The 288,358-nt window shown below is 37.9% G+C and overlaps 5 protein-coding genes across 5 annotated transcripts; 4 read left to right on the plus strand and 1 right to left on the minus strand.

The window, feature by feature from the left end:
• Positions 1–1,739: 1,739 nt before the first annotated feature.
• Positions 1,740–10,115, plus strand: LOC140239934 (uncharacterized). Its single transcript, XM_072319752.1, has 6 exons — positions 1,740–1,914; positions 4,037–4,109; positions 5,057–5,120; positions 6,239–6,360; positions 7,135–7,162; positions 8,117–10,115. Exons 1-6 carry the CDS (start codon positions 1,794–1,796, stop codon positions 8,192–8,194), a joined length of 486 nt encoding a protein of 161 aa, XP_072175853.1. The 5' UTR covers positions 1,740–1,793; the 3' UTR covers positions 8,195–10,115.
• Positions 10,116–20,067: 9,952 nt separating this feature from the next.
• LOC140239842 (alpha-N-acetylgalactosamine-specific lectin-like) lies at positions 20,068–22,548 on the plus strand. Its single transcript, XM_072319664.1, has 2 exons — positions 20,068–20,325; positions 22,279–22,548. Exons 1-2 carry the CDS (start codon positions 20,068–20,070, stop codon positions 22,546–22,548), a joined length of 528 nt encoding a protein of 175 aa, XP_072175765.1.
• Positions 22,549–28,584: 6,036 nt separating this feature from the next.
• LOC140240092 (alpha-N-acetylgalactosamine-specific lectin-like) lies at positions 28,585–32,044 on the plus strand. The gene is made up of 2 exons (XM_072319899.1): positions 28,585–28,842; positions 31,194–32,044. Exons 1-2 carry the CDS (start codon positions 28,585–28,587, stop codon positions 31,461–31,463), a joined length of 528 nt encoding a protein of 175 aa, XP_072176000.1. The 3' UTR covers positions 31,464–32,044.
• An 8,067-nt stretch (positions 32,045–40,111) lies between these two features.
• On the plus strand, positions 40,112–42,702 carry LOC140239843 (alpha-N-acetylgalactosamine-specific lectin-like). Its single transcript, XM_072319666.1, has 2 exons — positions 40,112–40,372; positions 41,950–42,702. Exons 1-2 carry the CDS (start codon positions 40,112–40,114, stop codon positions 42,244–42,246), a joined length of 558 nt encoding a protein of 185 aa, XP_072175767.1. The 3' UTR covers positions 42,247–42,702.
• Positions 42,703–55,206: 12,504 nt separating this feature from the next.
• On the minus strand, positions 55,207–194,028 carry LOC140240021 (rho GTPase-activating protein 18-like). The gene is made up of 17 exons (XM_072319832.1): positions 193,860–194,028; positions 171,348–171,413; positions 168,366–168,559; positions 131,547–131,703; positions 124,420–124,523; positions 88,240–88,311; positions 85,803–85,971; positions 83,731–83,822; positions 79,171–79,248; positions 75,839–75,998; positions 73,889–73,971; positions 65,301–65,510; positions 64,377–64,451; positions 62,223–62,273; positions 56,859–57,064; positions 56,215–56,297; positions 55,207–55,409 (listed from the first exon to the last, which is right to left on the minus strand). Exons 1-17 carry the CDS (start codon positions 194,026–194,028, stop codon positions 55,318–55,320), a joined length of 2,061 nt encoding a protein of 686 aa, XP_072175933.1. The 3' UTR covers positions 55,207–55,317.
• Positions 194,029–288,358: the final 94,330 nt, after the last annotated feature.

Genomic DNA, 288,358 nt, shown 5'->3' on the forward strand with positions numbered 1-288,358 from the left:
CGAAAGGGCAACAAATCTATTAGGGCCTCCACCACATGTGTCATCAGTCCCACCAACGGTGAGTTGGCTCAGTCGGTAGCGCGTCTACCTCACGATCCGAAAGGGCCCGGGTTCGAACCCGAGTCTGGACTGAGCAATGTTGTGTGTAAGCATACCGACCCCTCTATAGCAAGAGGCAAAACACTCTGTCCCGCGGATAGGATATAAAATAGAGGTCCCGTGTTTTTATGAGAGAGTATACAACTCATGCACGTAAAAGATTCCGCTTCATTCATTCATCGAAAAGAAAAGGATGTTTAACTCGATGAAGTGGTCACACCTCACATCCAACTGGACCCCATGGAAGACCAGCTTAACCTAGCTGAATATGGGCTATCAAGCCATCTTTTTCAGATGGAAATGAACAAACAAACAAACAAACAAACAATGATTATGAATAATCACATTGGGATAGATAAAATAGCCTGTTTGAAGTTATAAGAAAATTCAATTTCATCATATAACTCAAACTGCAAAACAAAAAATAAAAGGTAAAGCATCCACGAGTCCCCCCCCCAAAAAAAAAGAAGCTAAACAAAACAAAACAAAACAAAACAAAACAAAACACTATTATTCTAAGGAGATTTCCAACTGGATGTCACATCGAAATTATTGCGTGGATGAGGCACAATGTATATTCAAATTCACCCTTTTTGTACAAGATGATTGAAAGTCTCAAGCACTATGGCCAGGGCCGGCGCACTGTTTTCAAAAGTGTGGGGGCCCACTTCCGGGTTTCATGAGCTAACAAGCAAAAAAAAAAAAAAAAAGGAAGGTCCTCACCCTCAGCTCATCTCTCCCCGTCCCCATTCACTTCCGGGTTTCTTCAGCTGACAAGCAAAAAAAAAAAAAAAAAAAAAAAAAAGGTCCTCAGCTCATCTCTCCCCGTCCATTTCCGGGTTTCTTCAGCTAACAAGCGAAAAAAAAAAAAGAAATAAAAAAGGTCCTCAGCTCATTCTCTCCCCTCCCATTGTAGTGCCTCTTACGTACTTCTGGGTTGAAAAAAGTGTGGGGGCCCAAAGTGATGACACCTTATGTATTCCTTTGTATGGTGCACAAAAGGTGTGTGGGGGCCCGAGCCCCCACGGCCCCCACGGCTGCGCCGCCCCTGATGGCGACGTTAATTCTTCGAAATATTGAAGACTAACAACATTATTTGTCCGCCAAATTCATGATGTTTACCCAAGAACCTGTGCACAACATTCTACATGCATATGTTTTTATTCGTAAGAATCGGTGGAATGTCGCATATACCTAAGATTTTTTCATATCACAATAAGTTTTTATTCCCCAGAGCCGACTACAGTATTCGGTTTTAATAGTTGTAATGTAGATGTACCTGCCACTGATCTCTATAAAAAAAAATAAATAAATCAAAAAAAAAATCAAAAAAAAAAAAAATCATAGAGATCAGTACACGTGTATTGGTACAGCTGTACACAAACTGTACCTGCCTTCGCTGCCCGCCCGCCCGTACAGTGAAGCACGGACCAAAAAAAAAGTGAACTTTCAGTCACCTGAGTGAATTTAAGTCACGTGACACCCAATCGAGCAGACGGCCAGGTCATGTGAATTAGGTCTCTTGTTTACATCACGCGTGCACTGCAGTGATTACATGTGGCAGTGCGAGTCGGGTCAACTCAGATTGTATGTGACTCGTGCAATATTGGGTTGTTTTAGATGTTAAACCACAGAAGACGTGAAAACAGACCATTTTAGTGTCTACAAGTTCACTAACCACTGAAGTCAGCATCATGCAGAAGCTTTTGACGATCTCGTGTCTGCTGTTCGCGGCTGTGTTCTTGGTCGCGGAAGCGCACTTGTGTATGCTGAGTCCACCGCAGCGTGGCTCGATCATGAACATCAACAAACCAGGTAGGTACAGTTGTACATGCATACAAGGTTGAATCTCTTTGTTGTTGTTGTTTTTCTTCTTCTTCCGATATGTACATCACTCTCAAAAGAGTATTGTCGTACTGGGTGCTATAGGTGTGACTACAGGAACAAACATCACATCTGGTGCAAAAAAAAAAAAAAAAATAAACTTAATGGTGCAAGTAAAAAACCTCCTTAGTATGACTTGCTCGAGGGCTATCGGAATGTAGGTGGTTTCAATAGCAACAGCCAATCGTAAGCTGGATTCTTGTCATTACCATGACAATTGCCATTCCAGCAAGAGTTGCTGTCATAATTATCAGCTTTTTATGAAACGGGGCCAGATCATGGAGTTCACAGAGAAAAATACAAGATACTAGCAGACAACACGATAAGTCTTAGTTTTTGTAGTTCCCCTTGATTGCTGAACGCTCAATTAAGATATTACAATCATTGTGAGTATTCCCCGACTTTCGTCATGCGACGTTATTGATCGTTTTATTACTTTTTACAAAGGGATGAGATATTTTTGGTTGAGATTGGAATTCAGATTTTAACTTTGGGGGAGGTCATTTGAAACCACTTATTTCATGTATTTGAAATATACTATTCTAAGAGGAACTAAAAGTTTATTTGATGAAAATTTGTTTTTAAATTGCTGAGATATATGAAACAAAGTAAAACAAAGTGGTCTTGATAAAGGGTGGGTCCCACCTTTTATTAGGACCACTTTGCTTTACTTTTTGTGGATATCTCAGCCATTTCAAAGGGGAACACAAAAGTGCCTTCCCCCGCCCCCCCCCCCCCCCGAAAGCAAGGAATATATAAAATCCTAGTCATTCTACATTACCAGAAGATGTGATCATAACTGAGGTTTGGTGCTGCACATTCGAGTATGTTATTGTATGCCTACATTGGTGATCATAGCTTCAAGTTCGACCATAGCGGATCAGGGGATGACCCCCTTTGGCCCAGTAGGCCCTATAGAAGACGTTGGGAAGGGGCGGGGCACATTACTAACCAATTTTCATCTTCTTTAAAACGCAGTCAGATTTTTACCATGAGTAGGTGGTTTCAAACTGCTCCGAAAGGTCTCGAGATCGAGAGACGGAGCTGAAACCACAGTTGGGAAGAAACTGTGTTGATAAGAGAGGATTCTGCAGTGATGTTGCCGGGGTTGGATGTGGTGGCCTCTAGTCAGGTCTGATGGATGATGCAGTACAGGTATGGTGGAGCAGCAGGGATAGCGACAAGGCCGTTGATGATCTTGTATAACATGATTGCCTTGGTGTGTGCATGCCACTCCTGTAGAGACTGCCAGTGAAGGTTATGTACCATTAGAGTCGCGCTACTTTGTTGGTCGTAGTCGGCCATCACAAATCTTGCTGCACGTCGTTGGACCATTTCTATTATCACAAATAAGTTCTTTGGTGTGGGGATCCCAAACTGAGGAAGAGTATTGAAGCGTTGGATGGACATATGTTTTATAAGCTTGTTCCTTGTTGAACTTGAAGGAAAGTGAGTGGCGAGATTAGTGCAATTTTCAGTTTAATTACACAACTACACTGAAAAATAGAAACATGTTCTTTTTTTCTTCACAGACACTTTCACAGCAAGAGTATTAAATTGTACATGTAGTTTTGACCAATGAATCTGTCTCTTAGTTTTGTTCATTCGGTAACTTCTTGTCAACTATACAGTCGGTATTCACGGTCAGCCCCTCATCATCATGTGGTCCTTGCGAATCCCAGCTTGTAGGCCACTCAGAGTTCTATTTAAAGGAAGAGTAAGGCTAGTTCATGGATCCTGGACTGTAGTAAACTCAAGAAAACTTGCATGTAGTGGTCTGGAGACAGTGTTTTTACTTGTCACTTCTTTGTTTGTATGTCGTAGTTTCATGAAGTCCAGTGTTTTCGTCATCCTAAAACATTTTAAAGATTATCACCAAGTGAATACCAAACACTTAAAGCAAACACTCACAATAAACACAACATAAACTGCTTTAACCTGAACATTTGAAAACTGAAAGAGAATAAACTGTTTTTGCATCAATCAGAAAATAACTGTAAGTGATATAAAATTGTCTAACTTGAGAATTGTATCTTTTCTGCCATTGTACCAGCCTCCCCCGACTGTGGCCTGGTTACTGGACCGTGCGGAGGACGAGGGAAGGGCGAGTCTTTCATCGGTATCAGGTGAGATTGTGGAACGTTATTGGACATCCATCTTGCGAGAAGTAAAGCTTTACCAACGAGGAAGAAAAGTGTTGTTTGTTTGCGTGTTGTTCATTTATAAATTGATAGCAATAGAGTTACACTGTAATGAACTATTCCTTTATAGATATGATATTATGTCATGCTGAACAAGATTGTGATATTCGGCTAGTTGATGGTCACAAATGGCAGCAAATAATAATTTTAACCCTTTTGGTTCTGGGAGCTTTGGACCGTGTGTGTAAAAGCATACAAGGGGTGAAGTGAAATAGGCGACAGGTTGTAATACTTCAAGAAAACTAATTTGAACACTTGGTCCTTTGTCAAGATCTAGATTGGTAGGATATATCATCACCCCTGCCGATACTGTTGTAGCATCCTGATTTTCTGTGTGGACAAAATAAACAGTGCTTGTCAAGTCATTCATCCTTTTCAAAAGGCTTTTTTTTTAAAATTTTGTTTGTTTGTTTGTTTTTTTGCGACAGTAAATGTAATGTTTGAAACAATCTGTTTGCCTGTTTCTTTCTCCCGTAGATAATACTATCTTATTACCTATATACAGGGTTACAACAAAAACATCCCTGGAGAAAATCAAGTTATATTGATTTGATGTAACTCTATTACACTCTTTAATGTTTCTAGAAATTCTACTGAATTTTTGTTTCATATAAGATGATGCCCATTGACTGCATATATTTGCCAAATTGTGATTAATATGGATGAATATCTAGATAAACTTATGTGAATATGCTTCCTTGAATGACATGTTCTCTGCATATTTTCAAGGAATTATTGCTTATTGATGTGTTACTTTGAGACATCCCAGAATAATCAAAAACCTTTTCTCTTTTGATATAGTCAGATCCATGTATATGAATCATAACATGAAACTATCAAGTTGTTTGTTTCATTGTTAATACAATCTAAAGGGCTGGCAGCAAGTTCCTAGTCGCTTTCCAGAAGAATTTGGATCACTTCAACAAAGACAGCCCGGTAAGTCATAAAGCGAGCCTCTGAGTAAACATGTCCAAAGACAGTAAATTTGAGGAAAGGTCACCAGAAGCACAATTTCAATTTTATATCTTAATATCAATGCACAGGTACAAAGGTGTAGGTCACTTTACCTTTTCCCAAACTAAATGTCAAAAAATGAAAACTGTGTGTCCTCAGTTTCATGTGTGTGTGTGTGTTTGTGTGCTTCTTTATTCTTATCTCTTCTATCAGAAAATGGCTCAAGTGGTATCAGTAATCAAACATTATATACTGTATACTGTTATCCTTATCAGACAGCAAACATAAATTTGATATCAGTTGTTGTAAAGGAGGTTCAATACAACAAATCCATCATACCTTTTGAGTTTACTGACTTCTTATTGCAGATAGGACCAGTCAACTTCTCTTTAGAAGGTTTTTTATGGTTCAACACCAATGGAGCATTCAAGAATGTACTGGTCTGAACACTGATCACTATTTCCTGTTGATATCAGTGGTACCCGGTACTGGATGAATGCTGCTAGCCTGACTGTGCTGAATTCTGACAATGATGGCAGTGTACTAGGGAATTGCTTCGGGTTGTCATAGCAACCACAGCCATTATTAATGATTGACTAATCGGCTTTCACCTTGTAAATAAAAGCTGATTATTTGGTGTTTTGAGTAGTAGCCACAATTTGAGTACCGTAGTAGGCATGCTATATATTGTGATGGCTACATATCAAAACACTAGATAATTGCTGTTTGATTTATGCATGTAATGTTGAAGATTGGCAGTTTGTCTATGAGTTGCAAAAGAAAACACCTCAGTGCCATAATCATTCATTTGAAATACACTAATGTTTGGCATGATGTTTGTAATGGACACACTGTCTGTCTCTCTGTCGAATACAGCACATCAGCTTTTTCTGAATTTACCTTTCTTTAAAAAAGGTAGAAGTCATGACAAATATTCCTTCTAATTGATGAATTAGAAAGCAATAGTATTGCGATGACAAGGTACAAGTGGTGGGAGTAATAAATACACACTTGTACCTGTCATGCTCTGTGTACTTTAAATCATATTTTATGGAATGAATGAGTAGTTTTCACAAGTTTTTGTCACACTTTTATTGCAGGGAAGCTTCAATGTGTCTGTGAGCTTTGACAATGAGAAGACTTTCAAGGACATTGAGATGATGCCCGACACCGCTGACCCATCCTTGACGCTCTACTACAAGAATGTTACCATGCCAACGGGGTAAGCCAAGATAGAGAATGGGGGTGGAGCCTGGAGGTGGGGGGAGGGGGATTGGGTATTTATGATTATATTACTGTGTAAACTGTTATCTTCATGAGGGTTTAATTTTCACAGTTATTGCAAATCACTGTTGGACCGCCAATTTAAGAACATGCGAAAATGTTGCCGTGCGCTGGGGTTATAGTGCACTTGTAGTAATAGACACCTCGCCAAAATGTCTGTGACCTCCCCTCCGCAAGAAATTTCTGTACCCCAAAGTAACAGCTTAATGAGTAATATGATCTTTTCTTATCCAGGTAATCTTCTCAGTGTTGCCACTGTTCTACCAGAGAACTATAAGCTGCCATTATTATTACATCACTATATGATAAGGTTGCCAGGTAACCATTTACACGTCTGATCCAAGAGGGTAAATGAAGGTGGGGGGAGGGGGAGGGTACCTCTGAGTATCAATGGTAATACTAAGGCTGAAATTCTCAGAACTTTTGTATGTGTGTGTTACAGAGTATTCAGCAAAGTTGTGGTTTTTAACTCAAGCCATCATGAATGTCTTGTTTAACCCATTGATGACAAGTCCCTAGTATACTCGGGCAGGTATCTATTGGAAATGTATGTTGTAGCAAAATCAGTCTGTCCTCAATGGGTTAACATGCAGTTGAGGCTTTAAAGATTCCACATGAAATGGTGCTAGCTTGGGTAAGGGGTAATGAAGAAGTGAAATGTGATGATGAGAATGATAGCGATCATTTTCTTTATTTTTCTTTGTTCTTACAGACCTGTTAACCAACCAGGAATCTTGAGGGTAAGTTTGAAGATGGTATATCCGAACTCTGCATTTCTACCCTCACCATGTCATTTAAAATTTTTAGTTTGTTTTCCTGCCCGTTCCGTCCCTGCTTTCATTCTTGTCCTTGTCATAGTCCTTTCTTTCTGTTTGTTTTGCCTGACATCAAGGTATCAAAATATTCATACATGGAGTCTTTGATGGATTTTGAGATGCCCTTATCTTCTAGAGTAATTCACAAAAACTTACACGCTATGCTTCTCTTGTGAATTCCTCTTTTCCGTAATAGAGTTACCCCCCCCAAAAAAAAAAAAAATGCATTGCTTAATTGCCTGTTTAAGATATTATGTACTCATGAAAGCATTATTTATATTGCTTTGTATAACTAATGTGGAAATAAAATCACTTGAATTTAATTGAATATCCATAATGTCAAGATAGAATGCCAAGCAGTAATATCATCAGGTAAGGAAGACAAAGTTGCATACACATATTATACTTGAATTGGAAAATGAATACATTGTTCACTATTAGAATTTAGCTACAATATCAGCTCTCCATATAACAATCTGATAATAATAATGTTTGGTTTAGTATTGATAGAAATAAATTGGGTACTTTTTCATCATGCTCAAAGGCATTAAGGTCAGTCTTCAAGGTCAGAGGTTAAAGATCAAGGAACCTCATAAAAATGTTCCTGTTTGAAAGCAATGTGCCATGTATTATATTGCATGAAATTCAGGCATGTCAGTTGTAAGATTTCTATTTCTATTTTTTTTTTTCATTTCAAAGTGCGCAACTAAAGTCTTTATGCTGCTTGTTTTTTTTGTTTTTTTTTGTTTTTTTTTGTAAAAGTGCACAGAGAATGATGCAAGTGTGGGAGAAACAGTTTTGTTTTTGTTTTTGGTTTTTTGGTTGTTTTTTTTTTAATGGAGAAGGGTTAATTTCGGTACTTTAACACTCTTTGTTTAGGTCATCTATGAAACCAAGAACCCGGAAGCTCCCCCAATGTTCTACCAATGCAGTGACTTCATGATGTACGTCATGTAAACTCCAGGGGGCGCCATTCTGGATGCTGTCTGGTAACTCCTTGCTGGTGCCTATTACTGTATCGTGCATTTGCAGTGGAATGTTGCACAATGGGAGGTGTGCTCTGAAATGCACTGTACTTACACAATCATTATCATCAAAGTTCAAGGCTTAAAATGTTTCAGTGTAAGGTAAATCATCTCTGTATTACGTACTCAAGCAGTCTCTTATATCCCAAATGAAGTCGTAAAAGATAGTATTATGAGAAAAATTAATGATGCAGGCACAGCTGTGTTGAATGTACTAGACCGTTTCTGACTATATTGTTTATTCTCTGTCATAGATAGTGGAGTAGATGATTGCCAGTGGATTGATTGCTTAGGAATTGATTGATTGATTGATCAGTTGGTTGATTGATTGATTGATTGACAGATTGACTGACTGACTGATTGACTGATTCATTCTTTTGTTCATTCATAGTGTAGCTGAATTAGATCCTGAATCAGATCCTGTACTGATTGTGATTGCTTAGTTAGTCTATTCTTGATTCATTAATTGGCAATTAATTGATCTATCTATGAATTGATCAATTAATTGATTGATTGATTGTAATTCTTTGATGGCTGAGTGAGTGAATGAAAGCATCGTTAATTGGAAAATGAATTCATACCTTCATTCATTAATGAATTTGCAAATGTCTGGTGATAGATTGTTGAGCGATCTTCTTATTACCTGATTAATGCATTGATTGGATAAATACATTGAATTGTCATGTTTGTGAAATTTGTTGATAAAGTATCAAATATGAAATTATTGTGATAAGCAAAATATTGCAATGAAGGAAATACAAGGTATTGGATTTTTCATCGTGATTTTTTTTCTCACTTATCTATTTTTGTTTTTCCTGAGGAATCTTATTGTAGTGTATAGTATGGTTGTCATAATCTAGTGGCGTCGCAGTATATGTACTCGTTTTCGAATGTCATTGTTTGTAACCGCCTTATGCAATATCGTATTGTCTTCGCACAAAATGTGTCAGGTTTTTCTTCCGTATCTGGTGTACAGTGAATTCGAATTGTGATAGTGGACCTTTGTCCCAGTGCTTTGTACTATTTCTTGATGTAACACTTTGTGATACTTTCAGTGTTACACTCTTTACAATGAGCCTTTTACCCGTGCCCATATAATCCACACAGTCTTCCATTTTTAAATGAATCGATAAAAGATAGGAGAGATGAACCCCCGGTGTAACGATGTTGTCGGAACCTCAATAAGTTTCTAGTTACAATTCTGTTAAGGCGTCTCCCCCTTGTCGGAATTCCTGGACCCACCCCTGAGTTATAAATAACACGAATACAACGAGATTTCGTTAGTGCGCGAGGATTTTCCGGTTAATTTATCATTATTTACCTCATAACCTTTGTCCGTTCGTACTAGATTTTCTTATAAGGAGAATATTCTTGAGATCCCGACTATTTCGCTGTAACGGGGATTGCCCTGAACACTTTGTGCAATAATTAACAACGATTTGATGTTCGTACTCATTATGTCTTTCTTCAGCACACTAAAATATTAAAATTTGACTCTGATCGTTATCTTTTGCCAGGATGTGTTGAAGAAGGGAATACACTCTATAGGGTAGTTTGCTATTTTTAGTGGCCAAGAGTTTCAAGAAAAATGAGTGCGGCATTACACACGTGTTCGAAAATCACTGGTAATAACGTTCTGAAATATATGATGATTTTTTTTTTCTTGCCCTTCGTAATGCTAATTGTCATTTTTTTTTTTCACAACGTCGCTTGCATGGGAGAAATAAACTATTACATCGATGCACCGTGTATGTCGTTAGTATGTTTTCAAGTCGATTGCTACAGCGGACTTCCGTTTTAACAAAGTCCTCGGAACCGGTATAATTTTCTTTCGTTATACATCGAAATTTCTTTATAACCGAACAAATACACAATAAAAATGCATAGCGTGGATAATGTTGTGGCCTGAATTTTTACTTCACTGTAACCGGAATTTCGTGATAACGGGAATGCACTGTATACACATTCGATGTGTGCGTATGAGTTATAGTTTAAAATCCTCCCAATATTAGCCCTATGCAATGCACATCTTGCCAAAGAGTAATTCTGCGATGGGATACTTCGCAGACAAGCTGCGCTGCCGCGGCGGCTTGTCTGCGAAATATCCTATTGTAATGGCATTTTGAATTGGCGATCTTTTGATGGTTAAACCATGGAGCAAAATAAAACAAAGTCTACAATTTTATAATATTATAATGTTAATATGTTTATGATATTATGTATGCTGAACAGGATGTCTAAAGCACCTGCTTCACAGACGTAGATTTGCTATCTTTCAGGAACCAGACAATTTACAGTAGCTGGAGTATAATAATCAGAAGTGAGCATGACTTTTATATGTAGGATCGTGTGAACGAGTTGTTGTTGTTGTTGTTGTTATATATTTTGACGTTGCATTCAAAACTCGAATATTTCACGCCAAACAATTCATTATTTTATTTTTAGACACCACGTTAATTTTTTTTTCGCACTTATCATAAACAAAATATTTTTCAAAATATATGTTATAAAATAAACATAAAAAACTGTCCTTTGCACTGGTCCACTCAACCTGCCAACCGCTGTCTAATGGTATAATCTTGCCAACCCAGCTATGTACATTTAGCAGGCTTCTCAGCACAAAGGCCTAGGCCACTCATATACACGGAGAGCAGGCGGGGGGCGCAAAGATATCAGAAATTTTTAGAAACAATTTGAATAATAATCAATTTCTCATACTGTAATAATTGGTCTCTCACACTGTAAGCACTTTCATTTGGAGCTTAATTAAAGTGAGTTTATCAACAATGTTAGTGTGCTATAAATACAGCAACAAAAACAAACCTAGGAAACTATGTGAGAAGAAGAAGGAGAAAAAAAAAAAAAGACACAGGGTCTACAGCAATCTAAATCTATTTGTCCTTTTGACGTATTTCAAAACGATATGTATATTGCGTGGTTGTAATAAAACATATATATTTAACTCTTTCTGATTAACTTCTGTTTTCATCAACTTCCTCTCATCTTCAAACATATCACAATGTAATAAATAATGCTCTACAGTTTCTCGAACCATACATGTGGCACACATTCCCGTCGGATGTTTGCCAATAATATACATAAAATGATTTAATCTTGCCACACCAAATCTCAATCTACAAGCAACAACTTCCTCTCTCCTTGTACGACAACTCAGTGATGTGACCGGCAGTACATTCTTCTTCACGATATATAAATGGCGCCTTCTATTGGATGCGTCCCACTGACTCTGCCAGATCGCGTTATAATATCTCCCAATCATTGCTCGTATTTCACTATATGATTTTTTAACAAATATATCTACATATTCTCTTTTCAAGGCTGCTTCGGCCAAAGAATCTACCATTTCATTTCCATAAATATCACAATGTGAAGGAATCCATACAAAGGATACTGTTATTCCCATGTAATATAAATTCGCAATCTTAAACATTATTTCTTGCACTATATTATCACTGGAAACATTTTCTATTTCATACAAACTATTCAAAGAGTCCGTTAATATCACCACATCTGAGACTGGCTGAAATTCTTCTATCCAGTTTAATGCCATTACTATGGCTACTTGCTCCGCTCTACATACTGATATTGACGTAACTTTTTTTCCTACTGAAACATTCAGCTGAGGAGCGTAAAAGGCAACTGCCGTAGCACCGCTATCAGTCTCTTTGGATGCGTCAGTATATATTCTTAAATGATATATCCAGCGAGTATTTATCACTTCTTCGCTAACTGTTCTTTGTTGATGAACCATATCAGATTTACTGACCCTGTTATGGATATCATAACATATTTCAGGCTCTACGACATGCCATGGAGGGTGTACTGGTACACAGACATTTTCTACCTCCGCATCTAGATTTAGAGTGCGAACAGCTATGGGTTGATATTTCTTATTTTCTTCACATTTTCTCGTGTGATATTGCCAACAGTCCGTAAAGCAAGCTCTTGACGGGTGATTGGTACTAGAACTTAATATTCTGTATTTCAATCTATCAGCCAATAACTGACGTCTAAGTTCTAAAGGCATCTCGCCACACTCCACTTGCAGAGCCTCTAAAGACGTTGTAGGGAGAGCTCCTGTAACTAACCTTAGACATTGATACTGTATAGAATCCAAGGTAGATTTAATAGTCTTGCAGGTAGAATCGTACACCTCTGCAGCAAAGTCTATTACTGGTCTGATAAGGTGCCTGTACATCAAATTGAGGACATAAAAATCACTTCCCCATGATGCACCAGATACACATCGCGTCAAATTGATTCTTTTTTGACAACTAATCTTAATTTTTTCAATATACTTTGACCAATTCAAATTACTATCAAATACCACTCCGAGATATTTATAACTGTGTACTTGCTTTAATTTCAAACCATTCATACATACATTCATATCAGTGCAACCTTTCTTAGTAGCAAATACCATATAACACGATTTTTCTGCTGAAAAATTCATTTTCCAGGATTTACTCCATTCATATAAAAGATCCACACAGGACTGCAATTTCTTTGCTAATAATTTCAGATTTTTGCAAGAAATCCACAGAGCAATATCATCAGCATAATGTAGTATAGCAATTGATAATCCTTTGGATATATCACTTACATAAATATTGAATAACAAAGGACATATAACACTTCCTTGAGGTAGTCCTCTATCATCGGTACGGAAGTTGTTAGAGAGTTGCCCTTTAACTCTTACATTAAAATTTAATGATCTGTTTGATAAAAAGGATGATATCCATGATAGCAATCTTCAATTGATCCCAACCATCTTCAACTTCCTCATCATACTACACTTCTCAATAGAATCATACGCTTTATCTAAATCCATGAATAACACACCCAAATAACCTTTATCTATCATACATTTCTTAACATCTGTATCCAACATGACTATCGAGTCAAGGACTCCTCTGCCCTTTCTGAATCCTGATTGGTATTCAGATAAGAGATCGTGTTTTTCTGCATACCATTCCAATCTCTTGTAGATCATCCTCTCCATGATCTTACACAAATATGAGGTTAATGATATATGTCTATACGAATGAGGATCTGTCTTACACTTTCCTTGTTTTAGTATTGGGATATGAATTGCATGTAACCAATCGTGTGGAAGATCAGAGGTCTCCTAAATACGATTGAACAATTCCAGTATTTTCTGCTGAGCACTTTTTGACATATTTACAATGTGGCGTTTGCAATTGCCATCTAGACCTGGAGTCGATTCCTTTGACATTTTAAGTGCTAATCTAAATTCACCAAAATTGAATGGTTCATTTAAGCTGTCAGATACATGTATACTATGTAAATAGGAAGCATCATTTTCCTCCGAACTGTTTTCATTGTATACACGATCATTTTCTTGATAACAACTACCCAAAACATTTGCGACTTCAGATTTATCAGTAATATATAATCCGTTAACATTCATAATAATAGCTTTCTCGTTATTACTATGCTCTCCTCTCATTCTCCTTATCTTTCTCCATATTTGCGCGACTGGAGTAAAACGATTCATATTTTTACAATAATTTCTCCAATAATTCATTTTAGCCTGTCTAATAACACGCTGCGCAGACGCCTTTTTCTGCTTATATTCACATAAATCCTCATATTTTTTCCCGTTCTCATAAATTTTCTTTTTACTTTATTTCTAACTTTAACTGCATCCCAACAGTCTTTATTCCACCACGGGATAGAGGAATGACGTTTTTTGTTTCTATTTGAACAATCTACAGACGCCTTCTCAACAGCATCATTAATAACTTCTAACATCAATTTATAATTCACTCTGCACATCATAAGATTCCATTTTCATTAAAAAACAATCATCAATCTCTTGTTTATATATACTCCAGTCAATTTTCTTGTAACATTTCCCATCATATGACGTTTCTTTCTTATACTCATTTCCGGATACTTCTATTGTAACTTCCACGGGGAAGTGGTCACTTCCGAATCTATCCGAAATGACACTCCATTTACTCTTAACGGCTAACCTCCTACTCACAATAGTTAGATCTAAACAAGAGAGTGTACCAGTATGAGGATCGAGTCTTGTCGGATCACCATTGTTCAGTACGACAGCATCGTTTTCTGAAAGAAAGGAGACAATTTCTTTTCCATTTTTTCTCCCTCGTGTGAACGAGGGAGAATGTGACGATTGAAAAGTATCATAGTCATGAATATGTTGATGCTTATTGTGACTCGTGTTTAGTTTGCAGTTACTTCCTGCCATGTCTGTGACATTTAAACAACATCTGATTTTACTCATACGTAACCTGTCAGAACCCCTCCCTCCACTCCACCCAACAATATTTACGAGACATATTGTTGATTTCCTATGTACATCTGAATACACGTATATATCAATATGAGAGGATGTGAAGTACCTGCCCGCAGACATGTGTGTATCGATCTGTTTGTTTGTGTGTGTGTGTGTGTGTGTGTGTGTTGGTGTGTGTGTGTGTGTGTGTGTGGGTGTGTGTGTGTGTGTGTGTGTGTGTGTGTGTGTGTGTGTGTGTGTGTGTAATTCGTACTGGTGTTAAAAACAGTACAATATGGGCAAAAAGAGGGGGAAGGACGAAAATAGGAGTGTGTCTAAAACGAACAAAGACGCTCAGTGTGCCTTCATACACGTAGAATTCACATTTCACATCAGCCAATAAGTCAAGTTTTATTTTTCACTCGTGGGATGAGACACGTTCGTTTGGAGCCAAAGGCACTTTTTCGAAGGAGTCCACAGGTACAAAGATAGTGGCATAACGTTCACAACATGCACATTAAAAGAGCAATATGGTTTACTGCCTCCCAAACAAAAATGTGGAATTGTCAGTAATAGAATCGTAGGAGAGGGGAAACTAGCTCTCTATGATGTACATTCACGTTTGCATACAATTACTATAGATCATACGTTATCGGATTTAAAGGGTTTTTTTTTTCATCAAGTATAAAGATTAACATCATGTGGCATAATTATGTCAAACTTAATTTGTACACCTTGATATAAATATAACATCTTACCATGAACAGTTTTAGGACGTATTGATTTACATGTGCACGCATTTGAAACATGAATTCAGAGAATCAGTTATCTACGTTCGAATTTAGTAGCTGTATAGAGATTTCGTCTTGATACAAAAAAAAAAAAAGAGGAGAAAAAGAAAACAGCGTGAACTTGTTGAATGATTACATGTTATTATGTTGATGTGATCATTAAAAAAAAATGATTTCAAGTATAAGTGAATGGATTAAATAGTGGATACACGATGCATTGTGTGTCTTATTTGAAGTAAGAAAGGTTCATGGACAATCATGTGCCATGGCTCCTGCAACAATAATTGCGCCCTTGAAATAATTGCAGACTAAGTCAAACAAAAGTAAAATCTACCCATTAACGTAAACCTAATCGTAATCTTAATCCTCACACCAAATTAAACCTAAAACCTATATCACAATCCTAACCCCGACTCTAAGTCCTTGGAGAAAATAAGACTGGAGCAATTGTCGCAGTAGCAAAAAAAAATGTCGTGTCGCCATGTAACATACAGCATAGTACACAAAGGTTTACATGTGTATGTAAAAAAAGGACAAACACACAAACGAGCAAACAAACAAACAAACAATACCCCAGCAACTTCTAGATTCCCATATTTGTTGTTTCCATACACAATTATGATCGCCTGTAACTGATCCGGAGAGAGCTATGCCACGTAAGTACAAATTACCTTTCGATTTTATCTTAAAAAAGAGAGTAAAATTGTCCTTGAGTGAAGGTTTTAGTCTCGTTTCTAAACGAAGCTGTTATTGACGTTCGTATCATGTGACCTTAACATCCACTTCAATTCAATTAACCGAGTAAACTGCACGGATATTCATATACACTTGAGACATGGTTGCATCCGCCTCCGTGGTAACTTTAGGAGCGTATGCCGGTCAGTGAGTTTGAAATCTGTGCTTGTGACGCCGAGTGAGGATTCAAGCATTGGACAGGTCCTCATTCCTACTTTGACCGAAAACAAACAAAACAAAACATAATAAGCTTAAACAGAGGGGAAAAAAAACAAGAACAGATGGACAATTAGGCGTAAACAACTTTGAGACAAATACACGTGCTATATCAAATAAAGCACAAGTCACCCTTAGTGATATATGAAACCTTTGTCCCTGATGCACATCCAGTAAGATTCAAGATGGATTCATCAAACTATATGCCCATAATAGATTTCTTGAAGTTTAACAACATGAACTCAAGTTCGCAATAGTCGAGACCCACATGCACGTACTATTAATGCATATATAGGAGTATAGGTTTAATCAATTAATATATCTGATCTGTGTTAGGATTTATTTCATACATACAATTGTGATAAATAATCTTTTTCTCTCTCCCTCTTCCTCTTTATATACATTGCACATATTTATATAATTATATATATATATATATATATATATATATATATATATATATATATATATATATATGTCTCTTATATTGCATATGTGCTTATCGCAAACAGGAGTCTCCGAAATCCTAATGCATGTACCTTACATCATGGACCTACTACATGGACTAGAAACGAAGGTCTTTCTTTGATCCCATCATCACCGCCGCTACCTGATTATGTGCATTCAGACGTTTGTTTTGGACAATGACGATTGTGCAATCGTGCATCACACTGACAAAAGAACCGTTTCCCTCATTGCAGTTTAATTTTGCTGAGGCGCCTTTTCAGACTCAACTACCTTTGTATAAACACCAATGAAAGGGAGCAGCAAACCCGAAACATGACAGTTTTCCTGTCACAAAATTGAAAATTACTGAAGTGGACACTTGTGGACAAGCATGTTATTGTAACATGGCTTAATGATAGGACATACGTGTCATTTACGGTTACTGTCCATGTTTACTCTGGAACAATGTGCGAAAAATCGGGAAAATTAGATTACAAATCATAACCAACCAGCCAAAATAATTGCTTTCTCTTGTAAAGTATGCGCATTTCGCAAATAAAATTACTTGAGCGATAATTCCCCAATGTACACTACAAGTGCACATACAAGAGAATTACTATCTTCTGCGCATGTAGTTTTTAGATTTCTCAAAGCGTCGTCATGTTTTTATCCAGGCTGCCTGTCTGCGGTGATGATAAGATCAAAGCAGGGAAGCATGTTTGAAATGCTGTTGTGCCAATTTTGACAGAAACAGGTGCATGAATTAATTAACGAGCGATGAAAGTCCATTTATAGTAGGTCCATGCTTACACTATCTGCGTTTTTTAAACCTTTTTTTTTTTTTTTTTTTTAAACCCGAGGCCCGCGTTGCATGGCTCCTTCAAAGTTTTCTGAGACCCGGTTAAATGTATAAACCGGATACATTTTTTTTTTTCATTTTTATTTGGAAAGACTTGAGAAAGATGAGAAGTGCTGCTGTAAATCATAATATCTTATCGTCACAACTTCAGAGTCACGGTAAAATAACAAACGGATAGCTCACGTAATGTCGACTAATAAAAAGCTTTGGAAAGTTTTTGAATTTAACAATTAGTAAAAAGATATTAAAGGAATGGTATAGTATTCGTTCAACTGACGATTCACCTTTAAAGGGGATGGCTAGTATCTGATCAGTGGGAATCAGTGGGAATGCTGGAGGATGATTGTTCCAATCCTTGTGGGATTCATTTAAGAGTACACTATATATCTATTCTTGTGTGAAAATTATTTGCTTCAGAATGGTCTCATATTCAAGTAATGTGCAGTTTAATGTTTCCAGGTAAGCGTCCCTGGTCAGTGACGGGGCATTAATCTGCACATTACTTGAATATGAGACCGTTCTGAAGCAAATAATTTTCACACAACAGTAGATATATAATGTACTCTTAAATAAATCCCACACGGATTGGAACAATCATCCCTCAGCATTCCCACTGATTCCCACTGATCGGTTACTAGCCATCCCCTTTAAAGGTCCAGTTTACCTTTGGGAGCAGTGATTTCAAAAATGTTCAAGATATCACATTTGATGCATATGTGTAGGTCTGTTGTATCATAAAACATCCTACCATATGAAATATTTGCAATAAAACCTAAAATATAAGGAGATATCAGGGTTTTTCTCAGTAAACCGTAACTGTATACGGTTTAGTCTGGAAACATTTTTATTATAACTATTGTTCACATTTTGTGCATTTAACAACACTTAACATCGATTATACGGATTCAAATTTTGACAGTGGTTGTTTCTATCCCTAACTCACATTTTAGAACTATTTTAAAGCACTAATGCTTTCATCTGCAAATGGTGAATTATGCCTTTAAAGTTTTAGGAATTACTTTATGAAATATTAAAAAGCGTACAATTCTAAAAGGAATTCAAAGTTTATCTGATGAAAATCTGGCTTGAAATGGCTGAGATTTCCAAAAACAGAGTAAAACGAAGTTATTCTTATAAAAAGTTGGGTCCCATCAATTCTTTCTTTCATGAGGATAGTTTTGTTTTGGATATCTCAACCATTTCAAAACCAATTATCATCAAATAAACTTTGAATTCCTCTTAGAATGACATACTCTTTTATTTTTAACAGGAGGCTTTAATTATCCCCCCAAATTATCACCATTATAAAATAATTAAAAAAAAAAAACGTTGGAAAACTGAAGCTCAATCCCAAATTGTATCATCTCTTTCATCGTCTTTAACAAGTAAAATTCATGATGACTGTTCATCTGTAACAAAGATGATCATACAAATTCCGGGACCGGGGGAGGGGTGGGGGAGGAGGATCGAGGTTGACCAGCCGGGGATGGTCTCTGCGTGCTACTCCTCCTAGCAAGGGGTAACCTACTGGCGCCAAAAATCCTAGTAAAGTTCGTGGAGTCGGTGGTCGTATACCTTTATTTTTACTGTTAAATAACCTTGGCGTTTGAATGAAGTATGATGGACGTTTGTTAAGAGGTTTGTTTACTCTCTTTCCTTCTTCATAAAAGCTCTGCTTCGAGCTGGTAATGACATTGTCTGTGACTGGCCGTCTGTTGTGACAACAATAAAGAAACCCCACTTCCAAAGAAGAGTTTTATTCGAAACGAAGCGGAAAAGGCTAAGGTGAGGAAAGGATTTTCGTATCTTTGTTACGAGTTACGCCAAGGATGCAATGCCTTTATAGCTAGAATATTTCGTCCTTCCAGGTTTTTTTTTTTCCTCAAAACACTATTATTGTTCCAATATTGCAGTTTGTAGAATGTTCAGCGTGAGGATAATATTGCAGTTGTTACGGTCATTACACTGCATTTCTGATAGACTATCATTTTTTTTTTTCAATAAGTATATTTCCCCCCTCTTGCGCCCATGGAAGAACAAGCAAGTAATCCTTTAACAGATTCTCTTGCATAAAATCTAAACAAACCAGCAACAATGTTAGTGCAAAGGAGATTTTTTCTTTTCTTTTCAGCATCCGCATTTTATACCACCTTTGAAGCATACAAAAACAGATCCGGACTGGTATGCAAATGATTTAGAAATGAAATTAAACAAGCTGCATTTGTTTTTTTGATCAACTGTGTTTCTGATCATTATAACGAAATGTAAACCACTTTTAATTCATGCATGTACTCAATCATTTTTGATCTAGTAAAAAAAAAAAAAAAAAAAAAAACCAGACAAACAGTGAAATTATTAGGAGAAGATTTGACCTTTAAAAATGTTGAGGAGGCACTCTTCGTCGTAAAGGAACAATCTCTGCATCTCCTTCCTGCTTGTTTGTTTGTTTGTTTTTTTTCCCTAATGAAGGCATGAAGTTTGTCGTTGCAATCCTCCTTGCTGGCGTTACCACGGCAACGCTGGCCTGCCCACCCTCCTGGAGCCCATTTAGGGGAAGCTGCTACCGATACTTCGGGGACCGCACGGTCCAGGCCGAAGCGGAGAACCACTGCCGGACCTTCTTCACCACCGGTGGACAGGGATCACTCGTGTCGATCGCAGACGATGTCGAGAACAGCTTCGTCTACGATCTCTTCCGCTCTGCGGCGGGGGACACTGATGATTGGTCGGTGAGTATAAGGGTTCTAAGTCGGAACTTGGTTCAGAAGCTAATTGCTCCCGTGTATAAAAGTGCAATTTTCTGTCAGCCCGAGATGTATTTGTCATTGTTGAATGCAACTTCATCCCAGGTTAAAGGGATGGTATAGGCTATAGCACTGGTTGAGATGGGCCTTCAGTTTTCCAACTTTTTAAAAGATAATAAGAAACCTGTTATGAAATATGAAAGAGCATACACTTCTAAGAGGAATTCAAAGCTTATTTTATGAAAATTGGTTTGGAAATGGCTGAGATATTGTAAAACAAAGACGTTCTGATAAAAAATCGAGACACGCTTTTTATTAGTATATACTTTGTAATATTGTCTTGTTTTGTTTCACATCTCAGCCATTTCAAGACCGATTTCCATCAAGTAAATCTTGAAATCCTCTCAGAATTGTATGCCCTTCATTATTTCATAAGTGGTTTCTGTGATCATCTCACAAAAAGTTAAAGTCTGAATTCTTCCGTCTCAACTATACAATCCCTTTGAGGTAATTTTTCATCAGTATAATGAGCCCATTAATAAGATTGTTTTTTAAAGTTTTTGCTTGTTCATTTTTGGCAAAACTACTTTGGACATTGCAGTGTATAAAACATACAATATAATTGGGTTGTCTGTGCCAATCGTCACGCAAACACAAGTATACAAAGGGTTACTAGGGATATTTTCTCCCAATATCAGTCGTTATGGAATCAGCGAATGCAAAAAGAATCATCACTGAAACGCTCAACGAGGTTAAAGGAAAGTCTGTATGTCAGTTATAGCTAATAATTTATTGTCTAAAGTGAATTCCTTTGAATGCCGCGCTCTCTGAATGTGAATATTGATGACACAATGTGATGTCGGAATGGTACGCTGATATGAAGAAAATGATAATGATACATATTGAATATTGGCTTTTTTCTTTTGCACGGACATAAAGTTAAACGGGTGCACGTCACGAGACCGACACCCACGAGTCATACAGCCCACAAGTCATACAGCTCACAAGTCATACAGCCCATGAGTTCGACACTAAGCCAACAAGGCCCACGAGACCGACGCATTACGCGCCGTGTTGTATCTGTCGAACTCGTGGGCTGTTTTCACCTAGCGTCGAACTCATGGGCTTTATTTGCCTAGTGTCGAACTCATGGGCTGTATGACTCGTGAGCTGTATGACTCATGGACCTGTTTTCAATGTCTAACTCGTGGGCTGTATGACTCGTGGGTGTCGGTCTAGTGGGATGACCCCATCGTTAAAGAGCATTTTATAGAGCAGCTTCTTTGGAAGGCGTGAAGAATGATCGTTACAGTTGCATTATGACATGTCCGATAAATACGTGTTTTGTTTTGTTTTGTTTTTAAATGAAAGACGAACACAAGATCTTTTAAAAGTATGAGTGAGCATATTTCTGTAGGCTTTCAGCATGCGTCAGTGAATTTATACCAAAAGATGTCAGAGAAAATTAAACACCTGCTTTTTCATTCTTTGATGTATATTATTATATTACTAAGCAAAGTGTCTACACCTCCCTTTGAAAACTCCATCCCGAAATGCCTACAAGTACGAATTTTACTTTTTAAATATGATCATGATTCATCTAAAATCAATGCAATTCAAATATACTTTATTTCCTTCCAAAAATGGTTGCAAATGATATCGTTTTAACAATGTTTGTTTTGAGTTCAAGTCACAAAGTATAATACGAAATGTGTACACTGTATATAAAACTGTAGCATAATTGATGGAAGAAATAGTGTATACTTTGCAAGAACGACAAAGAAGTTAACAGATTTACAGAAGTAGAGACAGAAGTATCACAAACAACAACAGCAGACACACACTCACACACACAAACACACACACAAACACACACACACACACACACACACACACACACACATTACTGTGTTTCACATCTATCTGGTATTCCCACAGGTTGACCAAACAGTGTATGGCTTCTGGCTAGGACTCTACCAGGAGGTCACCGACGGGCCGTGGCTGTGGACTGACGGGACGCCGGTCGGCTACTATAACTGGAAGACCGGTGAGCCGAATGATTCCGGCAACGCCGAGGACTGTGCCCACGTTTGGCGAACAGGCGACGCCGACGATGCGCTCAAACATTGGAACGACATCAGGTGCAATCTTGCTGCCAGGGCCATGCCGTACGTTTGCGAGATGCCCGATGATTACACCGCATGTTAAAATGCATCCTCTGCACCCTTGCAGCCTTAAAGATCTGGGGCCCCGTTTCATAAAACTTGTTATCAGCGACAAGTTGTCATAGGTGTGACAAGCTACAGAAATCCTTGCATTGGATTGGCTCAGAGCAAATTTGTCATAGAAATGTGGCAGTTGTCACTGATGACAAGTTTCATGAAACGGGCTCCAGAAGTAAATCACAATGATCGCCCGGGGTTAGGAAATGAATTAGGCCCTTCTTTATCTCGACACGGATCTTTAACATAGCTCTCTCTCTCTCTGAAAACAAAGCAATGTCATTTTTTCTTCAAATTAGTCACGTTAAATCTATTTTTAATTTCTTCTCGTCATATTCATGTTGCTGTATGCCTAGCCTAGGAATGAATATGTTCTGGTTGTATTGGTTGCTATGTCCATACACGTCAAGATTAAAGTACGCGCTGGCGATTCATTCACTTAATTCAAAATGAGTTTGTTTTTGGTTAAGTTGTATGTATTAAGCTGGACAATAGCGAGCATCCCTGCTGAAAAGAACACAGTGTCTCACAGTGTGAAACACAATATGAAACACAGTGTGAACACATTTTGAACACAGTTTGAAATCTCTTCACAGTGTTGAATTTCGGCCGTTTTAACAAAGTGAATACACTGTTAATTATCAATTCACAGTGTGAAGCAGAACATTACTATGATTATGAACACGTTGTGAAAAACCCCACCACAGTGTGAAATCATCTGCACACTGTCAGCGCTTTCATTTAGTCGCCTATGTGAACACGTTGTTAACACACTGTGGGACGCTATATTCTTTCCAGCAGGGTTATCTTGGCCTATTCCTCTCCTGTCCCATGCACTCGTGTCTCATTTGACGTCATAATTGGATTTCAGGTTAAAAAAAAAAAAAAAATCCATGTTGAGCTTGATCAAGATCGAATCTGTGATTGATTCAGCAAAGGCAAGCTTGACTGTTACCACTGTAAGATTGGATGAAATGCGAGCTATTTTTCTGCATTATTGCTGCTGTGTGTTTATTCATTTATGTGTGTGTGTGTGTGTGTGTGTGTGTGTGTTTGTGTGTTTGTGTGTGTGTGTATACACGGTGCGAATTTGCATAGAATATTTCTCCGCAGGTAAAAAAAAACCCAAACAAACATGAGACATTGCAGCACAAGTGAGGAGATTATAGCTGCCCTGTTTTGTTGAAACATTTGCTTCGTTTTGAATGTGATGCTGATATCGAGTGAACTTCAAATACATAACATCAAAAAATAAAAATGTGTGTGTATATGTGTGTGTGAAATTTGTATTATTTTGCAATTCACTAATTTGTATATTGCTTATATGAAAAAGAGAAGAAAAATAAAAGGTTGACAAAAACGAAAGGTGTGTGTGTGTGTGTGTGTGTGTGCACGTGTGCATACGATTAGGGATGGAGATGGCCAGATACAACTGAGTAAAATGAAATTAAACACACCCAACCCTCTCTGTGTTGGGAACTCATTAAGGCCATTTGAAGGTGAAACAAAAACCCAGCATTAATGCTTCAAAATAGTTCCAAAATGTGAGTTAGGGATAGAAGCAACCAATGTACAAATGTGAATTTATAATGTAATGAATATTAAGTATCATTATATACATAACATGTGAGCAATGGTTATAATTAAACTGTTTCCAGACTAAACCGTAAACAGTTACGATTCATTGAGAAAAATAACGATATTCCCCTGACATTTTAGGGGTGATACAACTGACCTACACATATGCATCAAAATAATGTGATATCTTGAACATTTTTAAATCTCTGCTCCAAAGGTAAACAGGACCTTTAAATGAGACCCCCGGATGATTTTCAGCCCTCTACATAATCTATTATGAACAAGTATAATTTGGTTATACTGGGTACAGAGTTTCAGAATTTATAATAATTGGGATGAGGAATTAGGGGAATTAGAATGTTTTCAAAATAAATAACAAATCACAAGTAACAAGGATGATGACATGGCAGCCTCACTATGAGAATGCATGAGTTGGGGCTCAAGGAAACAGAACAAAAGAAGAAGGCATGCATAGCTTATGCACAGGTGAACTTGTTGAGCACGTGGTATTGTAATGGAATTGCATTGCTACATTTGAAGAGTTTGTTTGCAAAAACCGATAAGTCCATTTTTGAAAATTTTGAAGTAAGATCTCTGTCATAAAGTACAAAATAATACCTTTAAAATGATATTTATCTGTTATTTATCTGTTGTCAATATGTGTTTATGAATGTGTGACAAAATCAAATTTCCATGCCATGTTTTTATACATAATTTGGACAATAAAGAGAAATGAAATGAAATGAAATATATTGGTCACTACATATAAAGGTACATTTTTGAAGTTATGATCTGAAGAAGCAAAAAATTTCTTATTATTCCCTTTATTTTTCTTGACCTTTAATCGCAAATATCTCCATTTGGCAAATATGGACTATCGGTTTTTGCAAACAAACTCTTCATTTCTTAAAGGGACATTCCAGGCGATTTTTATAATTTCACATCATGTAGTACATAAATCGACAACGCCAAGTATAGATTTGTGGAATTTATTGTGGTTCTTGAGCAGAGAAACAATACTTTGAAAAATCTTAAAACAAATTACACTGAACAAGGGTGATGACATAGGAGGTTCACAATGTCGTCTTTCAGAAATGTAGCAGTGTAATTCCATTACAATACCGCTTGCTTGCGAGTTCACCTGTGTATAATCTATGCATGCCTTCTTCTTTTGTTCTGCTTCCTTGAGCCCCAACTCATGCATTCTTATGGTGACTCTGCCATTTCATCATCCCTGTTCATTGCAATTTGTTCTAAATTTTGAAAATATTCTTATTCTTCATCCCAATTATCACAAATTCTGAAACTCTGTCTTCCGTATAACTAATTTTTAGATGTTCATATTTAATGTAAAAATCTGAAAATCATCCGGAGGTCTCCTTTAAATATGTGAGGCTCCCATGTCATCATCCTTGTTCAGAGTATTGATTTCTCTGTGCTCAAGGACCACAATAAATTCCATAAATCTATACATGGAGCTGTTAATTTATGTACTCCATGATGTGAAATTATGAAAATCATCTGGAATGTCCCTTTAAAACAGTGCGTACAATGCCATGATATGTAGTGTGTGCCACCTAGCACTCAAAGAAAAAAAAAAAAGTTTTTTAACACACACTTTTCTAAACCAGTGTGCAAAAGCAGGCGCTTCAAACGATAAGAAGGAAAAAACAAGGTTGAATGAAGTTTTATACATTCATAGACTGTTCAAACATCTTTTTTTTTCTTTAGTGTGTAGTTATCCCTCTTTCTCTATCTCTCTCTCTCTCTCTCTCTCTCTCTCTACCAAACTAGGCCCTATATATTATATGTAACTCATGTTCTACTCCTGAAACGAATGATAGCTTGGTCACAAAAACGGTTCACATTTTTAGTATATTAGTTTGTTTTGTTTTTTTCTTTCTTTCTTTTTTTAAATCACATAAGCATACCCCTCTTTTCTTATTTGGTATCATTAATCACCAGGTCTAATCTTGTATCCGTTCTCAGTTTCTCTTTCATTAACACTGATTACTCGGGTCTTACAGCCAAACAGGCTTGCTTTCATGTATGTTCCGTCATACTTCTCTTTGTTCAACCCCATTTCGGTTTCGACCAGTTATCATTCATTTGCTGAGTTATCACCGTGTACATTTTTTGTTTTTACAAAGGAATACATAAGGTGTCATCACTTTGGGCCCCCACACTTTTTTCAATCCGGAAGTACGTAAGTGGCGCTAAAATAGAAATAGATAGAGATCTTGAAGTATGGCGGCGGTAAGGTTGTGTGTTTTCTCTGAAGACCTTTTTTTTTATAACACCCGAAAATGGGAGGGGAGAGAATGAGCTGAGCCCCCCCCCCCCTTTTTTTTTTTGTTTCTTTTTTGCTTGTCAGGTGAAGAAACCCGGAAGTGGACGGGGAGAGATGAGCTGAGGACCTTTTTTTTTTTTTTTTTTTTTTTTGCTTGAAAACACTGCGCCGGCCCTGACTCAATACAATTATTTCTGATGTAATATTCATAAATGAGAAGTATGAAAAATAATTAAATTGAATTGAATTGAATTGAATTGAATATGGAAAGATTTTGGGCCCACGGGTTGAGAAGCGCTGCTTTGATTCATATTCTTTCCTATCGTCACAACTTCAGAGTTACGGTCTAAACAAACGAATAGCTCATGTAATTTCGGCAAATGGAAAAGCTTTGGAAAGTTGTGGAATCTAACAATACTATAAATATATTAAAGGGATGGGTATAGTATTGGTTGAGGTGAGGATTCAGCTTTTTAAGTTTTAGCGAGGTGCTTTAGAAACCACTTTAGTAAAATGTTAAAGAGCATACATTAGAAAATTCCAGAAGGAATTCAAGTTTATTTGATGAAAATCTTGTGTTTAAAATGGCTGAAATGTCAAAAACAAAACAAAACACAGCTATTCTTCAGATATCAAAGGTGGGTCCCATCTCTTATAAGGATTGCTCTGTTTTGGACATCTCAGCCATTTCCAAGCCAATTTCCATCAAATAAACTTTGATTTCCTCTTAGGATTACGGACTCTTTTATGTTTCATAGGAGGTTTTTCATTATCCCCCAAAACCATCATCATCAAAAAAAAAAAAAAAAAAAAAAAAAAAGGTGAAAACCTAAAGCTCCATTCCACACTGTATCTTATCTTTCATTGTCTTCAAGAAGTAAAATTCATAATGACTGTTCTTCTGTAACAAACATGACCATACATTATAATCCGGGACAGGGGGATGGGGTGGGGAAGGGGGAGGTTGACCACTCGGGGATGGGGATGATCTCTGCGTCCTACTCTTCCTAGTAAGGGTCAAGGGGTAAAATCCTGGTCGCCAAAAAATCCCAGTAAAGTTCTTCATGTTCTTGGAGTCTTTGGTTTGTACATACCCTTATCTTTACGGATAAAATATCATGTAACCTTAGTGTGTCAATGTAGTATAATGATCGACATTAATGTGAAGTGGTTTGTTTACTTTCTTTCCTCCTTCATAAAAAGCTGTGTTTCGAGCTGATAATGACATTGTCTGTGACTGGCAGTCTGTTGCGACAACAATTTAGGCAGCTCCTCTGTCCAAAGAAGAGTTTTATTCGAAGCGAAGCGGAGAAAGCTATAAGGTGAGGAAAGGGTTTTCGTATCTTTGTTACAGGTTACTCCAATGCTGCTGTGATAATTATTCAATGCCTAACTAGAATGTTTCGGTCCTTTCAAACAAAAACAATTTTTTGTTTCTTCATAACACCTGTTATAATTGCAGTTTCTGGAATATTCAGTGTGATGTTTCATGCAAATTGAAGTGATTTAAAGCTCAATTTCTGACAGGTTTCTCCTATATAAGGTTAGTCAATATGACGCAAATCCACTACATTGGCGGTAACAAAGGCTTCACCAGAGGCTAATCAAACATTTGAGATTCATAAGGGAATATATAGCATTAAACCCGGTGATAATATTGCAGTTGTTACGGTCGTGACACTGCATTTTTGATAGGCTATCATTTATTTTGTTCAATATGTTTGCCTCTTCTAGTGCCTATGGAAGTACGAGCAAATAATTGTTTGAAAGAAACTAGTCCATCAAAACTAAATAAACTAACAACCATTTTAGTACAAAAGAAAACATTTTCATTTCAGCGTATACGCATTTTATTCCGCTTTTGACTCATAAAAACCCCAGATTGGACTGGTATGCAAATGATAGAAATGAAATTAAAGAAGCTGTAGTTGTTTTTGTGAGCAATTGTGTTTGTAATCATTGCAACGAAATGCGAGCCACTCTTTATTTCATGTACTATAATGATTTCAATCTAGTTAAAAAAAAACAACAATGAAATTATAAGGAGAAGATTTGACTTTTAAAAATGTTGAGGAGGCACTCTTCGTCATAAAGGGACAATCACTACATCTCCTTCCTGTTTGTTTGTTTGTTTGTTTTTTCCCTAATGAAGTCATGAAGTTTGTCGTTGCAATCCTCCTTGCTGGCGTTACCACGGCAACGCTGGCCTGCCCACCGTACTGGAGCCCATTTAGGGGAAGCTGCTACCGATACTTCGGGGACCGCAAGCTCCAGGCCAATGCGGAGAGTCACTGTCGGACCTTCTTCACCACTGGTGGGCAAGGGTCACTCGTGTCGATCGCGGACGATGTCGAGAACAGCTTTGTCTACGATCTCTTCCGCTCTGTGGCGGGGGACACTGATGATTGGTCGGTGAGTCAAAGATTTCTAAGTCGGAACTTGCTTCTGAAGCTACTATTGCTCATTGTCATTGTTCAATACGACTTTATCCCAGGTTAAAGGGATGGTATAGTTTTGGTTGAGATGAGGCTTCAGGGTTCCATTTTTTTTTTTTTTTTTTTGGAGATAATGAGAAACCTCTTATGAAATATGAAAGAGCATACATATTCTAAAGGGTTTCAGAGCTTATTCGATGAAATTGGTTTGGAAATGACTGAGATATTCTAAAACAAAGACGTTCTGATAAAAAAAATTGAGACACGCTTTTTATTAGTATACCATTTTGTTTTGTTTTGTTTTACATCTCAGCTTTTTCAAGACCGATTTTCATCAAGTTAATCTTGAAATCCTCTCAGAATTTTATGCTTATGAACTTTTTTGAGTTTTACTTAAAGGGGATGGCTAGTAACTGATCAGTGGGAATGCTGGGGGATGATTGTTCCAATTCTTGTGGGATTCATTTAAGAGTACCTTATATATCTATTGTTGTGTGAAAATTATTTGCTTCAGAATGGTCTCATAGTCAAGTAATGTGCAGTTTAAGGGTTCCAGGCTAGCATGCCTGGACAGTGACGGGGCATTAAACTGCACATTACTTTAATATTAGACCGTTCTAGTATTGTTTGAGATGAGGATTGCGCTCTAACATTTTGTGAGATGCCAAGAAACCATTTATCAAATAGCAAAAAGTATACATTCTACGAGGAATTCAAAATTTATTTGATGAAATTGGTTTTGGAATGGCTGAGACATCTAAAAAAAAAAGCGATTGTAAAACAAAGAGGGAGTTTATTCCCAAACAATAAACAAGTAAAAAAAGAAAAATAAGTAAAACAAAGCGATTGTACTGAAAGGTGTTTCCCACTTATTATTAGGGCTGCTCTGTTTTGGATATCTCAGTCATTTCAAAACCAATTTACATGTTCTCTAAGATTTCATAAAAGGTTTCTCATTGTCTCACCAAAAATGTTAGAAACCGACGATGAAGATAGATTTCAACCAAAACTATACGATCCCTTTAACTTAACCATTTCTCTGCAAATTTATTTTAACATTGTTGTGTGTAAAGAAGACTACAATTCGAGGGTGGGGTTTTTTTTTTTGCCAATTTTTACTCTAAACACAAGTGAAAAGGGTTACTGGGGTGTTTTCCCCAAACATAAATCACAAGAAATCAGAGAATGGAAAAAGAATGATTACTGAAACGCTCAGTGAAAGTTAAGAGAAAGTTTGTATAAGATTTAAAACTAATTGTCTATCGAGTGGATTCCTCGTGCCGATCTCCCCCCCCCCCCTCTCTCTCTCTCTCTCTCGATCAATGTGAACGATGGCACAATATATGATGTCAGAGTGTTACGTTGAGATGATGAAAATATGATGAAGAATGTTGCTTATTTTCCTTTGAAGGGACCTCTATATTAAAGTTAAAAATTATTGATCGAGCCGCTCCTTTGGACGGCATGAAGTCTCCAGCACAAGAAAAGTTAAGTAAAAATTACTGGCATGCTGTTTTGAAAAACCGCCCTCCATATGCGGTTACATGTCGCGACATGTCATGTCCGGTAAATACCTGCTTTTTATAAAAGATGAACAACTTTCATAGTACATGAGTGAACACTTTGCTGTATATATAGGCTTTCTGCATGGGCCATTGAAATCACATGCCACAATTGTTATGTTAGAAGAACATTGAACCTCTGCTTTTTAAATTCTTTGATGAATATCTATTACTAAGCAAATGTCTACGCCTCCCTTTGAAAACTTCATCGCAAAATGCTTGTACAATAATTTTACTTCTTTAATGGGATTACGATTCAACTCTACTAAATTCACTTACTTATTTTGATGTCCCTGGGCCTATATGTGCACTGGACTTGTACTGTCGCTGCCTGGTAATTTGTATAATATTTTATCTCCTATGGCGACCAGGGATGACATCTCATAGCGCTTTGTATCCAGTGGAAAAGGCGCTCTAAAAAAAATGTCTACTATTAATAATTCAATTTAGTTACACTTTATTTCCATCCAACAAACTGTGTAAGATATACGTAACAAAGGATGTCTTTTTAATAATTTGTTTGAAGTTCAAGTCCCAAAGTATAATACGAAATATGTACATATGAAACTTTATCATAATTGATGGGAGAAACCATGCATACATTCCAAGAATGACAAAGAAGTCAATAGATGTATATTAAAGAAGTAAAAACATAAGAAGTAAATATCATATGTATATCACATACAAATAACAAACAAACAAACAAACAAACAAACACACACGCGCACACAATTATGTGTTTCACATCTATTTGGTATTCCCACAGGTTGACCAAACAATGTACGGCTACTGGATAGGACTCTACCAGGAGGTCACCGACGGGCCATGGCTGTGGACTGACGGGACGCCGGTCGGCTACTACAACTGGAAGATTCGAGAGCCTAATGACTCCGGCAACGCTGAGGACTGCGTCCACATTTGGCGCAGAGAAGATGGCGACGACGCGCTCAAACACTGGAACGATCTCAGGTGCAATCTTGCTACAAGGAAGCTTGCCTACGTCTGTGAGATGCCCAATGATTATACCCCGTGTTAAAATATTCATCCTCCGCCTTACAGATCAGAAGTAAATCACAATGATCGCCCAGAGTTAGGAAATAAATTAAGCACTTCTTTATCTCGACACGGACCTTTCAATTCAATTCATTTATTTTCATACTTCTCATTTATGAACATTACAACATAAATAATCATACAAGTTCTTTTACTTTGTAAACAATGTGCAGAAAACGAACCATATACATGGTAATAACACAGCAATTGTAATGATAACTGGTCGAAATTGAAATGGGGTTGAAGAAAGAGAAGTATGACCGGGGCCTACATGAAAGCTAGCCTATTTGGCTGTAAGCCCCGAGTAATCAGTGTTTGTGAAAAAGAAAAGGAGAACGGATAGAAGATAAGACAAGGTGATTTAATGGTACCAAATAAGAAAAGCGGGGTATGCTTTTGTGATAAAAAAAAAGAAAAAAAATATACTAAAATGTGAACCATTACTGTAACCGAGCTATTTTTGGTTTCCGGAGTAGAACATGATTTGCATATAAAGCTTACTTTGGTATATACACTATAAACTGTATATTGCATTAAAACAATCACATTTTTCACATAGCTGTCACTAGGAAAACAAAGCATTGTCATTTTTGTTTTTGGTTAATTCAGAGTATTATAGATTTCTCTGCTCAAGGACCACAATAAATTTCATAAATCTATATATAGAGCTGTTGATTAATGTACTCCATGATGTGAAATTATGAAAATCGTCTGGAATGCAACTTTAAAACAGTGTGTACAACGCCATGATTTTTCCTTTATGCCATCTGGCACTCAAGGAACAAAAAGGTTTAACCCTAACCAGGCCGGGCTTTTTGGTCTGTTCTGTGGCCGGGGGAGGGTTGATTCAACCCCAACCCCCCCCCCCCCCCCCGCCCCCGAGATCTCGGCCGTCGATCGCGCAATCACCCTGAAAATTGGCACATACATTACTTGTCACGTAATCGACCGAACTATCAAAAAAAGAATTTTTCATTTTTCATATTCTATATTGATTAATATGTGTGTAATCATAAATTTGTTCTAATTCAGAAAATAAAGCTAATGGCATCCTCATTTTTGGTTACATTATTCCTTGTAGCATTCCTAACAGTGTACTTGGAAAAAAAAAAATCTGGTATCAAAGTCAATTTTTTATGTGTTCTATTGTTTTATGAATTTCTTATGTATTTCCCTGGTGTTTTTGTTTTGACCTTTTTATTCATTTTTCCACAAAATTTATTACAGAACCTATTTGAAGCATAATTATGCAAAAATTAATTGATTTTAGCCATTGAAAGTGAAAATTGCGTATTATCTTTTTGAAAAAGGTGAAAAACTCTATTTTTTTAATTTTGCATAGACTTTGTACACAAAATCACGTTTTTGAGCCAGTTTCGGCATGACAAGCATGGTCTTGCAGCGTCGTAACGGTATGTCCGATTTTCGCGAAAATGGTGTCATAAGATGTGCAAGACTTGAAAGTAAAAAGTCAGCGAGCGGCGCGGTCAAAAAATGTCGCGCGGCAGAATGGTCGCGAAAAATGTCGATGGGGGTTGATTCAACTCCCCCCCCCCCCGGCCCTTTTAGGGTTAAACACTCACCTTTCTAAACCAGAGAGAAAACGTAAGCCTTTCAAACGATAAGAAGAAAAGAATATGGTTGAATGAAGTTTTTCGCACCATAAAAAGTATGATTGTTCAAACATATTTTTTCTTCTTCTTCCTCACCTTGAACGAGTAATCTTTTCTCTTTTAAATTCTTTTCACGTATAGCCCTTCTACTGTGATTTCAAATCGTGTGGCTGGCTATTAATTCAGAAGGTGGTACTAGTGTTCTAAATCCGATCTTCATTACTTGTCCATTAAGCAAAGTGCCCGATGTTTGCCTGAGGCATAAAATTATTGTATATAATTATATATATATGAAGAGTTTGTTTGCAAAAACCGATAAGTCCATATTTGCCAAATGGAGATATTTGCGATTAAAGGTCAAAGAAAATAAAGAGAATGATAAGAAAATATTTGCTTCTTTTGACCATAACTTCAAAAATATACCTTTATATGTAGTGACCAATATAATTTCATTTTAAAGGTATTATTTTGTACTTTATGACAGAGGCCGTACTTCAAAATCTTAAAAAATGGACTTATCGGTTTTTGCAAACAAACTCTTCATATATATATATATATATATATATATATATATATATATATAATAAAGGGTATATTTGTAAAGGAAGTGGAATGTATGGGCTCCACAACTGGGTATTTTGAAAAAAAAAATACCATACAGATAATCAGTTTCAGGATGTCATGCTGACTGTGGCATTACTTCAGAGAGTTGGAACAATACATGTGGGGTATAGTTTTCATGTTTAAGAGAAAAAAAAACTAGAGGGAAAAAAGGAGAGAAAATATGTGAAATAAGACAAATAGACAACATATTTGGTGGATGAGCTGTAATGTATTAAAGAAAATTATAACAAATTTGACACAGGTTCATTGATACTCTTTTGTGCACTAGTGTAAGCATGTACGTTCAAAAAACACCAACTTATATGTCCAACTGGTAGGATAGAGTCGCATTCTTTTCCATACATAATTGTGGCTGCATATTACTGATCCTATCAGAGGTGTAGCCTTTAGCCAAGGCTGTCTGGACGTATATCTCCTTTGTGTCTGAATTGAGACTAATCGCGATACAACAGCGATCACATCCGGGATATCCGGGATCGCCCAGCTGCTGACGCAGCTCGCGCGCCGTAGATCACTGTTGCCAACGCCATCTGTTGTCGTTGTGTTTGGGGCGCGTTGGGCACGCTTAGTCTACATTCAAGGCAGCGGAAGCCTTGTGCAAAGGCTAATGGAGGTGAGACACCTCTCTTGCCGAACCAAAAGCAGGGTTGTTGTTGTTGTTTTTTTTTTCAGAATTGGGGGGGGGGGGGTACATGTGCCTTACATAGCCATAATTATTGTGTCTTTTATCCAAAAAAAAAAAAAAAAGTGAGGGAGCCCAGCGCCGAAGGTGGGGAGAGTGTGCAGGGGAAGATTCTGCTTAATTATTACTTAAAATTCAAAATTCTGGGTGGAGTATATGAAAAAAAAAAAATGTTCTGTCCAAAAAGTAAAACGATAAGTTGGTTAATCATTTTAGTTGCAAGAAAGTAAACCGACCAATCAAATTTTACATGATTTCTCATTTAATAATCACGTATTTGAAAAATTTCATCTCTCAAAAGCGCAGCAATTAAATGGGTGGGGGAGGGGCGGTTGCTGCTGTGGGCGGGGGAATCTCCATCCCAGATATTACGAGGGAGCTTTTCATTAAGATTGAACAATCTGATGCACACTTTCGAATAGTAACAAAAAGATTAAATCAAAAAAGGAAGACCGTAAGTTGGGCGCCTAAGCATTCAAGTTCCAATAAAACAAACAAACAAACAAACAAACAAACAATAATAACAAAAACAACAACAAAACAATCCAGCCAACGAATTCAGTCAGTGTTGCCGGCCAGGTAGGCCTGTAAGGGGTATCTCTCCTTTTTCAGTTCAATTCAGTTCAGTTTATTTCTGCATTCCGTTTTCAATACAATGTATAACAAAATGTCATAAATCGTGTGAATTGTTCCAACGTATTGATACACGTTGTGGGGTACGATTTTCTAAAGAAAACGCATAGGGAGAAAACTATACAATAATATTAAATGGGTTAGTCAAATACCGGTTAGTGATTGGCTAAACACAGTCACGTGATGGAGGCACATTCGTTATGTTCGCCTATGGGTAGAACATTTTTGTAATGTTCTCCCATGGAAAAACATTTTTACGTAACAAATGGCAAACGATTGAACGATCAAATTTTCACGCAATCGATAGGATAAATTTGCCTATTCCATTATACAATGTCAAAAAAGCAGATGACCGATTATTGTAATGCGTACGAAAGTGTGATTTGACTAACCCATATAATATAACAGATGATGACTTTTGTTGTCGGGAACATGTACCAAACGTTCCACCCTCAGGGTTTGAAATGCTATTTTGGGAGGCTATAAATGCCTCGACTTCGTCTCAGGGCTTATAACCTCCCTCAATAGCATTTCAAACCCTTCGGGTGGAACATTCGGTATGTTCCCTCCCCGCCAGTCATCATCTATATAAGGTCAAATTGAATGTAAATTGAACGATACAGAGCAGTTCAAATTGGGGGTAAAGAATCATAATACAATATCACATGAAATTGGAAATGCAGGGGAACATCTACATAAGCAGAGCTTGACGAGGAAGATGGCCCCAGACAAACTAATAAAACAATGAATGAAACTATCTTAAAATACAACTCTATATCGTCATTCACGATACAGTAAATAGAATTGCAGATGGTGCATAGTGTCGTGAGATGTGTGTTGTGATGTGATAATGTTGATCTGTAAAAATGTGTTCGATACACTACACAATACAATGTGATATAGCTCATACTGTATAATGGGTAGTTACATTTGATGTTATCACAATCTTAAACTCGTTATTTAACATGAATAAAAACAAAAATCATGACATAAATCTATCTAAGTTTTGGGAGAATTTTGAAATGTAGAGATATCTTTTGATTCTCTTTTAAAAGTATTCAATGATAAACACTGTTTTAAGTCTAGAGGCAAAGGTTACCAGATATCTGGCCGATGGTGTTTTTATCATTTTCTCTGACTTTAAGGATTCGAGGGTTTTTGAGATGATAATCTCAAATTGACGCGTTGGGTAGGAATGAACTGCAGAGTTTGCAGTAAAAAAAAAAAAAAAAAAAAAAAAAAATTGAGAAATTTAGAAAGGCCACTATGTGTGTACTTTTGCATAAAAATTGCAGTCTGAAAAATATGTATTATCATTAACTTTCATTATTCGCAATTGATAAACCCAAGGATCGGAGGGAATTAAATAAGGGGAAATAGTCATTAATCGCAGAACACGTTTCTGAAAAATAAACACTGAATTTATTCTACTTATAAGCCACAGATTCCCCATGCAATATGTTATGTATGGTAAAATCAGAGCATTATATAAAAGATCAATAATAAGAGACTTTTGAGATATAAGATTTTTCAATTGGTATGAAATTGCCATTGCTTTGGACATAGATGTATGAATATTATGAATATGATAATTCCAAGATAAATATTGGAGTCGATTGTAATTCCTAAAACTTAGTGAAATTCACTTCAGGTTAAAGGCAATCCATCAATACATACCTCATACTGTCATAATCACTATTATCATCAGTTTGTGTAGAAGTACATTTGAAACGTATATGTACACAAGGGAGGTGAATTTCATTTTTAAAACTAACATTCACCGATGTGGCACACATTTTTTTTTTTTTTAATTCTGTAAATTTTCAATAAGAAATGATAAGAAAAACAGATATTTAGGGAAAATGTGAGTTTGCTAAATTGTCGTAGTTGCCACCTCTTTATCAGCATGTGCAATTTCACTGTGTAGAGCCCGCATAGGTGGACCGGGGGGGGGGGGGGGGCGCAGTGGGTATCCCCTTCCCCCCCCCCCCCCCCCCCAGGAGCTTTGCACTTTTAGAATACAAATTCGACTTTCTGGTGCACACTTTTGTTGGAAAACTGGAATATTTTTTGTCTTGCCAATAGCGGAAAAAGGTCATGGAAAATGGGAGTGGTCAATCGTAGTGTCTATCACTGTGAGGTTTTTCCGCGTGTACATTTTCACTGTGTACTAAGTTCACGGAGGGGTGTGTAGTGCTCACCATTCGATTAAAGGCGAAATCCAGTCCAATCCATAAGTCAGTCTGATAAGAAAGACTAAAATATTACGAGTTCAACGGTATAAATTTTATCGAAATCGGCTGAAAAATAAAGAGGTTTTGAAGTTTCGCTATTTTTTTTTCTTGAACAGTCAATATGAATATGCAAATGGAAAAGTGAGCATGTCATTCCCTCACAACTTACCATATAGGTTGTACTTGAATTTTTGAAATTTCTTGTTTTTCATTCAAACTCAATTATGCCCGAGGATCAAATCCTTATATATCTAACTGACACTATTCTGAATTTATTCAACCATGGAATAACGTCATTTATTGTTTCAGACTTCAATGGCACGATCAATGCAAAATTGTGAGGGTATGATATGATTGGCTCACTAATTTGCATATTCATAACCACTGTACAAGAACTGTTTTGCAGAAATTAGCAAAAATTTCATAACGTTCTTATTTTTTTCATCCAATTTCAGTCAAATTTTTACCGTTGAACTCGTAAAATTGTACTCTTTTTTATCAGACTAAGTTATATTTGGACTGGATTTCCTCTTTGATAGTGGGACCAAGGAGGTTCAAGTGAACCTCCAAAACAACGGGCAGTTAATGGAGGGGTGACATAAATGCCATGTGTATAGGTCCTCACACTAGGATAACATTATGTATCATTAGCAAGCACAAGAATTAAAGATACATAATACCAACAAAATTCTTCAATATTGATGGTTGATTTGCTATGGATGATACAAATCACATTTTTAAAAATGTAATATTCAAATATTAAGAAAAAGAGTACTTAACAACTTAGCAGATTTTCACCAAAATTGCAGATATTTTCAGAACCTGCGATATTGCTACAGTACGTGCATGATAAATACAATGTACATGCATTCGATGGTCAACTACAGTGTTACGCTTGTACACGCAGACTTTTTGGTGTTTTTTTTTAGTACATTGTATTTCACAGTGGATCTAATACGGCGCAGCTACGGGGTACGTGCCTCAAAACAGGCAGCAGGGGTGTATCCAGGATTTTTTCTGGGGGGGGGGGGTCGTAATCAAAATTTTTGGACCTTAACCTTTGCGAGGGAGCGGAGCGACCGAGCGGGGGAGAGTGTGGGAGGGGGGTGTCCTCCCTCCCACGGTAGGGAGTTTTTGAATTTTATATCTAAACATGGGGCCATTTGGTGCATACAAAAGTAACTTTTTCGGCATGGCAGTGCGACTTAGAAATAAGGTATGGCATATTAAAACTAAGTTACGAAATTTACGAGGTTTTTGACCTTTTGCTGGAACACCACCTGGTCACTTTTTTTTCCTGTTGTATAGGGGAAAAAGCCCTCAAAAAACAAAAATGTCTTCTACAGAAAGTGGACTTCTGAAAATTTGGGGGGGGGGTCGTACGACCCTCCCGACCCCCCCCCCCCCCCCTTGCATACACCCATGGGCAGGAATGCAGCAGCAGCTGCAGTAGACGGTTCCAAGGGACCTGTAAGAAGTGGACATGTGCTGGTGAGTGAAATGTGTGGTTGCTTATCTTGTAGATAGCACGAGATACTCTCAGGACCCCGGCCACCAGGAATTTCTCGCTTCGCGGATGTGCTTTAAAATCCACATAAACAAGTTGACAAAGATTCTTATAAACTTATTCCATGGGCTGTGGAAACATGGGAGTTTCGGGGAGTCTGACTAGCCGGAATAGTCTGTGGATGCTGTTTAACGCAGTCGTCACAATTTACCCAAATTTACCATCACACTCTCCTAAATTAAGCAGAGATGGAAGGCTTCAAGGAAATGTTCAAATTCGACTCTAATTATTTAAACATCGGATCATTCGTGAGGGTATCTTCAGCTATACGAATGCCGGCAGAGTATCTCAGGCTCCAGCCATAATTTCGTGGGCGATGGCAGAATCTTCGTGTTCCCATTACGATTCCTTCGTGCGTTCTCCAGGAATAACAAACATTCACTCCTTTCGTGTAGCCAGTGTGTGTGGTTCCGACGCCATTTTGTGAGCTTCTGCAGGCATCGTACTTGCTTCGTATGTCACGATAGGCTTTAAACCAAGCTGGGGGCCAACTTCGCAAGGAAATGGAAATTCCGTATTCGCAGGGGCGGATCCAGGAATTTTGTAAAGGGGGGGGGGGGTCGTGACTAATATTTCTGGCGCCACTTCAGAGTTTCATTTCATTTTTCCCTTTTTATTTCTTTTGTTTTAAACGAAAAAATAAAGGGGGGGGGGCGTGCGCCGGTTGCGCCCCCCTCTGGATCCACCACTGTATTCGTATGGCCACTGTCACGCCAACCTATGACTACCGGACGCCAAAAAGTACAAGGGAAGTTCTCGGCCCTCGATGGTAAGCATGTCGGTATATCTTTGCACCCTGGCGTTTCACTGAAACACAATCATGATCGAGTTTCCATATTATGTCAAGTATGATGTTTATTTGCCTGCTCCAAAATCTTCTCTATAAAAGCTCTGCTTCAAGCTCATATTGACATTGTCTTTGACTGGCCGTCTCTTGTGACAGCAGTAAGGCAGCTCCACTTTCGAAGAAGATTTTCTTTTCGAAGGGAAGCGGAGAAGTATAAGGTGAGGAAAGGATTTCTATAACATTTATTTCATGCCCATTAGAAACCCCTTCGTTGTTGCAGTTGGATTTTCTTGTCCAAAATGTGTGTTCGCATCAAATGACGAAATGTGATAATATAATCCTAGTAATAATATTCTAGTAATTTAGAATATCGTTAATAAACAATGAAACTATTTGGGGATGATTTGATTTTAAAAAGACATGGAGGAAAACTGTCAGTCATCTAATTGTGTTATCACTGCATCTCCCTCCTGTTCTTTCCAAATTAAGTCATGAAGTTTTTCGTCGTCACAATTCTCCTTGTTGCCGTGGCCACGGCAACGACGGCGTGCCCAACCTTCTGGACCGAATTTAGGGGAAGCTGCTATCGATACTTCGGGGACCGTAAGTTCCAGGCCGATGCGGAGAGCCACTGCCGGACTTTCTTCACCACCGGTGGTCAGGGATCACTCGTGTCCATCGCAGACGATGTCGAGAACAGCTTCGTCTACGAGCTCTTCCGCTCTGTGGCGGGGGACACTGATGATTGGTCGGTGAGTAAAAAAAAAAAAAAAAAGATTTGGTACCCAAATCGGAGCGTGATCAGCCCACGAGCTCGACACCCACTATCTTTATAATTCTGATATATTATAAATATTTTTATCTTTTCCATTTCAAAACGAAATCAAACCATATTTTTGAATTTTAGAGGCCATTTTGGGAATATAGATGATGAATATACTGTATACAATTCCAATCAAATAATGCACAATATGTTTTAAGAAAATATATTTCCCCATAATGGTTGATGTCTTTGCTACGACTATCGCACTTACTCATCATTTCTCTATAATGTTATTCATCACTTCTTTTCCTTTGCGCAGACCAATATCTTTTTAAATACCTATATATATCAAACATACTAACACTTATAGGAAAAACAGTAAAATATAGTTTCAAACATACTATTTGACACTTTATCTCTTCAAATTAAATTTTGTCATATCATCAGAATGCATACTTTGGTTGACTTTAAAATCGCCACAATTAATTCCTTTCAATGTTTTTCCATTTTCAAAAGATGTGCCATAGTTTCGGTAACGACTACAAATAGATAGAGAGAAGTGGGTCACCTTGTCGAACCCCTCGATCTACTCTAAAAAATATCCCTTTTAGCCCCCCCCCCCCATTCATTACACAACTACTTTAAATCTGTTTGAATTGTCTTTATCAAAGAACAAAAGAAAGGGCAAAATCCAAATCTTTTAGGATACGAATTGAAAATGAACGCGAAACCGAGTCAAACGCTTTCTCGAAATATACAGCGTTTTCATAGCTGGCAGATACTACCTTTGAGAGAACTTCATGATCTACATTTAATACTGTCATTGCCCTGTAATCTTTAAAATCTAATGAATCTTATTTTCTTCTCATGTGTTAGCTCCCTGCTTTTGAGATGATGATAATCTACACCAGAATAAGCTCCGTTCAAAGGCTCTAAAATGCTATCTGTTAATTTGCCACTTTAAAGTTATCGAAAATTCTACCGAAAAAAACCATCATTATCTTGAGCTTGTTTTTTATCTTCATCATTATCAATTGTTCTTAAAACATTCCTCTCTGCTAATTTGTGATTCTCATACTTTCAAACAGTTCTCTATAAAATATGGGACATTTAAAAAAAAAAAAAAAAAAAAAAAAAACAGCGTTCACTAGAAAACCTTCTGTTGCAGCACTAGCTTTTACCGAATGCTATGATTCATTAAACGAGCCTAAAAACTTTTTTTCTATCTTTAATCACAGATTCTTTGTAATCATTCCATTTATTACATTTCTTTTGATTTGATTTCAATAATGGAGATTGTTCAAATGTTATGTATTCTTTTCCCCATTCTCAAACCAAACAGCTCTTATAATAATCTCAATTTAAAACTTTAGCTGATATATCATATGATTAAATATTTTAAATTATTTTGTTCTTTTCTTCAAACTGTCAACTTAAATACATACAATCTTACACACACACATGCTGTGACACGCTCGCGCGCGCATACACACGCACACACACACACACAAACACACACGCATGAACATTGTCCTGTGTTTCACATCTATCTGGTATTCACGACAGGCTGACAATATGGTGTACTACGGCTACTGGATAGGGCTCTACCAGGATGTCACCGATGGGCCGTGGCTGTGGACAGACGGGACGCCGGCCGAGTACTACAACTGGCAGAACGGTGAGCCGACTGGGGGCAACGACGAGGAGTGCGCCCACGTTTGGCGAAGAGGCGACGCCGACGACGCGCTCAAACAGTGGAACGACATGTGGTGCAGTCGCGCTGCCAGTTTCATGCCGTACGTTTGCGAGATGCCTGCTCGTGCCTCGATCAACTCTGTTGCTCAGAGTCAGGAATTAAGTTAGGCACTTCTTTTTCTCAACACGGATGTTTCACTCAGTTCAAATAATTTAAAAGAAATTTTATTTTCCAATAGCACATAAAAAAAAAAAAAAAATGTTTGTTATCGATACAGTTTCATGGGGCTGTGTCTATCAGAGAACAGGGCAATAACCGAAACAAGAGAAATAAGTGTTCTTTCCCCAAAATAGTCACGCTGAACGTGTTGAAATCATTTGTTTCTCCGTGTTTTTGGTATGCGTACAAAATGTGTACGATTGGTAGCTATATATATTCAGGGAGGTTGTCTCTCTTCCACCTCCCTGATATATCTAAAACGTACGTAATGATCTAACTGCACCCTAGCGACTCGATGCATTCGTTTCCGTTATAATGACTTGTATGTGTAATTGTATTGTTGGAAATTAAGGCAGTGGCTACCATAATCTTGTATTAAAGTTTCTTCTCCTATCAGACTCGCATCTATCTTGACCTCACTCTGGGTACTCTGAAATTAAAAGGATTTCAAAGATCCGCGATTATTTCAGCAATGGAACGCTGTTATTGTTTCAAGTTGTTGTTCGTGCGATTGTCTGTTTTGTGTGTATGTCTGTGTGTGCGAGAAGAGGATGTATGTGCATGGGACCATGCTGGTATAATATGTCCAATCGGCTGGTCACATCGAGCCCTATAAAACCGCGTCGTGCCGGGTTTCTTCTTCTTCTTCTTCTTCTTCTCCTCCTCCTCCTTCCTTCACTAAGGTGAAGATTTTTGCACAGTTTATTTACAGACATTTACAAACACATAATATGAAGAACAAAGACTAGCCACTGTGATAAACCGTTTTTATATACCTCATTACAATCTTCTCATCTGCTTGGTTAAAAGTGGAGTCATGAAAATAGCTGTGCCCCATTTTTGATTCACTGTGCCCTGTAAATAGGTTTGGAGACAGTCGCGACCCCGTACACATAGATCGCTCATATGTACGCACCAATGATACGACAGCCGCGCATTCGATCAGCGTGCTGTAAAAGAGACTAGCGGTCACTGTGCCCTGTAAATAGGACCATGGACCTAGGTCCATAATAGGACCTGGGGCCCATTGCATAAAAGTTACAATTATGGTAACTTTGCCATCCAATGGTAACTTCCATGGAATTCTTGATTTTGATTGGCTGATGAGTATTGTTGCCACGGTAGTTACCACTGGATGGCAAAGATACCATAATTGTAACTTTTATGCAACGGGCCACTGGGGCCCGTTGCATAAAAGTTACAACTATGGTAACTTTGCCATCCAATGGTAACTTCCATGGAATTCTTGATTTTGATTGGCTGTTGAGTATTGTTGCCATGGTAGTTACCATTGGATGGCAAAGTTACCATAATTGTAACTTTTATGCAACGCGGGCCCCTGGTTTGGAGACAGTCGCAACCCACCCGTACGCTTAGATGATCACTCATGTACGCACCAATGATACGACCGCCGCGCTGTCGATCAGCGTTGATTGATTAAGCCCAAGCTATTTTGATCCCTCGCAGGCCCAAGGAGGGGGGGGCACATTGTGCCCCCTATATAACTTTTTTATTATTTGATGTATCATCGTCATATTTGGCACGTGGGTAGAGTAACTCATACTCTACATGACCGTACATTTGAATTTTCACAAGGTCACAAGAAATACATAGGAAATATGCTAAAAACATGATTTTCTGTATAATTTCTTTATCCCCATCATATATGTCATATCATACACCAATCATTTTCATATTCGCCACAAATGAGAAGCAAGTGGAATTTTATTATTTGTTATGGTTGAAATTTCTCAAGGTCACCACATGGGGGCGCTATTCATATCAACATAGTGATACATTATGAGACCAGAGATGAAATGTTTGGGATGGGTACATGTATAGTTATGACATTTCATATTTGCATAATACTGGAATTTTGAGATTGCACATTGATAATATGATAAACTAATGATATTAGAGGCATAACTTGGGTGAAGGAATCAAAATAACTCAAAATATAAGGGCAATCTTTAGAAAATATCATTGTTTTCAATTATCTCTATTATATCTATTGTTTTATGCCTTTGTCACATAAAAACAAAGGAAATAATAAGAAAAACTTTCTAGGAACATAATTACTTCGAATTTTGCTCCTTTAACAAATTTCAGCCAAGAAACACCTTTTTCATGCACTGTAATGCTGTTAAATGAAATGGGAACAGAAAAAAAAAAGACTGACATGGTTGTCAGTTTATGGTTGCCATGGCAACCAGCAACATCAAATATAGCTAAATTATATATCAAAATGTTCGCAATAGATTTTAGGAAAAGTCACCAAATTTGGTTGAAATCGGATTAAGTGCGAAGGAGTGGCAAACGAAAATCTGGTGGGGGGGGGGGGCACAATGTGCCCCCCCCCCTCCTTGGGCTTTATAGGGTTAATACGAGTGCTGTAAAAGAGACTAGAATCTATATTTTCGGTATGTATATTTTGGAATCTATATTTTCGGTATATAAAACAAATAATGACAGCTTGATATTTGGGGCACAGTTAAAATTATGTAGGCCCTCGGTGATGTGAAAACCATAAGTTATGGTTTTCACATCACCTTGGGCCCATAATTCTAACTGTGCCCCTCTATGTACTCTAATACATTGTAGTCGGTTACGGGATGCTCCCATCCCTCATAGAGGGCGCTGCAACAATTTTCGAGGACAGGAAATTCCAGCTCCTTACTGTTCTCAGGAAGAACGAATAGTGATGCGATTATAGGATACTGAAATTCCTGTGTGTATATTTCATTATAGCAAACGTTTGTATTCTTTCCTTTCAAGTCGTTTGTAGGCTAAATATTTGTGCATATTATTGATGAATCTAACAAAAATCCATCTATTTCTGCCATATAAGTCCAGGGAAATTTAAAACTGTCAATTTAATGGTGACAAAATGACATTTCAGCGGCAAATTCCTTCAATATGTTTCTATAGCATATAATTATACTAGAAACATACAACATGTTGCTGACGTGTGTGCGTGCGCATGACCGTAAATGTGCTAGCCAGAGGGGGACATGTTTGCTTGTGAGCGTGTCAGTATGATGACAGTTGAGGAAGAGATGTTCCTAGCACCACATGTACAACAGAGTCATAAAGATTAAAAAAAAAAGAAGAAAATATTTTGATCAAGTATTTCCAGAATTTGCGATTTTGACATCTTGACGTCAGAAGAAGTCAACATCTAATGGGTGGCATTAATCTTTAACTCTTTACATGCCAGACAAACTGCTGATATATATGGAATTTGTGGAAGGGATTGACAAAACTGAAACTTTGACAACCTAAGATTTAAACAGCAAGCAGACTCGACTTTGTCTCAGTGAGGGGCAAGTATGAATAATCTACCGTTGATCTCATCCATTATGCATGTAATACATGTATATCACTCCCAAATCACTCTATCCTCAAAACACACACACACACACACACACACACACACACACACACACACACACACATATCATACCACACACGTACACAATGACATCATGAAATAAATATAAAGAAATATGCGACCAGGCATTTCCAATTCATGTGCTGCATAGTGCTTTAATTCGGTCTGATCTCCACCATGTTAACAGCAGTCTTTTTTTTTCCAGAAAATTGTGCTTCTAACAAAGGGGGAATCACATGATAACCCCCTTGATCAGACGAATTATATGAAAGAAGTGAAAAAAATGTGAGCACAGTCAATGTGCACACTATAACACAAATATACAATGTTTACAGATATCAATATATATATTATCCATGATATAATTCCATATGGCATACACACGATTATGTACAAATAATGAGTTGTACATTACTTTATTTGGTCAAGTTTTTCTTTAAAAAAAAAAAGAAATAGAGGAAAATGGGGGAACTACTGGAAAATACTGCATGGATTATCAATTATTTCAACACAGTTAACTTTCGACGATCGATGGAACTCCCTCCCATCTTTTTCTCTGTGAAATTGACAAACTGGATCACTTCAAAGCCCCACTGAAGACACATGTTTCACCAGGCATTCAATCACTCACTCTCTTGGAGGAGTCTGCGCCTTTGAATGTTTCTAAAACAGATATGTGGCGCTATACAAATGCTGTGGATCATCATCATCATCACTTACACTGTTGGTGTTTGAATGATAGCATTTGGCCTTTTTTTTTCTGGTAATTTTTTTTTTTTTTTAAATTCTAATGTTTCAGTAAAGGCAGGTCTTTAAATTACTACCTGTCTTCATGTACAGTCTCTTACATATTGAGAATGACAAAAATCTTGTCAAATGCAGTGAAACGCTGTTCCTAACAGTTTTATTATACATACTTCATACACTACGTCCACATCTTTTCTGGTCCAATAATTCAGTAAGCAAAGTACTTTGAAAGTTTATTGAGTGCGTTTTTGAATAAAAAGGTACAGAAAATTAATGCAAAGCTGTTCAATAAAACTCTTCTTACATGAACTTATTTATCTGTGATGAATTTTAATTGGTCATCTGCCAGCTGTGAAGCATTTTTTTAAACTGATCTCTTCTGTTATGCAGCATGCATGCACATGTGTGGCACTCCATACTTCATGTTAAAAAAACAACCCAGATTAATCTGAGAATTTGACTTGTTTAGATTCCGTTTCCTGATGACACACTATATGGAGCTGGGTAATTCATTTGTTTGTTGGATTGATTGCTGTAGATGTTTTGTTCTATTGTAGTTCAGTTCTGGCCTTTGGCTGAAAAGGTCCTCTATGCTGCATGCAGAGTTAGCATAAATTAGCTGAGACAAATTGTTCACAAAGTCAGGAAAAACAAAATATTTTCCTGCACTTTTCTCTAATCACGGAGGTAGACAAAACAATTGGACTTGAAAAGTCAATTATAGGAAAAACCAAAACTGTCTATTGCTGTCCTCATATAGCTGAAAATCATGTAATTAATGGTGCTTTGCAGGCATATTCCTCCTTTGCAACTTTTTGTTTTTGTTTTTGTTTTTTTTACTGCCTAGTAGACAGTAACACACACACATTGCTCTTTGATTGGTCTTTGTTTGCTGGTTGCTGTTTTTTATGCATGCAAAATGTTTTTCACATCATTATAACTGACATATTAAAACCTTTGAATTAAATCTTATTGATATAGCCATCGAGGCACAATGGGTGGCTGTATCAGAGGGAACAGTTTGGATGGAACACAGTTTTTTTTTTACCTTATAAAAACTCAGCAAATTTTCCAGTAAAATATGGTCCGCAAATTTTGCTTGTTTATTTGTTTATTGTTTTTCTGGGGTTCTTAAAAAATTGTGCAGTGAGTACTGCAAGATGACTCTCTGTGAAATATTGTCAGAGAAGTACAGACAATTCTATAGAAAATTAAAAATTGACTTTCCTGTTATTTTCCTAAAACTACTTCCCCAAAACTATTTCCCTAAAACTGGCCCACGTAAATCGTCTCTTGCATTTTTATCCAGTTAATTCGTATTCTTCCAGGAAACAATATTTTGAAAACGTTAAAGGTAAGAAAAATTAAACATTCTTTCCACGGTCAAACAGATCTATTAGACAAAAGAAAAATTTTTTTCGTTCAAATGCAGACAGGACATACGGTCAATCTTGGCTTAAGTCGACCTCGCATAAGTCGAATAATCATCTAAGTTGAAGGCCTTTCCAAGTCTTCTTTTCTTTATATTCTATTGATTTCCCTCATAAGTCAAATTTTCTGTAAGCCGAGGCTATTTTTTCAGTCCAAGTAGATTCAACTTCGGCAAGGTTGACTGAAATTCTAGAGGGAATCACACTGAATAACACAGATGGTGCAGCAACAAACTTCTCAAGAAAAAAGACTGATCTGAAACACAGTTATGTGCAGTGCTGGAACTAAATCTGACAACCACTTGTTGCTAAACCTCCAACTGTGAAACTTAAGTAGGCACACTTTTAAATTCAAATCGAAAAGACATACACTTCATGACATGTGAAGTCTAACTCCCTTGAACATACAGGATTGCATACATATCTAACCTGCTGCATACCTGCCAACCCTGAGACTTAATAAATCTGAACAAACAAAAAAAATCATTTAAAAATCTGAACTTTCATAAATCTCATATACTCAATATTAATAGATATTTCCAAAAAATCAGAACAAAGTGAAATTAATATGTTTTCTTTCAGTGAAAAATCTGAATATTCGGACAGTTGGCAGGTATGCTGCTGTCTAAATTACTGAGTAGTATGCAGGGAATACTATAGTGTTTTTATTGCATCTTGAATTATCAACATGTGAAATGACTTGAAATAAGCACTTACTAGCATACTGCATAATCAAGTTACTTTGCTGCGTACCATTTTTTTTTTTTGGCATTTTGTTTTAATATGGTTATGGTTATTGTTTTGTTTTGCTTTTGTTTTTTGTTGCAACCCAACCCAACGTGTCTTCCGAGCCGCCAAGCTTGTATGATTTTTTCAACTACCTGAAGTCACTTTTCTGCCAGGCATGTGTCTCTTTTTTTTTTTCTGGTGGGGCCAGTTAGCAAGCAAGGTAACCATGAATCGACAGCCCCTAAATGTTATATAAAAGGAGTGGTTCCACACGTGCATAATCATAATCTTGGTATTTGGCATTGGTTTTGACTCTCGAGAGCTCTGCTGTACCAAGACAGGGATTGTATAGAAGAGAGAGTACATATGTTTACCATCATTTAACCCATTCCATACAGGAACCTGGTGGCTTGTGTATTAAGTCTATGGAAATTTCAGATTTCATTACGGAATGGATTAACATGGTTCTGCTATGCCCTTGGTATTTTGGGTGCACGTCATGAGTTTGACACCCACGAGTCATACAGCCCATGAGCTCAACACTAGACAAACAAGGTCCATGACCCCAACAGTAGGCAAACAAGGCCCTTGAGTCTGACACTGAAGCAAAAAGGGCCCACAAATCCAACACCCATTATATCACGGGGCTTAATGTACACAGTGTCGGTCTTGTTGGCCCTTTTTTGCCTACTGTCAGACTCATGGGCCTTTTTTGCCCAGTGTCAAACTTATAGGCTGTATGACTGATAAGCTGTATGTTTCATAGACCTTTTTTTAAATGTTGAGCTTGAGAGCTGTATGACTTGTCGGATGACCCCTTTATTTCGACCAGTATAAGGTACAGTGTACCACACAAATGGCACCACAGTCTTCAAGATTTCAAACCAATGTTTGACGTGGGTCTGCTATGGCCCCAGTATTTTGACCAGTAAAAGGTGCACTTGTACCACACAAACTGAAGCATAGTCTTTGTAATTCGGTAAGGTCCTGCGCAAAATCAACATCAATTTCCTCATCTCATTAGGAACAAATTAAACTTCATGAACCAAATCTCACTCTTGTCAAAACATACAGAAATAACATTAACAAAAAAGAAAAAAAATGGGGAATAGGTGGTGCATAAAAATGAAAACAAAAGAGTGTGTACATCTGAAAGAATATATCACACACTTATCACTGCCTGAAAGGTAAGGGTGAAACCTAATTTACACATGCAGTGAATTTCTGCACATTGGTCAGTAAAATTCACACAAAATGACAACATTTCAAGATGATACATCTTCAACATAGTGTCGTTGTTTTGTTGTTGTTTTTTCTTTGTGTTTATACATCTATGAATCTATACAAATATGAAGAGACAAAGAAAACAAAACTACTGACATGTTAACAAAAATATTTACAAGGATATAAGTATATAAATATCCAGTTCTGGCACCAATTTTTATTGTCACATGATCATTCGAGACGAGAATCATCTTCTAACTTCACTGATTGTGTCATTACATAGGAATATTTACATTGACACTGAATAATACAACAACAAAAGTTTTGACTTGCATCAGAACAGGCATTGTATGGTAGATTCATACACGTTTACATAATCTATACAGCTGAATAGATATATTTGTACACTGTCTCATATTCATTAACATGCATGTTTCTCCCTGCTTTTAGTACTGGTGCAAAGAGACCACACGCCACAGTGATGTCTTCACTTAAGACACAAACGATTTCCTGACCTCAAGAGCACTTATCTCTTCCGACGTAGCTTTGATATCATAATTCGTACGTAAGACATTTTGCAACTGTCCCTGGGGAGGGCACAAGTGCAGTTAAACTGTTCATAAGAATGACAGCACTCACATACTGGTATATCAGTGCATATTAGCTTTTCTTACAAAGTAGAAGGCATAAAAGCTGTTACAAAGAAAAAAAAAGATAAATGAAGGATAAATGCTACCGAGCGTTACTGATTTGTGGAATGCCTGTCTAAATCATGAAAGTATCATGATTAAAAGAAAAAAAAAAAGAATCCTTTTGTCCTGAATCAAAATATAAGATAGAAGGATGATTGTTATATCGTGAAAATATTGTAACGATAACATCTTACCAGGAGAGTCGATACATCATCTAAACCACAAGATGACAAGAACATAATAATCACAGTAGGGTATGGGGAGCCCAGGTGCCTAATCATAACCTGCACCTGCCACGCCCAGTGGTTCTCGGAGAAAGAAACACATTTTCATCTTTATATCAAAAGACTCACAAGGATCTACAGGCTCTGTAGTGTCACTGGCCATGAAACTTGTTCATTTTTTTTTTTTCGACAATGTTCATGCTAAGTATGGCAAGTCATCTCCTGCTGTCCTGAGGCACAATAATGAAAAAAAAAAAAATTACGCGAGAATGCATGATGTATTCCCTACCAAGAGTCATGAAGTCAAGGTTTTCAGACTCACTTCTTAGACTCGCTGCTCACTCTCACTTCAGAGGTGTGATTGCAAATCAGGCGATAGGTTTTGATCAGGTGATTGGTGGCATGTCAGGTGACTAATACTAGTCAGGTGACAGGTTTCAATCAGGTGATTTGTGGCATGTCAGGTGACAGGTTTCAATCAGGTAACTGGTGGTACATAGGTCAGGTTGCCAGTACACTGGACAATGCATCCTGAGCCAGTTAACCTCTGCGTGACCTCACAGTTCACTGTCTATTACACAATTTCAAACTATACCTATGTGACATGTTTGGTTGTAATTATGTCCACCAAATTTTTTTTTTTTTGGACAAATCTTTTTTTTTTCTTGACAGCATTTACACATCCAACAAAAAAAAAAAAAAAAGGCTAAAACAGAAGTTCTGTTGGGGGGGGGGGGGAGGGGAGGGGGTCTGCGTGAGAGAAAGACCATGACACTTGCAAGTAGTGTAGTTAAATGCAGTCAATCATTAACTTGCATCTAGATAAATGCACATAAACTGCACACACACACAAACAAGGGGAATGGACCAAAACTGCATACATAGTGCGCAATCTTGTTGAGATGTTTGCTCAAATTACATTCTACTATGTTCTGTGCGCAATAATCTGCACTGCACCTAAAATACTGAGATGCTACGATGCTACTGTGTGCATATTCGTATCTTCTTTGTTTTTGCTTTTTTTATATTGAGGTTTGAAAGTACACTGTCACAAGGCTTTCTACCAGAAATTGCACAGTTACAAAAATTGCAAAATAATCAAATCATATGCAGCAATATGTGAATCCCTTACATCGTCAGAATTTTCTCGCCATCAAATGCTGCCAAGTTGACAGTGAGAAAGAAAAAAAAAACCAATAAAATATCCTCAGAGAGTAAAATCCACAAGGCAATTACCTGCAAGACTCTCATAAAAAAAAAAAAAAATCACAAGACAAAAGCAGATCTGCAGTACCATGTACAATGTAATTCTCTTAAAGGTAACAGTTAAACTTCTTATTTAAAACAAGTCACATATACCTACATGTATGTCGCTACCAAGACCCAAATATATCCTAGTCTACAGTGTACCTTTTTCTTCTTTCCCAGCTACTCAGTGATGATAAAGTCTGATTAAGTTTCCTGGCATTCTCACAAATTGAGACAAAATATTTTGCATTTTCCTTTTGGAAATCTACATAACAGATAAAAAAAAAAGAAAAGAAAAGGAGGAATATACTCCACGTGTTCTTTGAAGGACTAATACCACATGGTGTGACAAGGAAACTCTCTCTATTTCAGAAAAATAGAAGTGTAACAGATCTCTCTGGCTGGGTAAAGAAGAGTCAGATACCACAAATTGCAAAATAGGAAAAGATTGAAAGAATATGGACAAAAACACAAATTCAACTACCCGTAACACACTAAACATTCAAAATACTGGTTGATAGGGAAACGGACTGTAGTGCGATTGATAGTTGTTGGCCAAACCGAATCAGCGTGAGCTACTTTTATTCATGTCAAAAGCCTGCTACGATGGTGCAAAACTCTACAATAGCCACATCCCTTCCCTTCTTCATTGTTCGTATTGTGTAGCATGTGAACTGCATTCACATGAAGCAGTAAATTTGAATGACGTCTGTTTCATTGGAAATTGCACACATGTGCAAGGTGTTAGTTAATTACTCTCACACTATAGCATGTCAAAAATGATGGCTGCAAATTCAGGGTGCTACAAAAAATTGTACATAACTTTTTGTTACCACTTGCCCGGTCGGGCGAGCAGATTTTCAAATTGTTGCAGAACACTTGCCGAACATGAATTTTACTTGCCCAAACAGAAAGTCCACAGATATAAGAAAATGGTATAGAAAATCACTTGTAAAGCCAAGGGCTTGCTAAAACCCACACATGTGAATAAACGGCACATGTGGGGAGTAACAAACTTGGTTCAATAGAGTTGGTGTTGGCTTGGTGAGACTTCTTCATGTAAGTGTTGGGAAGTAAAGATGGCTTCAAAACTTTTTGCTTGCCCACTGCGGGCAAGCATTTTTTTCTTACTGTTCCAAAACACTTCCCTGACTTTGATTTTCACTTGCCCCGGGCAATCAGATAAGTGCTTATGTAGCACCCTGCTGCAATGTCATTGTGAGTATTTTTCAATTGCCATGAGGTACAACGTGACCCGCATCACAGCAGTTTGTGTGACTATTATCTTTATATCGAGATCAGTCTGTTCATAGATTTGCTACTTTCACAAAGATGGCGTAATACCAAAAATGTGTCACACTCACGCTGCAACACACTGCCACAGACCAGTGCCAAAAATTTGTCAAACTTGCCTGAAAAGGCAAATTGCATGCATTAATGCTAGTCAATCACTACGCTATAGAGATGACATAGAATGTCGGAACACACCACTAATATTTTTTTCCAAGTCTAGTCAGCCTACGTGATGTGGAAGTGCTGAAAATACTTCGCTGAGAAAACAGATTTGAAAGTCTTTCTAGTCATACGTTGCGATACACAAGTAATTGACTATTGCCACTATTAAAACATGAGTTGTACAAATATATTCTCCTTTGTTCCTTGGCCTGATAAGAATATACATGTAACATACAAAAATAATTGATTTGTCAAGAGAGTGAAACTTCCCCTTTATCACACACATTTGTCAAGTCATAACCCCCACCGGAAAACAAACAAACAAATAAAACGCATTAATCCAACATAATAAAACCCATGAATTATGCTAGAATCCATCCAATATTCATAAATCTTGGCACGTCTGGTGAATGAAAGAAACCGTATGAGTGTGTCAATTGTGAAAACAAAAATATCTGTGTTCCATCGTCTTCATGTGCATTATACTTTTATATATACTCTACATATAAATAAAGTGTCAAACTGTTATATACTCCTTTAAGAGAATTCCAGTCTTGTGGACATAATAATACAAGAACAACTTCAGGTGTTCAATCAAATTTTTCTCATACATAAAATAGATCTCGTGGGTACACATTTGATGCCATTCCAGACCAGAAACACAAGTTTGTACCAAATTGTATATTTATCAATCACACAGTGTAAGGCACAGTACCAAGTTGAGGGGACTGAAACATGTAATCTTTGGTGCTCACTTCTATCTTTGTTTCATTTTTGTGTTTTTTTTTTCCAAAGTAGAAACTGGAGTTGTGGCACTTTTTTTTTTTTTTTTTTTTTACGTAACCAGCCTTACAGAATTGCAACATTAAAAAAAAAAAAAAAAATGATATACATGTAAACTGCTGGCTATAATTTGCACTGAATTTATACACCACATAATGTAGCTCTCTGCAGATGTCATTATCATGTCTCTTTGTCGGCTAAATTTATTCTAAAAAGATTGCATATCCACATAAATATCATAAACTACGCATACATGTATGTCCATATCTCTGTGAGTTACACAATCTAAATGCCAAAGAGTCCAAATGAGGAGGGCCCCAACATGGAATCAAGGGAATCGGTTTCTATGGTGATGACATTGAGCTTCACAGAAACGGGCCTCGTGCATCAAGTTTTAAAACAAACTCAAAATTTCTCCTCGCAGAAAGGCGGCCGGCGCTGAAGAGGGGAGGCTAGTCATTCCATTATCACGTCGTCACTCATCTTGCTCGCGAGGCTTGCTGAATGTCGTGACGTCCTTATTGTGGATGTCTCGATCTATGTGACTTTAAAAATGAGTTCATCTCCTACATATCCCTCAAATTAGCTGTCACGGTCACTCAGTTCTGTTTCGGGCAAACGAGCATGCCCTACGCAAACACAGCGATGAAACAAATATCAACAGAAAACTCGGCGCAACGAACGAATGAACGAACTGTTTCATGAGCTAACCATTTCCAGGTTCGTGTTTTTTTTCTCTTTTCTCTTCTTCTCTGCAAAATGCAGATGACGAACATTTTTAATAGTGCTGAGCATGCAAAGTGTCAAAGTGTTTGGAGCAGGGATAATCTGGGAACGACACAGCGTTCAACCTACTCCCTGATTACAGTGGCACATGAACAGCAAGACGAGAAGCAAAAAATTGCGAGTTTCACCGTGCAACTTCTCGACAGGTTTTGCTAGTACAAGGTACTAGACTGATCCCATCATCATCTCTGATGCTGGTCCTACTGAAAAAACAAAAATGTGCGTAGTCATCGGCATTGGCACACAAGCTGGGGAGGTTGTCCATTTTGTTTCCGGGTCCTGGTCCCGCAGGCTAACTGGTGCCGAGTGCTCAACAGGGCCTGGACCTGATAATCCACTCTGCGGTTGGGTTGACCCGGACCAGGGCCATCATGTTGGTATCGGGATCCAGACATCGCTCTCCTGCCGACAACAGAATGGATCAAATATTACAATAACTTTTTAAAAACTAATTAATCACAGGAATCTCTCTTTTTCACTGCTTAGGGAAAAAAACAATCAAAAACTACAATTGTACCGGCCTGAAAACAAACACCTGTCTGTTTTTGCCCACTGTAACTTGTTGCAAATATCACAATATAAAGAGAGGAAAAAAGAAAACAAACAAAAGATCTGTCAATTCATTAGGTAAGCACGATTACAATAAACCACGCGTAAGTCAACGTTGTACAAATGGATGCAATACATGTACATACACACACATTCCTCTGTGAAGTATTGTGTGTGATAAAGTCCCAATATATTTTTCTTTATTTTGTTTTGTTTTATTTTGTTGATTTCCACTTGAGTTGACATTCTCTGAAGTCTGTAGATTTTCTCTGGCATTGTGCGAGTTGACCTATGTGAGATCAAATCAGGCAACATAACCAGACTTTAATATAGTATTATACAATTTTGATAGTATTATGCATCCTTAAGTAAAATGGACACCATTTTAGTGTTGTAAAAGAATCGTGTGAGGCTGATGACATATTGTGGCACACCATCACTTTGATCTTCATTTCCCGACTCATAAAGATGCCTTTAAAACTGCCATCTCCATGACAACACTCAGAGATGCCAGCAGGGCCTCCAAGAAGGGTGTACATCGTATGATCCTCAAAAAAATAGGAAGCAATGGATACCAGTGGAGCAACACCAGAATCAGCAACACTACCACCACTCCTCACCAAACACATTCCCTGGAAGATATTCTTGAGGAACTCACCGATGCTGCCGCCAACTTCGTAGAGGTAGAACCTGGGTGCTTTGCTGGGGGTGATGTTGCTCAGAAACTCGAAGCTGGAATTCCTGTCGAAAAACAAATAAGAGCAAGATCACAACATTTGGACACCACAAGATTTTGAATAATGAATAATGATTTTTTTTTTACTCATCTATTTTTTCAAGTGGTCACTAAGGAAGAATTAAAGGCTAGTAAGCAAGCAATTACACTAGTACATGACCAACGGCTGTAAGTCCCCTGAAATGAACTAAAGCAACAAGGATAATGTGTCTTGCCTGGGGCACAACCACTGCAGCCAGGGGGCTTGAAGCAGGGACCTTGCAATTGATAAGTTTGTGGTCTTAACCGCTGAGCCACAAAAGCTCCTCATGAGCTCTCTGAGATATGAATCTAACACACATCTCTACAGAATATGTTTGTAATACATGTATTTTCTATATTCTACATGTTAATAATATTTTATTGTGCATCCAAGCTGTATATTATGCTTTGATTATGCATTGCTTACATTTCATGTATTTTTCATTGAGAAATAAGAACATAAAATGAAACAAAATGAAAATTTGCATGTGAACTATAGTGCAATGACGCTGCGAAAAGAGTGTCAACGTCTTCCGCCTCCTCACCTCTGAATGGACTTCTTTCGGCTCCGCCGCTTTAGGCTGTTGCGCTTGAGCGGGGCGGGTTCGATGTTCACGAAAGACGCATCCTCCGTGAACTTGGCCACAATGTCGCCCGCCGTGGTCTTGTCGCTGAGCTGGATGGTGGTGCGCACCTTCTCGCCAGACTCCGCCCCCGGCGTCTGTATCCTGATGATGCCCTCCAGAACCTCCTACAATAAAAAGGAGAACAGAAAAAAAGGTTGGCTTACTACTTTGTCTTAATTAACCCTTTCTGTGTCTGGGGCTTTTGACAGTGTGTACAACTTTATGCGGTTTTCTGTGCCAAGTGGCTTTCAAAGCACGCAAAAGTTTAAACTACGACCGACAAAACTTCAATAGTTTTCTACATCACGCTAACTGCTTATCCGATCTCTCTACCCTGTGTCTATTTGTCAGCTCGACTCTTAACCCAATGAGGACGAGTCTAGAGTAGGCAGATGTCTATGGAAAATGCATGTGTTAGCCAAATCAGTCCGTCCTCACCGGGTTAAAGGGGGGAAATGAAAGAAGTGAGTCATACATAAGAACTTGTTAAAAAGTTAAAGAGATGAACATATCATGACACAAGGATGAATTTATCAACTGACATCCTGTCTCGCCCCATTGTTTCATCGATGATGTATTGCTTCTTGATAATTATGTCACACAATAAAGCGCAAACCTGTCAACATTTCCTAGTCAAAATCGGTGAGATTCCAAAGAACAATTGGGTTTAGATTCTTGTGATTGAGACGCATCTCAATGGGCAAGGATCATTCCCAATTCAAGAAGATTTTGATATTCTCTAGTCAGGACATGAAAAAATATTTCATTTTTTCAGGGAGCTTCCTCCATAATCAGGAAGACTTGGAAGGTCTGCAAGTGTACAGTACACTTCAATATATCAAGTCAATCTTGTACTCCTACAACCATCTGAAAAAGGGCACTGTTTCATATGAACTATACAAATTATATTTCTTCACTTCATCTAAGTTAACGGCTGATACATTGTACTTTGCAAACTATAACAAAATCCATGGGGAAAAAATCTAATACAAGTGGATTATCTTCTCTGTGACTGCAGAAACAGAATACTCAGTAGTGAGCATCTTATTTACTAGTGAAGCCATACTTATCCATCCTAGTTTCACAATTGCTATTCCATATTCTCCTATTTGCGTTGAGGGTGACGATTAGCAATTGTAAAACTAGGATGGATAAGTATGGCGAAGTGCCGTAAAGTAAAGGAAAATATCAAAATTCATGAAAATATAAAATTCAGTCATGCTGCCAGATTGTGACAGTGAGATGATTTCGAGGCATGATGCACGTTCTCAATTAGTATCTGACATATGATGGAATCAGATGATTTATCAACACAGGTTTAGATAACAGATTCACAAGGCCTCGAGCAGTGACAATGCAAAGGTTTCACAATGTACATCGTGGTACATACAAACACACAAAACTATCAAAATGAGGACTTTGTAATTCCTCATCTTATGTTGAAGACTGCGCGGAGCCTGACTTCCGTCAAATGTGAATAATCACAAGAGAGACAGAGAGAAAAAAACAGTATGTCAAGTTATATTGCTCTTAGAATCACAATATCAAGCAGCTAATTCTATTACTATCATTTTGATTTTTTGTTGCAAAAATTGATCACCATTTTCCCCTGACAGACGCTATAAAAGAGAAATTTTGAAGGATCACAGCTCTATTGCCATTTCAGTATGAGCCAACAGTCGATCTACAACAATGCCCTACAAAAATAACAAATAGGGGAAGTGTGGGAGAGTTGAGCCACTTTTTACATTTAGTGATATTGTTCAATAACTATACACAATTTATGGATTATTCGTTCGCTGGTATATACTACAACTATTCAGGCATAATATGATAGCCCAATAAGACACCTAGCACAAACAACTTGGGGGTGACACTTCAACAAAAATATTTTGCAAAATGGCTCAAGTCTCCCTTGATGTGGTGAGAGTTGAGCCACGGGGTTGGGAGAGTTGAGCCACTATGCTATAGGCCCTACATATCATATTAAGAAGTTCAGGCTTATAAAAGAAAATGACTATGGAAACCTATCTAAGGAAAGATGGTGTAATGAATGGTAACAGAGGAGGCGGGGCGTCTGTTTGACTTACGGGTCATCGGATGGATAATGTGGATGTTGTTGGGGTCCACCTACGATCACATGATCAGGATTTCTAGATGCACCCTGATTGGATTTGCGTGATAAGTCAACTGTTGGTGTTAGGAAGAAGAAACCGCCTGTAGGGCGTCACCCCTGGCGAGAACACCACATACCTTTCCAATATTCCTCACCTCATCCAATTACAGACCCGTTTCTTTGACCAAAAAATGACACTCATTGAGCCACTTGAAGGGAGGGTTGAGCCACTTGAGGGCTGAGCCATAGGAATACAGGGTTTAGCCATGGCACAACTCTCCCTCAACACGTTGGCACAACTCTCCCCATAGTCGCCATTTAAACTAACCCTCAAAACCTACGAAAGTGACCACACCAAACATGTTGAAATTTGCTGAAAGAAACAAATGATATACAGACTATCTGCTACTCCAACTGATTCGCACTTATCCTCTACCATAGGTGTGAGAGAAAACCACATATCTGACAAGTGGACATTCACTTTTGGTGACCAAAAATGGTTTTTCTTTGACTATTTTGTCATGCTTCGTCCAACGTCGCTGCCTCATACACTGGTATATAGTTAATCATAGGCATGAACAAGAAATGGCAGCAGCTGACTGCTGTCAGTCACTATGAAGATGTGAGGTGGCCTGGATCAACTCTCCCAGTGGCTCAACTCTCCCACACTTCCCCTACTGTAAAACCAGAAATATTCATGGCATGAAACTTTCGCGAGTTAGAGCCTGACAGCCTTTTTTTACAGCAGAAAACTTTTGTGAATTGCCACTGTTACTCAATACATTGTACATTATGTAGACAAACCTTTGACATGCATTTTACTTTCGGGAATCTTGGCTCCTCTGGAAATTCACGAAAGAATCATCCAAGCGAAAATCTTATGGTTTTACAGTACTCTCAGTAGGCCTTGAGCGAGCCATGAAATCGCACTATCTCAAAGGAGGCAAGAGAGGGAGCTCTCCCCCTACGTATACCAGTGCTGTATATAGAGAGAGTCTGGCAAACTCGTAAATTGGACGCCATGTCTTTGCCCAGCATATTACGCGTTACAGGGTTAGCGTGTACGCTCAGACGTAATAATGAAAACCTACCAAAATAAGGGGTAGTGAACAACGGGCACTGCGTATGAGCGCACTTTGGTAACGACATGGCTCCACAAAGATCACGGGACCACTTTTGACCAATCACAAGCTTCAAAACTCATAAGCCAAAAACCGAGTAGGCCAGACTCTCTTTATATACGGCACTGACCTCCACAAACTAACAGCAATTCCCAAGCTGAAAACTAATCACTTTCTTTGAACTGCCTTTAATAACCCTCATAGATTAGCCTCCAGTATACTCAGGTAGGCATGATCTACAGGAAATGTGTGCTACAGCAAAATCAGTTCTTTCTCTAGGGGTTAATAAACGACAGTATGAAAACAATATTCACATGCTAACACTAATCACTTGCATTTGCTGCTATAAAAGAAATCAAAGTGGAAAAAAAATACCACAAGAGGTAAAGATGGCAGTATGTACTTTGAAAAGAAAGCGCCAGAAAGTGCTGGACAAGTTTATACACTGAATCTAAATTGAACAGCTTAAAATTGGGACTTTTCAACAGCACTGTACCAAGTAGTAAGATTAGGAAATTGGCACGCGGCTTGCAATGTTTCCAAAATGGAGGCCAAACATTTTGGACGAAAATAAACAGAATTCAAGAAGCGTTTTCAGTTTTAAAAGAAAAATAAAAGACATACAGAAACAAAAAAACAACTACTAATTCAGAATGTGCTATTCAATAAGATATCACATCAAACAAATGCACATACACATACAACATTCATGCCACGAATCAATAAGTAAATGAACGACATTGATGTCTTGAGAGTGGGTTATGCAGTGGTGTGCAGATTTGACGCATGGAGCCAATAATTTCCTGTGTGGAATTCTTTTACTATAATTTTTTCTTATTTTTTTTTCTCTCTCATACAGAGGCAGGGAATGGTATGGAAAGGGTTAAGTAGATGCACAAAAATAACTTGGGGTGACTGAAGGTGAGAGGGGCACAAAAAACTTGTAGCCACAGTCACAGTGGGAAAACTTTGAGAACTCTTCACGAAGTTTGCTCTTTCATTCACACTGGAAGCAAAACTTCTCTAAGTGTCAGTTCACAATATGTTCGGGGGGGGGGGGGGGGGCATTTCATGAAGCATTTTGTCCAACAAAGTTGATGGAAAAATTTGTTCTCAACCAATCAGATGCAAGGATTTCAGTTAGCTTGTAACAGTTTGTGAGAAAAAGAAATCCGACCAAAGCGCTTCATGAAATGCCCCCCTGATGTTCAGGTCACTGGTGAGCATGCACCACAACGAAGAAAGTGCACGCTGTCTGATGGCTTTGGAGGCATCGCAAACAGGACGTGGGCTGGTCACATGACAAACTTTGTGAAGTTTAAGCCGTGTGCACTCAGACTTCACAAACTTTGTGAAGTTTAAGCCGTGTGCACTCAGACTTCACAAACATTGAGAAAATCTGCTGGAGTTTGGGAAATTTTTCTTGTTTGAGTGAGAAGTTTTGCAAGCAGTTTCGTGCGAAATTGTCATGAGCTTTGCATTTTAACTTAGTCAGACAAAACTTGGGAAATTTAACTTTGAGAAGTTTTGCTAGTGTGACTGCAGCTTATAAAAGAATTGAGAAATGAAATCTAAGGCAACAAAGATTGTGCACACTTTGTTATACTCTTTGTGGGGACATCATGTTTCTGATTGAGTGAAAAAAATGGGATGTCGAAAGAGTATACATGTAGTAGTGGTGATTGTGCATTTGAATTGGTCAGATAAATGAAGTAAACATACTTTGTTGAAATACGGTCTGAAAAGAAAAAATGATGGCAATGACTCTAGGCTCACAATCATGCACTGTGTGATCAATTATTCATGAATAATCAAATAATAATGACAAACTCATAGACAAAAGAGTGAAAACACTTTGGGGCAGATGAACTTTCAACAACATGCAAAAAAGGGAGGCAGCAGAGATTGCTGTGGAAAGCTGACACGACATTGAAAAAAAAAATAAAATACATAAAATGAGAGATGCCAGAAAAAGCTGCTTGCACATGTAAAGCAAGATGCACGATGAAATGAAGTTTGAATGCATTTTGTTTCATTCTTTTTAACCTCAAAAATGCCACTTTTCTTGTCCTTCGTTCTCTTGAACAGTGTCATCACCTAGATGATGGGGGAAAAGAAAAAAGGCGATGGAAAGATAGAGAGATGGCACCATGTAAACACGTCCAGAGGAAAAGGATTTGATGTGATGGGAAGAGAGGGGTAAAAGAGATAAAACATGCATCTGACTTCAGGGAGGAATACATCCTACCATCGTACCATCTGACATTTATAGGGAAAGACTTGGGGAGCATTTAAGGCTTGCTTTGATAAAAAAAGATAAACAAAATAAAAGAGGGCTACAGATATACCTCTCCACATTGCAAGGGAAAACATGCATTTTTGAATTGTTGGCCTACATACATGTATGTCATTAAAATGAACGGTGCCTATAATAGATACATATGACACATGAACCATACTAGACTGTGGTACACATTGAGGTTTGTGGCTGGTTTAAATACAGGTATTGGCAAGGCGTAGGGGTGTGACAACATGGGCGGGCTGAGAGGGACAGACAAAATTGTGTGGGGATCTCATTTTTTTTTTTTTTTGGGGGGGGGATGGGTGGACGCAGGAAGGGGGGGGGGGAGAAGCAGAGGGAAAACACATAGCATGAACATGTACAAAGGTGTATGACTGACACAGCATTCACAACACTCATTTTGACAAGTAGAGGTACCACAATATACACAACAGTAGGACCTACTGCACACAAAATGTGACTGCTTACAATTGTACTCAGTATGACCAACATTTTACGTATTCATGAACTTTCAAAATACACAGAATTCGCACGTGGAGAGATAATGCACAATGTAATTCTGTGAGTGAAATGAGGGGACAGGTATATGGCACTATGAAAAAGTACATGAAGAGTTTTATCGGCAAATGAGCTAACTTCATTCTTGTTAAGTTGAGATACTAGTGATTAAAGTTGCTAAAAACAAAGAAAATAATAAGAAAATACAGGATGTTTTTAATCAGAACTTCTAGAATATTCCTTGCTCTGTCACAAGAAGAGGTATTACTGCAAAGGTTTAATTTTGCTCTATCTGATGATGAACTTGCACTAGTGTACTTTGAAATGTTTAACAACGGCACTTAGCTCATTTTGCAATAAAAATCTTCATGTGTAAAGGGGATAACTCAAAATAAAGTGCCACATAAAGCACTTTAAAATAAATGTATGATGCCAGAAAAAGGCAGGGTGGAAATAGATAAGAAAGAAAGGATCAAGCCGACACTTACAGCAAAGTACCAGCCCACCCCCACCTTCCCCCCCCCAAAAAAAAAAAGAAAGAAAAGAAAATGCTCTTGGCAAATTTTAATGAATATCATGTACAGTACATGCAGCAACTCTGAATTCTGAATTACATACATAAGCAACAGGGCTAGATAGAAAGTATTTTTATGTGGAGGGTATTATGTTTAAGTGCCTGAAAAGGAGGCTAATACACGCCATGCATATCATCACTGCAAAACATATCTTTCAGAAGTAAAACAAAAGAAAACATTCAAAATATGGAAGGAAAAATCAAATAGAGTTACAAGATATACGAAAGAATACTATTAGATTACTCTACATATGTACGTATACCTGCAAAAAGTACAAAATTGTATATCAAGTCTAACCCTAACCCTAACCTACTGTATTCCTGATATTAACCCTGTGCACTGTGTATTGATTCTCAGGGAAATTACCTTGCAGGAACAGAGTAAAAACGATGTCAGTTTAGCCTCATTCTGTGCACCCATTTAAATTTTGATCTAAGCTTTGAAATTTTGGCAGCTTTGACAACACAATGGTATGGACTTCCTGGAAGATATTGTGGTAAAGTCTTGAAAGTAATGATTATGTTACTATCTTTTCAGCATCATTTACTGGGTGGAGGTATTTATCATATATAAAAACATGGTGGAATATAGCGTTACCATGGGCAATGCTGCGCGTCGGAAATTAAATGATAGACATACGTTTATGAAGGGGAAAAGATGGGTTGTAAAAGACGGAAAGCAGATAATTCATGTCAAAACTCTAGAGTTCAGCATCATCACGGCAATGCATGGTAAGGTTTTGGTTCTTGGGGAGTACACAAGGAAAGAAACACTAACAACAATAATATCAGCAAACGAACAAAGAGAGGGGCGGGGTCAAATTACCGATTTCGAATCCCTCGACCTCTTACTGTCGATCTCGTACATCTTCCGCACCTGTTCCAGCATCCGGAAGGGAACCTGTTAGTTTTTGAGAGAGAAAATGTAGTTTACAATTTCTATAATAATTGTGTTTCATGCACATCAGGTTTTTTTCACTTCAGTACTTTGCAGCAATATCTGACACATAAACAGAGTTCTTTGAGATGGAAATCACAGAATATGTGATTGGAACTGATCAATAAGGGTTTGAGCAAATTCAGATCAAGACTGCAATGTTTAGTGAGTTCACTGTGGTGCACAGGTAAAGGCTCTAGACTCTTAACACAGGTGATTCACGGTTCAAATCCTTTCTGGTCTTGACATTCTCAGACAAGATGTCTTTCTAACCAGGCATAAAAAAAAATAAAAAAATAAAAAGAGAATACAAAGTGGCAATGGTGGAACAATCATAACCGTAGGGCCTAGAGGAATAGCAGTGCTAACTATGAAGAGGCTACCCTGGGGAAATAAAGGAATTTGTTCAAATGATGAAAGCCTTCATCATTTTCACTATCTTTCTTTCTTAGGATCATCACCATCACCTTTGTTATCACTATCACTACTATTTTGATAATATTCAAAGTATATGATTATTAGTAGTACATTGTAGTATCAACAGTACTGTCATCATCATTGCCATTATTCTTTCGATTACCCCTACTGTCATTATTATCATCACCATCATAACCATCACCACCACCATCATCATCATTATCATCACTATTAAAAAGGGCACCTATAAATGGCCATTATATGTACCTATTACATAGTATGACAGCTTACTTGCTGTAACTCCTTATTTCTGTCTTGGTGTCTATTTTGAGCCAATAATTTCATTTTTTGTCAAACAATTCACACAGTCAGGATGCCTCTTAGCAAAGCTCTTACCACCCAGAGGACGGCGTGGTACTTGACGAGCATGCGCATGATGTTGGACGTGCCCGCCGCAATCTGGAGCTCGCGGTAGTCGGGGGACTTCTTGCGCGACATGGCGTGTCCCGAGAAGAGGTTAGGAGCCATTATCATGGCCACGTTGTTCAGCGACATCTTGTTGTGGGACTCCTGGTCAACGACCTTACCCAGGAATGACAGAAGAAGCTGAAAGTAAAAAAAGAAGAACAAAACGGATTCAAGATTTTTGATCTGTGGCTTTGACTCAATTCAATTTTATTGGAGACATCGGGATACCATTTAACCCACTGAGGACGGACTGATTTTGCTGTAACATGCATTTCCCATAGACACCTGCCAGAGCATTCTCGTCTACAGCGTCTACCAGCAGACTCGTCTACAATGGATCGATTTACAACTACAGCTGTACCACTTTGAGCTGCCATTTGGTGAGGGTCCTCGCAAATTACACATCACATCATATAAAGGTTAACTGTACTACTGTATGAGCTGTCACGTCCAGATATTTTCACGAATGAGGAGTGCACAGACATTTTCGGGGGATGTTGTTTTTGCGAATTTACACCGACAACATCATAATTGGACATACCCTGGTGCATTGCGACATTTTCGTGTGTTGCTAAATTCACAATCAAACTATGACTCACGAATTTGCGAAAAGTAAACCATCGCGAAAATAACTGCTTATACCGTAGTCTGTGCTGTCACTTGACAAGAGCTTGTATGAGGGAATTATACATCATATAAAGGAAAACACCATGCAGAAAACTGGGTGAAGGACGAGCACGAAAAAGAGAAAAAATAATGGCACTACTTGTATTACGAATGAAGGACATGCAAAGGTTTCTGCATGACAATCCGAATTGCCTACTAAGAACCGTGGGGGTGGGGCCAGGGAGAGGGAGGATGAAATTACGACCATTGCCTGTCTGTGCTGACCGGTGCTTGGTCACGCGCCCCCCTGCCGTGTGTCCAGGGGTACGTGCCAAACAACAGGAAACTCCTGGTCAGGTCTACCTTGGCCAAATCGAGAATCAACAGGTCGAGGACATGCGCTCTTTTCTTCCTACTCTACGTTTTATAATGTTCTTCTCCTCTGCGGGACGTAGCCATCATGCGAGCCGACATGATCAGGCAGATACGACATGAATTTTGTGCAACTTTTTCGCTCTCTACAAATGTTGCAGGGGAGCATGTAACGAAACTCCTTCCCTTACCATCCCCCCCCCCAAAAAAAAAAAAAAGACTGAATAAAATCTTGCAAATTTTGCAATCTTGCTTTGCTTCACTTGATTCTGGGTTCATACAACTTTCGTATTAGTATAAAAATACAGAAAATGATTTTTATCCACCCCTCAGATTTTAGCTATCCTTTTCCATTTCTACTAATCCAAATTGAGGTACTGTATAAGGAATTTGAATTGATTTTTGCTTTCATTGGTCCTCATGAAAACACATAAGAAGACCACAAAGTGTCCTCACATTATCTCCTATTTTGAGATATTTCAAACAATTGTCACTGAGGAAAGATGTTTATGTTGGTTTGTGATGCTCGAACTGTGACTACAGCGCAAGGCATATTCAACCAGCACAGCTCAGAGCACCAGATAACCCACCAGGCGTGCTTATAGTTTGTACATGTTTGGCGGAGATAGACTACAGCATTCATGTTTTTCTGAAAACGTGGAGAGAGAGTGGCAAGAGCCGAGAGCGAGTACGTCAATCCGTATTTTAGTATGACTCCGTAGCCCGAACGCAGTGAAAGTTCTGGTGTCCTAAAAGTGCTACGGTGTGTCTGCGTGCTCCAAAATCCATACTGAGGCAGTACTTCCTATGTACAGATCATCCCAAAATTTTGCCAACAATTTTGCAGGTAGACAGCACGCACTTGCAAGTACGGTGGGTTGTGACCAAGGTTTTACTGACATATTGGCTGCATTCTGTATCTATCTGAGTACTGGAACCACACATGCATGATAATACCTGTGGTAGGAAATATGTCTACCCATCCTTACTTCCCCTGGGGTGGGGGGGGGGGCACAAATAAATATACCCTAGATAGAAAACAATGAAAAACAAAACAACAAAAGTGTCTGCATCTGGGATCTCTCTGACAGCCGCAGTGAAAACAAACAGGTGCACACAGATACTTTTCCACATCCGGGGAGCGTATCTTGGCCCAGCTTTATAACCCACCCACACACACACACAGACACACAGTCTGGCTCTCATATCAACATCTCTCATAAGCCCCTGGATTCGAAGTGGGTCTGGTCAATAATCTTGCAGTCATGGTTGTCATTTTCCAAACCATTGAATTAATTCTGACCCATATGAAGGCTGATATCTGATCACCTTTGTTTGTCTGTCTGTCCATCTATTCTCCCTCTCTCTCTCTCAAACTTTTTCAAACTTCATTTTCATACTTTTCACAGAATATACTGAATTTGAAATAGGATGCATATTTGAATATAGTGCAAAATGCAAAAATAGTAGTACAACGTAAGTTCATGTGCATCTATCCATTTATCTATTCACAATATTTATCTATCTATCTATCTATCTACAGTATTGTATCTATCTACAAAAGTATCTTTCCATCCATCCATCTACATGTGTATATCCATCTATCTATCTACAGGGTATCTTATCTGTCTACCTAACTATCTACAATGGTATATCTTATCCATCTTTCTATCTCTCTATCGACATGTATTTTATCTTAATCCATTGAGGATGGGCTGACTTTGCTACAACACGCATTTCCCATGATAGACACTTGCCCGAGTATACTCGGAACTCTTCCTCAATGGGTTAAATCTTACAATATACATTTGTAACTGCAGTGTTGATATCAAACTATGCAGGAACATTATTTTGGACTTCATTGATAATAGTACTTTTACAGAACTCAATATCAGTATCTATGTTTACAAGAAAAAAATGGAGTTGAGAGGTTTACCAATATACGCCAATTGAGATGCAAGGTCTCCTCAAACCAAGGACAATATGAAGTTTTCTACTGTGGCCGGCAACTGCTTTGCATTTTTTTTTTCAAATAAATGGCATAGATAATATGTCAGTCTTCAATCCAATGTCACTGGTTGCTACAAATTCAAGATAAGAACTCTGAGGAAACATCAGTAACCTTCACCTACAATCTTTTACCAATCTTCAGGAAATGTACTAGATTTTGGGCATTTGTTAAAATCATTCTAACTTGTTCTAACCTTTCCCCCGCCATCCTCAATATCAGCTACGTGCATGTGAAAAACCACAAGCACACAGACCCCTAAAACCAAGGTCAAATGCCAATGTGGTATGAAACTTCACTTGGGCTAATCATACACTTGTTTGTGAATATTATCCATAAAGTGCATTCAAAATCATGCACTATTAGTAATATATTTCACTCTTCCCTTTTTCTCTGTAGGCCTATCCCCATTGAGGACAGGTTGATTTTGCTATAGCACACATTTCCCATAGACACCTTCCCGAGTATCCCATAGACACCTTCCCGAGCATACTCAGGACTAGTCTTTAATGGTTTTTTAATGGGATGGGAGTCGGTGCAATCGGTAAGATCAGCCACAAGATGAGGTGGTTCCCACGGCGATGACAAATCAAAAGCTTCCCGAGCTCTTCGAGACCGATCCTGCGACATGTTGGCAGTCCACTCATCGTTTATACATCCATGAGTAAGGGGCCTACACCGGATACCGACCCTCCCGCCGATCATCCCCCCCACGAGGGTGGGAGGGGGCAGCAACTGCACCCCTGGGGTGTAATGTCTTCCTTCTCCTTGTTACCCCTCTCTCCTCCTCTCTCTCTTTCCTTCTCTCACCCTTCTGGAGTATGCAATGTAGATGCCACTTGGAAGGATAACCGGAGAGTCTAACCGTTACGTAGGAATAAGGTACCTCAAATCTGTGATACAAAGAGGAGAGAATGCCTTGGCATTCCTTGTACGATCTTTTCTCTTTTAGTTGCCTCTTTCTCTATCTCTTTCTATCTCTTTATCTCTTTATCATTCTGCATTGTATCTATATATCTATGTGTATCTATCCATCCATTGTCTATCTATCTATCTACATGTACGTATCAATTTATCTGCCTTATCTATTTATCTTTTCTATCTCTCTATCCATTGATATACTGATCAATCAATCTATCTATCTATCTATCTATCTATCTATCTATCTATCTATCTAGATAACGACATAGATACATGCATGGCTTGACTCTAACTCGATACTCTGCCAAACTCTGAATTTGAAATAATGGTGGCCTGTGATGAAAGGAAACGTAACAATCCATTTTGAATCATGAAAAGTTGCCCAATCCGGTCAAATACATATAACCTTTTGGGAAATTTGGTGGCACAAAATTAATGTTTAATGGCCCAAGGCCACCGCTAATGTCGAGGCCCCAAACGTATGTACAAGTTTAAAAGTACTATGTGTCCTTATTTGTCTGTCTGTATGTATGTATCTGCCCTTACATAATGGTATATCTGTTTTTTCACGCCAGCTACATGTACATATCTCTCTCTTTTTCCCTCATACATGTGCACTGTTTACATCTCCTTACAGTATCCATATTTAGGGAATAATTTTCCTGGTATCACATCAGAATTTTCTACAATCATGTATGCATTCTGACACCACTGCTACACAAACTATCTTTTGTGTAGCAGTTTTCTTCCTTAGAAGTGTACAGGATACCATTTTAAATATCATTCCTCAGCTGGTACTGCTAATCAGCTTTGAGTTGGGAGTTTACTCCCAGATCTCACCAGCTTTCCACCTGCCATTCATGACGAATAAAGTCCACACTGGTGGAGACTGCCATGAAAGACAGGCAAGACCACTGGAACATTCTCTTCTCGGCGGAAGGAAAGATAGGGTCACAGAGCTGCCAACTTTTGTAAAAGCCTTTCAGTACTATGATGGCTGAAAATCAGTAATTTGCACCTTTTTTGAGTGAAAATCAGTAATCCTTAACAGTGTTATAGAATTTATCACAGACAATGATTTCTAAAATCAGTAATTTGCTTGTAACCTTCAGTATTCTTGTCCAATTTCAGTAGAAATTACTGAAAATCAGTACTAGTTGGCAGCTCTGTAGGGAGATACAAAATTTTTGTAGATTGACGGAGGCCGAGACAGACAGACAAATAGATGGATGGACTACTTTTGTTCGCTCCTGGCAGCCACTGGATCGAAGGACACTGCCAGCGAGTGCCAGACAGAGAACTCCCTCTCTGGATCCATGACAGGAAGGCGTAAGATACAGTGCCAGCTTGGCATCCAGCCGCACATTAACAAGTATATTACAAGCTCCCTCTGAATGCAGATAATAGGCTCATTCATACAGATCGAAAAAGCGTGAGTTGAATCCTGATCAAATCATGCTTTTTTTTCTTCTTTTTTTTTTGTGTGCTCTGGTTCACATGTACATAGGCAAGAGAAAAATTGCACCGGTTCACAAAGAAAAATCACGACTCAAATCACACCGCTTTTTTGTAAAAGCGAAGCCAAACGGTGCATGGGCAACGCTTGGAGTTTGACCTGACTGTGACTCGACTGTCTCGTGCAACTTGCATTTTTTTTTTTTTGGGGGGGGGGGGGGGTGGGGTTTAAAAAAACAATGAAATTTCACATGGTGTTCATACACATTTCGCAGTGCAAATAATTGCGACTATTTCAGAAACATCACACTTTTAGTGGTGTATATATTGTGATTTGAATCTCACTAATGGTCACGATCATCATGTCCACACACGTGAAAAAAAAATGTTGCAATTCAAGTCAGAATCCATAATCGGTGGCTGTGTAAATTGGGCCTTCCATCTTCCTCCGGCCAACAATTCAAGCCAAGAGAAATTGATATGGGAGTGCTACTGCCAACTGCTATGACTGGAATACAGGAGGATGCAGCATATCAATGACTGCAAACTCAATTTATATCTTCTACTCTTCGCCGTATCTGCGCAAGAAAATTCTGACAGAATCTATCCAAGATATACTCATCCCACTCTACGAGGTGCACTGGTACTATCGAAAATAAAATTGTATGCTACATAAAATGCATACATTATATCAGCTTGAAGGTTCCAAGATCACTCCTATAAACAATACACTTGAGGATATACATTGTGCCAATGTAATAATTTGAAATATACGTTGTGCCAATGAAGTAATTTGATTGGTAAATGTAATAAACTTTCAAATTTTCACATACTACACCTGTTTATATCATACAAAAAAAAGCATGGTAGCACCTGCAGTCCTTCTATCTTTCATTTTGATCTTTTTTTGTGCCAAGCAATCTGAAGCCCAGTTGGCATGACTGGCTGCATTTTCTTTCCTTCCTTTTGTTTCATGCTTTGTCTTTATTTCCGGCAAATGAATAAAACAAAACTTATAATAATGCAAGCACTTTGAAACAAAAGTCCTATTGGGGAATTCCAAAGAAATTAGAATTTCAACAGGTCTCTGTAGAAAAAAAAAAGTTAATCACTCAAGCAGATTTCTGATTGCCATTAAAGACAGCACCAGGGAAAAGACTTCCATCCATCTTCCTCCTTTTGCTGCTATCTCACAAGGCTTTAAAGGGGCTGCTTAACCCACTGAAGGCTATTCCAGAGTATACTTGGGCAGGTGTCTATTGAAAATGCGTGTTATACCAAATTAGTTGTTGCTTGGGAAGTTTCTAAGGTTGTAGATGTAGGAAAAAAAGTGCCGTTGTTAGAACCAAATAATTCTAGCGCCTGACTACTGTTCGAATCAGGAGCCGGCAAAGGAAAGTGGAGGTATCTACTGCGATAGGGCATTATATAGTATCGAGTGCGGGGTTTCCCGCTGTGCCCTAGGGGAATCTGTCGTCACAATGGCTGGTCTGTGTTTACAGACTCTCTCTGAGAGTTGTTCTCTCTAAAAAAAAAACCTTTGCCGGTAAATAGCAGGTAGAGTAAGGGAGTAGCATTAATGGTGTACACGTAGGTAAGTATGGCATAGTCTGCTGTAGATCTGAGTTTGTACGGTCCCACCTGCTACCAGAGGTTCTGCTGATGCGTAGATATCAAACAACAAAAAGAATTAGGGTAAAAGATGAATTCTCAATGAATTCTGACTATGGCTCTCTTTAACCACTGAGAATTACGTCCAAGGAGAACTCAGAAGTTTATGGTACTTGTACATGTAAGACATGGTTCTCACAGGGTTAATGCAAGAGAGAAAATGTCTTCCAGAACTTCAAGTATTGTGTCCTGTTGCAAAGTCTAAAAAATCACTTTTGGCAAAGCCAAACCACTCAGACGTTGAACTCCAAGATTAGAGTCTTTAATGGCTTTTGTCTGTCCTTTAAACGCGACCGTGAACTTCCCGACCCGACGGTCTGCCATCCGACCTTATCTCATCATCTAATGCCGCAAGTCCACCACCTGTGCTCCGCGCTTCTCCGGGTCAGACTGGTTTGGAAACCATTAATGAGCAAAGGGCACCGCCAGCATCCTCTGAGACCTGGCGACAGATTTCTTTATCATCATCCCCTCCGATTTCACTGAAATAACACGGAAGGAGTGAGCAATACATCAACGACAACCATTGTTTTCATGATTACTGCTTGGAAATGACGGATGGGCGAGCACATTCATGCATCCGGGCTGAAGTCGGCTCACCTAAATCGCGCTGGACCTGGGCCACCTTTTGATTCCTTCAGAACCTATCCACCCTTATGCGAACCATGATTCTATCCTAGCTTTGTAATTTGTTGAAATAAAGGCAGCGCTCATTTATTGTGTGGGTTGAATCTGAATTTGTATTTGTGAAGTCTTTCCGTCTGTCTCTGTATGTGTGTGTGTGTGTGCATGTGACAGTAATCACTTGCTACTGTAAAAAAAAAAATGTGTCTAACAAGGTTGAAAGCACAGGAAGATGATAAAAGTCCGGTCGGATACCAAAAGAGATTTGGTCAGGACGGGAAATTTTGACGGTCAAGCTATTCACAAAGTTCACCAACAGAAGGCTTGCTTAAACACACCCAAAATTGAAATAGTTTTTGAAAATCAATTTTTGTAATGTGATGCAAAAATAATTCCCGGTTTATTTTTTTTCCAACTCTTTGAGATAATTTGCCTTGTGTTGTGTGTTTGAATGCATGCAAAGAAACTGTTGATTATTTTGAAGCCATAATGCAATTTGCCACAATTAGGTCTGCACATTTCATTTGCAGCCATGTGATTTTTCTTTTAAATATTCCAACTTGATTTGTCTTTTAACTCTGATGAAGATTTGCGATGCATGGCACGTGTTAACAGTGGCAAGTAATACTGATTTTTTCATCGGCATGTGTGTTAATGCACCTTTGTGTTGCTGTAAATATCCCACAATGGAATATAATAAGGTCAACCGTATAACCAGAGTGTGTCATTTTCGCTCTTTCCCACCATCTGTGGTAGAAATGAAAACTTGGTGCGAATGCGGCTGCTTCATGACTTGAAAGAGTCGTCAAGTGGGTGGGACCCGGTTGGCCACCAAGCGAGAGTCGCTGCTGACTCTTACCTTTAACGTCGCCCGGTGGATGTCCGGCAGTACCAGGATGAGGAGGTTGAGGCACTGGAGTTGTTTCTTTTGGTCTTGGATCTCTGCAGAGGAAAGGATTGAATACCGTAATCAAGAATCAAGAATCAAGAATCAAGAATCAAGAATCAAGAATCAAGAATTAAGAATCAAGAGTCAAGAATCAAGAATCAAGAATCAAGAATCAAGAATCAAGAATCAAGAATCAAGAATCAAGAATTAAGAATCAAGAGTCAAGAGTCAAGAATCAAGAATCAAGAATCAAGAAGAGGAATCTTGCAAGCATATTACAGGTGGCTATCTCGTTGTATATGTTCTGATACATTTTATTTGTTTCCCTTGATCGTTTTGCTCTCTTTTCTTTCATGTCCCTTTCCTTCCTTTCATAGTTTTTGTTACTAGGTTGTTTGTTTAACAAGACCAACATTTTCATCAAGGGACCTATACATTACAAACTATGCTTTTTAGTACACATGTAGATCCCCCATGTTTCATGTTTGCAAAATTGATTCCCTTGTATTCTTTTTAATTATGACGCTACAATGTATGTCTAGTCTTACGTTCAATCGATTGATGTAGCATGTTATTTGTGTTTGAGATGTAGAACAATAAAATCAAATCAAATCAAATCAAATCAAATCAAATCAAATCAAATCAAATCAAAGTCCATGCCTGTGTTGATTGTTAAAAAGACCAAAGCCAGATATCTATAGGCCTATACAGAAGTGTCCTTTGGGTCAGTCAGACCTGTACACTGAATATTCATAATTATCATTTGCGTATGAGCCCAAATTTAGCCATGGAACAGAGTACTAAAGTGATGATGTCATAGTCTATTGTAACAGATTGGGTTGGAAACAGGTGCGAGTGTGGTTAGCAAACAATAACAACGTTCACAGACCTGGCCAGGTGAGGTTGTTTGGAACTAGTTTCCAGGGCGACAAATTGCTATGACATCAAACTTTGGTACTCAACTGGTCAAACGATGTCAAGTTTAACTATATCCAAACTTGTTTTAATTCTGCACGAAACTCGGTCACAATGTACAAAAGCTACATGTTGTAGACATACCGCCTTGTAACTTTTAAAAAACAAAGGCAGCTAAAACAAAGCTAGGATTAGAAGGATTAAGTAAGGCAGCTTATTAGCAGGATATATTTGTCAACAAAACACATATGTATGGTATGCAAAAATGGATATGATCATCACATGAAGCATACAACGTAGCATAGTGTTCAGTGTTCTTGCATGAACAACTGGACTTGGACCTACAGTATGTTGTTTAAGTGTCAAGGTCATCTATGAACAGATGTTGCTTCAGTTGTTGATGGTTTTCCCCCCTTCTATTCTTGATCCTCTACGTAAAGGTTTGATTGTAAATTTTGATAATGATAAACAGATGTTATCACTGATGAAGATTTTAAGAGTAAAACCTTCTTTCATCAACTTTCCTGACTCAAGGAAGACTTTCTAGTGCACACCTACAAAAATAAAAGCAACAACTTTCTTGAAGTGACTGTAATAAAGTTAATCATAGAAACAGTGTTATTCCAGTTTCTTTGCTTCTTGTTCTTTAACAGATCTCTCTCTATGAAGACCAGGGGCCCGTTGCATAAAACTCCAACCGGATTTTTTTCCGGTTGAAATCACAAAATTCCGGTTGGAAGCTCCCAACCAGAGTTTTTATGCAACGGATTTTACATTCTTATGTTAGCAACCTTAAAAAGTTTTATGCAAAGGGACCCAGATCACAAATCAAATTACGGTATTCTAATAACATATGGTAGTTGCATTCAGAAACAACTGTAAATTAACCAACAGTCCCAGACGTTTTGTATCATGTTGGGTTCACTACACACACTACCACAGCTATGGTGCAACTCCATACGAGGTGTGTAACTTGCGGCAATTGCCCCAATCTTTTAAACTCACTCTCCACCATGGCGAAGGCATTGACGTATTCCCAGGTGAGGATTGGCGTGGGCATGTCTCGCAGGAACTGCTTCAAGAGCCCCACAGCGTCGTTCACCCGAAGGTCGTCGAACCGGAACTTGCCGTCGTAGAAGTCCCGCTCAATCTGCTCGCTGAGTTGCTGGAGGGAAAGGGCGAAATCAAGGCAATTAGTTGGTGAGGAATTTCACAATTTCTCAAACCTTTATGGCAGACCAGTTTATTAGTACCCTCCAGTTTCATGCAAAATTTCTGTAACAGGTTGTTTCAGATTGTTTCTGTCAACAACAATAACATCATGTCTCAGGCATGCCTGACATAACTACTAATAAAGCAGGATTAAAGCAGATAAACAGTTAATTACCATAAAGATGGTCACTAAAGAGTTATTAGAAAATTCTAGGGGGAAAATCTAATACATTTGCATACATTTAGTAAGCAAATCCATTCCACTGAGGCTTTGACAAAATCTGTGTCGATCAGATTGTCTGGTTTGTGTCCCTTTTTTTGTGTGTATTTAATAAACATTTAGGGCATTTGACATGACAAATGACATTATTTTGCTGATCTTGCAGGGTCTTCCCATCAAATGTTCACTTCAGTAATCTCTGAAACATGTAGATGGAGGAAACAAACAAAGGGATAGATGACCGTCCGGTGACAGGGAAACACCGATGTCTATCGGACATCACGGTTTCCTTGACATCTCTACACAGAGCCAGGACGGCGGACCGCAAGATATGGTGGGAGACAAAAACACGGCTGGGGAGGATTGTCTGCACTGTAGCCGTCTGCCTACAATCTCTTGCTTTGCTTGTTTTGTTTCTTTTTTTCTTTGGCCATCCCCAATCTGGACATTTGCTCATATTTCCTCCCGATAAATATTATGGCACCGATAACAAACACGGGCATTACGAGGACACTCCCCTGCGACAAACGGCTCTGTTTATTTCGGGTTTCCGCCAGAATGACTCAGAGTATCTCAAAGACATCTCAATAGCTCTTGATGTCATCAACATCACGTGGATATCCTTTCTCTGTGTCTGTGTATCTGTGTCTATGTGTCTGTCTGTCTGTCTGTCTGTCTGCCTGCCTGCCTGCCTGCCTGTCTGTCTGTCTGTATGTATGTATTACTGTATTACTATATAACTGTATTACTGTATGTGTGTATGTGTGTATGTATGTATGTATGTATGTATGTATGTACATGTATGTATGTAGGATTCTTCATCTTGGTAACATTCTTACCACAGCCATCTTTTTCTAGCTCTATCTTCATTTTTTAAATTTCATCTCACCCAGACGATAGCTTTGTTCATGGCATCACAGAAAATGTTCCTTCCAAAACAATACAAACATTAAAAAAAGACCACAAAACCAATCCCTGTAATGGCGGTAGCTAATAATCACTGTTGTAACTAGACAAGTAATTTTTTTAACAATTGTGGGCTTCCACACTGACAGATTTTTCTTCAGGCTTCATTTCTTGACAACAGTTCCAGGAAGAAGATCTTAGAAGATTTCAGGCCATCAGAAAGACAGCAGCTCTTCAAATACAGCACCGGTGCCAACTCTTTCATGTTTTTGTTTTTTTTTTCTTAAAGGAAAAAGAAAAGGAAAAACTAACAAAGAGACAGCATGAAACACTTGCAGAGAAGAAGAAAATGCCTAAATATGGGGGGAAAAGTAGACACTTCAGGTGGACTAGAAAGTGATCGTCATCCCGTTGGGTTGCTCGCTCCATTAAAGCTGTTATTCTCTCCCCGTTACGTGCCCATCATTGCTTCGGTGGCTTCCTGAGAGAGTGATTTGCACACTGTGTACGGAACTCTCGCCTTCCTCTTGTTCTCCAACCCCAAACTTCTCTCCCCCCACCCCCACCAACCGATCACAAAAACAGGAACTCCACATATCTGGTGCAATCCTATCAAACACAATGCAAGCCCTTATCTCTTCTGTATTTCGCAAAGCACACCACAACATAATCAGCAAAAAACTATAATTGCTGCCTCCCTTGGCAAATACTGTCTATTTTGATTGCTGGGTTTGCTTCTGCGGAAAGGGTAAGGCTGTACTGCACGTATACATATTTTCAGAATAAATTGACATCATGAAACTCACTGCGAACATTGTAAACTGTAAACAGTGTACTCAAACGCACCCAGAAAAGTACAGAGGATTTACAGGCATGCATTGTAATCCAACCACAATTGGTTTTACTCAATAATATCATCCCCTTGCCCCAGAGAAATGCTGTTTACGCATTGCTGTTTATACACTGATCTGTTCACAGCCCACAGTCAACTTTCCAAAGTTCATCACAGCACACTTAGAAACAATGATGACTGCATACTCCTGTGTTTCATAATTTCTTTCTTACAATATGTACTTAAAATAAGTGCTTTATGCAGATGGTGTTACATGGATAGAAATCTAATAAAAAACAAACAAACATAACACGAAACTGGGTGCACTGCTTTGAGAGGATTACACGCCGCAATTGTTCAAATCACAATCCCTGTTTTAATATCTCACCTTCCCAGTGCGTAAATGTTCGTTCATTCATTCATTACCATCCATAATGCTAGCTCATTAATCAGCAGACGACAAGTTTCACTTTCTTTTTTCTCATACAACCCTTTACGTGCTACATTCCTGTCTACAAGGCACCTCAGAGTTGGAGCTGTTAAATCACAATTCTTCCTCTTCACATAGAAAGGTACAGCAGAATCCTGACTCAAATCTCAACCCACCATCATAAAAAGCCCCATTAAAGTTGCCTCGCTTCAACTTTATGAATCTGATATTTTTTCAGTACCTTACAGCTGTATGTCCGAAGGAAAAGAACTCAACATTTTCAAAGATTGCACAGTGTATGCTTTCCCTGTGATACATTTTTTGTTTTTTTCAACAGCAAAGAACACAGAAAAGGTCACAAAGCCAGTCACTAGATAGGCCTACATTTGATGAAAAGGTGAATGGATATTGAAACACAATTGACCAATATAAAGTGATGAGATTCACCAAATCCGGCTTTGTTCAAATCTTAAAATGTTCTGTAACTTGGTGAAATTTTGATAGCAGGCTATTGTTAGAAAATAAATTACATATTTCCAAATATCTCGTTCTTTTTTTTTTTTTTTGGACCATGAATCAAATTTCTGATTTCTCTGAAAAAAATGGAGTCATTTTGTTGTTTTCTCAACTCTGATGTCTGCGGCTTGAGTATAGGGGTGGTTAAGTTTTATTTTGTAGCCTACCAGAACTAACAAAACAAGAAGTACATGTACAGTGTACATGGATAATATTTTTACCTTTATTCTTGCTGCAGAGCCGGGAACCCGCAAGACGCCTTCTTCATGTAAGCCATGCATTTCCAGGAACCCTATTAACTGGTTGGGTGGGCGAAAACAGAAAGAAACAGCAGCATAGAGAACATTTTATTTGAAGGGGAATGGATTGTGCATAGCCAGTTGAAAGTACAGAATAACCTGTATGATGTGTACAGGCAAGTATTTCAAAACAAACAAAACAACAACAAACTATATGACAGCTCTCGTAATGGTTGCTTCATTCGTTAATGATGTCTTTAAAGTTCAAAAAGTAAATAAAATAAAACAAAAAGGAAAGGGAATATTTTTACTTGACTAATGGGGCAGCTCGAATTGAAAAATCCTTATTTTTGGTAGCCATGCCAGACAAGAAAAAATATCTTCAATGCGGAACAGGCAAGTGTGTGGCCGAATAATTAAGAGTGTTGGAATATCGGTCATCAATGGACTGGTGAACTTGTATGATGTGAAGTCTTGAGTCGTGACACTGAAGCACTGTGCCATATCACTTGATCTAGATATTCCCTTTGATGAAGATGTCGTGAGAATAACTGCATGCAAGGGAGGAAATAACGAGCCATGATGCCTGATGGAAAACCTGTAATTGGCACGAAAAGAATGCACTGATGATCCCATTTTAGCACGGAGTGTGTACTCTGCTCTGGTTTCTTTTGTCTTTCTTTTGTTTGCTTAAGGTTAAGTGCATCGCGATGTCAGTCTCTTCACTTGCACGCAGTCGTTTTTTCGGGCCGGTCACCCTCGCTACTTCCTGTTGTTTCTACTGGTAACAACAAGACCCCTCTGGCGGTCGCCACCTGACACGGCCCTGACTTCTCACACAAATACCCGTATCACACCTGCCCCAATAAACTCTCACATTATGAATTTCCAAATCCTTGTGTTATGGCTCTGTCACAGGACTGTAAAAGCCCCTCATCTAAAAATCCCCCTAAAACTTAGCCAATTTAATTTACCAACGACGTCGGGGGTATGGTACAATGTACTTTCCAAAGCTTAGCACAGCAAATTCCATTACCCTGTAATAGGTTCTGCATGACCTTAAAGTTGCATTACTGCATGTATACAGGTTATACAGCTTCTTTTTCATGTTTGCTTTATGCAACAGTGAGTGTCAACACAAATTTGTGGTCAAGTTTCGCATGTAAGGCTAAATTTAGTTGCTTACACCATTTAAATAAAATACAATCCTTCGAACAACATGCAAGAAATAAAAGAATTGTGCTACATGTAGGCCTATACATTCACTACTATATTTAGACACTGTTTCACATTGAGGTTATAGCACAATCTCAGACAATGTCAAACTTTTCCTGTTGAGTTGTATGATTCAAATTCAGTACACAGCATTAATTTTGCCGCACAAATGCCATCACTGAAACAGAGAGTGAAGAGCTTGACACTACTTTTAAGATTTTATATTTTATACCACCTGCGAATTTGAATGATCATGTGAATGCAAATCAAATTGTGTGTTTGGATTCATGGACTTGAGAGCACAAGAAATAACCACCACAGATTAGTGTGTCTATTTTCTTATTTTCTGTTTATCCTCATAAAACTATTGTACTGTGATAACAGTTTAGAATAGAAATAAACAAACTCAGAGGTGAAATGTATGCATTGTGAACCTTCCAAAACTGCATCGGGTTAAGTGACTCCCACACACGCACACACACACAAAATCGCTCAATTCCATGTGTCCTTCCGATGAAATCTATTCAACCTTGCATGGGATTACAAAAAAAGAAAGAAAAGAAATACTCAACAACTATCCGAATTCACACAATGGGAAAACTTTTCTTTCCCAAACACTGTCATTGAAAAGAAAAGAAAAAACAAAACCCAAAACAAATGGGGAAAAAAATCAATGACAATGACATCACAAAAAACAAAAACAAGCACAAACTCTCCCTGAACGTCAATAATCATTCAACATTGAATGACGGACTTCCGCATTTCATTCGCATGACACTCAGCTAGTGATCCTAGAGAGTGTTGTACGTGACTGCACTGGCTTTGAACGGCCTAAACTTGACTTTCTATGACATCACGACTCATGTGAACCTGGTCGAAAAATATCTCCCCGTACCTTTATACAGACTATGCACGGAGTGGCATCCTGTATCTACTCTGCGCGAAACACTGTGTAAAGGTGTTGGGCGAGAGCTTTCAACAGCAAGTGTGGTAGGTGTTTAGCTTGAAGACTGGTATGCCAGAAGAAAAGTGATATAAAAACCTCTGTCACTCATCTGCCAATTGCAATCAGGTTTCTTCAGACCATCAGAAACTGCAGGAAATTCTTGCAAGCCGGTCTCACGCCTGAGAAATCATTTTTAGCATGCGTACATGGACAGCTAATCAGGGTGCACTAAAACTTGCTTTCTTGCCAAGTTAGTAGCTGAGATATCGACAGAACATTCCAGTAAAAAACAAAATAAAACAATGGCATCCATGCCTAGTTTTTGTCAAAGCGCCAACAGTTACATAATGTTTCCATCAGTTTTATTTATTTTTTTTTTTTCTAGGAGGAACTCCAACAGGATGTTTGGCAATGATTTTGTTTTTAGCCTGATGTCTGCACTATGCATCTATCTTCCCAAACAATACTGCATTTAAAAGACGAATACAGTAAGTGCTTGTGTGCATAAACAATTTGTGATCTCTATCACTATGCAGATAAATCATTTTCCCTGTGGCCTGATACCTCAATATATCAAAGCCCCCAAAAAACTTAATTTCTGCAATTAGGTTGCATCTTTTTCACCCTTGCTTCGATCTTTTTAAACTCATTTTTAGCATTTCCCAAGGTACATGTAGAATAAGACTTCTCCTTTAATTTGAGTGCTATTTTTGGTCACAAACAGTTGCTTTTATTTTGGTTGCAGGATTATCAAAATCCTCTACATGACTAAGTTTAAAACTGATCTTTAAAGTGGCAGCTTACATGTTTAAATAGCAGACAAAGGTTCATGTATCTTTCTATGGTTAAAAGTAGACAGAGTCCTATATTTTCTTCAATTTTTTTTTTGAAATTTTGAGTGGGTTTAATGAATTTTATCTGTTCTATTCAATTTTCCTGTAATAAAGGAAACACAGCAAAATTTAGAGTTGCCAATTTGGATGTATCAAGGACAAACAATCACTGCTTCTAGGAAATTTCCATGGGAGATAATGGCTTGAATAACAAATAAACAGAGTATTATAGGATACACAACAAAATTCAGTGTTGCCAATTGGATGTAATATTAAAGGACAAGCACTCACTGCTGCTACAAACTACCATGGGACTTAAAGGGTGTGTACAGTTCTGGTTGAGGTGAGGATTAAGCTTTAATGTTTTGCGAGATATTCAGAAACCACTCTCTGAGATGTTGAAGAGCATGCAATTCTAAGGGGTATTAAAAGTTTATTTGATGAAAATCGGTTTTGAAATGGCCGAGATGTCCAAAAACAATGTGAAACAAAGAGATCCTAATAAAAGGTGTGGCCTGTCGCCTTTTATTGTTATCATTTTTTTGGATATCTCAGCCATTTGAAAACCAATTTTCATCAAATAAACGTTGAATCCTTCTTAAAATTACATGCTCTTTCATATTTCATTAGACTTAAGAGGTTTCTCATGATCTCACTTAGGAATGTTCAAAACATGAATCCCCACCTCAACCAGTACTGTACAGTCCCTTTAATGGGTTGAATAACAAATAAACAGACAAAAAGACAAATAGAAATACGGAGTTTTTTTTTTTTTTTTTATACCCAGCTCACACCAAGGCCAGAACATGGCAGGATTTGGCTGTCATACGCAACAACAACCCTCATGACAGGTGCAAAACCACCTGTGAGTCCTTCGAGCGGATGAACGTAAACAGAGCATGCCGCAGCACTCTTCACGTCACATGAGTCAGGACACGAGTCAGGGCGAGTGTCGGACAACCCCGCTCTCATGGTCAAGCGTCACGCTGTAAATTATTTCTCGGGCAAAGGCAGATTCATGGTTTCCATATCAATCAGTTAGCCTTGGTCCAATTTCGTTGCGGGGAGCGTGTGCACTTTACCGTCGTCTGACAAAAACATGACAGGACGATATCAAAACGCTTCTGTATCCTTGGCAACGAGCTTGACACTCCCTTACAACATGTGCATTTGCCAGGAACATCTGCAAAAAGTTGCCTCTGACCTCTTTTTCCCATCGCCATGGCAACAGGTTTTTGCAAAAGAGTTTAATAGAGTAACTCCTAAATATTTCATAGAGACTCCTAGACTATACATGCTTCAGTGTCCATCTTCTCTGTATTGGCAGCTGCAGTTATTGCTCATAAAAAAAGTTAAAACACTCAGAGAAGTACCACATATATCAATCTTTCTCATAGTTTAATAATTTGAGAGAGCAAAAAAGAAGGCCATCAATACTCTTTGTATAATAAAATCTAATTCCACTTCGACTAGGAAGCACACAGCTAATATGCAGTCCACGTCACCAGATCATACTCCTCTTCACTGACTCCCATACACACATCTTACCTTCTGGAGAAAAAGTGGGGATGATGTGTCTGGGCTCCATAACTTGTCGTTGGCAACAAGATTTCTGAGGGGTACACCGAAAACGCCATTTTCTGATGTGAAAAGGTACAAACAGACAAAATATTACTGAGGAACCATTCAGATTTCTGTGTGATATTCATCAAAATTGTATAAATTTACCCTCTTCGCTTCTTTCATCTTTAAGCTAGTCCAGTTATAGCTTTCTGGGGCTGACACTTTCAAAATTTATCACCTCGTAAGGAAAGGACTTTCACAACTATTATCATCACCAAGATATATGATAGCAATAATCACAACACCTGTCTTCATATTTCTTTTCTTTGTCACAGTTACCATGATTAACATTATTATTGCAATGAAGCATTACAGCAATCACCATATTTTTCATCATCATCTCACTGTTCTTATCATCAACATATCACGATTTACTTTCATCAGCATCATCACCCTCATAATCGACATCATCACCCTCATAACCATTATCATCACCACAATCATTACAGATGTCCCCCCCCCCCCCCCCAATCATCATCATCATCATCATCAGGGGCAGATCCAGGAATTCTGTAAAGGGGGGCGCAACTAATATTTCTGGTGCCACTTCTGGGTTTCATTTGATTTTTTTTCTTTTTATTTCTTTTGTTTTTAACGAAAAATAAAGGAGGGGGGGCATGCACCAGTTGCGCCCCCCCCCTTTTTGATTCACCACTGATCATGTTCCACAGGATATTCACTGATATACAAAGTTTCTGCAAAATCTCCACTTGCATCACCTCTACAATTAAAAGAAGTCCTGATCAACATCACATCAAAGGTACATATATGTGCACACGAAAACCTTAAAGGGAAGGTAAACCCCAAGAGCAATGTGGATTGAGTGAAAGCAGCAACATTAGTAGAACACATCAGTGAAAGTTTGAGGAAAATCGGACAATCGATGCAAAAGTTATGAATTTTTAAAGTTTTGGTGTTGGAACCGCTGGATGAGGAGACTACTAGAGGATATGACGTATGAGTGGACAACAATACAAAGAAAATATAAAGGAAATTCAACAAAAATTCACTTTTCTAGAATTATGAAAGAGCAATGGACCAACCGCTTTCAGAAAGCAGGGGGAATAATTGCTACCCTTAATATATGTCAATATCAAGTTGATGGAATTTGTAATTTTCATGAAAAATGGATTTTTGTAGTATTTTCTTTATATTTTCTTGGTATTGTTGTCCACTCATACGTCATAACCTCTAATAGTCTCCTCATCCAGCGGTTCCAACACCAAAACTTTAAAAATTCATAACTTTTGCATCGATAGTCCGATTTTCTTCAAACTTTCACTGATGTGTTCTACTAATGTTGCTGCTTTCACTCAATCCACATTGCTCTTGGGGTTTATCTTCCCTTTAATGTAATAAGAAAAACCACCCCTTAAAGGACAAGTTCACCTTCATTAACATAAGGATTGAGAGAATGTAGCAATATTAGTAGAACACATCATTGAAAGTTTGAGGAAAATCGGACGATCCGTTCAAAAGTTATGAATTTTTGAAGTTTTTGTGCAGTCACCGCTGGATGAGAAGACTACTGCAGTGTATGATGTCACATGCATACAACAATAAAAAGAAAATATAAAGAAAATTTCACAAAACTTCATCTTTTGAAAAAAGTACACATTCCCTTGACTCGTTACTGACATATGTTATGGGTAATATTATTCCCCTTGCCTTTACAAAGAGGCAAGTCAAGTGCCCTTTTATTATGCGAAAAAAGTGAAAATATGTTGAATTTTCTTTACATTTTCTTTATACTGTTGTACTCATATGACATCACGAGCCTTAGTAGTCTCCTCATCCAGCGGTTCCAACACAAAAATTTTCACAATTCATAACTTTTGCATCGATTGTCCAATTTTCCTCAAACTTTCACTGATGTGTTCTACTAATATTGCTGCATTCTCTAAATCCTTATGTTAATGAAGGTGAACTTGTCCTTTAAAAAAACCCTTAAAAAACCCCCTAAAATGTAAAAAAAAGAAGAAGTAAAACTCTCTCACCTTTGACTCTCCTCTTGGCTGCCTTCCGGACGGAGTCAAAGCTCAGCCCTATCCTGTCGAACATGGCAGTGAGTTCTATGAGGGCGATTTTCCGTACCTTGTCCACGTCCTTGCCCGAGAGAAAGTCCACCGGCGTCGTTCCCTGGGCATCTTTGGCTACTGTGATGTTCTGGAAGGAAGAAAAAGGCATCAATGATTTAAGCATCTCAGTTCATTATTACACCATTTCCGTTCCCTCCTCTCAGGGGGTGTCTAATACTCAAGTTTTAGTGAACTCAGAGAAACTGCACCTATGACCAATTTCAGTAGATTTGTGGAAATATAAATGCACACTTGAGCAGTAGATCTTGAAACATAGTTTTTACAAAATGTATAGCTCCACCATCCCCATGCACTACGAGGCTTGTTTCTACACCTCTTCTTGTATTCACTTGTTTTGTTTTGTTTTTTTACTTAATATACAACATCACATCAAGATACATCTAGTAGACTGACATTTTAATACAAAAATGGCAGTTTTCCTCATCCGCTCCTTTACTAACAAGTATTTGTACCACAAACCAGCTCTAGCCTGATATATCTTTAGACCTACATTGTATTTTGAATACCTCTCGACAATAATGTCCATATGAATAAAAAAGCAAACCAAGAAAATTGACTTATCTGTAAACCTGCCAATCCCCATAATTATTCATGTTTTTAATTGCCAAATACAAGTGTATACACAAGCACAGAAACAAAACAACAAAAGACATGGGTAAGACTGATTCATGACAAGGCAAGGAAGAAACGCCACAAGTGCTATGACGGGTGCTGTCTACGAGAACTTTCCGAAAATAGAAACTCTTCCTGCACACTTGTTATTAATAATGCCCCATATTTCACCGACTGAGACCGAAACTGTTGAGACTCATCTTCCTATCACTCCGGCAGGATAATTAGCGTGGGGGGCACATTAAAGATGAAGATTAGCCCCTCATTCATATAAGGAAATGGACTTGCCGTAAGACTTCCGGCAAAAATTCCCCACCACGTTCACGTTGACTGCATTTATACATGAAAGTGAATCATTGAATTGATCATAAAACAGGCAAGCACAATTTTCATCGAAATCTGACGCAAATCAAAACTGCCAATTTCTCATGTTTTCGCTAGGTACAACATGTATACTGTAGGTACACTTATGTACATTGGTCTACATATTTGTAGATCGCATACATTGTAAATGCAAATTTCATATATTCAAAGGCAAAGGTGCCACTATCAAAACTCCATCTTTGGTTTGCACATGTATCTAAAGCAAGAAACACTTTTTTTTAATAATAATTTACAATCACAGGAAATCCACCTACATGTATTTACATGTAAACTGATATCATGGCCATGTATACAAGCGCAGGAATGAATTCCTAAGATTTGCTATGACAGATTGTTATCAGTTGTAACCATCTGTGCAAATGTTTTTGTAAGATCGCAACTGCTTATCTACATTATATGTTTAAACGTAGATCAGCAGTTACTATCTTACATTTGTATTCAGGAAATATTTGAAAGTTCTATATTGATTTCCTTTGACTTCTATAATATATGTATTGAAGTCAAACTTTCACTCTATTGCTCATTTGCATATTTTATAGTCTATAGCCAGTGTGAACTTGCAAAGGGACAGGAGTCAGGGTGAGTAGCGAAGGTTTCAGTGCAAATAATATATCTTGATATCAAACTTGTTTTGCTTGGGTGATATTGACCACACAAGATAAAAAGTTTCTACCCTATTAAAGGGGAAATCTACCCTACAAATAAATAAACTTCAAAAGAAATAGAAAAAATATTCCCTACAGAATGATACAAAAATGAAAAATTGGATATCAAGAAATAGGGAAGATACGACATTTTGAAATCTTTTCGGAAAAAATTTCTTGACCAGTCGTTAGGAATATTCAAATGAGCGAGTTGATGATGTCATACCCTCACAATATCTCGTGTAAGCTCATGAAATTCAGAAAAATTATCATTTTTAGCTAATACAAGTAAAAGTATGTACCCATACCAAGATATACCAGAGTTAACATTTGTTCTCTTTGTATTTTGGGTGATTTTAAGAAAAGATTTATATTTCCATAGCTAAAATATGAGATTGTTTTCATTTCTGTATATAAAATGAATATGAAATTGTGAGGGCATGATTAGCGTCAACTTGTTGATTTGCATTTTCATTAGGACTGGTCTAAAAATGTTTTCTCAAAAAATGTAAAATTTCAAAATGTCATATCTTCCTTATTTCTTTTCTGATTTTTGTAATTTTTGTATCATCCTGGAGGGAACATTTTTCTCTTCTTTTGAAGTCTATTCATTTTTAGAGTGGATTTCCTCTTTAAGAAACCTGATCACGGAGATGATCGGGTCACCGTTGCCGTCTTGGAGATTCAACACTTACTGGCAGTTCTGTTTCGAGGTTCTTGAATAAGTCGTCCTGACGGATCATGCCATCTTCAATTCCATGAAGATCCTGCAGAATCATGAATTTTGGAGAAAAAAAAAACAAGGGGAGGAGAACAAAATCAAACTTGTTAGGTGGGCCAGTCATTTTGTGAAAAAAAAAAATAGGTAAAACAAATACACTGCAACTAATTGACAAATTGCCCTACATCAACAATGAAAACATCTCGACGGAAGAATTTCATGAATTTGGACAAATAACCGTAGCTATGCTGCACCTGTGTGTGCAATAATCAGACTCTTGTGTGTTGCATATTTGTGATATTCAGTTTCTTTTTAAAATACAGTATTAGGACTAGCATGATATGATACAATAATGATGGAAAAGGCTGACTGCCCCTACTCAGTTGTATTAACAGGACACAGCTGTCCTGGCGTAAATTAATTGGGTTACAGCTCGTTATTCCGAAGGTTCGTTATTCCGAAGGCTCTTTATTCCTAAGATTCGTTATTCCAAAGGTTCATTGTTCCGAATTTCATTTTCGGATTAACCCTACTTCGGAATAACGAACCTTCGGAATAACGCCACAAATTTTCGGATTAACGAACCCCTTTTCATTTTCGGATTAACGAATCTCTAGGTATAGGGAATTTGCGTGTTTTGGATTAACGACCCTTCGGAACAATGAACCTTCGGAATAACGAACAGCACCCAATTAATTGTACCAATTCATCAACTCTAATCATACCATGGCATGTATCAAAACTTCAGATTGAAAGAGCATTGCACATTTCCATACAGAGACAACAAAAAATCGAAGCAGCAAAGGAAAGAAAAATGATCCAGTCTGCTTTCATATGAAGTGTCAGATTATACAGGAAGAAAAATGAAATGAGAAAGGAAAGGGGGGAGAATACAGATGAAGGGCATAAAAGACAAATTTAGAGAAGAGTTGTGGGTCAAAGTTATGATTTCCTTATTGAAAATAATGCAATCATCAATGCTAAAATGATCACAATCGATAATCTTCCATACCTAACAATTGCTATCACTGAATCAATATGGATAAGGCAGAACAACAGCAATAACAACCAGATCACTTTTTTTTTTTCAACTGCTTGGAACATTAAAGGCAAAGAAAAAAAAAATAGTACGTAGGCCCTTTGATATTCCTATGATCCATTTCATTTCCAAGTGCAAGAATCAAGATTTTCATGAACACAATCATCGTTACCTGGACTTTTGGCGTTCTTTTTTGGCAGAGGAAACTACAGAGGCCCATGATGAGAAGCACGCAGGGAATCACCCACCACCAAACAAAACTCCAAATCATGAATGGAATATAAATGGAGAAAGTGGGTCTATGCACATTCCCACAACATAAAAGATGCAACTAAAATAGTAAAGTTCCAAAACTAATCCAACATAATTCCAATGCAATGAGGAACTAAATGAAAATAATCCAAAAGTATGATCCTTAAATCCTAAGACGGGGGGTCTGAGGGGAGCAGGGAAGTTCGCGTGGAAGGAACTTGCGAGATGGAGAGATCCTGGTGTGATTCAGCCGAGCTGCAGATGGCACGGCTAGTGATCACAGGGTTTTTAGCTCTTGTGGATGACTGGCTGAGGTTTTCAACAGCAGGTACAGTGTCACTAGGCCCAGGCTGTATTGTCATCGCTTGGGAGAACCCCCCTATTGAGAGATGGCACTGCTGTTATGATTAGTCCGCAACCGTGACAGCAGACCGATCCCCTCGTTACTGGAGATGGCGAGCGATTCTAAATGGCCGCTCTGATGACATCTCAAACACTGGTCACACGTCTGATGGTGATTCGGCAATGTAATGCTTCCAATCGGCTGCAGATTTTCTCCAACGAAAGATTCTTCAATGCAATCACAGCAACCCAGAGTGCCAGAGCCAAGTAAAAGGAAGAAAACAGTATGCAGCTGAAAAATTCTAAAGCAGGGACATGCTTCTAACAGGTATTGGTGATGAAGCTCCCTCTTACACTCGCTTTCAGAGTTACATTCACTGCAATGTAGTCGCGAAAGCTGTATTCTGGATAAAACAGTTGGGAGGTATAGGAGGAAAAGCAATAATCAGAAACCCACTTTAATCTCAGTCAGCGAGAAACAATTCTCCCAGCAGTTCGTTCTGCCCAGGACGACAGTCAAAGTGCTGTGTGACTCAGAGCCGTACGCCTTTTGTTCACGACGTCATTGCAACATACCGACTTCGTACGGCAAGTGGGTAGTGATACTTCCAGAGAACGTGTTCCCGATTCCAAAACCACTACGTGTGTGTGTGGGGGGGGGGGGGGGGGTTAGGGGAGATCGTGCAAAACGTTGGACAATGATACCACCAGAAGAGGAAACTAGCACAGGAAACAGTTGAGAGGGTGAGAGAAAAAGCTACCCTACAGCCAAGGCTAGAAAGGACATTGCCTGCCATGTACCAACAAACAGTCTGTTTGGGTCGTGGAAAGAAATGATCATTTCCTTGTATACTGCTGAGTGCTCGCATAACCCGCCCCGATTACAACAAAAAATTCTCAAGTTTCCATGTACTGAACCACATTCAAATTCACTAATAAATATTCTCCTGTGCTCTGCTTATGTTGCGTAAGTAATCTATATGACGAAATGCGTCGCAGTCTATGAAAAGTGTGTAACTATTCTTTTCCGTTGTAATGCTGATCATCCGATACCCATCACAGTTTCAGTACAGAACAAATGGTCTTCCCTTGTTGGCGTAAGACCAATCAAAACAGTAAACATGCCAATCAAATCAGAGACCACTCCTACTAATTCCTAGTTGCTATAATCCCCTGGAATCCAACATCATTTCATCATTTTTTCCCCCCACAACACCAAAGACCACATTTTTTCAAACTGGACAAAAGTAGATACAAATCTGTTTAGCTCCCAACTTGGCAATAGCATATATTTAACCCGTTGAGGACGGGCTGATTTTGCTGGAACAGGCATTTCCCATGAACACCTGCCCGAGTATACTGAGGACTGGTCTTCAATAGGTTAGTATGAAGAAAACAAGACCTGTGATGTTTTTACTATGGCCACCGTATCGCTTCTAGAGCAGAGTCCCACATATTCGAATCTGTATGAGCATTTTGTCTACTTCGTTATTACAGTTCGACCTCGATTATCCGGCCTACTTTTATCCGGAAATCTCTATTATCCGGACGCGTTCACGCAGTGAAGGACTTTTTTTTTTTATCCAAAAATTGAGAAAAAACATTGACTTTAAACTCAATTAAAATTTCTACAAAACTCACATGATCTGCCTACAATATTCCCGACAGAACTAACATAAATTCTCACCACATTATCATCGTAAAAGTAAGGGACTACAACTTTGCGCAGGCTAGCATAGATTACACCACCGTTGCGGGGTACACAACCTGCCTACACATGTAGCTGCCAGTGCACTGTGACGGCAGCTTGGATGGCAGCTATATACATTAACATTGTGTCTCCCACGTTCGGCCAATTCGCTTATCCGGATGAGCGCCGGTCCCGACATGGCCGGATAATCGAGGTCGAACTGTACCAAGAAGACATATCAAACGACAGTCATAGTGTTCTGTGAGCAGAAATGTGGAGCGCCTGAATCGTTCCTTTAATAACGTCTTTCTCTTTCTCTCTCTCTCTGATATACACAATTGTATATGTGTGAGATAACCCACATTTATGTTTCTCTTGATGGTATCCACACAAATTATTGCACAATCAACACTACAAGTGTCAAAAAATACTGAATCTTTCAAATATGACTTTATAACGATGGGAATAGGATGCATCACTCTTTGATTACTCCATTCAACTCCTGGCAGGGCGCATCCTGCATTCTGGTTTCTTTGAGGGTCAACACTGCACTCTTAAAGGGATCGTATAGTATTGGTTGAGACCTAATATCAGGTTTCTAACATTTTTTGGTAAGATAATGAGAAACTTCTGAATATGAAATATGAAAGAGCATGTAATTCCATGAGGAATTCAACATTTATTTGATGAAAATTGGTTTTGAAATGGCTGAGATATCCAAAACAGAGCGATTCTAATTAAGTGTGGGACCCACACTTTATTACAATCGCTTTGTTTTACTTTGCTTTTTGGATGTTTCGGTCATTCCAAACCCGATTTTCATCAAATAAACTTTGAATTCCTCTTAAAATGGCATGCTCTGTACTATGTCATAAGTGTTTTCTTGGTATCTCGCAAAAAAGTTAAAAGCCCAATTCTCATCTCCACCAATACTTACCATCCCTTTAATCAATATTGTTGTTGTTGTGTTCTTTTTTTCCAATCTCATCTTGTAATACAAATCATTGTATTTCTGGTACATTGCAGAAGTCTGTATAGTACTGTATATGCCTAATATTTTGCGAGGTTTTATTTTCACAAATTTCATGAGGCAGGTGCTATTCGCGAGATTAAAAACATGCGAAAATAGACTCTGATCCCGACGTGAATGTGACGTGCACGCATACATTTCTCCATTCAGTACAGTACTCCATGATCGCGAATTTAACCACTCGTGAAATCGTCGGGAAGTCCCGAATCACAGAAATTTAGACTTGCTAAATATATGGCATATAAAGTACGTTCTTTTCCTTCCATTTCTTTCATTCATGTACAAGCGGTCATAGCACACAATGTATGTCGAAAAACAAACAAACAAAATAGTTTCCTCCGTACAGTAGACGGAAATCACTACCAAGGTCACAGAGCTGGCGTATCACAATTACTCTGAACTTACACGGGAAGAAAATATTTCCTGTTTGAAAACTTACGCAGAGAAAAACACCCAAATATATCAATTGTTACAATATCCCAAACCTTTCCTCATATCAAATCAATAACTAGAAAATATTTTGAGAGCACAAACTTGCACGAGAGCACGTATGAAAACTTAAAGGGAAGGTACAGTTTCGGTTAGATGGGGCTTCAGGTTTCCAACATTTTTAATGATGACTATCTGAGATAATGTGTAGCCTGTTATGAAAGAGGAATTCAAAGTTCATTTGATGAAAATTGGTTTTAAAATGACCGAGATAGCAAAAGTGGTATGAATTTGAAATCTTGTAATACAGCTTTTTTTTTTCAAACAACAAAAACAACACAAACCTTAAAATATATACATGTACATGGTTCTGTTTTGTTTTGTTTTGACTCTGGAAAAACAAATCAAACTTCAAAATTTGAGAAGTTCCTAACAAGCTTGTTTAGAAAACAAAAATGAGGATATTCTAATGAAAGACATTACATGAATTCACAGTAATCTTGCTCCACAGTCACACACAAGGTCAATACATGAAAAGATAGAAAATAGAGGAAAATGGTGTAAGGACATGCTATTAAAAGGATAGAATATTTCCTAGCCTGAACAGGTGTGAAATACCCTCTCAATGTGAACTACCCCTGCATACAACCATTCATATGTGAAGTACCTTCTGACACTCAAAGGTCCAGTTTACCTGTGGGAGCAGTGATTTTAAAAATGTGCAAGATATCACATTTGATGCATATGAGTAGGCCTGTTGTACCACAAAACGTCCTACCATATAAAATTTTCACAATAAAGCCTAAAATATGAGGAGATATAAGTATTTTTCTCAATAAACCGTAACTGTATACGGTTTAGTCTGGAAACATTTTTATTATAACTATTGTTCACATTTTGTATATTTAACAATACTTAACGTCGATTTTACTGACTCAAATTTTTACTGTGGTTGTTTCTATCCCCAAGTCACATTTTAGAACTATCTTAAAGCACTAATGCTGGGTTTTTGTTTCATCTGCAAAAGGTAAATTATGCCTTCAACTGATGTGAAAGACTCACACTTAGTCTAACTTTTGGTAGATTTATACATGTAGATAGTACATGACTGTGTGCTTAGTACCCCTGATTTTGATTCATGCATGAAATACAGCAACCTCAACAGATAAAAATGTGAAATACCCACTATTTTGAATAGCTACATATCACCTACCCTTGACTTTAATTCATTATATGACCCTGCACCACAAAACCGACAAAAAGTTAGCCGTAGAATTTTTTTTTTTTTTTTTTTTTTTTGGGGGGGGGGGGATTCTGAAAGAGCAAATGTTAAGGTCTAAAATGATGTATAACTTAATTCAAATGGACCTCATGACCTAAATCTAAATCTAAATCTAAATCATAATCTAAATATTGGAGAAAAAGCATGCATCCTGGAAGAGAGGAACATTCCCCCTTAACCCGGAAATGGGACTCCTTTGCAAGAATGAGTTGGGACGGTGACAGGAAGTTCAGCCCCTCAACTGGCTCCCATCACCTGAATCAGTCTGATCTAGTCACCTGACTCAGTCTGACCAAGTCACCTGACTCAGTCTGATCCAGTCACATGACACCTGCTTTGATAAAAGACTCAGTAGCGTAAGTAGGAGATCCACGGAGCAGGAAGGCTGGCCTAGCTCAGATATATTTGAGAATCCTGTAACGAACTGCATGCAGCTTTATATACATGTACATGCATGAAATTCAGAAATTGTTTTCATTTTCAGCTAATACAAGTAAATGCATGTTCTCATACCAAGGGGGGGTTGACAGGCAAGTTTTATATTTGCACAGTACAGACGAAATATGAGATTTTTGTCACTTCCGTATATGAAATGAATAAGAAATTGCGAGAGCATGACATCATCAACTTGCTGATTTGAATATTCATAAGGACTGGTCAAGAAATGTTTCCTGAAAAGAAATGCAAAATATCAAAATGTCACATCTTCCTTATTTCTTGTCTCACTTTTGCCATTTTTGTATCATTCTGTAGGAATATTTTTTTCTTTCTTTTGAAGTTAACTTGTTCTATTGGGGGGGGGGGGAGGTGGATTTCTTCTCTGAAGAGTTGCTGAAGGGGGGGGGGGGGATTGGGGAGGGGAAGGGGAACAGGGAGAGGGGGGATGATTCTAGTCATGCTAAATGTAAACCCACTTGAACCCATGACTCCCCAAAATAGATACCCCACACACGCTCTCCCCTTAAAGCATCAGCTTGAATCACGTTACACATTTTGACAGAGATTGTGCAGGGCCCCCCAAACTCTGCTGGTAACAGCTATCTGTGTCATCTAGAGGGTTGCAATAGTTCGCATCTGGCTTTCTCTTGTCATTCTCTCAAATTTTTACATCAATTTTTCTGTCATCGCTTATTCCCCCCCCCCCCCCATGCCCTTGAAGTTGACAGTATTTGCCTGACACAAGGCTGTGTTTGGTACTTGTACATAACGTGCTAACAACTGCCTTTATCTGAAGTAATATTTTTGTTAGGTTTTTTGCTTTTGTTTTGCTTTCTTTTCTGTCCCTGCCTGTTTTATTGCAAGATGTACAGACAGGGACAATAATAGACTCAATGTGAAATCGTTGGTTCCCACAGCAGTAAACTCTGTTTTAGGGGGTTTCTCTGAAATGATTGTCGTGGCAGTAAAGTACGAGTCATTATAGTATCACTGCATAAGTTTTCTGGATGACAGTATTGATACAAAGCCCATAAAGATCAAATAATACTGTATACGCCATATATTTCGCGAGTCTAAATTTTTGCGAATCGGGAATTCCCGACGTTTTCGCGAGTGGTTAAATTCGCGATCGTGGAGTTCTTTAATGTACATGCGTACGAGACATTCACAATGGGGATCAGAGTCAATATTTTCGCGTGTCTTTAATTTCGCGAATAGCACCTGACTCGCGAAATTCGCGAAAATAAAAACCTCGCGAAACATTCGGCATATACAGTACACCAGAAAAGAATGCACACATACATTGTACATGCAGACATATGTATGTACAAAAAAACAAACAAACAAACTGTGGTGGAAAAACAAAAAGAAAAAACAAAACAAACAACAGATCATCCATGCAAATTGGGTACTAATCGTGTATCAAAGAAAAAGAAAAAAAAAAGAAAGAAAGAGAAAACCAAAACTGCAAAGACCATAAATGCTCAAAACATATTCATGGATTGATATGGGTATATGTACAAGGTATGTATTCAATGGTGATTTGTTGTTGCTATTGTTGTTGTTGCCTTGTTTGCTTTACTTTGCTTTCACATGTGAACCAGTATGAACAGATAGACTGGCGTGTGATGTCATAGAATACTCTAAAACATGATATATTCGCGGCACGAAATTTTCGCGAATTGGAGCCGAAGGCCTTTTTCGGGGCATGAAATTTTCGCGAATTGCCACTGGCGTTCAATGCATAAAGTGTAGACAGGAAATTTCGCATGCATTTTAATTTCGCGAATCTTGGCGCTCGCGAAATTCAAATGCATGCAAACATTCTTCATTTTACAGTACTGCTTCAGTCTTCGGGTGAGCTTTTTGTACACAAAATTGACTGTTCACCATGAACACTGCTGGCAAGTGAAACTGAATGAAGTCCATTTAGAGAGCTGTTTGTTTGTACAGCATAGGGGCCAAGGCCATACTCTGTAATAAAAAAAAATGCTGAGTAGTTGGTGTATGATATGGCTTCAGAGTTTGGTTGAGTTTTGACTAAGAAGTGACGTATGGAAAGTATTCACACACATGACATAACATAAAAATATGTACCATCATCCATTCTTTAGATCCTTCTCATTCCCATAGCATGAAAATGAGAAATCAAACAAAGAGTATGAATAGATATTTTCTCCATAGATGAACACCCCCATATCACATCATCCATTCTAGAAATCTTATTCATTCCCAATAACATGAGAAATTAAACAATGGGTATGATCAGATATTTTCTTCATAGTACAGGTGTGTTGAGTGTGGGTGGGTAGGGGCTTGTATGCTTTTCCATCAATATGGGTGAGAATATAATGTGTGGGTGATTAGTGATTGGTTTTTTATTTTTACCCAGAACTTTTCATCCATATATGATTATAGTTCTGCAGGTGAAGTTCTATGAAACAAACAGACAAGTTGTGTACACCTGTGCAAAACAAAAGTGAAATATGCCACTTCCTATTATAGTGCGTGGGTAGAGAGCCAAAGTGCTCAGAATCGCTTGGTACTTTTTATTAACTCATTGAAGACTATTCTCGAGTATACCCGGGCAGATGTCTATGACAAATGCATGTTATAGCCAATCAGCTTGTCCTCAACGAGTTATATGCCTAACCCATCCTAGTCCAAGAAACCATGTTTCCGTTTGGTCCTGACTCTTTTTACCCAATGATATTTGTTGCTCATTGTCTGTTTTGTGTATTAAAGGGAGAGTTCAGAAAAATTCTCTTTTGAGTCATTTCTTGCTCAAATATGATTGCTCGCTTCAGTTGCAGAAAATAACTCGTTCCATCTTATCATTCTCCAGTATAAGACATACAGTAAAATTCAGATTTGCCAATTTAATGACATGGTTATTTTTCTTTAAAAGCAAATTTCCCCTAGGGACCTTAATAAAGGGATGGCACAGTATTGGTGGAGATGAGAATTGGGGTTTTAACTTTCTCAAGATACCAAGAAAACACTTATGGTATAGTACAGAGCATACCATTTCAAGAGGAATTCAAAGTTTATTTGATGAAAATCCAGTTTGAAATGACTGAAACATCCAAAAACAAAGTAAAACAAAGCGATCATAATAAAGTGTGGGTGCCACACTTTATTAGAATCACTCTTTTTTTGATATCTCAGCCATTTCAAAACCAATTTTCATCAAATAAACGTTGAATTCCTCAGAGAATCACATGCTCTTTCATATTTCATAAGAGGTTTCTCATTATCTCACCAAAAAATGTTAGAAAGCTGAAATTAGGTCTCAACCAAAACTATACGATCCCTTTAATGTAGTTAAAACTAGCCCTTATTTTGTGATAGTCGATGGTGAATTTCTCATCTAAATTGAATCTATACCAGTGAGACACAATTTATTATGCTCTCAAAGCATCATGTCCTGAATATTGATATATTAAAGGTACTTTGAATCATAGCTTCACTCGCTGAATCATACTTTAAACCGTTGGGGACGGTTTGATTTTGCTACAACACACATTTCTCATAGACACTTGCCTGAGTACGGTATACTCGGGACTCATCCTCAACGGGTTACCCAGATATCCAGCATATTCTTAAAGGAATAATGCATATCTTATGACAAAAGTCTTTGTATATATGCGGATAAGGATCTGTCCATGGTGTAGATTCCATAGGTCATCGCAGTGATCTTATCCACACAGCATTGGCACATCCCAAGAAAGAGAAATCTTCATATCAGACGGGAATATCTCCCGACGGATGGGCGTTGATGTGAATCAATCACTGAATTGGAAGTGATCACAGTCCAACAAATACAAAAGAAACGCGGGACAAAAACAAAGCTTGAAGGCCTCTTTAAGTCTCAGCAGCATTCAAATCAATTCTTCCATGTCAAGGCCATGCTAAATCTTTCTCTCTCTCAGAAAATCTCGCCAGCATTGATTGGTTCATTGTTTCTGCAAATCCAGATATTTAGTGGCCCCTTCAAGGTAAAGCCTCATTTGTCAACGATGTAGATCTCTGCAAATCTCTGTGGTGTCAAAAAAAAAAAAATAATGCTGGGAGCATCAGTACTAAAATCATTAGTTTGCCTACATGAGGAGAGTAGGCTTGATACAGCAGGCTTGATGGGACAAATATTGCACAAAATTTCTGTGCAGTAGGAATTATTGAACTAGCAAAGAAGACAACCCAGCATGTATGTCAACTGGTGGACAATGCACCGCAAGGGGTAAAGATTGATACCATGGGTTGTCCTGGTACATAGCTTAGAAGGTTTCCTATCTTTACATTTACCAAATGCACATCACGTATGATGTCTGCCCCTTAATCATTTACCTGGAGAAGGCCAATCAACAGATGCTGTTGAAAAAGGACTTTATGAGTTGAAGGAATGTGTCTTCGTATAGTTTGGTTATGAATTGGCAAGTGGTTTCAGTCAGCTAGATATAGAGTTTCTTCCTTTAGAAGCAGTTTCCCATAAAATCACCAGACTAATTATTGAGAGGATAAAGTTCATGGGGTGACCATCATCCAGTCTGCAATTGGTTGACAAATGGTTGCTATGGCAACAAGGTCAGTTATAACCTGGCAACAATTTGCCAATCGAAATTTGAGGAGAACTTCAGGGTCTGGATCATATTTTCACTTTTCTAGCATACTAAAGGAGCACTTGACTTCCATACCACTTTCAGAAAGCAGAGGAAGTAGCATTAGCTTTTCAATACGTCAGTAACAAGTAAAGAGAAAGTGTATTTTTCTTTTAAAAGAAGACATGTGGAATTCTCTTTATATTTTCTTCATATCGTTGTCCATGCATGATTTCACTACATGTAATGGTCTATTCATCCAGCAATGGCAGCTTATTGCCATTTTGTTTTGCTTACCAGAGATCAGTGACTAGCCTTCAATTATGTGCATGAATATCTCTAAATTCATTTTGACAAGTGATCAATCTCCCTCCCCCTTCTCAAGACAAAGCAAGCCAAAATATGCCGGACGTATCATGAACTTGCCCGATTTGATGCACTTATCCAAGTGCTCCTTCCCAAGCGGTAAAAGCACGTCCTGAAAAATTTAATGATGATGCACGGTGGCGCAGTGTGATTCAGAAACATTTGTCAGCATTCCAAATATAACACCTCCCCTTCTGTGTGGGTAATACAATGCACCTGTGTTTTAAAGACCAGGGGTCTGTTTCATGAAACTCTTACGAGAGACTTTTTTGCTCAGAAGACACACTTATGAGAGACTTCACAAAATGGATTTTACTTCTCTTTGAAAGGCTCTCATAGCTACATATATAGGCAACTTTGGCCATTCAGAGATTAAAGTAGATTTTTTTTGTGATGACTTCATGAAATGAACCCTGGGTAGTGTAGGGAGAACTGAATAAATCAAATCTTTATTCGCTGCCACCACAGTACATAAAAAAAACAAAAAAAATGACGATTAGCACAGGCGTCCAAGAGTAGAAATGCCCGTCAGCGAATATGTGCATCGAAGTGTATGCTCATTGGCACTGACCAAATCAAGTTGACAATCTTTATAGCCGTAAACGTGTGCTGAGTATAGCGCCGCTGTTCATGATTCATTACAGGGATTCCAATCTGTATACTCTAAGAGCTGTTGTTTTCATGTACAGATACATGTATTTTTGATGACGAGGTTTCCATGATTTGACACCAAAGTTATTTGCAGGTGCACCCAGCGATGCCTGTCCATTCATTCTGTTACTTTCATGTACAAGGTGATATTTTCATGTGTTAAATTACAATTGTATAACATCATTTACAATAATATATATCTGAATTGGAACAGTTTTCCCATTTACTGTTCTCTCCATGTTACCAATTCTTTACCCAAATTTGAAACATAATATCTAGAACATAACCCTACCATTCCCATTGACAACCTGCTCATCTATATAGTCAATGATATTTACAGAGTTTGTGGTTCTGAGGGAGTTAATCTAAGACAATCATAGGGATCATTGGGGAGGGGCACAGGAAGAAAACAGAGATGGTTTAGTCTTTCCAATGACACATCCATTTACCCCTAATTATGAGCAGTGCCCTAGATATACAAGTAGCCTTGATTCAAGGCTTAGAGTGCTGTTTTCTTCTTATTATTATTAAACCTCACTTAACACTCCAACGCACATTCATCAGTCTTTTTCAAATCCTTCTATCATATTTATCTTATCTTATTTCTTTTTATTGATGAATCATGCTTTACCACATGATAAAAACAATGGTCTATTATCACAACTGCTACAGTTGCTGGTCAACGATGATTTCCTTTGTTTTATGAACAAGATTTTATTTTTTTTTTTTATTGAGATGAAATATCCATTTTTCTTAAGATTAAACCTTTTATCCTCTTTCACCACTCAAGGCTCAAGTTCCTCTTAGAACTCTGACTCTCTCTCTATCCATCTACTCCACTCTATTTGTTCCACTTCTAACCAGAACTGCACAAAAAGGATACACTTTTTTCATAATTCTCTAATATCATACATCGACACTACAGCTCACAATCCCAAGATGCTCAACTTATTACTGTATACCACATGGCATTGCTATCTATATGCATATCAATGAAAGTTAAACAGAAGAGTTTTTCTTCTAATGAAAGCAAGTTGTGATGAGAAACCAAAGCCTCAAACGGAGGGTAATTAAGTTAGAAGGAAATGATACCCATATTCACCAGTGTCAGGACTTATTTTCATATTTCCTCAATATTTGAGGAGGAAATGCCATACAGTGATATCACTGAAATATGGCAGGGGGGGGGGGGGGTGGGGGCTGACTTCAAAGGAGGTTTGATGGTTAATGATGAAGTTGATCTGCTGACCCAATTAATTGTTCCCGATGCGTCTTCATTTTCGTGACTAGATCAACATCAGAGTACAGGGATGGCAGCGTGGTACACAGTTGGCTTTGAAAGAAAGTTTTTTTTTTTTTTTTTTATGCCACATGTCCATTTATTGAACAATCAATAAGATATGGGTCCCATCTTTCATTAGGACCACTTTGTTTTTAGATATCTCAGCCATTTTAAAACAAATTTTCATCAAGTAAACCCTGAATTCCTCTTAGAATTGTATGCTGTTTCCTATTTCATAAGAGGTTTCTCATTATCTCACCAAAAAAGTAGTAAACATGAAGCCCCATCTAAACCAAAATTATACCATCCCTTTTGATAAATGTTATAATTTTATATTTTATATATTATATTATAAATTTTAAATTTATAATCATCACTTGCATGCTACATTTTGAAAGCAAATTCTATCACTCCTATCCTATTGTTTGATTTCACTCCACCTGAAGTCAATTTGAACATCAAGTGGCTTTCCATTTTAATGCAAACTTTTTCAACAGACTGGTTTGTTTTCCAGTACCATTTTTTTTTCCTGGGCAGGAGTTCTTTTTTTTTTAAATCAAAGTATAAAACCATAAAAAGTATGCATGTACATAGTGATGATTATCATATTCTTTAATAGCTTACACACACATGCACGCACACACAAACGTATACACAAAAAGTCCCGATATTTCCCAGAAGGAGGCTACCCTAGAGGCTAATTGTCATGATTCTTTGACATGGGAAGGTCACTTTCTTGGTCAGGAAGTTTTCAGAAGGATACCACAGATTCCCTTCCTGCTAAGGGGGATAAAACACAAAATAAAACAAAACAAAACAAAACAAAACAAAACAAAACAAAACAAAACAAAATAAAACAAAAACAAAACAAAACAAAACAAAATTAAACAAAAACAAAACAACTAGCCCCACTGTTCCACTAAAACATGCCATTAAAGGGATGGTACAGTATTGGTGGAGGTGAGAATTGGGCTTTAAACTTTTTTGCAAAATATCAAGAAAACACTTATGATATAGTACAGAGCATACCATTTTAAGAGGAATTCAAAGTTTATTTGATGAAAATCGGGTTTGAAATGACTGAAACATCCAAAAACAAAGTAAAACAAAGACATCGTAATAAAGTGTGGGTCCCACACTTTCTTAGAATTGCTCTTTTTTGGATATCTCAGCCATTTCAAAACCAATTTTCATCAAATAAACATTGAATTCCTCATAGAATTACATGCTCTTTCATATTTCATAAGAGGTTTCTCATTATCTCACCAAAAAAATGTTAGAAACCTGAAATTAGGTCTCAACGGAAACCATACGATCCCTTTAAAGGCCACTCATCAAAACTTTCCCAGTTGATTAACTCTTATCATGGCATGCTGCAATGCTGGAGTAATTTGCAGAGTCACCCACTTGTCAATGTTTGTGGTTTCTAGCTGAGATCAAATCCAAAAATGAATGTCAATAGAGTAATGAAGTGATTATGATGTCACAGTCTTTTGTTATAGCTTGGGTCGGAACCAGGTGAGTGCATGAACACTTGGGCTAGGTGAGGTTGTCTAGAGCCAGTTTCCATGGCGATGAATAGCTATGACATCACACTTTGGTACTCAATATATGCTCTCGTGGATTTTAGTCACCCCAGTTTGGTATTGCTTCACTCTATCCCACACCTGTGATAAGAGTTTTGGGAAGGCCAACTCACTCAACATTGCCCAACATTCTCTCATTTGTTTCTAATGTCTCATTGATGACTACTTGTCTGCAATTCTTTCAATTCCACTTTGTCTGTTCACACCTATCAAATATGAGGAAACACTCTTCTGTACTTTTGTGCCGTTTTCTATATTGTAATATTTCCTACTCATTAGCCATGGTCACACTAGCAAAACATCACAAAGTTTAAGTTTGGGAAGTTTCAGATCACAAAGTTTTGCCAGTGTGCCCGCAACCCCCCCCCCCCCCCCGAAAACTCTTGCGAAACTTCTATTGAAACTTCCTACTCAAACCTAGGAGAAAATCTAGGATCCCTGCAAACCATGTTGAACCATGTTTTGAGCCCTTTGTTGTTCATGTGACTGCTTGTATAGCAAAATTTTGTAAAGTATCCTAGTTGCTGAATCTTATTCCAGATTTCAGTTCAAACTTCACTTTCTTTTTCTTGTCAATACAGAACACACAACATAATAACTGAAATTGGACATACAATAAGTACAAAAAGTCAAAAAACTTAGCATTGCACTCATTAAATATCTAAAGCACATGCATACATACATGTATACATGTACCTACTTTTATATGTTGCAAAAAAAAATGGAGGGAATGGCCTCACAAAACTGATTGAAATACGTGCATCCCTCGAAATGAAAGGAAAGAAAAAAAAAAACAAAGTGAAAAGTGGAAACTTCAAAGAGTGTGGATGAGAAAGAAGGAAGAATACAGAAAAGAAAAGCAAAGTGCAGAAAGAAAACAGGAGACAAGAGGAGAAGGAAATACCCAAGGAGAGCATTTCATGTCATAAAAGCAACACGTCGTCAATTAAGAAGACCATAATGAAGTCACGAGGTAAAATAACCTGTAATTATCACCCTTTGTACTGCAGTCCTCGGTGCACTAACTCTCGCTCTAAGACCTTCATTGCGCTAATTGCTTTCGAAAATTCAGACGATTTCTTCAGAAACCTCTCGTTACGGCTCTTTCCTGTTTTCTCGGCACGCGCAGCACGACGGCATGGAGATGTTTTTCAACATTAGTTAAGAATGTTGCAATACACACTGCCTCGGGTGGCTGGAAGGTGACGACAAAGTCCACCCCCACCACAAACACTCCCATGCCCAACTCACGACAGTGAAATTGAATTTCGAATCCACCTGAACGTGACCCCGCCTCATGTAGCGGGGCGGTATAAACTGATGATTGACAATAATTCATGACACAAGACTGACACAAGCATCTTGAAGATGACTGCTCGTTTTCTTAATTATCTCACCCTCCCTTCACAAATTAGTGGTTTTGGCCTCTAATAATAATGATGATAACGATACAATGTTTCCCTATCAGGAAAATGGGAGTAAAAGATATGGACCTCTCTTCAGGCATTGTTAATAATATTGCCCACAGGCGTCTTTGCTACATACATTTATATGACCCTGGCAGAGGTGTTTGGAAGGGGCCAGCAAACTGAACAATGCCCCAAAAAGCAGTCCGTTTCTGTTTTATATATCAAACAATGGAAAATGACATTTTGAAATACTGTATTGTGAAGAAATTGTTTTCTACTCTGCCACAGATATCTGCATTGCAATCACACCTTACAAGGATCACCTCTCACAAGATAGAAGCCAAGTGTTTGCAGTAGATGTACATATCTACGTATGTCCTGCTATGAATCAAGAGGGCAGTTGAATAGCATGGGGTAGTTTAGCGCTATGGGCCAGTTCAATAACTATTTTTGAACAATTGAAAGCAATTGTTGATCTTTTTTTTTCCCATTTGTAACCAATCAGCATTGAGGATTCATTAAGTGAAACTTGAAAAGAATCTTTCACTTAAATGTCCTTTCCAACACTGGATTCTTCAATGTCTGCATGTTCTATTTCTTTCATTACAACCGTTTACGACAAATGTGAGTTCGAACATAGATTTTGTTTCAATAACACAATTATCAAAACATACAGTAGTTTTAGAATTAACTCTTTCTCTCTTTCTCTTTATTATCCTCTCTCCTTTTTTCTCTCTCTCTTTCTATCACAAACAATTCAAGCACGTACTTTGTGTAGACAGCAATGCATGGAAGCCATTATGCTTTCAGCATTATATCCTATGCATCACATCTGAAACTTCTACAGAAAAAAATAAAACATGTGTGCAAACAATATTCCTTGCTTCTGTTTTTATCAATCCCAGTTTAGAGACTGCAATATTCTTACAAAGACGTGACCTCAAGTAATATCCCTCAATTTTCGTTTCATTTATTTTGATCCCGCAAGAGCTGACATCATGCATTCTTCTTCTGTATGATTACTCCTGGACTAACATTCTGCAAGTTATTTCTCCATCTTTTATATATAACTCTCTCTCTCTCTCTTTTTTATCTTTTCTTTTGTTGCTGCAATTTGGTGTGCATGATAGCCGAAATCCTGTTGACATCGCAACGAGGGTATAATTAGATCACTCCGGCTTCCTGAAGATGCACGGCGGACATCCATAAAAGAAGACGGCACTACTGTCTGCGGAATTACCTCGGAATCCATCCCCTGGAAATTGCTCACGCAGAGCTGGTTTGCTCATTATTTTGGGCAAAATATAAGCTCAGGTATCTCTTCTCTTTTTCTCTCTCCTTCTCTTTCTCTCAATGATTTGCTTTCCCTCTCACACCTTATCTGCTTTACCTGTTGATATCTGGGGAGCATTTCATGAAGCGTTTTGTCGCATATTTTTTCTGACAAATTTGCTCTCAGCCAATCAGATGCATGGATTTCACTAGCTTTAACAGTTTATAAGAGAAAAAAAAAATATCTCACAAAACGCTACATGAAGTGCCCTCCTGCTGGGGGGCATTTCATGAGGCATTTTGCCAGATATTTTTTCTGACAAACTGTTAAAAGCTACCGAAATCTTTGCATCTGATTGATTGAGAGCAAATTTGTCTGACAAAGTTGTCGGACAAATTGCTTCATGAAATGCCCCCCTGAAGTATATATGGTGAGGGGACACACTGCGCCAATCATGTGACAGGAATGGAGCCCCTAGTCGGAGCGACAAACTGCTTCGTTCAATTGGGAGGGAGAATATCACAAAGCAGTGAGCACTGTCAGTCAAGCCCCCTAAACAATGTACACGCATGCACGTGCATGCACTTGCAAAATTAATCACAATCAAATCCAAGCAAATTAACTGAAGTGATGTGTTATATGCATTTACGGATTCAAAATCTATACATGATCCACAGACTTTTGTTTGTGATTTCTAACACATGGAAAAGGGTTTTGTCCTAAATGCATGTGTGGATTCCCCTAATGTACCACCGGTTGCTCAGATTACGGTACTTACAAAGTAGGCATCCTAACTATGATGTGAGGTTAACATTTTCTTCATGTTTGCTGGTTTTCTCCGCAAACTGCAAACCGCAACCGCAAACGCTTGCGCCACAGAGTACACGAGTTCAACGACAGAACACCCTTCCAGGCACGCAGAACCTCTTTTTAGCTCTCGCCTGTTCTTGCCCTGCTTTGCCTTGTTTTGCCAGCCAGTCCGCTTGCCCGGCGTTAGAATAATACCGTGATCTATCTCTTCCGCTGACCGTCGCTTCGGCACTTCCCAGTGCTTATCTCCGCCTTTTCTCATCCTTCCTCGTCTTCTTGAATTCCTTGCAAACGATCTCGCTCAGTGGTATAGGGTTTCCATTAAAAATCAACCACACTTGGCTTAACCTCTTGAGTGCAACACAAGGAACTTAAAGGTAAAACATAGTTCTGGTAAGGGTTTGAGAACCATTTCATATTTGCTTGCAATATATCATAAAGCCAAAGGGTCTACCAAGAAACTTAACTGGCTGATGCGATTTGCCAGGATGATGAGTAGTTTTGGAGTATTTTGAGATTAAAAGTGCAGAATAATAAAAGACGGTATACCGACTTTTATTCCATGCAGGATCCAGTCTAACTCAGACTCAGGGACAACTCAGCCCTATTTCAGACAATTTACACGCAGTTCGTGATCACCATATTCTATTCATAGACGCACCTTCATTTTTCATGTGCACCAAAGAGGTTCTTTGATGCGCACATTGTATCAACTCGGACCCTAACTGCGACCAGTCAGAATGCGAAGTGCTACCATAGTAGAACACTGTACAATCCAGAGGGACAACTCGGCCGGACCATCAAAGTGAGGCCGAGTTGTCCCTGAGTCAGCCTGACCTGTTCTGAGATTGCAACTCCAGCAAACCTTTCTGGAGAACATTTCACATTTTCGCCATTACCCAATGAATATCTTGTTATTACAGTGTTATTCCACACATTTCTTAGGCATACTTGTATATTTTGGAGCGAAATTTGACAGTACTTTAGGCGTACAAGAACTATGTTTTACCTTTAAGACTTGCTAGGAGGGAGCATTCTTTTGATATGTTCTGCAAGATTACATAATACTTATCCTGCTTTAAGATATACCACTTTATATATATCCTGTTTCAAAAATGACATATGTTTTGATGTATGAAATAATTATTACAATAATCATTAAAATGGTGATATGGGAATAAAGGGAATGGCATTATGTTCTAAATTTCTTAAATATAAATAAAAAAGCATTACTTTAGTACATAGATTCACACTTCTAATTCCCTCATGCTAACAAAAGTCATAATGGGTAGAATATGAAGACAACTTTATAAGCTTCAACAAATACATGAGAGCAGTAGCACTGTCACCTCTTAAAGGGGAAATCCAGTCCAAATATAAGTTAGTGTGATAAGAAAGAGTAAAATCTTACGAGTTCAACAGTAATATTTTGATTGAAATCGGGTGAAAATAAGGAAGTTATGACATTTTGAAGTTTCGCTAATTTTTCAGGAAACAGTTCTTGAACGGTCAATATGAACATGCAAATGGCAAAGTGAGCATGTCATACCCTCACAACTTGCCATATAGTTTGTACATAAAATTTTGGAATTGCTAGTTTTTCATTCAAACGCAATTATGCCCGAGGCTCAAATCCTAATATATCTGACTGGTAGCTGTTCTGAAGTTATTCAAACAGGAATAACATCATGTTTTAGACTTCAGAGACAGAAACACTGGATTTTCGTCATTTTTTGTACACGGTCAGTGAAAATTTGTGAGGGTATGACATAGTCAGCTCACTCATTCGCATATTCATATCCACTGTACAAGAACCCTATTCCAGAAATAAGCAAAACTTCAGAATTTCATAACTTCCTTATTTTTCATCTAATTTCAGTCAAATTTTTACCATTGAATTCGTAAGATTTTACTCTTTTTTATCAGACTAACTTATTTTTGGACTGGATTTCACCTTTAAACCTTTCAGACATAAACAGATCTATGAAACAATGAAAATTCATTAAAGCATTATTTGGAAATTGTAACATTCTACAACTTCTCTCATTTCGTGCAATGCCATCCATTTTCTTTCTGTTTTTAGGCTTCTCACATTCTGTTACGTCAGCGTGGGCATGTCATGACACTTTCTTGTAACGTACAATGTTGATTCATCTGGGCCCTGTTTTATGAAGAGTTAAAGTTGATTATAAAGTTGATTTCAACTGTAAGTCTATGGCAGCCTGTGTAGCAAGGAAATTTAAAGTCGATTTTATCTTTTGATAAAACGGGGCCCTGATGCATTGTGACCCGCTACAACAAAAGGATCCGAAAGTCGGGAAGGATGATTTTCTGAAAAATACATCACATGACATTATTCCCTTACTCTTCTCCTTTAATTTCATATATAACACGACTCATAAAAGTACTCGGTTGCGGAGATACATATGATTTCATTAGCACATGTCAAGTGCTTTAGGAAATCAGTGTTTCGAGAAAACCGCGTTCAAAGTTTTCCTTTTGACGCCATCATAATCAAGGAGAGGCAAGACAGTTTTCACCTCTTGACAATATAAGGCATGCACCTAGCAACCTCCGCAATGTTCATCCAAGCTTAGTGCCAGCGCCTATGCACGACCAATCAGTAACCAGGATGCTACGCACTGACCAATAAGATCACTCCCTCGTTGCGAGGGGTGGAGTCTGTCTGCGGCACTAAATCCAAATCTTGGGACAAGTTTCTGTTCCATTAAAAGTCAGAAAATCATGGCCCAGAAAAACACTAATTTATTGCCTTTCCTTTGATCATTTAGCTTCAAAATTTTGGCACATGATAAACGATACATTAGATTAAAAAATTCTGCCAAAAACAGAAATCCGATAATTTCGACCGATTTTGATGATCTGACTTCAAACTCAATTTTCTAGGCTAAGCTGTCAGCGACTTTTGGATCCTTTTGTTGTGGTGGGTCACATATACAAGGCTCTCTCACATTCTGTTCCTTTGATTTAAAATATATTGTAGAATAATGTTATGTCAGCTGAGACATGTCATGACATTTCCTTGTAACGTACAATGTTGATTCATCTGATGCATATTACAATGTAGTTCAGTGATTCAGCGGTAAAACCAAATCCTATTCACCAGCTAACCTGCTAGCCGGTGACCGGAAACAAGGTTACTGGGCTACCAATTGTCATTCAAACTCTGACATTGATTTCCCGTGTGGTGTATTCACACCCCTACCATCTCCTTAACAACAAAGACAAACAAACAAAACACAAAACAAAACACTTCAAATTCATAATGGAGAAATTTTCCAAGCATAAAATTAAAAAAAAATTTTAACAAAATGTGAGTTATGGATAGAAACAACCAATGTAAAAATTTGAACCAGTAGAATCGATGCTGAGTATTGTTAAATATACAAAATGTGAATAATAGTTATTATAAGAATGTTTCCAGACTAAACCGTCTACAGTTATGGTTTAATGAGAAAAATAGTGATATCTCCTAAATATTTTAGGCTTTATTGCAAAAATTTTATATGGTAGGTTGTTCTGTGATGCAACTAACCTACACATATGCATTGCATCAAAAGTGATATCTTGAACATATTTTAAATCACTGCTCCCAAAGGTAAACAGGACCTTTAATTGCATGTACACGTTAGAGACGAGTTTGTGCCAGGGTTTACTGCCCTAGAGAGTATAGCACTCCTCCTTGTTTTGTTGTTGCTTATTTCTCACCTCAAGTGAGAAACTAGGGTGAAGGGGAAAGGTGGGATTACTCCACCCCCCCCCCCCTCCACAAAAAAAAAAAATGAAGAAAAAGGTGAGAGAAAGGGAGGATGTCAAAAAAACACAAACTCATTCTGAAGTTTCAGGTTCTATTTAAGTGACGGGGTGTGGGGTGAGGGGGAAACAGAGTATCACAATTCTTTTGTGATCCTAAAGTCTGGGCCACACCACCCTTAACCTTTTACTTCTTCCCTCCTGACTGACTTTCTCTCGCCCCACGGACCGGAGTCCAGTCTGATCCCCGTTCCCCCTCCGAGCAATATCCCCAAACACTGAAACTAGACTCTTCTCACGTCTACTACTACCACCACGGCGGCTGCTGCGGACTACACCGCCACTACCGTATCCTGCCCACAAAACATTCTTGGCAAGGAAACTGACTTCAAACTACTCTACACTGAGAGGTGAATTTTCTTTGTTCAAATTGTAGTTTTTTGTTTTGTTTTGTTTTGTTTTCAGAACCCCACTGACTCTCTGTTGTTAAAAAGCCACAAGTGAGTTACTTGTGGTTCACACAAGTACTGAATAAAATTTTTGTTGTCATATTCTCTTTGACTTTGTAGGCACATGGGCTGTTCTTTTCATTTTGATTTTAAGCAAAAAGGTGAAAAGGGGGCAAATATTACTACTATAAAAGGCAAAAATTAACTTTGAAGATATAAAGAAATCTGTTGTTTTCATAAGAAGAATGAATACAAATACCTCAGAGGGTGCATTTATCAACTTTTCCGTGTTTGAAAGGCATTTCTATAACCACTATTACAACTTGTTTGCAAACACCTTTCGGATCACGTTTCTCAAGTTGCTACATTTATCAAGTCTGTCGTGAGTCAACTGGGAAGTAATGTCACTGCACAGCTCCACAGCACAGTTTTACCCATGGAGCGGAGATGTGTAGTTGGCAGTGATTGGCGTGGGCAGGTCCAAGCTGCGTTCTGTATAAACATGCTTCAAATCGACTTCATTCATTGACTCTACAGAAATGCATTTCTGGCTGAAAAGCATTTGCAATCTTTTTTCGGTGTTTCAGAACCACATTTCTAAACCCAACATCAAAACAGCTTTGCATTTATCAACTGCCCAAAACTCCCTAAAAGTTGTTCGGAAACCTGAATTCTGTGCCAGGGCAAAAATGATAAATGCACCAAGAGACTCTGCTCAGAGACAAGACAAGATTCACGGGACAGAATCTATTCATTCATAATAGAAGAAAAGAGGATGGGATGGGGGAGGGTGCAGGGTGAGGGTAAAATAATGCAATAATCTAATACTTGTCCAAATTTACGTGGTGCTACAGGTCTTTTACCTGCCTAAAAACTTTAAACAAAAAAGGTTATAATAAGGCCATCATTAGACTCCATGAAAATAACCTCTGTGCTATTATACAGAGCAAGAAAGTTATTAGCAAATATGTCAAAACTTTTCAGACTGAAAAGAAAAACCCTCTAGCGCAGGACTATTTAAGTACCTCTTCGTTCAAAAAAAGAAAAGAAAGTAAGACAATGGAAGATCTTGCAAGTTATTCCTTTCAATGATATGAATGTGACTCATTAGAAATTGACGAAAGTTGATGACATTGTACTGCCGAGAGATTTGGCAGAGGCTACGCACAAGACAAGAATCCTGATAGAGGGGGAAGCTTCCCCCCCCCTTTTTTTTTACATTTCTCCTTCACAGGTTACAGAAACGTCTCTGCTCGTTTTGAACACGAGGAAAAACCAGATGATAGATCCGGCAGAGAGGCGAGAATTAAATGACAAAGTTTCCGCCAGACTCGGCTTCCTCTGAGTAAAGGTGAGGTGGGGACCAGACCAGAACCAACCAAGAAACCAAGAACCGAAAAAACATTAACCCTCATGATCCCAGACAGCCTTCAGTTCAAACTGCCTTTGGTTTCCCCCTCCCTTTTCTCTCCCTCCCCCTCCCACCACCCCACCACCCTTATAAACAAAAAGAAAAAGTTAGCGTCCGTCAGGGGACTGGCAGTTCTGTGACAACAGGTGGTTGGTGCAGTGCATTGTGGGTCAGTGACAAATCATTTCCTTTTTGTCTCCCCCCCCCCAAAAAAAAAAAAAAAAAAAAAAAAAAATTTCTGGAAGAAAAAAAAAAAACAACAACAAATAGACAGACCAACAACAAAACAAAAAGAACAGAGGAAAACATTACAATGAAACAAAGCAAAAATCAACAACAACAACAACAACAAAAACATAATTGTATCTCATTAGACAACTGTGTATGGGTGAATGTCTGTATTCAAACAGCACAAATATCTCATTCGTAAACCACGTTTGTGAAACAAGTTTTCTCATAGTGAATTCAGATGCTGGAAACAAGTCACTTTCCAATCGGCAGAAATGTGAGCAGCATTTTCTTGAACAGCAGTGTCGTAAGAAACCCTTGGCTTGCCCCATCTACAATGTTGTTCTCAATACACGTACAAACAAATTGAGTACGCATGAACACACAGTAATAATAAATCCATAGAACATACACGTACAGGGTGAACGTGTTTAAAGGATTATAGTAACAATGCTGTTAGAGCAAGTTGCATCATTAACAAAACATTTTCAAGGTCAAACCTTTCATGTGACATATATACACCCAGAATTAGCATGGTGTAGAGATGATGTAATTGAGTGAGAAAAAAAAAATGATTAGGCCACAAAGATGCACAATGTGATTTGTAAAATGAGTGGAATCAACGTGACACACCTTTCTTTACACCTGATGAAAGTGCCTTAAATATCAGAATGAAATGTGTTTAAATGCTATATGTTTACATTCTGCCTCTTTTTTATTTTTGGTTCATATTAATTATTCTATTTAAACATCAAGTGGGACAATGGCCTTTTTATCTCGGAGAAGGTTATAAATGGATGACACTTTCTGATCATGGTATGCACTGTGGAGAAATCTTATGACCATAACTCTCCACTTCCTCCTCAAGTATCCTATTTTTATCCTAAAAACTGATCTTTGAGTCAGCAAAAGTGTAGTGCCCCCCGATATAGATGTGTGTCAGTGCTAGACTCTGGCAGGTGATCAATTAGTAAGACTTCACACTGCAACAATGCTGCTTCCTCCAGCTCAGTTCTTTGAAATAGTAACCATAGCAACTCATTTAATTCATATCAGAAGATTCAACATTTGATGTACATCTACAGTTCTAATATTTCCCCATCACAATTCACCTTGAAGAAACATGAAATGTGTTGATGATGATAATGATGATCTACAGCATTTGTATCGTGCCATATGATCTGTTTTAGAAACATTCAAAGGCCCAGACTCCTCCAAGAGTGTTAGTGATAAAGGGCTATGATCCCTCTTGGTATTATGTTATTATATTATTATGTATTATTCTGAGATTTAAAAAAAAAAATCATGTAGACATTCATTTCAGGATACAAATATTTTGAATTTTTCGCTTCTATACATTTGATTTGTTTGTTTTTGTTTAGCATTTTATCTTCCTTCTTTTACATGATATTGCATTTGTAGAACTTCATTTCATCTAATCCTCAGATTTAATGTACAAATGACAAGTGAATTAATATATGAATATAGATAAAGAGAGAGAGAAAGAGAGAGAGAGAGGGAGAATATTCATGATTTATGAAATGGATAGATGATATCAGGCTACGTTTAACCATCAAACACTACTGTATCTCAGATAATGTAACACACTGATCAACTAAAAAAATACAAGATTTAAGTGTTCCTGCCAATTTGGGCATCTCTTCATTAGTAGAACCCTACCTATTATTATAACCTTTGACCTTTGCTGCCTTACATAATCATTCATGAGATCCATTGCATAAACTACATTCAAAACTAGTCTTGCATACATGGCAGACAAGTGGGCAGGGGGAGGGAGGAGGGTATCAAACTCATCCATGTGAAAATATTCTCAATCTCTATAGTAAAAACATACAAAGATGGTCACGCTACTACAGTGTACCTCACCAGAAATGTTCACGTGCATTTCAATTTCACAAATTTTGCGAGAGCCAAGATTCGCAAAATTCAATTGCACACACAAAAAAGTTCTCGTCTACACTACATGCATTGAATGCTGGTGGCAATTTGCAAAAATGTCATGCCGGGAAAAGACCATGGGCTCCAATTTGCAAAAATTTCTTGCTTTCCAGTATCTAATAACACCCCTTTCATAAACTCAATAATGCGGATAATATCCGCAACATTTGGTCGTAAAATCGGAGAGGGGAAAGAATAATGCGCATTATTTCGACCCTTCTATTATCCGCATAATAGCAGCATCGGGACGAGATTTTGAGTTTATGAACGCAAACCCAAATAAATGCGGATAATTGCCGGGGTGCGGTCAAACGTCACCTGTCTTTCCCGCAGAAGGGGGGTGTGCAGTCACCATGACGATTATCCGCCTTTTTCAGGACGGGCGCTCGTAAAAATAATGCGGATTATTTTCAGAGTTTGTGAACGCATTTTTTATTGAATTGTCCGCATTATTCTTATGCGGATAATAGGAGGATGAGTTTATGAAAGGGGTATAACTAAGATCTTTAATCTCAGCTTTACTAAAACGTACTTGTGAGACACACAAATCTTTGTCCTTACTACAAGTGCCATGTACCCCCATTGCTTCCTTCAGGATATGACCAATAGGATACAGTGTCACTTCATCTTGATAAACGCATCCATGGTCCTTCCTCGTATCTTGTCCATAGTAGTACCCTAAGTTGATTCCCTCCCCCCCCCCCCCCCCCATGCTGTCAAGACTTACACTGGGACATATCTACAACAGCTGCCCAACAAGAAACCCTGTGTATGGTGTCTTCGACTAATGAGGACCCTGCGAGATATAACCATTCAGGTTAGACTCGGTCATCTTGACGATTTACTCATTGTTCTATTTTCATCTCATCGTGTGTTGTTACTCGCTTCAGAGCAGAATAAATTATAGTTTTTTGATGTATATTTAATACAAAACAATTTTTAAAACAAATAATGGCTACTATATCAAAATGTAAGATTGTCCATTATTGACTTCAATGGACACTCACATTTTGTATCTTTTTCATGAAAAGTTATATTTTGAATATAAAACAAATAATGACCACTTTATCATCATGTAAGATTGTTGCATCGTTGACTTCAGATGATTCTCAACCTTTGGGTTAAAGTGTGTCTTGATCCTATGTATTAGTCTTCTCTGTAAGCCTTGGCATGTCCATGGGGTGTCATCCCAGAGTTGTTTGACCCTCATAGCAGTCAATATTTCTTCCACAGCAGTCAATATTTCTTCGAAAGCAGTCAATATTTCTTATCTCTTCAATACAACATACCTTCCATGCATCAACATTTCACTTGCTTGCTTTGCATTGTACATTCAGCACATCCTACCATACTATACAAGTTCTTTCATGTTCCGCACATTTGCAAAATTGATCAAAATTAGTCATTTCTTAAGCTTATCTTTTTGGTTCTATTTCTTTTTTTTTAAAGCCAGGTAAATTTTGCCTGCAGGCAACATTTGTTTTGATTGCCATATGTCTGATATGTCTCTGTGAAGTGGTGGTGGTGATGGGGGGGGGGGGAAGACAAAGGGAGTACAAAGGGAGTACCCTTAAAGATCTGATGGGAGGGAAGTATGGGGTGTTAGAAAGGGGGTGGGGTGGGGTTGATGTTCAGTTTAGACTTTTATAGCTTGAGGAATAGCTCCGGCATGGGGTACCAAGAGAGTCTGGGGTCCAGCCCTCCAGGACCCCTCTGTAGACCTTGTTTGGGTCTGGATGATAAACAAAAAAGGAAATCTTGCATCAGGCAGAGAAAGGATGCCAGCAAGTTGGAGAGAGGAAGCTGCAATCAGGCGTCTAACAGAGCGAAACCATTTGTTTCCCCTCAGAACACTGTGTGGCACCTAATAGGGTGGGGTGGGGGACAATCAAGTCATACCATGGAAGGCTACTGAGCAAGTGTTAAGTCTGTAATTACACTAGATACATTGTAGGGGCACACTGGGATGTTCGGATGTTAAACACATCCAAGGAAATTTCACTTAGATGGCAGGAGTGTAGCCATTTATATCACTTTACCTTCACTATAGATAATTCTGTTTAGGTACATTCTATCTTTAATCTGCTGTTTCTATTTTCCCCCTCAAAGCTAAAACTGCATGGGCCTTTGTTTTCAAGCTTAATCAGCATGTCCACAAAAAAGAAGGGAAAAATCTCCCCCTCCAATTAACCTCTCAACTCCTGGGAACTTGGTGGGCCATGTGCAAAGTTTTTGAAGGTGTTCAAAATCTTGCAGGGAGTGGGTTAAAGCAACATACATTGCTTCTGACTTTGAACAGACTGAATATTTTGAGAGCTGGTGTTCAGAAAGAGAAAAGACACATACAGTTGTATAACTTCACCAGTAGCAATATTCAGAGAAGGAGATAGCCCCATCTTGTATTACTTCATTTTTCCATGAAAATGTGGTTGTGGTAGTTTCTTATGTTTTTTTCAACTTTGTTTTTATTGCACAGTGGTTGCTGGAGTGCAATTTCAAACATCATGGCTGTGGGATTATAAATTACTTGGAAAAGCTCTACAGAAATTTTCTTCAATTTCCTTTGTGAGGAAAACGACAGCACTAGGTCATTCAATATTTCATATAAAGTCTGAAAGTGCCAAAGATTGCATTTTGCACTGAGTTATTTGTGAAGTCTTTACTCAGAGTTGTGTTCATGGAGATTTTTTTTTCTTTTTTCAAGTTGGTTACATCCACAGAAATTCTAAAGATCTAGGATACCATGCCAAGGACACCTAAATTTCCTCTCTCATATTTGAATGGAGGAGAACAAAAATGACCTCAGTAGTAAAACCACTCAGGTGTAGCAATATGTTTTTATAGTCCCACAGGGAATTCTTGGTGACACAGTAGGGATTAGGGAAATTAGGTATTCTCTGTTCATTGACAATTAGTTTTAAGATATCTGTGGCAATCGGCAAAGAAAGCACTCCGGACCAGTGTGTGTGCCAATCAGCGAACTACGCACAGTAAGGGTTAACCCATGACTTGTAGAATACAGCCCCTTGCATCTGTATTGTCACTACTTTCAGTGGATGAAATGAGAGATTGTATCTTCAAAGGGATCATATAGTTTTGGTTGAGATCTCACTTCAGGTTTCTAACATTGTTTTTTTTTTTTTTTTGTGTGTGTGTGAGATAATGAGAAAAGCCTTATGAAATATGAAAGAGCATGTAATTCCAAGAGGGATTCAATGATTATTTCATGAAAATTGGTTTTGAAATGGCTGAGATATCAAAAAGAGATCAATCCTAATAAAAGGTGGGATCCATCTCTTATTAGGATTGCTTTGTTTTACTTTCTTGAATAGGATATCTTAGCCATCCCAAACCGGATTCTCATCTAAACTGTAAATTCCTCTCAGAATGGTATGCTCTGTATCATTTCATAAGTGGTTTCTTGGTATCTCACAGAAACTTAAAAGCCCAATCCTCACCTCCTCCACTAATATACCATCCCTTTAACTCTTTCAAGACTTTTATGACTTCAAATGCCACAGACACTATCTGCACTTATATTTCATATGCTAATGATTGAGTTTAAAAGCCTAGAATAAAGGGCTCTCTATTGGGCTGTAACACTCTTAATATCACATCACCCTTTCTGTCACTTTTTGACATGGTCAGTGAGTAAAGGAAGAGGAGGAGGTGCACTTCAATGAGAAGTCATGACCACACCCCTCCTCATGGTCCCTTTACCCCCCTTCCTGATACCAAAAGAGCCATCCTTGGTGGATAAGACTGTCCGTCTGCTCGTCATCTGTCCCTTCACGCCCTGATTCATCCAGATGACCTCCTGCCGAAACTCTCCAGACGTGTCTCGCTTCCTTTCTTACAAAGTTTTCCTCAACTTTCTTGTCAGAGCCTGGGCACCTCTTCCACTCTTTCTACTCCTCTCTCTCTCCCTCCATATCCCATCTTTTCTTCACTACTCTCTGCCTTCCCTTCAGCGCTCCCCTCCCCCCAATAGCAGCTGCTCCCTTCCTCTCTCTCCCTTTCTATCTCTCATATTTATATGAGAAAGAATACATGAGAGAGAGAATATATGAGAGAGAATATATAAGAGAGAACATATAAGAGAGAATATATGACAGAGAATATGAAAAAGAATATAATATGAGATAGAAATATATACAGTGCACTCCCATTATAACGGGCACAATAATAACACAATTCTTGTTACAATGAAAGGGGGAGGGGGGTGAGAGATTGCAAGAATGAGAGGTTTATAACCGCATAGTGATCTCAAACCTGACATAGAGACTGCAGAGGAATTAGTAAGTAATGGGGTTAGAACCACCTCAAGTGGAACATTACTCATCTCACTCTCTCCCCTCTCCCATCGATGTATCACTTCCCTTTTCCCTCTCTCTCTCTCTCTCTTTTTACCAATCGCTGTATAGATACCTTTCCCTTTCTCTTTTTCTCTATATTTATCTTTTTCTCTTACTGTGTATTTCTTTTTTTTCTCTTATCTATACCTTTTCCTTTCTCCTTTTCTCTATCCATATATTTTTCTCTTTTTCTCTGTCTATCTCTCTTTCACTTTTCCTCTGACTATCTCTATCTCTTTCTCTTTTTCTCTATCTCTATCTCTTTCTCTTTTTCTCTGTCTGTCTCTATCTCTTTCTCTTTTTCTCTGTCTGTCTCTATCTCTTTCTCTTTTTCTCTGACTATCTCTATCTCTTTCTCTTTTTCTCTGACTATCTCTCTTTCTCTTTTTCTCTGTCTGTCTCTATCTCTTTTTCTCTGACTATCTCTATATCTTTCTATTTTTCTCTATCTCTATCTCTTTCTCTTTTTCTCTATCTATCTCTATCTCTTTCTCTTTTTCTCTATCTATCTCTATCTCTTTCTCTTTTTCTCTATCTATCTCTATCTCTTTCTCTTTTTCTCTGAATATCTCTATATCTTTCTCTTTTTCTCTCTCTCTATCTCTTTCTCTTTTTCTCTAACTATCTCTATCTCTTTTTTCTCTACATATACCTTCTCCTTTCTCTTTTTCTGTCTATCTATATCTCTTTCTCCTTTTCCTCTTACTGTTTATCTCTTTTCTTTTTCTCTGATCTTTACCTTTCTTTTTCTCTTTTTCTCTTGAATACTTTCTCTTACCATTACAACAGTGAGAAAAAAAAAAACTCCACATACAATGTACTGTCATATTAATAATGTTGTATGGTTTCACTTTAATAATGAAGCTACATCAGACATTATTTTTTGTATCAGTTTTTGTCCTTTGTGTGGCTCACATGACCTACATAGTGCAGTCATGATCTATAAATTAGAAATACATGTAGCAAGGAATTAAAAAAAAAATGGGAGAGGTTACAAAAGGAGGTCACTACAGCTGGTCCCTGTATTCTTCATTCTCTTTCCTTTCTTGACTCAAAAGAAGAAAGAAAGAAAGAACAAAAAAAAACAACAAAACAAACAAACAAACAGAATGCGTTCACAGGAAAATGTGTGTAGACGAACACCTTTGCCATAGTTTCCATCGCCATGACGCCGAAAGGATGGGAGCAGGTAGTGGTCGTCTGCTTCCCACCTGCTCACTGTGACGTAGCGCCCCCAGAGAGGACTGAATCTCCCCCCTCTCTCTCTCTCTCCCCCCGCCTGTTCCCACCTGCTTCAATCCCTGTAGGGATTTCACTACCATGGCAATGGGGTCTCGGGCCTCCCTCTCAAGGGTTTGGCATGGGTCAAGTCGTTCGCCACAAAAGGACTGCAAATTCGCCCCACCACTTTCTGCAGCTGAACCAAATGCACGATCCTTGTCAGACCAGAAGATGGGCCCTAACTGATTTCAGGAACCACCTCCGTCTCATCAATTCCCCTTTCAGTCTGCATGACGGGGATTTGACCTTGGCATTGTGTCGCTTCGGATTGCAGAAATTCTGACAAATCTTGAAATGAACTTTGATTTTGAATCCCTCACACACCTTTGACTGATGTCTCCCTCTCTTATTGTGGGGTTTGACTGTCAAAATCAAAGATTATTGCTGTTCTGAAGAGTTCAGTGAGGGGTGACAGTTCAAAAAATGCTGGAAGGCACCAAACTCTGTCAGAATGACCTATGACCTTTGACCTGACTTAGCCATGACTATCAGTGACCTTTGTCTGCTCATGGTTTATCTCAGACAAAAAAAAAAAAAAAAAACGGACAGAGCTCTACAGAAGCTTTGCACCATGCAAAATGCATCTGTCAACTGTATCAGTTAATTTGATTGTGGAAGAAATGGTCATAGATTCCTGACAGGCATTAGATTCGATGATATGCTTTCTGACATGAGTTGACGCATCCTTGAAAATACTTTTGACAAAAGACACACACAAAAAATACATCACAAAGTGAAAAGAATGGACAAGAAGTAGGTTAGCAAACTTCAGTCACCTGTATCCGTTCAAAACCTCTGCGCTACGACTCATGGCATAGATCTGTCACCTGTAAAACTTTCTGATCGCATTCAGACGGATGATGACATGGAGTATATGATATGAAATTACAACTCTCAATTCCACTTACATACGCTCATTTTTTTTTTTTTTTACCTTACCAGGACAGATTTCAAATGAGTTAAAAAACTTATTGCACTTTTTTTTTTAAAATTCCCCACTGCCTTTGACGGTTCTCCTCCCTGTGTAAGGTTTCAAGCCACTGGAACTGGCTCACCAAATGTCTGCCACACTTTAGCCGCTTATTTCTGACAACAGGTGCTCCTTTGAATCACGGATTAGCGCTAATCGTCTCATTGGATTCAATCAGCGCACTCCACGCCGGAAAGGGCTCACACACGACCCATCCGCTGAAGTGGCAGGACAGAGTCTAACTCTCCCTCTCTATGTCCCTCCCTCACCCCATCTCTTTCTATCCCCCCCCCCCTTAAAGGTAGGGAATCCCATTTGCATGCCTTAAATGAAGAGTTACAGTGGTATATTGAAGAGAGTATCATTTTAGAAACTCCCATAAAGTATTGAAAGTGGAAGGTAACATTTAGTACATTTTTATTGACCGTTAGATTTTGAATTGAATTTTTTTTTCGGGGCTCATCGTAAATTCCAGTACATTACTAGGCTACCTTTGCAGACCCATGCACTGCATGTGTGTCCATCATGTATATTTTGTGAAGAAAGTTCATCAAAACTTACAAACATTTCTATATACATTCTTGCCACACACTCCATATGTTATTACATCAGCTCTTATACTTTTAGATTTGTGTTTATAGATAAAAAAAAAATACAGAAGACTGCAACAAAAAGGCTTAAGTGTGGCTGACACACAGAACTACTGAGTAGTTGAGTTTTGTGCATTATTCAAATTGTAGATAACTGTTGACTTCCAAATTTCTCAGCAGTGGCCTAAACAAGTACCCTGAGGTTCATATTTCATGTTTTGCTGCATTTTGGGAGGTCTGTAAAAGGTATCCCCTACCTTTAAAGGGATGGTATGGTTCTGGTTGAGATGGGGTATTCAGTTTTTCACTTTTTGCTGGATAATAAGCCAGTTCGTAGTTCTACTTTGCGCATGAGCAGAAAAAGGTCATTCGTACAAAAATGCATGATGGTTTTTAAATTCACTAAGATATTAAGCATAGATCTGCCATGCAATGATTATTCATGCAATGCTTGTAAATGGTACATGTACATTGTACTTGCCAATACATGCACCTGACAGTTAGGAAGCTGGATTTGGCAATACAAATAAAAACATAATGTATTCAATACAAAACAACGAAACCCTCGAGGGGTGTTTGAAGGACCATTTTGGTCACCTGGTCTTGCTATGCAAGATTTTTTGTGTGTGTTTAACACAAATTCCATAAATTGTTACGCCAGGCAAGCTCACCGGTACGCATCATATTGCTTTGAAAACAATTCAAGTGAATAACCAACTGAGAAAACAGAAAGGTCATTTGTACCAATATGCACATGAGCTAACTATGAACTGGCTTATTAGAAACCACTTATTGGAAATATAAAAGAACATACAATTCTTAGAGGAATTCAAAGTTTACTAGATGAAAGTTAGTTTTGAAATGGCTGAGATATCTAAAAACAACGCGGTCCTAATAAAAGGTGCCACCTACTTTTTTTTAAAGACCTCTTTGTTTTGCTTTATTTTTGGACATCTCATCTCTTTTAAAACCGATTTTCATCATATAAGCTTTATTCTTCTTCTTAGAATTGTATGCTCTTTAATACTTCAAATGAGTGTTTTCTAATTATCTCGCAAAAAGTTAAAATCTAAATCCCGAATCTCAACCAAAATCATACCATCCCTTTAATATCTTTTCCCTTTCTCTCATTCTTTACCTGACTATGTTCTTCTTTTGTCTATCTCTTTTTTCTCTCTTCTTATCTTTCTGTACGGCTATTGTCAGGAATTCCAGTTAGAATGAAAGAGAGGGACTGAAATACACTTTCTTGACACTACTTTGAACATTAACGGCCTAAACTTTGACACTACCAGGGCCTTAATTTAGGCTTTTGCCTAAAAACTGACATCCCTCTATTTTTCTCTTTCTAGAATGTTTCCCTTTTAATCTTTCATTTTCTGTCCGTCTTCCTGTCTTTCTGTCTCACTTTTCCTCTTTTGTTTTGCATTTTCTTCCTCTTTTTCTCCTCCTCATCTTTCTATTTCGGTCATTCGGTGCACATCTCTCTCTCTCTCTCCCTTTTTCTATTGTTTCTCTTTATATCTTTCTTTTTCTGTCCATCTACCTGCATATTTGTTTTCTATTTTCTATTCTCTTCGTATCTTACTCCCCCCCCCCCCCCTCTCTCTCACACACCCTCTTTTTCTCTTCCTTCTATACTTGGCTTGTCCAGGTCCCACCACCAGTTGTCCATGCCTGGCCAGCAACGGTCAGGAAGTTGGACGGTATTAGTCATTATTTCATCAACGGGGCGCATTTGACAGGCGAGTTAAATTCCTTGGCTCTGTTGGGCTCAGGGAGGGAGACGGAACGAGGAACAGGAAAAACACCTGCCAATCAACTTGGCAGTGCGGCTCGTCTGGGTTTCCAAAATGACACAATATTTGGCCCGTTACGGCATGAGCTGCCGGACAGTGGCAATTACGTAAATCTGCCGGGAAGTGAGCGAGGATCAGACAATAAAGATACTGTGTTTTGTGAAGACTTAACCTGGAATAATACCAAACAAGAAATTTCAATGATAATAATAAAAAGAAAAACCAGAAGCCTCTCCTATCAGAGATTATGACTTGTCAAATTTACGGGAAGCTGAACTATGGCATAGCTGTCAAGCAAAACTGGACACTAGCAGCACCACCTAGAAAAACTGGACACTCAAAATGCCATGGTCAAAACAGTAACAAAGGCACACACACACACACACAAAAAAAAAACTTTTTTTCCTCTTCTTTCAGAATTGTATTTCCAGGTCACAACTCCAGGTATAGATTTCATCCTGATGAAAGGATGCTATATATATCATGCTGCGGACCACATCCCACATGATTTGAATTTTCTCTTAGATACAAAAGACCACATAAATGGGTCTAATCACTTTACAAGTCAGAAACATCGCTACAATGAGGTATGAAGAAGGAGAAGAAGAAGAAATGGAGGACAAATTGATAAACAATCAAGACAAAGCAACAACTATAGAGCATTTCAATGAAATGATAAAAAGGTATTAGAGGAGAAAGGAAATATACAAAGAAATAATGAAGAAGACAAGAAAGACAGTAAAAGATATGTGAGTCAATTTCAGGGGTGAAAACTCTCCACCATGAGACACATAAACATCGTGGGAATCAAAGATTGAAAAAAAAAAATGGGATGAACAAGGAATTCGGAAATCGGCTCACCAGAATGGAGTCGGGCGTCTGCGCTCTCATGCTGACTTTAGTTCGGTCTTTGATACTCGGCACTTCGATGGGCTCCGTGCTCGTAAAACTCAGAATCCTGACACCTGTGCGGTTGGAGGACAAATCAAAACATGTTTTTCATTGTTAGAACTTGGTAATCTAATTGGAGAAAAATCGGGAGAGCAGACAATGCGCCGGCATCAAGATACGTGCGCCACGCAGACAAAGCATGACATACGATTGATCAGAATGACGAAATTCCAACAATAGCGCCTTCGCGAAGGGCGGGGCATTTTAATCTGCAGGTGGAATCTTTTTGAAATTTACCTCAGACAGAGAGAGAAAGGAAGAAAGGAGGCAAAAATAACATTCTTTTGTGCCCGGAGGTTTCCCTTTCATGTATATACACCCGAGGGAAAGTCTTGAATCTGCTATTTTTATGCACTTCCATCACTGCAGGCGATATAAAAAAGAGCAGAATGAACATATGTTATAAACATGGGCTAAACATATTCATGCATAACAAAGCAAGTGCAATTTCACAAGTAGGAAACTGATACTGAAGATGAAAACATTAACAACAGATATTGACAGAGTGGTAATTACTAATAACAGTTACAGACATTGTGAAGAGGAAAATCCCCTCTAAAGTAGACTCTTCTCTTGATGGGGAACACTCCATTGACCCCATCGTAGTCACATGATAGCAAATGTATGGAAGACCAAATCATAATTGTCCCTGATTTTTTTTTATTTTTTTTTTACATAAAAAAAAATCATCAGGTGAGAATGAGAAGGGCATTAAGTTGCCACTGAACTCGTAGTGTTCAAAACAACTTTATAACACCCTTCTCATTCTCGTCTGACAATATGATGGTATATGAGTAGAAAAAAACCTCTTTCAAAGGCCTTGCATACAATTATGAAGTAAAGGTTGTCTGACCTAGCAATGAATTAGTGGCACATCGAAACAAATAGAACGATGTTAACAATAAAAACATTAATGCACAGATAATCAAAAGTTACATACATGTATTTGAGGGATGTCAAATGGAATCACAACCAAGGAAACAAAATGGTCATTTTTACAAACTTATGGCATTCAGAAGTATAACAATATTTACACATTATTATTATTTTTTTTTTTGCTATAGTTCGCAATGCTATTCAAATTTTCTTTGCCTCTAACTTCAAACAAAAAGTGAATTCAATGGGTGCACTTACAATGTGTATTATGTGCAAGTTGGGGGAATTCTAAGACAATTACCCCTGGGCAATTACCACAGACCTTTCCCCTGACCCTAACCCTAACCCTAATCCAAACCCAAACCCACACTCTAACCCTAACCCTGCACCCAATCTTTACTTTATCAAACCCTATCACTACAACACTTGTTACTCACTAACTAGTTCTTAGCCAGGAAGGGGGGGGGGGGGGAATTGTCCTGATATGGATGTGGGTTGTCCAGGTGTTGAGGGTTATTTGTCTTGGACTCTGTGGTGACTATAATCATTACTCCTGAAATATGTACAATAAGATGAAACCAAGAGATGAAATAATTGTTTGAGCATAAACTGATGTTAAAAAAAAAGAAAAAAAAAGAAAGGATGATTAACAATGAGCTCACTTAAGACCAGTGCCAGTTTCACATGACACCATAATTACACCATTCTCTCTCCCTCTCGTTACTCTTAATGTGTTTACCGTAAACTTGTTGCATGTCCATCAACACTGTAGGATTGAATCTTCACATCCCGGTTCACTTTAAAATCCTCAAAGTAAGCTCACTGAGTGCTAACGCGTAGAGCATGTTACTCACAAGAAAGGTGTGTTCAATAGAGATAATGAGAAAAACAAAGAGAGAGGGTGTGTGTGTCTGTGTCTGTGTGTGTCTGTGTGTGTGTGATTAGACAAGAGAGATGGAAAGAAAGAAAGAAAGAAAGAAAAGGAGCGCAAGAGCAAGGAAATGAGAAGGATAAGGAGAAAGAGAAACAGCACTGTGCAATATGACACTTGATAAAAGGGAATTACCTGGGAAATGGAAGATTGTGTGAATGACGGATTACTTGGTGTATTGCTTCTTTTGTTACCAAAATCATGTCAGCGAGAGAAAAGGTAGGAGAGGGAGAAAACAAAAATAAGGATGACAGAGAGAAGGGGATAAAATTACAAAAGTGAGAGAGTCAGTGATAGATACCCTTGTCTTGTTATTCACCAGAAAAAGTGAAGAAAAATGAGAAAGAGAGAAAGTAAAATGGGGGGGTTGGAAGGAGAAGAGAAGAAGGAATGACAGACAAGAGAACTTTGGGGGGAACTAGGTTAGGTGTTGATGACAGGAGTTTCATCGGTGTGACTCATTCTCACTTGATTCCGCTCAAGAAAAACATTCTTTGCTATTCTTCCCCCCCCCCCCCCCCATCCATCTCATTTTCTTTTTTCTCCTAGTCAGGGGGAGTCACTGCTCACCAACGTCGTCCCCAGAGAGTCGGGAAGGGGGACTTGGCCCAGCTTTTGGGTAGGCGGAGGGGTGAGACATGGGGGCGGTTTGTTTGGATTGAGCCAATTTTAGCTCTAGGTCTACTACTAGCATGCCCCCTCTCCAAAATCCCCTCCTTAACCCCCTCCCGTTTCACAACCCCTCTTCTCCTCCAACCATTACAGTAACAATATGAGGGAGAATCCTAATTTTGATACAGAATTCATATCATCAAAGAGATAACATGATGACACATTGATATTCTTAATTTTCAACGTATTTGTTAACGAGGTTTTCTTTTCAACACCTTTCCAATGTTTTCAAATGGCAAAACTGTTAAGGAAATCTAGTCTTTAGACCCTCTGTGTTGCTATGGAAATAAGAAGAGATTTCACTTTGAGCACTGGTCTACCCCTTACGCCTTTGAGGACATGCTGATTTGCCTACAACATGCATTTCCCACAGACACCTACATGAGTAGGCTCTTATACTTGGGACAAGTATTCAATGGGTTAATATGCCATGTTTGCTGATTGGCATGTCTGTTGGAGCACCACATTCCATTGGCACAGATATTTGCAAACTAACTGCCAAATAATTTAGATTAAATAATCTTCTCAATCTGCACTGTGTCACCACGGCCATCCTGTTGGTGTGAGGTACATTACTACACCTGAGAGGGCTTGCCAAGTATACAGCTAGGTCAAGTTTGGATGGATTATGGAATGCTGATAGAAATGCCTAGCAGGTTAAGCTATGTGCTTGGGCTCATCAAGAGTTTAAGGTACTGTTTAACATTGGGAGCAGCGATTTAGAAAATGTTATCACGTTTGATGCATAAGTGTATGTCAGTTGTATCACAAAACATCCTACCATATAAAAAAATTCACAACAAAGCCTGAAATATCAGGATATATCACTATTTTTCTCAATAAACCAGAACTGTAGATAGTTTATTCAAGAAACAATTCTATTATATCTATTGCTCATATTTTGTATATTTAACAACACTTATCATTGATTATATACTAATTAACATTTTTACATGGGTTGTTTTCTATCCTTAATTCACAATAAAGAACTATTTTGAAGCACTAAAGCTGGGTTTCTATTTCATCTGCAAATGGCAAATAATACCTTTAAAGGGAGACTGCACGAGGAGTTCACATCTATAGCTGATAGCAAACAGAGAACTCGAGTGGGGGGAGGGGGAGGGGGTAGGGGCAATTGGCAGTCTAAACTCAACATTTCTTGTGACACCTGTAGATGTAGGCTGTAATCACTGTTGGTACGTCATAAGGATAACTGGCATGGTATAACAAATACTTTTTTTTTCACAAATACACATGGCACTGCAGGTGTATTGCACACACACATGCACATTGCACATAATTCTACGTTTACAACTCTATAGCACTGAGAGGAGATACTCGTGTGTTTTAAATCAAGGCAGAAGTTTCTGATTCAGCAAGCATTTTGGTCAGTTACTGATGCATTCAGATCTGATACATCTGACCCTGGTGTAGTATGAAGTACTTGAAGAGTTTGTTTGCAAAAACCAAGTCCATTTTTGAAGATTTTGAAGTACGGTCTCTGTCATAAAGTGCAAAATAATACCTTTTAAATGATATATTGGTCACTACATATAAAGGCACATTTTTGAAGTTATGGCCAATAGAAGCACATTTTTTCTTTTTATTCTCTTTATTTTTCTTGACCTTTAATCGCAAATATCTCCATTTGGCAAATATGGACTTATCGGTTTTTGCAAACAAACTCTTCACTTTTTCATCCCTTCCTATGTGTGCCAATTGATAGATACACTGTATCTCCTGGCAAGCACTGGACAAGAGAGCAGCTCAGATGTCCTGGACTAAATTTGGAATGCTGAGTTTATGTAATCCTTTTACGATTGATTCTGAATTCTTTTACAAGGACTTTTCTGCATAAATGATAAAATCCTGACAAGTTCATTACTTTATCTAGCATACTCATCAGGGGATGAGAAAGATGCCTATTTTATTGCTGGGCAGATTATGATACAGACACACCAAACATAAATACATGAATCTTTACAATATAAACAGCCAGGATCTAAACTCCCATGTTTCATTGTGTCTTCTCATACAGTGAAAATACTGGAGCTGCACCTGCAGAAAGTGACTCATTCCAAATTCAATTATCTGGGAAAGTTTTTAGAAGAAACAAACAGGGTTAAATGAACTTGGCATGCCAGTAACTTCTAGACCCAAATTCAACCTCAAAAAAAAAAAAGAAGTCAATTCTTTACAAGAGAGAAAGGTTATTCAGCGGACACAATTTTGCTTGATTTTTATTTCGCCTGCCTTTTTTACAGCCTTTGCCTCAAGTACATTATGACAGCAGTCACCATTGCGGCACAGACCCAAGGGGTCCCTGCCTAGCAGTCACCTCTGCCTGAACTCTGGGGGAGGGAGGGAGTGGGGGATTGGCTACTGTGGACCTGGTGGGGAGAAAAAAAGAAGGGTGTCAATGCCCACATATAGATTGAACACATCCCAGAAGTCAGCGTCGGGTAGCACTTGCCTCACTGCAGTTGCGTTTTTTAGAGCATCTACAATGCCAGTTCCTCACTGACGGGTGCTGAATTTTGTTAGGTACAATCTTTCCCTTCTGTTCTTCATTGAATTTTCCTCTTTTCCTCACCAAACTCTACAATCAATAACTGATCCTAAAACTACCTGACATGACTAGGAAATAAATTTTGAGTCACCCTAGTACTGAATTACAAAAAAAAAAAATAAATGTATGTCACTTTTCCCCCTTTTTGAATACTCCTAAAATAATCATGGCTGTTGTCTTTGAGTGAGATCAGCTGTTTTCCTTTAACCCTGAAGTACAAAATGCAACATGAGCCTCCATAGTGGTAACCTTACCGGTTGGCTGCAAGCTAGTTTATTCTCATATTTTTGCCTCTGAAGTTTATACATGACCTGTCCACAGCAATAGATATGTCAGTCTGGAGCCAGACTATCGATCCTGATGTGTTACCAGCAGTTCCATGATATTTGTTCCTGCAACGATTGCTCCCATGAAATATCTGCACGCTAAGCCAAACATAAAACCTACTCACAAACATAACCCTAACCCTAATCCTAATCCTCACATCAAACTAAACCTAAAACCCCATCACAACCCTAACGCAAAGTCCCTAGAGAAAATAAGAGTGGTGCAAATTGTTGTCAGTGTAAATTGCTGCCGGTGAAATTGTTGCCAGTGCAAACTGTTGCAGGAGCAAATGTCATGTTACCTTTACCAGTACCATCCCAGTGTGTTATATGTCCCTCATACAGGGGAGAAGGGGAGAAAGGGGGGGGGGGGGATAGTCTGCACCCAAGGCTCACATTCAGCAAATTTAGACAGGCCCTTAAGGGGAAAAGACAGCTAACGTGGATCAACAAGGAAATTGTGCTGGCATCTCAAGGCTAGTTCATCATTTCACAAAGAACATTAAAGCAGCATACAGGAACTTGCAGCTGCCATGGGAATATGTGTACCTGTGCAAAGACCAATCACAAATACCTACTTAAGACGTTGCCATGGTAGCCATGACAGTTGCAACTCCAGGTGATGCAAGTCTCCTTACTATATGGGGCTCTTTTTAGCTTCTACATTGAGTAAGCCTCTCACAGTATAGACCTACACTGCACAGGCTAAAACATGCAAAGTGAACATCCCAGTCTGCAAAGAAGTCATTTTATGACAGGATAGTGTGCATATATACTGTACTTGTATATACAAAATTTACCTTAAACCGTAACGCCCAAAAGCCCATTAGTATGCCATCCCATTTATCACTATACACACAGCCACACAAGAGCAAAAAATATTAAAAGACCCCAACTGTGTCTTATCACTGTGTTTCCCTTATAAAGTATATGTAACAGAAATTAATGCTGAGGACTGTTGAATATTAAAAAACTGAAAGAGCCATATTAAATTTCTTTTCTCGTTTCCCCTCTCTTAGATACTCCATTCCCAGGCTGCCATAACTTCAAGCATCGGCTTACAATGTGCGGTCTGCTGCATATTTCCCTTTGAAAATAATCCTTTCAGTAGATGTTGATTAGTCTTCATTGATACTAAACAAATTTGTATGTTCTGTTTATATTGTGTTCTGTTGTCACTTCTGTCAAAATGATTATTTACTATCTTACTTGTACTGGAATATTGAAAAATGTAAAGAAGTAAAATCGAACAAACAAACAAATGATGAGTTTTAATGCAAAATTAATCAAGTGCCATTTTTAAGAATTTCAAGGTGAGTCCACCGTCAGACAGAGCAAAATTAAACCTCTCCAAATACCTCACTTGTAACATGAAAAGGAATATTCTAGAAGTTGTGATGAAAAATATTCTGTATTTTCTTATTATTTTCTTTGTGTTTTTTTTTTTTGCAGCTTTAAACACAAATATCTCAACAAGAATGGAGTTAGCTCATTTTGCAATAAAACTCTTCAAAGAGATATCGCATCATCACAACAAGGAATGAAACTTCGGACAGACATATCCTCTCTCGTCAGTCAACGTTCATGATTATACATGATGATCAAGATGCCACTCTTAAGGGGGGGGGGGGGGAGGGTAACCTGGGGGTTTTGTGTTCCTCACCTGTGTCTAGGTCTGCCACGCCCGACGACACCTCCCTGTGGTTTTTCACGATGCTCTCTCGTTCAGTGTGGCGGGGGTCCGGTAACGTCCGGCTCTTCCTACGCTTGCTGCCTTTCCTTCCCGTCGGGTAGCCATCGACCGAACTCACAGACGACCGCTGCCAAGATTAAAAAAGGAAAAACAAGGCGGCTTTTCTTAGATTGTTCTCAGATTCAAATTCAAATCCTTTGACGAACCACGTTTTTTAACCATTTTTGAAACACTCCTTTATTTGTCATTTCATTCTCGTCTTATTTTCAGTATCAGTTGTATTCATTTTTTTTTTCAGTCATACTATCCTAGCTGCATACTACATGTTTACTGACCCATCAATATTAAGTCATTGAAGACTAGTCCTGAGTATTGTCGGGCTATGTAAATGGGAAATGCATGTTATAGGAAAATTAGTCCATCTTCAACAGGTATACATTGTAGTAGTGCAGCAGTGCATGTTGCCATTTTTGTTGATTATTTTGGTAGAAGTAGTGGTAGTAATAGAAGAATGAGAAGTTATTTTGGTAGCAGATGTTGTAGTACTTCTAGTAAAAGTAACAGAAGTAGCATCAGGGTTGAAAAATACATCATAATCTCTTGAAATGTTGATTGATGTCTAATGGTGTAATAAAAGATGATTATGGTATGGTGAGTGTAAATTTCATGTCCAAATGAGTGTGTGTTTGTGTTGTGTACATCTACAATTGTATGTGCGTGTGTCTGCGTGTGTGCATGTGTGTTTGTTACATGTATGTTTGTCTATGTTTAGATGTGCTTCAATGACATCACTGGACGCTAAGAAAAGAATAAGATTTTCTACAAACAGTCTGAAAATGAGGCTACAGCTTTTCTCAGAGGAAGAGAAGAAGAAAAAAAAAGAGAATGATGTGGAAATGAGGGGCTCTCCAAAGTAAATCGTCCTCCGCTAATTGTCGTGGGGCCCCCTCGGGAGGGCAACGATGGACAGCAGTGGATTCGTCTGTCAGCGGCAGGAATTAGATCGGTATTGAGACGTGCGAAGTCCTGATGCAATCTTTGCAGTCATTTCGCCAGCTTGTCACAGGGGGGTAAATAACTACGCTACAGGCTACCAGGAAAAAAAAAAAAACAGGATTGAAAAAAAAACAAAAACCAAAACCACCCCCCCCCCAAAAAAAAAAAAAAAAAAAAAAAAAACACAATTACCAATAGCAAAGGAAAGCGAAAGAATGCCTCCAACAAAAACAAACATAATAAAAAATTCTTTCAAGGAATAAATGGTCAGACTGAACATTATGGTAGTGGTTGAATCTCTTAACAACAGAAGAGGGATGTGTATAGTTCCACAACCACAAAATGATTTACGTTACTCCAAAGGAGCATCAACCAATCATTTACCGATGTTGCCCTGTGGTAAATGCGGACATTTTCATTGTACATTAATTTTTGCATATTTTGTGCTACCTTATGTTAGCGCGAATTCTGAAACCCCATGAAAAATATCTTCAGTTTTCTCTGCACATTTAGAATAAATCAACAATTGTGCAGTGCGAGTTGAGGAACATGTCTGTTGAGACTCTTAAAGGGACTGTACAGTACTGGTTGAGGTGGGGATTCATGTTTTGAACATTCCTAAGTGAGAAAATGAAAAGCCTCTTATGAAATATGAAAGAGCATGTAATTTTAAGAAGGATTCAATGTTTATTTGATGAAAATTGGTTTTCAAATGGCCGAGATATCCAAAAAAGTGATAATAATAAGAGGCGACATGCAACAACTTTATTAGGATCTCTTTGTTTCACGTTGTTTTTGGATATCTCAGCCATTTCAAAACCGATTTCCATCGAATAAACTTTTGATACCCCTTAGAACTGCATGCTCTTTGACATCTCATAAAGTGGTTTCTGAATATCTCGCAAAACGTTATAGGCTAAATCCTCACCTTGACCAGAACTGTACACATCCTTTAAAGAGCTAAAAACTAATAGCATGAAAACATCAACAATTAGAGTTAATGTATCATGTCCTTCTGCATGTTCTTATGAGACTGCAAACTACCTTCTCAACCTGGTGAAAGTATAACACCAGTGGTTCTGTGTATTCCTTCCAAGTGTAATGCATTACACCATTGGTACACATTTTAATCATCCTGCTAATGTGTGCTCTATAGCTACGAACTACACCATGTAACTTTCGCAACTCGGTAAAGTGTAACACCAGTGGCTCTGAGTATCTCTTCAAAGTGTATCACGTTACACCATTGGTACGTGTACGTGTTTGGAATCATCCCCCTTTTATGTGTTCTGAGATTACAAACTCCCTCCTCAACTCGGTAAACACCAGTGGCTCTGTGTATTCCTTCCAAGTGTATAGTCCTGCGCCACTGGAACACAATAATCATCCTGCTATCAGAGTGCGGTAAGACTGCAGACTCCCTTCTCGTCTCGGTGTCAAAAGTATAACACCAGCCATGTCTTTCTGTGTATTCCTTCCAAACAATTGAACACTCATCCTGACATTCACAAGTAATATTACCTTAACAAATCTCATTGTTATCATTTATTCTCCAAGATTTGTTTAACATTCTGAAGGAAACTAGCTGGGAACTAGAGGGGAAAGTCCCCCTTCAGGCCCAAATAGTTATGATGTTGTTGTCAAGTGCTGCACTCCAATAGTATACAGCAATGTCTGTACAACCTTTTAACCGGTTGAGGACGGTTTGATTTTGCTACGACACGCATAGACACCTGCCCGAGTACACTCGGGACTTGTCCTCAACAGGTTAGAGGCATAATTTACCATTGGCAGATGAAACAAAAACCAAGCATTAGTGCTTTTAAATAGTTCTAAAATGTGAGTTAGGGATAGAAACAACCACTGTAAAAATTTGAATTCGTATAATCGATGGTAAGTATTGTTGAATACACAAAATGTGAACAATAGTTATAATAAAAATATTGCCAGACTAAACTGTCTACAGTTACGGTTTAATGAGAAAAATACTGATATATCCTTATATTTCAGGCTTTATTGCAAACATTTTATATGTAGGATGTTTTGTGATACAACTGACCTACACGCATAAGCATCAAAAGTGAAATCTTGAACATTCTTTTAAATCACTGCTCCCACAGGTAAACAGGACCTTTATTATCAAACCAAGTTGTTCATCTGTGGTACATATCATAATTGCCATATTGTGAGGAAAATGCAAACAAAAATTTATACAAAAAACAGAAACCATGACAAATTAAAGGAAAAAACAACAACACATGCAAGGAAAGCTTTGAAATAGGCTGCAACTCTCTCCTTCCCAGGAAATGAGGCATTCAAATGTTCCTGATGAGTTATTCAATCACTTACGTCCTTTCCACTTAACTCCTTCAGGTGCTCTAAAAAAGCAACAACAAACAAGCAAAAACAAAAACAAGAGCTCTACATACCCCCATGGGAACATCACTCATTCCTTGTGCAGGGATAAGCCAACATAAATGTACAATTTGTATGTGTACCTTCCTGTGCAGCCTTCTTGTCCAAATCGGGAGCAAAGTGTGCATGTGTTGTTGTTGTTGTTGTTTTTATGTCAAAAAAGGAAAACAAGAAAAATTGGAGAAGACAATGTGAGGCAATGACATCATCGCCTCATCTACATGAGAGTTTGAATACAAAATGGCTTAAGTGCCACTTTCAAACATTTTAAAGTACGTCCATTATCAGACAGAGCTAAAAACCTTCCCAGTGATACTTCACTTGTTACATGACAAGGAATGTCCTTGAAGTTATGATTTCAAATATTACATATTTTCTGATTATTTTCTCTGTTCTTCTTGCAGCTTTAATTGCAAATACCTCAAATTAGCAAGAATGGAGTATATACCTCGTTTGGCAATCACATTTCATATGCAGTTTGCACCAATGTGGACTGCCATTATCAGACTCAAGGAATATAAATGCCTCTGCATATGTTCACATGAACTTCTGACATACATTTGTTCTTTGCTCGTATATGTGCATATCTTCTTTTCTTTTTTGAGGGGGGGGGGGGGTGGTGGTTGTTTGTTAACTCAAAGTCAATTACTTAATTGTTTACGATATAACCTTGATTTTCCCCACTTCCTGAACCTGCCCATGAGTGTGGAATTTTCGTTTGACACCACAAATACCCCCTGAATGGCCCTTTTTGCTGCTCATTGCGACCGGAAGCATTTTGTTTTCCGTTTATAGACATGATCTCATCAATAATGACACTCTTTCAGCGACCTAGACCTTGAGATCGCAAACCTCGTTTCTGCGATGATCACCTATCACTTTTGCCACGATCAATATTGGGCAATTTGCCATCAAATGCGTACTGCATTAGTGCCCGAGTGCAACATATTACACTCGAAGAACAATGCTGAAGCATGAAGCTACATCATTGCAAGTTTTTGCATTTCTTCTGAATTTTGGACTCTGGGCTTGAGGTGACAATAAAAAAAAACATTCATTTTACTATTCTCTACATGTTTTTAGCACTTTTTCAGACAAACTCTGCTGTTTTGAACAGCTCTGCTGATTAGTCAGAACATCAAAAACAGGATTTAGGAATCTTTGGCTGACTGCCATGAGGTAAGATTTAACCCTCCTCCTCCCCCTCCCCCCCCCCCCCCCATTGGGCCTGGAGAGGAGGTGTTTAAATTTGATTAAACCAAACTAAAAAGAGAAAACAAATGCTTCAGAGATGAATAAAGAACACATAATTTAATGAAAGCACCTGTGAAAATTTTTCTGGGAAAATACAAAAGATGGAGAGCACACACGTTCTGGGATAAATATATACAAAGTACATTTTTTGAACAATGAGAATCATCTCGTTTTAAGGTTTAAGGAAAGGGGGGAGGGGATCAATGCATTTCCACCCTTTCCTCTCCTGCTCCGCCCTGCCCTCCCCCCAAACCTGTTGTTCCCCGTCGTCACTGCTGTTCCCTCGTTGTTGTTTTTATGTCAAAAAAGGAAAACAAGAAAAATTGGAGAAGACAATGTGAGGCAATGACATCATCGCCTCATCTACATGAGAGTTTGAATACAAAATGGCTTAAGTGCCACTTTCAAACATTTTAAAGTACGTCCATTATCAGACAGAGCTAAAAACCTTCTCAGTGATACTTCACTTGTTACATGACAAGGAATGTCCTTGAAGTTATGATTTCAAATATTACATATTTTCTGATTATTTTCTCTGTTCTTCTTGCAGCTTTAATTGCAAATACCTCAAATTAGCAAGAATGGAGTATATACCTCGTTTGGCAATCACATTTCATATGCAGTTTGCACCAATGTGGACTGCCATTATCAGACTCAAGGAATATAAATGCCTCTGCATATGTTCACATGAACTTCTGACATACATTTGTTCTTTGCTCGTATATGTGCATATCTTCTTTTCTTTTTTGAGGGGGGGGGGTGGTGGTTGTTTGTTAACTCAAAGTCAATTACTTAATTGTTTACGATATAACCTTGATTTTCCCCACTTCCTGAACCTGCCCATGAGTGTGGAATTTTCGTTTGACACCACAAATACCCCCTGAATGGCCCTTTTTGCTGCTCATTGCGACCGGAAGCATTTTGTTTTCCGTTTATAGACATGATCTCATCAATAATGACACTCTTTCAGCGATCTAGACCTTGAGATCGCAAACCTCGTTTCTGCGATGATCACCTATCACTTTTGCCACGATCAATATTGGGCAATTTGCCATCAAATGCGTACTGCATTAGTGCCCGAGTGCAACATATTACACTCGAAGAACAATGCTGAAGCATGAAGCTACATCATTGCAAGTTTTTGCATTTCTTCTGAATTTTGGACTCTGGGCTTGAGGTGACAATAAAAAAAAACATTCATTTTACTATTCTCTACATGTTTTTAGCACTTTTTCAGACAAACTCTGCTGTTTTGAACAGCTCTGCTGATTAGTCAGAACATCAAAAAAGGATTTAGGAATCTTTGGCTGACTGCCATGAGGTAAGATTTAACCCTCCTCCTCCCCCTCCCCCCCCCCCCCCATTGGGCCTGGAGAGGAGGTGTTTAAATTTGATTAAACCAAACTAAAAAGAGAAAACAAATGCTTCAGAGATGAATAAAGAACACATAATTTAATGAAAGCACCTGTGAAAATTTTTCTGGGAAAATACAAAAGATGGAGAGCACACACGTTCTGGGATAAATATATACAAAGTACATTTTTTGAACAATGAGAATCATCTCGTTTTAAGGTTTAAGGAAAGGGGGGAGGGGATCAATGCATTTCCACCCTTTCCTCTCCTGCTCCGCCCTGCCCTCCCCCCAAACCTGTTGTTCCCCGTCGTCACTGCTGTTCCCTCCCGTTTCCTCATTCTGTGGTTGCGGCTTTATTTTGACACTTGGCAAGGATTCCAAATCCAGAAATTACCATCATGTAATTCTTTCCAAGGACGGCACTCGTGGGATATATGTGTACTACGACCGAGCTTTAACGAGGCTGCCAGTATGTGCTTTCTCTCGAAATCAGTGTTTCTCACGATATTTCAGTCTCGATCATGTCATATGACACGTAATTATGCCCAGCACGCATGAAACATGACATCAAATAGCCATGCATGATGAAGTTTTATTCTACACCAATGACAAAAGTCCCTTTTATGAATAAAGACCTGGTGTTGGGTACCGGAATTGCCATAAAAAACAAAAGGACTGAGTTTTGGCACTTATCTTAAACTGCTCTGAAGAGAGACATCACAACACAAGGAGGCAAAGTCAGGCTAGGACAAACTTTCTCTGAGATTAGAATCTCACAAATTTTTTAGATTTATTCTTATTCGGATTTTCTTTCAAGACAAACTGTGTAAGATCTACACAGTTTTTCAGAAAAATAGAATCTAGCTGAAATATAAATTTGCATTATTCTGAAAGACTTACAATCTCATTTTGACAAAAATTTCTGAAAAATTTTCCTTTCAGAATATACCCATTTTCTTTCATGTCACACTGCCTCAGATGAAATCTTGACAATGATACTAAAAGACATCCACTAGCATCTGTTTTCAAATAAGATCTTTAATCCAACAATGATATTCCGGTTTCTTTTAATTAAAAGTACATTTTATTTTTGTTTTCAAGACAAACTACACAATTCTGATCCAATCTGGATGATAAATTTTGATAGTGCAGTCACACATCTCAGCTCACGTGAAGACCAAACACTTTTGGATATTAATTCTGACACCAAATTTCTGACATAATTGCAAAAATAAAATTGTACTGAGGTCAAAATGAACAAACTTTTGAATTACATGTCTCGCATGGTACTATGTTACAGGATCGTGGAAGCAAGATGTAGTAGAAGGACCAACGTGCTGCTGAAAAAGTTGTTTTCAAATGCTTGTCGCATCGCGTTTCCTCAGCAACATTGAGGATGGGTGCCGCGAAGCGCCAGACATGTAGTCTAGTCGCAGTAGCTCCCATGAGTGTGCCGGTAACGGCGGCACTCCCCTCCCTTCCACAGGCACGCCAATTATCGCAGTTATGGCGGCTCCGTTCATGGCGGCTCTGTCCGTGTTCTCGCTGCAGCCCGCACCTGTTCTCACTGGCCTGGTGCGGGGGTTGCATTTTCATCTTGTAACCATCTAAACGTGTTGATGAGATAGATGTAGTATTGGGTGAAGGAGTGAGGGGCCATGATGTACTGTACCATACCATGGTTCATTTATCATAAACTACTGTACCCAGCCATAGGCTTCAAATTGATGAGCATTAGATGTACAAAAGACTTTCTTGTCATAGCACAGGCAGCAAAAATGAGGAAACTTTTGTTTCCAGATGAAAATGTAATGCCCATCTGCTTTGTTGAAGTAATCAACAACACCAAATAGAGAAGAAAAGATATCTTGTGCTGGCCATTCTGGCTGTTGATACACTGTTGTATCATAGGCAAAATTATATTCTACATTGATACCCCAAAGGGTTCTTTCCTTGATTAACTCTTTCAACACTACAACCACAAATTTTCATTGACATTATCTGCAGACTTGCCACCGATGTCATAGTCCATTCCAAATGTGCAATATTTTTATTTTCAAAATCTGCCTCTCAATCTAAATTTGATCCATTGTATTTTTGTTGTCCCTGCTTTTATTTTGCGATCACAGCAGCATTCGCACCTCCTAAATGCTGATGAAAGGAAATGTTGTATTTCCATGGGGAAAAAAGACAGAAGGGGGAAAATAATCCCAACTTACTCTTTTTCTTGAGCGGCAGATAACCAGAATAACTCCATCAGGGTCCTCTACACACTGCATGGACCAACGGCACGGGACGCACGGCATTTGTAAGCAGTTGGTACAACCCAGGATATGCAAGTACCAGATCAATGCCTTCACCCTGAAGAAAAAGCTCTATTCCCTGTAAGACCCGTTTATATACTTCTTAACTGGAGACTGTCCTGCGTTCAAATCCAGCCAGCTTCCAAGCATGGCAAACGACACAGCAGCGTGTGAAGGCGTTAATGAAAACCTGTCCTGCAGGCTCACGATTTGGAGGTGATAAACTGCTTCAAAGCGAAGGCATCACATGAGCTAGCAAAGTACGGTTGTAATCTTTTCCATTCATAACTTCAGCTCCAGGACATGTGAGAATACATCAATACACACATGCACAACAATACCATTCCTTCCAATGCACTAAGGAAGTACGAGTGCCAATTCACTTTCTTCCAGCGAAAATATCGTGGCGACGGTTTCACTTTCACTGCCTTGAAGATATTGGCAATACAGACACACACAGATAGTGCTTCACTTTCTAATCATCCAGATACAAGAACGAGTACGCTGTAATTGGATACGGAGCAATCAAACAATTGTGTGGACAATCCTGCAGACACAGATATTGTGACGTCAGTTCAGCAGCTTTTGACTGGACGTGAAGTTTCATACAGTCCTTCCAAGATCGAGTACATGGATTGGTTGCAATGTGACCAAGCTGTAAAATCCACTTTCATAAAAGCCAAACTCTGAAGATGACTCTTCTTCTCGAAGCTGGCACAGCGTCCAAAGAAAAGAGAGAGGGAAAAATGTTGAGATGGATGACACATATCATGCCTGGAATTCATGAACGCTCAGACTGGCTCTTCGGAAGTCGGGAGCGGCAAAATTGAGATGCAAGGATTCTTCAACGTGTGGTGCTGGTAAGCGCATTAAGTCCACGCAAGGAGCAACTGACATACCAAGAATGAGTCAAGGAGCTCTGAATCGAATGACCCAAGCCTTTCGCTAACGGGGGCAAACTTTCCGCACCAGGACTCGATTCGTTCTACGCACACCTCCTACTATACTTAGTCATCCGACGACGAAGGAGCAGCTCATTCATTCCAGGCATAAGGCAGGAGGGAGAGCTTGCCCAGAAGAACGCACAATCATACGGAAACTCTCTCGGAACTCCCCTCCTCTTGAGTTAGGGGAGGGGGAGAGGTGAGGGGGGATGGGGAAAACTAGGGGCAGGGGGTAATGGAAGTGGGGGGGGGGGGGAGCTAATGGACATATTACCAAGGATGACACAATTAGATTAGTCTTTCATTCCACACAATTTTCCTTATGGCCCCTAACTCTACATCTGATTGGATAATAGCACTGTAGACATACTCACATTCTGATATCAGAGTATCTTTTACACTTGCCTGATTTACTGCTAGCGACTCCTGCACATGAAAAGTGATATGTCCATGTATGACATTTCTAGCAGCATGTCATACACCAGGGGCCTGTTGCATACAACTTATTACCTGAGAAAAACTCAGGTTAGCCATTCCAGGCACTATTTGTATAATGTTTGAACAAACAGACATACAATCTGTGCTGCAAAGTCCTGGATACACCCAACGGCTTTGATACATTGTACAAATGTACATAAGGTTACAAAATAATTGCAATCAAACATTTTATTGTTTAACTGAAGTTATGTGAATAACCCAATTTACCACATGAGCACGTAATTTTCTGACAGAAGGCAGTGGTGATATAAATCATTTTTGTATGGTGTATCAGCAGGCAATATCTAGTTTTAGATGTCTTGATAATCACAGTATAATTTCACAAAAGTTTGTATGTATGACTGACTCTCTTCCTCAATGGATCATTATTAACCCCCCCCCCCCCCCCCCGAGTTTCAATAATTCTGTAGATTGAGCCAACACAACAAATAATTATCTTTTTGCATTGAAACAAACATCATTCTTTCCACCAATTCAAACAAAGGGCCCATGTCTGATCAGACCGGACGATTAGGCACTAAAATGTCTGCTTTCAAAACATTATAATAACCTTCATTCATTCTGCACTTTCGGTTCATCCTTCTCATCCTCTCATATTACATTGCATTTGACTCCAAAGAATTCACAGCCAAAGGAGAAACACAAAGTATTACGCCAATACAGATATTACTTGTCAATGATTGTTTGGCCGAGGTCAATGTACTTTTAGAGCTCCCACTCTTCAAGGCGCGAATGACAACCAGGACAAAACAAAATGGGTGAAATTTGATACATTTGTTATCAATCTTGTACTAACCATTTATGGATTCACACCATGGGATGGGAGACTGCCAAGATTCATATCATATCTCTTACAGACCTCATGACGTGGTGATACCACGGAGTTGGAAGGCTGACCTGGCACGGATATGATATTGAAGAATCCTCGTAACAAATTGTGAACAGCTTTATCACCAATCTCTGTGTGAGTACGCACACAGCCGAAGAATTTGACTGGAGTCAACCAGTACCGTATACAAATAGTGAATGGTCATGAGTGCTATGGTACAAGATTTTGCCAAAGTAAAAGATAGAGGTGCTCTATTCAACAAGGTGAAGCTGAGTTGAATAGTGCGCCTCATCTTTCACCGAGTGTGAAATCTGGTTCCATGGCACGAGTAAAGACCATACATTATTTGTTTTGTTCAACACCTCGAACACCAACAGATGTGGTTCACACAAATTCTTGAATTTAGCACAGAAATGGCAACCATTTTCTGTGAAAGACGAATGAGTAGCCGCACAGTCACAGTCACCGTGTACATACGTACATGAAGCCGATTGGTTGAAGTTGTTCACAAATAATAAGCGTGCTTGCAAATATTGAGTGCACACGGCAAATGTTTGTTCATTGTGACATCAGAGCCGTGCAATGGAATAAAAACTTGAGGCTCAATTGTGAGTTTAACACGGGAGTCAATGGAAATTGGTGACGTCAGCCATGAGCTATCCATTTTTGCTCAAACAAAATTGCACGGCTGACAGCCACAGTGTGTGATGGAACTTTTAACTAAATGTAACGTGATGGGCAATCGACCAATCAGATAGCTACATTCTAATCAGGGGGGCGTTTCATCAACGAGTTCGTCGGAGATTTCACCGACAAATTTGCTATCAGCCAATCAGACCAAGGATTTCATTAGTTTTTAACAGTTGTCAGTGTAAATCCTTGCGTCTGATTGGCTGATAGCAAATTCGTCGGTGAAAACCTCCGACGAACTCGTTGATGAAACACCCCCCAGGTGTTGTATAATACCAATGAGCGTATGCGTTGATGCACATATTTGCTGTGCTGGTGCCGTTCATGGATGTACACCAGTGGGCAGCGACTGAATGGGGCAACTCCCCCCCCCCCCCCCCCAAAAAAAAAAAAAAAAAAAAAAAACAGGTCTTTAAAGGAACACAAACCTGGGATTCAAGAGGGCGCTATTGGATGACATGATCATAGCCATCATCCTTATTATGAAGATCGACAACGTACAGCTACAGCTAGTGCCACTGCTGGAGTAAAGCAAAGTGGATCACATATTTACAGACAAGTTTCCACAACTTTTATTTAAACAAGTAAACTTTGTCTTTAGAGGATACAAACGTTGAGGCCGGAACCAGCCAAGAACCATGGCTGAATCAAGAGATGAACTGAGGTTGACATTGTTGTGACCACACTCATCATATACATGTACCAGTCTTTATTTGGACATTCGGAATGTGGCAGATGCATTTAAGCATGGGTCCACGAAACAGCACCCTCTTGAATCTTGTGTCTGTGTACCTTTAACTTTGTTGACAAAATGAGCAATTCAATCGTAATCAATGCTTGCAGCATTTCGAGTTAATGGCACAGAGAGTAAATCGTCACACAAACAGACAGAGTTTGGCCGACACAATTGGTCACTGGTCCAAGGACCGATAACATTCTTTACATTCGTGTCATCTCCTTCAACAATGAAAGGTCTGCAGAGTGTAGACTAGGCGACTGACAGGTCCTAATTGTAAAAGGAAGACGGCATGCAGTGAATCGCGTGATCTGATTGGGTAAAGGCAACTTTTTAAAGGGGCCAGCTCCCTGCCGTGGATGGGAGCTGGAAATGGAGTGACATGGGGACTTTCGGGAGAAAAGTGCCATGTGACCCCCAAGGGGTGAAGGGGTTCCCCCATCATCATAAGCTTGTCCAAAGAAGGATTGTCACATCGAAAGGTATAAAAGAAACGGAAGCAAAAAAATCTCTGCATAAAGACTTCAAAGTAAACCAAAAAGTTAGTTAAAGCACAAGAAAATACGCCCTCTAGTCACCCTGCGCTGATTTTTCAAAATGTTGGCATCAAGCTGTGTGTTGTTATGGGCTTAAAGGTAGGGGATACCTTTTACAGACCTCCCAAAATGCAGCAAAACATTAAATATGAACCTCAGGGGACTTGTTTAGGTCACTGCTGAGAAATTTGGAAGTCAACAGTTATCTACAATTTGAATAATGCACAAAACTCAACTACTCAGCAGTTCTGTGTGTCAGCCACACTTAAGCCTTTTTGTTGCAGTCTTCTGTATATTTTCTCTATAAACACAAATCTAAAAGTATAAGAGCTGATGTAATAACATATAGAGTGTGTGGCAAGAATGTATATAGAAATGTTTGTAAGTTTTGATGAACTTTCTTCACAAAATATACATGATGGACATACATGTAGTGCATGGGTCTGCAAAGGTAGCCTAGTAATGTACTGGAATTTATGGTGAGCCCCGAAAAAAATTCAATTCAAAATCTAACGGTCAATAAAAATGTACTAAATGTTACCTTCCACTCTCAATACTTTATGGGAGTTTCTAAAATGATACTCTCTTCAACATACCACTGTATTTATACAACTCTTCATTTGAGGCATGCAAATGGGATTCCCTACCTTTAAAGGGAAGATAAACCCCAAGAACAATGTGGATTGAGTGAAAGCAGCAACATTAGTAGAACACATCAGTGAAAGTTTGAAGAAAATCGGACAATCGATGCAAAAGTTATGAATTTTTAAAGTTTTGGTGTTGGAACCGCTGGATGAGGAGACTACTAGAGGTTATGACGTATGAGTGGACTACAATATCAAGAAAATATAAAGAAAGTACTACAAAAATAAATTTTTCATGAAAATTACAAATTCCATCAACTTGATATTGACATATATTAAGGGTAGCAATTATTCCCCCTGCTTTCTGAAAGCGGTTGGTCCACTGCTCTTTCATAATTCTAGAAAAGTGAATTTTTGTTGAATATCCTTTATATTTTCTTTGTATTGTTGTCCACTCATACGTCATATCCTCTAGTAGTCTCCTCATCCAGCGGTTCCAACACCAAAACTTTAAAAATTCATAACTTTTGCATCGATTGTCCGATTTTTCTCAAACCTTCACTGATGTGTTCTACTAATGTTGCTGCTTTCACTCAATCCACATTGCTCTTTGGGTTTACCTTCCCTTTAAAGGGATGGTATAGTTTTGGTTGAGGTGGGGATACAGGTTTTTCCCTTTTTGCAAGATACTTACAAACCACTTCCACAGCTGGATATGAAATGTTAAAGTGCAGACAATTCTAAGATGAATTAAAGAGTGTATTAATTTGATGAAAATCAGTTGTGAGATTGATGAGATATATATCCAAAATCAAAGCAAAACGAAGTAGTCCTAGTAAAAGGTAGGTTTCATCCCATTAAAAGGGATTACAAATAGTTGTCACAGTCTATCCCAAAGGGGTTGCACACAGCAGTCCTAACCTTGCAACAGTACCAGTATTTGTCCTGTTCCTTCTTGGTCTATATGCAACATTAGACCTTGATATCTGCATCATACTTCATGGTTTGGGGGGGGGGGGTGATGGATGAAAATGCTCCACTTTTTTTTTAGATGCTTTGAAATTAGCAACATTTCCTGTCTGTCAAGATAGAGACAGCCTCCTTAGTTAGTATTACTGTCATATGACCTGGACTGCTATAATGGGCCATCGGTGATATGTTTATGTAACATGACAAGCAGACATTAGAGTTTACCTTGTTAATACTAAGCAAAAGAGGGTTCTCAAGGCTCCTAGATAGCAGCCTCGAGCAGCCTTGCAGCTCAGTATAAACAGACATAATTCAGAAAGAGATCCAATCAACTCAGATTCTGAAACTATACTAAACAGGGGGTGATTTCAGAGCCTCCTATAGCAGCCTCAAAGAGCCTCGGCTACAGTACATACATGTGATGCTGTGGGATTCAAGAAGCTGCGTTTTAGCAGACCCGTAAGTTATCACTGAAAGTCATCAACAGCTAATGTACGCCGCTGATAAACGCCACACAACTTGCACACTTTCGTGCTCAATCACGTTTGCAGTTATGTAACCAAAAAATTCCAAAGCCCGTGCTGTATATCAGAGGGAACTCGGTTATCATGGTAACGGAACCAGTCGAGCCTGCTTGGGCAAAATCAGCATGAGTAGCATAAACACACAAGAGACCACTTTTTAGTGTGGGCGTACAAACCTCCTCGAGGAGGCTCCGAAACCCATCCGCAGTATAAACGGGGTATTAATCTCCATGAGACACACTGTCTCTCCCCAGATGACTGGTACATCATAGATTTACCTCAAATATCACTGGCTGGTGCTTTCCATTCTCTCTTTTAAGTCCAGATAACCTTATCTTCCTGGAATACATTCTCCCTAAAGTAACACTTTGGCCCGAATTCACGAAGATGGTACAAATGAAACCATGGTTTAAACCATGGACAAAAACCATGGAGCGCCAAGTGTCGCACGGAATACTTCATTACGAAATTGGTCATTTCGTCGACAAAATGACCGTTTCGTTAACGAAATTATCATTTCGTGGATGAAATGTTCATTTGGTTAAAAAATGTTGCCATTTCGTTACAAAATCATCATTTCATCGACGAAATGACTGATTTCGTAACGAAATATTCCATGCGACACTTGGCGCTCATTGGTTTTTGTCCATGGTTTAAACCATGGTTTCATTTGTACCACCTTCGTGAATTCGGGCCTTTGTGTCCCACTGCATTTTAGTCCATGATGAAAAATTAAAACATTAATGCCTCCAGCATAAAAAAAGGGAAAATCTGGGGACTACAAAAGCCTGACAGACTTTAGAATGCAATGTAATGAAAAGAAAAAAAAAATAAATAAATGCCTCACAAAATCACTCACCAGTAAACATTATATGTGGTACCAGAAACAATGCAAATATCAAACTTTTGTTCAGACACAGGACAAAAAATCAAAGTAACAATCTGAAAGTTAATGTTGGCACAATCTATAAAGAAGATTGTATCATATTATAGTGCTGCGTGGTTGCATACTGCACATTTGCCTGGACTTTTGTGTTTTTCACAATAATTCCAATCTCTAGATAATATCCTGTCATGACCAGTAGGATGTTGGGATGAGCTCAGCCCTGTCATCAGAAGATCACGCAAAATCCTGTTTTTCCTGCCATTTTTCCTGACAGCTTAGCACACGCAGAGGCTCTTTGTTTGAATGTGGGACCTGTTTTTGACTCTGCAGCCAACTTCGAATGGCACGAGCGTCAAACAATCTTGTCCGTCTGCAAAGTGACGTTCAGTACATTATATCTGAACGTGTCATCATGCTCCAAAAGCATTCATCTAATGGAGGACAGACAGATTTTGAAAACAAAATTGCTCTTTCTAGCTTTTGTATGTCATCACCATTATCTCCTTAAAGCACAACACTGTGAATCCTTGTATATGATCAACTTAAAATTAAAAATTTAACACTCTTTGTTCATATCTGACAAACAATGAGAAATACAGGCGACATTGTTACGACACTCTTGCAACTGACAGCTTTCATTTGTTATATCGAAATGTCATTAGAGCTGAAGCATAAAATATAAGATATATAGACAATACCTTTAGGACCTGAATATACTTTGTTGCAAAGAGAGATTTTTTATAATGTGTTTGTTAAAACAGGAGTGTACTGTAAGTAATTGATCATGACAATTGGATGTCAAATAAGAAAACAGACTCATGTGTGTCCATCTGAGAAAAAATATCCGATGCAACCATATGTTTAGCGAGTCTAAATTTTTGCTAATCGGGACTTCCCAACGATTTCACGAGTGGTTAAATCCACGATAGTCAAATACTGTTACTGAACGGAGACATGTATACTTGTGCGCCACATTCATATCAGGATCAGATTCATTATTTTTGCACGTCTTTGATTTAGTAAAGAGCACCTGACTCGCGAAATTCGCAAAAATAAAAACCTCGCGAAATATGTATACAGTATTACAGTAAAATGAGAGGAAAAGATGATGTATGAACCTGATGTTTTTGGTCATTACCTTTATCATTTCAATTCAATTGCTTTTCATTTCCAACAAAATTATCCAAAATCGTAAAAATAATACGGCTACAAGAATACAAAATATTAAGAATATCTATATCTTTAATATGCAATTCCTATACAGTAAACAACATGATTGCTATGTTAGGCATGTGAAAATTTGTATATAATCAATGGGCTGGACTATTCTTCTTCTTTTTTTTTTGGGGGGGGGGTAATTCTTTGGGTTACATAATTATCAAACTTCTAATCAATTCAAGGCTATTCACTACATCAAAAGATCAACAGAAGCAAAAGTACAGCGAACCCAAAAACTAGTGTCAGGGACTCCCAACCCACCGATAGCCATTTGGCAGTCAAAACATTCTCTCTCCCTTTCCTCTTACCTCCAATCTCACACAATAACAAGAAAGATACACAACAAAAACATTAACCTCACACCATTCCTGAACTATTACATGAGCTATGGTGGCCTTGACCATTAAAAACAAAACAAAACAGAATTACATGTACTACAGCTGTATGAAATCCAAAATTTTTGCATGCATGAAACTTTTGTGAATTATGCAAGGAGCCAAGACTCGCGAAAGTAAAATGGATGGAAATGATTTTTGTCTATATGTACAATGCACATTTCTCAGTATTGCTTGGGTCAGGCTGAGCCCTGCTGAATCAGGCTTATGAACCCAAACCCAAAGAGCAATGTGGATTGAGTGAAAGCAGCAACATTTAGTAGAACACATTAGTGAAAGTTTGACAAAAATCGGACAATCGATGCAAAAGTTATGAATTTTTAAAGTTTTGGTGTTGGAACCACTGGATGAGGAGACTACTAGAGGTTATGACATATGTGTGGACAACAATATAAAGAAACTAGAGATTGTAATTTGTCATTACTGACAAATTAAGGTGATCCGATTTCTTTTTTAATCAATGATACGAGTCGTGATAGTGCAAAGTCTCAGCTACAACATACTAAAATCTGAGAGATATTCACCGAAGCATAAGTAAGATAGTGCTCGATAAAGAGAGTCATGTCAATTTTCACATCTAAAAAATTCCCTCCCATAGAGGTAACACGTCATAGCGAAAATAGAAAATATGACCTTTGACCCCACTTTGCACAGACAAGATGCAAAATATGGGAAAGATAGGACATGTATTCACCAAGATACAGGATGAAACATCTATGACCTTTGACCCTAATTTACATACCCAAGATGGCGTCTGATCAAGTCGTTGTTATTTTATGAAATAATGTTCGTGACATGAACTAAACATGTGCAAAATATGGTGGTGATAGGGTATGTTTTTCTTGAGTTATTGCACATAACGTTGCAAAAAGAAAGAAATATTTCAATACATCGAAGATAAACTTTAAATTCAAGTAACTTTTTTGACGTGATCCCGACATCGTATGAAAAAACGAAGGGCACACTTACGATAGCCCAAAGTCTCAGCTACAACATATTAAAAGCTGGGAAAAATTCACCGAAGCATAAGTGAGCTAGTGCTCGAAAAAGATAGTCATGTCAATTTTCACTTCCAGAAAAACTGCTCTCCCATAGAGATAACACGTAAACTGGTCAAATTTTACAAGGATACTTTCAATCCATTTTTACGAGGTGATGACGTCATCCAATCAAAATCTTGTAATTATAAATATGAAAGAACATTAAATGAGCTACAACATACTGAAAGTTAGGTGAAACTCGACAAAGGATAAGTGAGATACGCTCGAGTGAACTTGAATTTTGATGACGTCATTTTGAAAATTTACTTTTTTTACTTTTTTAAGAAATTTGATATCTTTTAATCATTTTTTCAGTATCGCCAACCCATGAAATGATATGTACAACTCATCAGCTTTCAAAATATGTAAAGAAAATGGGGGGTCACCGTCCATCCTGACGAGTAAAATCGGATTTAAATTTGGCGGTTTTTTGGCATTGTTGCACTGTATATCGCCATTGACGCGCGCGCGGAATTTCAACTTTGATGGGCCCGTATGACGTCATATTGAGTCGGATTGACTTGAAACTTGGTAGAAACATTCTTTGACATTTCAGACATCCGATACGTGTGAAAAGACGGGAAATTTCTATTGCATATGAGCTGTGCGTGCGTATATGCGCGCGCGCGTACGCGTCCGTCGATTTTTTCTGAAATACTCCAAATGACCTGAAACGTGTGCAAAACAATTTTGAGCTCGATTGGAGCATGTTAAAATTTCAACGCGCGCGTACGCGCTCGTTTACTATGAATCTGACTAAATTTTATGAAATATATCAATAGAGCTTGACTTGAACTATATGATATGTAAATTTCATTGAGAAAATCCATTCCATTAATGAGATACGAATGTGAACGTGTTTTCAGATAATGACGTCATAGTGACGTCATGGTTGACTGATCACAGTGATACATTAGATCTGTCGTCCTTATGACGTGATACATATATGGTATCAGTTTAAAAGTGATAGGTGAATGACTTTTAGAGTTAACCGCTGCACAACATTTGAGGAGAAAGAAATAAAGAAGAAGAAGAAGAAGAAGAAGAAGAAAGAATCCGTACAGATACAATAGGTGATCCGAGAGGATACTCGGATCACCTAAAAAGATTCAGTACAGATACAATAGGTGATCCGAGAGGATACTCGGATCACCTAATTTGTCATCACTGACAAATTAAGGTGATCCGATTTTTTTTTTTTTTAAATCAATGATTCAAGTCCTGATCGCAATAGGCATGGCCATGCAGGTTTCATCTGTGTTCGAGACATTGGCCGTGTGATGTTTGGATTCTCATTTAGAAAAGGGAGTCATATCTGCCATCTTTGGTACCAAATCTGTATACACTATAACGAAGATACAGCAACAAGTACATATGACCTTTGACCCCACTTTGCACAACCTAGATGGCATCTGAGCAAAAAGTGGTTATTTTGTGAAATGATTCTTGTAACATGATCTTTGCGTGTGCAAAATATGGGAAAGATGAGACATGTGTTCACCAAGATACAGGATGAAACATTTGTGACCTTTGACCCTAATTTACATACCCAAGATGTTGTCCGATCAAGTATTTGTTATTTTATGAAATAATGTGCGTGACATGAACTAAACATGTGCAAAATATGGGGGTGATAGGGGCTGTTTTTCTTGAGTTATTGCAAAGAAAGTTGCAGAAACATAGAAATAGCTCAATACATCGAAGATAAGCTTTAATTTCAACCAAGTATTGTAACATGATCCCGACATCATATGAAAAAACAAAGGGCACGGAACGATAGCGCAAAATCTCAGTTACAACATATTAAAATCTGAGAAAAATTCACCGAAGGGTAAGTGAGCTAGTGCTCGATAAAGACAATCATGTCAATTTTCACATCTAGAAAAATTCCCTCCCATAGAGATAACACGTCATAACGAAGAAACAAAAAGAAGTACATATGACCTTTTGACACCACTTTGCACAGACAAGATGGCATCTGAGCAAAGAGTGTTTTTTTTTGTGAAATGATTCTTGTAACATGATCTTTGCGTGTGCAAAATATGGGAAAGACAGGACATGTATTCACCAATATACAGGATAAAACATTTATGACCTTTGACCCTAATTTACATACCCAAGATGGCGTCTGATCAAGTAGTTGTTATTTTATGAAATAATGTTCGTGACATGAACTAAACATGTGCAAAATATGGTGGTGATAGGGTATGTTTTTCTTGAGTTATTGCACATAAAGTTGTAAAAAGAAAGAAATATTACAATACATCGAAGATAAGCTTTAATTTCAACCAAGTTTTTTCACGTGATCCCGACAACGTATGAAAAAATAAATGGCACACTTACGATAGCCCTACGTCTCAGCTACAACATATTAAAATCTTAGAGAAATTCACCGAAGCATAAGTGAGCTAGTGCTCGATAAAGATAGTCATGTCAATTTTCATTTCCATAAAAATTGCACTCCCATAGAGATTACACGTAAACTGGTCAAATTTGACAAGGTTACCTTCAATCCATTTTTTCGAGGTGATGTCGTCATCTAATCAAATTTGTGTAATTACATTTATGAAAGAGCATTTCATAAGCTACAACATATTGAAATTTAGGTGAAAATTGGCAAAGGATAAGTGAGATACGCTCGAGCAAACTTGAAATTTGATGACGTCATTTTGAAAATTTACTTTTTTTACTTTATTCAGAAATTTGATATCTTTCAATCATTTTTTCAGCATAGCCAGCCCATGAAATGACATGTACAACTCATCAGCTTTCAGAATATGTCAAGAAAATGGGGGGTCACCGTCCATCCTGACGAGTAAAATCCGATTTAAAATTGGCGGTTTTTTGGCATAGTTGCACTGTGTATCCCCATAGACGCACGCGCGGAATTTTGAATTTGACGGGTCTGTATGACGTCATATTGAATCGGATCGACTTGAAACTTGGCATAAATATTCCTTGACATTTCGGACATCCGATCCGTGTGAAAAAATTGAAAATTTCTATTTCATATGAGCTGTGCGTGCGAATATGTGCGCGCGCGTACGCGTCCGTCCAATTTTTTCAATTTTTCAAAAAATGCTCCAAATGGTCTGAAACGTGTGCAAAAAAGTTTTGAGCTCGATTTGAGCATACAAATATTTCAACGCGCGCGTACGCGCGCGTTTTGAGATTAAAATGAATTTTGAGAATATGAGTAGAATTCGCATGTATTGAAATATATGTGACGTAAATTTCACTGAAATATTCTATTCCATCAATGAGATATGCCTGAAAATGTGTTTTCATATAATGACGTCATAGTGACGTCACGGTCGACTGATCACTATGATTTTACTTGCGCTGTCGTCTTTGCGACATGATACATATATGGTATAAGTTTGACATTGAGAGGCAATGCACTTTCTGAGCTAACCTCTGCACAACTTTTGAGGAGAAATAAAGAAAGAAACAAAGAAAGAAGAAAGATTCAGTACAGATACAGAAGGTGATCCGAGAGGATACTCGGATCACCTAAATATAAAGGCAATTCCACAAAGGTTCATTTTTTGTGAAAGATACACATTCCATCAACTTGATACTGACATATGTAAGGGCAGCAATCATTCCTCCTGCTTTCTGAAAGTGGTTACTCGAGTGCTCTATTATGCTAGAAAAGTGAATATGCGAAGTTAGCATTTCATCGACTGAGTCGGGCGCGTGAACGTGGCACATAAAGAGTTAAGCTAGGATGCATTTCAGTAGGAAGAGGAAACATCTTTCTGTTTACACATTATCGATAAGATTAAAATCATGGACAGGATACATTTTTACTAGCTCCACTGACATCCTATTTGGATATGAGAGTTCGACTCAAACATGTCAGAAAAGAGATGTAAAATGATAAGTACGATGTATGATGCAGTTCATGTTATGAAACCTTGCAGTTTTATCGATGAGATTACTACAAACACACACACACACACATGCACACACTCACAAGTCTAACCGCTGGTTGTTACGTTTCACTATCAATCTGTACACCATAAGTTGGTCACCATAATGCTTGACAACTGTCATGTTAGCTGCTTATCGTAAATAAAATTGAGAATTGATAAGGCTCTAGTGGCAGGAACCAAAGTTCCAGGAATAAAAGCAAAGTCAACAGAGAAGTCTTTGGAAGTATCCAATGATGACAATGCTTTTAGTGACTAATAGCCTTTTTTTTTTCTCAGTCTTTTGATATCATGAGTCAACTGAAGCAAATTTTTTTAAGCGGAATGAAAATATGGATGATCTCCTACGCAATATTCTTCTGGCTATACAAACAAATCCCCACCCCTTCCCCCTTCAGTGTATTCCGATATCAAATTTATAGGAATTACAAAAATTGTAAGATATTGATAAAATTTTGATGTATAAGGACAGTGATCACTTTTATGTGTTAGCCAGTATGCTTACACATTACATTTTTATAGAGATTTCCTATAAAACTATGGCCAGATCATTATTTCTAATAAATCGTTATCATAGATGTACACCGTAAAAGTTTATCCACTAAGAACAATAGTTCATTCCTGAATAATAACAAAGACAACAATACCTGCAATAAATATCATAATGATGCCACTAATAATATCAACCCATTAAGGACGAGTCCCGAGTATGCATGGGCAGGTGTCTGTGGAAAATGTGTGTTGTAGCAAAATCAGGCCGTCCTCAACAGGTTAATAATGATAACAGTTAAAATTGGAAAAGAAAGTATGCAGAAAATATATGAAAGCTTCTATGCACTTTATTGGGATGGAGCCAAGGGACTTTTTACTAAAACATTTAAGTCTTTAATTGAGTTTTATACGCAGGAGTCAAAAGAAAAGACAATGCTGACATGGACATAGGTACGGGTATCTGAAATAGAAGTGCCAGGGTACAAAACTGCTCAATCTATTTAATTGTTTCATACATCCCATTGTGTAAAACATGTTTCCTTTCTTTCTTTTACATTGACATCTTTGCCTTGATATGATTTCATATTATTTAGATTTAAATCAGGTAATTTCCAATGGAGCAAAGAAACAAAAGGTTCAGAAAACAAGCTTCAGCTGTGAATTTGCATTCAAAATGACTCTCTGACACAATACATGACAGCTCTTAAATTTCATATCACAAAGAGAAAAAAAAAAACCCGAAAACCAAACTTGCAAATTCATATCATTTAGTACTCAGCATTATAAAACTCATGATCAAATTCCACTTTATCATGAATACATCAGAGAAGCTTACATAACTTTCTCATTTCATGCCTGATTTTAAAGGAAGATTCTTCCATTCTGTCATATGATTTCTCTCTATCTACTGAAGTCGACCCAAAATGGAAATGGAAATGGAAATTTTCTGGTACGAAATTAAAGCAAACTCTTCATCATACAGGTCCAGCTCTTTAGGATGCAACAAACCCTGATAAGTATGATAACCAACATAATAACTTACTTAGGAAGCAGTATACCAAAAAAAAAATTGAAACTATGGTATTAAAGGGACTGTACAGTACTGGTTGAGGAGGGGATTCATGTTTTGAACATTCCTAAGTGAGATAATGAAAAGCCTCTTATGAAATATGAAAGAGCATGTAATTTTAAGAAGGATTCAATGTTTATTTGATGAAAATTGGTTTTCAAATGGCTGAGATATCCAAAAAAGTGCTAATAATAAAAGGCGACATGCCACAACTTTATTAGAATCTCTTTGTTTCACCTTGTTTTTGGATATCTCAGTCATTTCAAAACCGATTTTCATCGAATAAACTTTTGATACCCCTTAGAATTGCATGCTATTTGACATCTCATAGAGTGGTTTCTGAATATCTCGCAAAACGTTAAAAGCTAAATCCTCACCTAGACCAGAACTGTACACACCCTTTAACTATCTTTTTATGTCTATTTTTATCTTTGTTTTATTTTATGTTTTGCTTTGTGTATTTTTTGTATAAAACTTTTTATTTGATCTCTGAAAAATAATTTGCTCTGTCCACTTTAAGATAACCATGACAACAGTGTACATGCACTTATAGGCCTTATTGGCTTTTTGTACACCATTTTCCATTTTACTTCTTTTCTGTTGTGATTTGTAACAATTTATGCCTGTCATTTGTTGTTGTTATTGTCATCTTTTTTATGTGTGACTGTTTGCAATTTTATCTTGCAACACTGGATGTTTAATGTTGGTGTTTTTTTGTGTAATTTGAAATGAAAAATAAATGAATTGGATTGAAATTGAATTGACCCCAAAGCATTTTGTTATTTCAATTTAGCAACAACTTTGCCTCACACCTTTAAAACCAAAGAGACAGACATTTGGCAACGGCCATCAGACAATCCAAGCTGTCATCGGCTGGAGTCCATCCACTTGGACTGGTCAGCCAAGCAGAGGGAAATGCAACTAATTGACCATCCTTAATTCGCAAAATATCATGGTCAAAAGAATTTTTGCTAATGAGAGCAAATTCCCGCCAAGAAATCTCAAAAAAATAACATCCAATTCTTCACTTGGCGATTCTCTTTCTCCTCCACTACCATGATTGTGATCTTAAAAATTAGTTTTACAACCCCCGTAGGTCAATAATATGCCAAGAGTTGTTAGTTCAGACTTTAAACATGTGAGTATAATGGGACCAAAGTCTAATTGGATGTTTGACGCATGTTATGATCTACATACGTATGGCTACAAAAATAAGCTGCGAAAGAACAAAAGAGGAAGTCTATTCACGCACGTGGTCTCCCAAATCAACCACTAATCTTGATCATCTTTCACAAATCAAAACTTGGCATAATATACTTTAACCTCAATATTCTTAACTTAAACATATTTCTGAAAGGTGGAGGATGTGTAAGAATATGATACTGGCTTTAAGATGCTGACAAAGTTGGGAAAAGTGGGTCATAATGAATTATGATCACAGATGATGCTTTAAAACACTGAAAATAGCCATAGAAGAGTTTTTATTGACAAAGTAAAGAATCCTGCTTCTTGCTAAATTAAAAATAAACAACTAAACTGAGAGATATGGCCGGATGTTATTGTTTATCGAGTACTTTCACAAGGAAATGCCAATTTCCATCTGGCAGCAATCAAAGACACTGTTTCAATCCTGTGATGAATGAATTTCAGAAATTTTATAATTTCATAAACTGTTGATCTTTGCTGACTGAGCTTTACATTAAGATGATGGCAAAATGCATGGAAAAACACAACAACAGTCCAGGTATATATATATGTAAAAGTTTTGAGAATATGCTGCCCTTAGAAAGTGACTTATGACTATATATCCCTATACAAATGAACCGTTTACTGAATCGTTTCTTCTGACATTACTGTAAAATAGGAATTATGAAGTGTGGTAAATCCAGTCACTTCCAGTAATGCACATTTTTGAAGCTTTTATTACATAACTTCACATCTACACAATGTAAGAGATTCTGGTAGCATGTGTAGGACCATGCAGATAACATTTTTCCAATGTGGAACATAGTGAAGCAGTGTTCTCATCTGCAAAGGACCGAACAGTACTAGGTCTTGTGTGCTTTGATACACCTGTAGGTTCTTTAGTCCATTGAGGATTGACTGATTTTCCTACAACATGCATTTCCCATAGACACACATGCCCGAGTATACATGTACTTGGGACTCGTCCTCAACGGGTTAATATCAATATCTCCTTACCAAGATAATCAACTGCCATCTTCAAGGGCAGACATTGAAGGTTAGAACAAAGAACCGTAACAATATAAACTAGTCTAGCTTCAAGTCTTTTTTTAATTAAAAAAAAATAAACAACAAGTATACATGTAGCTTGGGGATAATTGGGCATCATATTTGTTTCATCACGAATGACATGCTTTGCGCAGGATTTCAGACGTTCAAGAGCAGGTCTGGAACAAGAGACTAGTGTCAGCCTCATGTTCATTACAGAACATAACAGGAAATACATTCAGACTTGAATCAGGAGCAAAAGTTTGGATGAAATCACCCTCCCCCCCCCCCCCAGACTAGCAAAGAAGACTGAGAAAACATCCTTTCAATGTCTGACAGCACTTGGTCCTGGGTGAACACAAGCCCATTAAGGATGAGCTGCTTTTGTTATATAATACAAAATCCTCATAGACACCTGCTCGAGTATATTTGGGACTAGTCTTCAACCGGTTTTAATTTGAAAATCCCCAAATGATTGTTCTGGAAATCCCTTAACTGTGACTTGTGAAACTTTACATTTTGATTTCTAGGAAATACTACACATACCTTGAAGGAAGCAACTGAAGTCAAGACATGTCAAAATAATTTATGCATTGATATCTATATCTGCATGTACATTGTATCGAAATACAAATTCATATAGATATGAAGAGTTTAGATGCAAATGCAGATATCCTATTTTCACATTTTTAAAGTGAGGTCATCAACTAGATAAAATTTAATCTTGATACTGTACTTTTTACATTACAAAGAATTATTTTTTAAAGATATCAAACTCATTTATGCTTTTGTATTACTCAAATTGATTCAAATTTGCTTTTAAACTTTTTATATCATATGCTTTCATATTTCTCAAGGTGACAAAAATGGATATAGATATGTTTTGGCATTCAAACTCTTCACATTTGCTTCTACACATTTATACTAAAATTGATACAACTGTTTAATCTAAACTCTTCACCTACATGTTTCTATATTGCTCAAATTGGTACAAATGAATATATTCTGTTTTGTTTTTGTTTTTTCATTTATACTCTCCATGCATGTTTCTATATTACTCAAATCGACACAATTGGCTATATCTATTCTTGCATTTAAATTCTTCATGTTCTGCGCTTTTTTTATCTGTTTTTGCATAGTTTGTTATTCATTTTACACTTCTTCATTCCTCAAATTGACACAAATGGATACATCTGTTTTATTTTTCATATGAACTTCGATGCCTCTATATTACTCAAATAGATAGAACTATTTTAACTTTAACGTAAACTCTTCATATATGATTCTATATTCCTCAAATTGATACAAATTGATTCTGTTTTTGCATCTAATGGAGAGGGAAGTGGATATGTGTTGGCTTGTGAATAAGAACCATGGCTGGAATCAGAAGAGATGTGTTACGTATGTTCGGACGGTATCAGAGGGCACTCGTCACTTCCTTCCGTCTCGGCTGACAACGCCGCCGGAGAGGAAGTCGCAAATTTCCTCCCAATCGATTTCTTTCTGCCACTGAGAAATGCTGCACGAGTGCCCCAGTACATGTCTATCGTATATATGTATATTTAATAAAAAACAAAACAAAAAAACACTGCACAGAGAGCTCATTCATTGAAACAGGATTGTACGCAAATCATACACTGCAGACGTGCAGACACACACAGTCATACGCTTAATGGTTGAAATTTCCTTGTAGTCAATGTACTGAAGAAATGAAGTAGGATTAAAGGATATTACTGGAGAATATGCAGTGCATATTTGGCCTTGGTAGACAGCAAGACTAATGAATTATCTTACAAGCTTCTATTGGCTGGCTGATGGGCAAATCTAGCAATTTGATTTAGGCCATTTTCACACTGGTCAAGAAACCTTTATCGCAATGCTAAATTACATTTAAGAGTGCAATAATACGATTTGAAATTATCATCTGTACACTAGACTAAAGAAGTCTTTGCAAATTGTGCAGTTTTGAAATTCAGAGCGAGAAGTGAAGGTGTGGCTTCTTCTGAAGTTCCCATCAATCACTCTTGAGCAGGTAGCAGCAAGAGCTTTGACTGCAGTGGGAGCATTTGAGGAGCATTTTTTTTTTTTGCGTAATTGGTTGAAAGGTCACCGTAAGCTCCGCCTCCCTCCCCCCAAAAAAAACAAAAAACAATGCATGATTTGGAGGTTGATCCATACACACAACTGTTTTGTTCTGTAATTTTGGCAAATGGTGACTGGACACAATTTGATTCATGATTTGAATTACGATTCAAAACCCCTCCAGGATTCCAGTTTGCATGCACACGGCAAAAATGCATAATTTGAATCATGATTCTACTGATGCGCCAATACAATCGTGTTTCAAATTATGCACTCTTGGTACAGTGTACGTGTGAAAACAGACTTAGTCAAAGTGACCAACTGAATTGTTCTACTGATGCGCCAATACAATCGTGTTTCAAATTATGCACTCTTGGTACAGAGTACGTGTGAAAACAGACTTAGTCAAAGTGACCAACTGAATTGTTCTACTGATGCGCCAATACAATCATGTTTCAAATTATGCACTCTTGGTACAGTGTACGTGTGAAAACAGACTTAGTCAAAGTGACCAACTGAATTGTTCTACTGATGCACCAATACAATCATGTTTCAAATTATGCACTCTTGGTACAGTGTACGTGTGAAAACAGACTTAGTCAAAGTGACCAACTGAATTGTTCTACTGATGCGCCAATACAATCATGTTTCAAATTATGCACTCTTGGTACAGTGTACGTGTGAAAACAGACTTAGTCAAAGTGACCAACTGAATTGTTCTACTGATGCGCCAATACAATCATGTTTCAAATTATGCACTCTTGGTACAGTGTACGTGTGAAAACAGACTTAGTCAAAGTGACCAACTGAATTGTTCTACTGATGCGCCAATACAATCGTGTTTCAAATTATGCACTCTTGGTACAGTGTACGTGTGAAAACAGACTTAGTCAAAGTGACCAACTGAATTGTTCTACTGATGCGCCAATACAATCGTGTTTCAAATTATGCACTCTTGGTACAGTGTACGTGTGAAAACAGACTTAGTCAAAGTGACCAACTGAATTGTTCAGAAGGAGTGGCGCACCGGTTTACAAGCTATCCTCAGGCCTATGATATGAATAACAATCACAACTGCAGATCTCAAAAGTCCCTATAGCGCTGATGTGCTCAACTTTGGCTGTTCGCTGCACTCAAGAATGTCGGCAAGTTAACAACGGTACAAGGGCCCTTGAATGAGGCTAAAATTTGTCACTCTTTGAGGTGATTGGTTTCTGTGGTTTGGATCTAGATGCTTGCGGTATGCTATGGGGATTCTTCCCATTCACCCAGTGATGGTGGAGGTAGTGAAGGTATGTGGTCATTACTCACTGTGTACACTACCCATGTCTCCTTTCCCACAAAAGGTTTAACCCATTGAGGACAAGTCCTGAGTATACTCGGGCAGGTGTCTATGGGAAAATGCGTGTTGTAGTAAAATCAGTCCATCCTCAATGGGTTAATAACCTGTTAGAGACTAGTTCTGAGTATACTCTGACAGGTGTCTGTGAAAAATGCATGTTATAGCCAAAACAGCTCATTCTCAATGGGTAAAAGGTCTCACACCAGTAAATGCAGTGTAATTTCCAACTGAAACACACATTACTTTATAAAACAGTATTACAGGAAAAAAATGAAATGAAACAAGACCCAGCATGTTTCCAGCTTTGATAGTGCCAAAAACAAACAAACAAATAAACAAACAAACAAACAAACAGTACAATGAAAGGTTCACCTATGAAAATTTACAAGGCTCTGAAAAGCAGAATGTGTTCAAAATGCACCCATGTGTCATGGTCTCAGAATAAGTTGGCACACAGGGTGTTCACTCCATGGCACACATGCAAAACAAAAATATGATTCCATTTTATCCAAATATCAAATGACAGAATATTCTGGAGGAAGGGGTCAAAATTGAGAAGATCAACCGATCAAAAAGCAAGAATCAAAATCCTCAACAGTTAATTGACATGGAAGTGATCACAGCAGAATAGGAGAATGGATCACAACAAATCTACCAGGTTCCAACACAAGGGGGAGCTCTTCAAAAACAAGTCTTTCTGTCTCATTGCTTGAAATAATGTTTACAACTCCCTGACTCCACTCACTGCCAACACAGCCAAGGAACAGCTGCAAGTAATACATTGTAATACTGCCTGAACACTGTGCTGACAGTTGCCTCAAGAGGGCAGTATAACAGGTTGCTCACTACCAGCAGTAGGTGGTGGGTGTGTTGGCAAACCACACATTCTCTAATGCCCCCCCCCCTTTTTTTTTATTCAGTACATAACATGTGTACACACAAAAAAAGAGGTTGTGACATAGCCGAAACAAAACAAAACAGAACAGAAAATGTGCATGATTGCTATTATTAAAAGTCTTCCTCAAGACTGGTGTTATGGCCACAAGAAATGGACAGCCCAATATGAAATTTCTGTCACTCTCCTTCACCATCAGAAGGCAGGAGATTTTAATGATTACACCCAATACTGTAAAGGGAGCAACTTTCGAGATGAGCCAATTTTAGTTAATTTCATATGTTTATAATATCAAATGAGCGTACCTTTAGTACCGAATTTAATCCTTGCCAAAGTACATTGTATGCATCATTTGATTGCAATAGAGCTCAATGGAAATTCAGTTCTGAGCATGATTTTTACCAAAATGTTTCCTACAGAGAAACATTCCAAATTCATGGTAACTGAAATTCTGATGGAATAAATCTTCTATCAAAAAGACCCACAATTAATAATGAGTAAATTCTGTAAAACATTGTCAAAATGTTATTTTCCTTCTTCAACAAGTAAAGCCAAAATTGGTTGCATTGATGCTTGCCATTGAAGTGAACCTTGTGGTCGCCAGGTACTGATTCTGATTTCATTTCACTTCCATGGGTTCGTACTGGAGACATTTGTTTGTCTACAATTTATGAGAAAATTCTTGTAGTCTCAATCAAGACTAAAGCCCTTGGTTACCATGGTAACACTGGTGCTTCAAAGATGAACTCATTCTTTCCCAGTCCTCAATTGTCCTCTGAATCTCAGCTTCAGTTACCACACACATGTGTAGCATCCTCTCTTGGCCAAACATTTAACCCTTACAACTCCCTTTACGTCACCCCTTTAAGGCAAAACCAAACTATAAAAAGCAACAGACTTCTTTCAACTGAAAGTGAATACTTCCTGGTATTTGTTTTTCTTTCTCTGCAGTAATCAAAATATTCTCTGTTGTCAATATGCTTTCCTCAAGATGAGTGAAAGTTGTATGTATTAAAGCAAGATGACCACGGTATGAATGAAGTAAACATATTCTTTTTTTTTTCTCTCTTTCTCTCACGAAACAACAATAAACAAGTTTTTTCATATCATCTTAAAGAGCAATAGTTTAGCTCTAAGACTATAAACAAACTGATGTAAATTCTTATTCATCCAGTCAAAGTGTAGCTTCCAAATTCCTCTAAATCAGAAATTTGACTTAAAACTTACGTCATGCAACGTTTTGCTGTTTAGAAGCCGATTGTTAAAAGACAAAACGTCACACAAAGAAGAAGTTGATTGTTACCAGTCCAGTTTCTGATTTACACGTATAAGAATTTTGAGAACTTTAAAGACTTTCTAACACTTCTTTTCTTTTGTAATCATATAAGAGAAGACATCATTTCACTGTCTGTGGAAGTGAGAGCTGGGTATTCTGCAACAACCATTTTAATCATGGAATACTTTAAAAGTGGACATTTTTGCGTGACTAATTTTTCACGCTTGGCCGGGTAAGAAGAGTTTCACATGTTTTTAATTCCACGGAATCAAGACATCAACTACTGGAAGAACATATGGCATGCAAAAATATTCACATACTTTTATTTTCGCACTAGCTTCTGGTTGCACAAAATGCCCCAAAATTTCGACAACGCAAAAATTTGCACTTTTACAGCATTAAACTAATTTGTTGTTGTTGCTGTAAAGAAAAGATAAATACTATAGATAATAGACTGATTGAACAAACAAGATTTGGAGGCCAATCCTTATACGCAACTGTTTCCTTCCGTAATCCTGGCAAATCATGATTGGAAAACCCCTCCGGACTATCATTTGAAACACGCTTGGCATCACGATTCAAATCTCTCTGTGACTGCAGTTTGTATTCACACGACAAAAACACAAAAAATCTGAATCATGATTCTAGTGATGTTTAATTACAATCGTGTTTCAAATTTCACACTCTCAGTATGTGTGAAAGCACTCTTGGTTAATTTACATGGTGCAGTGTATACAGTAGAAATATAACACGTACAGTTTACCTCTTACTAATGTACACATCATCAAAGCTATGAAACTTCACGTAATTACCCAGTAAATGTATCAAGTTCTTCCTGTCAAAAAAAAAAAAAAAAAAAACCCAGATACCATAATGAAGTAAACTGGGCTGCCGTCATGACAACCGAGTTTTGATGGCTCTGAGAAATCTTAGAAGGTTGTATTTCCATACGGAACTGTCAAATATCTTGTATTTCAGATGATTGATTACACAGTAAATGTAATTTCCCACGAATGAGCACAAACAGGAAGAGAAATTTGGAAGAGAAATCCTCAAATGACGAATACGAAGACTGGAATGCAGAACAAAGATACAAGTATGTTGGACATAACGGTACTCAAACTGGGTTACGCCATTTCCTGACCCACTTCATCTGACACACTCTTTCTGACACACTTTTTTTGCCATTCATTTTGTACACGGGGCAGTTTTCATGAGACGGCCTCTGTTATTGGCTACTGTGCTAATGAATATTCAACAGCCTTACGATTTTTTTTTCATAATGAGTCACTCGGTCTGATTCTGTGTCTGTGATTGGCTTTTAGCTATTGAATATAGCTAAAATAGTTATCGTTTAAAATAGTTATATAGTTTAAAATAGTTATAGTTATCGGCCAGCTACCTAGAGTGATAAACACGTTGCTGTTCAGCAAATCACGTACGACTAACATGTTAGCGAGTGTCGAGCAACGCACGGCCAACCGGCCGACGGCCGTGGGCCAGCTCCAAGGGATCAATGATAGAAAGTGTGCACGTTCCCAGTCGATTGAGTATTTATATCACGCACATACATTTGAACAACTGACGTTGGTCAAAGCTTTATGTCGCAATTATGTTTCAAGGTCCCTATCTATTGTTAGATTGAAGGAAACATTGATAGACTGATGATATTTATTTGATATATCAGACCCATCCGGACTAAAAACTTGCAAAATTTACTACATACCTTCTCGTGGAGTGCCTCACGTCATAATCGGTCTGTACGGGATCGAAAGTCCTGCAAGCTGCAGTTGCTGTGACGCGTTTTCCCCGTGCAGCCGTCGAGTGTTCCCCCTCACTTCTTTACAATCGGATCGTTGTTTTCTCAGTGCTTTGTAACATTATGCTGATCTCTATGTGTAATGTACATGCCCTGTCGAGTACCGGTAGTCTATGGACGTGCGATTTGCAATTGCAGTTCATTATCTGTAAAAAGCTTGTACTTCCAAATATATTCTTCTTTTTCGTTTCCAGCTTTTAACATTGCATCATACTATACTTTGTATTACATTTGACGATTCCTGCGGGTGAATTGTGTGCGACTGCGTATGTCGTCAATTTGTTTGCCATTTCACTCACCGACTGCCGTACTGCCATCATCCAGGGACGTCTTGCACTGCGTGCGTGCGGTTCTATTTTGGTCTCACCTAGTACCTCCCTGCACCCATCACACGTGCAGTGTATGTATAGCGCGCAATTTAAGCAGCTGGGAAAAAAAAAAAAAAAAAAAAAAAAAGGTACTGGAACCGCACGTAGTAGCAAGGCCTACACGTGGATGAGGTTAGAAATTGCCGCGCGCCTCCAGCTCACCAGCTCCTGGCCGCCTCTTATTGGCCGGTTGAGCGCGACGTTCGACAAGCCATACCGTAGTCTTGAATATTCATTAGCACAGTAGCCAATAACAGAGGCCGTCTCATGAAAACTACCCCGTGTACAAAGTGAATGGCAAAAAAAGTGTGTCAGAAAGAGTGTGTCAGATAAAGTGGGTCAGGAAATGGCGTAACCCACTCAAACTCGCTTTTCATATTTCTGAAAATCCATGTTAAGTCATTTGAATACAATGCAGCAAAACATCAATTTGAGAGCAAAATTTCTTGTGTTTAAAACTTGGCCAAGATGGCATTTTATGTTGCAATGACTGACAAGGAAGGTTATCATATCTGTTTCTTCCGGTTTCTGCGAGTTTTTTTTTTTTTTCAAGGTCAATAAACATCAGCTGATGTCAGACCAGTCCAAGCGGATCCTAGCTCTGGACGGAATCTTCTTCCCGAGCTCCGCGCATTCAATTGATTGCTTCCTAAATACACGCACAGAAACGGAGGACGCTTGCCTCACCATGTAACAACATTTCCTGCAGCCGACAAGCATGGTACGTGCATGCATGGTCAGCATCCAGTTTCAAATCAACTGGCTGCATCAACAATCCCCAGACAAGAGTGAGATCATCTCTGGGCTTAAAGGGAATGGTTAGATAGTACTAGCTGTTATCTGCTCTTCGCACAACCAAAGATGTATCCCTTTTCGTGCCCAGCGTATAAATTCGCAAGCAGCTGGTCCGCAAACTGAAAGTAAAATAAACCATTCAGGATTGGATTACTTGGCTACAATGACACCATCACTGCCACCCAATACAATTGAATGACTGTTTAATAGTGTCCACAAGACAACACAATGTTACACGCAAATCAGACTGGAGAGTGTTAGGTTACAAATACACACACACATATATATATAAACACAAAACAAAACAAGATAAAACAAAACAAAAGACAGGCATGTATGGCTACTTGCATAAACCTGCCATTCTTAGTTAAGCACCTTCAGTTTGATAGGGACAAAGGTCAAAAGACTGAAGCCGTTTCAGAATACCTGGGATGCTAACGTACGGTGGTATGTACAACTGTAGGTGTGACCACAAATGCTTGCTGATTCAACTGCTCTCCTTGTAGATTAAGTCTACACCAACAACAAGTAAAAGTTACATCAGATACACTTTGTCCTGGAAAGAACTGGAGAGCAGTTCTGAAGTCAGAACTAAACGTGATGTCAACCGTTTTTCTCTATCTCTATCTCTCTCTCTCTCTCTGTCTCTCTCTCGCAGGGCACAAAATTCCTCGAGACAAATTGCTTCTCGTTGGATTAGCATCTGTCAAATTAATAGTTTCCTTCCCTCGAATGAAAGACGCTCATTAGCCCTGTGTCTGGCTCGCTCCACGCAGCGCATTCCATCCAGCGCGACAAACTTTCTGTGTGTGCATCTGCTGCCCCCATGAGTTCGTTCAAAAAAAAATCTCTCAAGGGATTCAACTTTCGATTTCACAATAGGCCGGGCGCTTGTGCATTCTGCCATTAACACAAGATCAAATATGCCTGGGAAAGATTTGCATGTGCACGAGTGCAGCAAAGCAAAACACACATACATTGTATCAGGAGTTTTATGTGAAAGGAGAAGCAACCTGTATTACCCCATTGCCTCTTGAGATATTGTCCCATTTAGGGTTGTTACAGAGGGTTATCATGTGGTACACCCAGTGCAGGGAACGAATGGCTTAAAGAAATCCTAACCATCAATACATCTCTGTACAAAAATTAACAAAGCTCTTTAAAGTTCATGTGTCCATTTTGCAACCTTTCAAATTAGGTTGCTTTCGTAAGCTGGTGTATTGTAGAGGTAGGTAATTCAGCCCTTTCCTCAGAGTAGTAAATTTCTTTATGATGGCGGGGGAATAAACACTATAGATTTCCAGTGAATTTATACAGAATCTGAAAAAATCAAACCGTTAATCTCAGTACAAAAAGGAAGCATATTCTTGAGAGACATGGAGGAATTTTTTTTTTTTTTTCAAAACTCCAGGGTGTATTACAGTAAGATTTCATACATGATGTTTGGAGACATTATTCTTCGACCATGCAATGTTTTGTGATGTTTGCAATTTAAAGGATATGTGACCTTTAAAGTGCAACTCCACAAGAGCTTCAGGTTCACATTTATAGAAAAAGTAAAATTAAACATTTCGTGGGGAAGACTTTTCATTTAAACTGGACCTGAATTGAAGAGGTTATGAAATTTCAAACTTCCACATTTCCAAAGAATAGTGATGTAAGTAGTAACCAAAGATTCAAACTAGATGGTGGCATGGAATCACAAGTCTCCCATTGGCCCACACACACACACAAATCTTAAAGGGATGGTACACTGTAGATAATGTTGGTTGAGATGGGGGATTCAGATTTTAACTTTTCGCAAAATGATGAGAGACCACTTATGAAATGTTAAAGAGCATACAATTCTAAGAGGAATTCAAAGTTTATTAAATGAAAATTGGTTTTGAAACAGCTGATGATGTGATATCATGGCCACCTGATCTTGATCACATTAAATTGTTCGAGTGAACCGACAGGCACTATCGCACTTACCACAGCCTCACTGTCAATTCATGAAAACAACATCTCACGAAAATGTCTGCGACCTCCTCATTCGCAAAAATATCTGTGCACAAAAAGATCGTAGCACGATCTAGGAAGATTGTGGGAATCTAAATTCCAATAACTGCTGGTTTCCAGAACGCTTATACCGTGACAACGCGAAAGAAAAAAAGATAATTCGACTGCGATAGGGAAATTACTTCCAAATACCCGTGCGTAGAAAAGCGATATGACTGCGCGTGCGCAAAGCGGGTCTCTCAAAGTAGTCTCTTTCGGAGACTCCAAAAGTAAAATAACAGCTTTTACAGTATACAATCTTTCGGTCCTTACCTCACTCCGGGCATCCTGGGGCGGAAAAATGTCCCTCACGTCCGGCTTCCTCGTCTTGGCGTCCCGGGCCGCCATCAGGCGTTGCTTGTAGGTCTCGTTCAGCTTGTCGACCCGCTTCCGGACGGCAGCCGCCTGGCTCCTCGTCAGCGTCGAGGTGGCGTTCTCCCATACCTCGTTGTCAAGGGCGTGTCCCTCTACAAGAGAACATTTTAGGGTGTTACCGTGAATGAAGGGCGGAGCATGTACTATGTATATAATGTAGAAATAGATGGCCACATTAGGTGATCATTACCAAATCATACATAGCTGTACAGGAGAAGAGGTTTGCGGTAATACCATGTGGTGGTTGTTACCGGAAAACCTCTTTCTTTCAATTATATCATCATGCTAACTTTCAAATAACACATCATGCTCTAACTTATCTCAGCAATATAAAGCTACAATATGCTTCAACTGTCTAATTTCACTCAAACTTAAATAGTGTTTTCTAATATTGGGGTTAAACTTTCCCTTTAAAGTACTAGACTCCCTTCTAGTCTCAAATGTATTTATGAGCAAAATTCAAAGCATTTCTAAAGGGAATTTCACAAGGATTCCTTTTGAGAATATGGATAGGTCTAATATTTAACTGGACAAATTTCATATCCATCTACTGCTCACTGCTGCAACAGGAAATATTAAGAATGTATCAAATGGCTTGCAGAAGGCTTGCAGAAACAAGATATCAAATGTTTTCTCACAGGTTAGAAGGAGACACAGGATGACAAGAGATGTGTTATGTGACACCAGTGAAACACTCAAAAGTGACATAATGCAGCAGAATAAAAACTAATCTGCTGCCAAAACATTACAAATGAACGGAACAAGAAAGGTGATTCCTTCAAAGCACAAATATTTTTCTCTCTTTGTTGTTGTTGTTGTTTTTCTTTCCCCTTCAGGATTGATGAAATTTTGTCTTTGTTTGTTATTTCTTTTTTAATTCAAGGCAATGATTTTCTATGATAGTCAATAAATATGGTGACCCAAAATTACCACTCATTTTGTCAAATTGATGATAGCACTGAACAAAACAGAGCAGGCAATGTCTGTTTGTGAAAGGAGATCAGAAGATCCCAATTCCAAAAGGTTCATTGTTCCTGTATTTCATTAATCCAAAAATGAAACAAGATTTGTAAATTCTAAAGGTTTGTTTAGTACACACCTTCTTTCCATTTCAGATTTTAATGAGCCTTAATTTCAGGGATTTGTTAGTATGCACCTCGTTTTTCAAATAAATAAACTTTTAGAATAATGAACCTTCAGAATGAACTAACATAAAGTTCAGATTAACCTACCTTATTTCATTTTCACATTCACAAACATCTAGGTATAGGGATTTTGTGTGTTATTGGAATAAAAATATAATTTGATCTTTGAATCAACAAATCTTTGAAATAATTAACATCACCTAGATATTGCCTCCCATTGCACACACATGCAATTTGTTTATAATTATCTCCAGAGCTAAAACTTCCAACTCTTCTCTTAAAAAGGGGGATAATACCCATTTCTTATTCTATTGCCAGAGTCCTCGATGGCGAATTTCACCCCTTACAAAATTGCCTGTTGAGTCCTGATTAATTCAAAATATATACATACACTGTACGTACATTTCTGAAAGTACCGAAAACAGTGCAGGCCTGTAAAATTTTGATTAAAAAATAAAGATAGCAGATGGGCAGACAGACAGACAGACAGACAGACAGGCAACCTGAAAACATAATGCCTTCTGGCACCCTTCAGGGTAGAGGCATAAATAGTGATATGCACAATTTCACCTGTATAACGTCAGACTCTGATTGGTCTCAAAGAGTCTGTCAAACAACAAGCATTATTAGGCAGTATATTATGAGCAAAAGATATATAAGCAAACTTTAAATGGCAAAAAAACAAACAAAACAAAACCAACAAACAAAGAGCATAGAAACTTAATTTCTGACATGAGAAATACAATGTATATTATATCTTTCCCTGGCTGGCAAACAACAGTTGACCTAAATTTTCATTACAGAATGTGGTCTCTGTACATTATACAAGGAGACCACATTCTACGAAGCGCTGATAAAGCTAGGTGTTCGCATATACTAGTATTGTGGGGGGGGGGGTAGAAATTGCTTCAAAGTTAAAGATAAAAAAAAGTTGCCGAGCAGCAGATTCTATTCACCTTGGTTACCATCGAAACCAAGCTGGTCAGGCTTTATCTTCAATGCAACTTGACATTTTACACAAACAAGACCTGCAAACCACCACTGGCTCTAATATTTGCACATTCAGAATGATACTGCTTGAAATGTCTATACACAGTCAGCTTGGAATAAAGAGAGGGGGTTGTTTGTTTGTTTGTTTGTTTGTATGTCTGTTTGTTTGTTTTTCTGACAAACTGAAGAGCAAATGCACCCAAGCATTCATGAAGTAAATACACATGTAAATCTACATAAACTTTTTTTTTTTTAATTCAGACACTTAAAACAGTGGTAATACAGATGGATCATTATTACTATTCCTGCAACAATATCGATAATAACAATGTATGATCATTACTGTAACTGCTACCTATATTACTTATATCAAAATCCCCCTGCTACCTACATCCTTTTCATCATTGTTACACATGTACATGTAGGGTAGTTCATTTCTGAGCTGTAAATTCACTTTGAAATATTCTTAGCATCTAGCACATAAATTCATTGTCATCCTGCCTTTAAATTCTAAGGGTGGAATTTTCAATGATTACCCTTATTAATTACTCTAAATCAGTTTTAAGAGACCGTGGGAAAATTGTGAAGTAGCTTTTGAGTAGGTTATTGTGGTATATTGGGCTACATTCCCATGCGACAAGTTCACTTGAACTTGAAATACATAAAAAGTATGTTACAAGAGAGAGAGAGGGGGAAAGAGAAAGAGAGACAGCAAGAAAGAAAGGAAGAGAAATGTTTAACTCACTCTGAAGCACTGAAGCCAAGTTATCCAATCCAGTCTCTTGTAACCATAGCAACTCTGCCTCTCCATCTGTAACAAATGAAACGAGACATTACAAAAGTAAAGATGAGTTTAATAAAGGAGAAGAAAATGAAAATGGGGATTCCACCAAAGCAATTTTAAATGAGGTATTAAAGAGGCATCACATTTGCATTCCACAGGTTTACATATTCCATTCTTAGGAAAAACATGTAGAAGAAATTGCTAGTTTAGAACCAGAAGGGCATTATTGCATTCTAGGATTTGAGCATGACTAAAAACGAAACAATCAATTCTCATGAAATCAAGAGTTAACTTAACCAAAAGTGGGTACATGGTAAAGCATTGTTCCAAATATCAGGTAAAATACTGTACGAGCTGAAATTTTCGCGTACAAATATTTTCGCGAATTGCTACAAGGAGAACATTTTCACGTGTTGTTAATTTCGCCGTTGCGAGGTCTAACTGTGCTTATCTGTTCGCACATTGTTTTTTTTTGCGTGTTATTTTCGCGGTTCAAAGGCGATTCGCGAAATTCGCGAAAATAAAACCACCGCAAAAATTTCAGGTCGTACAGTAATGCCCATGTGGCTTTGATTCTTGACATTTTACTGAAAATGGGAATAATTCAAAGTTGACACAATGGCACAGAGGAGATCAAGCTCTACAAATGTGGTACCGACAACTCAATACCCCCCAAACTGCAACAACACCCTTCTGGTTCTCAGGCAACAGTGCGCAGAGCGAGGTCCATCAATACCATGGGGGAGGGGGCATAAGAATGATCTTACCCCTCTGAGTAGTGGTGGACAGCATTCCTTGCTAGTGGTGAAGGAGTACTGTGAGCGCGCGTAGCACAATCAGTGTGCTGAATGAGGTCTGCTGTTATTACGACGGGAAAGCAAACGTTTTGTTGTAATCACAGACATTTTACACAGACCACCCTCTATAGACTGTGATTATACATCTTGGGATTATTACTCTTCCACTGATACCTTTAGTATCAGTCCTTCTTGCCATGAAGAATCCAATCAAGAAAGAGGGTAATGCACCTCTGCATTTGGTTTTATCACAAACCCCTGGAATCAGCAAGTCATTGTCTTGACTACAGTACCATTAAAGATATGATTTACCATTTGCAGATGAAACAAAAACCCAGCATTAGTGCTTTGAAATGGTTCTAAAATGTGAGTTAGGGATAGAAACAACCAATGTAAAAATTTGAATCCGTAAAATCAATGTTCAGTATTGTTGAATATACAAAACGTGAACAATACTTGTAATAAAAATGTTTCCAGACTAAACCGTGTGCAGATACGGTTTATTGAGAAATATGCAGATACCTCCTTATATTTTAGGCTTTATCGCAAAAGTTTTATATGAAAGGATGTTTTGTGGCACAACATACCTACACATACGCATTAAATGTCATATCGTGAAAATTTTTTAAATCACTGTTCCCAAAGGTACACTGGACCTTTAACCTGTTGAGGACGCGTCCCTAGTAATATACTCGGGCAGACGTCAGATGGGAAATGCGTGTCATTGTAAAATCAGCCCATCCTTGATGGGTTAAAAAAACATACCTAACCTATAGAGAACTAGGTGGAAAAGCATGAACAAGTTCAGTCCAACTACACTAATCTTGCAACCTTTAATAGCACTTGCAGTTATGAAATGAGCAATCACATAGCAACTTTTCCCACGTGAATCGCTTAAATTGACTTATGATACAAGTACCTGGATGACTTCTACAGCCATTGCCAAGGCAACCATTAGCTAGCGGGCAGCATCCAACAGTAGCAGCAGACACAAAAAGCAACTTGTCTAAAGTTATAGATGCAGATGCTATGCAAGATAACACTATATTGTCTGTTGAGAATGATAAGGGCGTTAAGTTGTCACAAAACCCAAAGGCCCGAATTCACGAAGGTGGTACAAACAAAACCATGGTCTAAACCATGGACAAAAACCATGGAGCGCCAAGTGTCAAACAGAATATTTCGTTACGAAATTGGTCATTTCGTCGACAAAATGACTGTTTCGTTAACGAAATTATCATTTCGTGGACGAAGTGTTCATTTAGTTACAAAATGTTGTCATCTCTTTACAAAATAATCATTTCATCGACGAAATGACTGATTTCGTAGCGAAATATCACATGCGACACTTGGCATTCCATGGTTTTTGTCCATAGTTTAAACCATGGTTTCATTTGTACCACCTTCGTGAATTCGGGCCATAGTGTTCAAGATAACTTAACGCCCTTCTCATTCTCAACAGATGATATCATCTCTAATGCTATTGTGGCCCACCTCTGGCCATGAACAGAAGAGGATGCCTATTAACCCATTGAGGACGAGTATCTTTGGCAGTGTCTATGGGAAATGCATGTTGTAGCAAAATCAGTCCATTCTAAACGAGTTAAAGGGATGGCATACCGTAGTTCTGGTTGAGATGGGGATTCTGGCTCTAACCTTCCACAAGATACATGTATTAATTAGAATCTCCTTATATGAAACATCAAAGAGCATGCAACTCCATGAGTTACTCAAAGTTTACCAGACAAAAATTGGCTTTGAAATGGCTGAGATATCCAGAAACATTGTTTTACTTTGTTTTTTTGATATCTTAGTCATTTCAAAATGGATCTTTATCAAATAAATTCAAAACTCTTCCCAGAACTGTATGCTCCTCAATACTTCATATAAGTGGCCTCCAATCATCTTTAAAAACAAAGTCAAAACCCAAATCCCCACCTCCACCAAAACCACACCATCCCTTTAAACTCATAACATGCCTGGCAAATAACTGCTCTGTGGGATTTGTGTGTATTATACCGTGCAAAACTGCAACTTTGGTATATCAGAGCTGATAGTGAAATATACCCAGGGTATTGAGCCTGATTTACTGCACCAATGAGAAGTGTCTACATGATCAGCACCGTGGAAATTAGTATTTGCATCTCTTGGTGCAAAGCTAACGCCTTTTACAGTCATTGTACTCCTCTGATGTAACCTTGGTATCCTTCCCAAAACCCATTGAGAACGAGTCCAAAGTATTCTCGGGCAAGTGTCTATAGGAAATACGTGTTGTAGCAAAATCAGTCCGTCCTCAGTGGGTTAATTAAATATCCTATGTGACATGATAAGATTATAGAACTTAACTATAAGGCATGCATGCCACAAGTATTAATTACATAATATTGAATTTGAGCATGATGAAAAGTTGACACTAGATACAAATTAACAAGCTACAGTAACTGTATTTCTAATATAATTTGTCACTGAAAAGTGTCTTAATTCTTTGTGTGGCACGATGAACAACCCCCCCCCCCTTTCCCCATCTAACATATCATTCTACAACTGCAATGCATGCAAGTTTTTGAAAAACATTGTTTTTCACAGTCATATAATAATAATAATACATACAATTTCTATAGCGCCGTTCTCCACTTTGATTAAACGCTCAAGGCGCTTTACAATAGGTACATCAAAGCAAACAGATTGAAAATACAAGTACATCACAGTAATAGAAGAAGATGAAGAAGCAGAAAAAAAAGACATGAAAGTCTGTCTTCAAAAGGCACTGGTCTTCAAAATACACTGCTAAACAGATAGGATTTTAAATTACCCCTGAAAGATGTTATAGAGCTTGAGTCTTTCAGCTCACGAGGAAGTGAATTCCACAGTGTTGGTCCAGCGTGAGCGAAAGCACGTTCCCCCCAAGATTTCCTAGAAAACGGAATATGTAAGAGACCTGAAGTTGAGGATCGAAGAGTTCGTCGGATATGTCGGATTTAATATAAGAGTTTATGTTGGAAATCCAGTACAACAAAATTGTAGACAAAACTGCGGGGCAAATTTTGCTGTGATGCAAATTTGATGTCAAAGCTTATAATAGCTATTTTCTTGCTAATACTCAGGATTCAAGACAAATGGGTCTGTGCAATGGTTGTATGACAAGTCCACCTTCATATACGTAAGAATTGAGAGAATGCAGCAATATTAGTAGAACACATCAGTGGAAGTTTGAGAAAAAAAAATAAAAAGAGAACTTCAAAAAACTTTACTTTTTGAACAAAGTGCACATTTCTTCGCCTTGCTACTGACGTATGTTAAGGGTAATATTATTCCCCCTGCCTTCTGAAAGAGAGAAGTTGAGTGCTCTTTTGTTATGTGAGAAAAATGGAAATATATTGAATTTTCTGAATTCTTTCTTTATATCGTTGTACACATGTGACATCACAAGCTACATATGGTAGTCTTTTCATCCAGCCATGGCCGAGTAGAAACTTCAAGAATTCATAACTTTTGAATGGATTGTCCAATTTTCCTCAAACTCTCACTGCTGTGTTCTACTTATATTTCTGCATTCACACAACCCACATCTCCATGAAGGTGGACTTGTCCTTTAAGGGAAAATATGTGAAGTTGGCAAAGCTGTTGGCTGAGAACATTGAGCGTAAGTAGCACACAAAAGAGTTATTAAAAACACAATGTCCCCCAGCTGCCAGCATTCACACATCAAACTCAGGGACATTTCACTGAGCAATGGAGGAGTTCTATTTTGACCATCAAAATGGGGGGAGGGGGATATATGATTCCAGAATTAGGAAAGCTTTTATTTCTCCTGCCAGGAAATGAAAAGAATATACAATTTATTTACATTTTCTGGTAGTCTCCAGTTAGGTTCACACACAGTTTAATGCCAAACTTGAAGTTTAGGTCGTAAACTTAACTGTCGATGATTATAGTTCCACGAATTCACAATGCGCACCTAAGCTTTAAGTTGTAACTTACCAGCAAGCCCCACTCGATAATTACAACAGAAGTGCAGTCTTTGGTAGATGACCTAGTGCCGATACAAAATAGTACAGCAAACGAGACGCGAGGTTTACGGTAACTCACAAGCTTGTTGATTATTGTGTCCACATGGAGCGAAACTTTGACAGGGGTCCCCCTGTGGCTCGTTGAGAGAGCATAAACCCAAAGATGTCTCATGGTTCTAATCATCAACTAAACTTTAAGATTGCATCCACACGGTGCTGAACTACAAGCTAATCATCGAGAGTTAAGTTTTCAACCTAAACTTCAAGTTTAGGAACAGCGTGTGAACCTAACTTCCTAGTGCAGAATCAGGGGGACCTTGGAGTTCCATAATATCACACGTCTATGAGTAATTTAGTCACAACTTTGAAGGTAGTGAAACTAATCTTTGCAATAAATTGCGAGAGATCCCATCTGGAGGTCAGCAATTAATATCTAAACATTTCATTCAACTTGACAATGCCCCTATTCAAGGAGAATATCTATTATAGACTCACATGCTTATATTAAGAGGCTTATAGGGCAATAGTGCCAAACTATTTTTGCAAGTCAAGGCCCACATGTGTTTCATGTCCTTTTATGGTTTTCTGTATGCTGTTTCTCCCAAGTGAAGCTTACGTCACATCCTCTTTTTAATCCTTAAGTGTCAGTTTGTTTGTTTGTTATTACAATTAGGTGAATGAATACACAGATTATGTAAATTCAAAATGAGGATGTTGATGAAGAAGATGATAATAATGATGATGATGATAATAATAAATAGCAATAATAACAATTGTAATATGATGCTAGGAATTATAACATTAAACACAAAGTTGACACCTGAGTTGAGAGTGATTCAAGCTGGAAAAATGACATCATCGACCAAATGCTTTTGTAGACAATATTTTGGGCAAATTCAAAGGGTTTACAATAATGTGAATGCTACAAAACCCTTTAGACAGTCCCAAAATCCCAACAAAGGGAGGTCATCACTCTTCTGTTGTCAACTACGAGCTCACTGTCCAAAAGCAAGACTTTATAAAGAAAATGTAAATAACATTCCACAGAGCTTTTTGAAACGAGATCATCAAAAGATTTCCATAAATCGCCCATCCATGGACTCCATGATGTACTTCCATTTGCAAATCCTGAGGGCCAAAGCCAACTTGTAAAATCACACATGAACATTTTTAAAAGGCAACTTCTTTCTCTTTTGTTTTTTGTAAGGAGATATCTTGAAACAAAGGCTCTACAGCAGTATTATGTAGGGAACGTCTTTACCTTGTCACATACACAAAAAAAGAAAGAAAAAAAAAACATGTTTCATTTCTGCAAGAATTAGTGTTGTTCTGCCAACCTCCTCAGTTACAATTACAGCAGCTCTTACAAACATCAGATTTGTCATGCTGATTATTAAAGGTGTGCTCCAACTTAAAGGGACTGTACAGTACTGGTTGAGGTGAGGATTCAGGTTTATAACATGAAATATGAAAGAGCATGTAATTTATGAAGGATTCAACGTTTATTTGATGAAAATTGGTTTTCAAATGGCTGAGATATCCCAAAAAGTGATAATAATAAAAGACTACAGGCCACGCCTTTAGGATCTCTTTGTTTCACTTTGTTTTTGGATATCTCAGCCATTTCAAAACCGATTTTCATCAAATAAACTTTTGATACCCCTTAGAATTGCATGCTCTATGACATCTCATACAGTGGTTTCTGAATATCTTGCAAAACGTTAAAAGCTAAATCCTCACCTCGACCAGAACTGTACACACCCTTTAAGATTGACAAGTGCCTCAAAATGGACGGAAAGAAAAACAAGATGCATGGACGCCAAACAATCACTAGGCACCTGAATTGGACTGCGCTTCACGCAACACCGCCATTACCATCTCTTCCTATCTTTCTTTCTCTCTCCTTCTCTTTATTTCTATATGCTCCATTTCCCTCTCTCTCTCTCCCTTTCTGTTCTGTTTTTATTCTTTTGCTATCATTCCTTCTGTTTTTTATTACTGTCATGACACAGTACACAAATACATTGTGCTTGGTAGTCAGAGTGCTCAGACACAAGGCCAACAGATTGCACATTGCTGAGAGCTGCAAGGGAACTTTGCCGCCTGTAGAAATTTTCATTGCATGCCACAATGTACTTGAGGTAAATCCAAACACCAGTTTCCTAAAGGTGTCCACATGTTATGGGAATTTTCAGACAATGCGATTACCACGGCAACCAACCGCATGCAATTCTCACGGCTGATTGGCCGTTGCCTTCTCACTGCCGTGGTAACAGCAATTATTGCAAGATGTCACATTCACAAAGGGCTAATATATCGTGAAGCAGGGCCCTGGGCTGTTTCATAAGGATGCTTTATCAATACAAATTATTAGATTTTGCAAGGTGCAATACTTGCAGTTACTATGGCAACAGATTGGCAAAAAAAAAATAGAAGGATATATATAATAGCCTTGAGTACTGAGGGTGAAATTGCCACAGAAACTTCAAGACCACGGATGCCAGTTACAATGCAAGAGAAGACTTGAAATTATATGAATCTACTTTGTACAGGAAAGGACCTGGGGGGTGTTTCATCAACGCTTGTCAGCGCTGACAACTGTCGGTGCTGACCAATTTCAGCAAAATCCTTGGTTTTGATTGGCTGAGATGCTCTGGTCACCGACTGTTACTATGGTGATTCAAGTTGTCAGCGCTGACAAACGTTGATGAAACACCCCCCTGAACTGTGATACTACCAGGGTTTGAACTCAGGCTTTTGCCTGAAAACTTGACATCTCTGCAATATGTCTCTGCAGCATACAATAACTATCTAGATATCTTCCCCACTATTAATGGTCCTCTTAGATTGTGTTCACGCTCTCAGCTCCAACCTCGAAAGCTGGGTCAGACAAATGGATCTGAAAGTGATTATTATGCTTCAATCTTCTGTCAAGAATTTAAATGCAAGATATCTAGACAATAAAAGTACTGCCCTTGACGCTACTCAGAGATTACACATACACTCGCATGACTTAATGCTGCATACAGGTACCATATCAAGCACTTGAACATGTTCCAAGTGTTCACACATGGGCACTCTGAATGAAACAAGTTGCCGAAAAGTCATGAATGCAGTATCGCAGACTGATGGTAGACTGTCATAAGATCAGATAACAGCATCATACTCTGCTCCCAGCGGTATCTATCTGCCCGGTGAATAAACAAGATAAGTTGGTGTTGTTTGCCAGGTAGTGGACAGGCGCTCATTCCAAACATCAGGTTGTTAAGTTGCTGGCCATCCAAAGCAGTTCAGAGATTCAAGAACTTTTGACGTTTGCTCTTACTCTGCAATGTTAACTCTATCTTAAGCCATCAGGTCTGAAAATATGCATTTCTATTATTCAGCGGTGTATCTTATAGATCACAAACTGTTTAGGATTATTTGATAGTGTTTTATCAAGTATCACACATTTTCATAGTCTCATTCATTTGTACATGGTGTACCTCTTATTTTTCACAGTGAGTTGTAGTCACATACAACTGCACAGGTGCGCTTGATTTGCTATAAAATTTGCATTAAGATGTGTAGCAATCTAGGCTGAGATCGTTAGATTTTGACTTCCACTGACCCCATTCGTGTGCCCTTATAGTGTTCTATATACGCCATATAATTAGCGAGTCTAAATTTTTGCGAATAGGGACTTCCCGATGATTTCGTGAGTGGTTAAATTCGCGATCGTGGAGTCGTGTACTAAATGGAGAAATGTATAGGTGTACATCACATTCATATCGGGATCAGAGTCAATATTTTCGCGCGTCTTTCATTTCGCAAATAGCAATTGACTTGCAAAATTCGTGAAAAATAAAAACCTCGCGAAATATTCGGCGTAGACAGTATACATACGAAAAAAGTTTGCGAAGCCCATCAGCGCAAGCTCTATTCATATCTTCTATCCGATCGATATTTCCCATTGTTCGATGGCACATGCAGTTGACCATGAAAAGGGGATACATGTACTGCCTAATTTCTTTCGCACATACAGATTACCAAACTTTCTGTTCTTTGAGCGTGTTTCTACTGGGAACACCTCGCATTACCGTGAATTTTGCCCCTCGCATCACCTTGTATTTTACGACTATCAGAACTGTTTCTACTGAGCGATAATACGCGGTGATATGCAGTGGTGCGAGGAGATGTAAGAGAACTTGCTGTGAACCGGAAGTCGTGTATTTTACACATGTGGTGGTAGGTGGCGTGGTATGGGAAGGTAAACAAAATGATCAAGATGGCACAAACTAGATCAGGACGTGAAATGTGCATAATTAGTATTTTCGCTTTTGTACTGTGCTCACTGCAAGTCAGAGAGTCGGGAGTCAAGATCAATCTGCTGCTTGGAGAAGGAGAGAGTGGCTGAATGTTTCAGGAAATGCAACGTCTCAAATTAGAAGCAGCATGCAAGGCTATACAACGGCATTCTGTCGGCATTTCGCTTTGTTTTGTCGTCCAAAAATGAAATGCCATCACTAATTCTGTCATCTGCCATCACTTGTAAATTGAAAATCACTGCAGATCCATTCTCTAGTCGATATTCTCCGACAGTTCAGGAAACATTAACCCCGACAACATGCAAGCTGTGAAACGAGAAGTAACAGTACGCAGTACAAAGTGAGTGTACAGTGTAAACTGTACAGTGCATGTATTGTATAGGACAGATCCTTTTATATACCTCATAAGTGAGATTCGTATCACTGATTAGTCAAAAGTATATCATGTGACAAGGTGTAGTCCCGTCTATCTTGCCTTTGGGTTTTCATGTAAGTGATAGAAAGGCAAAACCATCGTGATAGAAAGGCAAAACCCTCGTGATAGTAAGTCAAAACCCTCGTGATAGAATTCGTAAACCCTCCGCGACTTTTGTACACATAACAAGAACACTAGACTTCGCGCACGGTGTCCGCAACCCCTCCAAGGACGTTCACTACGCGCATCGCATGTATACAACACATGCACAATCATCGCACTAGCGCACAGCAGGCATTTCAACATGGCATGATGATCGAGCGCTCCTCCGTGATTTGAAGTGAGCTGAATCAAAGATCGTACACTTTGTCTTTAGGATTTCTTAGGATCCCGAAGCAGAGACAAATCTCAGCATGTTGGAAATATCGAATTAAAACACGAGCGACGGGAAACTGGATGTATAATGTCATCTTCTGCCAAGATTTTATGCAGGAGCTCGCCGAAGGCCGTGTGACTTATCCTGTGAGTGATTACCGTGCGTTTTGGGTAGTCTAGGAAATGCACGAAAACCATGCAAGCGAGCGCTGTGGCCTGATTTTAGGGCTAACGTTAGGCATAACGGTAACAGTTAGAATTTACTTCGTATTTGCCTAGCCCTAGATCTTGGTTAAGTCTTAAACTATGAGGTATATAAGACAAATATTAACTGCTCTGTATTCGGATGGTGGTGGAAATTATCACTCCCTCGGTGCTTTTCATACCGACCCCTCCATCACCCCTCGGCTAACGCCTCGGGGTGATAGAAGGGTCGGTATGAAAAGCACCTTGGGAATGATAATTTCCACCATCATCCTCATGAGCAGTCAATATTTGTATACTATAAACCCGTTCCTTACGGGAACCTGGTATACCAGGTTCCCGTGGGAGGAACTGATCCTACTGGAACCTGGTATACCAGGTTCCCAAGATGAAGACCAGAGTGCCTGCTTTCATGGCCTAAATTCATGTTTCTTTGTGTTAAAATGCCCAGAAAAGTGGGTCTGATAAAAAGATCAGAGTTTATTCTATCAGCATTTGTTCTCCTTCTGTTTGAAAAATGTGTATTTCACAGTATTATTTACCTTTTTCCTGATTTAGTTTTCGCTTGTTCTGCTGTAAACTCATACAAACATGTACATAGCGATCAAGGATGAGATCAGTTAGATTTCTGTGTTCGCTGACCCCAATCACCCCATTCAGATGCCTGGATTTGTGTAGAACAAAAGATTCTGTGAGCTCATCAGCGCACGCTCTATTCATACCTCACATCCGATCGATATTTCCATTGTTCACTGGCACATGCAGTTGACCGTGGAGAGGGGCATACAATGTACTGCTTGACTGCCTTACCACAGGTGAATTACCAACCTGTCTGCCTCTCTGTCGACAGGGAAAAAAAATCTCGTTAGGGGGCATTAAAGGCACTCAGAGAATTGCGGAAGGAACAGGTTAATAGAAGGCTCTGGTATTAGATACTACAACACGCAAGATGCTTCAGTACGGTGAACGCAAAGCAGGAGTGCGACCACTCGAATAATGCGAGCGAACTCTCCCAATAATTCAAGACTTCCGGTACACCGCGAATTTCGCTACCTGATGTATTTCTACTGAAAAATCATACCTCGCATCACCGTGCATCCACCACCTCAAAAGGTGGACGACGGAGCACCTCGCATCACCGCGCATCGGCCACTACCCGATCTGTTTCTACTGAGGAAAAATTTGAGGTGTTACCTCGCATCGCCGCGCATCACCACATATCACCACAAATCACCTTGCATCGCCTCGCATCACCTCAAATTTTCATCGCTCTGTAGAAACATGCTCTTTGTCAACAGAGTAAAAGAATCTTGTCTGGGGGCCTTGAAAGTTACAACTCAGAGAATTGCAGAAGGAATGCGTCTAGTATCACCTCCTGCAAGATAAAAACAGTTGTTTTGGGTCCAATCGCAGGCCACTTTTATCTGATATCATTTTGTTGGTGAAACCCTTCTATATGACTATGTACAATGTACATACACTGTATCTTTGCTTGCCTCATTGAAATTTCAATTTAAAAAAAAGAGAAGCTCTGGAAGAGGGAACAAATCATTCCTTAAAAAGAGAGAGGAGGGGTGATTGTACTACACTCTTCATGTTCCTTTAAGGGATGAATAAAAATATCAGTTTAAAAAGGGGATTTGCATTGTCATGGAATTAATACCAGATACAATGGCCCTGGAATTCAACCACCTGTAAACCTTGTGCAAAACTTTTTGACACTACATTTTCACAGGAATGCCACGCTTCTATAGGCAAGGTAGGAATTCCCTTTAGAGATTTACAATTATTTTTTTTTTCTTCATAATCCAATGACTAATCATGCCAGATGCTCTATTGATGGTTTAATCAATGCCATACAGGGCCCTAATGATTTTCTTTCTCTAACAAGGATACAAAATGCATTTTAATTATAACACTGTATGTTTCCCACAAAGTGAGATGTTTGACTAATTATACACACCTTGTTTTGAGCATGTGGGAGACTACATCATTTAATGTGCATGTGTGCTTGTTTGTGTGCGGCATGCAACTATTTGAGTGACATTGAATAAATTATGTATACTAGGGGGAAAAAATGTGTCTGAATATATGTTTGTGTCTGTACGTGTATGTGTGTAAGTGCATTTGTTTATGTGTGTGTACCACTTGTGTTGTTGTGTACACTGTACTTTAATAACCCGTTGAGGATGAGTCCCATGTATACTCGGGCAAGTGTCTATGGGAAATGCATATTGTGGCAAAATCAGTATGTCCTCAACGGGTAAAAACAATCATCCATTTTGCATTAATAAACAAGGCCATTTACTTGGCTCGCCTTTTTATCGTAATCATCAGGTGCTCAATCTGATAAATTTTACCAGAGGGGAAAAAGAGAGAACGCAGCTTGCAAGATTTATATCATGCCGCATAATGTAATCTGGAAAACCACATACATTGTACCTGCAAGGCAAACACACAAATTTACATACTACATGTCGTAGTACCATCAATGTCACAGACCTCATATTGCAGTACTGTGGGATTATAGCACAGCGTGGGGCCTTTAAGCATATTACTTTAATTCAATTCACAAAGATCATTTCACCAGATACCATACTCGGCCACACGGGGCTGCAGCACTGTATATAGTGTAAGCCGAATCCCTGTTTTCAAAAGCTGAAAAAAAAATACGATTTTCGTAATGGCCACATAAATTTCATAATTTCTGAATTTGATCTAATAGTAAATCTTGTTTACATTCCTCCAAGTTTTAGCACAAGTTAATAGCATTTTCTAAAAAAACACAAATTCAAAAGTTTTTTTGACTGGAACTTCAAAATCTTCCGAAGTTTGTTTGTTTGTTTTTTCTTGGCAGATCTTCTTCATTAAAGTCAATCTCAACTACAGTTACTGATTGGCTATATACTATTCTACGGGTCACTTGGACATTTGTCATTCGATGTCAATGTCTGTTTTCAGATATGATACGCATGTGAAAGAAAAACAGTGTTTGTGCCATACCTACGTAGGCTGGTACCTTGAAAAGGTGTTTATAAAGCACATTAAAGGACTGCATTTAAGAAAGATTGAAACAGACCCAGAGTGATTCATCTTTGCAAATATCAATATTCACAAGTCTGTATCTAATGTTTCAGTGCAATTTACTAAGAAACATGATTTGATGAACAGAATGTAGCTGTTGCACAGATTCGATAGCAAGTGATGCTTGCTCAGAAATGGTCTGGTTGGTTGCTTGTTTTGTAGAAGGGGGCAACCAAATAGATTTGGTTTTGGGAACAGCACTTGTCAGACAGGACTGGTGGAGCCAAACTGTTCATTCTGTAAAAAAAAAAAAAATCATGGGGGGGGGGGGACGGTCCAAAGTTTTGTTTAAATGTATTGTTTACCATTGGGAGCAGTGATTCAAAAAATGTTCAAGTTATACTTATCTCTTTTGATGCAGTTATGTGTAGATCAGTTGTACCTCAAGACATCCTACCACACAAAATTTTGCAATAACGCCTAAAATATACGGAGATATCACTATTTTTCTCAACAAACCATAACAGTTTATTCACGAAACAATTGAATTACATCTACTGTAAAACATGATATATTCGCGGCACAAAATTTTCGCGAATTGGAGCCAACAGCTTTTTTCGTGGCATGAAATTTTCGCGAATTGCCACTGGCGTTCAATGCATATAGTGTAGGCAAGAAATTTTGTGTGCATTTTAATTTCGCGAATCTTGCCGCTCGCGAAATTCATGAAATTAAAATGCACGTGAACATTCCTCGTTTTACAGTATTGCTCACATTTTGTATATTTAACAATACGTAACACTGGTCATACTCATTAAAAATATTTACATTGGTTGTTTCTTTCCCTAACTCACATTTCAGAACTATTCTGAAGCACTAAAGCTGGGTTTTTGTTTCATCTGCAAATGGTAAATAATGCCTTTAAAATGGTGGCGCAGCCTCTAATGTGAGTTGAGTTCCAGCAGCCATACAAGCACTCAAAGCTCAAGAGGACTGGCGATGATCATGCTTGACCTTTGACCTTATAATCTCTAATTGAAGTATTAGCATCCTATCTATAAAGCATAATCGTCTGAGGCAAAGTATCAACATACATCAATTACACTGAAGTTCCCACCATACATGTACATAACAGATTCAATCAAAAAGGCTTAACAGACAAGCTCTTTCTTAGAACCAGTGATCAGCCTAATATACATGTACAAATATGCAAGGTATACAAAATATCACAAATACAAAAAAAAAGTATACAAAATATAATCATAGATGCTAAACCCCCTTGTCAACATTTGCAGATGGAAAAAAAGAATCATACTTTAGTGCTTCATAGTTCTAAAATGTGATTTAGTGATGAAAATTGCCAACATGAAATATAATCAATGTTAAGTAATGGTATACAAAATGTGAACATTATCAAAAACTGTTTCTCGAATAAACCCTCACATTGACAGTTTAAGAAAATAAATGGTATTTCCTTAAATCTGCAGCTTTATTGTGTGGGTTTTTTTTTTTTTTTTTGGTACACGTATGGTAGGGTATTTTGTGATACTAGTGCACTATGCAAATGCATCAAAAATATGATAATTCAAACATTTTTTTAATCACTGCTCCCAATATTATACAGTGGCAAAGATCGGCAGTGTTCCCTAAGCTTTGTACAGAATGAATAACAACAAAGAGAAACAAGGAATGGGTGGCTTGAACTATGGCAGGTAAATATGGCTGGTTAGATTCAAATATCTGTGACTATTTGCCTTTTTTTTTTCTTTTGCATAACATCAACCACAAACCCATTTCCAGGGGCTTATAACACCCTCGATGTTCTATTCACTCTCAGCGAATAAAAATGATCGAGTTTCTGCATTCGCCATTCATCTTGCATTATTACACTCTACGGTCTTGAAAATGATAGCTGTGCTTTGATAATTCTATGGTCAAGAAACCCCATTCAGTGGCGTGGTGTAACATCCTCTCGTCACACAAATCTCTTATTCATCATCAATGTGTCATATTAGGTGGTGTGACAAAGACAAATTGTTTTACTTGAGCTGCTTGTTGTTGATATAAAATCTACAATTGCTCGTTGCTGTTGCACACAGCTAATTTCAATTGCCTCTTAAAGACAATATAAAGTTTTGGTACCCTGAATTTCCTTGTCTTAGTTTGTGTTTCAGGTTAAAGGGATGGTACAGTATTGGTGGAGATGAGAATTGGGCTTTTAACTTTTTGCAAGATACCAAGAAAACACTTATGATATAGTACAGAGCATACCATTTTAAGAGGAATTCAAAGTTTATTTGATGAAAATCGGGTTTGGAATGACCGAAACATCCAAAAACAAAGTAAAACAAAGCGATTGTAATAAAGTGTGGGTCCCACACTTTATTAGAACTGCTCTTTTTTAGATATCTCAGCCATTTCAAAACCAATTTTCATCAAATAAATGTTGAAAATGCTGAATTTCTCATAGAATTACATGCTCTTTCATATTTCATGAGAGATTTCTCATTATCTCACCAAAAACTGTTAGGAACCTGAAATTAGGTCTCAACTAAAACTGTACGATCCCTTTAAAGTACCTTTCATATAACTAACACTGTGAGACTTACTCGCCCCAAAGTGCTCTCATGTCTTAGTAATCGTGCAATAATGGTTTTGTACCAGAGTGGTTTACTAGTACAAATATGCGCCGCCGTACGACGGTGAGGTACTACACGTATTGTACGAAACCATTATTGCATGCTAACTGCGACCAGCAGCCCCATACGCATAGCTAAATAGGGCTTTGCATTGTAGCATTCAGGATCATGACAGATATAGTATCGCAGGTTATTATCAACTTAAAATCCAAAAATTTCTTCAATTTGAAGACTTACCAGTTAAGTTGAAGTATTGAAAACAGGCTTCGGGCAACATTTGGTTTTGCCAATAGTCCCTTTCTGTTCAAATTGATGACTGAATGTGACTCGGTCGAGAGGACCTTGGGAGAGCTACACTGAATTGACGGCCAGCGCATGCGCACACAGACATCTTATCCGTTCATGGATTTGAAATTTGTGCGCATGTGATGTGTGCGCATATGCTGGCCGTAGTATTCAGTGTATGTAGCTCTCCCAAGGTCCTCTCGACCGAGTCACATTCAGTCATCAATTCGAACAGATAATACTTCAATTTACTTGGTAAGTACTCAAATTGAAGAAATTTTTGGATTTTAAGTTGATATTTACCCGCGATACTAAATCTGTCATGATCCTGAATGCTGCAATGCGAAGCCCCATTACGCTATGCGTATGGGGCTGCTGGTCGTAGTTAATTGCAAGATTACTAAAGGGGGTATCTCACTGAGCGGCGAACGTTTGCGAATGTAGCGAATTTGGGAATTCGCCATGGTTCGTAAACGGTTGCAAAAGGTTCGTTAACATTCGCAAGAAAGTTCGCAAATGGTTTTTATTGTCGCAAACAGTTTTTCTTGTCGCAAAGAAATTTTGAACATGTTCAAAATTTCTTTGCGAACCTTTGCGAATTTGTATTTTCGCTAACAGTTGCAAACATTCGCAAACATTCGCAAAACACTCGTAAGAATTCGCAAACGGTCGTAATACGGTGTCGCTAACATTTTTATATAATTTGCCACTGCTTGCGAACAAGTAACCACATGGTTCCTATATAAAAGCTTCTGAAACAGACAAGGTTCCACTCTAAGAAAGTTCTTGAAGCTCTTGACATCTCCATCATGATTGTAATTGCTTCAAAAGCTTTTCATATTGACTAAAGTCTGTCCTCTGCAACAAGCACTCTCTGAATCTCTTTCTTTTCTTCTTCCTTTCTTGTTTTTCTTTATTTTATTTCTCTTTAATATGCTGCACAACTCTCTAAAAAGAAAAAGTGAAAATGTTCACTCTTGAAGGAGTGAATTACAGAAAAGAGTGAGTTTTGAGTGAAATTGGAGTGAATTTTGAGTGAAAATATCTATTTTCACTCATTTTGGAGTGACCTCAGGGATCACTCGAAAATTTTGGAGTGATCCCTGAGGTCACTCAAAAATGGGGGAAAATGAACATTTTCACTCCAAAATCACTCTAATTTCACTTGAAACTCACTCTTTTGTTATTCACTTCTTCAAGAGTGAACATTTTCACTCTTTCTTTTTTTAGAGAGAATAGCTGTAGCAGCAGCCTGACAAAGCAGCTCTTCAAGGATAGCAACACCTTGAGCCTCTTCTTGGCAGAAATTTACTTCCATATCCTGGAAATCCACCTTGAACGGTTGTCACAAGAGATCTGAATTCAGTGCAAGGTTTTATGTCGTTTTATGGGTCTTACTATACACAATCGCCTGGTACTTTTCTAGGTCCAAGAACATTCGCAAAATTGTCGCAAATGATTTGCAAACAGTTGCTAATATTTGCAAAACTGTCGCTAACATTTGCAAAATTGTCGCTAACATTTGCTAACATTCGCTAATAGTCGCCACCTGTGTTCGCAAACACTTTCGCAAACATTCGCTAAAGTGTTGCTAATTGTCGCTAAACATCGCTAAAAGTCGCTAACTGTTGCTAATGGCAGAAGCGAACTTTGATTTTTCGCAAACATTCGTCAGAAAAGTTGGCGAATCTCAAATTCACTACGTTCGCAAACGTTCGCCGCTCAGTGAGATACCAGCTTAAGACATGAGAGCACTTTGGGGCGGGTAAGTCTCACAGTGTTAATATGAAAGGTACTTTAACCTGAAACACAAACTAAGACAAGGAAATTCAGGGAAACTTTTGAGGCACCAAAACTTTATATTATCTTCAAAGGTCCAGTTTACCTTTGGGAGCAGTGATTTAAAAAAATTCAAGATATCACATTTGATGCATATATACAATATGTAGGTCTGTTGTATCACAAAACATCCTACCATATAACATTTTCGCAATAAAGCCCATAGAATGTAAGGAGATATCAGTATTTTTCTCAATAAACCGTAACTGTAGACGGTTTAGTCTGGAAGCATTCTCATCATAACTATTGTTCACATTTTGTGTATTTTATCGATTATATGGATTCAAATTTTTACTGTGGTTGTTTCTATCCCTAACTCACATTTTAGAGCTATTATAAAGCACTAATGCTGGGTTTTTGTTTCATCTGCAAATGGTAAATTATGTCTAACCCATTATGAACAAAATTATTTTGTTGTAGCATGCATTTCCAATATCCACATATACTGGAGACCAATTTCAATGGGTCAGTAGGTATCAAAATTCATTGTTCAATTGGCAACACATTTTACAATTTGACTAAAACTTTTACTTCTCTCTAAATTGGCAACAATTTTCATTTCTATCTTTCTTTTTGAGCACATTTAATGATTCAAACCAGCTGGGCAATTCCGCAGTTAGGTGGACATGACATGGATAAAAGAAATGTGCCTATTTGTCTTACTCTTTAATTTAGGTACCAACTAATGCCATGGATGTTCACCAATCACTACGGTCTTTCAAATTCAGTAGATTTTATTTTCCGTACTTATTGGTTTTGCGAGATCTAAAACCATCATTAAAAATGTACATGTGGGACTGGGGATGCTGAAATTCACTTAAATGCAAATTACAGTGGGTTCCTTTGAAAATTTTTCCTCAAAGTTTTGCTAAAAGGTAAAGGATGAATACATTTAAATACTCCAGAAGTCATGTGACATTTTGTCAGTTACAAAAGGGTGAAATGACCTGTGAAATTACTCCGGACAAATGTAACGTTACTAACTGTAACGTTACTAACCATGCTTTTGGGGGTCTAGCTGATTAATTATTGGTCGAACTGCTAAAAATATTTGCGTGAACATTTGTCATGATGCAATAATTGAAACTGATGCAACGCTTTGTTTGAAGCAACTTGAATTTTTGCACACTTTTTGTTACAAGACACTGATTTTTTTGTCATGTCCTTTTTTTGTAACGTTACTAACCAGCCCATTTACATAGTAGTTGCCATAACAATTCTAATATTTGTTGGATTGTATTCATTCTTATCTATATCATAAACCTGGGAAGGGTGAACATGTTTTAAACATGATTTTAACTTGAAATGAATAAATGGTGATTTAGTAGTAAAAATGAATATCTGAATTTGCTTAAATGTAACGTTACTAACCGCGGAATTGCCCAGCTTCATGTAATCTTCTGCCAAAAAGAGAAAAAGAAATATAGGGAAATTGATGAAACTAAAGTGCCAATTCACTGAAAATAAGATGATTACATCAGTAGCAAACTTCTCCCAGGGGTTGATGGGTTTGACAGTAAGTGTTTTTTATGCACATGTGAAAACAAACTAGAATATCACTCCCTGCAGAAAAGCTCTGCAGTGGTGATTCCTCCAGAAAAGCAACTTCTTTAAAAAATTGACTGAAGAATGAAGAAATAAGTGATGTTTGACAAAAAGAAAAAAAAATATGTGGCAAGGTACGTGTACAAGTGAAATATCAAGAAACTGCCAGATATCTGTTAAAATGAAATAAGTTTTCATCGCCAATAGAGTGTTAATACCACGTCCTACGGAAAAGGAAAAAGACTTCCTCTACCCGTCACGATATTTTCCCATAGCAACTAAGTCCTCCATAGCAACCGATTCATCCAGAGAAACCTGAAGTCTCAAAGAAATGCAATTTCAAGGTCATTTCCCTTGTTTGCTTTTTAAGACCTCTTTCTTTAACTCCTGTCATCAATTCATATCTCCCACCCCCCCCCCCCCCCATGCCTACATCTTCCCTTTGGCCTTAGCAATCCTTAAATGCATCATTTACGCAACACCGCTTTCTCATCTTAGAGAATGAGGAGGTATTCAACAGACGATGCGAGTTCTCTTTCCGGCTACACACAACAAAATGTGCTCATTGTGTGTTCAGAGCATGACGTTTGCACCCGGCAAGGCACATGAAAAGGTACAGGCTGGTATCAAAGAATTCTGTTGCCATGGAAACGTACAAGATGCTGGCAGACTCATGAGATTGAGATGGAGAGCTGGGAGGGAGAGCGTAAGGCTGCGGCTTTGGCAATTTCACGCACATCTGAAGATGAATGGAGATATTAAAGCAGACACCAAACTTGTCAAGCTAGGCAGTACTTCCCTCTCTCTCTCTCCATATCTCCCTCTTTCTATCTCTCTCTCTCTCTCTCTCTCTCTCTCTCTCTCTCTATCTATCTGTCTCTCTCTATCTCGTGGTATGACATGTAAGTGATACAGAATAGTTATTATGTGTGCACAGTGTTCCTTGCTTTTGGAAAGATATGGAGAAAGGGGGAGGGGGAAGAGAGAGTCAAAAATTGAAAAGAAAGATAAAGGTCACTCAATATTCCAAATTATCGGTCTTAAAACCACTGTCTTGCCCAGTTACGACCCACTCCAAGCCCCACACACACATCAGATACACTGTACATGTGTGTGATGCCTCTGAAAATCCATGAAAGCACAAACACACACTCATAAATTGCCAACCTAACAACGCCACAGAGTAGCTTGAACAAGAACAGTATGCCTGTGACACACCCAGTCGCTGGGTAAGAATGACATTTTGCAAAAATCTGCGCGTATCAAAAATGAAGCCAGCGTCGTCGAGATCTGAGGTCTCTATGGAAAACATGTCTCGCTATCCACTGAAACCACTTGAGAGCGAATATTGATGTACAAGGTGTGGTATCGTAGCGTCAACAGTTTTATTTTAACATGAGGATCGCATCAACGGGAAGTGTGATGAAAATGATGGTGGTGGTGTTAATAATGAGGACAGTATTGATGATGATGGCATTCAAGACAATGTTGGTCATGGACATGAGGTTGATGATAGTTGTGATGGGTGTAATGAAAATTTTGAAGATGGTTCTGGATGCAGTCGATGATGATAATAAGGTTGGTTTAGGAGGTATCGAAGATGATGGTAATGAGTGATGGGAAGAGTGATGATGGTAACGATGATTATGATGATGATGATCCTAATGATGATGATGATGACGATGAGGATGATGATGATGTTGTCAATAATGATAACGGTAAAGGATACTGCATGGAAGTTTATGAAGTTGTCAATGATGATAACAATAACAATGATGATGATGATGACGAGAATGATGTTGATGATTATGATGATAATGATACTTAAACAATGATGATCCACACAATGAGATGACACCAATTATGAATCACATTATTCTCTGATCACTGTGAATATGATGGTGAATATCACGATAAAACTGAGGAAGAAAATTTATTGACGATGATGGACATAGAGGGCACTTTTTTAACCCACTGAAGACAGTTTGATTTTGCTACAACACACATAGACGCTTGCCAGAGTATACACGAGACTCGTCCTCAGTGGGTTAATGCTAAAAATAGACCTGTTGGAATGGGGACGCATGGGTGGCTAGATTGAGCTGATCTTCATTCACTGCCCCTGAAGTACATTTGATACTAATGAATAGCGCCCGCCAGCAAATATGTGCATCAAAGCATAAGCTCATTGGTAACAGTCAACTCCAGTTGAGGTGTGTGCAGTTATACATCTGTACATAGAGATCAGTGGTGAAGCTGTACACAGTTTGTTACAGGGATTCTTGACTACAAATTGTCAAGTCGGACCAGCCTTCCCACTCTATGGTATCCCCATGCATACACCGTAGTTTTCAATAGTGGTGGTAAGAGGTATAGCAAGGAGATAGGGCAGCAATGTTGCTGATACATGTAGCTCCATACATTCAGCTCTGAAATAAATATGGATGATATTGCTGAAGATGATGATGATGATGATGATGTTGATGATGATGATGATGATGTTGATGTTGATGATGATGATGTTGATGATGATGATGATGATGATGATGCAGATGATGATGATGATGATGATGATGATGTTGATGATGATGATGGTGATGATGTTGATGATGATGATGATGTTAATATGCAAAGGATAAATTATTCCAGAAACTGGAGGAACTGATTCCACACTGTGGAATACAAAGTACATTGCTATAAAAAATGTAAAGCACATCACCCTTAATAACCCAATGAGGACGAGATGACTTTACTACAGCACAGATTTCCCACAGACACCTGCCCGAGTATACTTGGGACTAGTCTTCAACGGGTTAATATCTACGCAGTGCACTTTCTTTCAAAAAGAACTTTACAAGAAGTTCTCATTTTCTTTTTGAGTTTGTTGTTATGGCAAATAATCACACACATGTAAAGTGCATCAAGTAGTATTTTATTGGAAATGAAACATAAAAACCATTTATCATTATAATTCATGCTGAGAGAAAACTTAAATTCAGAAGACAGAATGATGCCTCCCCTCTTCCACCTTACCTGACGTAACAGAATCTTTGCTCTCCTCTCTCTCTAATGTCCTCTCAGGACTCGGAGAGCTTGGGATGATCTCCTTGGTGACGGCCCTCGACTTCTCAATCTCCTCCAGCTCAGAGAAGTATGTCCTGAGCTCGGAGTTTGGGGGCAGTTCCCCCTCCGGGGAGCTCATGGTATCTGGAAGAAGAGAAAATGGGGATGATAGAGACTGTTTCTGAAACTCATTACATAAAAATTGCAGAAGCTGCATTAAAGTGTACAAATACCGTAAGTATTATGTTTGCTATATTTGTCTGTAGAATATACCTGAGACATGCCTTCTGCAAAATATCTGAATTTTTTTGTCACTCCTATCTTAATCTATTGGGGTTCAACCATAAATTCTAAAAAGTATACAAAAACAAAAACAACTTGAAATAGACTATTCGATCACCCAATTCTTTCAATTGGACGATCGCGCTATCAACATTTTTTTTTCAATTATACGTCTTGAACAAAAGTGATATGCAATGCACATGCATGCGTGAATGTACTTCGATCGATACCTCACTAACCAATAAACATGTGGAACAAGTATGCATACTGTTTGTATGTTGGTAAAACCATCTATTATCATAGTACATATTTCCCCTGCTAATAATATACAAACCCATACAGGACAGGCTGATTTTGCTACAACACGCATTTCCCATAGACACCTGCCCGAGTATAGTCAGGACTCGTCCTCAACAGGTTAATTCATTAATATCCTTTATCTTTGATTAAAATTACAATGGAGGCACACATGCAGTGTGAAGTGAGGTAAAACATGGCATCAGTTCACATTAATTAATGTAAAGTGGATATCAAAGGCTCATCACTACAATGCAGCTATTAACACATTCATTAATCAGAACACTTCACACATGAAAGAGAATGTGAAGTTAGGTTTGTTTCAACTATCAGCCTGCAGTGTAAGTTGAGTCAGGATGGCATTTCAGCTCCAGTGAAACAAAAGTAAAGATCCATGATTTTGATGACTTTCATTTTTTTTTTTTTTTTTTTTTTTTTTTTACATTTTTTTTATGTACAACGTATTTAATGATGCTCTGGAACCAGAAACACCTGAATCATATGCTTTGAAACCCAATACCTGATAAAATAAAGAACCTCTTGACAGAAAATGCACAAATACATGACAAAGACATTTTCAAAGTTTAAGGAAAATGTATGTACATGTTTTTCTTCTTACCATGTTTTTTATTCACTAAAACAAAGAGCTAATTCAATGAACTATTAATAATAAAAGAGAAGCACATTTCTGAGGTTTTAAAAGGATGTTGATAAAGCTTTTTCTTCTATTCAAGCTTCAACTAAAACAAGAAGAAAGAGACAACAAACAGATATGCTCAAGAGAAATGAGATGGCTCCATTTCCAAGCCAGGTTAATGTTTATGACCTCCATTTACCCTGTCATGTGGTATGTGGAGAATGTATGGAGCATAGATCAGGACCATAAAATAAAAAGACCACATAGCTCATCGTTGTGTCATCTAACCCAACAGAAAAGAGGGACATCCATGCATTGGAGAAGAGAAAAACCAGTCCTCTGGGTCATAAACCATTCTCCTACTATCCCTTCCCTTCTACTAACTCAGCTCTCCCCCCCACCCCCCCCCCCCCATCCCACCCCTTCCTCTTCTTCCTCTATGAATAATTACCCCCTTCCATGTTGCCCAAGTGAAGTGATCACCACTCTACACCCACCACCTTCAAAACCATTGCCATCACCGCTTCCTTTTCAACCCCCTCCCCCACCCCAATTCCCCAATTTCCCTTCCCTCCAAGAATAATCCCCCTCCCCCCCCCCATTGTTCCTTGGTTGAAGTGATCATCCCTCTACACCTGTCTGCCTCATAAACCATTGCTACCACCACTTCCTTTTCATTACCCATACCTCCTCCATTCCCCTTCCCCATCCCCCACGCAAAAGAAATCCCTCCCCTTCTTCCTCAGTTAAAATGATCATCCCTCTACACCTGTCTGCCTCATAAACCATTGGTACCTCATACCACCACTTCCTTTTCATTACCCATACCTCCTCCTCCCTCCCCCATTCCCCCCCCCCCAAAAAAAAAATAAAATTCCTCCCCTTGCTCCTCATAATATGAAGTGATTATGCCTGTACACCTGTCTTCCTCATACACACTACCACCACCATTTCCTTTTCTCCAGCTCCCCTCCCCCCTTCCCAATTCTTCCTTCCCCCTTCCCTATTCTTCCCTCCCCTCAAACCAAAATCCCTCCCCTTGTTCCTCTGCTGAAGTGATTACCCCTCTATACCTGTCTGCCTCTAAACCATTACTATCACTTCCTTTTCCATACTGCTGTATAAGCTGTTATTTTCGAAGGGTTTAATTTTCACAATTTTCACGAAACACTGTTGGACCACAAGTTTTTAAAACAACTCATGAAAATGAATCTCGAACTGACAGGCATTGGTGCACTATACAAAAGCCTCAGTGTTAAAATTGTGAAAACAGTTTCTCGCAAAAATGTCTGCGACCTCTTCATTCTTGAAAGTATCTGTATGCAAAAACAACAGCTTATACAGTATTCCTCTTTCCTTTTGCTGCTGCAAAAGGAAGATCAATTAAATTGCACAGTCAAACTGAGGGTGCTGATATACTCCATGTCCTCTACAGATATCTGAGACCTGTTTCATAAAGATTGAGCATAAGTTGCAATCAATTGCAAATTGCGTTTCATAAAAAAAACTTTGCGATTGATTGCAAATAACGCTCCATCTATTGAAAGTTCGCTTGATTTTTCTTGATATCAAGCGTCAGTGTCTTTATGAAACGGGACTTATGCTCAATATTGAACTTATGCTCGATTCACTGAGTTAAATAAACTCATAAATTGAGCGTATCATCAATTGCAACTCTTTATGAGAGAGGCCCCTAATAAAAAGTCAATCTTCTGTGCATATGATACTCATGCTCACAACGATACTGTCAGAAAACTTTGTATTTTTGTACTGCCATTTTCCCAATACATTAATCATCTACACGTAGTAGCATTCAACTAACTTATCACCTTCAGGCTTGAATTGCATCTTCCGGTTACTCCCCCACAAAGACTGAAAAAAAAAAAATATCAATAACAATAGATTCCAATCACTCCATCAACACACCAGCATACCTAATCGACACCTGCAAGAAGTTATAAAATTATATGGTCAATGTTTCCATTCAAAAGACTTTAACCCATTGAGGATGGTTTGATTTTGGTATAACACGCATTTCCCATAGACGCCTGCCTGAGTATACTTGGGACTCGTCCTTAACGGGTTAAGTGAAAAAAAAAATAATTTGCATACCATTTCTCAGAATATCAACATATTGCTGTGCCTTGCTTTATCTTTTTTCTCCCTATCTGTCTCTTTCTATCTCTCTTTCTCTGTCCGTCTTTCTGTCTCTCTGTCTATTTCTCTCTCTCTATCTCTCTCTGTGGCAAGGGGCATGCATTGCTGGCATTCTCCAGTACGTTCATATCAGAACAAGATAACGGCAAGTTGACGTCCAACACATGCACTCACACCCTCACACTCAAGCACAACACATTTTGTACACAATTCCCACACAGGGCCATGTAGGTTCGATGGTATTGCACACATGCATACAGTTCACTGAATATAACCCTTTGACTCCCATATATATATATATTATGATGCCACATTTTGGTTCTAGTGCATGACACATTCATTCCTTGTAAGCAATGGCTTTAACACTTTGATACCTCAGAGATTAGATGCTATATGATTCCATTTAGTTCACTATGTATTCTCAATATTTTAATATTAGTAAAAAATGTCATATATCAATGCAAATTAAATGAAGAGTGATGCCCATGCCATGCAAAAATTCAGACTTCTCCCATCAATTTCTTGTTTTTAATTGGTCAAAAGAATTAAATATTTCTATTACAGCCAACTAATAGGCCTAAAGAGTACATACTTATACATGTAACTGATGACTTTAATGGGAGATGGAATTACATAACTTAAATTATCTCAGCAATACTTCTTAGGGCAAACCAACAAGCAATCTCTGGAATTCATCAGAATTCATCGCAATGTTTCTTTCCTGTCGCCTAGTAACAATCATTTCTTTTGTTTTTTCAGCTGCTCCTTCCAATTAAGTTTCTTGAGTAGGAACTCAATCAGTATTCATCTGTTGTTGCCAGGTAAAGCAAGCCTCCGGCAAGCTCCTTTGGTACAATAGGCAGTCTTTTGTTAACATTAGTTGTAGCATGCATGAAATTTGAATACAATACAGAAATGGTCTATTATAGAGCTCTGCTGCCATTATATGATCACTTTCATCTAGTTTGCATAGAGGCTAACAATTGACATGTATTATCATTATGCTTGTGAAGCACATGAACTTTTGAACATTCATAACTCCCTAAATTTTACACCCGATTTCAATCAGATTTTTACCATTCTGTTTGTTATGATGTCATACTCTTTACATCCAAATTAAGTGGAACTTGTAGTAGCTTTTCTCTGTAATATAAGTATTGCTGGAAATTCCCAGAAGCTAAAAGCAGTTATTAGATTTATTGTAGACATTGACACATAGAAGGTACACCACATTTTTTCAATAAAGATTTCTTGAAAGACATGATATAAATAAAGAGAGGAAACATTTTCCTGTCGTGGCAGATGGGCATATTCTGTTGTAGTACTTACCGCTCAAAACTTGCTCGATATTCCTCAAATTAGTGCTTTTCTGAGACACACATAGAAACACATCACCTCCAGGCCCGGTTTCACACAGATGCAGAGCGGTGGAATGGTGTCGACCGCTTCACATGACAGTGATACCTTCCCCTTCTAAGTCACAAAATTAGGATCTCTCCTGGATTTCCCTGGATATGAGATAGAACAAATGAATAATATAAACATCATCAGTATTTGATTACATCCGCACTTGATTTAAACGTAAAGGATGACTTGACCCCTGTCACATATAGTGAGCCTCTAAAAGTCACCAAAAATTGTTGCATTATGAACCCATCATATATTTTGACATGATCAAGATTGGGAATCATTCATGGATCTTGTCATCAGTTTTATACCATCACAAAAGTACCAATTACTGTGGAAGTGAACATTTTTGCAGTGTGGAAATATTTCGTGCATTCCTCACAACCAGAAGCTAGCGCAAAAAAAAAAAAAACACACAAAAAAAAAAACAGGCAAATAATTTGTCATGCCATATGTTCTAGTACCCGGTAATCAACGTCCTGATTCCGCTGAATTAAAAACATACGAGATCCATCTCACGCCGCCGAGCTCAAAAAAAAAAGAAGAAATTACTCACACGAAAGTATCCACTTTTACAGTGTCAAAGAATATTGAATCTGAGTCTCTACACTTGTCCCTTTAAAGCAAGTCTGATTCCCATGGCTCACCATGTGAGCAATTGGTGGTCAGAGTTTCCTTCTCCTCAGGTCATGGAAGGATGTTTGCATACTGGTCATTCCTAGACCAGTAGAAGGAAGGAAGTGACAGGTTCATAGCTACCACACAGTTTGATGGGAGGACCAGATATCAAGCCATCACCATGGCGATCAAAACGCCCCATCCCACATCCCGGTCATTGGTAGCTTACAACAGCAAGAACAATCTTGCTTGCAATGATGTAAGAGCAAGACCATACAATGTGTAGGCTCCTACATTTGTATGAGGTACAAATGCCAGCATGCATACATTTTTGTACATGGACAGTTCCTTTGTATTGGGGGAGGGGGAGGGGGACATACATGTATAACACTCTTCTCCCCCCCACCCCCCACTCCCCTCTCCCACTCTCCCCTCTCTCTCCCCTTCCTATACCCCTCTCTCTATATAATAGACAAATAGTGAATGGTTATGAGTGCGATGGTACAAGATTTCACACGAGGTGAAGATAGAGGCGCTCTATTCAATGAGGGGAAGCTGAGTTGAATAGTGCACCTAATCTTTCACTGAGTGCGAAATCTTGTTCTATTGCACGAGTAAAGACCACACACTATTTGTTATATACAACACCTCGAATGTCATGAGACGAGGTCCACATACATTCTTTAATTTAGTACAGAAATACACGTAGCAACTATTTTTTTCTTCTTTTTTGTGAAAGGTGAACAAGTAGCATAGTCAGTCAGTTACGTTAAAGAAACTGATCGGCTGAAGTTGTTTACAGTAAAATGAGTGACAAAATGCGCTCTTGAAACTGCATGTTGAATGCATGCAGCAAAGGTTTATTTATTACAACATCAGATCCGCGCAATGGAACGAAAACCACACATCGATCCATGAGTTTAACACGGGAGTCATTGGAAATCGGTGTCGTCAGCTGTGCGATATCCATTTTTGCTCAAACAAAATTGCATGGCTGATGGCAACAGCGTGCAATGGCACTTTTAACTGCATGTCACATGATGAGCAATCAACAAATCAGAGAGCTACATTCTTTGAAGTGCTGTATGATAATCTGTCTATAATACCTACACTGTATCTCTGTATTTTTCTGTCTGGTTCTCTCACAATTCAAGACAGACTGACTTTATTGTACTCTTAGTGTCAGACATATGGTATTCAACTTGAGCTTTAAAAGTTTATGGCTAGCACAGCATATTCTAAAAGTGCAGAACAAATTTGAGCCATAAATCTATTTTTAAGGGGAGATTGCTGAACAATATTCAACAAAGTTAGACTCCAAAACACAACATGTGTCCACGTAATGTACAACCATATATTTTTTCAGGCATAAAATTTTGTGGGGAATTGCGAGGTTTTCTTTTATTTTTTTTTATTATATAAATATTTTTTTTTTGTCCAGGCAGTAGGGATCAAGAATCATTGGATTGAAAATCATTGGACAATACATGACATAGATATTATTTATATCATCATAAACAGCATGTGGCTACAACTTTCAGTTTCTGTGAAAGCATTCCCTCGTGGCTTTGTTGAATTTTTATTGCCAGGAGTTTGTAGTCTTTCTCAAAGACCCTCAAACTACCAGCACTGATAGTCATGAATAATGAGAGCTAAAGTTCATTGCATTACCACAATACATGCACACCTTTTGACTATAACAAATTACATGTCAATGTATGTTGCTGTTGTTGTTGTTGTTTTTTTGTTTTTTTTTTGAGGGGGGGGGGGGGCTGGAGGGTTTGATTCCTTTATATTTTGTACATTCTTGTGTCTTGTCTGTTCAATTGAATTCCTGATATCACCATGTCACAAAAAAACTATGCCATTTTAGTTTTTCCTTACAGAAGGCAGCCTACATGTATACTTAGTCACATATATATACTAACGTTTGTCTAGATAAATTAGATGGTATGTATTTGTTTAAACAAGTTCATACATAATGGCCCGAATTCACGAAGGTGGTACAAATGAAACCATGGTTTAAACCATGGACAAAAACTATAGAGCGCCAAGTGTCGCACGGAATATTTCGTTACGAAATTGGTCATTTCGTCGACAAAATGACCGTTTCGTTAACCAAATTATCATTTCGTGGATGAAATGTTCATTTAGTTACAAAAAATTGTCATTTCGTTACAAAATAGTAATTTCATCGATGAAATAACTGAATTCGTAACGAAATATTCAATGCAACACTTGGCACTCCATGGTTTTTGTCCATGGTTTAAACCATGGTTTCATTTGTACCACCTTCGTGAATTCGGGCCAATTTGTCCATGTATATGTTTTTCTGTTCCCTATGACATCACACTGTCTGTATAAAAATGATCCATCAAGGTGAATGAAGAAAATAAACTAAACCAAATTTTAAAAAAAATTAATAAATAAATTAAGACTAATTCTCAGCTAATGTACAATGAGAAGCAGGTAAGTACTGTAAAGAGCATTTGCAACACAAAATTTTTGCGAGTTGGAGCCGCAAGATTTTTCACTGGCATGAAATTTTTGTGAATTGCCACAGGCATTCAATGCATATGTAGACAAGAACTTTCACGTGCATTCTCATTTCACAAATCCTGGCACTCATGAAATTACATTGTAGCGAAATGAAAATGCACGTTAACATTTCTGGTTTTAAAGTATCACCTGAGGAACCATCACTGGTTTGACTCTTACATACTTTACATAAATCCCTGAAACACCCAATGTTTTGAAAACAGCTACACTCTGTTTGACAACACAGGGTTGGCCGGGAAAAGAGTTCACCCAATTAACACACTATCCATTTAAGCAGAGTATAATGTGACATACAATGTACAGCTGTACTCCATTCAAGGAAGTGAGTACTCCAATTCCTATCCAATTAATGTTACGGTTTCCCATTAACTGCCATATGTAGTCAATTATGCAGCATGTATAAATGTTATAGTACCGGGGTCACAAGGAACTTTGTACATGTAGGTGACAATCTCCTTTGTACATTTGTAGCTGTCCAAAGACTTGTACTGTATTATTACAAGTGCTGTAAAATATTCACGTGCATTCTAATTTCGAGAATTTAGCGCGAGCCAAGATTCGCGAAACTAAAATGCACGCAAAAGTTCTTGTCTACACTATATCCACTGAATGTTAGAGGCAACCTGCAAAAATTTCATGCCACACAAATATCATATTTTACAGTATGCATCTCTTGATGGTGGTGGGGGGTGGGGTGGGGGTGAGTCAATTTTGAAAGAATATATAGCAAATTTGAAAGAATACATTGTTTCCTACAACATGGTGGACTATATTTCTAGCATAAATATGACCATAAATAATTACAGTACATGGATTTGAGAAAAAAAAAAGTATTTTCCAAAATCACTCAAGGTTCATATCTGTAAGAATTATGTGGCACATACAAGTACACTTGTACATGTAGGGGGTTCATGCTATAGCACACAAAGAGATAATGATAGAAAACCTTTACACACAATAGCAACACTTACAGTGTATGTTGTACATGGCATAATGCATACATTCAGCATTTGATTTGCCTACTGTACATGTAAAAGTGGATGTTTTCGCGCGACTAATTTTTCGCGCTAGGCTGGGTCAGAAGAGTTTCACGTGTTTTTAATTCCGCGGAATCAAGACGTCACGCACAGGAACGTATGGCAAGCAAAAATATTCTCGTGTTTTTATTTTCGCGTTTGTTTCTGGTTGCGCGAAATGCGCGAAAATTTCAACACCGCGAAAATTTCCACTTTTACAGTATTAGATTTTACTCTGTTTCATAAGAAGTCAAATTGAGCATAGCCTGCAGTTACAGTCTATAGAAAAAACGGAATGTACAGCAAAATGCTGATTTGTGTGCTGGGCATTGTCACATACAAGGCTGTCACTGACTATTCCATTCCCAGGGGTGTGTATATGAGACAAAGCCACAAAGGCTGTGCTGTTAAAAATGGAACAGCATAAAATCAAACACATGAAAAACGACCAAATCTATGACCATGACTATCTATGACCACTCTCTGTGAGTGAATAACAGCCTTTCATCTGATAGAGCACAGTTCTGTAATATTTGGTGTCGGGTGTGGTTCTCTTACATCTGATATACGGGCAGCAAATGCTACACGCACACACAAAAAACAAGCTAGAGCACTAAATTAACTACAAATATGAAGTTTAAATGACAACTGTAAGATACATTGTAAGTTGAATAATATTACATCAATAAAATGTCCCCTTTTTTCATCTGTTTCTTAAGGGATGGTATACAATGTAGTTTGGTTTAGATGGGAAATTCATATTTTGACTTTTTGCAAGATGATTAGAAACCACTTTATGCAATATTAAAGAGCCTACAATCCTATGAGGAATCAAAATTTATTTGATGAAAATTGGTTTTGAAATGGCTGGGATATCCAAAAACAAAGTAAAACAAAGTGGTCCTAATAAAAATCCCACCTTTTATTAGAACCTCTTTGTTTTTGGATATCTCAGCTATTTCAAAACCTATTTCCAATGACAAATAAACTTTGAATTCCCATTCTATGTTCCTTCATATTTCATAAGAGGTTTATCATTATTTCACAAAAAAAAAGTTGGAAACTTGAAACCCTATATCAACTGAAACTGTATCATCCCTTTAAGCTTTTATATTTTGCCCTGGAAAGTCATAATAACTAGTCATAAAAAAAAAAAAATAGGCAACAGAAATTCTTGCATGTACTGTACATGACTGTAAAATGATGTCAAAACGCTGCAACCAGAAGAATTCCGGCAATGACTGAAAGCACCACAAGACCTCCAGCTCTCTGACATATTGTAAATCGAAGTACATTTTGTATTCAAACGTCTCTGCCATACCTGCCAACATTTCAAGATGAAATATCTTACTCATGGATTGCAAATCCATCAGATCTTCAGATCAAATCTTCAGAAAATACACATGAAAGGTATATCTAAATATTTTTTTAAATCTAATTTCTCTGACAGAAAATCTGATTTTGCTATTTATAACGTAAAAAATCTTACTGAATCTGATAAAATCTTACTAGTTGGCAAGTATGCTCTGCTCAGACATCTTCACACGTGCAAAACAAACAGATGGGACTATTGACTCTGTACTCCATACAGGTTGGGTTATTTTATGCTGGTAAACCGAAAGGGGATTTTTCCTTGTTCGTTCAAGGCCCGTTCTCTTCATGTTATTCCGTATAATGTAAACTTCCACAATTACAGTGTAAACACACCTCATACACACGCAATACACAATTTTATGTACTGTACCATTCAGACATGTACAATAGCGCCTTTACGCCCATGGGTGGAATACCTAAAATTAAATTTCCACATATACATGTATCCTTCCATCTTTAATTTCCCTGACAAGTGTGCGTTCATATCTTTGATGCTGTAGGCTGGAATAAAATATAAATGTACGTCTAGACACAAAAATCAATCTGAATCAAGTAAGGGACTACATGTACAGTACATTCTTTTACAATGGGAAAAGTACAGATACATGTAGACCTGTTTCAAGGGGGAATTTTCCATTAAAAAATGTGGGTTTGGTGAATGCAGAATGATAAATAACACACTCAGAAGAATTTTGAGGGAAATCAACAATTCATTCAAAAGTTACATACATTCTACAGTCTATTGGAAACATCAAGGTACAGCTCTCTCTATGTGGGAACTTCACAACAATCTGTGAGTCAGAATAGTACATAATTATCTATCAAAAGACTTTCACAACATTTCAATTTCTAGGACATCGAAAAAGCACTTGACCTATAAAGTGCAATTAGAAAGTACAGGTAATGTGCACTTTTCGATTGAAAAAAAAAATCCCTGAGTGCCTTACTAATCTTTTTGCATTCATTCAATGTTCGGGGGAACATTTCCTTTCATTATGACTGGATTTATATGTTTGTTTTGGGTTGTTTTTTTTTTTAATACACCAGCAACTTTAATGGGCACAAGAATATATAAACCAATCAGAAACATTCTCTTGTAAAGCACTATTGAAAGCATGCACCACATACAAATTGTACATAAAATTCTATGATTGAGACACACGTACAAATACATTGTATGTATACAATGTATCATATCATACATTGTACTTGCACTACACCTACCCTCCTGTAAGCAAGTACACATAAAAACGTTGGTAAATTTACCGTACGTGTAAAATTTATTAATCATATTGATCCGTATTATAGCTGAGAAGTGCTTTTCACACAAAACATCCAAATACGACTTCATTATTTTACCCCTTGTGATATTAAATTGAAGATATTAAAATGGAATTATAAAGGTACTCTCAAGACACAGTATGCATTGAAAACTTATAATGACATGGGGCAGATCCAGGAATTACATAAAAGGGGGTGCCTTTACAAAATTATAGAGGGGGCACACACCCCTCCCCATTTTTTCTTTTTATTTCCTTTGTTCAAAAAAAAAAAATTAAAGGGGGGGGGGGGGGGCGTGCACCCAGTCCTCTCCATCCTGGATCCGCCACTGTTGTAGAGGAAACTGTCCAGAGTGAGTGTCTCCTTTCATATGATGCCAATGGCAGTTACTCCATACTGGTTATTCCACAGGAAGTGGAAACACTCTTGTTAGAGCTCTTGAAATCTAAAGAGTAAATCTATTTTCAGTTGATTACACTGAACGGAATAAAATCAAACAGAATTGCAGTTCCATTATTAGATTAGGACATGGCATGTATGAGAGATGTGAGCTTTTAAAGTTTCTCGTACTTTCACATGATGGTAGTGTTGGTCACACGTATCTATAGTGCACTTTTAATAACGAATGCATGAAACAGCTAGTGTGAAGACATTCCAAGGTTGCACAGCGCAATTTGCAAAACATATTCATGGCTCCCTGCAACAGACGGAGGTTGCAAATTCCTGTTCAAAGATAAACCCAAACGATGCAGCGGTAGTGAAACCAGTAGTTCAATTTAACATCAGACTTGTCAAAAGGCATATATGAGTCAACTGTCCCATATTAATTCTGAATGGATAGCAATTACACGTAGTAGAGTAACATGGATAACTGTGACACAACACCCCTGCATTCAGTGGAACTAGTGCTGTTTACCTTGGTATCCCTCTCCATGTTGAAGGGATGGTATAGTTTTGGTTGAGATGGTGGATTCAGTTTTGTGAGATAATTAGAAGTCATTTCTATAATATTAAAAAGCATACAATCATAAGAGGAATTCAAAGTTTATTTGATGAAAATTAATTTTGAAATGACTGAGATATCCAAAACCAAAGTAAAAGAAAGTGTTCCTCATAAAAACTGGGTCCCACCCTTTATTAGGACCTCTTTGTTTTGGATATGTCAGCCATCTCAAAACCTATTTTCATTAAATAAACTTTGGATTCCTCTTAGAATTATATGCTCTTTCATATTTCATAAGATGTTTTTCATTATCTCAAAAAAATTATCATCAAAAACGTTAGAAACCCAAAGCCCCATCTCAACCAAAACTGTATCATCCCTTTAAAGTGTGTGTACAGTTCTGGTCGAGGTGAGGATTTAGCTTTTAACATTTTGCGAGATATTCAGAAACCACTCTATGAGATGTCAAAGAGCATGCAGTTCTAAGGGGTATCAAAAGTTTATTCGATGAAAATCGGTTTTGAAATGGCTGAGATATATCCAAAAGCAAGGTGAAACAAAGAGATCCTAATAAAGTTGTGGCATGTCGCCTTTTATTATTAGCACTTTTTTGGATATCTCAGCCATTTGAAAACCAATTTTCATCAAATAAACGTTGAATCCTTGTTAAAATTACATGCTCTTTCATATTTCATAAGAGGCTTTTCATTATCTCACTTAGGAATGTTCAAAACATGAATTCCCACCTCAACCAGTACTGTACAGTCCCTTTAACTCCACAGAATCCCAGTTGGACTATAATGCATGTACCTCGTTAAAGGAATAACTTGTCTCAAACGTGGTCTATTGTTCAAAGTTCTTAAAAGTCTACCACTGCCATAAAAACTTTGTGACAACTTTCACTGACACTATCACCGTTGTTTTCATGCTCCTTCCCTCGCATCACAACCGCACTGAAATGCACTCTGTCAAAGAAATAACTCATTGCTGCTCAATGGGCCTCTTGTATAAAATTCTTGCAGTTTGAATAGCACAGTCATAAAAAAAGCCAGCGGCAACTTTCAGAAGCAGTAAATTGCATATTACATGTACCTCTGAGGAATCACAACCAGGCCAAAAATATGTACCATCTCAAAGGAATAGCTCCCATCTGCTCTGGGCCTCATAATCTACAGCAGCCATTTAAAAATAGTAATAATGATAATAACATTAAAAGATAAACAGAAACAAACAAACAAACAAACAAACAAACAAACAAACAAACCAAAAGAGGTGACTTTCACTATCTGTAAAATGTATACCAGGTAGTTATGGTGCCTGAAGTCATGGCTGCTGGACTGAAATGGCTATGGAGTCCATTACTGCAATGCATGACAACTTCCTACATTTTACAGGCTGTGTCGGCCTAACTACTGTACGTGTATAATGTACCACCGCAGCCCTGTAACATCATTTGTACTACACAGTTGCAAAACTACCATGTGCAAGTCTGGTAGCTAGTGAACATGGTCAGTGTTGGGGATTACTCAAATTGTCCTTGTCGGACAAAGTATATACTCTGTGTATACTGTAAAACAAGGAATGTTTGCATGCATTTGAATTGTGCGAATTTCGCGAGAGTAAAGATTCGTGAAATTAAAATGCACGCAAAGTTCTTGTCTACACTATATGTGACTGTGCATCAAAAAACGAACAAAAAGTCGCACCCCTTGATTTTATGTGAGGACTCGAGAAAGGTGAAACGGGTCAACCGAGTCAGTTTTGAGTTTTTCATATTTTCTGAAAGAGCTATTCTTTTTCTACAGTATCCCTAAGTTTGGGATAATAAATTGAATGGGAAAGTGGGTTTTCAGCAGTTTTTATACAACCCCTTTTTTGGTAAAGTAGTGTGATCAGGTTTCTCTTAGAGGCCCTTTTTAATTTCTTGAAAATCCTTTGCACACTCTTCACTTTCAACTTTAATAACTTTTGAAAGAGTCAATGCTACAGTGTACTGCTTTGAAAGTTGACATTTATTATGAACAGAATGTGTTGATTATAAAGCATGCTCAATTTCAGCTTAATCTGATAATCCCTTCATTGTTGTTGATATCCCCATTACTTATCTTGACTGCAACTTCAGGTATCAAAGCAGTTTATGTGCCAATCCCATCTAAACTTTATATAGTGCACACTCACTTTCTACCCCCCCCCCCCTTAATACCGTGAAGGGTTACTGCATTTTTAACCCATTGATGACAAGTCCTGAGTACCCTCGGGCAGGCGTCTATGGGAAATGTGTGTTGCAGCAAAATTAAACCGTCCTCAATGGGTTAAGATATCATTTTAACCCACTGAGGATGGGCTGATATATTGCTACAACAAGCTTTTCCCATAGACGCCTGCCCAAGGGTACTCAGGACTCGTCCTCAACAGGTTGAAAACAACATTCCACCCATACTGCAGGTCTATGCTGCTTTGTAGACCAGTCAGCCTCGTTTTGTTCCATTTTTGGAGAGACAGTGTACAGAACCACCATCCACCGTATGTCACCATGAGTGAACGTTGGCTTCCTTCCTACAGGATATCTGTTTTGGTAAAGTGTATACCATTTTCTGGTCACAATTCTGCGGTGAATTAAAGGATCCCTTTAAAGGGATATATCACCCCTGAAAAAATATGTGAGTATGATGGTGCTCTTGATACACCAACACAATCTCAGGTGTACTGTTCCATCCACGTTTAAAGGACAAGTTCACCTTCATAAACATAATGATTGAGAGAATGCAGCAATATTAGTAGAACACATCAGTGAAAGTTTGAGGAAAATTAGACAATCGATGCAAAAGTTATGAATTTTTAAAATGTTTGTGTTGCAACCGCTGGATGAGGAGACTACTAAGGATCGTGATGTCATATGAGTACAATAATATAAAGAAAATGTAAAGAAAATTCAACATATTTTCACTTTTTTCGCATAATAAAAGAGCACTTGACTTGCCTCTTTCTAAAGGCAATGGGAATAATATTACCCATAACATATGTCAGTAACGAGTCAAGGGAATGTGTACTTTTTTCAAAAGATGAAATTTTGTGAAATTCTCTTTAAATTTTCCTTATTGTTGTACGCATGTGACATCATACACTGCAGTAGTCTTCTCATCCAGCAGTGACTGCACAAAAACTTCAAAAATTCATAACTTTTGAACGGGTTGTCCGATTTTCCTCAAACTTTCAATGATGTGTTCTACTGATATTGCTACATTCTCTCAATCCTTATGTTAATGAAGGTAAACTTGTCCTTTAAATGTATTTACAGGTTGATTGTTTTATAGGGGGTTTTTTGTTGTTTTATTTTGTATTGTTTTTTCTTTTGTTTTGCGTTGTGTGTTTAAGTTTTGTGTGTGTGTGTGTGTTTATGTTTGTGTGTGTGTTTGTTTGTTGTTGTTGTTGTTGTCGTTGTTGTTGTTTTTTGGGGTGGGGGAGGGGGTTGGGGTTCAAATGATGAGTCAGGCGCGGGGCTACGGTGCAATTATCTCCCCCAAAAGTCGTAAAAGCTTTTGAATTCCTAACGGCTATCGAAGCCGTGCGAGAAGTGAGGGGCTGAAATCCCCGAAATTTCAACCTCACGTATTTCCTAAAATTGTTGGTCAAAAGTCACGAAATTTTCAGGGCACATCTAGAATGGCAATATAATGCTACATACAAATTTCTTGCAAATTATGTTGCGTACTTTTTGAGATATCAGTACTTCTCTGTTCTGAAGGGCTGATGATAGAGGCTCCGATTATTTCCCGACACAAGTCTGCTTCAACATGAATATGCATATAATTCACATGTTACTAGACTGTAGACTTCAGACTCACTCTCTGCGGAGTTTCGAGTTTGTGCAATGAGATATAATGTCGAAATCAAGACATATAAACTGGGGGTTTTGCAAGAAACGCTTGGAAACAGCAACTACGAAGCAAACGCGTCGAACATTACGAGCATGCGCAAAGCCTCGTGAGAGTGCGGTGTGCAGTGTATGCAGAACACAGGCATCGTGCGGGAAATTGCTGCATCGTGCGGGAAACTGAATCATGCTTTTGGAGAAAAAACAAGTTTACAACCGAATTCACCCCTTTCGTCCCCATTTTATATGCCATTGAAAGAAATTTAGTGAGTGTAAATCATTAATTCTTGAATGTTATCCAAATCTTTGACCAAAAGAAGTCCTTTCTTTGCATGCCTTGACTGAGTTGAATTGACTTCGTTCTCCTACTCGTAGTGCATGTGTTATTGATTGTGACGCAACACTGCATTGCCCATTGTATTATAAGGTTTCCACGCTGGGTGATGGTCATATTAATCAGGTGCAGGCTGCCTTGCCCCTCACTCGATCAAGGATGGGTACGGAGTGCACTGATCAATACACTGAGTCGTGAATACAACGACGATTTGCAGTGCCCGAGCGTTGTTCGACCCTACACACATAACCGTGCGTGGGACTGCCCTTAGCAGGCAGTGCGGGTTTCAGCTACGTGCGGCGCGGACGTTCAAGGGTTTGCAAATCACATAGCTTTCGTCTTTTTCCCGACACAACCGTTCGCGGTAAAATCATGAAAAGATATTTGGAACAGATCTTATATATACTTTGCTGTCCAATATCCTGAAGTTTCGTTTTTGTGCAATCACTAGAAATATGAAAAATAAGGCACTGTTTGCTGATCAAAAAAAAAAAAGAAGTGCCTTGTTTTGGCTTAATTTTCACATATCAAATCGAGATTAATCCCAAAATGGTTATAATGACAGGTGAGATCATCTTTTCTTCTTTATTTTGACGTTTAAATTACTTCATTTCGTGTTTTCTATAGCGAGATATCGCAGTTTTGCCGCGACCATTTTGTAGCGGTTTCGCGTAAACAAGTTGTTTACTTTATGTAAATTAGGCAGTACTGCAGTGAAGCTTTTCGCGAGATAATTGCACCGTAGCCCCGTAGTTTGCAGGCACAAACCCTTGTTGGTCGTATAGGAGTCTGCATGCGCCAAGACTAATACACGCACCACTACACTGCAGCCTCTCCCAACAAGGGTTTGTACAGACTTCTAAAAACAGTTTCTCGCGGTGAAAATCAAACTCCACCCTCTACCCATGTGATTGGTTGCTTTCCAATGTCCATCACCATCTCTGGGGACTTGGCTGGCAGCACCCAATAACTGGATAATTAGGAAGACAGATTAGGCCGATATCACCAGTCCATGGGTGAAATAAAAACAACACTGGTCAGACAACCCTTCCTCCATGGATACCAGTACACCAGATTCCAAGGGGTGTATCAGGTGACCGTTTCTCCCTACTTTACTCAGTACAGTAATCCTTTCCCCTTTAAATCTGGCTCTTCTGTAAACCATGGAGTAACATGCAGACCTATGCTATGTGGATTCATGTGTAAACCATGAAATGACTAAAATGTAATGAGATATTTTTATGGGCATCATTTGCTTTTCTGAACAAGATTTCAAGGCACGTTTTAATTTTTTGCAACAATTAACGAGAATCCACTTATATGACTATCAAAAGAGCATAGGCCCCTACATATTATTCTATTTCTAAGAGGAATTAAAATATTGTTTGACGAAAATCAAATTTGAGAATTAAAATGGTTGAGATATCCCAAAACAAATTGGTCCTATGTGGGAACTTTCTTTTATATGGACCACTTTGCTTTACTTTGTTTTTGGATATTTCCAAATCCGACTTCCATCAAATAAAATTTTAACTACTCTTTAATATTTCAAGTAGTTTCTATCATGCAAAAAGTTAAAAGCTGAATCACCATCTCAACCAAAACTACCATCCCTTAAACGCCTTCTTTTTTTTCTTTTTCTCGTTGGTATACTGTGTAGTCATGGGCCCACTAATTAAACACAAATGTGATAATTTAAATTAATACCCTTGAATTTCATTATGTATAGGTTCTGAATAAAACCTTAACTTTGAGAAAATCAAGGTTGAAAAGCAAAGAACAGTTCTGGTGCCTATGCAGGAACCAGACCCAGAAAAACATTACTTCTAAGAGGTTTTCTACTTCCAAGAGTAATCTTTAATAAGTAGAGTCAGAGATGGTCTTCTGTATAGTAACTTCTCTCCCTAGTTTGATCTCTCTCCTATTGCAAGTTCCGACAGTGTTTCAAATACACTGTGAATTCCTCTCTATGTACTATTGGTCTGATAAAACAATGCATTTCCTGAGTGAATTTATACATGACCAGTTATGCATCTTTTAAAACTTGTGATAGATATCAATGTAAAATCTCCTGGATGCTGCAGTTGATCATAACTTGCAATTGATTATAATTCTCTATTCTATACTAGTAAAAATCAGTTGCTGGTTGCAATCAATTGTTTTCCATCTTTATTGATTGCATATGAAACACTGAAAGAGCTAATACTTGTCATGTGTTCACTCAAAATGAGTTGAATCTGCTGTGTCGTAGCTGTAATAATCTAATTAAGTGCTTTTTTTAAATGAACCTGCAGTCTGTTGGCAACAGCGTAATATTTGTCACTGTTGACCAATGTTTTGCCATGATAACAACATTATTCATATTTTTAAAATCATTTACAATTTTGTGGATCAAGCTTTTTCAGTTTTTTTTTAACCATTTGAGTTGCAATTTGGGAATCATGACCACTCTATAGTAATGTTATTTTGCACAACACTTAAATAATACATATATAGAATTTTCAATATGCCTCTTTCCATTGAACATTAGTATTTTTATGGATAAGTACAAAGTCACATGAATTGACCATGAAACTCCCTCGCTTTTTGAGCATTAGACTTGAAATTTGGCACATGTGACCACCATTGTAGGCCTATACTGTATACAAATTTTATCTTTCGTCATTGTCGACAGTGTTTGCCATGGTAACAGCATTTTTATCAAAAACATTTGTGGAACAAACTGCCCACTTTTTGAACATTTGATTTGCAATTTTAGAGACTAATGATCACTCTTACTTACATGTAGGGCCTATGTCATTTAGCAAGACATTTGTGTGTGTATGTGTGGTTTTCAGTCTGTCTGTTGCCATGACATGAATATTTTCTTACAATTACAAAATTATGTGGATTGATCAACTAACTCCCTCAGTTATTGAGCATTATATAGAATTGAAATTTCACATATTTGGCTGCTAAAATGTAAAGTGAAGATATGCAAACTTCATCTCTTGTCATTGCTGACCAATGTATTTACGTGATAACATACAAATTACTAATTGATTTAGCTAAATCCAGCAGTTTGATGGATTTGACATGAGATTTGACACATACACATTACACAGTACACATTTCAATTGCTCAAAGCATTTCTTTCCTCAATGTTGAACAATGCATTCCCATGGCAACATCTTTCTTTGATAAAAGGTGTAAACAAATATTGTGGATAATAATATAGAGCTTACTCCCTCAGTCTTCGAACATTTGACTTGATATTTGGTACATGTGACCACTATAGCATGCTGTCTTTGGAGTATGGCAAATCTGTGTTGCCATTTTATAGGCATTTTTCATTAAAAAAAAAATATTCACTTCTTTCATCATGGACGGACAGTATTTGCCACAAAAATTATCAACTTTTTGAATAAAAATCAATCATACAAAAACATAATGGCTTATGCTATTTTCCTCAGTTTTTAGAATGTTGTTATAGCTTTTAATAGATTTGGTACATTTTGGGGAACCATTATAGATTTATATTCATATTGAAAAACACATCTTTGTCAATGTTGAATAATGCATTGCCATGGTAGCAACCTGATAAAAAGCACACAAAAACATTGTGTACTGATCTAACTCATTCAGGTTGAGGTCCATGGGGTATTAATCACATTTAGTGATAGTTCTAGTCTGGATTGCATGTATTGTTGCTGCCAGTCCTCGCCTGTGGTACATTCTCTTTATTTTCTGAGCAACACATTTTTCCTTGTTTGTTTGTTTCAATAAACTTCTGGGTTTTTTTTAAAGAAGTGTAGGTAGGCTATTGTTCTTTAAACTGCAGAGAAAACTCCCACCGAAAGCCCGTTTTTGCAAAATCTCCCGTTCTCCCGCTTGAGATTTAATTTCTCCCGCCCTGGCTCTATGTCTCCCACTTAAAATGATTTCTTACATTGTGTGTTCGTATGTTGAAAAATAAGCCTTAGATAGCACAAGAGAACATTAAGAACTCTAATCATTAGAGCTTCCAGAGCTCAAGCGGGCCCTGTACCCCGGCCGCAGAGAACTTCGCGCGCATCAAGTTGGAGTCTCCCACAAGATATTGACAGCTGAAACTTCGGTATAATTAATATTCTGTATACTTAGCATGTGATTTGTTGACCTTGCTGATATTGACTTTATGTGTACCTTTTGTAAATATTGTAAATATGTTGTTTACCTGTTGGTTTACATCCAATAAAAAGTTTTTTAAAAAATACATAATTAAAAAAGAAAAAGTTGGAGTCTCCCGTTTGCTACGGGTTTCAGGCGGGAGAATCTCCAGATCAGAAGGTACTTGGGGTTGAAGTCTCTGAAACTGTAACCATTTCTCTTAAAAAAAAAATGGGCATATATTCCTTGGTAATGTAGCCCACATTATGTGTGGGACCTTGATATTTTGACCTGGTTATAGAAACTGCAAAAATTCATAACTTTTTCTTTATCTAATTTTCCTCAAACTGTCACTGATATGTTCTAATAATGTTGCTGAACTCTCTCAGTCCACATGTATGTCAACGTGAACTTGCACAGTACATATCACTTTTACGATATCATCAAAATTTATATTATCTCTTTTCTTTTACTCCCCGGAAAGCATTACAACATTACTTCAGTTATGCGTTCATGGCTTTATGACAATGCAACACTGTTTTATAGAAATATCCAACAATCGCAAGAAATATTTTGATGATATCGTAAAAGACAAATTCACATTGAAATACATGTGGATTGCGAGAATTCAGTGATTAGAACATATCAATGACAGTTTGGGGAAAGTTAGATAAAGAAAAAGTTATAACTTTAAAAATTCATAACTTTGTTATTAAGCTCTATAATATTATCCACAATATTTGTAAGAATCAGTTTGAATGCATGACAATTACAAATTTGACTTTGGTGTCAGATTTTTACTTGAATGGATTGATCCAGGTTAGCTAATTTTATATCTCAGCTCCTATGGGTCTATTGGCAAGTATTTCGTTGAGAATTTGAAAACTTGAAATCATGTATATGGTACATGTACCTCACATTAGCAATAGCACGAGCAAGAAATTACGTAGGCCTGAAGGGAAAGGTCATCAAATCATAAAGTATATAGTAATCTATTACTGTAGATGAATAAGCCTTGGTACATTTATTATCAAAGTTTAGGCAAATTTGACGAAATGCATGATAAGCAGGCACTATGCATAAATAGGTGAATTAAGGTTTTATGTAGACTCGCATTAAATCAGAATGTCACATACAAAGCTACTTAATTCTTTTTAAACAGATAAAGGTTAGGCTCGTAAAGACATATAGTTTGGTATAATCTTGATTAAGATTTAGGTATGTTTTTAGCTCTTCATGAAATAATAGAAATATGAAAGAAGGAGTTTAAATATGACACATTACATAAATATGTACGCCAGAGGCCAAAAAAAAAAAACACACAAAACTATACATGTTAGGTAGACTGATATTAAAAAAAAAAAAAAAACTACAAACTTGCTCAGATATTTCATGCAAATGGGGAATGTGTTTTCAATGTACAAAAACAGAGAATGATTCATTTAGTATTTCTTTCACAAGGAGATTTGAGAGAAAGGTGAAAATAGAGGGAAAATCATGTTGGTCTTGACATGATTCGGTAATTATGAAGAGTATAACAGACAGACAAAGAAAGAGTAAGATCTAGTGAGAGCTTAAAAAGTGAGAAAAGAAGAAACAAACCGAAATCAGGGAGGTGGTTCCCACCTCCATGCAGAAAGGGAATGGCTGGGATATGTTCCTTGGTTCAGGAGGTGGTCACTCATTGCAGAAGGGAGCATTCTATCAGGGAGGTGGAAGAAATTCCACCTCCCTGATTCTATACATCCCAAGTCTTACATAACAGTTCAAACCACCATCTGGCTTTCTACTCAGGTTGACCTTTATCTCAGTGGGGGTCAGCCAGACAGCCCCCATAGGACATGTCAATCACGGTTACCATGACAATCCTCTCAGAGTGAAGCTCCGCCCAATAAACATGAAAAGGTGTTTATGGACCCAAAGGTTGTACAAACCCTTGTTGGGAGAAGCTTCAACACAGGGCCTATGGTTCAGTGCCAAAGTGGTGCATGTAGTAGTCTTGGCGCAGACTCCTTTACGACCAACAAGGGTTTGTGCCTGCAAACTAGTAGCCCCGCGCCTGGAGTAATGCCAGTACAGGGAGAATCATTGCCAGGCCAGACCATTTGACAATATCAACCCACTGAAGACGAGTCCCGAGTATATATTCAGGCAGGTGTCTATGGGAAATGCGTGTTGTAGCAAAATCAGTCCACCCTCAACAGGTTAAAATGCCAGTGCAAAATTTAGTTGAGAAGATTTGCCAGGGTCCAGAAAATTTCCCAAGTTTGAGTGGGCAGTTTTGCAAGCTGTATCGCGAGAATTTTTTGGGAGGTTTGCAGTCACCCTGGCAAAACTTCTCAAGAACTTAAAGACTTTGCGAAGTTTTGCCAGTGTAACCATGAATTATGAGATGATCTTTAGAAATTGGCAAATTATGTGATTTACTTCATTAGTGAAGAGAGAAGAGTATACCAATGCATCACTCCCAAAGAATAATTCAGTTACTGCAAAATTCTATCAGTCATTTTGACCAATGTCACTACTAGATTTATCAATTGTAAAACCAGAAGTATTCATATGCATAAAACTTTTATGAATTTTGCGAGGAACCAATATTTGCAAAAGTAAAATGCACGCGAAAGTCTGTTTGTTTGTTTGTTTGTTTTTTTCTACACAATGCATTGTGTGCTGGTGGATATTCGTGAAACTGTCAAGATGAAAAAAAAAAAAAAAAAAAACCTGAAAGGGACTGTACAGTACTGGTTGAGGTAGGAATTCATGTTTTGAACATTCCTAAGTGAGATAATGAGAAATCTCCTATGAAATATGAAAGAGCATGTAATTTTAAGAAGGATTCAACATTCATTTGATGAAAATTGGTTTTCAAATGGCTGCGATATCCAAAAAAGTGATAATAATAAAAGGCGACAGGCCACGCCTTTTATTAGGATCTCTTTGTTTCACCTTGTTTTTGGATATCTCAGCCATTCCAAAACCGATTTTCATCAAATAACTTTTGATACCCCTTAGAATTGCATGCTCTTTGACATCTCATAGAGTGGTTTCTGAATATCTCACAAAACGTTAAATGCTAAATCCTCACCTCGACCAGAACTGTACACACCCTTTAAGGTCATTTGCTCTAATTTATGAATGCTAACTGGTGTTACAGTATTTCTGCCATCAGTGCAAAATGTATATAAATGCATAACTTTATCAAACAGAGCCCCGCTGATGGGTTCATTGCAAGCACTCTCATTGTAAAATATCACAAAAAAGACTGGCCGTCATTTTTCTAGCGATGTTTTAGGAGGGCTTTTGGCAATGTTGCCATGCAACTTTCGCCTAAATTGTCCTTACGTCGCGATTTTTTGGCGGCGGTGCAACTGGTCTGGAAGCTGACCTCTGAGAGAACAGGAAGTGTCCTCCTGTAAATCTCACGGCTGCTAAAGACGAGGAAACGGTAGGATTCTACCACTCCTGGGGTAACGCGGTAAACAAACACACCTGTACCACGCTAACTTCCTGTCAAGTTTAGATACAGTGTATATCTATATACAATGTATGCCCATTTGGGGCAGACTTATAGACTATAGAGGATTTTTAAAGTTTATGGGAACTTTGCATGGATTTATGAGGTAACCTGCTATCTAGCAGTCATATTACACCTGCTGCCTTTGGACCTGGGCACCAATGACCAAAGGTCAATGCCCTCTTTCATATTACAACATGACAGAGTTCATTTTACCTCAATTTATTGTGATTTCATACACACAGAGTTATCGTATACTTTATACGAACTATGGATTACAACGTATTGATATGTGACCATTCAGACACAATGCCCTGATATTCAATAATCGCACAGGTTTTTTATGGCAGCATATGACCTCGTGCACTGTTTCAAGGGAAGGGCCCCCGAGTTTCTCCCTCATGCCAGATTTGCACACAATTATTTTTTGCATCAATTTCATTTGGTGGTTTGCGCTAACCCCAGCAAGCAATGCCATTTTAAACCACACCTACAGTACCTAGTAATGTCTACCATGCGTGGATATGAGAACATTCAGAAACGAGCGTGTCGTATCATATGTCACTAAAGATTCCCAAACCATACAATGTAGTTTCGATATCAACAACATCATGGTGTTCATAGGAAGTATCGATAAACAGGCATTCAGACACATACAATGCATCATGTGTAATATCCATATGAGAACTCCCTAGTCTGAAAGTGTTAATTTGGATGCAAAGTAGGTCCTACTGTATGAAACTAGAATGATCACTAAAGGTGATTAATACCCCCGCCCCTAGTGTAGCTTTATAGTATGTGATGTTATGAGGGCAATGACATTAATACCAAGTTTGTGCACTTGTCGAATTGGAAACAGAATAATTTTAGTTTACTGTACAATTACAGAGTTGACACTGAGTTCCACAAGGTTTGGGTAAAAAGTGTGGTTACCATGGTTACCATTGTCTGATACAAACACAAGGGACATTTTGCATAACTACATTTAAAGACCATCAAACACACCATTGACCTTCATAGCTTGAATGGTTTATTTTGATACAAAAATGAGTGGTTATCATGGCAACACATTTTCCTTAAACTAACACATTGGTGTCTTGCAAAACTACACTTCTAGATCATGATACATACTAAATTTGACTTTAATTGCTTGAATGATGGAAAAGTTATTCGATCTGCAAGGTTTTGGTAAAATTGTGGTTACCATGGCAACGGTTTGTGTGAAAACACAAAAATTATGTATTCCACATCTATACCTCAGGGCCATAATGCCTACCAAATTTGGTTTAAATTGCTTGAAAACTGTGGAAGAAGTTCCCTCCACAGGATTTAAAAAAAAAAACATGCGGTTACCATGGCAATGCACTGTCCGATACAAATACAAAGGACATTTTGCAAAACTACATTTAAAGAGCATCATACACACCAAATTTCACCTTCATAGATTAAATGGTTCAATTTGATACAAAAATGAGTGGTTACCATGGCAACACATTTTTCTTATATCAACAAATTGGTGTCTTGCATAACTACATCCCCCGATCATCATAGATACTAAATTTGACCTTAATTGCTTGAATGATGTAGAAGTTATTCAATCCACAAGGTTTTGGTAAAATTATGGTTACCATGGCAACACTTTGTCCGACAAACACAAAAATTATGTGTTCCACATCTATGCCTCAAGGCCATAATGCCTACCAAATTTGATTTCAATTGCTTCAAAACTGTGGAAGTTGTTCACTCCACAAGATTTTGAAGAAAACAAGCGGTTACCATGGCAACACTTTGTCAAGTACAAACACAAAGAGTGTCTTGCATAACTACACCTATAGATCATCATAGATACCAATTTTGAAATTGATTGCTTGAATACTATGGAAGTTATTCAATCCACAAGGTTTTGGTAAAATTATGGTTACCATGGCAACGCATTGTCCGACAAACACAAAAAAAAACATGTATTGCACATCTATACCTCAATGTCATCATTTACCCTAAGTTTCATTTAAATTGCTTCAAAAGTGTAGGAGGAGTTCGTGACGCAAGATTTTGCAACAGACCGACCGACCGCCAGCCCGACCAACATCACGGTGATTCCTACATACCCCCTTCACACTACGTGTGGCGGGGGTATAAAAATTGGGTGACATTCATTATTCCAAAGGTTGGATTATCCAAAAAATAAAGTAAGGTCATCTACTTATTTCCTGAGATTTTTTTATTCCAAAACAGATAAATTCCCTACACCTAGAGGTTTGTTAATCCAAACATTTGTTGGGTTACTCAAGGATTCACTAAATCTGATATGATCGTAATTCCGAAAATGAAATAAGGCTCATTATTCTGAAGGTTCATTAATCTGAAAGTGTGAAGACAATGCGTTTCATCAAACCTTCCAAAATATAATACAGCTGTATGAACCTCATTTCATTTTCTGATTATTGAACCTTTGGAATAAAGCACCTTTTTTCATTTTTGGATTAGTGAACCTTCGGAATAACAAACTGTAACCAAAAAATAGACATTGTTTGTTGAATATGATACAGTGAACATTTATAAGCATGTATCCATCCATATTATCAAGTATACAATAGAGATACATACTGTAATGCAATATTCTTGATGACAAGTCAAAAAGTGCTTTGAACCTACAGTGTAATGTACATTACTGCAATACTTTGAAACTAAAGACATCACATTCAGAGTGTTGATATCATCAACAGCATTTATTCACAGAAGTTTGTATTTCATTATCAGGGCCAGTGATATTCTCAATACTTTCAATTTCTGTATAATCTGGACCAGTGTCAATTTGAAATTTAAAAAAAAAAGAAAAGAAAGAGGAAAGACTTTCCCCAAGAAATAAATTGGAAACATCTATTTAAAAAAAAACAACAACAACAACAAACAAACATGGTTTCTTTACTCAAGATCACAGTCTGGGTTCCTGAAAATGGCATTATATAAAATTCAACAATAAAAACAAAACAATACAACAAAATAAAGATCTATACAAGTGGGTGTTAAAACTGTTATCTGTTCCTTTCTGTTCCAGCCTTGTATGCTATGTCCAGTAGAACAATTCTTGCTATCACCAATGACGTAAAAAGTACCCGGATGTTGATTTAAGCGTCATTTACGGTGCATTATGGGATAGTCCGGTAGCAAAGTCACTTCCGTTCATATGCGCGATACGTGACTAATGCTATTTACACACACAACCGACTGTATTCTACGTGTACTTCCTGTTTTCTCGACTTGAATTACAGCTTTAATATGATTTGAAATTTCTCCATTCTTAAGATATTGCTGTTAATACGACTATTGGTTGTTGCTGCGAAGCTGCCATGTGCTGTTCGCACGACAATAAATGAAAAAAATCTGCAGAAGTAGTCCCTTACTGGCATGCGAGACGTGACGTGGCCGCGTGGGTGAAGTTTGCGGGTGACTCCACAGCACAGTACGTGCACAGGTGACTTACTAGTAGTGGTAGCAGGCCTAGTGCCTACGTACTTACTTCGAAGCAGTTGCTTCAGAGACAGGATAAGTTCGAGATCACGGTTTGTTCCCGATTGTGTTCGCGACATTTCAACAGAGAACAAATAAAAAAAAAAGATGGGCATTCCATGACGATATCCAGGTGGGTGAATATTTTCCAGCATATTTTCACAAAAAGTGTTCAAAATATCACATTTGAGGCATACACGTATGTGTAGGTCTGTTGTATCACAAAACATCCTACCATATAAAATTTTTGCAATAAAGCCTGAAATAAAGGAGATATCAGTATGTTTCTCATAAAACCATAACTGTAGACTGTTTCGTCTTGAAATATTTTTATCATAACTATTGTTCACATTTTGTTTATTTAACAATACTTCAAATTTTTACAGTGGTTGTTTCTATCCCATTTTTGTTTCATCTGCAAATTTAATGGTAAATTATGCCTTTAAGTAGGAGGTGACTCAGACTGCCTGTGCTAGGTAAAGTCAGTCACTACCAATAGCTGGTACATCACACAAAATGTAATTTGTGGTGCTTTTCAGTAGTTGTCCTGTTTGGCAATGGGTTAATTAAACATTGCTGTGAAACTATAATGCTTCCACTGAACAGAACCCTGATACATGCTACACGTCAACTGGTTGGATGTCTTTGTTGGTTTGACAGGTAATCCTCTTAATTGAGAATTTTTTCCCACCTCCTTACAAGAATCATCATGGCCTTTATGGGGGCATTAATCCCTTCCTTAACAACCTGATTGAACAAATAAGGTCTAAAGCTGAGAAAACACTGTGAAGAATAGAGCTTCCAACTAAAGAGGCGCAAACTTTAATCATTTCCAGGAGATATTAATAGCCCTGCGGTTGATGATACAGTGAGCCCTGCCGTGCATGGATGGTCCATGGCTCTCACCCAAAACATTGGGCTGTGACGAAGTTTAACTTTCAAGCTTGAGGCAACAACACAGAACACTTTTAACCCATTGAGGACAGGCTGACTTTGCTACAACACCCATTTCCCATAGACCCCTGCTGAGTATACTAGGGACTCGTCCTCAACGGGTTAATTCACAAGCTCATTCATTTCACGGATAAACGTGCCATCAGTAACATATATGTTTGTAGACTGTATTGAGAACATAGCACATTGGATAGTTTACACTGTACAAAAGTAGAAACTCGACCTTGTAATGGCAACTTTGTTTTGCATCATGGCAAAAGCAAAACAATGAAACTGATATGTTTACTTTTGATGCTAATGACCAGAACTCTGTAATTTTTCATGCAATTCCTCTTTCATAGTTTCCATACGATGTATGACTGCCAAAACTATTAAATTTTTCTCTAAAATGGAGCCATCTACAGTATATGCAAAAAAAAAAAAAAAAAATGTGTGAACCAATGATGCATATCAGAACACAATCTCAGTTGGGTAATGATGAACATTTTAAATGTTACCCCAAAAGGTACAACTCAAGTATTGCAATCTCAGAACATTAACGGTATGATCAATTACATCAATTACAATACTGTACAACCCAAAAATTTCATATGCATTTTAATTTTGTGAATTTTGTGTGAGCCAAGATTCGCAAAATTAAAATGCATGCTACAGTTCTTGTCTGTGCATTGAATGCAAGTGGCAATTCGCGAAAAAGGCCGCTGGCTCCAATTCTCAAAAATTTCTTGCGTAACAGTATCCACAGCGTGAGAGTGAATCACATATCGTCGCTGGGGTGACAAGACCTCGTATCTCAAAAATGTCAAAAAAATTTTTTTTAGCTTAATGGTCAAATAATGGGTCAAGTGATGTCTTGGCCAAATCCTAACTGTCTTACTCCAAAAATGAAGCCACCATGACATGTCAAAGAGAAGGCTTTCCCATTCACTACAGTGCTTCGGCCGCCATGTTTTTTTGCTCTCCTGAACATTTGACAATTTTGAGATACGAGGTTTTGTCACCCCAGCGACGATATATGCAACTTGTCAGCTGTATGAATACTACTGCTAGGGCATGTTTTCATCATTATGTCCTTGTGAAGTTCTACTGAGACCCACTACTGAACAAGGAGGGCGCTCCAGGAGTAAAAGGTGGGTACACCAGACAAAATGTGACCCGCCGCAACAAAAGGATCCGAAAGTCGGGGGAGGACAATTTTCTGAAAATGACATGACATTATTCCCTTACTCTTCCACTTTTATGTCATATATAACATGACTCATAAAAGTACTCGGTTGCGGAGATATGGATGATTTTATTAGCGCATGTCAAGTGGCTTAAGAAATCAGCATTTTGAGAAAACCGCTTTCAAAAGTTTCCCCCTGACCCTTTCATGATCAAGGGGAAGCAAGACAGTTTTCACCGACTGACAATAGAAGGTACACTCCTAGCAACCTCTGCAACGTTCATTCAAGCTTAGCGCCAGTGGTCCACACACGACCAATCAGTAACCAGGATGCCATGCACTGACCAATGAGATCACTCCCTCATTGCTAGGGCAGAGTCTAGCTGCGGCGCTAAATCCAATTTTCGGACACGTTTCTTTTCCGTTGAAAGTCGGAAAATCATGGCCCAGAAAAAAGCTATTTTCTTGCCTTTCCATTGATCATTTAGCTTCGAAATTTCGGCAGATGATAGAAGATACATTAGACTACAAAATTATGTCAAAAACAGAAATCTGAATGTTTCGACGGATTTTGATGATCTGAATTCAAACTCGATTTTCTTGGCTCACCCATCAGCGACTTTAGGATCCTTTTGTTGTAGCGGGTCACAAATACTCTAAAAACAAGTCATTATAAATCCTAGCAAATCATGTCAACCAGACAAGTTTCTTGGTAAAGTCTTTCAATATACACTCACTGTACTGCAAGTGAATTCCAGAATGGTGGAAGATGAATTTTAAGCCATTTTGAGAACTATGTTTTTAATAGATTTAGCACTATACCAGTATCCTGTAATCGTATGTAATCAGTTCCACAGTAAGGTCTACATGAAATATGCATGTACACCTTCTGACATAAAGGATCACGATATTAAAGAGAGAGATTTTATCTTTCAGCACATCCCTTGGATTTTCACAGATTGTGCTGAAACACAAATCATGACAATTTGAAATTCACTGTTCAGTCACAGTGTGCAGAAATGAATGAGAGAATCTCAGGAAAGACAACTGCTGGATCATAGCATGGAGGTAGAAAAGACGGTTACAGCTCATTATTCCGAAGGTTCGTTATTCCGAAGGCTCTTCAGTCCGAAGTTTCGTTATTCCGAGGGTTCGTTATTCCGAATTTCATTTTCGGATTAACAAATCTTTGGAATGACGAACCTTCGGAATAACACCACAAATGTTCGGATTAACGAACCCTATTTCATTTTCGGATTAACGAACCTCTAGGTACACGGTGTATAGGGAATTTGTGTGTTTCGGATTAACGAACCTTCGGAATAATGAACCTTCGGAATAACGAACAGCACCCAGAAAAGACTACCTCCATGATCATAGCAATCACAGACATGCGTGAGATACAAGTTGTAGCAAGTTGAGATGCAGAATAGAAGTATAAGAGAAGACTGCCAAACTTTTTGTACATAGTGCATTGTAACGGTAACACAACATTTGTTCCTGAGACAATTTCTCCGGTTTTATTTCTCTGAGGACTAGGGTTAGGGTTGTGATGGGTTTTAGATTTAATTTGATGTGAGGATTAGGATATACAAGAGTTAGGGTTATGTTCATGGGTACAATTTATGTTTGGCTTAGCATGCAGATAAATTGTGTATTTCATGGGAGCAATGGTTGCAGGGGTGAGCAAATGTAATGGAACCCATTGTTTTAAAGAAACATTCTTGCCGCACATCTCATCAACTTGAAAAATATCCAACAACGATGTCACATGTGGTCTTTCATGTGCAGGACAAGTGTAAATTAAGACTAAATATGGTAGTACTAAAGCTTGAATCCATTTCCATTGTCTAGTTTTGTGTTTTATAAGGCATTCCATTCATAGGACAGAGCTTGTCAGTTCAATTACCCATAGCCATGACTTTTAAAAAGCAATGCTGGCATCAATAGGCAATTTACCTTGCAAACTCTAGGTGCTCAGGGCTTGCCAATTAGACTTATTTTTCAAAGCACTGTTTTAGATAGTTGGGTGGCTGAATTCTCTCTCCATATCATATTAATCAATCTCATTTCATCTCACACATCCAAATCAGGTGAAGCAATGATGTCATTGGCTCACAAGTTTCGCATTGATTTTCACAGAAATATCTAATAATGTCAATTTCCTTTTTCTGAAAAGGATTGCTATTGAAACAATATATCTCTCGCATGGAAATGCAATATTATGCATTCCAGGGTTATGATTAAGCAATGCTAAATAAAATCAATCTTAATTGGGTATTGATGGCGTGAACTCTTTACTATAGCACCCACGTGAATTCAAAATTTGACCCTAAATTGTAAACACTACACACACACACAATTATATATATATATCTTGTAATGGCAATATTGGGTACACTATCTATACTTTATCATTCAAAATAAAAGTATTGCAGCAGCAGTAGTAGTAGTAGTAGAAGTGATGGTGATATTAATGATACTGTGACTAATATTAAAACTTACAATAATATAATATTTATTCCTCAATTACTACTATAGCTAACATTTTCATTATCATTATTTTTTATCATTATTACTATCATTATTCATTACACAGATAGTGATGACAAGAACAGTGACGGTAATGATAATCAAAGTAATGGAAAAACAAGTTGCAAATTAATCCAAAACTAGAAATTTTTGCTTGCAGGAAATTTCCACGCATATTGCAAGGAGTCAAGATTCGCGAAAGTTGAATACAAGTCAAAGTTCTCATTGTGTACACAATGCACTGCATGCCACTAGCAATTCGTGAATGTTTCATGTTGCAAAAAAGGCCTTCCCGAAACGTTGGCTCCAATTCATAAATGTTTCTGATTTTACAATACTTTGTCAGTTGAAGAATGAAGGCACATTAAGGGAATAGTCATGGTTTGAATAACAATACATACATTGTACACTGTGCATTAGTGATCATAGCAGTCAAATCCAAGTCCCTTTAAATTCCCACTTGTGTCACTGGGTGAATGGTGCGTATTCACACTTTTATAGCCACAGAAACAACCTATTGTGGGGTGGTAAATGTTTTATTCTTAGCACAGTCTCTCTCCACTGTGTGAATGGTTCTCCTGGTATTTGCCCAGGTCCATTGTCAATAATGGTCTAGACTGACAACAAAAAAAAAAGAAGAAGAAGAAGAAGAAAAGAAGGTGGCATGCTTGTACAAACTGTACAGTTTTATGCAATAGCCATGCCTACCATCACAAAACCTCGCATACAAGACCCTCTCCATGGACCAATGCACATTCCCAGCCATATACACCTGCAGGTCATACAATGTTGGACAGCTACATTGTACAGGTATAAGGGCTGGATCTGATATTGCACAGTCAGGGTGTTGGGAGCAGTGATTTGAAAAATGTTCAAAATATCACATTATTTTGATGCATGATGTGTAGGTCAGTCGTGTCACAAAACATCCTATCATTTAACAATTTTGCAATAAAGTCTAATGTATAAGGAGATAGGCTTATCACTATTTTTCTAAATAAACCATAACTGTAGATGGTCTAGTTTAGAAACATAAAGTTCTATCATTCACATTTTGTATATTTAACAATACTTAACATTTACCATACAGATTCAAATTTTTACACTGACTGTTTCTATCCCTCACTCACATTTTAGAACTATTTTGAAGCACTAAAGCTGGGTTTTTGTTTCATCTGCAAATGGTGGATAATGCCTTTAAGGTACCCTATTTTCACATCTTGTCAACTTCTACAAGTGTAGCTTCTGATACTTCTGTCAAATGGGTTTCAACTTTACCCTTCCCTCTCCCCCCATCCCCTCCCCTCTCCCTCCACTTTCCCCTCCCCCTCCACCCTCCCCTCTCCCTCCCCCTCCCCCTTCCCCCTCTCCCCATCCCCACCAAGCTGAGATTCCTGCCAGAATACATAAAAGAATCTTTCAAACAATTCACCATCATGCAATAAATGTGGTATCCTAGTATAATTTTTTTTTCACAAATTGAGAAAGAAGACACAACATGCTTGAAGGGGTACAGAGCTAAGCCCTGCTGATAAAAGATTGCACTACAATCACTGACTTTCTTGGATTCTTGGAGTCTGTGGAATGCACAAGCATGCTGCATTGAAGAGATTTTAGAGGTGGACAGTTAACATTATACACTTCACTTCGATTCTCTCGCAGTGATCCCCAATAACGTGGGGCCACACAACTTCCACACAGAGGAATGTATTGGAAGTTTTCATGAGCAGCAAGAAGGTGACTTGCAGAACCTCTCTGTTGTGGTATTAAAAGATGCCTTGTTAAAGGACAAGTTCACCTTCATTAACATAAGGATTGAGAGAATGCAGCAATATTAGTAGAACACATCAGTGAAAGTTTGAGGAAAATTTGACAATCGATGCAAAAGTTATGAATTTTTAAAACTTTTGTGTTGGAACCGCTGGATGAGGAGACTACTAAGGCTTGTGATGTCATATGAGTACAACAGTATAAAGAAAATGTAAAGAAAATTCAACATATTTCACTTTTTTCGCATAATAAAAGAACACTTGACTTGCCTCTTTCTAAAGGCAATGGGAATAATATTACCCATAACATATATCAGTAACGAGTCAAGGGAATGTGTACTTTTTTCAAAAGATGAAATTTTGTGAAATTCTCTTTATATTTTCCTTATATTGTTGTACGCATGTGACATCATACACTGCAGTAGTCTTCTCATCCAGCGGTGACTGCACAAAAACTTCAAAAATTCATAACTTTTGAATGGATTGTCTGATTTTCCTCAAACTTTCAATGATGTGTTCTACTAATATCGCTACATTTTCTCAGTCCTTATGTTAATGAAGGTGAACCTGTCCTTGAAGGATAAGAAGGCAAGAAAGCAACTTTTAGACTGACCTATGGATGCCTTCTTTGATATCATGAGGCAGTGAAAAACTTATCACCTGCCTATACATATCCATGTCAACAAGAACATGACTGGGCACCTTGTTCAGGATGACTATTCAAGAAGGCCTCTTGCTAAAACTCAAGAAGTAGGTCTACCTCATTCAGGACAAGAAATCAAGAACGCATCTTGCTACTAGTAGCATAGCCTAGGCACCTAGTTCAGGATGAGAGTGCAATGAAGATGAAAAGGTACATGTACTTGTACCTTGTTAAAACTTCGCCTGTTCAGGGTTGCTGAGGCACTTTGTTAAGGATAACCTTCAATGAGGTACCGGCAATGGATGACTTTTTATTCCTATCAACATTCCTCATCCCTAAAACAGTTTGTATGAAAGCTTAATTATGTAGGTGCCTTGTTCAGGATGAATAAATAGGTCAGAAGGCAACTTGCTAGCTCTTCTGGGCATCTCATTTTAAGACAAGATGTTGGAAGATCATTGGCAGTTTCTGCTAGATGATGGACATTATGATTCAAAAGTTGACCATTCAAGTATCATCCAAATCCTGCGACCAGATCCTGACATTACGAAGTGAAACATGTGATTTTAGCTTTAATATGGTTGAACTGTTTGCATAAAACGTTCACAGGGGAACAGAAATATCAGGGTACAGAAAATGCTTTCAAGTCCAAACTCTCAAACTCCATTTAAATGGTCAAAAGCTGTTCTACCTTCAACCTAACTATTGATTATAGAGGGGGAAAATACCACGTAGAATTGCAGAAATGTCATTTAAAGGACAAGTTCACCTTCATAGACATAAGGATTGAGAGAAAGCAGCAATATTAGTAGAACACATCAGTGAAAGTTTGAGGAAAATTGGAAAATCGATGCAAAAGTTATGATTTTTTTAAATTTTTGTGTTGGAACTGCTGGATGAGGAGACTACTAAGGCTCGTGATGTCATATGAGTACAACAGTATAAAGAAAATGTAAAGAAAATTCAACATATTTTCACTTTTTTCACATAATAAAAGAGCACTTGACTTGCCTCTTTCTAAAGGCAGGGGGAATAATATTACCCATAACATATGTCAGTAACGAGTCGAGGGAATGTGTACTTTTTTCAAAAGATGAAATTTTGTGAAATTCTCTTTATATTTTCCTTATATTGTTGTACGCATACTGCAGTAGTCTTCTCATCCAGCGGTGACTGCACAAAAATTCGTAACTTTTGAACGGATTGTCTGATTCTCCTCAAACTTTCAATGATGTGTTCTACTAATATTGCTACATTCTCTCAATCCTTATGTTAATGAAGGTGAACTTGTCCTTTAAAGCAAACATAATGAGAAAATTATGGATATCAACATTTTGGTAATATGCTTTCAACACAGATATTGATTACAATCACAAAAATAGGTGAGACGAGATGTCAACACCATCACTTAAAATGTCTCCCATCAATCTGCACTTGAAGTCCTCTTAAACATGATATTTCCCTCTAAAAAAATGAAACCAGAAGAATAAACAACATACAGTAGTAGCCTCAACTGCTTGATTTATAGAACTGTAATTTATCAGCAAAGGGTTTTAAAGTATTTCATGGCTGCTCCAATGGTGACTGTTTTTTTTTTCTGTTACCCAGAGTTTGACTTTACATTTGTGCTATGAAAAGATTACGAATTTTGGGGTAACAGTCGACCAGTCAACTTTTGAATCATAATGCCCCTCGTCTTTGTCAAGTTTGGCTGAAACTGTCAATGATATTTTGTTTCCTTCTGAACCTAACCATAAAATTTCCATTACAATTTACGTACGATTTCCTCATAATTACATTCCTTTTTGCCACAATTTTGCCCCTGATTTAGCAATCATCAATCGGCTACAGAGCTTTACTTGATACACACTGCTCTGCCTGATTAAACCTTTTCTCTTTGAATTCAACCTGTTGCTTGGTAGAAAGTCACACCCGAGTGCACTTATCACCACTGCCAGATGTGCCACAATAACCACACATGCCACGCTCTAGTGCACTCTCATATCTGGTGACTTCGTCATAGAGGTAATACTTGGATTTTCCCACACACAAGAACCTCCAACCATTCTTCACCTATAATCATAAATATATGCATTTATAATGATGGCTCATAAATAAACAATTGCAATAAAAGTCAAACCATAAACATGAATACCTCTGACTCCCTTTCGAGACAGAGAAGGTATAAAAACAATAGGAAATATTTTGCATGACAGCTGAATCAACATTCAGGTTGGAAATTCTGGCAGAAATAGGGAAAATTGCTTTATTTTACTTTGATTCCTTGCAAGTTTGGGCAGAAATGGGAAAAACCAATTAATTTTCCATAGATTCAAAAGCAATTCAGTCATTTATCCCAAACCACCAGGGAGAGCTATGCAGTCTGTATGGGTATACACCTGTAGGTGCCTATAGCAAATTTCAATAACAGTATGCAATGTCTCTGATAGAATTTTTTTTTAAAAAGACAGCAAATGTGTGATGATTTGCAGCAACTGTAAACAAGCAGTGACATCGTTTATAGTACCTTTTGTACATGCACTCATCATTAGACCAAGATTGTTTCTGTGAAAAGTTGCTAGGCAACTGTGCAGAAGGCAAGAAGGTACCTTCCCACCACCTCCCCACAAAAAAAAAAAATAAATAAATAAGAAGTATGTAGGCCTACTATCAACATGGACTGACATTTTGAAATGAGAACATTCATTGTGCTGAAGAATAATGACATTTGTCACAGGCTAGATTTTACTCAACATTTCCCCTTTTATAGCAGTTTCTCATGTGTTTTTGTTGCAGAGTTTACATGAACGGTTAAACATTGACATTTTTTAAATGTCCCAATATTGAAGTATTTCTCAAGGAGAATGCAAAAACTGCTGCAACATCCCCCCTTCCAACCAGAAATTGGAGCTGTTACAAAAGTAACCGTTGCTGAGTTCTGAGCATACCACAAAGACACTGTAAGCATAGAAACCTTTTATAGAGACACTGTGAGCATATAAACCTTTGTAAGAGCCACATTACCCATTGCTGCCTGTATTGTAGCTCCTACTTTAAAAACACAACTTCCTTTCCACTACTGATAGAGAGTGGAAGGAAGACGGTGAGATTTGGGGAAAAAAAAAAGAAAAAAGAAATGAGGGAACAGAAGGCGAAAGAAAACAGCCCATTTACCAGGTCTGATACAATAGCAGCCATTGATGCAGACACAATGCACCGGTGGCCCCAGGGTGCGGATGGGATCACAGAGGTGATTGGCATCCCCCCCCCCCCCCCAAACCGATTCATGTCAAAGGAGGTTAACAAGCTATCGGTATCAAAATACCTCAATTTGACAATGCACACTATTGCAATTTTTAAAAGTCATAACATCCTTGGGCCATTAATAAATGTCATGATTCATATCTGAGTAACTTCTACGCCTGGATAACCATGCTACTTCATTGAGAGAGAGGGAGAGAGCACGTAGTCTATTCCAAAAAGAGTATGAAAACCTCTGCAGGGAATGTCCATTGAGATCTTGAATATTCACTTGACAATTCCACCTGAGACTTCCTCTTTCATTTGAACCTAAAGAAAGTCCTTCATGGCACATTTCCATAAATCCATCAACAAGGACACTCTTTTATTTCTTACACATACACTGTCTGAGACAAAGAGAGCAGTTTTCTTCAGAAAACACGCACAAAACATGCTGATTTTGGCTGTTGTGTTTGTTTGTTTGGGGTGTTTTTTGTTTGTTTATTTGTTTGTTTGTTTGTTTGTTTGTTTGTTTGTTTGTTTGTTTATTTGTTTGTTTGTTTATTTGTTTGTTTGTTTGTTTGTTTAGGGGGGCAAAGGTGACAAGAAGGATGAATATAAAGTATAATATTATACAATCCCAACATCCCCCTTTCTAAGATGACAATTGTGAAGAGTGTTTTACATACATCTTGGAATAAGTCTCTCAAGATTTCTTTTTTTTTGGGGGGGGGGGGGATGAAATGCCACAAGTTTCACAATTTTTGTGAAAGAAAGACTGTCCTCGCATCTAGACTTTGCCGAAGTCATTTAGAAAGAAAAAAAAAAGCACAGAATTATGTCCTAACATGTGGGCTAATGAGACAGAGAAGAAGAATACCCTAGCATACACACAGTTAAAGTGGTTTGTGGTCTATTTCCTTATGAATGATTATTAAATGAAGAGGTTTCGAGAAGTTGAGTATACAGAGCACTTTCATATGACGAGCAAATTCCATTATCCATTCCACGGATAGATTATATAGCAACCGACCAGGTCAGTATGACAGCATTTGGACACATTACCTGCGAGCAAATGAGAATTTTATGGGAGTATCTGCACACTAGGCTATGGGTCATTGAGAATCGCGTACTGCAACATTGAAGCTGGGAAGGATGGCGTGATGATGTCTCTCTACAAAACCACTTTCATAGCTCTCTCATCAGGTAGCATGCAAAGTTGCACTACAAAATATCCTAGTTTTTACCTCCGCCAAGGGAGGAGGTTATGTTTTTGTCACCGATGGTTTTGTTTGTTAGTTAGTTGGTTTGTTAGTTTGTTTGTTTGTCCGTGTGCAAAATAACTCAAAAAGTTGAGCACGGATTTGGATGAAACTTGCAGGAAAGGTTGAGAATGACACAAGAAACAGATGATTAAATTTTGGTAGTGATCCAGAAATTTTTATGGATTTTATGAAGGATTTTAGATAATTTGGCAGGAAGGGTCAATGAACTTGGGAGTTCAAGCTGCACATTTCTGAGGTTTTCATACGCGCAATAAAGTGTGTGCTCTAGTTTCTGCTAGGGTGAGGCGTGCCGCGCAGCTGAGGGTTTATGACGTAACAAAGGCTTCTATATTGGGAAATCGGACAATTTTTCAGCACGCATACTGTACGTATTGGGTGGAAATCACTGATCTCTATGGAAGAGAAAGATCATCATTGGAAAGTAGCTGCTTGGCGGAGGTCTCCACCCTCAGAGTGCTTTTCTAGATTTCATAAAAGAAGTCAATGCATCTTGTCCTTCAAATTATTGTAGAAAATAACTTCATAATCATGACCATGGAAGAGGGGGGGATAAGACTGTAGTATTGTCTCCCCCCCCCCCCCCTGATTTCTTTTTTCTACATGAGTTAGAGAGTTATGACGGTATGATGCCTCACCTTATTTTTATGTGTAGTTGATACAGGCTTTATAATTATCTTTTCACAATCTATGGCTATGAAGAGAAATACACGATATTTCTCTTTCATGCTACATTCTGATGAAACTGTTTATTTGATTCGAATCATTTCTACCCTATGGAAATATCAAAGTCAACTTCAACTTTGGGGCAAATTATTTGTATTACAGGGCCCAACAACAACTTCAACATAAAACACTTTACTCAAATTAAACTCTACACTCATCCCCTGCAACTCAATTACAGGAAATAATTAACCTTCTTTCTTGAATAGCAATTTCAGTCAATGGACATATAAATCTAGTTTGAACAAAACGGTGAACAATTCCATAATGAAATTGCTACATGTTACAACTGTACATACGAATGTTATTTTGCATCTAGCAGTCATATCCAAAATGCATAGCAAATTGCTACATGATACCAGGAAAAATATTCCCTGCATCACATTTATTGCGAATATATGTAGTTGGTTCTGCATACAACTTCAGCAGAATCACCTTTACAGCAGGTTATGGGGAGGCCTATCAGCATTTTCTATTTATGACCTAGTGTCCTCACATTTACATATACCAAATACTGGTATGATATACACCTGTATATTGTACATGTGTACACATGCAATCGCTAGAGGGTCCCTTGCAGTGGTCATTTTGATACCAGCGGTATTTTCCCCATCCACTCATCCTTGCTTTGATAATCCTAGTTTGCTTGTCTCCCTAATCCTGCTAATCCTTCAGCTTAATCCGGTAGAATCTCACAAGGGACTAAAATACTTAATCCCTCAATTCTCCACTCAACGCAGTGATTTTACAGTTGTTCCTCTTTCCCCAATCTTTTTCTTTTTCAGTGTAGAGAGTACGGATAGGGCCTACATGATAAAATTAACCTGTAAATCACTGTCAAGGTCATGCTTACTGTAAAGATTGTGTTGCTGATGCATGAAGAATACTTTCCTATTGTTGGTAGTAAATAACAGTGACCTGATGAACACTAGACTACAGGAGAGACATAAATAGAGTGACTTCTAAAACTGAATATGCACTTTAGCCACCTGCATAATGTACCATGGTATCAACTACAAAGATGTTAAAGTTCAAACTAGCAGGCTATTTTGTGACTTGGGAAAATACAGTAGCCTAAGATTACAAATGTGCATCTTCATTACCATGAAAATAGCCCGTGTGAAAAATTTGATAGCCCAGAATTGATGCACACTTTACATTGTACTTTGCATCATTACTCAGCTCAGCGCACAGTTCAAAAGTGGTTTCCCCAGTAGTAGATCCGATGATGGGATTGAGAAAATTTTGAACTACAACTAAGGCGTGTCTTCATCAGCCCGAAGTTTCAAAATAGCACGCTATCTTGCGGTTACCAAACTAGTCCGATGTCAAGATAGCACGCTATCTGTGTAGTGAAGACGCAAATAGCGCGCTATTTGATCGGGAAAATTTCCCCCGAAATCTTGGTCTAGTTCGTGAACTAGAGCGCTAATTCGTGAAATAGCGCGCTATTTCGGGTGCGTCTCCATCAGCCCGAAATTTTCTCGATCCCTCCACGCTTCTGGTTAGCCAGCTGGCTATTGAAAGCGCATGTACATGTACAAGCTATAGTGATTGTGTATAGTGCATACACTCACGGCGTATTCAAGGATCACATGTGTGTACTAGGCCTACTGTTGTTGACATCTTTAAAACCAGGGAGGTGATTCCGTGCATGCTAGCTGTTTTTTGTAAACTTCTTCTTCTGGTCCACTCTACCTTAGCTAAAGATTCTTGCAGATTGTGTGTATTTTGGATTTGTTTAAACATTGCAATTCGTTCATTTCATATAAGATGTGTCACTGGACAGAAGAGTAGCGTTAATAATATCCCTTTGGAGAGAATTTGCTGTACTGTTCACCTCCCTGGTTGTAGTATCATACATACGGTGTTGTAGGAGATTTTGAGCGGGAAATCCACTTTCGAACAGCGAGCTAGGCAGAGTAATGATGCAAAGTGCGCATGCGTCAATTTTCGGACTAATTTCCCGAAGTAGGCTGTTCAAGCTGATGAAGACGCACATTCGCTCTATTGGGCTATTTTCTAAGACCGCAAAATGTCCCGCTAGTTTGAACTTCGGGCTGATGAAGACACGCCTCTAGACTAAGAATTTTGGGGAAAAGTTTCCTAATCTAACAGTGTGCTAATTTGCATCTTCACTGCACAAATAGCGGGTTAATTTGACATCAGGCTAATTTCCTACCCACAAAATAGCACGCCATTTTGAAACTTCGGTCTGATAAAGAGATAATAAATTTGCAGTCGCCACCAAGGTATTGTGAAAACATGACAATCACCTAAAAAACTCCAGGATAAAGATCTATCAAACTGATCCCTGGTGGAAAAAAAAAAAAAAAAATCAGAGGATGCGTGGAGGCCACTATTCTGTCATTTCACTCTAATGAGTTTCACTTTCCATATCCTGTGCTTGTGAATTGTACCCATGTGATACATGTACATAGTCCACAAACACACACACACACACACACACACACACACACACACACACACACACACATGGTATACACACAAAGGAAGAAGAGCCATTTTCCACCGTGCAATCATTATACTGCTTCCGCGTCGGAGTGAAACTCAACTCCATACTGAGTTCAGCTCTAATAATGATAATACATATAACTTATATTGTGCCAAATCAACTGTGTAGAATTGCCCAATCAGGCACCAAAATACAGAGCAAAATTAAGACAAAAACAAAAAATTTTACATATTTTCTGAAGGAGTCACATGCCATAAACATATTAAACATGTCATAAACACTTTGATGTCGTCACAAAGGCTATTCTAGAGTTTGGGGCAGGTTTACGTATGTAAGTAAAAGATCTTTCTCTCCATGATTTAGTGACTTTGTGGACAACAAGAGAACTAGAACCACATGATCGCAACAATCTTGTGGGGGTGTAACTTTGAATGAGAAAGGTACAGTATTGTAACCAAACAGATCTGAGCACAAAATGGTCATTCAGATAAAAGAGCAGGCTGTCTATTGTGATCCAAATACTGTTATGGCTTGTTGTTCTTAAATCACTTTCATTATTCATTCAGTGACTGTAAATTTAATCCATTTCCATTGTGCAAAAAAGTATTAACCTTGAAAATTCTCTGCCTGAGTTTTGTTTTTTTCTTAAACAAAACAGGCAACCAGCTGAAGTTCAATGACCTTTATTCATTTATCCCCATCAATTCATCAAACTAATCATTTGTTAAACCAATCCTATGAACTAAATTGAATTACACTCTTGGATATCTTTATTTGAATTCACACCTGCAAAATGATATTTTTAGCCCGAGTTCAGGGGCCTTTCACCTTTAACAACTGCAAAGGATTTTTTCTCTTCTTTTAAGTTTTATCAGCTGCTCTTAATATACTGCATGCAAACAGCTTGACCTTGGCCAAGTACTTACAACGTAAGTTCCACTTGAGAGTTTGTCTCAGGCTATAATCTGGCCAAAGAAGATGGCGACATTGCATTTTAAAAGGCAACTGACGGACGGACATATGGACACAGAGGGGCAGACACATACCCATCCACAGATCTTATTATTATCATTATCATCAGTATTATCATCATTATTATTATCATCACCATCATCATTATAATCATTATTATTATCATTATCATTATAACTATTATCATCACCATCATTATTACCACTATAATTATCACTGTTGTTGTTTTTATTGTTGTTATTATCATACAATTTTTTGGTAATATCTAGCCTGCCAAAGCAGCAAAAAGTCAGCTTTGTAGTGACTGTGACCCATAGGCCTCAGGGTGTCATCCAAATTAATCAGCCCCTTTTGATGTGTTTGACCACTTCACCGGGATCTTACATGGAGCTACTACATGTATCTCTATTGCAATAGTAGCTCCATGTGCTGTAATATCCTAGTCTGCTCTTTATATGCAGAACCAAAATGGGGTATTGTAAATTCATTAGAACCTTTAATCTCGCCGAAAGCAGTCCACCTTCTTAATGAGACCCCTCGCCAAGTTTATCTTGGCTTCAACACAGTGAGCATCAGCAAAAATCTGATAACCAGAATTGTATGAGTTTCAATAAGACCTGAAATGAAATATTCAGACAGACTTATAAAAGATGCATGTTTTATTATACCACAGGTCAGTAAAGTTAGTCACAACACAGTACAAACCAGGTGTGGGTTATGATGTCACTATCTCACGGTCTTTCATTGATTTGTACACTGAAAGGGGGAAAAAGTTGCAGAGCAAAGGTTCTTAATAATTTGTACACAATCCTAGCAAATACAACAAGTTATCCTTTGATTTTGAGACATGTAGGTTTGATACAAAGTTAGTATAGATAGGCTACAATGTAGGCCACAGACACAAAGTTTTCTTCTGAATTTCATGATCACATGCACTGTACTAGTGTAATTCTATGATGACAATGTTTAGATTTTGTATGAAAGTCAATGGGTGACTTTTAAAAGTTCTACTACATGTCTCATTTGCCTTTGATCTAGATCAGAGCCAACTTAACCCGTTGAAGACTAGTCCCGAGTATCCTCAGGCAGGTGTCTACAGGAAATGCATGTTGTAGTAAAATCAGCCCATCCTCAATGGGTTAAACATGACTTGAAATTGCATTTAAAGGGGTGGCAGGTATAATAGTGCTGGTTGACATGAGAATTCAGCTTTCAACTTTTTGAGAGATACTTTATAGAAACCATTGTATGAATCAGTTTTGAAGGCTGAGACATCCAAAAACAAAGTAAAACATAGCAATCCTGATAAAAAGTTGGGTCCCACTTTTTATCAGGATTGCTTTGCTAAAGGCCTATATCATCCAGTTCACAACCAAATTCCATCAAATAAACTTTGAATTCCTCTTTAAATAGGATTATATGCTCTGTCATATTTCATAACAGGTTTCTTATTATCTCCCAAACTAATGAAAAAAGTAAGAAACCTCACATCCAATTTCAACCAAAACTGTACCATCCCTTTAACACACAGTGAAGTCTGGAAGGAGAGGATGTTTATACAACTCAATGTAAGCACACCCTAGATCTCTCTATCACCAAAGGGGTTATTCTATAATATGATGTATAGCAACATTCACATGCATTCTGTACATGTTTAGATACAATGTACATAATGTGCAAAGTGCATGTTTTAATTCACTTTCAAGGGGAACGCTGCCTCGTACGAAGTTTCTTCCAGGATGTCAGTTTTGTTTAGTTATGTTCTTCCGGTGTCTACCCGACAATGGATGCGTGCTGCAGAGAGCTCAGGCAGGGGTTGTCTGACTGATGACACTATCAGTGCCATAGGGAACTTTCAGACCTACAAAACAACTTCTTAAATCCCAATGAATTAGTGAAAACATGTTTTTTGAACATGTTGAAAGTGGTAGATTCTCTCTAGCCCTTGCGGAGAAGTCTGCTCAGGGATGTGTCACAAACTCCATCCATGGCCTGTCAAAGAAACATGAAACTTTTTTTTTTTCAAGTAACTTCATCAGTTTTTGTCTCCACATCAATATTATCTCAATGTCTTACCTTAACTTGACATATCATTAAAAAAATGTAATGATGTATTGTGTTAATCATACTAGCATTTTCATACTATCATTTGCAATGTTTATTGTTATTGAGTGGTGGTTGCACGAACTGAGTGACCTTGCTGAAAAACCGATTGTTTAGCATCTGAGAGCCTGCTTTTTACCATGGATTGAATAAAACAAGCAAACAAGCCTCAAATACAGCAACACAAAGAATATCCAACATGCCTGCTTGCAGAGAGCAACAAAAACTCCGACGGTTGAGTCATATGAATCCACAGACACTTGACTATTCATATTCATATGTTCATACCTGCGGCAAAGTCCACTAAAGGACTTGATAGATCAAATCACTGCTGATGAAGGACAGAGTTCTTGTAAAAAGAGGAATATAATTTAGTATGATAATGATATGGTCTGCTTTATCCAGGGCAGCCTCTTCAATGTTGCCACTGCTCTACCAGAGCTATTTTCATTTTCATAGTACCTAATCACTGCCGAGAACCCTTATACACTTTGGTCGAGAGGAACATGGTGGGTAAAATTTAACATCTTGTCCAAGGATGCGGGATCATAATGGGATTCAAGAAAGGGAACTCTGAATAAAAGTCAAGAGTCTTATCCACTATACCACAGTGCCCCTGCACTAATCATGTGTACATTGGGATACTGCACGAATTTACAACACTGGACCAATTTGCTTTGAACAGTATGACAATTTATGGGTCCATATTTCATCTGCAAGGGCCTGTCTGATATCATTCATTGGCTCCTTTCTGTACAATACATTTAAATTTATGGAATAGAGTCTGCAAACAGTAGTTGCTACTGTCTTTTAAGAAGGCTCAGGTAAACCTGATTGTCAGAAACAACCTTTGTTTAAAGGGTACATTGCGTATGTACAGTAAGTGCATCTGAATAAGGAACTTTGCCTGGTATCCAAATCTGCCAGTAGAACATGCATTATTGTATCATTCAATCACTTGAAAGAAAAATAACTTAACAATTTATGAAAAATCCATGCCACATAAATTTGTTTTTTGCTTTATAGTATTAATGACTGTAATTACTAGTATAATACAGTATGAACTGAGCTCATGAATAGTAATCATATATTCTTAGCTCTCAATAGGCCCCTGTGCCGACATACTCACATTTGCTGTTGCTAAAAACAGCACGGGGGACCTCGCAAGAGGCATTAAATTGAATCAATGATAATGCAGTCACTGCAATATTGCCCATGTGCAGTGGGTGTGCAAAAATTATTAAATCAATCCTATCAGAATTTGAGTTCTGCTATTTCTAAATCTCTTTGACATTTCATGCAATTTCAGTCGCCATTTAATTACTGAGATTTTAATAGATGCCTCCAAGTTAAAGGGATGGTAGCATTGGTTGAGGTGAGGATTCAACTTTCAACTTTTTGCGAGATACCAGAAGTTAGTAACCACCTCGTGAAATTTAAAGAGCACATGATTCTGAAGAGGAATTCAAAGTTTATTTAATGAAAATTGGTTTTTGAAATTTGAAAGAAACAATGTATCCAAAAACAGAATAAAACAAAGCAATCCTATATAAAAGGTGGGTCCCATCTTTTATTACTAGATCACTTTGGTTTAGATAAGAGCTCAGCCACTTCACACACAATACCCAGTTTCATCAAATTAACTTTGAATTCCTCAGAGAATTATATGCTCTTTCATATATCATAAGAAGTTTCTCATTATATAGAAATTCATCATCAAAAAATGTTAGAAACCTGAAGCCCCATCTCAACCAAAATTGTACCATCCCTTTAAAAGACACCAACACAATACTGAGACCAAAGGCCAGAAATTGTCTTCCCCAGCTAGTAAAAAGGGACAGACCTGCAACATTTGCAGTTGAAGGCATTAATCACCATTTGTAGATGAAACAAAAACCCAGTTTTTTTAACAGTACTTTGCAAAAATTCTAAAATGTGAGTTAGGGATAGAAACTACCAACTGAGTACAATGCTGTAAATCAATGTTAAATATACTGTTATAGAAAATGTGAAAAATAGTTAAAATAAATGTTTCTTGAATAAGCTGTCTGTTAAATATGGTTTATTGAGAAAAATAGTGATATAGCCTTATATTTTAGGCTTTATTTCAAATCTTTTATATGAAAGGATGTTTTGTGATACAACTGACCTACACATTATGAATCAAATGTGATAACAATGGTAGACAGTAACTTTTACATAATCTGTACAGAAGACTACCTGAAGTCTACTTTAATACAAGTCTCATACGATGAAGATGTAGAGACAGGAAGGAAAAAATCTGATTGGCAGAGATACAGTAACTCTTCAGAAGTGTCACAAGTGCAGATTACAGTAAATATAATATCTGTAAACACCATCTCTACAGGATAAAGGTTGATACTTGCAAATGGCTACTACAGTATTCTTTTAAAGGCAAACATAGTAGATCCCTGTACATGCCTCAACAGATTTTCTAAAAATAACTTTGTGGAAAATAGAAGGAGTGACTCCTACAATTAGATGTGTAATGCCAGTATTTACTCTCCTATTGTGTTGGGGCATGTGAGATAAAACAAGTCAAGTGAAGTGCTTTCTTTGATTTCTCTGGGCTGTTGTGAGAAATGGGTCAACTCAAGGACAATGTACAGTGTATTTCAGGGCTGTCATCGCTGATATGTATATGAAGTACATAGGCCTCCATACAATGTACAATGTACGTCAAGATAAAAGCATGATACAGAAGAGATATGGGAAAAAAAGTTGAATAAAATGTCATATTTGTGTTACAAAGACAAAACTTTACTTAAAACAAAACAATATGTACAAGTAATATTTTATAACTATTGAAGAAGGGGAAAAAAATATTGTTTCCCCCCCCCCCAAAAAAAAAAAAAAAAAAATACATGGCAGATCTGATACATCATGGTGTGTATTACATGTTGTAGGACTTGTACACCAGAGGCATGCAGAACAAAGTGGAGTTTGATAACAATAGAATCCAGCACTGGAGCGTGATGATACACCCAGTGTGAACGCGCTCTCTGTACGACTGCTCGAGAGATCAAATTTCATACATGGCTCTTTTAGTCATTGTCTTCCTGTGATCTTCTATAGACTCAATCAGGTCTCGACTGTTGAACATTTGATATGTCATTAGTGTTTGCTTACGCAATAAAACTCTGATGCATACATTGTACATGCGTTATTTCCTCTTCAACGGTGACGAGTGCAGGTTTAGGGCAACAACGACAAAAGACCTGTCTAAGTGATACCATCACATCACAATACACTAGCTGTTACAACACATGACATACACATTGTACAAGTGTAAAACATGCTAGTTTAGTAAACTCTAGAGGCCTACACAACCAAGGGGGGGGGGGGGGAATCCTTCTGTAAACTCTCTTGAAATGACATTGTCTTCAGTATGTTACTGCTGTATAAAGAAAAAGTCATTTCTATGTCAAAATGCACACACAAAAAAGAGAGAGAGAAAGAGAAAATTACACTACTGAGGATTCACACTGCTAAAGATTCTACTTGATGAGACACAAAAGCTGCAAAAAAGACATTTGACTTTACCTATGTATTTCTTTATGTAGAAGAACACATGGATGATAATTATGGTACATTTTCTGAAAAATATCACCTTTGGTTTAAATAACTACATTGTATCAAAGGAGTTTATAATGCAGACCACACATGGTGAAACATAAAATATGTAAACTAGATTTATTTTACAGAGTCCAACATGATACTTCCCTTTAAAAACAAGACAAAAAAATACATTATGTACAGTTTGAAGACTTGCCTTTCTTTTTAGAGTCCTGTAATAACTATGTTTTCTAACCTTTTTCTTTTTTTTTTTTTTTTTTTGGTATAGCGCCAAAACTGTTGCTATCACAGGATGTTATGTTTTGCCAGGGGGATATGATGCACACGGCAGACATTTACACAATCTATGTAACATCTGTGATCTACAACATAAAACAGGATCAACATACAAAATGGGTATGGTTTTAAGTACCAAACAACAACGATACTAGCTAAACTTATCCGAACCACTATCCTAAATTCTAGTGATATTGTGAGCATTAACACTGGAATCACAGTGGCTTGTTAGGGCCATTCTTGCTGGCAAAATACCACACCTGTAGATACAGTGATAATTCACTTTAATAGTAACATTCTCATTTACGAAATATAATGGTACATATGTTGTATGCAATTCTGGTAAGCATTGCACATCATATGCACGTTTACAATGTATATATCTCCCACGGAAAAAGATAGAAAGTGTGTCAGGTCATTGCTACACCCACTTGAATGATTAGCAGTATTTTGTGGCATGATTCACACTCAAATCTCGCATGCGTATTTTGTGCATCGTTCGCATTTCATACACCCGACAGTATTTTGTGATGTATTTCATGGAGTATAATTTGTATTCACATCAGGAAACACCACATGAAGTACCACGGTATTACTCACACTCAAATCTTGCATACGGTGCATAAATTTGTGCATCGTTCGAATTACCACCAGACATATTACGATATTTTGTGATGTATTTTGTGGTGTACAACTTGCATTCATATCACAAAGCATGGCTTGAAGTACCACAGTATTTCATCGTCAATGTGAATGTTATATTATATCATACCTAGACATTACGATCTGTAAATTTACATAGCCCCATCTCTAAATTGTTCATCTACCATAACACCGCCACAAACTGCTGCACAATATGCATTGAGCAATAATTAGTGAAGACTTTGTGTCCAAAGACAAACTTTAAATCTGTATTTATGGACATATTATACTAAGTCTCAAAAAAGAATATAAGGTCACAAAGAAACTTTCTATATAAAAAATAATAATAATAATAATACAAAAAAAAATCACAATTGATGAGATACTGAATGCTAAAGAGAAAACTTCTGGTTCAAGTATAAACATTCCATGTGAAAATGCCAATTATTTGTACTAGTGCTATCTCAGTGTATTGAGCACTTGTTACTTTACTTTTATGTACACCGTATGTTGATAGTGACCCTGGAGATGTAGTTAGAAGGCTTGGTACCACCATACAGTCAACACAGCATATCTTGGCATCTTTTACAATGCATTTTAGTATACCCACAGTATAAACACAAGAGAAAGGTTCTAGTTTCAATTCTATGTTGTCTTTGAATAGAAAAAAAAAAATATGTGCACATTCAGCTGATTTTCAAAGGGATGCCAAATCATGATACAGGAACATTAATTTGTAATTTCGTCACTGAACAAAGGGGAGAAAAAATTGACTGTATTCAGCTGATATTTAGAAGAGAAACAGTATGCACAATCACGCAAAGGAACATTTGAGGAAATCGCATTAACTTTGCTGGAGTTCAAGTAGGTTCTATGCGTTTCTGTCTGCTACAGACATAAAGACTAACTCCCTACTTTTTTTTCTCTTTTTTTCTTTTTAACCTGCATATATTCAGTGTAGGCCTACTATGGTTTGATTGTAATCGGACCGAAACTGGATATTCGTAATCATGTGAGAGTCTGCAAAGGAAACCATATCAAATTGGTATTCAAAGGTAAGCTTGGAATAACTGCACTCGTGGCAACATCCGATTTCCATGTATCCATGTATTTATGCAGGCTGCATGCATTGTGTATGTTTGAAATGCATGATGAGTTAGCATCAATCACAGACGATACTATGTCTGGTCTGGTATTTATGGATAGTTTTGATAATGTGTAACAAAGGCTCTTTGACAGACTGTGCTATTGACTACTTTAAAATTGTCAAAATCATTGGCTGCATAGCTAGGGGCATAAATTTCTTGAATGTATTTCCATCACTAAAAACTGATCGTAAAAATCTACATCTTTTTATAAGTACTACCCGTACACACTAGATGAATAGAATTTGGGTTGGAATTGGGGTTTATAGGGTTTTATTCTATGAATAAGAATACAAAATTTTTCTAACTCTAATTGCTTAATATTATCAAGGATAGAGATATCTTCTCCTTTAATTCAAAATCAATAATGGCATCTTATTTTCAAAAAAGTAAAACTCAGAGACTCCAACCCCAAGCACCTTCAGATCTGGAGATTCTCCCGCCCGAAACCCCTAGCAAACGGGAGACTCCAAGTTGATGTGTGCGAAGCGCGAAGTTCCTAGGGTTCTAGATGTTCTCTGGTGCTATCTAAGGCTTATTTTTTCAACATACGATAGCAATAAGTAAGAAATCCTTTCCACCGGGAGACACAGTGTCACAGAGCCAGGGCGGGAGAAATCAAATCTCCAGCGGGAGAACGGGAGATTTTGCAAAAATGGGTTTTCGGCGGGAGATCTCCCATCGAAAACGGGAGAGTTGGAGTCTCTGAAAACTGCAATCTTCAAAATGCTTAGTAATAGTAGACAACTCTAGCCTATTACTTACAGTACCGGTAGTACAAGTACAACTGTAAAAGTGTATTTATTGGACTGATGTTCTACTGTAACTTGTCAGCCAGAATGCCTTTCCTACGAGAATCTCACAATGCATCGTTTCTGCAAAGACAGTTTTAATCATAATTGTTGTTATTAATATCACTTTCATGTTGAAAGGCCTATCTAGGCCTGAAAGACTAGTAAAATGATTACCACAACGCGACTGCACCTGCGGTATGAAACAACCTCTGACCGGATTTCTACCGGGACACTGCGGGCGGAAACGCCTACCAAATCTGGCTCGAGAGCACAGCGAGACGGCAATAAAAAAAAACTCACCCGAGAAGATGGTCCTTCTTCCTGTTAGACGCGTGCCCAAATTGGGCATCTGCTCAAAAATTCGATCGTGTGGTGGCTAGCCAGCGGGCACATATCGATTTCTAGCCATAATGATGGAACAAAAACATGAATAGTCTACTTACGGGATTGACGGCAACAATACAGGGATGTTTCGCACAACGGCCAAGCTGGATGAATAGACCAATGTATTGGTATCACAGCTATGGAGAAGCAGCACTGCAAGTTTGAAGGGCTGCCGGGGAGCTCGCCCGATGAAGTGGTGGAGTAGTATAGTGTCAGTGGTGAAAGCGAAGCAGCTTCTCACACACGTGCCAGTAAAAGACATCGAATATACACACCCACACGCGAATACCTCGCAAATCCCTTCACACACGACTGCACTGGGAGGCGGCGTGTGTGCTGGGGCGTACTGTATAGCGTAACACCGTTAGATGGCGACAGATCATTCTCATCAGTCCAGAGCGGGTTGTATCAACCCGCTCTGATTCTCATGACTTCATTACACTGTACAAAATTATGTACTAGTAATTTGCGCATTTCGTTTTTTGACACTAGTAAAACAGACGAGTTTATACTCTTTCCTCACTTTGCTTTGGTCTTGATTTTGTTTGTTTGTTTTGTAGGGGTGCTGTGGCATAGTGGATAAGACTCCCGACTCCCGATCGGAGGACCCGAGTTCGAATCCCGCCCAGTGCTTACGTCCTTGGACAAGATGTTTTTACCAAAGAGGTTCTATATTATGTAGAAACTCTTTGGTTTTTACCCACTGTGTCCCTCTCGACCCGCGTGTATAAATGGGTACCTGGCAACGCTAGGGTAATAATAATAGCAGGGCCCTCTGGTAGAGCAGTGGCAACACTGAAGAGGCTACCCTGGGTAAATAAGACCTTATTATTATTATTATTATTATTATTAAATCATCACGCAGCAGTTTCGAAGTTTGCTATTATCCTACTGTTCAATACATAATTATGCCTTGAACTAGTAATTTCTTATTACGGAGTTGTTTCGGAGAAAATAACTTGGAATATTGTACACATCCAAACTGTCAGAGTCTTGTAGGGAAAAAGAAGAGCCACAGAGTAATTCGATATTTACTGGTATTTTGGGATGATCGTTTCTAAAGTAAAAACAGCGAAAATCATGTCTAACCCCTTGGCCGGAGAATGGACGAGATAACTTGCATGAATAATAATTAGATGAATCGATATCCATCATGATACCAAAGGCTACGATTCATTCAATTAGGAAAAACAAAAATCTTCAAATTTTTACATTTTGAAATGAATCACGCAAATTAGCAAAGATGTAATCACCTCTTATAGAGTCTGGCTATTAATATGGTGTTTTGGTGGGGATGTTTATGTTCCGAATGTTCGTCCGAAAATAGGACCTATTTTAGATAAGGTCCGTCATTTCGCAAACAGGCAAATTCCCACTAGCTGGGAGTGTTCGCTAATCCGAACTTAAAATCGGGTTTGTTTATCGGAACTTGAAGATAGTCTGACGGATTGTTAATCCAAAAATGAACAAAAATTTGTTTATCCTGAAAAAAAAATGAAAAGAAGGTTCGTGCTAGCGAACCTTTGGAATAACGAACCTTATTTCATCAGATTTGGATTAGGCCTAACATTCGGAATGACGAACATACGGGAAAAACGAAACTCAGAGAAGGAAACCTTATTTCCTTTTCAGATTAATGAACCTTTCAAATAATGTGCATTCGGAAAAAAACAAAAACAAAAACAAAAACAAAAACAAAACAAACCTGAACGTCCGGAACAACGAACCTTAGGTTATATCATCTTCGGATTTAAGAACCTTCCGACTAACGATCAACCTTCTGAATAACAAATTGTGACTGTTTTGGTCGGTGTCAACGTAACAAATATACATCTCCTATTATTCGAAATACATCAATACTTTTCACGTCATCAATTTACCATTATTCGGACCCAAAATATACATTAGCGATTTTCTTTTGATTGATTTCAAAACGAGAAGATTTGGTGTAGATTTGTTAAGAAACAATGATTTCAGTCCATCGTCTCTCCGTATATTATTATCGGGCTATTACTTTTTAAAGGAATGATGTGCTTTGTTTTCCTGATCGGCTCTACAAGAGACTACGTGGTGTTCAATGGGGACCCAGACGTAGAGGGAGAAGTAACTAAGTGCTTGATAACAACACACATTTTATTAATGCTATAGTTCGTTTCCTCTCTTCTTCTTTTTTTTTTTTTTTTTTTTTTTCAGGCCACCAAATTTCATTGTCGGGCCATCAAGGGAAAAAAGAATAGTGTTGAGCCTTGCCTAAAATATTGTCACCGTTAATGAAAACATGGTGAAGCTCGAAAAAAATCACTCTTCAACTTTTTTACCGAACGGATCATATTTTGTTGAAACCTCAGTGATTTTGTTTGTTTGCTTTTTAATGAGTTTGCTTTCTTGAGCTTTAGATAAAACGAAGAAGTGAAATCTTTGAAGGCTGCCGTAATGGCGGTAGAACGTTCGGTGGTACGTATAGTTATTTGTACCGCGTATATTCTTTCTTGGGTATGTATGTGGCCCTAACAAAAGGGTCTACACCCACTCTCGATGTTTTGGCAGGCGTGTTCTTGCCGTTTTCAACTTTTATTCTCTTGAAAACGGCAAAAACATGCCTGCCGAAACGTCGAGATTGAGTGGATATATAGGCCCTTTTCAGGGCCACGGATACATACCCAAGCTGTTAAGAAAGAATATTCATGGTGCACCGTTACCACCGAAGTGAAGAGGCATTTTTTACATCAAATCTTTGTGATGCTCCAAACAATGTTTTTTTTTTTTTTTTTTTTTTTTTTTTTGTCTCTGTAGGCCTATAGCTTTTAGGCATCACCTTATAACAGGAGCTACCCTCAAGCCCTCCAAGAAAATAACACGGTGATCTTTCGAATAAGACTGGAGCACTCTTTTCTTGCATTCTTCTGAGGAGCGGCGTTTCTCATGCTACATGTATGCTACAAATAAAAATTAATCCTACATCAGAGTGGTCTGGAAAGAATGTGTAAAGAAATGAGGTTGCTGATTTCATAAATTTTTATAATGAAATTAATCATCCGAGACTAGACATTGTTTTTCGGCCCTACTACCAGTGAATATGGTAGAAAGTCACATCCTGCTATGTCTCCCTCTTGTGGCAAGTTTGAAAGAGAAAGCATTGATTACCGGTATGTCTGTGCATGCTAACTGAATATCAACTTGTGACCCTCAATTACATGGAAACGGAGAAGGAAAAGGATACGAATTCTGATATGCTTCAAATATTGAAAACAGGAAGAGAAATGAAGTAAATGTCCACCAAAGTATGCATTTCTTTGCAGTGACATTGCTTTTGATTTCATTTTTCTCTCAGAACAAAGTATAGGCATATAATAGGCTTTATAGGAAAACACTATAATCCTGTCAAAACTTTACGACCTGTACATCACTGCTAAGGTCTAAAACGAGCGGTTATAGCGCCATTACCTCCAAATAATAGGTTCTATAGAGAGCAAAAACTGTCAGCAGTCTATAAATGAGCTTATGCCAATGAGGATGGGGTGGGTTGCAATGAACAGATGTTGCAGTTTGAGGAATACCTAGAATAATAAAATGGTGATGATGATGATGATGATGATGGCAATGATAATGATGGCGGAGGTGATAATAATCTTCATGTATCTATTTATCTCTCTAATTATATGAATATATACTTGTGCAATACAAGTATGTGTGTGTGCATGTGAATGTGGTGCATACCCAAACTGCATGCTGAGTGGCACAGGGCCACCAGTATCTTAGAAATCACATGCTTTGGTCGTCCAATTGGGCCATCAAAATTTGTGTGTATATAATATGAAGGGTTTGTTTGCAAAAACCGATAAGTCCATTTTTGAAGATTTTGAAGTACGATCTTTGTCATAAAGTACAAAATAATACCTTTTAAATTATATATTGGTCACTACATAATAAGGTATATTTTTGAAGTTATGGTCAAAAGAAGCAAAAATTTTCTTATTATTCTCTTTATTTTTCTTGACCTTTAATCGCAAATATCTCCATTTGGCAAATATGGACTTATCTGTTTTTGCAAACAAACTCTTCATATGTTTGTGTATCTCATACCAAAAATAAAAAATAAAAAAAAATCAAAGAATAAGTCATGGCTGAGTAAATGCATTAATTTCAGCTAGATGCCGCTACTAGTTTTGCCAGAATGCAACTAGTTTTCACAGCCAAACTCAGTCTTTTTCATGGCCAAATTTGGTCATAATTTGACTCACAGCAAAATCTTGCAACCAAATGTTGTTGTTTTTTAATCTTTCAAATAGAATTGGGCATTTTCAACATGCTAAATAATAATCATTTTGTGAATATGTGGTGTCATGGAAAAAGTCATGTTTACTCCTCTCTCAAAAGTTCACAGCAGCTGGTACTTGAAGCCCCTTGTAATACTTGTCAATTTCAGTTCAACACAATTTTTCTGGTTAATATTTGAAGAGTTTGTTTGCAAAAACCGATAAGTCCATATTTGTCAAATGAAGATATTTGCGACTGAAGGTCAAGAAAACTAAAGAGAATAATAAGAAATGTTTTACTTCTTTTGACCATAACTTCAAAAATGTACCTTTATATGTAGTGACCAATATATCATTTAAAAGGTATTATTTTGTACTTTATGACAGAGACCGTACTTCAAAATCTTCAAAAATGGACTTATCGGTTTTTGCAAACAAACTCTTCATTTGTTGGATTTTTTTTGATGAAATTATTTGATTTTGTAATGATTTTTCCAAGTCACAGTACATTTCATTTGAAGCTCTATAGATATTGAACCTGCCATTTTTTCCCTGATAATTATCATGATTGTAATTGCTTTCTAGGTAATTCCAATCGAATGTTAACTATTTTATTTCTGATATTTTCTTTATGTTTTGGGGTCACAAAATTTTCTGTCGGCCAGCAAAAAATATGAAATTTGATGATTTCGGAGGTTCAAACAGGTCACCAAATACAAAAGTTAGTATTGAGCCTTGTATAATTGTAAGAATATATATATATATATATTCATATAATTATACAAGTATATATATATATATATATATATATATAATTAATGTATATATATACACACACACACACATATATATATATATATATATATATATATATATATATATATATATATATATATATATATATATATGTGTGTGTGTGTGTGTGTGTATATATATACATATATATGTATATATGTATATAGGATGTGTGTGTGTGTGCGTGTGTATGTGCCTACTTGTACACCACTGTTGAACACAAACCAGGAAAGAACGAGTGCCGAGACATTGTGCATTAATGTGAGTGCTACAGGAATGTAACAAAACACTTTCTATTTCATCAAAAATTACATTCAACGTGTTCAAGAATCACAGAAACATACGTGCCTTTTTACTTCCCCTTTCATTCTCCTCTAGATCCACTTCACTCATTTCTACAGAGGATCAGGGAATTCATGCTCTTATAAAAATATGAACCTACACATCATTTATCATCTCTTTATAGTACTGTATACGAAACATAATATGTGAGATGATTTGCACAACCACGAGTTGTGACTGAATAACACACACTATGAAATAAAAAACAAAACAAAACAACAACAACAACAAAGACAGACATACTGGCAATATCAACCTGGTACCATCCAAGTATTGCATAAGCTATGTATATTCTCAACATTAACCCTTTAGCAATTGAACATTCCGTACATGATGGCCAATTGTTTCCTGGAAGACACAGCAATATTTCTCTCATTTTGACAGTTTTCTAAGCTACATATATAGCTCACTGCATGTTTATTTTTGCTTATTATAAGTTATGTTTATTTGAAAGCTATTTATTAATACTTTACCAAAAGACTTGTATGTCACAGAAGTAATTCTGACATTCTTTGGTTGACCTTTCACCTCTTTCAAATTATGTAATTATATTTTCTATATGAAAACAATACAATACAATACAAAAAGCGGACGGGCGATTTCGGGCATTTTAGGGAGTAATAAGATGAGTGGTTTCGGGTGGTTCAGTGAATAATGGGTTAAGGATGATAAAAACAAATACTTATAATTATGCTATGACAGAAAACTGAAGCACTGGTTCATGTGAAATATTGTCAAGCATGCATCACAAACTTAACTCCATGAAAGCAGGATCGTACTGTACTAATAATTTCACCAATTTTCATTCGAGTTAATGCACCAAATTGTACCACCAAATTAAAATAGAATGAAGGTAAATAATCATACAAGTCTGAGGAAATAATTTGTGTTATGATGACACTTCCAGACTGGAATCAGCAATGGTTGTTTCTATAATTTATTTTGTTTTTCTCCAAGATATCAATTGCTCAATATGTGCTTTCATAACTATAACTTGCTATGTTATCAACAGTGGCATTCATGTAAATCCCTACAAGACTTACTACAATGTAGGTAGTTGTCAGGTGAGTATGATTCACCACTCAGGTGAAAAAATGCAACAATTCCAAGAAACATGGACTCTACTTTAAGCACATGAATGATTAATTAATTAACTGAATATTTCACTTAAGTTAATTGAAGACTTTAAAAAAATGAAATCCACGGACTATTATATGAAATATTGTTCACAAATTTACATCAAGAATTACAATCAAGTAATCATAGTATGAAGCCATTTGCTCATAGTAAATAATATCCCAAGAATAATCTCCATGGGCACCTCCTCAATACATACACCACATACATACACTCACACACCGTCCCACCTGTTCATTACGATTGCTCTGTTTTGGATATTTCAGCCATTTCAAAACCAATTTTCATCAAATAAACATTGAACTTCTATTGGAATTACATGCTCTTTCACATTTCATAAGCAGTTTCTTATCATCTCACAAAAAAAAAAAGAATGTTAGAAACCTGAAGTTATAGGTCTCATCCAAAACTATAAATGATCCCTTTAAAGAAGGATTACATGCAGGTAACTTGCAGCTGCTCTAGAATCACCACAATCAGTACCACTCGCACATTGAGGAATGAATGTGTGAACTTCCAACATGTAGACATACCCCCTTTTAGCAATACCAGGTGTTGAAAAATAATATGAGGAGATATACATAAACATAAAGAGAAGGAAGTAACAGAGAAATCCAAAGATATCACTAATTCACACCTACAAAAGTGAAAGAAAGCAGTATGACATGTTAAAGGTCTTGTTTACCTTTGGGAGCAGAGATTAAAAAAATTCAAGATATCACATTTGCTGCATTTAAGGTCTGTTGTATCACAAAGCATCCTACCTTGTAAATTTGGCAATAAAGCCTAGAATGTAAGGAGATATCAGTATATTTTTCTTTTTTTTATACAATAAACCCTAACTGTAGACGGTTTAGTCTGGAAACATTTTTATTATAGCTACTGTTCATATTTTGTGTATTTAACAATACCTAACAATGATTATAGGGATTCAAATTTTTACAGTGCTTGTTTCTATCACTAACTCACATTTTAGAACTATTTTAAAGCACTAATGCCGAGTTTTTGTTTCATCTGCGAATGGTAAATTATGCCTTTAATTGTGTTAATTCGTATTTAATTAGTTTGTTGTAAGAAATTATTTATGTTATTTTGTATATGCATACAGTGTTTAAGTTATTTTGATTATGGTTTACAATTTGGTAATCTAGGGCCACCTCTCATCATATTACGATGGCAACATCAGGCCAAAAAGACCAAACTAAAAAAAAAAGTCATGCAAAACACACATACAGCAAGACTGAACACATATACTGTGTGTGTGTAAAATAACTGATAGTGTAGCATAAGTATGTAGCACATAATATATACAAATGGAATAAAAAAAAAGTTATTGGAGACCATGTAAACACACACATGAACTATACACAGTGTAGGGACATTGGACACATGCTGCGTATAATTGTAATAACAACGATATGTCTCAAGTTATACAACATGATTGTAAGATGAGACAAGTTATTACTCTCAATTTCTTATAATACTGTGACACTTTGATAATCAAATTTCACATTATATCACGTGAAGTGTACATGCGCATGCACTCTTTCCTCTTCAATATGCTCATGAACAATTTCTAAATGCATGGCGAAATGTTTTGACACAAAATCATACTGGAAATAATTTATGGAAGAAAAATCAAATATATCTACCAAGGACAAGCATAGTACTGTTTCATCAGAGTACTCTCACGACAGTCATAAATGAAGTACATAAAAATTGCCACAATAGATGGCGAGCCGTCAAAGAATCGGTTACAGTTCATTATTCGGAAGGTTCATGCAAAAATAGATGAAAAATAAGACAAGATGTTTGGTGACTAACTACTCAGCATTTATCACCATTACTCCTATTGAACGATTCGGGTTCGTTGAGGGCAGCAGACATTTTACGGCACAGGGCGCAGCCATAGTGGGTGTATCAGCCGACCCCCCCTGCTCTCCCCCACCCTGGGGCAACATGTTTACACGCACTTGTAACAAAGGTTCGCGCACTAAGCAAGCATTCGCGCACTCAGTACGAGACGCCTATTGGCTAAAGTAGTTTTTCATTCTGCGCGCGTGCTAGTGTAGGGAGAGGGGTGGGGGAGTGCGGAGGGGGGGTCGGCTGATACACCCACTATGGCTGCGCCCATGCCAAAAATACACATAGCGCGTCACAGAATCGGTCAATAAATATCATGACTACTAGGTTATTGCAGCACAACAGAGATTGGATATAATTCTTTTAGATTTCCTTATAATTTACTTGTGATTTTATTGTCAAACAAGGGAATTTTTTTCTCTCTTTTTTCAGTTCCGTGAGAGACTTGAAAGGCTATGGCATCGTCACTGCATGAAATTGGCATGAAATGTTGTTGCTGCTAGTGTGACTGTTTCATATTAAAAAAACAAAGTGAACTCTCCGAGTTCAATGACTTTCCCACACTTTAATCCACTTTGATGGAACTACTTCCACGTTGTTCATATGAATTAATTTTCATTTTCATCAAATCCACACATCCTTGAATGTGGTTGGGAATTTATTGCACTGGGATATTCCCTTTCTGAAGCAGTTCCGTATTCAATTTTTGTACCTTCAACTATCTGTCTGTTTGTCTGTCTGTCTATATGTCTTCCTGTCCCTTTATATCCTTACTTCTGTATTTGGCATTTCATTCTGTTCATCTGTCTTTTCCTATGTCCATCTGTCCGTCTGTTGTGACCACTGTACCTGTCCCTTCTTGTCTCTATATCTGTATTTGAGCTTTATCGCAAAATGACCTAACTCCATTCTTGTTAAGTTGAGATATTTGTGATTAAAGCTGCTTAAAAAAAAACCAAAGAAAATAGTAAGAAAATAGAGGATGTTTTTAATCACAACTTCTAGAATAGTCCTTGTTGTGTCACAAGTGCGATATTACTTCAAAGGTTTAATTTCGCTCTATCTGATGATGGACTTACTTTGAAATAAAAAAAAAATAAAAATAAAACTCTTCACTTGGTCCCTGTCTGTCTGTCTGTCTCCAGTTTACACTCTGATTTTCTATTAACCCTTGTTGGTGTTTCCAAGCTCTACCCACTATATTTCTACCCACTATATTTTTTGTCCTCGCAACATTTTCCCTTCAGATCTTGCACTGGATCTTCTCGTTAAAAAGTGACTGATACACACTGCTGCGTGAATGCCTGTGTAAACAAAAACAAAACAAAACAAAACAAAAATCCTTAACTTTCTCATTTTGGGTGTGATTTGGATGATACTTTTCCATTTCAGCTATAAACTATCTCTGTACAGTTGAATTGTGCTTGGAGAAGAGATCTCCATGGTGTATAGCCACAGACCATCTCATCCATCCCTCTTCCTTTTCCCTACTTTCTGGTATTAACTGCCTCCTCCCCCCCGTAGTCTCTTCAATCTCTCACAGAATACGCTATCATTTTGCTATAACACGTTTCCCATATATACCTGCCCGAGGTGCCCGAGTGTACGCGGGACTAGTCTTCAACAAGTTAAGCCTCACACACTGATATTCACAGCATGCTGTACATGTGACTTAAGAAAACAGCAGAATTGAAAAAGCATCATGAAACCAATTTGAAATGCTCTCTAGGTGACACAACACTAAAATCTGCTTCCTTCAGTCTTTCAAAGAAGAACCTAGATATCACTACATGGATTCTCTAGGCCTACATATTTTTCATAACACTATTTTCAAGAAAGATTGTTGCAGCATAGCGCAACCCCTACTGGCCAATCACAAATCAATATAGCTCACCAACATCACACACAAATCAACTACTGTATACGCAGAATATTTCGCGAGGTTTTTATTTTCGCGAATTTCGCGAGTCAGGTGCTATTCGCAAAATCAAAGACACACAAAAATATTGACTCTGGTCCCGATGTGAATGTAACCAAAACCCAAAGAGAAATGTACACTTGTCTGTTCCAGTACAGGACTCTACAATCGCAAATTTAACCACTCGCGAAATTGTTGGGAATTCCCCATTCGCGAAATTTCACTCGCGAAATATATGGCGTATACAGTACCACACAAAAGTTCAGTTTATCAATTGTTGGAGACAGTGAGTCATATAAAAATATGATCCTGTCTAAAGCAGTCAAAAGCAAAAACAACAACTAATAAAAAGGGGGGGGGGGGAGGGATTCCCATAGTGATCTAACAGCATTCTCATCAAAGAAATTCCTTCAGCCCCTGACAGAAATGACATTCCAACCAGCAAGTCCAATCAATACTGAGACTGTTTAAAGTACATTGACCTTCCCTTAAAAGTAGACAAGTGCATGGCCACATTTACTTCCTGACTGAGAAACGTGAATATGCCTAAAAGGATTTTTGGTTGCGTGTATCACAGGCATGCCTTAGACTCTGCCATCACACACTGACTAAAAGTAAGCTATGACTCCTATGGGAAGAGCAATTTGATCAGTTTGAAACTTTTTCTTTGAATACTGGGCGGTATAACAATATCCCTACTGATGAACGAGAAAAATTACATAGAAAAAAAAAAAAAACGACAGTGATGCATTGTAGTTCTGTGACTTTAAATCTTAGTCAATCTGCTTTAGTTCCATAAGTAGTGCTCAGTAATTCTAAAGGATGTTTTGACCAATGGCAGATTTGAGCAGTGGTAAACATCACCACCTCTAATTTGCATACATACTTGTACATTATATAGATGATGACTGGCGGGGAAGGGAACATACTGAATGTTCCACCCGAAGGGTTTGAAATGCTATTGAGGGAGGTTATAAGTCCCCGAGACGAAGTCGAGGGACTTACAACTATTAGCCTCCCGAAATAGCATTTCAAACCCTGAGGGTCGAACGTTTGGTATGTTCCCGACAACAAAAGTCATCATCTGTTATATTATATGGGTTTGTCAAATACCATCATTATCAATTGATTTCACGCTCTCAAACTGGCTTGGCGCATCAAACCGTACATACACCGTACCTTATTGATATCATGGAACGCTCAGAGTAAAGGTCCACAGCACGCGCACAACGCACTCGATCGCGCTAGCTCGCGCAGAGCCAAATTCACTGTGCGTGCGGGTATTTGTTACGTGAAAATGTTTTCCCATGGGAGAACATAACAAGAATGTTCGCCCATGGGCAAACATAAGGAATGTACCTCCATCACGTGACTGTGTTTAGCCAATCACTAACCTGTATTTGACTAACCCATTTAATATAATCATATGTAACTTTTTCTTTCAAATCAACAAGAAACTTTATAATTCCATTGCTTTCTAAGTGTATGATACCATGTCGATAGTGCTTCTACAGTTCGGTTTCTTGGATATCACTCAAACCAAATGATTTAAATCAAAATCAAGATCAAAATCAGCTTGAACATGAAAAAAATCAATTCTCTTTGTTGAACACAAGCTACAGTACAGAAAGTATGATTTTTGTTTTTGTTTTCTTGGATGCATTTATCTTATGCATCCTCCAAAACAGCTATGTATGCCAACACTTCTACTGTCCTGTCTAGTATGAAACACATACTCAGAATACAGTGTACCATCACCACCACCATCACCACCATCACCACCATCACCACCATCACCACCAAAACCAAATAGAAAGCAAAACAAAACAAAATCAAAGAGATAAGTTTGTAGTTGACTAGGAGCATTTAGTTTCAAATTTCAATATGTCCATTAAAATTGAACTGTAAGTATTGTGCAACCAGGAAATGGTGGTCGTTACTGAGCCTGCTACTCAACTCATCAGTTTGAAGCGGTATGTCATCGTTTGTGTATTTACCTATTTCTTTCTCAATTAATTAAACATTTTTTTTATATACACTATGTTCTTCTTTATTTATGATTTCATATATTTATTCAATATTCAATAATTATTATTATTATTTCTTTTTTGCCAGCAGATTCCATGTTTTAGACTCTACAATATGCATGTAAAAAAAGTCTCTCCTGGCATTATACAATATGTGACTCTACCTAGCTTGCTTCAGATCAGCGTCTCTTATACCTAATTAATGCATTTATACAGGGCATTTAGAGCACTCCATGAGCAGTGCTAAAGCCTTCTAAACTCTATTTGAAAGGACAACCCTGCTCTAATGTGCTCTAAAGTTGTGCCCGTCTCTGGGCTAGGCTCAGGAGCACTCCTCATGCACTCTAAACTCTGCATAAAGGGTCACCATCATTGAAAGTGTTCAAAAAGTGGTATATTTGCTGCATAAAGTTATACAGCAGCATACAGTAGAACTTCTCGTGTACATGAAGGTCACCATGACATTGACACCCCTCTCAGCAACTTTGTGTATGGTCTCAGCGCATGAAAGATGATCTTTTGTATATGAACAAATTTAGAGGAGCAAACGTCGAAGCACTTTAGTATCCCTCCTGTGTCCAACTTTGAGTACAAATGGGGTATTATAGCTAATATTGGACCGACTTGAAAGTGAAAAATCATTAGGTGAGAATCAGAAAAGCACTCTCACATTCTAAGATCTGAATATAAGTAAAAACTAAACAATCAATTTTCATAAGATAAAAAGTTTACTTAATCAAAAGTGGGTAGATTTAATATAAGCATTGTTCCAAATTTCATGTGAAATAGTGCCCCTGTGATTTTGATTTTTAAAGGGATCGTATAGATTTGGTTGAGACCTAATTTTAGGTTTCTAACATTTTTTTTTTTTTTTTGTGAGATAATGAGAAACCTCTTATGAAATATGAAAGAGCATGTAATTCCATGAGGAATTCAATGTTTATTTGATGAAAATTGCTTTAATAATTTGAAATGGCTGAGATATCCAAAACAGAGCGATTCTAATAAAGTGTGGGACCCACATTTTATTATGGTCACTTTGTTTTACTTTGTTTTTGGATGTTTCAGTCATTCCAAACCCGATTTTCATTAAATAAACTTTGAATTCCTCTTAAAATGGTGTGCTCTGTACTATTTCATAGGTGTTTTCTTGGTATCTCGCAAAAAGTTTAAAGCCCAATTCTCATCTCCACCAATACTGTACCATTCCTTTAACATTTACTGAAAATGGAAATAATCTCAAATTGATACCATGATGGAGAGGAGACTAAGCTCTACAGCATGATACCAATAACTCCACACTCCCCAAATTGCAATAATGCCCTTCTGGTTCTCAGCAGATGAAATGTTCTTTCAAAATTTGTCCCTGTGGTCGTGATAATAGATTTGAGGAATCTCCTTGCCTTGAAGAATTTCTCTCCCAAAAGATTGATTAAACGTTGTCCTGCAACCATACAGCACAATCATCTTCATGGAAATAATGTTCCATTTTCCATTATTATCATCAATCAAAGTGGGTTATATGCTTATCAGCAGATGTTTCCTCAATCTATTGAAACATTAACCTGTTTTGTTTTGTTTTTCTTTCTCAAATCACAACATCTTAAAAACAAATAGCTACCAGCATCACTTGCCTTACAGGCAAACAAGCCAAGCCCTCATATTTCCTTGCGGTTGTTGAACAAAGGATGACAACCATTTTGCTTCATCAGGTTTCAGTATACACAACAAAATGAAAATAGCAAGACTCTCAATTTATGTCAACAGTGAAAACACTTTCGAAATCTTGAGTCATTCAAGGAAATTAGCTGGACTGTGTAGTGGCGTGAAACTGATTGAGAAGGCTTGAGAAGGTGATGTGGTTCTTATCAGAAGTGAAATCAGAGAGAGAGAGACAGACAGACAGAAAGACAGACAGAGGGATATAGGTACATGAAATGCAACAGAGACAAAATGTCTTTATGGAATTTCCCTGACTAATAATAACATAATGTGTATCTGGATATCACACACCCTCACAACTCAGTCAGAAGAAATACTTTCCAGGAAACAAAAGCAGTACTAATCAGAAGCACAAAGAAGCGATTTATAAAAATTGATAAAACAAATAACACACAAAGATCCTAATAAAACACTATTAATCCTATATGAATGACTTTGTATATGCAATATATCAAGCAAGTCTATTTTTACTTTTATTTATTTATTTATCTTTTTTTTTGGTGCAAATTAGTACTTCCCATGAAGTCTGTGAGTGGCTAAATTCTTGATTGTAGAATACAGTAATGAACAGACAAATGTATGTAACTGTGCACTTTCTATTTATGTCAGGATCTGACTTGATATTGCTCTTGTTTTTAAATTTGCAAATAACATTCTGAGTCACAAAATTCATGAAGATTAAAGAATCCCTTGAAACATATGGCGAATAGAGCAGATCTCATCTTGCTGAGATGAAATGACGAGCGTTACCTCGGTGACGAACTGATGAGTGATGTTGATATATGTCCCAGACACTGTCACAAGCAAACATACACTATTAAAGACACTATTATTACTCCAAATATATGACACATGGGTTTAGGGAATGCTGAAACATTAGTGGAAGACATCAGTAAAGTACGAGGAGAATTGGATGATCTGTTCAAAAGTTACGAATTTATAAAGTTCTGATCAAAAGCAATGTGCTGCCAAGTCTGTTATGCATATTAGAAGGCTACAAAAATATGAGATGTTACAGTAGAACAATGACATGAAGAAACTACAGGGAGAATTTCACATATTTTCACTTTTCTAACATATCGAAAGAGCTCATGACTTTCCTCCTTCAGAAAGGAGGAATGATTTGACCAATAACTTATGTCAATAACAAGTCAAAGAAATGCAAATATTGTTAAAAAAATAAATGCTTTTGACCCTGATAATATGACATGTCTTTGGAAATAAGTAGGATCAGAATGGGAAATCAATTTCTTTCAGGTGTACAAGTCTCTCACACTGAGAAATCCTGACAGTAGTTGATTCAAATATGGTATACCGGGTACGTCTAACAAATCACAAGGCAAAAACATGTTGTCTGGCTCACCTGCGTGTTGAAACATTTAATCTCTGTACTTTCCAACAATACTTGTTCAAATGAATACCTGATGGAGTATGAAGTGTGTCTGTCTGTGTGTATGTGTGTGTGAGAAAGTTATTTGCTCTAGTTATGCTTCTCTTTCCACCTCCCTGATATAACTCATGATGTGTTATTTACATATTACATGATATATATGCATGCTTTTATGAACAAATTGTGAGTTGTGAATTTTGTTTACGTTATTTATTATTTTTTTTGTGCATGTGATCAGATCTTGTACAAAACTTCTGTTTCATCCAGTGTGTGTATGTACAAGGAGTATGTTGTGTTCAGTGGTGAAAGGCTTAAACTTTCCACGGGAATTTCCCTATACACATTTTAAACCCATCTTGACGGACTGGGATAATGATTTGATAATATACACCAGTCAACCTCACACACAAGGCCAGTTTCATGCCTTGTATGCTCATGGTATTAACCATTACTAGTGAAATTTCTACCAACCTCCACCACCTTAGGGACCATACCAAATGCACCTCTTTGTCCTGTTCCCACTTTCAGATCGCACCATCTCTTGCAAAAGTATAAGAAGCACATTCACGTAACTTGCACATGGACATGATGATACAAAGGGTTCAAGTAAAAACATCTTCCATTACGTAAAGTCACGTAAAGCTTCTGAGACCAGTTGCATGGGTTCGACCAAGACGTGTGATCCGGTCGACACCAGTCTTCATCGTGCTGGCCAGCGCTGTTGTCGATCCGTCGATGTTGGCATGGGATCAGGATCCCCCTGACTCTCATCATGGAATTATAACTGCAGATACAAACAGCGCATGATGATAAATACAGGATGCCCCTCCCCTCCACTTAGTGGACTGAGCTCATCTACGAAAGAGCATCCTCACTTTGTAAACTGAGACTAGATTTCCAGACAATACATTGAATGTTTGGAGTACTGGTGCTGACATCACGTGCAGATTGAAAACTGACAACGCAGTTACACATCATCTCGATCTGCACTCAGTTGGACATAGTACTGTATGCGTACTCTTGAGTTTAGGAGATTAAAAATAAACATATACATATATATTGATATATATATCTGTACACAGAGACTGCAAATAGCCCTGAGCTTGCAAGAACTTTCTAAAAAACAACAACAAACACACAAACTTCAGAGTGGCCTTTGAACACTTCTTTATCTAGGATTGATGCCAGTTCGTTGCCAGGATTTGAGACGTCGGCTGTCGGTGTAGCCCCCCACCTGCTCGGTCTGCGGTGGGTTGGGTAGGTTGCGGTAGTGCTCGGAAGGCTTAGCATTCATGTTCGGCAAGTTCATGTAAACTGGGTCACCCTTGTCCTGCTGCTCTGTAATCAACTGCATGGATGGCGATGGCTTTGGCATGGACGGGGGCGGACGCTGGCTGGCAACGAAGCTGCCGATGTCGGCGTTGGTGTTCGTGTACTCCTCCCCAAAGTCATCATCAGGGGGTTTGGAGTTCTTAGGCGGTGGGAGGGGCTTCGGCTTTTGCTTTGGAGCCACTTTGGGCTTCCTCGTCGTGTGTGGCTTCATCGCGACTCGTGGTTTTAGTGCGCCAATCTCTTCATAATCGTCACCAAAGTCTTCCTCATTGTCCGCGTGCACACCGGGCAGCGGCATCGGAAGCCTGTGCTCCAAGTCTGGCTCCACGGGCTTTCGAGGAACGTGGGGATTGTCGATCACCGGCAACATCACCTCGTAGGATTCGCTGTCACTGGATGACGGAGACTCGCGGCCGACTGTGTCCCGGTTCATCGTGTTTGCAGGTGACATCTCTTCATAGCTGCCACCATAATCCGCATCCTGTGATCGCAAGAAGGATGGTGCCGTGTGTGATTTCGTAGGTTCCATTTCCTCGTATTCACCACCATAGTCCTCTTCAGGGGATGGCCCGAGGGGGATGGCCTCTCTGATCACCTCGTTCTCGTCAATTACACGTTCTATTAGACGACAAACGGAATGAGAAAAGTTAAGAAGAAGGGAAGACAAAGAGAAGGAGAGAAGAGAAGAAGAGGAAGGAAGGTAGAGTACCAAAACGTGAAAGTAGGGAAAGAGAGTTTCAGAGAAATGGGAAAGAAAGTTGAGATAATATGAAAGAAATGACAGCAAGAATGAAAAGTTAGAGACAGAGACACAAAGGAATGAAAGACTTGGGCATGATGAAACATGATAATGTGTATTGTTTAAGGGTTTGCATGGTGAAGTAACCCCAAATTTCTCTCCCTCTTATGTATGATATTATCACAAGAAAATAGATTCTGTCACCACCATTTAATCTGAGCACTGATAAACCAAAATTCTAGTCAAAGCAGGACATTATAATAGCAGCATGTTATCACAATCCCTCTTAATAAGGATGAGATTTGTTTGTTTTTAATGTGACAGTTTTGTCATGTTGCACACAATAGAATCTTTTCATTCAACATATGATGTAGGATGGAAATTCAATACATAACATGGAAGCAATTACCATTTCCTTCCCTAATTACAGAAGTACAAACTTTGTTCTGCGGAAGTTTCAAAAAGCTATCGCAGAAACAATAAATGTCAGTGACTTGATGACCAGTCCTAAGATCTTTTTATATTTCATTTTTTTTTCAACCTTTTTCTAAGGTATTCCGTTGAGGACAAGCTGACTTTACTGTATCATGCATTCCTCATAGACACCTGCCCGAGTATTTTCGGGACTAGTCTTCAACAGTTTAAGTGCATGAGATTAGGCATATTATGGACATGGCTCATAGCAAAACACCACAAGGAACATATTTAAATATAAACTCTGAAATCTTAAAATGAGGTAGTTAATTATGAATCTTTGATTTCCAAGTAATTATTGATGCTATAGATACATATACTTTTTGAAATTTCAAAAAAAAAATCAAGGCCATAACCAATAGGTTTTGTGATAAAGACACACTTTCTGACCTTGTTGAGCATCTGTTGCTACAAAAACAAAAATCTAAATAACTCACGTGGCACTGGAATCTCTTTCTTGTTTTTCTTCTTCGTTTTGATCTGTGGTTTGGAAGGAGAGGGAAGACTCTTCATCTTAACCATAAGAGCCTGATTGAGTTCCTGTGTGACTGGGCTATTGAGTTTGGAGGGGAAGTCTAGGCCCCTGTTCTTCACAGGTGCAGGGGGTGGGCTCCTTGGAGGGAGCTCCTCCTGGATGGGGGGTGGGATAAAAGCGGGGTTCTCCTCCCCAGCTGGAGAGGGTCTTGGTGTCGGCAGCCGGACAGGTTGGGCGGGGTCAGCTGGGGGACGTGTGGGTAGCGGTAGCTGGAATGGCCGTGGGGGCCCAATGTTCTGATTGTCTACTGGAGGAAGGGGGAGGGGCTTGAAGGGAGGTGGGCTCTCTGCCAGTAGCTGCTCCGGTGGAGGAGGGAGGGGAAGGTCGGGCAAGCTCTCCCTGGCTACCGGAGTTACAGGAGGAGCTGGAGGGAGCTGGAAGACAGGATTTACAAAGTCATTGCCCGCTGGAGGTATCCGCGGAGAGGCGACAGCAGTCAGCGGGGCTTTCCCCGGTACATTCTCGTATACATCATTATTGTCAGAGTCCGTCTGGTCTGGCTTCAGATACTCGTCGCCGTAATCGTCGTCATCATCGCCGTCGTAATCGTTGCCTCTGCGGGGTCGGAAGCCCTCCGGGAGACTGTTTCTTGGGGCTTTTCCTACATCAACTTTCCCATGACTGTCGAGATTGCCATATGGCCCCTCCTGCTCCTGCTCCTAAATATTTGAAGGAGAAAGCAGACACTATTACTGCATTGGAGTATCCTTGAGATGCAATCTCATGAGAACCACATGCTCATATGGTAAAGCCTGAACTATTCACCTGATTCCACATTAAATTAACACTATCAACTGATTCAAGTGAGTTATTTGCATGTTTTAACTGTTGCTTTATTGTCCAGCACTTATTCCCTTAATCACCATAATTGAATATGCACACACACACACACACACACGCACACACACACACACACACACACACACACACACACACACACACACAAGTATACCTTCACCAAAGTTAAGTCCAAAACCAGCCATCAGAAAATGTAATTAGCTGTCAACATTCATCCAAAACATCATTGCAAGTGATACTGTTTCCTTGTTTGTTTGTGTTTTTTTTCTTCACTTTTGCTAGTTTGTTACAAATGAATCATTTTCCAAGAAATAATCAGGAAATAAAGCATATATCAGAAATTTGCCTTGAGGACTACCCCCACAAAGGTGACAAAAATAGCCAGCAGATTCACAAACACACATGCATACACACAGCTTTGTAGGGATAGCAACTTCAGTAGGATTATACGTGGTGATGTGTCATGCCTTCTTCACTGTGCATGCATTTGAGAGTGTTTGGTGTTTGGTGTCACGGTGAAAACTTACATGCAAAGTGGGCAGTTCTGACTCCTGATAGTCCTTGTGCTTTGTGACGGGAATGGACATATAATACAAGACAAAACAAAGGAACAACAAAAACAAAACAAATCAAAACCTGTCCACACTGAGTAGGTTCTGAAGTGTACATGCGAGAATGAAATTACTGTATAGGCTGTTATTTTCGCAAATGTCGTTTTCACGAATTGGCACAGAGGCCTTCATAAGCGCACTGCTACCCTTTATAGCGTACGTTGACTTTATTGCGTGTTGTTAAATTCGCAGTCCAACTGTGATTCGCGAAATTTGTGAAAATTGAACCCTCACGAAAGTAACAGCTTATACAGTAGCTAGGATGGGATTTGTGAAACAGTGCAGACAATTATGCTACAGGTGTGGAAAAGTGTGTAGAAAGACATTATAAACTATTACTGCAGTGAAGCAGCTCGAGTTGATGCAATATTGCAGCATGACCTGAAAAATTTTGGTGGCCTAAAACTGTGTCACCTGATCTCCACCGCTTACAGTTTGTTATTCCAATGGTTTGTTATTCCGAAAATCAAATAAGTTTTGTTGTCCTGTAAAATGAAGTTCAAAAGGTTCATCACTCCGCAGCTTTGTTTATCTGAAAATGGGGGGAATTTGTTTTTTTAACTAATTTTGTATGTTTGTTCATCAAAAAATTAAATACATTTGTAAGTTAAGAAATTCTTTAAGATGTACCTCTTTTCATTTCCAGTTTAACAAACCTCATATAAATACTGAGTAATTATTATTATTTCATTTTCGGATACAACAAATCTTTGGAATTATGAACTTCAAATAATGAGCCTTATTTCATTTCCAGATTAATGAACCATTGGGAATTGATGCTAAGAATATATAGATTAACAAACCCATTTAATTTTTGGTTTAATGGACATCTAGGAATACAGAATTTGATTGCATTGGAAAACTGAACCTTCGGAATAATGCCACAAATGTTTGGAATAATGAACCCTATTTTATTTTTGGATTAACAAACACCTACAAATATGGATTTTGAGTGTTTCAGAATAAACAAACATTTAGAATGACAAACTATATTTCTTTTTCAGATTAAAAAACTGTCGGAATGATAAACATTACCCAGCTTTATACCATCCCCTATACCCTCACAACTTTCTCTCCCCCCCCCATTTTTTTTTTTTTTTTGGGGGGGGGGGGTTTATCTACAATGCATAATTCCTCTGCATTTGTCTGTTCTCCTCTCACTTTTTTTTTTTTTTTTTTTTGGGGGGGGGGGGGGGGGTCATAAAAAGCATCAGAACATCAGACTGAAAATTTCCTTAAAATGTACTTTAGCTGGACAATGTGCCACAGGGTCCACTCTGCATAGTCAAGCCTACTCTAGTCCCTTGCTGAAATACAGTGTTATGATCACTGTTTGTGTATTTATCAGTGGCAGTTTACTGCAACTATTATAAAGTGGTATCATGGTAACTTAAACATTTTTTAGATGAATGCATTTAGGTGCGCTTGCAGTCTGTGCTCGTGAGTGATCTTCAAACGTGCAAGCTATGGTGTGATCCGAAGACCCGTGCACTGAATTTCATAAAACAAATGATGACCACTAATTTCTGACCTCAAATTGCTTCACTGGGGGCAAAGGTCTAAATCTCCAGTGATCCTGACTACATGGTGGTGACTGTGTCGTGACCTTAATTAGACAGGAAGTAGAAAGTTTGATATCTTTTGGCAGGACATGCTATAAAGTAGGACACAAAGTTATGAGACATGCATCATCTGAAGATTGTCCAAGGCATGTTCTCACGCTAAGCATTTATTACATTACATTACATTACATAGAAGGAGCTCAAAAACACTTGACTTGATAGATACAATGCAAGAACACCATGTCCTGTATAAACTACTTGAGGCTCCTCTACAAGAAACTAGGATACAATGTTTGGACTGTCAGCCAACGCTACTTTCTATTTATTCTACTGACGGTGTTCAGAGAATTCCTCACATAATACATTCTTACATCCCTCAATGACTGAGTGGGATTGGGATTAGCCAATTCAACCAAATGCATTATGTTTGGACGGGCACGTCTATACAAAGTGCAGTAAAAATCACTATGTAGCATATTTGCAGTGATAATGACCTAACACATGATCACTCCTATTCCTGAAGAGTTTGCTTTTAATAGTTTATTGTGGGTTGAGAGGAAAGGGTGGGGGAGGGGACTGGGAGGGCGAATGGATTATGAATGCAACATGAATAAAAGATTTCTGGAGTTTTTATTACAAGTGCCATTTGAGTCAGTTTTATGTCATGCTCTTTAAACAAATGTTTGCTTGTTGTTTCAATGTAATCTTGTAATGTACGTATCTATTCATGATGTACTATTTAATGTTTTTGATGTTGTTACCTTAACACAATCATTTATGTAATGTAAATATCCTGCACTGAATTTCCTATAGTATTACCAGGTGCCTGTTGGATGATTAAATAAATTGAATTGAACTGAATTGAAAACAATTGTAGGATTATGCAATGATATCATATCTACTATACAACATGATAACTTACACAGCAATAAAATACCTTTTTTTTTGGGGGGGGGGGGGGGGAGACAATTAACAGAAGGCCTATTAATGGGACAAAATGATACAATCTGATACCGGCTATTCATAAATAGCTTTGTATCTAAACAAATAAACAGCTTTGCTAATATGCATTCTTGAAGGGATAATGAAAATGACTTGACTAAGTTTTTTTAGACTTGTGTTTCTGCCCACACTACAAGTGTTTTCTGTGCAGCAGTTTTTCAGTTGATCTAAAAATTATACAATGATGCGGCAGGAGTGTAGAAATGTTGACTTTCAAGCGACCCGACATGTTCTCACGCAAGAAACAGAAGCAATCAAGTTTGTAGTACATGCACAACTACATGCGTACATAATAATGCATGTACAGTTGGTAAATATGTGAATGTGTGTATAGTAAGCATACATTCTTTTTAAAATAAAAGGCTTCAACTGGGGATATGACAGTTTGCTCAAGGTTAACAGGCCTATGTCCATGATTTGTTTGTCCTGAAAAAAAAAAATATACATATTTTTCTTTATTCTGATGAATTGACTATAATTGAAATTGGAAACCATCAAAAAATAAATAAAATCAGTTTATTTAAGAAATTAGGCTTCATGTAGTGTATACATTGTAGGTGTATGCACAACAATCAAGGATATGTGTAAAAATGTTAGAATGTTCCCATTTGAATGGTATAAAGTACTATTTGCCTACATATGCACAATAGGTAGGTGCACTATATATGCCTAAGGTACAATTATACCCCTAGGGCCTTAAGAGGGCACTTTTTCATTTGTTTGAAATACATGAACTTTAAACAGACTTGCATATATGCTCAGTGTAAAACACTATAAATCTACATATGAAGCCTCTTCCAAAAACAAATGCACACACAGACGCATATTAATGATGCCTGAAAATAACAATTCCTACACTCCTGTACGGTGTCTATGATTTTATTGGCATTGTGTAGTACAGACTACAGGCAACTCTAAGGCTAGGAGAATAAGAGACAGTGAAAACAATTTCTAGCCTACCACTGGAGCTGGTGGTTTTCTCCTCCGGCAGCGTCGGACACAGCAAAATATGATGACGGTGACGACCACAACCAGAAGAACGCCTCCGACAGCTGCTGCCACAGGCACAACCCAATCTGGTCGTTTGTTGTTTTCTCCTGCTTCTGATGTAGTCTCAAAATAGACAACTGATGTTGCCAGGGTGGTGGCAATCACGGTGCCAGTAGTGCTTGCATTAACGGTGACATTTTCAGTAGATTTCATGGATTCAGTTGTATATCCGGACCCCTGTTGGGAATAGCAGAGAAAAGAGGATGGGGGAGAAATTAAATGGAGGATTGAAGAATTGAAGAATTGAAGAAGGATATAGGGTAGAAAGGATAGAGGATACAGGTGTGATAGAGAAACAAGGAATAGGGGAGGGAGTGATGAAGTAATAAACAGAGGGAGGAAGAGATGAGAAAAGAAGGAAGAATGGAGGAAGAGATGAATGGAAAAAAGGGATGGAGAAAAGGAGGAGGTAGGAAAGGATTGAGAGAAGGGATGGAGGAAGGAATAGAGAAAGGAAAGGATAAATGGAAGAATGTAAGATTGGATAGAGGGTGGAAAGAATTGAAGGAAGAAAGGGTGGAGAAAAGAAGTGAAGGAGATAGGGATGGAGGGAGGAAAAATAGAGAGAAGGAGTAGAAGAAGGAATCAAGGTGTGGAGGATGAAGGATTTGAGGAATGAAGGGAAGAAGGAAGGAATGGATGGAAGAATGGATGGAGGAGGAACAGATCAAGGAAAATGGATGGAGGAAGGCATGGAGGATGAGATTGAGGGGAGAAGGAACGGAGAGGGAAGGAGTGATAGAGGAAACAGAGGATAGAGTAAGAGATAGAGAGAGTAATGGATAGAGGAAAGACATGACAGATGGAAGAAGGAATAGATTAAAGGAAGAAGGGATATATGGAGGGAGAAAGAAGACAGAGGAAGGAAAGGATTGAGTGAAGGAGGAATGGAAGGAGGAGAAATATAGGATAAAGGATGGAGTGATGAAGGGATAGGAGAAGGATAAAAAGAAGGGGTGAAGGGAGGAACAGAAAGAAATGGAGGGATGAAGCCACAGAAGAGTTTAAGAGAAAAGAAAAAAATGAAGAAAAAGGAGAAAAATAGCTATAATTTTTAGGTGATGATGAGGAAGTTAAAGGGACTGTACAGTACTGGTTGAGGTGGGGATTCTGTTTTGAACATTCCTAAGTGAGATAATGAAAAGCCTCTTATGAAATATGAAGGAGCATGTAATTTTAAGAAGGATTCAACATTTATTTGACGAAAATTGGTTTTCAAATGGCTGAGATATCCAAAAAAGTGCTAATAATAAAAGGCGACATGCCACAACTTTATTAGGATCTCTTTGTTTCACCTTGTTTTTGGATATCTAAGCCATTTCAAAACCGATTTTCATCGAATAAACTTTTGATACCCCTTAGAACTGCATGCTCTTTGACATCTCATAGAGTGGTTTCTGAATATCTCGCAAAACGTTAAAAGCTAAATCCTAACCTCGGACCAGAACTGTACACACCCTTTAACAACACAAAAGAGAATGTTGACATAATTTCAGCATTGTTCTTACTTTAGCATTCTGATGTATGCAATGCTCATGCTAATGAAACTAGACACATTTTAAACGGGTAATATTTCAGCATCAATATGGATATAAATAACTGTATATTATGTGGTATATTTTCAGGTTTCTCTTTCATCTACTAAATCAACAACTTGCAGAAAAAGTCATGCTGTATGTAACAGGAAAAAAAAAAACACCCTGTATTTCTCCAAGGTGAGAAATCACTGACTTTCCTTGTTATTATATGTGTTTTAATAGCAAATCAAATTAACTGTACATACTGTAGTTGCAAAATTGTTTTGCAAGTCCCAAATCTGGAACCAGCAGGCCCTACATTTGAAAATACATGCATGTACAGAATCATCGGCAACAGACATTCATGAATACATTGGAACCAAATCTGCAAAAAGAAAACTGTAGGAACACAGAGGCATATGGTGGAGAGGGCTCTGAACTTTTGACCAGGAGGTTCTGAGCTCCAATCCTTATGCATTCCTATACCCTTGGATGCACAGGGGGAGGAAACACACAGTTCATGTTCCATCTGATGAATTTGAAGTGCCAGCAAGAGACTTTTTGTAACTAGAAATGTCGCTATGGCGACTGATGCCTCCGCCATAATGCATGATTCTCCCAATAGGCGTATAGTACAATGTCTTCACAATGTGTGATCCATGACAGTTTCACATAACTGGCAAAATACTGAAATGACAGGTTTGTCAGAAATGTCTTGAACTGGGTTTGCTTTAATTTTTTGTGCAGGTACACATATATGGGGAATTGAGAATTTTTACTTGAATTCTGACAGACCTTTTTATAAGTTTATGCATTGAGTAATTTCCAAGGTATGAAGAAAGAGTGTAATGACGGTACAAAATGGATTTTTTTTTTTTTTTTTTGGGGGGGGGGCATTGAAAGCTGGCCTTTGACCCTTAACCTTTGACCTTTGACCTTCTGGCTGGAAATTTCCCAGAGAATCTCCATTAGGTAATGCATGTATTAATTTTTGAAACTAATAATGCAAGCATTGCATATACTAGTATATGAGGGAAATAGTAACATTTTGAGGAGATGACCTTGACCTTTGACCCCTGACTATTGACCCATGACCCCTAAATTCCCTAGATAATCCCTGCCAGTCAGTACATGCGTATGTACCAAGTTCCACGAAGATACATTGAACCATTTGCGAGAAAAGTGATATTGCAACATTTTCACCTAACCTTTGACCTTTTGACCTTTGACCTTATGACATGAAACTCTCTCTGGAGAATCTCTACGCAGTAGTACATGTCCACACCAAGTTTCAAGAAAATACCTTTGGGCATTGCATAGATATGGGGGAAATTGCAACATTTGTAGCATTTGATCTTGACTGTTTGACCTTTGACCTCTTGCCAATGTCACTAAAATCTACTCAACTAATTGTCCTATCATACATCATCCTTGGACCAAGTTTGGTGAAAGCTGCTTCATCCAGTTTTAAGTTATTACGTAAACAGATAAATTTTAGGATTTGACCTTGATCTTTGACCTTTGACCTCTGTCCGATTTCACTGAAAAACTAATCAAGTAATTGTCCCATTATACATCATCCTCCAACAAAGTTTGGTGAAATTTGCTCTATCCAGTCTTGAGTTATCGCATAAACGGATACAATTTCATGATTTGACCTTGACCTTTGACCTTTGACCTTTAGCCGATTTCACCCAAAATCTAATCAAATAATTGCCCTATCATACTTCACACTTGGACCAAGTTTGGTAACATTCCAGTAAATATTACTCAAGTTATCGCATAAACGAAAGCGGACGGACGGACGGACGTACGGACGGACGGACAACCCGAAAACATAATGCCTCCGGCACCACTTCGTGGCGGAGGCATAAAAACCAGAAACATCTTCTATGATTTGTGTTACAGGTATAGTATCCCTTTGTAATGTTTACTCTATATTTTTTGCTTTATGTTTGTAATGTCTGAGATATTATGTGCTCTTTATCTGGTTGAATATAACAACAACAATAACAATACTACTACTGCTACTACTGCTACCACTAATAATAATAATGATAATGAATAACATTTATATAGCGCTTAATACTGATGTTTCTAAGCGCATCAAATCGGGGGAAAAATAATATATATAACGTAAAAACAAAATACAGCATTATGTACATATTATGATAACAACAGCAACAACAACAACAGCAAAATTAAGGTTGTGTAAACAGATGAGTTTTCAACAATGACTTAAACCTATCAACATTTTCAGCGTTACGAATATAAAAAGGGAGTTCATTCCAAAGAAGTGGGGAAATAACTGAAAAGGCCCTATCACCATAACGTGTACAGGTGCGGGGACCACGTGATAATTGGAGAGCGGAGGAAGAACGAAGAGAACGGGTTGAAGTGGAGGAGCGGAAGGAAATTAAATCTTTAAAATAAGATGGGGCAAGATTATTACATATCTTGTAAACAATAAGGAGGATTTTAAAAGTGATACGTTGATGGATGGGGAGCCAGTGGAGGGATTGGAGAACTGGAGTAATGTGGTCAGATCTTTTTGTAAGGGTCACAAGCCTAGCAGCTGTATTTTGAATTCTTTGAAGTGGTGCAGTACTTGAAGCAGGGAGACCAACAAGAAGGGAATTGCAGTAGTCAAGATGAGAGGAAACAAATGCGTGAATGAGACGTTCTGTGGAAGACTGATCCAATAATTTACGTATTTTACCAATTTTACAAATACCCCAAGCAGCAGAACGACATGAATTCTTAATATGTTGTTGAAAGTTCAGATGCTTATCTACAATAACTCCGAGATCTCTGACGGACTGAGAGATGGGGATAGTACTATCTTCAAAGGAAAATTCTGTTAGAGAGCTACCCCGCCTGAACTGAGAATGAACATATAAAAATTCCGATTTAACACAATTCAATTTCAAATAATTATCGTGAGACCATTGCTTGATATCATCAACGCATCTACTAAGTTTGCAGAGTGCTTCGACTTGGGTATTTGGTTGTATGATTATGTAGATTTGAGTATCGTCGGCATACATAACATGTAAAATATCGTTATGAGAGTTGATTACTGAAGACAGAGGGGCTGTGTATAGAAGAAAGAGTAAAGGACCAACCACAGACCCCTGTGATGATGATGATGATGATGATGATGATGATGATGACGATGATGATATTGATGATGATGATGATGACGATGATAATAATAATGATGACAATAATGACAATAATAATATTGTCTGAGATACTGAAAACAGAGCGATTCTAGTAGAGTGTGGGACTCACCTTTTATTACGATTGCTTTGTTTTACTTTGTTTTTGGATGTTTCAGTCATTCCAAACCCGACTTTTCATCAAATAAACTTTTAATTCCTCTTAAAATGGTATGCTCTGTACTATTTCATAAATGTTTTCTTGGTATCTCTCTGAAAGTTAAAAGCCCAATTCTCATCTCCACCAATATTGCACCATCCCTTTAAAATATCACCATGTGCTAGGGTAATGGTCCACTTACAACAGCCTCGGTGTCAATTCTTGCAAACAACATCACACCAAAATGTCTGTGACCTCCTCATTTGCGAAGATGTCTGTACATGAATATAGCGGCTTATACAGTAAACTGTGCAGCCACGCACAAGGCTGCAAAGGAGCTTTTTTTTTGGCTATGATTTCACAAGTGTTTTTCCTCATTGCTCAATGGATGATATATGAAACTCTGTCATGTTTGGTTACCTGTCAGGTCCAGTTACAAAGATATCACCATTTCTTTTCCCAACTAATCTACTGAAAGCATTTTCATTTTCATTTTGTGTCAGACATATGATAGCATGCAAACATACTTTAATAGAATATTTAATAACAGACTATTTCGACCCTTCATATACTCAGGAACTGTAGCTTCACCCATTGAGGATGTGCTGATTTTGCTACAACATGCATCTCCCATCGACACTTGCCTAAGTATACTTGGGACTCATCCTCAACGGGTTAACTTGCTTTAGAAGATTTTCTATTGATCTGCATTCAGCAATCCATTCAAACTCGACCTAGTTGTAGATTAGCAAACCCAATCAGGTGTGGCAATGTGCCTTTAATAGTCCAACAGGAAGGCAAAGATACATGTAACATAATAGGGACTACAGATGGATTAGGCAATTTCTATTTTTTACTACAACTTTGGATACCTCGACGTGTATTAAAATTCGCGTAGCTCGAAAAAAATAACTCGAAGTTCGGTTACCTCAAAGGGAAATCTACTGTCCCGATCTTAATTAACTTATTGTTTTTCCCAGCATGTTGCTCGAATTGAAATTGCAAACATCACTCGGCATCTCTGATTAAGTGCGCGTGGAGAGCGAAGACATGTCACAAATCTTTTCACACTCGACTGTAAAAATTCTGAGACCAGAACAATCGCGCGCCCAAAGAAATACCCGGTACACATCTGACAAGAAAAATCCCCAACACCTACCTACCTACACACGTACACGGTATGCACATAGCACCCATGCCAATGGAGTGCTTACGATAGTACTACGCTCTGCCCCATCATCTTTTTTTTTTTTACCACTGTGCTCTAATTTTTGATCGTGATAGTCATACTGTGCGCATAGATTTCTTAATCGTCGTGGCGCACCTGCTTAGGTGTTGACAGTTACATCTTTGGCATTAATCACGATCCACTGTCCAAACATCAATCTCCTGCGTAGTGCTTTTTTTAACTTTTTTTTTTTGCCTTTCACGAAGCTTGTTTCATTTATTCTTCCCCGAGAAAGCAAGCACTGATCTTTTTTCCCCCAGCAATGCGATTATGAAAGTAGTGTGGTATATGATCTGGAAGTATAGGCCGAGCACAATAAAGAATTGAATAGACAGGGAGCCACACTAACTTTTATCGGGCCACCAATATAATTGATTTTTATTTTTTGGTGGTCGAATGTAAAATTTGGTGACACAAAAAAAAAATCAAGAAAAACATTAGAAAAACTAAACTGCGGTCCTAGTAAACATAGAAAAATTGATATTAAGCATTAATGAAGTGATACAGATGTCCATGTCTAAAACAAATGAATAGAAAATTCAATCATCTTATTCTGTGTTTTAAGATTTAGCAAATAGGCGTAGAGATTATTATCAAAGTTGATGCCTATATTTAGGAGGTCAAAACTTACATTTGAAATGGAAAGTGGGAGCATTTGCTGACATCTTTTAGCATCCGACATTTGTTGTAGCATTGTAAAGAGCCGAAAGTTACCATTATTCATTTCTTATTGTAAAAGCAATCATCCAACATTTACTAGTATGTTAGCACCCTTAGGAGCCGAATATTACCGTTAATCATTTTCAAACATGAAAGCAAACATCCGCTATTTGTTTTAGCATCTAAATGAGCGGATTAATACCCATAATCATTTCCAAATGTAAAAGCAAAAATCTGTTCTTTATTTTTGCATCGTACGGAGCAAAATATTACCGTTATTCATTTCAAACATCCGACATTTATTTTATTATCGTACGGAGCCGAATGTTACTGCTGTCCACTTCCGAAAGTGAAATGAATCATAGGACAATTATTTTATCATCGTATGGAGCCGAATGTTACTGTTTTTCATTTTTGAACGTCAAGGCAGACATCAGACATTTATTTTACCATCAAACATAGCTGAATGTTACTGTTATTCACTTCGAAATGTAATAGCAAATATCCAATATTTTTTTAACATCGTATGGGGCAGAATGTTACTGCTATTCACTTCCAAACATGCCAAACGTAAAAGCAATCATTCGACATGTATTTCAGCATCTTCCGGAGCTGAATGTTATTGCCATTTACTTTCGAACGTAAAAGCAAACATCCGGCATTTATTTTATTATCGTACGGAGTTGAATATTATTGTTATTCATTTCAGAACACCAAAGCAAACATTCGACATTGATTTTAGCATCTTCCAGAACTATTAAAATGTTATTGCAATTTACTTTCAAACGTAAAAGCAAACATCCAGCATTTATTTTATCATCGTAACGACTTGAATATTATTGTTACTCATTTCCGAACGTCAAAGCAAACATCAAACATTAATTTTACCACTGAACGTAGCTGAATGTTACTGTCATTCATTTCGAAATTTAAAAGCAAACATCAGACAGTTATTTTAGCATCGTATGGAGCAGAATATTACTGCTATTCACTTCCGAACATAAAAGCGATCATCTGACATCTATTTTAGCATCTTCTGGAGCCAAATGTTATTGTTATTTCCTTTCGAAAATATAAGGAAACATCCGACATTTATCTAACCATTGTATGGAGTTGAATATTATTGTTTTTCATTTTCGAATGTCAAAGCAAATATTTGACATTTATTTCAGCGTCTTCCGGAGCCTAATGTTATCCTTATTCATTTCCGAACGCAAAATCAAATATCTGACATTAGTTTTAGCACCATACGGAGCTGAGTCTTATCGCTATTCATTTCCAAAAGTATGAGCAAACATCCGACATTTATTTTAGTATCACACCGAGTCGAATATTACCGTTATTCATTTCCAAAATAAAAAGCAAACATCTGACATTCATTTTAGCATCTTACGGAGCCGATTGTTACCGCTGTTCAATTTCAAAAGTAAAGGCAAACATCCGACTTTTTTTTTGGTGGCGCAATCGGGCCACCAAAATCTTTATTTCTGAAATTTTCATTTCAATTCCGATTTTCATTCAATTCATTCATATAAAAGTAGAAAGTTGGTTGTCTCACACGTCTGTGCCTATCAGTGGAGAAAGCACTCTGTAGAATGCATGCCAATAGAGAAACAATGCATGGTAATGGCAATTAATCCACAGTTTGGATTTGCTGGAAATGTGATGTGTCCTTAACTCTTTATGTGCCATGGTGTAAGCCCCCTGTGTGCCACATTATTCTGAGACAGCAATGTAGTCATGCTTTGGAGAAACATTCTGCTTTTTAAATCTAAAGTTCAATAGATTTTTGCTACCCTGGACATGTAATGAGCAAAGTTGTACCGTGACGAAAATTCCAAGTTTTACTTTGATGTAAATTGCATGACAAATCTATGATCGTTTTTCTTTTAAATGACCAGTTCCTACATTACTGTAGAGGCATGACTTTTGTGCACAAAATAGTGCCTAAAACTTAGAATTCACCTGCAAATCCATTAGGGAACACCGCTTGATAGTCACTCACCACATAAAATGCAAGCTACATGTGACAGAAATGGAATCGCGAGAAACGCTTTCATTGTACTGCTGCATTTGGCGATTTATTGATTGGTTTGGGCAGGTTTGTGCGTTTGAGCAGAATATGCGAAGTTGGCACACCGTGGACTGAGTCAGGCGTGGGAAAGTGGCACAAAGAAAGCTCTCCGTAGAATGCATGCCATTAGAGAAACAATGCATGGTAATGGCAATTAATCCACAGTTTGGATTTGCTGGGAATGTGATATGTCCTTAATACAATAATGATATTCTCCCCTACATGAGACAGAGAAGAATGAAAGCATCTAGTCAAAATACAGTACTCTCTGCTTAATCGGGTAGTATCAGGCAGAGCATTTCATACCTGATTAAACGGAGTACCCTTAGCCGGAGACAATGTTTCTCTCACTGCACACACTATGCACAGGTCTATTTACACCACATACACAGTATGTCAATACAGCCACAGCTCCTTTAAAGTCACATACTGTAAAACACGATATATTCGCGGCTGGAAATTTTTGCGAATTGGAGCCAATGGCCTTTTTCGTGGCATCGCGAGTTGCCTCTAACATGCATATAGTGTAGACAAGAACTTGCATTTTAATTTCGCGAATCTTGGCTCAAGCGAAATTTGGGAAATTAAGATGAACGCGAATATTCCTCATTTTACAGTATAGTTTTCAAAAAAAGCCCAGTTTCACTAATAATGGTATAGGAAAATGGCATACAAGCCCAAAACAATCATTAAGTTTTACTGTACTATTCTGTACTGCATGATTTCTTAAGATTTCATATTTACACACACATTGTGAAGACTTAATTTCTAATAGAATAGAAACCAACATGTATACCCAATTATCCAGTAAATATAACACACACTGGAACTGTTTGTTCACTTTGCATGTCCAATTAAGCAGTACCCGATTATGTGGAAACTACTGTACTTGAAGCGAGAATTCACTTCCCATTGGAACCAATCGATACAGTACAATTGCATTATCAGAAGGGAGGGAGCATCTTTGAAATTAGACATTGAGAAGCTGAGGATCACATGTTTCACATCTATTTATATATTAGTTTTACAAGTATTAATTTCAGTGTTCTTGAATAGACACAATGCCATAATACACATGCATATATGTGACCCGCTACAACAAAAGGATCCAAAGGTCAAAGGAGGACATGAAAATGACATGACATTATTCCCTGTACTCTTCCACTTTAATTTCATATTTAACACGACTCATAAAAGTACTCGGTTGCAGAGATATCGATGATTTTATTAGCGCAGTAGAGTGGTTTAGGAAATCAGCGTTTCGAGAAAACCGCCTTCAAAGTTTTTCTTCTGACGCTATCATGATCGAGGGGAGGCAAGACAGTTTACACCTCTTGACAACAGAAGGTATGCTCCTAGCAACCTCCACAATGTTCATTCAAGCTTAGCGCCAGTGGTCTATGCACGACCAATCAGTAACCAGGATGCCACGCACTGACCAATAAGATCACTCCCTTGTTGCTAGGGGTGGAGTCTAGCTGCGGCGCTAAATCCAAATCTTCGAACACGTTTCTGTTCCACTGAAAGTTGGAAAATCATGGCCCAGAAAAATGCTAATTTCTTGCCTCTCCTTTGATCATTTAGCTGGCAGATGATAGACGATACATTAGACTACAAAATTACGCCAAAAACAGAAATCTTATCCTTTTGACCGATTTTGATGATCTGACTTCAAACTCGATTTTCTCGGCTCAGTCGTCAGCGACTTTAGGATCCTTCTGTTGTGGCCAGTCACATCACATTGGATACAATGATGATGAAAATCTGTATAGTTTTATAAGACTCTTTGGCCCGAATTCACCAAGGTGGTACAAATGAAACTATGGTTTAAACCATGGACAAAAACCATGGAGCGCCAAGTGTTGCATGGAATATTTCGTTACGAAATCAGTCATTTCGTTGATGAAATGATTATTTTGTAACGAAATGACAACATTTTGTAACTAAATAAGCATTTTGTCCACGAAATGATAATTGCATTAACAAAACGGTCATTTTGTCGATGAAATAACCAATTTCGTAACGAAATATTCCATGTGACACTTGGCGCTCCATGGTTTTTGTCCTATAAGGGGAGTTTTATGCAGGTAGTAACTTTTTTATTGATAGTGTTGTTTCAGATTTTTATAGGATGATATGTCAATGTTTGTTTGTATGTGCATGCTGTATCAGCTTTATTTTTCTGTTGTATTTCATTGTATTTTACAACTGCCGTTATGTATAATATTTGGATAGATATAAAAAACAGGTGCAGTACTGGATGTCATGGATGAATACATTGTATTTTGTAATTGAGCGTTAAGTTCCTCTGTGTTATATTTTATGTTTTATATCAATTAATGATGTGTGTTGTTATTTTCTGTGCTTCATTCTGAAATGTGTGTTTTAAATATATGGTATGCCACCTGAATCACAAAAATTTTCCATTTTATGGACAATAAATAAATGAAATGAAATGAAATGAAATGAAATGAAATGAAACCATGGTTTCATTTGTACCACCTTCGTGACTTTGGACCTTTAGGTTTCCCTTTGCCTAGTCTCCTGTCAATGGCTCTGATGCTATTGGATTCTGTAGAGTCAATATTGATGATCAGGTTTGCTTCAGTTGCCTGACACGCTGAATTGCTTGCACCAAGGGCCTCTTGATCCCTGCCTGACAGATATTCTGACTAAATTTTGGGAGAATTAATTATGAGGTAATGTCATCATCACCTTATCTATTTGCATAGTATATACAATGTATGTGACTGCCCAGCTCAAAGGCCACAAAGGTTGCTGATAAGCATTCTCTGTAATGGACCAAAATAAATCATTTGGGTTGACTGACTCAAAGTTTTATAGCTTGTCTTTATTTACCTGGGAGAGTAAACTTTTCTCTACCTACTGTCAAAATTTGGCAGTTTTAAAGGGTGTGTACAGTTCTGGTCGAGGTGAGGATTTAGCTTTTAACGTTTTGTGAGATATTCAGAAACCACTGTATGAGATGTCAAAGAGCATGCAGTTCCAAGGGGTATCGAAAGTTTATTACATGAAAATCGGTTTTGAAATGGCCGAGATATCCAAAAACAAGGTGAAACAAAGAGATCCTAATAAAGTTGTGGCATGTCGCCTTTTATTATTAGCACTTTTTTTGATATCTCGGCCATTTGAAAACCAATTTTCATCAAATAAATGTTGAATCCTTCTTAAAATTTCATGCTCTTTCAAATTTCATATTAAGAGGCTTTTCATTATCTCACTTAGAAGTGTTCAAAACATGAATCCCCACCTCAACCAGTACTGTACAGTCCCTTTAAAACAAATTTGAAATCGAGATGTTAGCAATTTTTCTAGGCCATATTCTTTTCAGACAGGCGATGCTCTTATTAGGAAGTAGAATATATTTTAATTAATATTTCTGCACAGCATGCTTGAGCGACCAAAATGTTATAATCCTTTATTCTTTTTTTCTAAGAAACTGCACCTCCTAAACTCTCTCTTATTTCAATGACCTGTTGACTGGGTTAGGATGGTTCAATCTTAAATAATCTTAATATAAAGGCTTACAGCTTTGTCTTACAAACTAGCAATGTAGGTAGAAAAGTAGAAATTCATTTTGGCCTGATTTTTGTGTGTTTTTCAGCTGGGCAGTCACATATCATGTGATAGAGACTGATTATTTAATTAACCCTTTCTGAGCCAGGGACTTTAGACAGTGTATGGGTTTTTTTCTGTACCAATCAGTGCTCAAAATACACAAAGGGGTTAAAAAAAAGGTATCACTATAAGATTCTAAGACTATTTGCAGGCATACTAAAACTTCTCATTAGTGTTTTGTTCTAGTTTCATATTCCTAAACACATTTTTTTTTAATTTGATATTTAAAGTTAAAGCCTGAGTGGTGTTTTAATTCAGAAAACTGCCTCTAGAGGCTACAGGCTTGGTATCCAGGGTGACATAGAGTAAATCCAGTTTCATAATAAGTCTGTGGTTTTTACGTGTCCTCGTTACGCTCAACAAACCAAGGAGAATATCCACGGTAGTGGTAGGAAAACCTTCCTAAATGCCAAGGCTTTTGTGCTATGATTTTTTTTTTTAGTTTTGTTTTACTTATTTGTCCACTTAAAGGGAACATGTTTTATTGCCACATCGCCCATATACTGAGGCTTGCTGTTAGTGGGTAGCTCTGAAATAGTCTGCTTATTCCCAATGTGAAAAAGATTACATACTGTAAACACATAATTTTTGCAGTACATTAATTTTTGTGTATTTGGTGCTACTTTTGGCTAGCTTGAATTCTAAACCCTGTGAAAATATCCTCTGCACATATTAAATGCACTGACAATATTATTGCACAGTGTAAATTCAAGAATCTGTGAATACAATGTACGTGTTTGAGCAACTCGGCACAAAAAAAAAAAAAAATCATCACACAAAAATATTGAAGATATATTTTGTTGCCTAATAATCAGCTAATATCCCTTCTTGCCCACCTCTTATATCTCTCATAGAAATCTCAGGTAGAAAAAAGATGAAGGATAAAATGTGAGGAAAAAACAAAACATACTTATCTCAGCAGTCACTCACCTAAAAGTTCATAAACAAAGTCTATCACTAAGAAATCTACTTGCCAAATTAGTGTGGAAAACAAATTATTGCTTGGTGCAGCTGACCAGTCACTGTGTAGTACAGATAAAAAACATTGCTCAGAGTTTGCTTTCCTGAAGTATTCTGAAAATGTACAAAATGCATACTCTGTTTACAGCTCAATCTACAACAAATGTTTGGCCAATTCATACATAAAAGGCATGAGTCAGGCCTATCAATAGCCAATTGAAAGTGCATTAACCTTGGGTAGTTTACAGTGGGGTTATTGGTCTGTCTGTTGGTTTGATTTTTTTGTTTCCCTAAAAGACCATCAAATGCTTCAAAAATTACATTTACTACAGGCACACAAACAAAAGTTACATTCATACGGAGGCCAATCATGAAAGGAATCATGAGCCCCGTAAGCTACAACCAGCATCCATACAATGCCTAATCTTTATTCAAGATTAATTTTTCAACATGGATAGAGTGCCTGTAAACCACCAGAAATCTTGTACATCTATCATCGACTAATCTTAACAGTGATTGCTAACTTGAGAGCGTATCTACACAGGGATAAACTAAAAGCTTATCATCAAAGATGAAAAGGATGTTACAGTTTTGGTTGAGATGGGATTTAGGGTTTCAAGTGTTGCATGATGATTATTTTTTGAGATAATGAGAAACCTCCTATGAAATATGAAAGAGCTATATTATTCTAAGAGGAATTCAAAGTTTATTTGACAAAAATTTGTTTTGTACTAGCTGAGATATCAAAACAAAGCAACCCTAATAAAATGTGGGACCCACTATTTATCAGGATTGTTTTTGTTTTATCTCAGCCATTTCAAAACTGATTTTCATCAAATTAAGTATGGATTCCCCTTAGAATTGTATGCTTTTTAATATTTTACATATTGGTTTCTAGGTATCTCCCAAAAAGTTAAAAGCTGAATTCTCACCTCAACCAATACTATACCAGCTCTTTAAAGCTTTGAGTTGAGTTAATGGTTTAAGATCCGGAATGCCATGTGAACTCTTAATACTAAAAACTATGAGAGAGAAAGTTGAGCGCCATCACCCATAGTGTGTTTCCATTTTATCAATTTGCTGTACAGTATTCATAGATTTAGCAATTAGGAGGCTTTGAAAATTCTGAAACCAAAACAAGCAGTTTTATTAGTAACACATAAACAAAAATTGTGCAAATGAAAAATGGTGTTTAAACTCCACCTCATTAAAAATGAGTGTCAAAGACCAGAAAGTACTGCCACAAAACCACATAAAATAATGTGGTTTATAAAACTTAATGAGAAAAAGTCCGTCACACAAAGTGGTCATCGCTACTTTACAGGATTAAGGAACAGAATTCTCTTTTCTTTTAGAAGAAAAACTACAGCAACATTAATAGAGCAAGTCACATGGCTTTTCATTAATAGTACTGTTCTCAATTTGCACTCAACACCTTTTTTCAGGTCATGATTTGGATTGCGATGAAAATTCCGAAATTTTTACATGTACGTTGAGGACAGAAATAATACAGTTTTGTGAGATTCATGAACCAAATCACACAAATCAGTGTGTTTATTTATTTATTTTTTTTTGCAAAAAGACACGAAGTTGTGCAATGAGAACCATGGCTGCAAAAATGTTGAGACTTTATATCCCACAATGCACTGCACATGTCATTACTTGCTATTATTGCCATGCTTTGGTGTGCCCCGGTATATTGAAGTGGCCTTGAGACTAGTAAAGTTTACATACAGTGTGTAACATTCATAACATATGCTTGGGTCTCTTTGCAAATAATCATGACCCAAAAAGTTTTTTTTTTTTTCACAGTTTGAATGCTGAATCACAAGGACGTGATGCTGATCACAACCCAAATTTTGAAATTTTTGCAATGAGAATGGAACTATTCTTTTCTTTCAATGGGGTCTATTATATCAAATGCGATATTCTTTTTCTAGATGGATATAGAGACAGGTTCGCTATCACATCAAACCACTCAGATTTAATTTGCATACAATCACATAGATCCTCACACTTGACTTACAAGACATATGTCCACTTGATATCACGCAGACCAAGTGATGCTTTCAAGGAATTCAGTGAAGTATTGAGTGTTGATGAAAACTGTCCGTGGTGTCTTGAGAAAAGGAATGCTTGTATACATATCATCAGCTGAGAACCAGAAGGGCTTTATTGCAATTTTTGGGGGTATTGAGTAATAAGCCAGTTTGGAGTTAGCTCATGGGCACATTGGTCCGAATGACCTTTCCTTTTTCTCAGTCGCTTAGGGGCACTTCAATCGTTTTAGAGCGACATAATGAGTAAGCTTTACATAACAATTTATGGAATTCATTGATCCTGTTCAAACAAAGAATGAACTTCGTCGACCAGATGACCAGAATGATCCGTGAATTAACACTTGGGAAAGCATCCATTTCATTATTTTGCATTGAATGTATTGACAATCTCTTTCTATTGATATTGCCAAATACCACTTTTGCTGCCAGGTGGATGTGCTGGCAAGCAGCATTTATAAGTATTTCATGAATAATCATTACATTACAGATGCTTATCCCAGTGAAATTAAAAACCAACATGCCTGTTGGTCCGAATGACCTTGTTTCTGCTCATGCGCAAAGTGGCACTCCGAACTGGCTTATTGGTATCCTGGTGTAGAGCTCGATCCCCTAAGTACATTATGGTGTCAATCGTAAATTATTTTCTTAAATATGAGTACCGGTATACTATTATGTATTTATATGTATACTCTTCTGAGATACAATACTTGGAGTGGCTTTTCATTATGCATTGTGACGTGAATCCATTGTCTTCCTATCTGTGGGGCAGATCCTGTTTGTCACATACACCTCAAATATCTTATTTATTATTATTTTGTGTGTGTGTGTGTGTGTGGCGGCATCAAACATGGGTTCACAGGGAAAAAGACTATAGGGAATCCATCTCTTGAACTTCCTCCTTCAGTGTAAGTAGGGCCTTAATGGCTCCATAACAGTAACAGGCAACATTCAACACATTATGAATCGATTATGTGACTGTGTGAATAGTGTGATGTTATATAGACACACATATCATTCAGCACTGTAATGTATGGTTGCCCATAATGGCCAAACATTTTAACCCGTTGAGGACGAGTCCTGAGTATACTTGGGCAGGTGTCTATGGGAAATGCATGTTGAAGCAAAATCAGTCCGTTCTCAACGGGTTACGATGAAGGCTAGCATGCTAAACAGTACCACATAGTTTCATTTGCATGATACAGGCATGCTCAACAATAGCATTATCAGAGCTAGACAGTGATGTATTTGATAATATCATATTATGGCCACACTTGAATACAAAAGGTCCATTTGCATCCTGCGCAAGTCACTTCACTGCATTTACCAAGTTAAAGGGATCGTATAGTTTTGGTTGAGACCTAATTTCAGGTTTGTAACATTCTTTAGTGAGATAATGAGAAACCTCTTATGAAAGTTGAAAGAGCATGTAATTCTATGAGGAATTCAACGTTTATTTGATGAAAATTGGTTTTGAAATGGCTGAGATATCCAAAAAAGAGCGATTATAATAAAGTGTGGGACCCACACTTTATTACAATCGCTCTGTTTTACTTTGTTTTTGGATGTTTCAGTCATTCCAAACCCGATTTTCATCAAATAAACTTTGAATTCCTCTTAAAATGGTATGCTCTGTATTATATCATAAGTGTTTTCTTGGTATCTCGCAAAAAGTTAAAAGCCTAATTCTCATCTCCACCAATACTGTACCATCCCTTTAATTCTTACGATAATGGCTGAGGAGTGACCAGTTGGACACTCCCAAATATTTTGACTTTGTGTGATTCTGTATGTACTATCTTTTATACCTGGATTGCAATTGTTAACTCACATTGGACATATATTCGAGCCCTGGGTTATTGAACCCATCACTACGAAATACGCAAAGCGGAATCCTACCTAGTCTGATTCAATCAAAGCCCCATATCATGCGGAGCCTAAATGACAAAGAATACAAGGACACTACATGTATATAATCAGTACTTCTGACCATTTTAGCAAAGTTCAATACAGTGCTTTGGGAAAAGGTTGGCTATAGGATTGTGGCTGAATTAGAAGTTTTAGACCCTGATGTGGCATTGTAATACATGTAAGGCATAAAGTGTCATAGGTAACAATGCCAGGTAAAAATGGCATCAAGATGTAAACAAAATACATTGTCAAAAAAAAAAGGCAGAAAAAAAAACCAACAACAACCTGAGGACAGAGAGTTGCATCCTCCATTAATGATGTTTCAGATCAAGAGAAAGGTGGTAGTATACCAGGGGCGGATCCAGGAATTCTGTAAGGGGGGACAACTAATATTTCTGGTGCCACTTCTGGGTTTTATTTCGTTTTTTTCTTTTTATTTCTTTTGTTTTTAACGAAATATAAAGGATCCGCCACTGGTATACAGAGAGTCACATGGATAATCACCTGAGGGGTCCAATCCAAGTTGTTTTTTGTTTTGTTTCATTTTCATAAAGTAGTCCATGGACCATGAACTGAATTCAGCTTCACTCGGACACAATAAAATACTGATTTGTAGTCTGTCAACCATTTCAGTAATTTTTGCCAAACCAGTACTGACAAGTGCAAAAATTATGTCAATACCAACAGCAATTATTCTTCACAATGTGCCACTAATATTGCAAAGCTTTGATCTTCTAAAGTGAGGCTATGATAAAGACTGTTATCTGAACCAGAGCAATTCTAAAAAAATGTGCCAAAAAGCAGACTGAAATCACTAAATATTTGAGGCACATTATACAAGGGTACTGTGTTAAAGAAACCTGACACTTCCAAACCAAAATCTCTATTACTGCAAGTAAATCCAGGTTTTTGGCCTAGTA

The sequence above is a fragment of the Diadema setosum genome, chromosome 16, assembly GCF_964275005.1.
Source record: "Diadema setosum chromosome 16, eeDiaSeto1, whole genome shotgun sequence".
Lineage (NCBI taxonomy): Eukaryota > Metazoa > Echinodermata > Echinoidea > Diadematoida > Diadematidae > Diadema > Diadema setosum.

What these genes read in the sequence shown, in the direction of transcription:
- LOC140240021 (XM_072319832.1), bottom strand. Translation starts at nt 194,028, where the DNA reads ATGAGCTCCCCGGAGGGGGAACTGCCCCCAAACTCCGAGCTCAGGACA. An exon ending in GCTCTGCAGCAAGAATAAAG is followed by an intron (nt 75,999 to 79,170) that starts GTAAAAATATTA and finishes CTTTCCCTCCAG; the next exon opens with CAACTCAGCGAGCAGATTGA. An exon ending in GGTCGAGGGATTCGAAATCG is followed by an intron (nt 62,274 to 64,376) that starts GTAATTTGACCC and finishes CCCATCATCTAG; the next exon opens with GTGATGACACTGTTCAAGAG.
- LOC140239842 (XM_072319664.1), top strand. Translation starts at nt 20,068, where the DNA reads ATGAAGTTTGTCGTTGCAATCCTCCTTGCTGGCGTTACCACGGCAACG. An exon ending in GGGACACTGATGATTGGTCG is followed by an intron (nt 20,326 to 22,278) that starts GTGAGTATAAGG and finishes GTATTCCCACAG; the next exon opens with GTTGACCAAACAGTGTATGG.
- LOC140239843 (XM_072319666.1), top strand. Translation starts at nt 40,112, where the DNA reads ATGAAGTTTTTCGTCGTCACAATTCTCCTTGTTGCCGTGGCCACGGCA. An exon ending in GGGACACTGATGATTGGTCG is followed by an intron (nt 40,373 to 41,949) that starts GTGAGTAAAAAA and finishes TATTCACGACAG; the next exon opens with GCTGACAATATGGTGTACTA.
- LOC140240092 (XM_072319899.1), top strand. Translation starts at nt 28,585, where the DNA reads ATGAAGTTTGTCGTTGCAATCCTCCTTGCTGGCGTTACCACGGCAACG. An exon ending in GGGACACTGATGATTGGTCG is followed by an intron (nt 28,843 to 31,193) that starts GTGAGTCAAAGA and finishes GTATTCCCACAG; the next exon opens with GTTGACCAAACAATGTACGG.
- LOC140239934 (XM_072319752.1), top strand. Translation starts at nt 1,794, where the DNA reads ATGCAGAAGCTTTTGACGATCTCGTGTCTGCTGTTCGCGGCTGTGTTC. An exon ending in CATGAACATCAACAAACCAG is followed by an intron (nt 1,915 to 4,036) that starts GTAGGTACAGTT and finishes CCATTGTACCAG; the next exon opens with CCTCCCCCGACTGTGGCCTG. An exon ending in AATGTTACCATGCCAACGGG is followed by an intron (nt 6,361 to 7,134) that starts GTAAGCCAAGAT and finishes TTGTTCTTACAG; the next exon opens with ACCTGTTAACCAACCAGGAA.